This window comes from Xenopus tropicalis, chromosome 5 (genome assembly GCF_000004195.4).
Source record: "Xenopus tropicalis strain Nigerian chromosome 5, UCB_Xtro_10.0, whole genome shotgun sequence".
In the NCBI taxonomy this organism is placed as follows: domain Eukaryota; kingdom Metazoa; phylum Chordata; class Amphibia; order Anura; family Pipidae; genus Xenopus; species Xenopus tropicalis.
In genome coordinates this window covers 113,667,015-113,955,372 of record NC_030681.2, presented here as the reverse complement: position 1 = coordinate 113,955,372, position 288,358 = coordinate 113,667,015, and the positions used below count along the sequence as shown (strand labels likewise).

Here is a 288,358-nt window from a genome sequence, read left to right as displayed (position 1 = left end):
AATAATGTGTTTTAGTTTTACTTGAAACGGATTAAAATATATTTTATATTGTACTTATATTGTAGTGTCACCCACTGTGACCTACAGCACTTTCATTTGCCCATTTGTGTCTGTTAGTTACCCCTCCCATATAGATTGTAAGCTCTACGGGGCAGGGACCTCGTTCATCTTGTTTCTGACTCTTATTGCAACTGTACCTTGTATTTATTTGTATTTATTGTTGTACTTTGTATTTATCCATTATCTTTAACCCCCTGTTTGTATTAATGTATTCTACTGTACAGCGCTGCGTACATAAGTAGCGCTTTATAAATAAAGATATACATACATACATACATACAATAGAAAACAATGGGGGGATTAACTTCATCTTGAAAACATGTGAAATAGAAAACAATGAGGGGATTACATTTCCCTTGAAAGTGGGTGAAACTGAAAATGTGTCAAGGACAGGCTGTCACTGACTATTCTATTCTAAAAATTGGGTCTAATAAAGCAGAAATTAGGTGAGTTGGATGTGCTGAGAAAGAGGCAGGAGAGAAGAGGACTAGCCTATAACCAGGGATTGGGGCTGAATGTCAGGTAATTACTAATTTACCAGCAAATGCTTTAACTGGTATTTTACTGGTGAAACAAAGGCTGGGTAGGAACTCCAGATATGCATGATCAGAAAACAGGGATTAGGGGATTTAATTCAGAAACAGTAGCTGTATTGAAGTGCATTATTTTTGTGCAAAAATATTCACTATTACCGATCATCTAGTTACTGCTGTGGTTACTATAACAAGCAAGAAGCACCCTTCTATGTGTCTTCAAATCCATAATAGCTTTACAAAAATACTCTGACTAATACTTAACCAGATTAGAGCATTGTTTATGTACTGTATGTCTAAAACTCTATTTCCAACGGCTGGCAGCTTCTGTTTTGCAAAACATGATGAATTTTTCAGGAAAATTGCAGATGGAAAATCTGTGTTTGTGTTGGTATCCGATACACAAATGCTTTTATATTATTGTTTTGATGTCTAAATCTGTATCTGCTGTATCTGATTTTTTTTTTTTTTATTCTATTCCTTCATTTTCTTCCACTGTACAGCTGTTGCTATGCGACAAGGTCTACACAGACCTTTTTATTCAATCTTCTTACCTTAGTCTGTTTATCAAACCATATCATTTGTGTGTCACTTGATAATTTGGCAAAGATAACATATTCATTATACCGAACATTTTCAAAACTCTTTTTATAAAATGACTCATAATACCAGAAATATTTAAGAAATTAATTTAGCCCATGATATTATCTCCAGCAATTTAAATATAACTCTTAAACCAGCAACAAAAACAAAATATATCTAGTAATTGCAGTATTTTATTGAGGTGAAATTGTGAGCATAGCGAGAACTCTACAGGATTAGTGTATATTTTGAACCTACTTAGCGTATGGCGTATATTTTTGGGAAAGCCAAAAAAACGCTTGCCTAAAATAGCCTAATGCCACACAGGCGTATTTTCGGCTAGCTGAAAACCGCTTACCAAGAATACGCCCCTCTACTGTAAATTTAGCCTACCTTGTGCCTGCACCCGAATGAATGAAGTACGATTGGGTGCAGGCACATGTAGCCGATGTCCGCCAAAAACCGCGAGACTTCAAATTATTGGCGGATATCGGCTACATGTGCCTGCACCTGAGCGTATTTCATTCATTCGGGTGCAGGCACAGGTTGGAGTGTATGGCACTATTTTTGGCAAGCGTTTTTCGGCTTGCTGAAAATATACGCCATACGCTAAGGGGGAGATTTATTAAGACACGAATGCTCAGAGCGTATTTTCTCCAATTTTTTCATGCTTGCGCGACTTTTTTGTACGCCCACACAACTTTTTCGTATGCGTTAAAAATTCGGAAAGGTTCTGCTGCTGTTTACATTTATTCGGTAAGAAAATTTTGTGACTTTCGGATCGCCAATACAATATTATCGTGACTAATACAAAATTTTCCGTAAGCAATTTTGTGATATTTGCAATCTTCAGAAATTATTGTATCCAATCTGAATTTTTCCCATTCGGGATTTGAACTCGTGTTTTAATGAATCGGCCCCTAAGTGTGGCATTAGCCTTAAGGAATGGGTATGATTGACATCTACTTGCCCCCCCCACCTGCCACTCATAAATATATCATTGCTGAACACAGGCAGTGCTGTATGCAGAGACCTGCTGTCATTTTTTAAATTGAAGAGTACGGCACAATCATGGCAGAATTCTGTTTGAGGGAGCAACTTAAGGGAATTTATGGGAAAACATTATAATTGGTGTATACTACCCCTTTAATTTAATCTAATGCTAGAGAACCACTTATGTTAATCTAATTTGCACCTTTTATAATGGAGGCCAATATTCTTCAGCAGGGTTGGAATGTAGGCATTTCTTTTAGATATGGTAAGATTCCCCAATGTCTTTGTAGCCTCTCCAGCATTTGATACACCTGTGTAAAGGGGAAAAGAAAATTATTTATATTGTTCTTCTCTTCTATGTGATTTAAAGCATATATAAATTATTTAGGTGTTGGTGTGTCAGGTACAGGTGATATAGCAATAAAGTATGGTCGAGCTCTGTGGGGTGCTTCCATTGGTTCTTAAAGCATTATTTGACCAGTATCTTCCTCCATTAAATCACGGGGGCTGCATATATTCCACAGAATCAATAAGTACTGTTAATTGATTAAATGCTTTTGGGTCATGTGGGATTGCAGTGAATGTTTTCAGACATGGTTTTACTTCAATCTGCTACATTATATTCTGGCCACATGTATTGACTAGTTGGAGATATGTGCCCCAGCAAGAAGCAGTGCATCTCCATCAACTAATTCTTATCTTCCTTCTGATTCTAATCCTTACACTGATTTCCATATTACGACATATGTTATTAATGTTTTGTGGCTAATTCCATATAAGAGGATTTCTGAACACCCCTTGTGATGGCTAGCGCCTGCATATGCTTAAAAGATCTTGTGACTATTAATTCTAAGCAACGTTCGGAATTCTCCCAGTGGGTGCACAATTGATTATTTTCTATGTTTAACTTAAAATTCATTCTTTATTAAAATGTTATATAACCAATCAATTCTTAAATCTATTATTTAGAACTGTACTTTATAATATAGAAATGCTAAATGCTTGGACATCAAAGCATATATTTAAAAATAACCTTTATGTGTAAGCTGCAATGAAAATCAGTGGACTGCATGCAATAAAGTAGTTAAAAGTACTAACTACATATTAAATATTGTACACAAAACACAGAAAGAAATCGCCAACGCTTGGTCCAACCCGCGCTGTAGCATTGACCAGCTGCTAGAAACACACTATTGTGCCAGCGCTCGGTCTAACCCACAATCTGGAGTTGACCAGCTGCTATAAACGATAAAAAGCCATTAATTATACACAAAGAGAAAGAAAGTTTGCCAGCGCTTAGTTTGCCTTTAAAAATAATTTTTACAAAAAATGAGGTGTTAGTACCACACTTTGGCCAAAATATGTAAGCTCACGTGCCACGTCAAGGCCCCTCATTGTACGTGAGACCTACACTGTCTAATGACTTTGAGTCTGTGATGCAATTAAAATAAAGTCCCCCAGCAAACAATGTGACTGAGTATTAAAGGAACAGTAACACCACAAAATGAAAGAGCTTTAAAGTAATAAAAATATAATAAACTGTTGCCCTGCACTGGTAAAGCTGGTGTGTTTGCTACAGTAACACTACTATAATTTATATAATAAGCTGCTGTGTAGCCACGGGGGCAGCCATTCAAGCTGGAAAAAAGGAGAAAAGGCACAGGTTACATAGCAGATAACAGATAAGCTCTGTAGCATACAATAGTGTTTTATCTGTTATCTGCTATGTGCCTGTGCCTTTTCTCCTTTGAATGGCTGCCTCCATGGCTACATAGCAGCTTATTTATATAAATTATAGTAGACTTTCTGAAGTAAACACACAACTTTTACCAGTGCAGGGCAGCAGCACATTATAGTTTAGTTACTTTTACACACTTTAATTTTTTGGTGTTACTGTTCCTTTAAGACCTATTGCACCTACCTTTAGCTCAAAAAGGCTCTAGTGGAAAAGCAGGGAGCTTTTAAGCCCCAGCTCATTAGCACACACATGAAAGTGATTCATTGGCTGGCGATTTCTTTCTGTGTTTTGTGTACAAATTGTAGCCAAATTTTGCTTCTAGCTGCTATGTAGCCTTTAAACCAATGAATCACTTTCATGTGTGTGCTAATGAGCTGGGGCTTAAAAGCTCCCTGCTCATCACTATATCCAGTATGTTTTAAATACAGGCTCTGTTTGCAGCTTATATACTGTGCCTTAGTATGTAGCTAGAATTGCTGGCGATAACATCCATGACCCACACATCTGATAATTCTTAATATGTTATTTCCATTTCACATAGCACAATGTCCAAATGATCAAATCTAGTTCAGCAAGACAGAGAGTAAAACATCTACAAATGTTGCTTGTGTGGGTATCATGTGAAATAGAAATACCTCAAAATATATGGTAAAGATGGATTGTGCCCTTTTGGCAAATTCAATATCTTTTTTCAAAACTGACTTCATTCTAGATAAAATATAGGATCACAAAAGCAGAGCAAAAATGTCTGATACATTTCATGACAACTTTTCTCTTCCTCTGCGACAATAATGTTAAAGCTTATATTTTTGAACATATGTGATTTTTATACAGATAAATGGTTTTAAAATGTGTCTTACACGTACAGTGTAAGAATTCTGAAAGGCGGAGGTTTGCACTATGTATGAGGGGTAAAGAGGGTAAGTGGCTAACTGCTGTGAAACACATCATACTTTTTGCTCTGCTTTTGTGATGTAATCCAACATTTTATTCAGAATAAAGTGAGTTTTTATGAGCAGTGAATGAGCACCATCCATCTTTACATTCTCTTTTGAGGTATTTGTAGGCACATGAATTGGACAGGTCTGGTTGTCGCTGGCTCTTCTTGAGACCCTCAGGGTTTGCATGTACAGCACTAATAAGAACATGTGAAATGGAAAGAAAAAAAAGGAAGTACAAGTTCTTTTATTGCTGAAAAGCATATGGATGAAAGAAATATCCCTTCTGATGGCCAAAGTCACTCACCTTTCACCAAAAGCCTGTGAATCTCTTTAAAAAAACTAACTAGCCCAGTGTGCTTTTCATCAGAGCATGATGAATGATGATTATGATGAAAAAGTTTAGATCCACATATATTGTTAAGAGCTATAGTAAATGATATCACGTTTATCATTTATAATTCTGATGTTGATAATCATTTATTTGTATTACCCAACAGAAACAAGGCAATAGTTTAAGAAATCATATACTGTATCAATTAAAGGATAGCTAATGTTGTGACACTGTTTCCTTAATCAAAACTCTAAACACTAGAAAAATGAATGCAGGAATTCAGTACAGGTATGGGATCTCTTATCCGGAAACCCAATATCCAGGAACAGTCACACCAGTGTTGTGTAAGTCAGTATATAGCTGATGATTATAATTATCGTAATGATAATGATTATACGGGTGAAATTGTTTTAATCTGCAGTATTTTTCAGAGCTATGCAGATTCAAATATTGGTTTATATTTACGACTTATAATGTGATTTATTTTTTGTATAGAGGAAAAACTTATGAGCTAACGGTATAGGCCTATTCTGTGGGGAAAGACAATAAAGTTTATAAAATAATTTGTCTTTCCAGACAATAACAGCTTTATCACTACAAGGCATGTTCAGAATGACCCATATTACATTCATTCTCTTAAAGTATTCCCTTGCCAACAGCTACAGTACATTTTAATAACAATTCCATGCTTTTACCATCAAGATAACAAGGCTTGGCTGACCTCTGATTTGCTTCCCTTAACCATTCTTCCTCCTGTCGTGTAGACCCATGATATTACCCTTCAAACACTGCAGCTGGCAGGATTACTTGATAATTGAAACTGCTGAAACGATAAATTATTGAGAAGTGGGCTCAGATAAAAATCTTTTCTTGTAAATTGCTAGAAATTACCCATAATATGTTTATCTATTTCATACAGATCCAGACAGAGTCCTAATTTTGACTTTAATCACAAGATATGCTCAATATACAGTATATGTGGATCTACTTTTTCTTGCATTGTCTAACAGACAACAAAACTAATAGAGCATGACTTACTGAGGTTACAGATCACCACTTTGCTGTATAGTTGCAGTACAAAAACAGTATATTGAGAGCTGCCAGTTACCTTCACTGAAGTCAATAGTAAAACACTGGCGTGTTGTTTATATTATCCCAAAAAGGTCTTGTTGTATTGATTTCAGTAAAGGTCTGTGGTAAGCAATATGGCAACTCTTTATACATCTTTATAAGTGGAAGATTTAAAGTTGCACTTTATCCCATTATTCAATATGAGTGCAAGAAATGATTTTTGTTATTTCTTGAGCAGTGCACATATAACTCCCTTACATAATCTTCTGCTTACAAAACAGTGACAACAAAGGTTAAATAGAGTGGTTGTATACTGGAAAATGAATTATCTTACACTGTTTACCTTGCAACACCAATCTCCCTCTTTTGTTAAAACAATTAAAACCATAGATATTTTGTGATTAAAACCTCCTTGTTAACATGATTGATGGTTGTACTGAACAGGCCCTAAAGTCATGATAAGCAAGGAAGTTTACTTCTACTAAATACAAACCTATACCACTCTATTAGTTCTAAATGAATAAATGTAATATTTTAAATAACTAGTAAGCTAAGATATGTTCTTAGTCAATACTACCCTTCTACGTTACTCTCACACCCTGAATTTAAAGCCCTAATAGGAAAGGCAATTAAAACTTCTTCAGGGAAAATTATACCCCTGAAATTAGAGCGCCCACCGAATGGTGTGCACACAAAGCGACCATTAGGGGCCTATTAATACAGCATAACATATTCTTAAAGAAACAGCATTCACAAAAACAGAGAGAATTGTGGGATAAACTAAATACCATGACAGCCATTAACAAATGAAACCCATCCTTCTGCATAGCAAGACAGATACAAATCATTCAAGAAGAATTCAAAATGATAAATAGCATTGAAATTTCTCAAATTAACCCACTACTGTAAGGGTTATAAAACAGCAGAATATCTTGCAAGACAGGTCAAACAATGTAAAGACACTACTTCCATACCCAAAATAAAGGATCAGGGTGAGTGAATACACTAACATATACTATAAATTATTCATAAACAAATTAGCTCCTCATTTATTAAAGGCTGTTTTCCATTTATCCCCCTCCCGAATTCGTATTAAATTATATGCGCCTCTTAGTTCAAGCTTAGAGAAAATAGTGGATCCCTTTACTCTATCAAAGAGCTCGGAAATCAAGGGAAGGGGGTAACGGTTTTTGACCGTGATTTTGTTTAAACCTCTATAGTCAATACACGGCCTGAGACCCCCATCTTTCTTGTCCACAAAGAAGAAACCAGCTCCTGCTGGAGAGGTAGAGGGCCTTATAAAACCTCTCTCCAGATTTTCCTTAATATACTCTTCCATTGCCTGGGTCTCAGGAAGAGATAAGGGGTAAGTTCTACCTCTAGGAGGAGAGGAACCAAGAATTAAATCTATGGCACAATCATAAGGTCTGTGTGGGGGAAGTGTTTCGGCTGCCTTTTTAGAAAAGACGTCCACAAACGGGGAATAAGGAGAAGGTAGCCCCTGTAAAAAGGTTGCGGCCACAACTTGGACAGGCTTCATGCATAAGCTCGGACAGTCTGTTCCCCATTGAAGTATCCTGTTAGTTAGCCAATCAGAGGAGGCGGTGGGTGTCCCTGCTGCCCCACTAGACCACCAGGTATTGTTACAACTCCATAAAGGCATTAAGGCAAGGTTTCAACAGGCATGGATTTGCGGCGATTTTCCCCATTTCACATTGGCGTTTTTTTTTTTTTTGCCAAACGGGCACAAAAATTTGCTGCAGAAAAAAAATTGGCAAATGTCAAAAAAATTGTTGCATACGTAAAAAAATTACATGTGCATCAACAAAAAATTACGTACGTAAAAAAAAAAATTGGTGCACGCATCAGTCATTTTTTGGATGCTCACAACTATTTTTTTTTTGACGTGCAACGTTTTTCTTGTTTCGTAAATTTTTGCCATTTCACAAAGTTTTGCCCAGTTTTGCCCAGTTTTGCCCAGTTTTGCCCAGTTTTGGCGAAGCAAAGCAGGATAGAGTCGCTCATCACTAGTCAAGGCATCAGTGCCAGATGATTGTAAGAAAATGCTGCAATAAAAAAGTGCATGTAGTTTATTCTAAAACAGTATAGGCATGAACTGTAATTATAAGCAGGAATTTCAGTAACACCTGATATGCTTACAATGCTATGCAAAAAATACTACACCTAGGGGCACATTTACTAACCCACGAACGGGCCGAATGCGTCTGATTGCGGTTTTTTCGTAATGATCAGTATTTTGCGATTTTTCAGAAAATTGTCGCGACTTTTTCGTAGCCATTCCGAAAGTTGCGCAAAATCTGGCGATTTTTTCGTAGCATTAAAACTTGCGCGAAAAGTCGCACCTTTTTCGTAGCCATTCCGAAAGTTGCGCAAAATGTTGCGATTTTTTCGTAGCGTTAAAAAGTCGCGATTTTTTCGTAGCGTTAAAAAGTCGTGATTTTTTCGTAGCGTTAAAAAGTCGCGCCTTTTTCGCAGCTTTCGCGCCGAGTACGAAACATTTGGATTTATTCAAGCTTCAGTATGGTGACTTTTCTTGGGCCAGGTTGGAGCTGCAGGGTGCCATTGAGTCCTATGGGAGGCTTCCAAAATCATGCAAAGTCTGAAAGTTTCGGCCTCCGCTTATGAGCGCTCAATACGAAAAAGTCGTGACAAGATACGAGCGAATCGTAATGGCTACGAAAAACTCGCGTTTTTTCACGCAAGTCGTAATGGCTACGAAAAACTCGCGTTTTTTCGCGCAAATCGTATTGGTAACAAAAAAGTCGCGACAATTTCCGAAAAGTCGTAAAGGTGCCGAAAAAAATCGCAAAAAATACGAAAAAGTCGCAAAATGTTCGTTTTCAAATCGGAATTTTTCCAATTCGGATTCAAATTCGTGTCTTAGTAAATGTGCCCCCTAGACTGTGCAAATATACAAAATATGAAAGTGAAATAATTTTTTAAATAAGCATTATCCTAAGCATGTTGTTTTTTTGCTTTGAAAATACAAACTGGAATTTATGACTTTGTTTGACGGATGCCATAGTAGGAGATAAATTTATTGCAAGGATAAACAACCATTGTATCACAAATGAGGTTCTGTAATTGACTGTACTACTGGAGGTCTCAGGAGACTGAGGTAATGGCTAAACATATTATGGTAGGATAAAGTCAGTAAATTCATTTAGACAATGTAAACAAAAGTCTCACAGCAACTAGTAGATAATTGGATAGAAGTCCATTCAGCAAAGAAAAAGCTCTGTTGTGTTTAGCTGTATGTTTCTTTTTAATGACATTGGATCCTAAACATGTGTCCCAATAAATTCTGTTTATTTGCCTAATGTTGATTTTACTGAGAACTAAATTAATATTTTTAAAACTTGCACCACAAAATATACCGCTGAAGGATCTTTCTTTGCTATTCCTTATATGCATGGGATATGGGCTTATGGGCTATTTTTGTCTTTTGTCTTCATTGTCACTGTCTAGAATTTCATGTAAATACTATATACATATACTATATGCTAATTAAAATGCTGAACAATAGTACTTTCTGTCATTTCCTATCCTGCAGAACAATGGGGGATCTGATAAAACTAATTAATTGACCACTAAAAAACTCTATAATATTGAGCAGCTCAAAAGCTGCTGCTTAGAGAAGGGAGGGGTTTGTTTGTCTAAAGGTAGACCTTTAAAGAAATTTCCATGTGTATAAAGGGCTGAGAATATTTAGTGAAAAAATACTTACAATTTTTGCTTTAGAATAGATAGAGAATATAAAAATATGGATTTTTAAAATTAAATGCGTTTTAAAAACAAGTCTTATTAATCATGATAATGTATAGATGTATACTGTCCCTTAAATAAAAGATCTATACAACCTGGTACAAGAACTCCCCATTGCATAACCTAGATTAACTACAATGCTATCTCCAATTCTCAATATCTCAAGGTCCTTTCCAAGCCAATGTGAATTGCTAAAAAAGCTGGTGGGGACTGTAGTGCATAACATGCTAGGATAAACTGATTCCTGCGTGAGTTTGTGTGTGGCAGGTGTTGAACAGAACATTTTTCCAAGCTATTATAAATGTACTTCAAATGGCTATGGATATGAATCAAAAACAGACCATTTTTTCTTATGTCACTTGTTTAACATACAGTGTAGCATGTGTTAAGTACAATACCAGTATATTAGTAGAATACATAGCAAGTTATTTTTACCAAGAAGCTGAACAAAAACTGAACTCAGCATGAGTAGGTGTTGGTCGCAAGGACTTTCTCTTAAAACAACAGTAGAGCAAAAGATAGGTGTCTTGGTGAGGGATGCAAATGAACTTTATTTATGGAAGACATTTCACATTTTTGGTCCCAATTCATATTTTGGAAGACAGACTATAAAATAACCAAGTTTCATGCAGGTGTGATAATAATAATGAAGGTAATTTTCAACTGTCACCCTGTCCATAATCTCATTGTGAATTCTGTTCTCCTGTATCTATTCTTGAAGATCTGTTTCAAAGCAAGACATATTCTTTGTGTTTAAAATAGCACTGCTTACTCTTTCTCATTAAAAGTTCAAGGGATTCTGATGGAAGACTTTGACAGCATTCTGTCAGAGGCTAATAGTGTTCGTTGTGACTAGTTATTAGACATTGCTCTGGAATCTCCAACCCCATCTACTTCTGAGTGTTGAAAGAGATGGAATATTAGTTTTAGAGGGAGGCATTATAGAACATCATAATAGCATAAAATGTTCTATGGGAAAGTGATAAAAGCACAAGGGACTGTTTAAGGTCCCATTTCTACATGATATGTAATTGATTGTGTAGATAGAAGCAGTGCAATAAGAATGAACAGTATTTCACAAGGGACTGTGGCTGTGAGAGACATGTCAATAGCATCACTGATGCTACTGAGCCACCTGTTAAACTATATCACCCAGTATTCCCCAGAAGGTAAAGGATGTCAGGTGATGTTGGAAATTTTAGTTTAAAAACAACCAGATACTGCAGTCTGAGGATATTGGGTTTGCATGAATCCTCTATAAAGGCCACAGCAAAGACATCCAGTATAGTACAGGCCATGTTAGCTTTCGTGATCTTACTTAGGGTGGATCGTCTGACTGGGGTCTGCCCCAGACCGGTAAGAATGGGGCTCAGACTTATTAAAAGGAAGGGCCTTGACTGGGTGAGGAAAGTCAGGCACGTGCAAGGGATAGAGATGGTATAGGGTTAACTGCTGGATGGGCGGAGTAGGAAGTTAACAGGCAGAAGGAGGAGACAATGGGGTATTGGGAACGCAGGAAAAGGAAGTTCCTACCTTTTCTGGTTGGAGCAGAGGACAAGCAACATCCCACCCTCCCGCCCTGGATTTGTGGTAAGTTTACAGGTGGGGGCATTGTAATTGGATACGTATGCCTTATTGTCACAGCTGCAGAGGAATGCTTGCCAGGGGTGGGGGCTTATGCCCCAGTTTTAGGCACAAGTGTGCCAAGGTGGATATGGTTTCCTCAGACAAGGGTCCCAGGACGGTGGTTTTATGGTTACCTGCTCCCACTTGCCCACCTGTTGCTCCTGTGACAGGCGGCCGGCATGGCAGGTAGCCCAGTTGGTGGTGGTCTTTCGGGGGGCAAGCATTCCGGGTGGGGATATAATGTTAATATAATGTTGATACAATGTTGATTCTTATTGTAAAATCTTAACAGTAATTTGTTAATAAAGCTGTGGCCTGTTTTATCCCAACCTGGTTGTCCTTATTGCCTCCTGGGGTGGGGGTTGGCAGAGGTAGTTTGGGAACCCTTTCAGGTTAAAAGAAAAAGCTGACACAATTGACGATGCACAGTCAACATATTTCTATCACCTCCAAACTGAATTTCTTAATGTAGTTTAATAAATTATAGACATTATAGTAGCACTGAGGTAAAAGTGTGCATAGAGTAATAATGAAAATAGCTAAAGTCAAATGTTACTTTTTTCCCACTTGTATGCACATAGTTTTTATGCTAATCATTTCAGCTTAAAATTGTAAATTCTAATGTATTGATCTAGCCGAGTATCATCACCTTTCACAGAGCAGATTGCATTCGGATTCCACTGCGAGTGAATGTTGATTGGGAAAAACATGTTTGCTCTACTAATAGCAGCAAATGATTGCAGTAAGAGTCTGGCAAGAAATGCTAAACAGACTGCATCTAAATTATATTCTTAATTTAGTTTCAAAGTAGATAGATGGGAAAATGTCATTAGATAAAAATACGATTATTATTATCATTTTTTTTATAAAGCAGATCCATCAACTGCATCACTATAAAATTAGATGGTGAAATAAACAATGTAGCAAACAGAAACAAACCAAGAGAAAAGGTCAGTGAGAAGTTTCACTCTAGAGGATTAGGCGCCTGCATGGTATGACATAGGTTTGACTGGAGATGATGGAATGATGTGTAATTATTGTAAAATTATTGTAATTTCTACTTTCTGAACATGATGTGGCTTACACAAGAATCCAGTGAAGAGGCAGCTAGAGTCATAGAGCTTATTTATGAAAAAAAAACCCATGAAAAAATTGTAATAATGCCATTGGCAGTTTCCCCGCATTTTTTTACCAATTTAAAAAACATTTGTCCCACCGCCACCGGCAAAACAAAATGCAAAACATTCTAGCTTGAATTCACAAAAGTATTTTCCGCTGGCAAAAATGTGAATATTGCAGTGAAACTGTACCAGGCAAGGCAGTTTCCTCATCCCTAATCAAGACATACACAGATGGTGTGGTGGAACAATAAGTGATGGATACCTAGTTAAAAAAACTAAAATTAACCAAAAATTCTTAAATAATCAATTGTGTAAAATTTATGAAAACCATAAATGCCTGCCTTGAAATTTCAAGTTTGGAAAAGTCGAATTAGAATTTGCAAATATTACTGTTATTTTGCTGAATCATGGAAAAATCACAGACTTGAATGTAAATAAATTTGTCCCTTAGACCTACTATACTGCACACAATTCAGGCTTGTGTATTATAACAAAAACGGATCCCCTGTAAAATCTGCACATAGTATTGTCTTCAGAAGATCTATAAGAAATATAGTTCATACATTCTGAATTTTATTGCAATATATTCAAGTTTTTACACATTTTTCAAACCTAGAACAAGGCTGAATTGTCTGAAAGCCAACAAAGGGGGGAATGTAATAAAAGTCAGTAATGGAAAAATATTTGCAATGTGAAAATTTATGGCTGTGTGCAAGCAAATTTGCTTTTGTGTGAATTTAATACAGCTGTTGCCATAGATGCCATGATATAGCTTTTGCCAAGATGTGTGTGCGCCCCTGCTCTTCAACAGAGCCCATGTTGGTTTTACTTCCAGGGAATATTAATGTATTTTCAGATACTTGGATTTAGTATCTATTAGGTGTGGGATCTATTATCTGGAAACCCATCATCCAGAAGGAAAGAATTCATATTTGTTTAAAGATTTCCTTTTCTCTGTAAAAAGTACCATGTACATTATGGTAAATACATGTTGTGTCAGGTATCATTATCCAATTAATGGAAAGATCCCTCATTTTGAAATCTGTAGGTCCCAAATATTTTTGATAATAAATTCCATGCCTGGCACTAAAACTAAGGCTCAGTTTTTTAATTTTTCTGAATGGTTTTAAAACCAAACAATTTTTGGCTATGAAAGACAAAAGTCCAGCTATATGTAGAGCATGGGGTACATGGGACTCCCCTTTCCCAGGATGGGCCTTTGCCAAGTGGAAGTAATTTGATGAAGGGTATTGAGCTATTCAATGTGTCTATATTGAAATATATCACCTGTACTAGAGAACAGGCACTAGGCTCTAATATGGGTGCAGAATTGTGACCATCAAATTGTCATTGATATGAGCTCCTTGTTATTTGTTCTATGCAGGTATTTGGCAGTTGCACATTCACTTATCCATATGGTGCAAGGTGCAATGCACACCAGTAATTAACACCTGGTTTTGATCCAAAATGAACTAACTGTGAGGCAAGTACCAGTAACCCCTGGACTGTGTTTAATTTTTTGCACAATATACAATGCAATAAAAAAAAAAAACCTGTGATCTCTAATGAGTTACTGCACAATGTATCTGCAATGACCCCCTTTAAGTAATTCAAATAAAGATATTTGAATCTAGATTGTTTTTTAAATATATAATATAGATTACATATTTTAGAGTCATGGCTACAATAAAGAAGAATCAAAGGGAGCAGATTTACTCTGGAGCAGAGCCCATGTTCTCCCCGGATGGAATATATTCTTGTCAAGCTCTTCTTTTGTGGAGGTGTCTATAGAATGAGTTTGCTTTCTTGCACAGCAGGCCTCGAAAGAAAGATTTGTAAGATTTTAAAATGACACAGGAAGCCTCCACAGGGCTACCTGCAGATTTTATTCTGCAATACAAGCCAATAATACACACTTTGTGTAGCATGGCAATGTCCTGGGGCTTCTTTTTATTTCTACTCACTCCTCCCGATAGGGATATGTCAGCTAACGCAACTGAAGTGATAACTATAGGTATTTTAAGAAGACCTTAACAATAAAAAGGCTCAATTGTCATGTACAGAAACTGTACCACAATAGATAAAGGAAGATGTGCACTCATTGTAATTTCCCTGTCTGGAAATGTATTGTGCAGCAACCAGTACTTTTTTTTGGATACTGCTAGAGAAATTCAAAGGCATTTTCAAGCTTCAGTTCTCTTCTAATCCCAAAAGAAGGTAACAAGGTACTTTTTAAGCAACTGAGATTTTCATTTGTATATCTGCATTTTGCAGTTGTTTTGTTTATGCTGGAAAAAATAGAAAATATTTTAGTGACAAAATTCAGGCTAGCCTCAGCAAACAAGTATTCATTTTTCACATTTTTCTATAAGACAAAGGTTAAAAGATTACAACATTAATGCCAGTTTATATAACATAACTGTAGTTTTCATAAGGGAAACCTTAGCAGCTAAAAATAACTTTTGCTTTGAGCTTGAATATCTAACTGCAAAATGGTACAAATTGTTTCCCTAGATATTCGTTTGCTAAAGCCATAAAACACACTCCTATACACAATCATGTCTTACACGTTTCATTACTAATGGAAAAAAAAGAAACCACTTTACATATTGTAAATAAATCTGAACCCTAACCCAAATACAATGAAAAAAGGAACAAAAAGTCTTTTATTGATCCCAACAAGGAATGATATGTCATAAAGAATCAAAAATCTTAATGGAATGAATTTAATAAATTAGGTATGACAATTGTACAGGGAATACATCCCCCAACTTTATTGCATCTAAATAAACTTAATTTTCTTTAGTTGCAAATGATGTCCTCATTTGAGAATTCCCTCTCATTTTAAATGGGGCAAGTCATTTATAATTTATCATTCAAGCCTTAAACCACTAAATTCCAGTAGCCCTAAATGATATAATATAGTCCAGGAAATATCAATCTGGACTGAAATAGAATCATAATGGTCTGTCTGTTTTTTGAAGTCTCATTTTACATGTATTAGCCCAAATTTATAAATATCACATTTACCTTCTGCGTTTTAAATGAATAACTTTTGATCTACAATTAGCTTCTCTACTGTTGCATCAATTTTATCCAAAATAAACTTAACTTAAAGTGCCTGAATGTTGCCCAGTACCCTTTAGACTGCAGGGATATGAACACATGTAGCGCCCCCCACCTCCCTGGTATGGTATGGCTTATGCCGATAAAAAACAAGACCATTGTGTTGTGGGTAGACACAGCTTTATTCTCAAGTTTATACAAGGATCCTTGTATATCAAATCCATATTTATGCTGCACTTCCTGCATGCGAAGATAGAGGAAGCAGAGGGGGTGGTGCTTCTATCCAGCGCCGGAGGCAGGAACTGCTGCAGGCCCAGACCGGGGGGGGGGGGATGTCGAGGGGCATGCATGCTCAACGCTACCCTGCAGTCACATTGAGCATCTCTATGTGCTCCTGCGCCCACGGAAGACTTTTACCTATTGGCCTAATTACAGAAAATGGTTCATAGATAGAGAACAACTCAAAGGCTGTCAAAAATGTCAACCAATGCCATGAAAAGAATCTTCACAGAGAAATGTATAGGGCATAAGGAGGAGTTTAAAAAAAGCCTTTCATTTGTGCAACAATACAAAAAAGTCACAAGTTTCCCATTTTTCGTGGGAAATGGCTAGACATTCATGATTTTTGTGGAAATGAGTTTAGTTGTGGTTTAAAAAAAAAACCTCAAAACCACAAAAATGTTGATAAATTAATATGCAAAGGATTATTCCTGTCCATCTTTTTGTGGCATAGTCCAATGGTCAATTTATTATCAGTCAATCTGATGTTTATATCAAGTTAATTAAGCACAATTGTGGAAGTCTCAAATATAGATTTTACAGTAGGGTGTGTCTTATTAGCTACCATCAGTTCAAATGGTGATCCCCTATAATCAATCTATCATCCACATATCTGAAATATTGTCTGATATGTGATTAATTGAATTATTTAAGGTACAAGTCTTTCTCCAGCCCATTAACAAAAAAAATTGTGTGGAATGGCACAACAGCGGACCTTACTGAGGTACCCTGTTGCTGCCAACAGAATGCCCCATTATACATAAAACAGTTTTTATTTAGGAACATTTCCAGGCAATATAGAATTACGTAAACCAAAGTGTTTGGTAGAGCAGTATCAAGGAGGTCACTCTACTCAACTTAGTCCTTCCGCCTGTGGGATCGAAGTAAATACTGCATAAAATGATCTCCCTTTTGAAAGTTATTTAATTCACACAAAGGTTCAATAACATTCATTAATGCAGTGTACAACTTGAACTTTTTCCTTAGTGAGTTGCACTTACCACTTTCAATAAGTACTAGGTACTTGCATCAAGATACTCTCCACACTTCCCTATAGTTGTGCTTGGCTCCGCTCAGTCCTTCCTGCCTTCCATTCTGAATTGTGTGCTGCTGTGCCCACTGATGCATAAGAACCTTAGAGTTAGTGCCACCTCCTGACCAGACATTGGCTCAAGGATTCCGTTTGTATCGTGCATCTATAGGGGCAGTTCACTTGCATCTACTGTATCAGACACAGCAGGTGCAAATGAAGCCATACAACCTTCCAAAATATTCGGTTCAACTGTTCCCAATTTGCAGCAAAGTCAGATGCAATGTCTGCTTGTGGCCGCAATGATGCTTGCCATAGGCTAAGTGTTTTTGGGGGGAGGCTAAAGATGGGTCATACATAGACCCAACTAAAGCTAATCTCAAACAGATTTTCAACAACTACCTGTCACAGTTTCTCCTGTTTACCCAACTACCAATCACAGTGCCTACTGACTTCCAAAACAAGGTTTTTTTATCCCAGCCAGTCTCATGAGGGCTCTGCCTTAACTATCTAAAAATGAACAAGTCAGTAAGTCTGCCTTTATATAGTACATAGTATAGTACCAGTGGGATGAAATCTCTAGCAAATGTGCAATATAAGTGTGCAGCTTTGGCAAAGCTTACAGCCTACAAATCTTTTTATATTGGTCTTCATTTCTGCTTTTGGAAATTTCCACAAAGCCCCCAAAAACATCTGTAGTTTAGTTAGTTCATTTTACTGTCAAGTAAAACTGCACTCTGATTGGAGAATTCACAAAGACAAAGATCCAATCAGAGCACAGTTGTTCACACCAGAACCGGCTTAGCCTCCCCAAGCCTTATTGAAAATTTCCCTATGAATGTTTGCATTCTGGAAATAAATGCTGCATTGTGGTAAAAAAAAATGGGTACTGCGCTTTAAAATTGCATTTTGCTCACTGCATGTGTGGGATGTAATTGAACTCTACAACATACAAGCAATTAGACTGAATATTCAGGATAGGATAACTGAAGTTTGGGCTTTTTTGGACATCTTTTCACAACTGCATTGCCAAATCAATGCTAACTTCAAGTTTATTTTCAATTTTCATCAGGTTGGAGCATAACTGCCAATAGCTTTCACTTTATATACATAGAAATAGTTTGCTATTTTACTCTTGTGATCATACTGTAGGTCTTGGTATTACAAAATATAATGCTTTGTAGTAGTAATTTGGAATTGGATGACCATGCTGATGAGTATTATAGAACAGATTTAGGGCTTCACCTCTGCATAAAAAGAAAAACTCTAATAGGGCTTTACTTTTAATTTTATTGTCTCATTGCAGCAGCAATAAAATTATATTAAAGCATAATCTGACATCTTTAATTATATTATTTGTTCTTAATGAACTTGAGTTGATTCTTTAAAAGAAAGTTATTGATGTAAGTGCTGTAATAGCTACCTATAATATATGGCTATGGAAATACATACATCCTGCATAATATATATGTATAATGTTATGCAAAGGGAAATCTGTGTAATATAGGTAGCAATATTTCAGCATTCTAACATTTTTCACTGTACTGAAAATACTTTTAGAGACATTATTCTGAGACATCTCAATTTTTTGTAGCAATACATTATCAGAACAGCTTTCAGAGATGATATATTACTATAAGCACGGCACTATCCAAAAGTAGATTCAAGAGACTGGAATGTAGACAGTCAACATTTTCTCAGCACCAAATTTAAGCAGCAGCATTAAATCACCTTCTCTGAAGCCATTACAGTAACTGATCAACCCTGTCATTTGCTGGAAAAACACAAGCATTCAATCTTAAGATTCTCTTAATACTACATGGTTTATCATAAAACGTGTCCCATGATCCAAAGCTATAAATTCAAGCACACATATTTATAAACAAATGGGAAATTGCACATTTTTTATGATTAAATTCTTTACTCTTGATTTTTTTATGATTAAACCCTTTACTCTTGATACTGTACAAAGTGATTAATTAATTGAAGAGCAGTAAATGAAAGACTGGAAATAGAAACCATTGCATTTTAGCAGCTCATATTAAAGGAGACCTGTCACCCACACATAAAAAAACGGTATAGAAAAAGTCCTTTGCAAACTAAAAATGAAGCCCAAATTCTTATTTTATTTAAACATCCATATCTGTTATAAAGGTATGTAGGGAGGTAGTGCTGGGTCCCTGCACTTACCCCCCTCCTGCTGCTGTTCCCTGTAGGGGAGCTGGCACTGAGACTTTGTGCTGTGAGCTGCTGCCTAGCAACGAGGTGAACAGCAAGCTCAGGGCTGCCGGAAGTTGCAAAGCAGCCTGGGAGAGGAAGTCAGTGGGAGGAGAGAGAAAGTCCCAGAGCTCCAGAAGCTGCACGTGGGCTCAGAGAGAGGAGCAGCATAACAAGAAGCTGGCCTTTGGAACAGGCTGGTACTGGGAAGGCAGATCCTGTACCTGGAGAGACAGAAATCCTGTGAGGAGTCCTGACTGGAGGAACAAACACCTGCAGGGGAATCCCATCTGAGTAGCTAAAGGGGCTAGTAGTCGCACTGCATGGCTGTGAGTGCTGGACTCGCCTGAAGATTCTGTGTGAATCACCTAAAGAGATCCCTGGAGTGAGTATAGTTAAAGTGAAACTAATAAAGGAGCGCTTGAAGATTAAAGTATATAAACTTTCCTTTGGACTGAGCTAAAGGACTGTACATAGTTAGTGAGACAGCTTGCGCTGGCAAAGCTAGTTAGTAAGGCCCTTATTGCCACTTTGATAGGAGTGTTATATGTATTAGTTTCCCCTTTATTTCAGATAAAAGTTATTTCGTTTATCAAGTACTGTGTGTGCATTTTTATTGTTCCTAGTGGGGCCACCCGTAGGTGCACTCCCGGATCCCACTAGGTGGAGGCACTGCGCTAATAAGTACCAGGTACCCAGTCTCTCCCCATACCACTGCGGAGTGATTCAGGTTTGTCCCGTGCCATCAGGTAAGCGCCACACGTGGAGTGTAACACTGTCAAAAGTGCCCGAAACGGTGAGGATAGGGTTACATTTTGGAGGCACTGCTGAGATTCGGCTGGGACCTGGTTGCACAGAAAGTGAAGCAAGATGGCGTCATCTACTGAGAGTCCCCAGAGTGTTCTGGACTGGTGCAAGAGTTTGGGCCTAAACCCGAAAAAGACTGCTGTAGTGGGCCCTATGATACCAAAAACAAAAGAGGAATTTATTTACAAGATCCTAGATGCAGATGGATCTATTTATAGACCTAGAGTGGTAGCTTCGCGACGAGACCCAGATGGCATCCTCTTAAATGTGCTTGTGGATAGTCCTGGTGAGATTAACAGAGAAACATGTGCACGTGGTGTACAGGCGGAAGACCATGGTTACTGGCAAATTGTCTTACCGGATGTCCCTGAGGAGAAGGAACTTAGTAACAGTGAGGATGAAGTAAGAGGTGATCTGGAGAACCCAAATCCCTTGTGCAGTGGCACCCCACAGATACCTGCTGCTGGTCACAGCCCAGTGACTAAAAGACTGTTTGATGTGACACCTGAGACAAAGTTGAAATACACCGCATCATGTGAAAGCTTGAACTCTGCTGGGAGGAGCCGACCTCTAAGTGATGTTGTTGAGGCATCTCAGCTGGTGGAAGTCTTGGCCCAAGTCGGTGAGAATTTGAGACAGCTGGCATACAATGGAAATTATAAGAGACTAAAAATATTCTCAGGTATGGAACCTACTCCTCCAGGTGAAGAGGCCTTTGAGGCCTGGAGAGATGCTGCTTTGGTTGCTATTACCGATTGGCCTGGCTCTGGCCCTGCTTTATGTCGCAAGATCCAGGAGAGTTTGCGAGGGCCTGCATTGGACCTAATTAAGCTCCACCGAGAGGTGTGCCCACAAGATGGTCCTGAGAAGTTGATAGAAGTACTGGAAGATACATATGGACCGGTGGAAGATGAAATTGAAATGTTGTACAAATTTCAGTCCTGCCTGCAGAAAGAAAAAGAGAATCTGTCTGAGTACTTGAAGCGACTGCAGCAAATGCTAAAATTACTTGTTTGCCGAAGAATCATTGCTACAGATCGTGTTGATTCTATGAGGCTACAACAGTTATTCAGAGGGGCTTTATCTATGGACCCCACAGCTGTGATGTTGAGATCTTTCTACAGAGGAAAGAAAGAACCAACTTATCAGGAGCTGATCCGGGAGATCCGAAAGGAGGAAGTTAATGTTCTGCGACGAGAGAAGAAAAGTCGTGGTTCTGAAAGGACATCCAGTGATTCGCAGAAAGCGGAAGAGATTGCTGAGTTAAAAAAACAGGTTGCTCAGCTCAAGGCTCGTGTGTCCGAAAAGGAAGAGGGGTCAACTATGTCTAGACCCTCTTCATTTCCTAAAGCAGGTGGTGCTCGCGGTGACCCACCAAAGTGCTTCCGTTGTGGCCGGTTGGGCCATATATCCCCACACTGTCCGACGCAACGTGAAAATGCTGCAGCTACAGAAGTTATTTCATATGGCTGTGCTGTGAGGAAGCCACCCCAAAAGAGGTATCGGAAGAGACGTAATCAGGTGAGGTGTTACACCTGTGGTTGGTACGGTCATACTTCCCACACCTGTGACTGGGGACGGAATGAAGACTTCACTGATGTATATGTGACATCTTTCCCATGTGAAGTGGATATTTGTGAAGAGAAATCCTGTGGCACGAGGATGGTCTCTGAGCACTCTGGCACCCCCAATAAAAGTAAGAGACTGGGCCTGGGAATGCGTAGACCTTCAGGCAGGGGAAGTGTCAGGGCAGTTAGTGAGGAAGCTTTCCCCTGTGTATCTCCCCCAAAGGTTAGGGAGAATAAGAATGGTGAGAAAGGGCAAGCGAGGACGTTGCCCATTCAAGCAGGGGGAGAATGTAGGGAGGTAGTGCTGGGTCCCTGCACTTACCCCCCTCCTGCTGCTGTTCCCTGTAGGGGAGCTGGCACTGAGACTTTGTGCTGTGAGCTGCTGCCTAGCAACAAGGTTAACAGCAAGCTCAGGGCTGCCGGAAGTTGCAAAGCAGCCTGGGAGAGGAAGTCAGTGGGAGGAGAGAGAAAGTCCCAGAGCTCCAGAAGCTGCACGTGGGCTCAGAGAGAGGAGCAGTATAACAAGAAGCTGGCCTTTGGAACAGGCTGGTACTGGGAAGGCAGATCCTGTACCTGGAGAGACAGAGATCCTGTGAGGAGTCCTGACTGGAGGAACAAACACCTGCAGGGGAATCCCATCTGAGTACCTAAAGGGGCTAGTAGTCGCACTGCATGGCTGTGAGTGCTGGACTCGCCTGAAGATTCTGTGTGAATCGCCCAAAGAGATCCCTGGAGTGAGTATAGTTAAAGTGAAACTAATAAAGGAGCGCTTGAAGATTAAAGTATATAAACTTTCCTTTGGACTGAGCTAAAGGACTGTACATAGTTAGTGAGACAGCTTGCGCTGGCAAAGCTAGTTAGTAAGGCCCTTATTGCCACTTTGATAGGAGTGTTATATGTATTAGTTTCCCCTTTATTTCAGATAAAAGTTATTTCGTTTATCAAGTACTGTGTGTGCATTTTTATTGTTCCTAGTGGGGCCACCCGTAGGTGCACTCCCGGATCCCACTAGGTGGAGGCACTGCGCTAATAAGTACCAGGTACCCAGTCTCTCCCCATACCACTGCGGAGTGATTCAGGTTTGTCCCGTGCCATCAGGTAAGCGCCACACGTGGAGTGTAACACTGTCAAAAGTGCCCGAAACGGTGAGGATAGGGTTACAGGTATTTAAAAATCTCAGCTGCCAATCATATATTGCCTACCCTTTCTATATGCCTCAGGAATAGAGGTGGGGCAATCAATTACTTTCACCTTCCATTCATCACGTCCTAGATCTCCTTCCTAGTGCATAGGTATGAGCATGAAGTCCTCAGTCCTGGCACATATACAAGATTTTGGGATGATACAAAGCTTGCTTTAATAACAGTACTCACAAAATGGCACCTGCCTGCTTGCTGTGTTTGCAAAAAGTAAAAATGTTATTTAGGGTAAGTAAAGTTTATTTTACCGGACTAGCACAATACATGGTCCCTTAAAAATAAATATCTGAATTTTAAATTGTTTCCTTTTAGTAACTTTAAGTGAACTATACTGCCTACTTTCTTCCACTTGTCTTTTAGAATTGTTGGTCTGGTTTGTGGCCAAACTTACAAATTAACAGCAGCTCCTGATTTAACGCCATTGATGTCTACACTTTGCTACCAACACTTGGCACCCAGGCATTTTTTGTTTTAGGAGTGTTCCCTTTTCTACCATGATATATATATATAGAAATACGCCAGCACTCACGTAAAAAGAAGCTTGGTATGCCTGGGTGAAGTCTTCAGAAAGTAGCAAACAAGGAAGAATAGGAAGCCACTCACGCAGGTCTCCGGTTGATAAAGAAGCTTTTTATTGCCAACAGTGAACTAACGTTTCAGCTGAAACACCAGCCTTTCTCAAGCTGTGAAATGGTGTGCTGGTCCTGTTTATAGGTATATATATATATATATATATATATATATAGTCCTTTAAAAAGTTCTCAAAGTCTACCGGAACGTCGGTTGTACATGCAATTATAATACACAAAGTTGTTGAACTACTCTTGGTCCTGGCTGTGATATATTTTTACATATATTATATTTCCTTGTATGAGGGCAGCTACTCGGTAGCGTGATTGGAGTGAGGTGCTGTTCTGAGGAATTTATATATACACAAATGGAGGGCCATGACCCCCACCCTGTGTGTCCCCCCCACCTGTCTGACTGCTGTGACTGCTTACTTTTAAGTAAGCTTTAAATGGTCTCAGTAACTGCTCCCCTCAGGTTCACACCTCAGACTCAGACTGTAAACCCCTGTATTGTTTACACCTGTAATCCCCTGTATTGTTCACACCACTTAGTACAACTAAGGCTCAGACTGTAAGCGCCCACATTGTTCACCTGTTCACACCTCAGACAGATTTTAGGAAAAGTGCCAACATTGAGTTACCTTATGTAATGCTGCCTGTGTGTGCCATACTCTGCTTGCCCTATGCTGCCTGTGCGTGCAATACTCTGCCTGCTCTATCCTGACTGTGTGTGCCATACTCTGCCTGCACTATGCTGCCTGTGTGTGCCATACTTTGCCTTCCATATGCTGCCTGTGTGAGCCATACTCTGCCTGCCCTATTCTGCCTGTGGGAGGTGAATTTGGAAGTATTAGTCATTAGATGGTCCATAAGGTGTGTAATAATGTGCTGGGGTTGCTGTGCTATCCAAAGGGGAGGCATATGGATTTAAGGGTATGTCTTATTATGACATAAGAAACTTCTTTCACATATTAAAGTGATACTGACACCAAAAAAATTTCTTTTAAAAATACGAACCTACTGCTAAACCTACCTATAAGTCATGTTGACTGTTTTTTTCCTAAATCCTACTGAAGATCCTGAACCCGACAGTCTGGCAACCCGACTGTAGCTTCTCAATCTGTCAAAAGGACTACGTCATAAAGTGGGAGGATGCAGCTTGCCGTTTGCTTCAAAGATTTCCCCCTCCCTCCCTCACATAGCATTGCATGGCGTTGTGAACTAGATAGCAGGCAGGCTTGATCTTTCCATTGCCTGCCTACTTCTAAGGGCTGTGCCCCCCCTTTCTGCTCTTCCCACAAAGAATTAAATAGCAGGCCTAAGGGCTCTCCCTCCCCATTACACATAGACAACAGAGCTGAACTTGTCACACACAGGCCGAAAGCAGAATGGGCGTTGCAGGTTTGTGATTGGGCATATTTATTCACTTGGGAGGCATTTCAATTAAAACCCGGAAGAGGGGAGCAAACATGGCTGCTCCGTGGGTCTGTAATTCGTGCTACCATAATTATGACATGAAAAAATTTTGCAGATTTAGTTTATAAGGAATTTAAAGCTGATACAAATTAAAACACAACAGCAGGTGTAAAAAGTTTTTTTTAATTGGCTGTCAGTATCACTTTAACGATGGGCAATATCCCTGCATACAGTGCGTAACAACCATTTTGGTTTTTACTGCACTACCACCATTAATGTGGGTATAGGCTTAAAAGCTTTTGTGATAACATGGGTGTGGTTTGAAGTGGGTGCAGTTTAAAAAAGGGGGGTGGTCAAAACTGGTTCCATTATTGCCCCCCACCATGTAGGCCAGCACTGTTCTAGGTAAAAGAGATTAAAGATCTGAGTAAGTGCTGGGCTGTTAGCAGATGATAATGATTGGATGGGAAGCAAATAGGCTTAGATCAAAATGGGAAGTAACTATTTTCTCATTATTTTGTTCCTAATTTGTACTTTCACAAAGTAACTATTAGTGTGACTAACTATTTTTTGCCAAACTGTAATATGCATGATCCAAAAATAGGAAAATGCAAAGGTATTTTGTACCTATACTGTATGCAAAACCAATGCTTTGCCAATTTATGTTCTCATTATCTCCACCCTTATTTGTACAATAAGCATTTTATTACATTATTTCATTACAGTAGTTTACTGTCAATAATAGCCTTATGTAAGTCTGACAAACAGGGTTATCATTGAGAAGTTCATTGAGTGAAATGGGCCTCATAAATCATTTTATCAAATTGTCAGATTCTTAACCAGGCACATGGCATCATTTAATTCATTCAACTAGTAATTCAGAAAAGATCAATTTCTGACACATGATTGTGATTATCAGTGACAATCCCCTTGGTACTGCTATTTCCTCTTAAACACCAACTGAAATGTACTGTTTATCTTGTAGACACACTGTCACATTTTCAACAACTAAAGAATAGATGAGCTAACAAATTCATCTAATATTAAGCATTCAATTAACCTGACAGTTATTCACAAGTTCTACTAATTCTAAGATGTGAGTAAATCCTTTTATAAAAGTTTACTGGAGCAAGGATACTGTCATCATTTTTATGGTGTCATTTTGAATATAGGTATAGGACCTGCAGTATTATGCGGAATACCTGGGACCTAGATATAGGAATCTTTTTGTATTATTCATCCCCACACTTAATTCTGCTAAAAAAAAAAAACATTTAAACATCCAATCATTCCCGCAATTTAAAATTTTTTGATATTTATTAAGTGCAGGGTCGTTTTTGGCCCCTGAGCCACCTGAGCAGCTCCTCCAATGCCGCCCGCCCCTCCCTCCCCCGTGCTTACTTTACAGTGGTGGAGGGGGCCCACGGGGCCTCATTGTGCCCTCTGCACTAGCAGAGCCAAATTTCCATTAAAAAAATGGAAATTCAGCTGTTAAAGTTACCAGGAGCAGCTTTTTGCCTCATGGTAGCAGCGCCCCTGATTAAGTGACAAAAATGAGAAAAACCTGAATGTGAAACTTTGGCATTCAAAAGTTGTAGAAGTTACTGGAAGTTGTTCTGGCAAAATGTAACCATTTTTTTTAATTTGAGTTTTTTTTCAATTTGTAAGCCTTTTTTTCATTTCCAGTAAATTGTTGTTATAATTCTGGCCCTTTGTAGCAAAATCATAATATGCAAACAAAGCAAAAAAACAAACAAACAACATATGAGCTAGAATACAGGTTTTAAGAAACAAAGATAACAGCAATAGTTTGAAGTAAGTTCAAATAAAAGTGCAGTTGTTATTAGCGATGAGCGAATCTGTCCCGTTCCGCTTCGCCATAAAATTCACAAAATGGCAAGAAAATTCGTGAAACGGCGAAAAATCCATGAAACGCATTTGTTGCACTATTTTTTTGTCGCCTGCATTTTTTTGTTGCCCACTTCTATTTTTTGCAGTTGCAGTCGTGTCAAAGATGGTTGCGTCATAATGGACATGGCCGTAGCAAAAAAAGACACGTACAACAATAAAAGATGCGCAACAAAAAAATTTGCTCGACAAATGCACTTCATAGATTTTTTACCATTTCGAGAAGCGTAACAGGACAAATTCGTTCATCACTAGTCATAGCAAATAATAATTTCTACATGATAGGAATTATTGATCTTCGTGCAGTAGTGAGAAGAATGGTACCAACTTTCTAGATCTATCCAGGGTTTAATGAATATTGTGAAAATACATTTCTGGAGAAAGGTATTATCTGTTGTCCTATTAATCGTATTAAAACTTAATTTTTAATAAATCCTCCTTTCTTTACAATCCCACCAACTACTTATGTATATCATTATTGTGAAAGATCTTTACTATTGTAAGTAAAGTATCTTTTGCCAGTTTTTTGGTGGTTAATAGAGTTTCAGGGTTTTTTTTTTACTTTTTTTTTTTTTAAATTTCTGAGTATTTCATTATGATTATATATATCTTTTGGTCAGGTTTGTAAGAAATATTTTTAAAGATTATTGGTCTCAGTTTTTACTTGAAGAGAAGAAAAAGTGTATGAGTTAAAGATAATAATGGAATGTAGAATGATCTTTATTCATATTCAGTATGATATCCTTAACGGATCAAAGAATATTATTGTAATACAAATCACATCAGATCTTTTGAAAAGGTTTGTTTGACCAAGACCTTAAGTTGATTGTAATCAAAGTGTATAACAGTTCAGTATATGCTAGACTAAATAAAAATGGAATATTTCACTTTTTATTAGTATGTACTATAAAGGGAATATATGAATAGCAGTATTGAGGGAAATAGGTGAAAACTATGCATTTTGCATGTTATTGTACAAGCAAATATATCAAATTACATTATTTGACTTACACAGAATTTTAAATGATATATGTTTAAATCAAATATGTTGTTTTTGCTGTTTTTAAACTTGGTTTGATGCTTATCTTTGGTTGTTTGGACTGATGTATCAGTGTGAGAATCTGATTTTTACATTTCAGGTTTTGAAATTATCATTATTATTTTGCTGTTTCAAACAATACCTTAGCGATAAACCCATTTTTCTCATAAACCCACCCACAATTTTTCTTCATATTACTTTGTTTACAAAGACCATGTTAGCATTATACTTTATAGCCTCTGTCTATGCAAAGCATATATTCCTGGCTGATATTAGAAAACACTGAAGCATATTTGGTTGTGCTGTTATAGAGCAGACTTCCCATTCCCAAGCTGAAGATAAAATTTTTCTACTCAACTAAAGGACCTCTACTTGTACCAGAGGAGGCATTTGCTTTACACAAAAATATATTAAAATCCTTTCCCCGGAAAACACTGATATCATAAAGAAAGATTTTAACTCTTACTTTTTCATGCAAGGTATTTAAAAATTGCTTTGGAACACTAGATAACTGGTTTCACACCACAATAGAAATGTTGCTGGGAAAATTGATTAAATCGAGTTTGCTTCCTGTGTTCTGCACAATTTCCTCAGACAGAAGCATAAAAATGCCCTACCTGCATGCTGAATTAAGAAAGCACACACCAGAACTACAGTATTATACTTCTGGAACGGAGAACTGAATATAGAGGTCTGGTAGAGCCGAGAGGCTTACAATCTCACAAACATACATCGGATCTCCAAAAACAATAAGATTTGGGTAGCTAATAACTTGGCATACTGTAGTAGTGTACTGTAGAGGTGTAGAAAAATATTATGGTAGCAAAAACATTTTTTTGTAATATATAGTTAGGGGCATTATAGCCATAACACAAAAAAAAGCTGATCCTGACAAATTTTAGAGTCAAATTTCCATTTTTTCAAACCGGAAAGTGGACTTAGTGGTGCAAACAGTGCATTTGCCGAGGCAGTTGACTTTTTAGATGATGGTATTTTGTTAATATTTTATTAAATATCGTATATTAACAATTTGATTTTTAAAGGGATACTGTCATGGGAAATCCATTTTTCAAAAATGCAAACAGATTTTTTTACATTTGATTTTGAAATTTTACATGGGGCTAGCCATTTTCTTCATTTGCCAGGGTGTCACAGTCATGTGACCTGTGCTCTGATAAACTTCAGTCACACTTTACTGCTGAGCTGCAAGTTGGAGTGATATCACCCTTCCTCCCCAGCAGCCGATCAGCAGAACAGTGGGAAGGGAGCAAGATAGCAGCTCCCAGTAGGTATCAGAATAGCACTCAATAGTAAGAAATCCAAGTCCGGCTTGGGCCTCCTTCAGTTACATGGGAGTAGGAGAAACAATAGGTTACCTGAAAGCAGTTCTAATTTGTAGTGCTGGCTCCTTCTGAAAGCTCAGACTCAGGCACAATGCACTGAGATGGAGCCTACACACCAATATTACAGCGACGACAAAACAAATAGCCGCGGCGACAAAAAAACATATGCGGGCGACAAAAAAATCACGCAACAAATGTGTTTCGCAAATGTTTCACCGTTTAGCGAATTTTCTTGCTGTTTTGGTGAATTGTATGGCGAAGCAAAACGGGACAGATTCACTCATCACTATTTATTTTGCCTAATGGAATAACCTCTTAAATTCATTTCTAGGTGCATGGTAGTGTGTGATACATTTCAAAGATGTCCTCCAGAAAATCTGGATTTAAAAATGCCTACATCATTTAGACAGCTTATACTTATTTATGCATTTTTTCTGTTTATGACTTTTATTGCATTTCTCCTCAACTGTTTTATTTTGTTTTGGTCTTTCATTATTCCTTAAATATATTTTTTGGGGGGGCCACGGGGCAGTGTACATTGGTCATGCTTTTTTAAGCATTACTGAGCTTAATCACAAAAGATTGTCATTTATTTCTAGATTTATAATTATATTATAAATGAGAGACCTGCAAGACTAGAAATTTGTCACTATAGCTATATATTGCATACTCACAGTATAGAGCATATATATACAATATAGCAATCATATTTTGATTCACTTTTGATGACACCATATAGTTCATAGTTCTTATAAGATTTTTTTTTGCTGTTATAAGCTCAGTATATAAAATACATTATCCCATCCATATATGTTTTAGGCTTTAGTTATCCTGTAATTAAAGTGATGGTTCAACAAAAGTATTTTGAAAGAGATTACAGTATCCTTTATTTCCCTTGTTCTCTATGTTATGATGTTCATTCTAGATTTCATCAAGCATTTTCAGCAACTAAACAAGAAAACAACTGTGTCACAATGGTAAATTATATTAAAATATGATTAAATGTTAATCCAACCTTGTAATTAGAAATGGTTTGGAATTAATGGGTAAATTCAAATGGCAATATATTAAAAGGTTAGAAATGTCAACATGTAATGAGTTCACTTAATTACTATGATAAGGACATAGAACAAGTTAGATATTTGCAGTTATCTGTGGCATTAAAATAATATTACATTTTTAACTGTGTAATAGTGATGAGCGAATTTTTTTACCCAGCGTGGATTCGAAGCGAATTTCCACATTTTCGCCATTGACGAATTGCTTTGCAAAACTCCAGTAAAAAAATCTGCTGCGGAAAAATTCGACATGAGTAAAAAAATTTGCTTGCAATAAAAACAACTCCCGACAAACGCATTTTGCACATTTTTCACAGTTTCATGAATTTTGCTGTCACTACACAAATTTTTTGCCGAAACGGGACAGATTTGCTAATCACTACTGTGTAATACATATTGACTAAACACCCCCAAAAAACAGTGACTTCTAAGCTACTATGATAAATTTAATTTTTCATCATTAGAAATATTTTGTGAATCTATTATGTTTTGTTATTGTGGTTGTTTTCTTGCAAATCCCCTGTCTGCCACAGCCACACATAACTGTTATTGGGTCTATTATCCTGTAACCCACTATCTAGAAAGCTCAGAAATATGGGAATGTCAGTTTTAAACAAACAATTTAAATTTATTTTTAACAATTAGTTATTAAATAATAATTAATTAAATAATTATGTTTTTTTGTAGTGTATATTGTACTTGTGCTAACTCAGCTGCATATATTGGTGGCAAAAAAAACCCAATTTTTTTAGTATGATGATCCATATTATATGATTAATGCACTTGCTTGCCTAGTTTTCTGCCAATATGTTTGACTTCTGGGGTCAGTGTTGGACTGGGGGCTGCAGGGTAGTGATGGGCGAAATGTTTCGCCAGGCATGGATTCGTGGCGAATTTCCGCGTTTCGCCATTGGCGGATTGTTTCGCGAAGCCACGGAAAAATTCGCCGCACGTCCAAATATTGTCGCCGGCGTCAAAAAAGAATTGTCACGGGCGTCAAAATAATAGCCGCACGACTAAATAATAGCCGCGGGCGACGAAATAATAGCCGCGTGCGACAAAACAATAGCCACGCGACAAAATAATAGTCGCGGGCGACGATACAATAGCCGCGCGACAAAATAATAGCCGCGGCCGACGAAACAATAGCCGCGCGACGAAATAATAGCCGCGTGTGACGAAACAATAGCCGTGCGACGAAATAATAGCCGCGGGCGACAATTTTTTTTTGTCGCACGACATTTTCACCGTTTCGCGAATTTTTCGCCATTTCGCGGATCTTTTTAAAGATTAGCAAATTTTTCGGCGAAACGGAACAGATTCGCTCATCACTACTGCAGGGCCCACTGGGGCTTCTGCCTGAGGGGCTCCTGCACCCCCCAATGGTCCCTGCCACCCCCCCCCCCGCATAAATCCCCAACACCCTTCAATCCCCTCCCTCGAGTGAGCCTAAATGAAACTCACCTGTGGTGCGTCAGGGGAGGGAGAGCGGGAGCGCTCTGGGGGCTTCGGGTCTGGGGCCCACTCCGACGCTGTCTGAGGTATATGAAATTTGTAAAGAAGGTTGCATTTTTTTAGGTTGTTGTTGATCAAACTGAGAGTGTAATTCTGTAAGGAATGCTGAGCAGTAAATTCATACAATGAGTGCTTTCCCTTATGCCTTGTTATAGCTGTGACCAGTTTTCCTAACACCAGTTTCACTGGTTAAACAGGTATTGTATTTAAAAGGACCTTTAGTAATCAAAGAAACATGATTGCATTTTCCATCCTTATTTTCAGGTGTCCACTGTGTTAGAACTGTGTTAGAATAGTAGCTGAACTTGTGGCTTCTTGGTAACATTTGCCACTGCAATGTAAGTCAAAACAGTATAAAACACAAAAGCAATCATCATAGGGTTAGAATTATTGAACTCTTAAGTATAGAAAAAACGCATAAACTGTGGAATTTTTCTTATCTGCTTCAAATAAACCATGTCAAGTTAATTTGTCTTCTTTTTTCCATTAACATTTGCACTGTAAGATATATAGATATGTCCAGCTGCAATCCTTTCTAATTCTTACAACTAACTTTAAGACAATCATAATGAATGGTATATATTTCCTAAGATTTTTAGCAACACAAGTGGATGCAATGTAGTAACAGAAATCCAAAGTCCCATTATTTGCATTATTATTAGACTTTCGTGATAGTTTGAACTTACAAATAATGTCATAATCCTTAAAGAGGACCTGTCACCCAGACATTAAAAGCTGTATAATAAAAGTCCTTTTCAAATTTAACATGAAACCCAAATTCATTTTTATATTAACACATCCAAACCCATTATAAAAGGCAATTAAAAATCCCAGCTGTCAATCATATATTGCTTGCCCCGCCTCTATGCCTTAGGCATAGAGGCGGGGCAGACAATAACTTTAGCTTTCCATTCAGCACTACCTAGATCTTACTGTACATTTCACTTTTCCCCTCCCTCCTCATCATCTAATTGCGTAGCCAGTGCAAGGGCATCTGGTACCCCATTCTGGCACATACACAAGATTTTGGCATGATACAAAGCTTGCCTTAATAACAGTGCCCACAAAATGGTGCCTGCCTGCTTGCTTTGATTGTGTAAGGACGGAAGGAAACAAGATTTATATTATTTATCTAGTGTAAGTGAAGTTTATATTGCTCAACTAACAATATAGAAAATAATTTGGAGTTATTTCTTAGGGTGATTAGAGTTTATTGCCAACAATAAACTACCAATAAAATGCCAAAAGAAAAATACAGTTTTCATTTCATTTTCACACTCTAAACTACATCTCCCTCCTTCTATTAAACATTGTTAAAAATAAAAATAATTGTAAGTAATATTTAAGTAATATAATAAAAGATTATTTTCCTACTTTTAACAAATATATGCAAAATGATAAGCAACTTTTGAAATTCCAGTGCTTTCCATGGTGAGTTATCTATAAGGTGTGGTGTAACTATTATAAGGGGAGCATCTCTAGTTTCATTTGTGCCCAGGTTGGTAAATTAAAGAAAACCTTTCTGTCTTAATCACAAAACAAAAACTGTAGTACTGTGTTAGCCAGTAGCAAAAAAAAGGAAATACATTTTATTTATTATTTTTTTGTGCAGAATGTTTTGTCAATTGGCTTTTTTTCACGTCAAAATGTCACAGAAAAATTTGATGATGGCGAAACACATTTTGTCTCAAATCAATGTTTGATAAACAATTTTACTCATTACTACAGTGTACAACTTATTGCTCAACATGAAAAGCATACATGTGCCTTATCTGACAGCATACACTCAGCCCTTAAAAATATACAGACTAAAGTGATAAAAACTACAGTAGAAATGCGGAAATTCGCTCTGAATCAATGTCTGTTGAAAAAAATCGCTCATCGCTATTTCTGAGCTTTCATGACAAAATTCAATTCCTCAATTCCAGTTTTTTAAAAATATAAATATTTCTTATTTCCTTCAAACCTTTACATGTAAGCAGACACAGCCACTGATATATACTGCAAATCTTAAACACTTTTGCAGTCCCCCTGATACCAAATTTATTTTTGGTTAATTATGTTGATTGCTTAATTTAATTGTTCCTCGCTTTTGTCCAGTTCTTTTCCTCAGTAAGCTAACACATCTATAATCAACAGTTATGTGAAACTGTTCATATATTGTACAAGGGTTTCCACTAGTGATGAGCAAATTTTCTTGCCAGGCATGAATTTGCAGCGAATTTCCACATTTCGCCATTGGCGAATTGTTTTGCAAAAGTTCCTTGAAAATTTGCAGCTGAAAAAAACGTTGCACATCAAAAAAACGTTGCATGTCCAAAAAAATCACGGTTGCGTCAAAATTGATTATGGTTGCAGTAAAATGGACACGGGCTCATCACAAAAATTATGTTTTTTATTTATCTAAGATGATATGTACTTATATTTATATACATGCTGTTTTGTTTCCTTTTCATGTGCCTACTTATATTCTAATAAAACAATTTTAAGATGCAAAATAAATAAATAAAATACAATTACATTTTCTAAAGTTAGTGAGCAGTATTATTGCCGACTTTACAGAATTAACAAAGTATGTAGAAAAACCCATGTTTGAATTATTCCCAATTGGGTATGTTTCTTAAAATAGTGAAATATGCTATTACATACATTAATACAAATTAATGTATGTCCTTTTTTTTTTACATTTTATGAAATGTGGGACTCGCAAGTCACAAACCTTTTTTGGCCACTAGGGACTAGGCCTGTTCACTGCTTCCAGCCTACAGCATTCATTAAATCTGAATTGGTGGGCCACGTTTATTAAGTTAGAAGAGAACCCATAGCTTGGCTGCAGACCAATGTATTAGTTTCCCCATGTGGCACATTTTAGTAAGGACCCAAAAGAGAGCTGTAATTAACTGCTCCCTTTAGTATGTGTTACTTCTAGGGTGCCCTTTGTATGTTGCACATAAATACACAACTTACATGCATTGCATTCTAAAGGCATTTGTGGCACTACAAGAATCTCCACACCATGCACAGATTGCATGTAAATTACTAACATGGATGCTAATCAGAGTCCACTATGAATTTGTGGGTAAACAATAGTTGTACTTTGCAAGCACATTTTCATTAGTAAAGGAGTCCTACAATATTATTTTATTCTCCGTATGCTGGGCAACATACAAGCTCATGAATTGTGTATATATGGTTATGTCAATGGCTGCCTTTATGCATTACACTCATTAACCTTGCTAATTACAGTAGGGATGTAAAATTTAAATCTGTGGGTTATGTTAAAATTAAAGAAATTAAAATAACCATTTCACAGAACTATTATGTTCTTTAGGGGACTGTGGTTCTTAGTGAAGCATTGGCTAATTAAGAACACCAGGAAAGATCCTGAATAAACCATTATTACTAAAGGTTACTTTCACACTTGAGTGGTATATGTCAAAACACCTTATTTTTTTTCTACATCGTGAAGCCCAGTGCCAGTGCAAGGTAGAGAAAATTATAAGTCATTCTTATTTACTGTTCTATTTTTATGACAGTGCTTTAGAACCTACTTTATTTTGTTTGGAGAACACTTTAAACTGTTGTAATGACTCTGTACATGTTGACTACATAATAATGTAATTGCTGTATGTCAAGCCACGTGTTGCTTGAGCTGAGTCATTGATACTGTGTTTAAATACAACTAATATAACTGTACGAAAACAAATCTTTTGTATAGCAAGTAATATATGTTGCCAATCCTTTTTGAAAACAACCATCCTAAATATAGTGATTTCACAATAGATTTGAATATGTTCACTGAAAACTTAAACAGCATTTTGATAATATGTATGAGGGTGGCACACGGGTTCCATTTAATCTAAATAAATGTTGTCTATCAGTTTATACATGGATACTACAATTATTCAAGATATACCTGAGGAGTATGGGCAATTATGTTACAACCCCAGTGGCAAAGTACTTTCACCATTTTTTTGTAAACTATTTGTGTACAACTACCCAGCTACATACAGGGTACGAGACACCTGTATTTTATGTGAGTTGGAGATTGTGGCTGTGAGGTATTTTTTGCATAATTCACATAGGAGTGATCCACCTTGTGAGTTTCTAAGTGAATTACTAGCATTTGTGCTAAGCCGTTTAACCAGCAGGTGGGTGATGCCTCAATGGGGAACCCCGTCTTACCATCTTATGCCAATATTTTCATGGGTTTCTTGGAAGAAAAAAATATTTTTCCAAGTTAAATGTTTGTTGGTGGTGCTACAGTACATTGGTGATATCTTTATTGTGTGGCAGGACTCCCATTATCAACTGTTAGACTTTGTAGGGTTTCCTCAACACATTGGCCCTAAAATTGAAGTTTAATATGAAATATCATATGCAGAGAGTCTCTTTTCTGGATGTACCGGTTGGGGATTACAGGCCGTTTTTGCAAAGGGGGTATAAGCAGGATGCTTTGGATCAGACCCTTAGAACTGCCATAGATAGGACAAGATCATCTCCCAAGGTTAAAAAGAAAAGCAATATAACCCCTTTTGTACACTTGTCATTACCCTGTGTACACTGTCATTAAAAAAATCTGTACGTAATAATTGGAACACCATGGACACCTCTCTAAGTGATGTGGTTAAAGTGGCCCCTATGTGTGTCTTTGCAACAGATATTGGTTGATATGGATCCAGTTAAAAAACATGAGGAATCTTCTTGTCCCTAGGTGTTAGGGTGTTTCCATTGCCATTCCATTGCATTAGCTGTAATGTGATGATAGGTGGGCCCTATTTTTGTCATCCTCTCCCAGGGAAAAGAGTTTATATCTACGTCAGGTTTGATTGTCAGACAAATCACTGTTATAACACTATACGTTGTTATTGCCCATGCTCCCTATATTATGTGGGCAAGATCAATCTGTTTTTTTAAAGCCTCTTTCAGGGAACATACTGTAGGTCCCATATTAAATGTATTATCGAAAGATTTAAGGGTGAAATAAAGGGAGATGAACGCCCTGTGCTGAGATGCGACAATGACCAAAGTTAAAGAGAGGTGTAAATAAAACAGAACAACAGCTACTTCGGGAGTATTTTTTTTTTATATACAGGTATCGGACCCCTTATCCGAAAACCCGTTATCCAGAAAGCTCCGAATTACGGAAAGCCCGTCTCCCATAGACTCCATTTTAATCAAATAATTCAGAATTTTAAAACTGATTTCCTTTTTCTCTTTAATAATAAAACAGTACCTTGTAATTGATCCCAACTAAGATATAATTAATCCTTATTGAATGCAAAACAATCCTATTGGGTTTATGTAATATTTTATTGATTTTTTAGCAGACTTAAGGTATGGAGATCCAAATTACGGAAAGACCCCTTATCTGGAATACTCTTGGTCCCGAGCATTCTGGATAATGGGTCCTATACCTGTACATGCTTGATGCTTTAAAACCATGGGAGTTAAATTTCATTACCCTTAGGCTGCTTCTGTGATTTGTCATTGACAGCGGTTGTAAATGAGTTAAGAATTTAGCTATGCAGTATGTTGCTTGGGGTGGGGCCTTGGCTTTTTAAAAATCAGTCTGTACTGTCTTTTTTGATATAATAAAGTACCCTGGATTTTGCTTTGCTTAGGTCTGAATTCTTCTCAGATACGTTGCAATTCCCTTAAGTTATTGTTTGATAAAATTATATTTATTAATGTGGTTCCATAAAGTTATCAGAACACTTTAAATGAAAGTAAATCTTCTACAGAGCAATCCAGAGAGACCTATCTTATAGAGATGGCGATATTCACAAATGCCTCTCAAATTACGCGTGAATATAGCGTAATGACAGTAATTTTGTGAATATAAATTCGCAATTTGCGAAAACTGTTTAGTTAATATTTTTTCCACCACCAGCATTGTGGAGTAAATGGAACACAGTGTGCACATAAATATTTGGAACAAAACCATATTCCCAAAGCAAATAAAAATTCATAATTATGTTTGTGCATTAAATACACAAAGCTTGTCCAGCTTTATAAATATAAACATGTGCAGGGCTAATATTATTAGTGTGAATCATTCTGTGCTGCTCAAAGTTTATAAATAAGCCCCACAGGGAGTAGCACTCAGTGGAGCAAGGGAGCCCTAAAATTAGCCTGTCTTGAACAGGTGTTGCTTAAGAACTAAAGCCTAACTAAAGAAGTAGGCTAGAAATGTTGGACATTATATTTTGGGCTTCTGTACCAGCCCAAGGCAACCACAGCCCTTTAACAGGGAAGATCTGTGCCTCCAAAGATGCCCCAGTAGCTCTCCATCTTCATTTCCATCCTCTGTGCTGCTTTTAGTTACCTGAGCTAAGGGACCAACTTGCAATATACTGTACATATAGAACATAAATGTCAAAATACAAGGCTAATTAGTAAATAATTAAGATTCTCATTACACAGCAGCAGTGCAGTTAGCATCAACATCACCCTCTGTGACAGACAAACCTCATTTCTGCTTGATAATTTGTTACAACATCTAAGCTTAGCTTCTCAACAGCTGTTTGAAGCACACTGACCACTTCTAACAGATTGCTAAATTGAACTGGCAATAATATGTGCATTCCCAGAACTTGAAAAAAACCTTGCCTTGCCAGTAACACAGTCCTAACATATGATGAATACATCCCATATTGCTTGATTTGCTCTTTGGGAATGGTTTCCAATGAGTCAGGTAAAAACTATCTGCATCTATGATTGAAGGGGGGCTTTCATGGCCATCAGGGCAACAGTTTGGCATTTTAGTGATGTTATTTATGTAATTTATTTTTTTATTAAGCTAATAGATTTATTAAATTTTTTTTTAATGTCAATGTTTAACATATTTAAAGAAATAATTATCTAAATATAGATAAATATAGATGTGGCTTTTCCACCTTGTCTTGGTGTGTGTGTACAGAATGTTCTATTTGTTTGTGACTGTTTTATAGAGCGATTCCTTGAAAATGCATTCTTCGGTTTCCCACTCTTGTAATTTATGATCACCTGTCTGTAAGAAATCAGCAAATTTTTAACTTGTAAGAATGGTTGAGTATCTTGCAACTTAGCATTTCTCAGAGCCCAAAGGAAATTACCTGTAAGTGATTCTTCTTTCAGAATAGCATTGATTACCCAGTTACCATATTTCTGTTAAATGTCCAGACAAGTCCAGATGGCCAATGACCCCTTTTATTATGCAACTGGCAGTATTATAATAATAATGGTAGAAACAGCTTGCTGAAACATTCTTTTCTTTCAATAACGAGGCTCTTTAATGTAATAGCTCAAATAAGAATCTACAGTTGAAATTGTTCCACTGTTTGCTATAAAAAAGTAATGATTTTATCCTGTGCACGCCTTCCATTTCTCATCTGATCATTATGGTGAAAGGTTTTACAGGTAAAATAAAATGATACATTGAATGGTAACAGTAGAACAGTCAATTGGAACATATAAAAAGACATTATGTATGCTTTCTTCTTAATAGACTGAAAGGCAGTTTATTTTCTAAATCTGCTTGGAAAACATGCTGTTGCCAAACCATATGGAACTTTGTTTTCAAAAGATACATTTAGCTGATATTAAAAGAAGATATTACTTTGCTCTTGCAGCCAATTATAAAACATAGCAGATATAATAGGATCTTTCTACTATGCCTAAAGCACTGACTTTCCTGAAATCACTCTTGAACTGCATGTATTAGATTTAAAGTTATGTAAATCAATAAATACAAATTTAAGTACAGTACAATAATACACTGAAAATATAACCACTAATACATAAGTCCAAAAGTATTTATGTATTATGTATTTATGTAACACAAGGTTCTCAGTAACATTCAGTGTATGTTTCAAATTCTAAATGCAATTCTAATTAATTTATCTGAACATGATGAAGATGACTTTATATGTTGGAGAAATACTGAGAAGGACCTAAGACTTTGTTGATAAAAGGCACTAAGTTTGCCCGCAGTTACTCATAACAGCTAATAAGATGTTTGCTTTTAAACATGTGATCAGTAAATGCTACCTGCTGATTGGTTGCTATGGGTCACTGCGTCTAGGCAAACTTAGTCCCTTTTATAACATAACCCCCATAGTGTATTAAAAAACAAAACAGAAATAGGTGTGGATATATTCAATCCCAATACCTGCCAAAGTTAATAGACACCCAAGTCATCCTTTAGATCAATGTGGATAAATAGAAACCTCCAGCGCCAGAGGATATGGGATAGAAGCACACACAATAATATTATTTGAGGGCAGATTTATCAAAGTAAGATTTTAAAAAGCACAATACAAAAAAATTGTATCAAATACAATTTTTTTGTATTGTGCTTTTTAAAGTACAAAAAATTCACATCTGATCATATAATGGCCGAAAAGTATGATTTTTATGATCATAAATGGCAGGAAAACCTGACTTTGATCTTTCTGTGCATAATTTTGGAAGCCTCCCATAGGACTCAATGGCACTCTGCAGCTCCAACCTGGCCCAAGGAAAGTCTCCCATAGGACTCAATGGCACTCTGCAGCTCCAACCTGGCCCAAGGAAAGTCTCCCATAGGACTCAATGGCACTCTGCAGCTCCAACCCGGCCCAAGGAAAGTCACGATACCAAAGCTTGAATGAATCCGAAACCACAAATGTACGAAAAAGTCGCAGAAAATACACGAAAGTTGTAACCTTTAAAAAAAATACAATTTTTTTTGTATTCGGACCAGTCGTACTTTGATGAATGTGCCCCTTAGGGGGACATTTATTAAGGCACGAACGCTCTGAGCGTATTTTGTGTGACAGTTTTGTACCTTGCGTGACAATTTTGTACCTTGCAACAAAATTGGTGCGACAAAATCGTATTGTCGTGCTGAGTACGAAAGTTTCGGATTCATTAAAGCTTCAGTATCGTGACTTTCCTTGGGCCGGGTTGGAGCTGCAGAGTGCCATTGAGCCCTATGGGCGACTTTCGTTGGGCCGGGTTGGAGCTGCAGAGTGCCATTGAGCCCTATGGGAGACTTTTCTTGGGCCAGGTTGGAGCTGCAGAGTGCCATTGAGCCCTATGGGAGGCTTTCCTTGGGCCAGGTTGGAGCTGCACAGTGCCATTGAGTCCTATGGGAGGCTTCCAAAATCATGCACAGAAGGATCAAAGTCGGAAAGGTTTTCCCGCTGTTTACAAACGTTCAGTACAAAAATTTCGTATCGCTAATACAATATTATCGCGACTAATACGATTTTTTTCATAAGCATTTTCGTAATATTTGCGATCTTCAGAAATTATTGTATCCAATCTGAATTTTTCCCATTCGGGATTCAAACTCATGATTTGATGAATGTAGCCCCAAGTGTAGTAATTTTTTCAATTTAAATAAACACATACACTTTTGTGCACAGTGCTCTAGTATCTATATTCTCAGCACAAATATATACATACTAGAGCAGTGTGCACAACAGGTATATGTGTTTATTTCATTAAAAAAAATACTACACCATAAATAGTCAATAAAAGGGTTGTATACACCTAAAACCCCCTCTGTCGAAGCAGTTTGGCTCGGCAGTAAAGTAACACCTTATGCTGGATTGTGTTTCACTGCTGAAAAGTAAATATAATTTATTGTACATTATTATGAAGTAGTATTTTGCTGAAATAAGAGACAATAATAAATTATTTGCAATATATATATATATATATATATACTATTTATTAATTATTTATTTACAGAAAAAATAGTAAGCAAATTTTCTTTTAAAGCTAGAGAGAGACTAAAGCAAGCACTAAGAAATGCTTGCTTTAAGAGATGTTTAATGTTGCCTTTATTTGTAAACGCTAAATATTTCAGTGTTTCACTGCCCACAAAACTGTAAGTATGCTATCAAAAAAATGTTTTTAGGTATTATACTAAACATACTGAGAAACATGCCAGAATGGTGAAATTCAAGGCGTGTCCATTTTTGCCATGTGCCATTATATGCAAATGGATGACAAGAGATGGATTAATCCAACATGGATTATACAGGTAGAATGAACCAAATGTTGGAGGGAGAAGGAACAAAAAACATTAGGGTCTATAATGTATGTATATTTTTTACCAGAAAGGCCTGTATTTTTTTTCTTAATGGTTAACGTTCTCTCTACAGTTGCAGGACTTTACTTGCATTACTATGCTGGAATATATTTATGAAATCTCTTTGAGAAATCTTAGAGATAGATAGAATGGACAATTCATGCAAACTTCTAGTTTAAAGGCATTATAACACAATAGAAGAACTATAGGAGGTGGCAAGAAAGCCTATGGCCAATCAGGCTGAGAGAGAATGAAATATTAGGAAAAATTAAAACTACACGAGTCACCATAAATCTGATAGCTATTGTACACTGTTGAGGAATATGTTGTCTTGTTATGTTACAATCATATAAAATGAGGTATACACTGGTTTCAGAAAACTACAAATATTTGTATTCTTGTTTACAAAAAAAGTCCCTCCTTGTATCCAGCAATATGTCCCCATCAGTGTTTTCAATTTCCCAGTTATTGTTTGATTGATGATGAGGCCATAAGTACAACATATGGCAAGACAGTTATCAAATGTATGCCTTGAAGATTTATGACGGTGCTACTAAGGAATGATAAAAGTGATCTACTGTTCAACAGTTTGAAGTCACTTTTTCTGATGAACTGATGTTGCAAGTGTTGGGGAAGAACATTAATCATTCATAACAAATATTACACTATTTCTTTCTTCCTTTTTTTCTTTTGATCCCAGCCACCTTGTTTTAGTAAAACATTGTCTTTTGTGTTATTCTGCAAAATACACTGAACGTTAAACATTAATAGGGTTGGAGTAGTGTAGCCAGAGGCTGTGCAGTCAAAACATAGCATTTGCTTTACAGAAAAGCCCATGATGGAAATATATAGGAGGATAGCAAATCCCAGATCTCCATGGTTTTGTGAGAATATCTTACAAAACAAACCTTGTTAGAAGTCCCTGGCTTTCTCTGTATTGAGCTTTTAGCTTATAGAAAAGGAAATTCTTCTATATAACCACTAAGTAGCCTCAGAGTATATATTTAAACATTCAAATGGAGGATCTATTTTAAGTCCTGAGAGAACAGAAAAAAATGTACCTCGTACCTTGAACCTAACTCAGTATGCATGGTTAGATGGAAATGTGCACACAAAAGTCACTTCTGGATGTAAATGGGTGGAACGCAGCAGAAAAGGAGAGAACGGCAACTCCAAGACACTGCAGCATAGAAATATCATAGAATATCTAGCATCCCATACTAGACCACAATGGCTAAAGTGACTTTAAAGCTCTCAAATACCATGAACATGAAAGTAAAAAAACTGAATAACACTATGGGCACTGCCCCTGCTGTCTTATTATTCCTACAGAAGAAGAAACCACTTGCGTCCACTTTAGGTGCAATTGGCAGTGCTCTGCAAGTGAAGTGTAAAACATTCATATTTAGGACATTTTTTATTGGAACCTAATTCTATGTGGGCAATAAGATTTTGCAAAGTGGAAGCTTTAATGCGATATTCAGAAATTTTAGAGAAGTGTTTGGCATAGAAAGACATACTGTACAGTATTTACCCATGTTGGAATGGGACGAACCTACACGCATTGGGCAGATCAGATAACTACTGGTTAATTTGAGATCTAGATGTATTTACACAAAATAGCAGCAACAATACTAATGTAAATATCAGGGAAAACTATTGAGCTATCACAAAGTGGCCAAACCTTAAAGGGATTCTGTTATGATTTTTATGCTGTGTTATTTATTTCTAATTTACTCTGTTTACCTTGCAAATAATTCAATCTAACGTTTACAATTGTATTCTTGAACCATCAAATATATATTTTTTAGATGTAATATTGGTGTGTAAGCAGCCATTATGCCTGATTCTGAGTTTTCAGAAGCACTGCACCACAGAACTGCTTTCAGATAAGCTATTGTTTCTCCTACTTTGTGTACTTTCAATATGATCCAAGCTGCATAATGGTAAAGCAGGGTTTCTCCTTCCTAGATCTGAAGTTATTGTAGTGTATGTGAGTGTATGTATCTATATATCCTTTACTATACAAGATAATTAAGGCTAATGGCCCATAGGGCAGTTTTAACACAGAGTATTTTAGCTGGCAGAGAAATGCCTGAAGCCACCTTAAGTATTGGGAGGCAGTATAGGTAGTTATACCCACTTGCTAAAATTCCAAATAGTACTAGCAGTGCTATTAGCCACTGAAAACACTATCAGTTCAGGCAGCTGAATCTTTTAGTAGAAGTTTCAGGGAGCTGTTATCTTGTTACCTGCCTATTGTTCAGCTGATTGGCTGCTGGGGGGGGGGGGAGTAGGGGGTGATATCACACCAATTTGCAGCCTTGGAGAAGGGTGATATCATCCCAACTTGCAGCACAGCAGTAAATAGTGACTGAAGAGCACAAGTCACATGGCTTTGGGCACATGGAAAAGTAAGGCAATTGCTATCACATGTCAAATTTCAAAAGTAAACATTTAAAAAAAAAACAAAAAAAAAAACACTATTTCTTTTAAGAAACAGATTCCAGTGCAGATTTCTGCTGGAGAAGCTCTTTTAACTGATGCATTGTGTAAAACTGTTTTCCTGTGACCGTATTCATTTAACTGGAACTGTGTTCATTCCCTGCTGTACTCTCAAAACATTGCTATTTCAATTGACTATCTAAATCCATTCCCACTCCTCACTTAAATAAAAACAATTAATATATTCATATAAATACATTTTGACTTGTGACAGATTTTAGAAAGGGTATATACAGAGAATACTGTAGTTGAAAAGATTCAATTCAGTTTAAGTAGGTGATATCAGCCAAGGTGATTGAAAAATATTGCTTTGGATACAGATATGAACTCCTAAAAACCCGCCATCAGCAAAGGTTCTGTGTAAACATATATTAATGAAGAACAAAAAAACAGCATCACTTTCTACTCTAGTGAAGAGGAACTGTAATAACCCGAAATAGCCATCAACCACCCCAATGATTAACATTAATATAATGACCCTACGTTCTTTCAGTGCATCAGGAATGAATATTAAGATTGGCTCTTGCTGCTTCTACAAGCATAATAGGCTACACTTTATGATTATCAAGCAAAATTACAAATTTATTGCCATATCTATATAGTTATAAAATAAGCTGCTTTGCCCCTTTATTTATGGACTGTGTTTGTATAATGCAATAATATCCTCAACATAGACAGTATTTGAGTTTTATCTTTGTAGTAGTAATTATTTATACTGACAATTTACTAGCAAATTAACTTCCCACTCGTAACACTACACATGTGTAATAACCTGGACTGAAATAATGCACACTGCAATAGAATTTGTGACAGCTTTTTAATGTTGCCTAGTTTTGATCAATCCCTGAGAACTCCTATTGAATTACTAAAGTGAATGGTGTAATCATGTAAATATTAAACTTGTCTCTGTAATGACACACAACATAAATCTCTCAGGGAAGGCAATATGAGATCAGAAGACCAACTAATGAATGGAATCTCAGGAGCATTATTTGGTATAATCTAACAGGCAGTTACAGAGCGTAAGTGCTGACTTTTTTCATCATTTAGTTTGGTTTATAGTCATTGGCCATAAAAAGAGAGTGCAACAGACAAGAGTTCATATAAGATTTGATTTAACTGCTCATCAATTTTTTGACTGTTGTTAGATTTGCATTTTATTTGATCAAATTGGAGAAACATGACAATCAATGTTTTTATTACCAGGGTTATTCAAGGGATATAGTTATTAGTCTGTTATATGGGCAATCAGAAATCGCTGTTGCATTATTTATTCTGCATATTATATATAATATATACTATTCCAATTAATTGGGTGTGTGCAGACCAGGGCCGCATTTATATATAGGCACCTGAGGACCTGTGCCTAGGGTGGTATCTTTAGGAGGGCAGCTCTTGGGTGCCTATATGACACATTACATTTTTTTTTAAAAGAAAAATAAAAACTCTCACCAGCTGCCACCAGAGACTTGCTTTGTAAATCTGGCAGATAAGATGGGGGGAGGGGCATCATGGGTGTTACATGTAACGAAAGAAACATCACATGCACGTAACGTCATTTCCATACACTAGGACCATACTTAAGTCCAGTGCCTAGGGTGGCACCGGACAATGAAAAGCCTATATTTCTCTCCCTCCAGATTGAAGGTAACCCTGCATGTAACTTCAGAGATGGCCCCTGAAAAGTTTGGATGCATTCTTTGCCCAAATGCAGGGTATGTAGTAACATGAAATTTAAAGGTGGGGCACCCCAGATTCTCAGGCACATTGCACACAAGGGACTGATTTTGTTTTTCAACAAAAAGTTGTGGTTGAATTCCTAGTGTTTACTGTAGTGGTATTGGGCCAGATTCAGTTCCATGGAAAAACGTTATTTATGGTTTATCACATGAAAACTTGTGGATGAGATTTAATTTAAGGAGAAAAGACTTTTCTTCTAATTCAGATACAGTTTTTTTTCCCATAAACTTCAAAAGAGTTTTTATGTGATAAACAGCAAGATAAGTTTTTCTCATTGAATTGCTTCTGGCTCTGGGGGAAACCTTCAGCTGAATTAGGATGTATGTGTTACTCATCCAATTAAATCTGGCCCATTGTGTCTAAATGTCACAAACTTTCATATTCTCTTGCTTGTTGCTGCTTAGTATTCTTGCAGAAATATTACCACTTCAAACAAAACTGGAACTGGAAAAACTCAACATTTTATAAAATATTGAAATGCGCAATTTTTTCTTTTTTATGCATGACAATTTGCAGTTTTGTGATTTTTATGCCGTTGTTTTCTTGCAATTTTTCGGTGAAACTGGACAGATTCGCTCATCACTACTTATCAGTTAAGTTCTAGAGAGCTTCACAAACACTGATCCTTTTGTAACTTTGTTGGGGATTGGTATCATTTCCAGGATTTCAGACCTCTACCCTCAGATCTAGTATCTATAAGTGAATGTTCTTGTAAACAATGAGTGGGAATCATTACAGTAAAATGACCCCAACCATTTACTTATTTTTCAGAATACTGACTGGTTTACCCAAAAGGCTTCTTGAAAGTACAGGCAGAACTAAACGCTAATAGAACATGGAACACTATTACTGCTTTGCGAAGAGGCTGATGGATAACACAGAGAGAGTATACAAGTGTTCTTTAATGATCCTCATTTCCCACGTGTGTTTATAAAGTTTACATTATGTTTTTTAATAAAAGGAGTAATTGTACTTTAGAATTACTGGGTCATTTTTTTAGCTTACCATTTTTATAGAACATAATTATTAGGAGGAAACAGGTCATATCCTATTGCTAGCAATTACGAACCACCAATAGAACACATTTTACTAACAATCACTACTGAATAAGTCACTGGAACTCCCTTGTTTATCATTACAGAGGATGTGAAGAAATCATTGAGGAGATATAAATGGAATGTGGATAGCAATTTGCTGCCTTCAGTGAACTCATTTGCCTTTCAGCAGACATTACCTGGAAGCCTGCAATTTAAACACAAAGATGTTTTTGAGGCTAAAAAGAATTGAAGTTATAAAATTGTATATTTCTACTCCAGCATAACTTTTGACACTTTTAACCTAACTGAATGTTCATTTAACCTTGTTAATGCCTTACCTTACTAAATCTGATAAAAAAATTGACTCTTTCATGCACCTAGCACTGACATTAATATGCCTGTATTAAGAACCTTAAAAAAGGTCAGTCCGTGAAAATGATTGCAGGATTACTGGTAATAGACCTATACAAAATCTTCATATCTAAGAATATATGCATTTAATACCAATATAACATATTTTATGGCATGGCCCTGTACAGGCTTTCAGAAAACTTAGCATGTTCATAGCAATTTCTTTATAATTGCATTTTCAGAAGATTGAGACTATAGAAGGGTCATTTTTAGTGGAAAAAAGGCTATAAGTATTCAGCCTTCTGGGAGGCTTATACTGCTGAAAAAAATTTAGCAACGCATATCCAGAATCCAGACAAATATCGAGTGAACTTAATATTCATAGAAAGATAAATATTCATATTTTTAACTATACTGTAGAAAAAGTTTAAAAAAGTTGTTTAAAAAAAGTATAAAAGAGACAATAGGGATAATTTATTAAGTGCAAGCGTAGTTGATGATACACAACTTTTGGTACAATGCACTTTTGCATTTTGTTGGAAATGCCAATGCGCTTCGCCACTCATTGAATTGATCATGCCTATTGGTAAAAGGGAACCCTGGACAGTTGTTCACCAGGGTTCCCAATGACAACATCCTAAGACCAATTATTTTCAGTGCAATTGGTTCAGATTCACAATTAAATGCAATTGCACTCTGCACACTGTACTAGCACTCGTAAATTAAGCCAAAGAAAAAAAGAAAAGTATTGTGATTTTTAAGAATAGTGAGAACTTTTAGAGTTGTTAAGTGGGATGAACTAATAAAGAGTTCTATTTATTTGCATATTTACACAGTTTATAAATCATAAGAAGAAGTTAATATCTTTTCATGACCCCTGGCGGGCAGATCACATTTCTAAATAGCCATTGAATGAGGCATTTCATTCACTAGTTGACATGAAATGCTACTCAGACACACTTTTTGTACACTTGACTGTTTAAGAGATCTCGATTGAAGGCATATTACTGAACTGATGAAAAGTAAATGTCTGTGCAATTAAGTTCAATAGTAGTGATAAACGAATCTGTCCTGTTTCACCTGAAAAAACTGCCAAACTATGTAAAAATTCGCAAAACGCAGATGCCACATGTGACTTTTTTGATGAGATTGTGACTTTTTTTGACACCACCGCAGCCTTCTTTAACGCAACCGCAAATTTTTGTGGTGAATTGTGCACTTTCCTCCACCTTCATTTTGTACACATTTTTGGGCCAATCTCCTCTCTGTGTATCTCCACACCAGCCAACACTGGGCCTGTCCTTGGAGCTACAGGAGTGAGTGCATGATGGCGGATCCACTTTCCTCAACTATGGGGACAATCAACTATGTCTGAGCATGCCCTGTTTAAAAGGTGCTCTTAACTTTGGCGCTTATGTTATAAACAATACTTTGAAGAATCTGAGTTAAATGTATGATTGTTAAGGTTTCATGCCTTAATGCTGCATACAAATGCATTTCTGTTAGCAGCACTGCCGACAGTGGGCAAACTTGACTGCTTACTACATCATCCATACAAAAATCTGCACACACAGAATTTATTCTTTAACACAGCCAATCATTAAACTTGTTAGACCATTCTGCAGTAATTCGGCAAATATCTGTTCCTGTGTTTTTTTTCCTGTATTTTTTACAATACAGCTAAATAAATACATATACTGTCAGCTATTTTGTAGGCATAATGTTTGTAGTTGAATTTTCTTATTTTCTTTACATAAAAACCTTTTCTGAAAAGGTTTAACAAGAACAACTTTAGGCTTTTTTTTGTTACCATAGCTCCCTACGGTGCTTCATATAAATTGAGGACATTAATTATAATTTGCCAATAAGGCTACTAGCTTTAAACAGTTGTGCAGATTTCCTATTTGAAAAATCATCATATTATTGTAATGATATTCCTTGCGGGGTCAGTCTAATCAACCACTATAAATTATTCTGGTTTTTTTGCTTTTTGTTTCCAAAATCCTGCATTGTAGATGCAAAAGCTTTCTAAAGGTAGATACTGTATAGTGGCAGAAATTAGGTTAACATTAACCTCTCTCTCCTATAGATTGCTGTACCTGCTGTAATAATGTTATTTTTCTTTGCTTACCTATAACATGCATCAGATATTTAACAATGTTTTTATTAACAAGAGGAAATTCATTTTGGACAAAGATGACACCTTGTCCGTATTGTTTTTGGAACTTTTAGCTCTATAATACTAATTTTGCCTATATCCTTCTTGTAAAAAGGTCTGACCTATCAACCAAGTCTTGAAAAAAAAAAAATCACAAAAACATCCACATTGAGATGTCCAAATTATCACCCATCCAATAAAGCATGACCTATAGCCCTGTGCAAAAAAAGCTCTACATTTTCATAAGGATATGGCTTAAAGAACCATGGTGCCCTAGCAGGCTGGGCACAATCCATGGCACCAAAAGAGAGTAGGTACAAAGGAGCCTGGCAGTTGAGTGATAGTTTTGATACAGGTGAGATTACATTTGCGCAGAGATGCACATCTTCTGCTCAAATATAATTTTGATCAAAATAATTTTAACCCCCTTTATCCCATTCATGCATTTTATTTTGATTGTAAGCTATCCGGGGCTGTGACCTCCATCCTTTTGTCTCTTTGACATTTAGCTCTGGGGAATCTTTGAAGCAACTGTACTGTATTTCTTTTCGTACTTGGAATTTATTTGTATTTATTATTGTAATGCAACCCCTGTGTGTTCTGGTAATTTATTGTTCTGCTGTACATTGCTGTATACATAAGAAGCACTATATTAATAAAAATATACATATATGCATAAATGCAAGCAGTTCTAAATGAATTGGATACTTTGCAAATTGACTTTGATTCATATTAGGGATAATATATCTCATATCTAATGTCTCTTTAAACCCCAAAATATACCATTTTTAGAAAGCTGAGAATGTATCACTGAAATCTGCCAACAGCCAACTTTCTGCTTTAATATCTTATAACATTACTTGCAGGACATTCCCAGACACTCCAGTGCTAATTTGGCCTTGTATTTTATGTAAATTGTCTCAAATCACAAAATCAAAAAGAATAATCAAATGAGTCCATCCTGTCCTAAATGAAATTAGTGCTTTTGGATGTAGACATCAGTTATGTTGCCCAAAAGACTTAACTGAGTTTTAGACTAAAATATTTATTTTGTCATAACTTGCTTAAAGTAAAAACAGTTATACATGCAACAAAGCATTTCTGGTAACCCATGTTAGGGTATACAGGTATGGGATCCCTTATTCGGAAACCCTTTATCCAGAAAGTTCCGAACTACGGAAAGGCCATCTCCCATAGACTTCATTATAAGCAAATAATTCTAATTTTTAAAAATGATTTCCCTTTTCTCTGTAATAATAAAACAGTACATTATACTTGATCCCAACTAAGATATAATTAATCCTTATTGGGGGCAAAACAAGCTTATTGGTTTATTCAATATTTAAATGATTTTTAGCAGACTTAAGTCACGGAGATCCAAATTATGGAAAGATCCCTTATCCAGAAAACCCTGGGTCCTGAGCATTCTGGATAACAGGTCCCATGCCTGTAATAATGTATATGCAAAGTGAGTAACATGCTAAAAGTTAGTAGGGCTCAGTTATGATATATCCTGATAATAAATTATACTAAATTTGGTTTAGGTTAAAAACATCTACTCAATAGTTAAATGTTCCTAACTTTGTATCATGCCTCTGTGGGCTAATCTCCAATTACAGCTGGGTCATAAAGAACCTAAATTGCTTGAGCTGTCTCAAGGAAAAAAGGCTATAGGAAGGTATATTGACAAGGTTAAAAAAAATGAGATTTTGGAAAGTCATTCAGTATCTTATAAATCACCCATGCAATACATAACATACTTGTCATAGAATAAAATGCTGAACATTTAATACCATCTGTATTTTTACCTGACAATACTATTTACCTTTCTACCTTTGTCATTTAATAATTAAATATCCTGTGAAATTATGGAGTATATTTGGATTTTCTTCTAAATGATTATGGATAAAGAGTTGTTCAGCAACAAAATTCTGTGATCCTGAGCTATTCCATACTAATTAAATAAATAACAAATATCCTAGTACATGGCTGTAGTCAAACTTATCAAGAGTAGCCTAAGATGTAATTTTTGGATAACCATGGCTAGTTCATCTAGTTAATTTTTGTTTTATCAGTTATTTGGTCTTTAGATGGAACACTCTGTTATTATATGTTTGACAGGCAAGAAAAGCAAAATTTACAGTCCCTTCCCCCCAGGCAGTGCTACTTTTAGGAAAAAAGAGCGCTATTAAATTCACTGGGTGTGCCTAACATATTGACACACCAAGTAAAGTTGACTTGATTCCTAATATGTAATCTCCTCACAAAGTGTCTATTTTAAGGCTACTATTTTCACATTTTTTAAAAATAAAACTGCCTCAGCAGGAACCCCACATTTTGAATAGATGCTGTGTCAGTGACTACCCCATTAATCCCATTCCCTTTCAAATCTGCATTAGAAAAGTCATCATGGCATGTTCTGTATAATGTAACTGTCCAATCAGGACAATCATGTGAAAAGCTGTAATGATGAAACACAGACAATCCAAGCATAAGATACTTGTAATTGTGGTTTTACAGACATGCAACCTTTCTGTGATCTGAATCTAATAAAAAAACATTTAAGTATTAAATAAACCCAATATGGATTCATGCACGATAGTTAGAATCAAGTAAATGTTACTCTTATTATTACAGAAAAAAAGAAATAATGATAATTAAAAAAAAAATGAAAGTAATTATTTTCATAAAATAGACCTTATTGGAGATGGTGTTCCCAATGGGCTCTGCATAAGGGATGCACTACCTGAAATATGCATTTATGTGTTGTGGAGCTAAGAGAATCTTTTTCTTATTATTTCCACCATTTTCAAAGAAAATAATTTAACCTAAATCCTGGCTGTGCTGTGTGTATCACAGATGCAATATTTATTAACTTTTATATGCCTAATGTATTGCAAAATCCATTCTAATTTTGTGAAATCTATGCTCCAGTCAGACCAGCTTGTGCATCAGCTAGCTGAACTTTCATGGCTCTTTCAAGATTCATTTACTATTCATGGGATCTTCTCATGCATGCAAAATTACAGAGCAAAAAGATTGATGACTTTAGTGAGATTATCAGGATATCAGCCACTAAAATGTACATGACCAGTGCATTCTTTCTGAGACTAAATGCCAATTTATTTATGTCATTTATATCATTAAAAATGCTACACATAAACTTACGAATAGGTTAGCAAACTAGCATTGTTTTGCAAATTGTTTTGCAGGTTATTGAGTCAGACAAAACAAAAACTACCTGGTTCATGCAACAATTATGTTTGAATGTTTTCACCATTCAGTCTGGTATAAAGAGTAATATAGCATCACAATAACACAAGTAATTTTTTCCCAGCAGTCTGTAATTTTGAATAAAACCCCTCATATACACCATGAAAGATAAGATCAAAAGAATTAAGAAACTACTTGCATAGAAAGATTCAAAGAAGAGATGGGTAGGAGAGGTAAAATTTGGAAGAGAGAGGTTGACCATGGCACTAATAAGGCATTATTTGTCTCTTTTATATTGTTAAACTTTTGGCAGAGCTATCATGCTAACCTCTCTTAACACTCCATACTTTGGTAAACTTTTTTAATGAGTCCTAAAATCATATACAGGTACCATCTCCAGGGAATAGGTTTCAGCATTTGTTTTCACTAATCCTGCAGTTGGAGGGTTGCTTGTTTTTTATGGATTATCATATTTTTTGTTTTGGCATACACTAATAAAAAGGTAAGTAAAATCCTTTAGGTTTTGGATTGAGCAAGGTCTTGCAACATAGTAGTGGACAAAAGATGGGTTATGTAGGAATTCAGGAATGGCTGAAATTATTCAATATGTGCATACATGTATTATATAGGTTGGCCAGGGAGTTCATACACCTCTACAACTCTGGTTTTGCATATGAGCAATGAACTTATTCCAAAGTTGTGGAGAGTATACCCAACCTTTCTGGAAATGGTTGGAAAAGTTAAAAATCTCTGGCAATCAGCTGAAATTGATTTTTTTAATTATGTGTTCAGCCATCAGCATCTTTAACACTAAAAGACTTGGGGGCACATTTACTAACCCACGAACGGGCCGAATGCGTCCGATTGCGTTTTTTTCGTAATGATCGGTATTTTGTGATTTTTTCGGAAAATGATCGCAACTTTTTCGTTACCAATACGATTTTTGCGAAAAAACGCGAGTTTTTCGTAGCCATTCCGAAAGATGCGATTTTTTCGTAGCGTTAAAACTTGCGCAAAAAGTTCCGATTTTTTCGTAGTATTAAAACTTGCGCGAAACGTCGCGCCTTTTAAGTTTTAACGCTACGAAAAAAGCGCAACTTTTCGCGCAAGTTTTAACGCTACGAAAAAATCGCAACTTTCGGAATGGCTACGAAAAACTCGCGTTTTTTCGCGCAAATCGTATTGGTAACGAAAAAGTCGCGATAATTTCCGAAAAGTCGTAAAGGCGCCGAAAAAATCGCAAAAAATACGAAAAAGTCGCAAAATGTTCGTTTTCCAATCGGAATTCTTCCAATTCGGTCGGAATTCGTGTCTTAGTAAATCAGCCCCTTGGTGTAAGCTGCAGGTTGCAGAAAAGAGGCACAAAGTCCCCTTTTCCTATATTGGCTCTTGCTTCTGTAATTTTTGTTACTGTTAATGCAATTTTTTTTTATTTGCACATGACTGTAAATTGTACAATTGTTTCACCATGGAAAGGAACAGGGCTAAGAATTAAGTGAACTCTTTAGTGCCATTCACAAGCTTCTACTCGGGAACTACAGTAAATGCAAGGTGTATCTGGAGTCTGCTAAAGAATAATATTGAGTATAGTACTTTATTGAATTGCATGCTGTGCCTTGAGAATTGGACCCATTATATAAAATATATTGATTGAATTCAAGACTAATTTAATTCATGATATTGTTCTTTATTTTTGCCGTGGGAGTGCAGTGATTTTTGTTTGATGAAGCCAGGTATTTGCTTACCTCCTTCCCTTCTTGCTCTCTCTAAATCCCCTGCCAGTCTCTAGATCACTGCCCTCCCCCAGGTTACTTCCCCCACCCTGTTGTGCCCTAGGCATCAGCCTCTGTTGCCTACCCATACTTCTGGTCCTGGATGGATAGATAAAGATGATAGACAGACAGATAGATAAATAGACATAGATTAATAGATATTAAATCTCATAATAGCTTTTATAAGAAACAAGGCTATGGATGACACATATTTGACAATAATCTAAGTCAGATGTAGAACAGAGCTTAGTGTTTTATATCCTTACAAAAATCCATGTTCTAAAGATGCTCTTCAGTGTGAATAAAGAAAAGCCAAATCAATGTATTCTGAATAAAACTGGTAAATTGTTTAGTGATTATAATTATAATGGGAAAGCAGCAAAATGTAAAAAATGTACTAATTTCAGCAGCATTAATTAAATCATACAAGCTAATACATCTAAGCATAAGAAAAAAATAATGGTACAAAGATATTCCACACTATCACACTTGTTGAAGAGTATTGAGTGTTGAAGAGTATGAAAGGAACAGTATCTGTGGGTTCTGGATGAAACAGCACAGCATATTATTGTTGCTACACTCCATTTATTAATGTGGTTGAACGATAATGCCAAACCTTAAGTGTAGGTCAATACCAAGTGCTGTTTTGAAAGTGTTCCAGAAAGTCCTTAACATTAGGCCTTGGCTCTTATCTCTCAAACAAGACATAATAAAATAAACATTCCTTTGATAAAAGCTATGAAGCTATGGAAGCTATGGAAAAATGTTTTGTGTTTTCTGAATTGTCGTATTAATTTAGAGAAAAGATAAATTAGTCAAAAATTTTAATTTATTTCTTTAACTATGGTACAATGAGAAATAGCATTCCTTTTTTTCAATGACAGGTTTTCAGGTGAAAAGAGAGGGGTAGGATGTGTTGCAGCAGGTAGATAAGGGTTAATTACTCATTAAAATGAGGTTTTAGGAGCACACCCTGTACATGTAAAAAGCCTTTCCCTTTTGGTGGTGCAACTCCCTGACGTACGGCCACGTCAATAATTCCTGGAACGTATGAAAAATATAAATATTTATGGGCATCCATTTTTTTCATACGTTTCTTCAATTACCATTAAACTTGAGTGTAGAATGGCCAAAAGGAATGTGGTTTACTGGAACACTAAATGGTTGGCCTTTATCTGCTTAATACATGAGCTGCAATCAATCAACCCAAAATCATTTTAGTTCAAAATTATTATAGTTGAAGTCCACTAATAACACAATCACAGCTCATTTACATTTTCTGTAATTGGATATCATTGAAGGTCAATCTAACAATCCTAATTTCATTACAATAACAAACTTTAAATGAAACATAGAGACTTTACTGTTCTCAGTGGATTATTAGTCAATTTAATCAATGTTTTGAGGCAAGTTTTTCAAAGACACAAAGCACTATTAGCACTTTAATTAAGACAATGCTAGCTGATCCTTTCAATAATTTTCTCTGAATGCAGAATTTTTATACAGTGCAACAAACAAAATAAACATATATTTTTAGTACAGGTAAACCAAAATCCAAAAATATATATTTTTATATTTTAACTTTTGATATGGGGCTGTATATATTCTTAGTTTTCCCTGTGACTTCACTCTTTACTGCTGCATTGCAAGTTGGAGTGATGTTGGTAAAAATCAAAACAATGAGGGGATTAACTTATCCTAGAAAGACAGGCTGTCGCTGACTATTCTATTCCCTTTACTATTCTAAGCCTCCATAGGAATCAATGGTAGTCGACAGATCAAACCTGTCAAATTTTTGTTTTACAAAAAAAAGTTAACTAAACATTAATAAACCACAAATTATGGGAGTTATTTTCAAAAAACTTGAGTAATAACGAAAAAATCGAGTTCTGATGAAAACCCACTTGTAAATCTCAAAATTATCTAGAAATTAGAAAAAATCTGACTTTATCTCATAATTGCTTAGTAAATGTGCCCCTATGTGTATGCTATTTGCTTAGTTGTTATTTTACTGTAGTAAAGCTGTCTCTGAAAAGTGATGTCGTTAAACTAATCACATGTAAGTTTTGTAAATGCTTAGTAGTTTCTGGGTAGTGATGAGCGTCTCTGTCCCGTTTCGCTTCACCATAAAATTCGTGAAACGGCAAGAAAATTCGCGAAACGCATTTGTCGCTCGTGGCTATTTTTTTGTCGCCCGCATATATTTTTTGTTGCTGCGGCAATTTTTTTCGCCCCCCCACGCTTTTTTTTATGCGACCGTGCCCATTTTGATGCTTTTTTTATGTGACCGTGGCCTTTTCACGCAACCACGCCCATTTTTATGCAACCACGCCCATTTTTACACACCTGCTAATTTTTCCGCAGAGAATTTTCACTGAAGTTTCGTGAAACAATTCAACAATGGCGAAATGCGGAAATTCGCTGCGAATCCATGCCTAGTGAAAAAATTCACTCATCACTATTTCTGGGGAAAAATCTGTTGGGAAGCCATGTCTGGTTCTATGTACCACATGCATTATTAGGTAAAGGTGGGATTTCTTATCCAAAAAGTATTCTGGATAACGGATCCCATTACCTGTACTAGTAATGTTAAGAGAAAAGTTTGTGAAAGCTCAACTGCAATAATATTTGGGTTAAAAAAATTATTGTGTATAAGATACGACACGTGTGGGAATTCAAATGGTCCTCAAACTTCAAGTTTTATCCTAAATAATAATCACTAGTACTAAAGTTTCTTTATTTCTCACTTACCACATGTGTCCAGTGTTTTGGTCATGTTCGGACCTTTATTAAGGATGACAAATAGTGACTTGTGCAAATGTTTGTTATAAAGAGTAAAGGCCTGTTTAAGGGGAATGGTAGGAATCAAAAGTTTATTGTGCAGACATGGCTAAAGAGGTAAGTCTTATATAAGTAGTGATGAGTAAATATATTCATCAGGCATGAATTCCCTCCGAAATTCTGCATTTTTTCATTAGCAATTGTTTTTTCCGTGAAACGGCTACAAAAATTCAGCACAAAAACAATTTGGTAGCATTCCCTTTTAAAAAAAATTCAAAAAAGCTGCAGTCAGGTCAAAAAAAAGTTGCGCTGCATTTCGTGAATTTTGTGCTGTTCCACGAATTGTTCAGCTGTTTCACCAATTTTTCGCCAAGGCAAAATGAGACAGATTCGCTCATCACTATAAACAAGGGAACATGTAAATCTATGTAGTGTAGGCTAATGTCTGATTAGATATGCTCTATAACAAAACAAACAAATTTGTGAAATGCATTTGTTGCACATTTCTTTTGTCGCCCACGTCCTTTTTTATGCGACCACACCCTTATTTATGTAACCACACCCTTTTTTACACGATCACGCCCAATTTGAAGCGCTCACACCTTTTTTGACACGGGCGCGCCCAATTTGACGTGAGTCAAATTTTTTTTACATGCGGTGAATTTTTCTGCGGCAAATTTTTATGGAAGTTTTGTGAAATTATTTGCCAATGGCGGAATGCGGAAATTCGCAACAAATCCATGCGTGGCGAAAAAATTCACTTATCGCTAATCATGGCTACTTACACTGCTTATGTCTAATGTAATTGCAGCAAGCTGTAATGTATATGCTGACTGTTCTGCCTGCTTAGAAAGTTCCTGTTAATATGTTGCCACACTGAACCCACTTTCTACTTACACAGCCCTAGGATTTTTGTAAATGGAAGTAAACTACTCAGCATATACTGCAGATGAAGTGAATAAGTAGCATTTCCTGCAGTTTGTCAGTAAAACATTCTCTAATATAGTGCACCCAGGTCAGTCTCATATTTTCAAACAGATCAGCATTGATTGAAAAACTGAAATTGCTTTCTAAATTATTTAAAACAAGAACAGGAGATGAAACTGCTTATATAGTTTCCACAATGAGAGTAATGCATTGTGATCAATAAATGCTGCATATGCTCTTGTTAGAGTTAAGGTGAGGTTTATGACTGCATTATTAAAGAAGTCTGAATCTGCAGACTTTATCACTAATTTAGAGGATATAGCAATATTTTAAAAAAATATATCCGTTTATTTCCTAGAGGCTGCAAGATAACAATCAATAGAGGAAGGGCAGATCAGGAACAAGGACATGCATTTATTCATGTAGTACAGAAATGGATTCAAAGAAACTTTAACAACAGACGTCGATAGTAGCTTGAATGTAAATGTATTCTATAACACGTTGAAGGAGAAGGAAAGGCTAAGTCACTGGGGGATGCCAAAATGTTAGGCACCCCAAGTGACTTTAATCCCTTACCTTGTACCCCGGGCTGGTGCCCCTGTTAGAAGAAAACAGCACCAGCCCGGGGTACCTGCGAGCTTGGCCTCCTCTTCCTTCTTTGCGCGCTTGCGCATGTGCAGTAGAGTGAAAAGTCGAACTTTAACAAACAAGTTGGCTTTTTACTGTGCAGTCGCCGGCCCAGGGATTTTGATGACAGCAGGAACAAGGAAGAAGGAAGCGCTCGTTGCAGCTACCCCGGATGGTGCAGTTTTCTCCTAACAGGGGCACCAGCCCGGGGTAGAAGGTAAGTGATTAAAGTTACTTGGGGGTGCCTAACATTTTGGCACCACCAAGTGACTTAGCCTTTCCTTCTCCTTTAAAAAATGAAAAACAAAGATATAAGGCACATTTGATAGACACTCTAAAAAATGTGAGCCCTCAGGATGACGGAGGGAGGGAGTGCCCCCCCACCTGAAATTTTTTTTGTGGTATATTGGCATTATAAATGGGGTAAGCTCTATAGTTCTATATATTGTTGGGGCGTTGCCATTTGCCTGGGAGACACCAGAAAATTGCCTAAAGTGAGTGCAGCTTAGAATTTTTTTTGTTTGCTACTATTTATTAACAACCCGACTAGTGATGGGCGAAAAGTTTCGCCAGGCATGGATTCGCGGCGAATTTCCGCATTTCGCCATTGGCGGATTGTTTCGCGAAACGGATGAAAAATTTTGCCGCGGAAAAATTCGCCGCACGTCCAAAAATTGTCGCCGGCGTCAAAAAAGAATAGTCGCGGGCGACAAAATAATAGCCGCGGGCGACGAAACAATAGCGCGCGACAGAATAATAGCCGCGGGCGACGAAACAAGAGCCGCGCGACAAAACAAGAGCCGCGGGCGACGAAACAAGAGCCGCGCGACGAAACAAGAGCCGCGGGCGACGAAACAAGAGCCACGTGCGACGAAATAATAGCCGCGCGACAAAACAATAGCCGCGGGCGACGAAACAAGAGCCGCGCAACGAAACAAGAGCCGCGGGCGACGAAATAATAGCCGCGCGACAAAACAATAGCCGCGGGAGACGAAACAATAGCCGCGCGACAAAATAATAGCCGCGGGCGACAATTTTTTTTGTCGCACGACATTTTCGCCGTTTCGCAAATTTTTCGCCGTTTCGCGGATCTTTTCAAAGATTCGCGAATTTTTCGGCGAAGCGAAACGGAACAGATTCGCTCATCACTAAACCCGACCTTAACATTATCCCCCCCTGATAAAGCCACAAGTTGCGACTGACCATATCTGTACCAGAACCCCCAACTTCCTCTTCCTCTTATTTTAAGTCTAGGTCCTTTCCCTTCCTACTTTAACCCTTTAACTGCCGACGTCGTACGTTGTTTGGCAGATAAAGATACTCTCTGCAGAAGCGGCATGTGCCGCTTCAGCAGAGAGCTTTTAACCATGACAGCCCCCTGGGCAATGAGCCAGGGGGGCTGTCATGTCAGACCTGCGACGCGATCGTTGCAGGCCCCCCCCAAGCAGCAGACGTGATCGCGTTACCTCTTCCTGCTTCCTCCCCAGCGCCGGCCCACGCGAGTTCACGCGAGATGGAGGACAGGACTGCAGCACCAGGACCAGGCAAGCTTGAAGACAGGTATGGGTGATTTTTTTTGCATTTATACACACTTACACACTTACATACATTTACACACACATACAGCACACAATTTTGCAGTTTTTTTTGTTTTTTGTTCTTATCTACACCTATATACACTTATATACACTCATATACACACTTACACACTGTCACACAACTTTTACACATGTACACACATGTATACACAAACACTTTTTTTTTCTTATTTATTTATTTATTTATTTTTTACCACTTTGTTTTTAGTTTCTTTTCCTTAAAAACTGTTTATTATGACAGCGTGACTATTGGATAAGATATTCTGACCACTAATTATGCTGTTGTGTATTTTGTTGTTTCACTAATTAGCACAATTTTTGTGGTTTTATTGCATTTTTATCCCTGTATTAGTATTCCTGATCTGTTTTTAGCGTAGCTTTGCCATGTGTAACTTTGGTGTAGAAAAATAACTTTACCTATTTTGAATTCCTCAGAATGTGTACTTTCTAAAAATACATGGTTTTCTGGGGGCTCTGTGTGCAAAAGCTTAAAAATGGCAGGCGAGAAATCCTTATGCGCTATTTTCATTTTGGGGTCAGTACATACCACAGACTTTGGTATATCTATGCATATTGGGCATCAAACTGTTCAGTAGACCTTAGGTGTTTCTATTTGGGGTGATTTGCCATTGTATGCAAGAAATTGTGTGAGATAAATGTGGCAATTTGCAACATTTTTAGGCGATTTTCTAAAATGTCATAATAACCAATAACTTTAGTAAGGCTTTGCATATTGGTACTTTGGTGTAGAAAGGACTCGTTACCCATGTTGAATTTGTCAGAATGTGTACTTTCCAAAAATATTTTTTTCTGTATAGTTTGGGGGTGTTACAGCACATAATACGCTGACAGGGGGCTTTGTGTGCAAAAGTTGAGTTGGCAGGCGAGAAATCCTTATGCGCTATTTTCATTTTGGGGTCAGTACATACCACAGACTTTGGTATATCTATGCATATTGGGCATCAAACTGTTCAGTAGACCACTGGCATTCAAATTCAGGGTGTTTTATCTTGGTACCTAATGCTATTTGGGAGATAAGATGCTGCAAAAAAAATATATGGCTTTCTAGGGTGAGAATACTTTTTTGTAGCATTATCCCACATAAAGGATGTAAATGTGTTGATTTTCTGAAATTACACATCATATTGGGGTATGTTCCCATTGGGGCCCCTACATGCCACATACTTAGGTAAACCTATACATATTGGGCATCAAACTGTTCAGTGGACCCCTGGCATTCAAATTCAGGGTGTTTTATCTTGGTACCTAATGCTATGTGGGAGATAAGATGCTGCAAAGTGGAAGCTTTGAGCGGATTTTTGGAAATGTCATCAAAATTGCTAACTTTAGAAATGCTTGGCGGCTTGGTACTTTGGAGTAGAAAGATACGGGTATGCATTTTAGATTCGGGGGAATGTGTACTTTCCAAAAATATATGACTTTCTGAGGTGAGCGTACTTTTTTGTAGCATTATCCCACATATAATGATGTAAATGTATTGATTTTACAGGAGCTGAAAAGACAGAAATGATAGATCATTATGGGGTATGTTCACATTGGGGCCCCTACATGCCACATACTTGGGTAAACCTATACATATTGGGCATCAAACTGTTCAGTGGACCCCTGGAGTTCAAATTTAGGGTGTTTTATATTGGTACCTAATGCTATGTGGGAGATAAGGTGCTGGAAACTGCAAGCTTTGAAGGGATTTTTGGAAATTTCATCAAAATTGCAAACTTTAGAAATGCTTTGCGGCTTGGTACTTTGGAGTAGAAAGACACGGGTACCCATTTTAGATTCGGGGGAATGTGTACTTTCCAAAAATATATGATTTTCTGGGGTGAGCATACTTTTTACTAGCTTTATCCCACATATAATGATGTAAATGTGTTGATTTGGCAGGAGCTGAAATGACAGAAATGACAGTTCATATGGGGTATGTTCACATTGGGGCCCCTACATGCCACATACTTAGGTAAACCTATACATATTGGGCATCAAACTGTTCAGTGGACCCCTGGCATTCATATTTAGGGTGTTTTATTTGGTTACTTTATGACCTGTATGAGATAAGATACTATAGACTGGATGCTTTGAAGCGATTTTTAAAAAAATTCACAAATTTTGTGACTTGATAGTTTGGAGTAGACAGACAGTTGTGCCTACTCTGGATTCCCCAGAATCTGTTCTTTCCAGAAATGTGTAATTTTCTGGGATAAACCTTCTGTTAGTGGAAGTTCTGGCCTTGAATTCTGGTATGTGTGTTTATATTATGGAAAATGTGATTTTTAAAAAAAACCTTTTAGACATTTAGAAGCCTATATCTTGTAACAGAATTGGAATTACACCATATTTTGAAAACTTAGGTTGTCCTGAAAAAAACAATATATTGTTTTCCTGGGTAAACTAAAAGTCCCCCAGAGAAAAGGCCCCTAAAGTGAAACAGTGCAAAAGGTTCAAAAACTGTCTGGCAGTGAAAGGGTTACTTTGGTCCAAAACATCTGGCAGTGAAAGGGTTAAACCCCATAATGCTTTTTACACCATCCCCATGCCTTATGTACATATGTGTCCCTCAGTTATGCCCCTTCTTTCCACCTGTCCCATACTCCCTACATAGGCCTCTTGAACCGCATAGAAAAGGTAATTCAAGTTGTTAACCTTCAAAGAAAGTTCTTGATCTTAAAGTCTGGTATTAGCAGTCTGAAACTACTAATATCTCAAAAACAACTAAAAATAGAAAATGTATGTAAATGTGCTCTAAGTAACTTTGCATTAATTAACTTTTGGGGTTTAGATCCCCTTTAAAGCTTGCTCTACATTTATCCATGCACTGCTGACTAAATCAAAGTGGCACTTACATCTTCCTTTGTCTACTAACAAAAAAAGAAAAAAAAACAACAACAATATTCTTCTTTCATGCCTTCATTTTATTTTAATGCTTATCATTTTGTGTAATTCAGAAAACTTTCTGCAAGGTGACTTGACGGCTTAATGTAGAAGGGGAAATGACTATTCTTTATGTAAAACAGAAAGGAAACTTATCATGCTAATATATCCCGGCAAATAATCGAAATACAGTCATGCGAGCCAGTGATCATTCTTTATCCCAATGTGTTCTTAAAAGTTGGAATCTTCACTCTTTAAAATGTCATCTTTAATATTTTGAAGCAGATTAAGCTAGAAACTGATTAATTTTGTATTATAGTAGCTGAACCGGAGCATTACATGAATATTTAAAGTAACAGGTCTACAACAGATGAAGTTATACGACATCTTATGAGTCTAAATAAATTCACTGATAACATTACATTTGGTGTGAGTAATAGATTCATAATGTACATTGCATTAAAGCTGCACTTTAAAACACATTATTTGAGCTGAATTTACTAGCAATACATGTATCAAAATAAGAATTGAAATATCTATATATTAATATTTATTGTATCAATATATATTATTAAAGTGTGCCTATTTCTCAAATTTCAGCTAGCAATAACATTAGAAAACTTGCACACATGTGGCGATATAGGGACTAATGCAGTTGTATACAGTGGGTAAACCATGACTTGGCTTATAAGAACAACACAGTAATTTATTAAGAAAGTTCAATTTATACACAGAAGAATTTTATTGGAAATTGGACGCAATTGAGAATGCAGTGTCTGTTGATGCTGGGCATAAAGGAACCCTGAAGCTACTACCTGGTCAGCAGGTGACAGTGGATCCAGGGTTACCCTGCGTCAATAGGTGCAGCAGCAAGGACTTCATAAACTATTTTAATAAACTGAGACCATTGCTTTATTTTTAGTTTAAAAAGGCAGCAGAGTCTGTGGGACAATGTCAAACAAACAGATGGCCTGCAAAAGTATTCCCTGCCTGTATAAAGCCAACCAACAAACAACATTGAGGATGCAATTTTCCAGTTAGAAGAACTAGAAGCCTAAGATCTAGAGCAGTGATCACCTACCGTAGGCAACATGCAATTTGTTGTTCACTACTCTCTTTGATGTTGCTCTCAGTGGCCTTTATGTAGGTGCCAATTTTTACCCAAAGCAGAGCCTCTTTTAAGCTAGCAATCCACATGTGGCCACCAAACAGCCAATCACAGTTCATATTAGGCATCCCCCAAATAATTTTTGTTCATGCTTTTGTGGCTCACCAACACTTTTTACATCTGAGAGTGACCCACAAGTAAAAAAGCACAGGGATCCCTGTTCTAGAGGCACAGAAACATAAAGAAGTGGTGGAATACATAGGCAAATATTGGGTAATGTATTTGATACACACAGTGGTCAGTAATAGATTTGGAGGTTGGGACCATATATTCCTGAAAACGCTTTCTGTGTTAAATAGTATCATAAGTCATTCATATAATTTTCCATGTTTTATGTGCAAAAGATTATATAAGTGAGGCTAATTTAACAACACTGGGCGAATTTGTGCCTTGGCAGTAATCCATAACAACCAATCAATGATTACCTTTTTTCATCCAGCTGGAGGTTAAACAATAAAAACAACACTTTGTTTGGTTTCCAGGGATTAGTGCCCAGGTGCAAATTTGCCCATTGTAGATACATATGTAAAGGATAGCTTAATAGTGTACATCAATTAAAAAAGTGAAATCTTAGCTAAATAGAGTCATTTTGGAATGTATAGATTTGTTGCCTTATAATTTTTATTTGTTCAACCCTTACTTTTTCCTCCATTGCTGTTCAGCACTCAGAAAAGTGGATATTATTTGCAAATCATTTCATTCTAGAAAGAATATTTTTAAACTTAATCTGTATCTATTATTTTTTGTTTTTTCTCTTCTCCCGACACCGACATGCTCATTGCCACTGTAGTAATTTGTGATTTTTAAAAATGTATCAGTTTTGCTGAGCTGGGTTTCTGACTATGGGCATAGGATATTTATTATGCAGGCCCCAGTCAGCTTTGACACTTTCTGCACCCATGAATATTACTATAAACACACCTTACGCAGCTTACTTCAGGACATACTGGTCTATTGTGAATTTTCAGCATTTTACGCATACACAAATAGACTAACACAAGCACACCAAAGGAAATGTTAATCAGTGTTGATATTTAAAGTTTTTTAATAGCTACTTTCAGAAGAATAAAACTTTATATTGAATAATGTACCAAATGTAACTAAATGTAGTGTATTTTTCTGTTGATGGATGGTTATGGCCTTTTAAATCTAGAAAATATTATTTTCTCAAGGCTGTAAAGGATCTTAAGTGAACTCATTGCATTCTACTGGCTCTCTTTTATGATTTATGATACACATTTTTCGGAACTATAATTTTAAGCAACGTTTTTTATGGAGTATAGTCCTAAAGCTAGAATTTAATTTTAGAGTAATACTCCACTAACATGAATATTAAATATATATATTGATATTCTGAAGCTTAATCTGTACTAACCATATTTAAATGTTTAGATCCTCCAGTTTTCACCTATTTTATACTTTGCCCAACATGTATTTTACATAGGATAACAGGTATAACAGATTTTAAATAAAATACATTACATAGTTCATGTTTTTAAAATGTAGCAACTGTAGAAATAGATTTCACTTTATCAGAAAGGTCTATGTAAATACAGCCATAAGCATTCACAGAAATGCTGCACTGAGTCCTCTATCAAAAGAAACAGGATTTCTTGTGTCCTTTTTTTGTAAACATGTTCTTAGGGTATCTGACTTCCTTTCTCATAAAGGAATTTCTTCATTCCTGGGGCCAGAGTCTGTGCAGCTCTCTCCTCACTCCCCTCTCCTGTTCCCCCCTCCCATAAGAATGCTGAGAACTCACCCCCCCCCTTACGAATGTGTAATCTGAGCTACCAGCCACTAGAGCTGCAGCAGGAAGCTAGGAAGACCAAGCTAAAATGGCAGCTGCTATCTTAATCAAACGGAGGGAGCTTCTAGGGCTCTTTACTCAGGTATGGTAATGGTTTCTGCCATTATTAATAGCACCTTAAACAATATGAAAGCATTTAAGATTTTAATACATTTTAACCTCTTTAACCTTTTTTCGAGGTTCTGTTTGTTATAGGTATTGGATCTATTATCCAGAATACTAGGGACCTTGGGTTTTATGTATAACAAATCTTTCTGTAATTTGGGATCACCTGTACCATAAGTCTGCTAAAAATCATTTAAACAATTGGGTCATGAACAAGGTAATGGTTTAGCATTAAAGAGATTTTAAAAATTAGAATTATTTGCTTAAAATGGAAATTATTGGAAAGGATCTTCTCATAATTCAGAGCTTTCTGGACAAGAGATTTCTAGATAATGGATCCTATACCTGTATTACATGAATTATATAGTAGAGTTGAGCTTGTTTTTACTACTCACAGTAAAGAGGAAAAATCTGCCTGACATCAGAGAATAAAAATCTATTGCTATGGTTAAACTGGAGGATCAGTCATGCAGATAATACAGTGAACTTACAGAAACAAGTGGAAGGCAGTAAAATAGAAGAAACAAGTATCTAGCATATAAATTCTGGGCAGTGAGCTCAAATTCAACAGGGATGGGTAACTTTCAGCATGCTAGAAAACTAACATGTAAGTTAGTACTTGTTAATTGTAGCTAGTTAGACAATAGGTTTCATTATGCGCTATAGTAGAAAACAGTGCCAGGATAAAATCTATATAAAGCCAGCCAACATCTATCCATTTCCATACCTCCTATTGGCTAAATATGATTGCAAATACTTTACTTGTTTTCTGTTATTACGACACAACTCCCCTTCCCTTAGTCCATAAAACTGCCAAGGCACAGCTTTCCCTCTCTGAACTCCCCTTTATTTTGTAAAAATAACAACCCTTCGTGTTGCCATCATGCCGTGTTGCAGCTCTGGTTCTCAGTCCTTTGTGCAGAGAATTTCTAGCCAGAAGATAAGCTCTGCACATAAGCTGTACAAAAAAAGTCAATTCAAAGCCTTAATGAACTTTAAAAGGAGTCAGAGCTTTTTTGATATCAGCCATTCAGGAGAAACCATGGGAGCTAAGCCTAACTCTTCATCTTACCTACACAGGACTAAACCACTATGACAGCACTATGTCAAATAGAAATTTTGTACTCAATTCCAGGAATGTCTAAAGCATATGCGTCTCTAGACTGTTTTAAAATGTGATACATAGGAGCGATGCCCTGAACTGTTAGGAAAAACTCACCAGTTCTAACTAGATTTCCACAACCACCCTACAGAGGTACCTTACAAGATATTAAATCACAGTACAATGTATAAAATTAAAAAGAAATATTAAAAAATAAATTATGGATACAACTCCATAAAATGTATTTTATCAAAATACAGATGTCAGATCAGGTAGGTCCTATAGCAAGAGATTTTACTCAGTCATCTTACCAGTACTTTAAAACATGTATAATGTTTAATATATAGTATTATTATTAACATTTATTTATAAAGCGCCAACATATTCCGCAGCGCGGAGTATCTAAACCTATAGCACCTAGGGGCATTTACATACTAGACTCAGGGGTCCATTTATCAAAGTACGATTGCCTCCAAATACAAAAAAAAAAAAATGTTTCCAAATTTTTCTTACCCTGCGTATTTTTGCATGACTTTTTTCGTACTGTGTGTCAAAAAGTACGAAATTTTCGGATTCATTCAAGCTTAGGTATTGACTTTCCTTTGGCCAGGTTGGAGTTGCAGAGTGCCATTGAGTCCTATGGGAGACTTTCCTTGGGCCAGGTTGGAGCTGCAGAGTGCCATTGAGCCCTATGGGAGACTTTCCTTGGGCCAGGTTGGAGCTGCAGAGTGCCATTGAGCCCTATGGGAGGCTTTCCTTGGGCCAGGTTGGAGCTGCAGAGTGCCATTGAGCCCTATGGGAGACTTTCCTTGGGCCGGGTTGGAGCTGCAGAGTACCATTGAGTCCTATGGGAGGCTTCCAAAATCATGTACAGAAGGATCAAAGTCAGAAAGGGTTTCCCACCGTTTACGACCGTTCGGATACGAAAATTTTGTGACTTTCAGATCGTCAATATGATATTATCGTGACTAATAAGATTTTTTCGTAAGCATTTTCGTTACATTTGCTTTCATCAGAAATTATCGTATCTAATCCGAATTTAGGGACTTGAACTTGTACTTTGATGAATCAGCCCCACAATGCGCAATTGTAGTGTTGGAAAGGAAATTTTTCATGTTTTTCACCCACAGTGCAGTTTTGTTTCCCTACACTTTCTATGGCTAACATTTCTAGAATAAGGATTAAGTCATTTCCATTGGGAGGTGCTAAAATGCCATTAACATGGTGGTAGCTCCAGAAAAAAAAAGTTTTTTCTAAGATTTTACAATTATCAGCACTTGTTTTTACAAATGAATGCAGGCTGATTTTGTAAATGCTATAAAGTAGATACTCACTTTCATCTTAAACAGAGCAGAAGATAGGAAGTAGTGTTCTGGCTATTGTGTTAGACATCCACAACAGCCTTTTTAGATGACATTTTTGGATAACTAAATATGTTAGAAGTATATTTTATTTTGCACAGCCTATCTATTTACCCAGATGTATTTTTACACTGAACTGTTCCTGTTAGGTATGTTTATCCAAATTACAGAAATATCCCTTATCTGGAAACCCCCAGGTCCCAGGCATTCTGAAAAATAGATCTTATACCTATACTTTTCTTACAACTACAACTACTAGGTGTTCACTCTGTAACAAAACTAATTGAAAAATAAATAAATCCCAGCTGCTTTCAGTACAGGCTGTTGTTTGAGAACACTGGAAAACACTCCAAAAAGTTTTATTAAGAAAGATCAGTACTAAGCTTATTTTGCAGTCCATGGCTCTTTCAGTTCCGCAACAGTTTGTTTTAAAGTAGATATATTAATTAGATGGATCAAAGTTTGTCCATAGTCAATACAACATAAAAGTACAATAAGATTGTTTTTGTTCTCTGTGATGCTCTTTCATTTACTGCATGACAAGCTGCTAGATGAATCACAGCAAATTATACCAATGCATAGCATATTCAATTAAACACTTCTAAAACAAATTTACTTTTACAACAAAGATTAAAATTTGCGAGTCAAATAAAAAGATGCTTTTTTAAAATACAAAGTACTTTACTTCTACTGGCCAGTTCTGCACTCACTTTTATTTGATTCATTAGGGTAACTATCGTGAAAAGTTTTTTTTTTTATAATATTGAAAATATAAAGTCTAGACAAACATTTTGACAATTTATAGCTTTTAAACATTTTGCACCGTTAAAAAGTTATGGCTAATTATTAAAGCAGCCTCCCATCCCCCACCCTCCAGAATCTCTGGCTCCCTTGTCTGCGTCAGTGACCCAGAAATGTGTGAGTTTCAAAACAGAGTGAAAGCTGATTTGCTGTGGCATGTCATGAGACCACACCCCTCAACAACAAACATGTGCAAAGGGAAAGTAAAGGAATGGAGCTGGGCGCTTTATTTGCACATATAACAGTAAAACAGCTTATTATTTATATCTATCTATCTATCTATATATATATACAGTATATATACATATATATATATTTATATATATATAGCACTCCAGGCTCTTTTGCATTTGGGTTTTGTAATGAATAAGCAAAGAGAATGTTAACAAAATCAGGATTCGAATTGCAATAATCAAAAGACAAAGTGCCTTTCTCTGATCCATTCTTCTAATGTCCAGGCTAGTTAGTATTCTCCAAGTTATATATATAATTATTAATAAATGACAATAATTATTTTGCAAGGAACACTCCTTGTTTTTTGTGTATAGTGTTTCATGTGATGCTGTCAATAGGGGGCTTTCATAAATTGTGCTGCTTCATTTTCTGCAAACCTCAAAGTAATTTGCTTTTACATTAAAGTCAAAAAACCAAATTCACAATTTAGATTAGTTTTTAGCAAGTTAATGAGATTTTAGCATAAAAATGTTGTATTGACAGCTTGGAACCATTTGGTTTACTTTGGGACAGCTGCTTTTACCATAAATAGTTCCTGGTACCTTTTCTTATCATCTTATCTTCTGCAAGAAGAAATCTAGAATTCAAGACTGGAAGGAAGTAGAACACTTTAATACCAGCGTACTGTGATTATGTAAGCGGTAACAATTTTTTTCTGGCTTAAATAAAATGCTATTTTCTAGTACAAATATCCCTTTAAATCATGTTAACATCTGTCTATTATTGTAGGTATGACAAAATCTCAAACTTGCAAAAAGTAAGAGAAGAACACCAAGTAGCTATAATTGTCATTGTGAAATAGCAGCTTCATTTTATTTTCATCGGCTCAGAATGTATTCTTTCTGCCAAATAAATCCCCCTGACAGTAACCTTCCAGGAAAGACAACATAAAGGAGGCTTCTAATCAGACATAAACAGTTTTAGTTTTGATTCTTTGCACCTGTTGACATATATAGTTCAAAGCAATACATCAATCTACTTTTGCTGATGTATGTCTATTATATTAGATCCTGCAAATATGTAGGGGTACATAAATCATGACTTTTTTTTAATTAACTGTTATTTGTATCCAACTGTGATATCATTGTTTACACAATTTTCTTTTATGTAATATTGACATTAAAAAAGCAGACTTGCATATATGTTTATTAATTATGAAAGTGTATGATTTATAAAGTAAATCTATCTATCTATCTATCTATCTATCTATCTATCTATCGGCATAAAAAGCATGCATTATGCGTAAAAGACATGAAGCATACAAGCTCTATATTATACCTCTCCTGTGTGTTCATAGACAGTATGAGACAAGGATACCCGCTATCCCCATATTCCCAAAACTGACCTTGACACTTTACAATAGCAAATTCTAAAATTTATTTGGCACTCCAGACCCAGAGGGTCCAACCAACAACCAGCTCCATGGTTGGTCTGGGAGTGCCAGATTTTGCCAAGTAGTTTAACCCTTTCACTGCCAGCCATTTTGAACAAAGTGGAACTTCTACTGCCAGACAGTTTTTGAACATTTGGCACTGTTTCACTTTAGGGGTTTTTCCACGGGGGGAACTTTTAGTTTACCCAGGAAAACTATATATTGTTTTTTTCAGGACAACCTAAGCTTTCAAAATATAGTGGAATTTTTGTGTAATTCTAATTCTGTAACAAGATATAGGCTTCTAAATGTCTAAAAAATGAAAAAAATAAAATAAATCCATAATATAAACACATACACTAGAAATTCTAACATTTATTTGGCACGCCAGACCTCCTAGAGTGTCCAACCAACAGTGAGCTCCATGGTATACCTCCAGGTAAAGACAGGGTGCTTACTGCGGGTCAGAATCTCAAGGCCTCGATACCCTGACCTGTATGGTCTTTCAGGCCATATAAAATAAAACAGTTTCCCAAAATCTCACTCACCATATCTTCAACATATCAATGGGTTGGGGACGGGGTAAGGAAATACTACAGAAAAACTGTTTGATAGGATCACATCAGTATCACTTTAACAAGTAAGTGTTCAAATGCAGTTTGCTGTTTTAGAGTAGTCTGGTGAATAAAAGCTCGAGGAATGCATTATGCAAAAGGTACATCATTCATTATATATGTTTGCTTCTCCCTATTTTAAATTACAAGAGGCTAAATTGTTAAAGACTTGAAGTCATAAAAATTGATGTAAATGTCTAAAACTGTTCAAGTTCTCAAAGCCGGAAATGAAAGCCCACACGTGAAACCCAGCATTCAGTAATGCAACTTGCATTATTATTTAATATTTGTCTCCAATATGATGGTAACATATTAGTTTGCATTTTTAATTAGAGCATGTTTTAAGTATAAATAGACACCACATATATGCCATTCCATATCATATAATCAATAATGAATATACATCACATGCATTTGGTTAGCTCTACTGAATGTACTTTATTATAAGGATTTCCTTTGCTGAACTTTACAGGGTTTTTAATGCTTATTACTTTTTTTTATTATTAGCTTTTTCACATATAAAAATTAGGCAAGAGCAAATTATTTTGCCTAATACAGATTTGTAGCAAAAATTAAGCCATTGGCTTCAATGCATTTGGCGAGAGAAAAAACACCCTTGAACTTCAATGCATTTGGCATTAGAAAAAATGCCCACTGACTCCAATGCATTAGGCAAAATCTTACAGAAATATTACCAGTTTGCAAAGTTTTCTGCAGTTTTGTTAATTTTCCAGCGAAGCAACATAGGAAAGATTTGCTCATTACTATATGAACAAAAACAATAGTAAAACAAAAACTTTTTTACTGTTTCATTTTAATAGAGAATTTGCTATTGCCTAGCAACACAGAATTTGATTAGAGCTTTCTCTTCCAAGTAACATCTGTTTTTACTTTCTCATGCATTAACTCTATCTGGAGAAAATCAATACATCAGATAGTTAGACAACACTAATAAGATATTCATTTGAGAACAACTAAAATTGTGTATGGAATAAGGTATTATTACAAATAACATCCTAAGATTTCTGGAATGTTATGCTATTCTTCCTTCAACAATGAAAAAAAAAAAAAAAAAATATGGACGTTATTTATTTCTGTTTCCATTTATCATTTTAAGTGACAAAGAAATGTTCAGCTATTTTACGCTCTTCATGAGTTATAAAAGCCAAGTAATAAAATGAAGCTGGCAAAATAAAGGGAAAAAAAATCTGGTGGTTTACAGTGTAATGAGTGCTCTTCTGATGATGACAATATTCTACAGTAACTGTGCTTAATGCCTAATTTTTAATTCCTTGAATGAATTTATAACTCCTTGAAAATCTACTTCATTGTTCACTCAGTATACACAAACGGAAGTATCTGTACGTGCAGCAGTAATAAAATGGTGTGTAGATCAGATTAAGCTCAATTTATTATGGAATTCCTAATATATATTTTATGAGGTTTTTTTTATACAGTACATTAAGGGAAATCCTAAACTGACCCTTTGCCTTGAGCCGTCTTACTGACCCCCTTGTTACATACCTTAATAAAAACACCAGGATAAAGAGATGGGGTAAAATGGCCACAGCATTTATTCAGGCTTGCCAGCCTCATCCCAAGGCAACATTCAAAGCCAGAATTCCAATACAGTTTCTAAATGTGTTAGCTGAAATACTATGTTACCTTATTCTATTAAGAGTAACATTATATATGCAGAGATCAATGGCAAATGAGGGACTTTTCAGTAAGAATCAGGGACTGCGGGTCCCGGGATCGGGATGTATGTTTGGTAGGTATAAAACTACCTCTGCCTTAGGTACACAGAACAAATAAAAATGATACTCTATAGCATAAATGTCAAACACAAGGCCCGGGGGCCAAATCCGACCCACCTGACTGTTTTATGTGGCCCTTGGTGAGTGTGTCTGACCATCCAGCCTGATCAATTTCCATTTTGCTCACATAGTAACTAAGACTAAGGGGTATATTTATCATGCTGTGTAAAAAGTGGAGTGAAGCATTACCAGTAATGTTGCCCAAGGCATCCAATCAATAATCAGAATTTAACAGTAGCAAAGCATCTATTGGCTGCTATGAGCAACATCACCGGTAATGTCTTACTCCACTTTTTTCACATTGAGATAAATATACCTTTTAGTATCTTACTAAGTATATTAATAAAAAAAATTGGCCCACGGCTTAGCCTGTGTTTTAGATTTCAGCCCCCTTATGTGATTGAGTTTGACACCCCTGCTCTATAGGATATAGCAGGGGCAGCTGGAATGTTGTCCCAGTACATATATAGCTAGCCAGCTAGCTCTGCATGGACAAAATCATCTATACAGAGATTAATTCAGGGACTTAGTAAACCCAGTAAAATTTAAGATCGGAATCAGGCTACTGACTCAAGTAACTATATCTATGGAAATTCTGTGCAATAGGCAGGATTGACGCAAAGACACAGTTACTGTGTTCAGGCTTGGCACCTATTCCTGACTGAGCCCCCACAGTTCTCTCTGTATAATCCAACTACAGTTCTCTCTGTATACTCTAATTACAGCTCTCTGTATACTGTAATAAGTTGCAATAGCAGCAGTAGCTTAGTGCCACAGCCTGGATTTCTATATAGTACAGAGGATACTTTTTGGGCCCAGGGTAATTTTCATGCTGCCTGAGTGACTAAAATTAGTGATGAGCGAATCTGTCCCGTTTCGGGAATCGAAACAGAGAAAAATTCGCGAAATGGTGAAAATGTTGGTTGTCGCTCGCGGCTATTGTTTTTTCGCCCGCGGCTATTGTTTTGTCGCCCGGCTATTCTTTTGTCGCCCGCGGCTATTGTTTTGTCGCCCTGCTATTCTTTTGTCGCCCGCGACAATTTTTGGATGCGCAGCGAATTTTTGGACACGCTGCGAATCCATGCCTGGCGAAACATTTCGGCTATCACTAACTACAATGAGATAACTGCACTAAAACATTTAATATAAAGCAAGAGTCTAAAAAGCAGCCTGCCCAGTGCCAGATTTGTGTTTCATGCACTCAGAGGCCACACTATTCGCACGAATTGTGAATGGGGTTTAACTCTCTGCAGGGAAAATTGCTGGAGCACAACTTTGCTTGTGATCGTAAATAACCCCTATAGCCTCAGAGTATATAACACTGTACTTAATTCAAAGTCTTATCTCATAGTAGACCTTGGAGTGCATCTTTTCCTCATTTGCTCTTCTTTTCTTCACCTGACGGTAATTTATATTTTTTAATCCTTTCTTCATTGCATCTCCAGGTATCATAGAACTGAACTAGATAAAAGTATGAACAAAATATGATACGTGATTTGGAAAAACTTTCCTGTATATTATAAAATATTAATTCCTGAGGCCCACAGTTAACCTTTGGCCAGAATTTGTTCTTAAGTATTTTCAAGCAATTTGGTGCCAATTTAATGTTATTGAAAAGTCTTGTTCAATAAAGCATAAATTATACTCTGTCATGAAACTGTCACCAGAATTGATAACTGCAGTGAACTCTAAAAAATATCTGTGGTCAATTTGCTTTTTTCATCATAGAACAGTTACATAATTTCTTAATATTTCGTTTATGGTACAATATCTAAAATGCAGTAAATGCCAGTGTGCAAATTCTACTACAATTGTCTTTATGTCCCAGAATTGAATAAGGGTATAACACTGTTGTGAGCACTGACTTTATTTGAAATGGTAAATTGTAGTTTCTGCTATACAAGGTACATTAGACAGCTAATTTAGCAATGGACCTTTAATATTTCATCACATTGATTGCCATTAAAATATATCATGCATTGACTTACTTGGTGTCATTTTTAGCTCCCGGAGGATTTAGATTATAGAGGACATAACTAAAAGAAAGAAAAGAAGAACACATGAATGATTTTAATTGAATAAAACACCTATTTTATAATTTTATATCCCATGTATTTTAATTTGCTTTTGAAATTATGTATCCCTGATGAGTTTAATTGTTCTATCCAATAGCTATTGCACACTGTTCTGTGGTAAATTTTTAATACATTGCTATTTACATTTGAATCATTAACCATTTTCAGTCCAGTTTCTGTTGCGTGACCAACAGTGATTTAACAGGAACTAATACATTGAGAATACACTACATAGAAATTCAATAAATTGTCAGCAACATGGAATCTTTGATATGTGACACCCATAGGGTTAAAACTCAATTTTTGCTCCATAATGTACTTACTCCCATATGTAATATAAGGCACTGTTTGCACAGGAGCAGTAACCCATAGCAACCAATAAGATATTTGCATTTAAACAGGTGACTAATAAATACTACCTGCTGATTGGTTGCTATAGGTTACTGCTCCTGGTCAAACTTTGTGCCTGTTATTACATTACCCCACTATTCTCTGATTTATTGTAATGTAATACAAATACACTTCCTAAAAAAAGCAAGTTGAGTGTGCAGTGTACATATGTCTGTCCTAAGGTGGGGTATATCATTATAATCCATGGCAAAATTGTAGGATGTCTCCCAGAATTCTGTACATTTCCTTACTATGGGCATCTATGAAAATCTTTCTCAGGACTGAATATTTTTGACATTTTTATGTAGTAGTAAAGAACCTGAACAAAAAATGGGATGTGGTGTTGGCGTTCTGTTGTAGTTTATATTCCAATATCAAAGAAATGAGACATGAAAACTAAAGTGTAATTTTCTGTTAGATTGTGCCAAATATTATTTAGTGTAGATAAGTAAAAGAAAAGCGAAGAAGGGTGAGGGGAGTAACATTACTGATGATGCGCTCAATTCAATTAATGGTAAAATTAAGTCAATATGTGTTAGGTGAGTTACAGAAAATCTTTCATTTGTGCTCATCATTAGTGATGGGCGAATCAGTCCCATTTCCCATCAGTCCCATATGTGCAAAGATTGTGGTCAAGGGCACCTATTGATGCCAAAGTAGCAGTAGCTACAGCAGCTACTATGACCTTTGTTAATTGATGCAGCAAACATGTGCCTAAAGACTCAGGCACTACATTGGTTGCAATTGCGTCATCTGCATCTCTCCTTTCAGGTACATAATGACACTAAAATTATGGCGGAAAATACTATATTGTGGGTAAAAAACATGGCTATTGTGTCCACATGTTTCTGCAATATGCATAGAGCACAGCAAAAAAAAAAAAAAAATTCAGATTATTTTCTAACTGCCTTTTGGCAGTGATCGCAATTCCCCCCACAAATTTGTTCAGATTATTATCTGAAAATTGTGCTATCATTTGCACTGGATCAATGCATATAGAGAGCTCATTTCATTATATCTGTTAGAGACTTTGTTAAAGGAATTAGTGTCAGATACTAAGCCTGTTATAAATGAATCTTGGAATAATATTGTAACCTTCTGACCACTGTGACAAAGAATATACCCTGCTGATAAACCAGTTTTGTCAATTTTTATGTCTGACTAAAGCTCAGAAATATTAAGTAATATGTCAAAGACCACAGTGGAACTATTACAAATCAAAGCTAGGCTTCCCTGGATCAAAGACTAATTTTACAGCTGGGTGGCTATCCTAGACAGCCACTTATTTTCAGACAGAATAAAGGAGGCAAAGGGTAGCTCACCATTACATTAACTTTAAGTATGATGCAGAAAATGATATCCTGTGTCAATTTTCAGTAGCTCATTTTTAATTTTTTTTCTAGACTCCCATATTAAAAATTTGTTTTGCCTGCTATGTACCCATTGTAGCTCTGAGTCCTGCCATTGGAATAGGATGGTGCCATCATAGCATTCTCTCATGCCCACTGAACACTTGACTGGAAATGTGGCTAGTTGACAAAGATTTCGTAATTCCAGGTTTTCCAGACCACAATTTTCTTAGATGGTTGGTCTTTATCTAAAATGGTGGTTGATAAACCATTAATTCACTTGATAGTCCCTTGCTTTTCAGATGATTCCAAAACTACAATATATTACAAATAAATAAAAAGACAAAAACAATCATAACCCATCATAAACTTAGCAATATTGTTTTTGAAGTTCAAGTCCTTCATGCAAAATGTTGTACTTAGGGACTATGGTTACTATCAGTAACTTTATTAAAAAAAAAATTTCAAGAAATTGTTCTAATTAATTTACTGGCTTGCTAGTTATAAAAAAATGCCCGGTAAAGACAAAAAAAAAAAGTCAATTTTCTTGCAGAAACTAAAACATGCCCTTTTTTGTTCTTTTACTGTAGTGGTAATGGCCTGAGACATATATTGTACTCTTTGTGACCGAAAGGGACACAGAGTAATTAAGAATTTCTATGTATTTGTTATAAAAAGCTGAGACATGCTATATTTTTTATCTTGTCTTTTTATAGAATTAATAATAAAACACTTTTTCAAAAGTACAACATACAATGAATTTTTCAGAACTTTATGTAATGGAAAAAATAGCAAAAGATAGCTTATGAAACTGCTTTTACAGTAACTCAAACTTTATATATTTCTGAGTCTCTGTATTTAAGAAAAAGGTTCTGTTAAATGCATCCACAGTTCTAAATCTGGACTGTATATTTTCTTTTACATAATAGATTCGTTCACAAGGTAGTTGAAAAGTAGCACTAGGTTGTAGATCCACTTTACCCTGTTCCTGAGCTTGCTGTTCCTATTGTTATCCTGGGATTGTATCTGAAGTTGACTACAATCCCTCCCAGCTACCAGATGTTACCTGATCTTCCTGTTTCCTCTTTAGTTTCTATTATTCCTAGTCCTGACACATACTGTATATGCTCTAGTCTCATTTGTAATGAGCGAATTTCTTCGCCAGGCATAGATTTGCAGTGCATTTCCGCATTTCGCTATTGGCAAATTGTTTTGCGAAACTTCCGTGAAAATTTGTTGTCGTGCCTCAAAGTGGGCGTGGCCGCGTAAAAATAGGACGCAGTCGTGACGAATTGGACGCGGTCACATCAAAAAAGTGTAACAAATGTGTTTCAGCAACAAAGTTCGCAAAACAGGACAGATTCGCTCATCACTACTCATTTGGCAATTTACATTGCTTGAATTGGGGCAAAAAAGTAGAGAGATTCTATGGCTTATTATAACAATGGGTGTGGCTTATAACTGTGGGAGGCTATATGGGACAACAAATAATCACTATCACAATTATAAGCCATGCCCACTATTACAATAAGCCTTACCCACCAACACTTTCTAGTTTTACCCACTTTAAAGCAAAAACATTTTGTTATTTCATTCTACTGAACAGTTTGATGTCCTAGATGCACAGATTTACCAAAATATGTGGCATCTTTTTTTTTAAGAAATAAGGTAGTTGCCCTTTTCAATTTTTTTCCCTTTGGGTGGGGTCATTAAAAATTCCTTGTGGAAATAAGTAAATTAGAAAAATAGCTCTGTCAGATGGAAAAAAAATCTTGTCCAAGCTGTGTATTTTATTATCTGCAAAGGTTACTAGTGCCAGCATACTTTCCTCTTGCAATGTAACATTTCCCAAGGCAGTTTTTAGGTACAATATTGACTAACAGCTAAATAAGATTGTACATCACAAGGATCATATAAAATGCCACTGTTGGTGCACTGTACTAAGCTGAACTTTATTAAATATCTCTTTATGGTGTTGACTAAGAAAAACTGGTAATCCACTAAGGTCTGTACGAGACAATTATATAGTCTGAGAAGTGCATGTTAGTCGACTAGGTCCCTACATCCCCCCATAGTAATAGCTTAGTTGTACTTTTGTCCCTGTCTTTTTTCTTTATAATAAAGTTTTTGATTATATGGTATGTTGTGTATTTATATTTTATTTTTGTATTTATATTTTATTTGTAGGGAGACCTGATAAGGTGTATGTTTTTGACCCCATAAGATGGAGGGAGTTGAGGTTGCCTGCACACATGTGAAACTATAAATTCCATGCAGGATGCGGGCACTTTGCAGAGTGATATGATAAAATTGGAAAACTGGGCAGAAAAATGGAAAATGAGGCTCAAAGTTGACAAGTGCAAAGTTATGCACTTTGGTAGAAATAATATAAATGCAAGTTATACACTAAATGGTAGTTTGTTGGGGGATCCTTAATTAAGAAGGATCTGGGGATTGTGTCTAATTCCAGGCAGTGTCATGATGAGGGGACATGATTACTCTGTACAAATAAATTAGAGGGGATTATAGACAGATAGGATGAATAGAATATTCAATATATTGAAGACCGTAGTCACGTGCTGCTTCCTCTTGGTGTCAGCTCCCCTTTAGATGAGCCTCAGAAAGTGCATGCGTTTATTTCATTGGAAGCGCATAAGAAATAAGAACAAAAACAAAAAACAGAAATATAGTGCAGATCAATGGGATAATGAATTATCTCAACACCACACATGCTTAGTAATGTACTGATTAAAACGTGTTGACCCAACTCCGTAATGAATGAGATATAATGAGTAGCTTAACGCGTTTTGCGTGCTCTCTGCATGCTTCCTCAGGAGCAAATGCTCCTCATTTGCTCCTGAGAAAGCGTGCAGAGAGCACGCGAAATGCGTTGAGCTACTCGAGACTTTTATTCTTTGCCTTTTATCACAGCTACACTGTAAGTAGCCTGCATTGAGTAGGGTTTTATATCTATATTAAGCGTTTTTACGCTATTTTTTGCCTCCTCTTTTGCTCTACATACATTGAGGTATCTGACCCCCCTCCAATCAATCGCCCCATTGGGTTGGACCTATATGCTCTGGTTCAGGGTGTTCTGGTGAGCGTTTATTACATCTCATTCATTACGGAGTTGGGTCAACACGTTTTAACCAGTACATTACTAAGCACGTGTGGTGTTGAGATCATTCATTATCCCATTGATCTGCACTATATTTCTGTTTTTTGTTTTTGTTCTTATTTCTTATGCGCTTCCAACGAAATAAACGCATGCACTCCTTTAGATTAGACTGAGCAACGGAACTTTCATTTGAAGCAGCGTGTGTTTTTCCACAGTGAGGGCAGTGAGGTTGGGGAATGCCCTTCCTAGTGATGTTGTGATGGCAGATTATTTTAATGCCTATAAGAGTAGCTTGGATGAGTTCTTGTACAAGCATAATATCCAAGGCTATTGTGATACTAAAATCTACAGTTAGTATTGATGTTGGTATATATGATTTATGTATGTGAGTGTATAGATAGGTAAGTATAGGTTGTGTGTGCTGGGTTTACTTGGAAGGGTTGAACTTGATGGACTCTGGTCTTTTTTCAACCTTATGTAACTATGTAACTATCCTTGTATTAGCTATAAATAGACGGATAATCTGCATACTCCAAATCTATGTATATGTACATGGTTTAGTTATGAGGTTGTGATATATATTTTCTTGATCTAGTAATGCTTAATAAACCTATACCTGAAAAAGACCGTAGAAAGTGAGAACGAATAAGGTTTTGTTCTATAAGATCTCTGTAAGTGCTGACATTTCTACAGATCATTTAGCATGCCACCTTAAGTCATTGAAATATAAGCAGCTGTTGTAAACTCAGATGATTAATGAAATCCTAAATTTGAAGCTTATTCTTGATTAACATGTGTACAGTACTTCTTTAATATATAATTTAAGCAAGGCTCAGGGGATCATTTTTATTTTCATGGATACTTAGATAATCCAATGAGTTTAACTGTAATATTGTCTTTTTCTAAGAATGTTCTCTCCCCATTAATAAATGCTATGTATGTTCAAAATTCCCCAAAGGCTTGTACAGTACATACAGTATATGTACAATGTAGGATTATAAGGGCCTTTAGAGTTTATGATAATAAAAATGCATCTATAGATATTTAAATCATGTTTAAACACTAAGAATTACAGTTATAATAAAAATGCACACTTTTCAAAGGATTGTGCTTTAACATTGCTCTATTTTTTTTACTAACTTTTGATCATTGACAACAATAATAGATGTTAAGCATAGATAGATGGGTCTTTGGGAATTCAGCCAAGATTACATAATCCTGATTTAACTGAGATGCTAGCATTTAAATGGCAAATAAAGAAATAAGAAATATAAATTGGCTAAAAGTACTTCAGTGATACATTACAGCATGGCTGTGCGCATTCCATTATAGATAATCTATGTTTTATTGCTCCAAATTGCAAATATATTATAATATGATTTCAGCTAATCACTCTGATAAGCACAGAAAGCATAAGCCTGTTTTTTTTTTATTTAATCTAAAATCTGCGTGCATTCTCTAATATTATGTTACTTTACTCAGTTTTTCTAAACTAAATGCATGAATCTGAATATGAATCTAATTGGAACTGTATTCACAAAAAAAACTTTAAAAAGATACATATCACCATGTATATTGGGCCTCAGAAATACAAGATAATGGATAGTATATTGTTTTATTATTATAGAATAGCATTGTTCACTATCTACTGTACTTTTGGTAGCAACTATTGCCAGTCTTACATCACAAATGTGCAAGGAGTAGTAATTGGCATATTATTTTTGTGACCAGTTAATCCTCTCAGGGCTGGGGTAGTATCTCTGCTGACTGACGCAGTGCTAGTACTTAGCAGTTAATTGATATGTGTACTGTTTTCTTCAAAGGGTTAGTTAGTCTTTATACGCAGTGGTGGGTGATACATGAGATGGTTTAGTGCTTTCCTCACACAGATTTTTATTGAGAAACATGAATGGGCACATAAAATCCGTAATATCCACCATGTAGTTTAGGTGTGTGTGTCCATTGTGTACATACAAATAAAGTTTCATTTCCATGAATGGACTGAATTAGGATTACAAACAGTAAAAGATCAATAACATTATATCTTCATGGAGACCAGCCTTTATTTTTTCTATTAATTTAATTTGCTAAATTAATTGTTATGGAGGAATAATTTATTTTATCATGATATATTTAGTTATTCAATCACTATATCACCTATAGATTTCAGAATTTTTGATATTTTACATAGTTGTTTTTCTTCTCTTATTCTGAGGACATGAAACAATTCTAGAAAGCTGGAAACATTAGTACTAACATATACTGGATGAGCTCTCTTGGGTAAAACTATATCCAACATTTTTGTTGAAGATAAAATCATTTACTTGAGAATAACAATCTAAGGATTTGTTTGCAATATTGACAGGGAGATGCCTGACTGAGTTTAACTTTCTACAGCTTTGATCTGATCTAAAAAAAACAAGGTGCTGTAGATATGTTAATCCCTTAACACCTATAGAACCAAGTCTAAATAACTGAAAAAAACAGATCTTCTTATCAAACTTATCAAAATAGAATAAAGTAAATAGTTCATAAACTTTGGGCAAATAGCCTTGTTTTTTTAAACAAAATTTATATTTTTTTTATAAATGCCACTTTAATTGTGCCTGATTCCAGAAATATACTTTCTAAAAAATGTATTTCTGAGGGAGATTAAACGCTGAAAATGCCAAACTTTATTGGTAATTTAATAGAAATTGTATAAAAACTAACTTTAGCACAGATCTGCAAGTACACTTTTGGAGGGCATCCCCCCTCTTAATATTAAAAACAAGGTGGGACAGGTTTGCTTGTCACTACTTATTATTGTGGAATTAGTGGAAATGATCTTAATGATATGAACTGGGAGACAAGAGGCGAGGATAATCTTACAAAAAAAGGCTTTAAAGGAATTGAGGGAAAGCCTAATATTGTCATAAAACCCTCCAATAAGAAGAGAATTGTGGTCATTATGAGGGCAGTGGACTATGTGACTGATAACATTAATATATCATTTATTTACATTAATATTAAGATGCTTCCTGGCCCCAAGATAAGGAAGAGCTGTGTCAGTAAACAATGTACAGACAAGTACTACTGTACTTGCCATAGACATATTCAACAGTGTAGCATCTAAAAATGTACCAGATGAGTAGCAAATACATTGTACGTTTGCAATGAAACACTCTGATAACATGCATTCAGCACAATAATTCTGACAAATAGCAAAGTGGCAAACCAAGTGCTTCTGCCTAGGAAAACAGAAAACTCAACTGGGAAGCAGAAACATGACACCCTGCAGAATGTGCCAAGATGTTTAACTCTTCCTGCCAGGCATGAGGGGTCCTATATGTGCTTAGAATTGTTTTGCAAAGGCAAATATTTGAGATTTGTAACCAATCAAGGGCACTTTGCTTTATTTTTTTAACCTCTGACCCTTCCAGCGATATATGAAAAATGCAAATATAAAGATATTTAAAAGATGTAGAGACCATGTAGAAATCTATGGGAGTTGTCCTATGCAAATTATAACAATCTTTATGTAATTAATACTTTTAGGGTATATAAGGGTATGAAAATTCTTACAAAAACATAGAAACCTAAAGAAAAATTTGAGATTTTCCTTTTTGTTCCATATTTATATTTGTGTATTTTATATTCTGATCTTTTAATAAAAGACTAGAAGGGAGGTTCCGTTTAAATATTCTGAAGCGATTTTTTACTGTGCGAGCTGGGAAGTTGTGGAATTCCCTCCCCGAATCAGTTGTACTGGCTGATACATTATATAGCTTTAAGAAGGGGCTGGATGGATTCTTAGCAAGTGAGGGAATACAGGGGTATGGGAGATAGCTCTTAGTACAAGTGAGGGAATACAGGGTTATGGGAGATAGCTCTTAGTACAAGTGAGGGAATACAGGGTTATGGGAGATAGCTCTCAGTACTAGTGAGGGAATACAGGGGTAGGGGAGATAGCTCTCAGTACAAGTGAGGGAATACAGGGTTATGGGAGATAGCTCTCAGTACAAGTGAGGGAATACAGGGTTATGGGAGATAGCTCTCAGTACAAGTGAGGGAATACAGGGGTATGGGAGATAGCTCTCAGTACAAGTGAGGGAATACAGGGGTATGGGAGATAGCTCTCAGTACAAGTGAGGGAATACAGGGTTATGGGAGATAGCTCTCAGTACAAGTGAGGGAATACAGGGGTATGGGAGATAGCTCTCAGTACAAGTGAGGGAATACAGGGGTATGGGAGATAGCTCTCAGTACAAGTGAGGGAATACAGGGTTATGGGAGATAGCTCTCAGTACAAGTGAGGGAATACAGGGGTAGGGGAGATAGCTCTCAGTACCAGTGAGGGAATACAGGGGTATAGGAGAGAGCTCTTAGTACAAGTTGATCCAGGGACTGGTCTGATTGCCATCTTGGAGTCAGGAAGGAATTTTTTCCCCTCTGCGGCAAATTAGAGAGGCTTCAGATGGGGTTTTTTGCCTTCCTCTGGATCAACTAGAAGTTAGACAGGTTATATGTATAGGCATTATGGTTGAACGTGATGGACATACGTCTTTTTTCAACCTAACTTACTATGTTACTATGTTACTATGTAGACATGTAGGTTTTAGTGCAAATGAGTTGATAAATGTGCTTGCTTGCTTCACTAAGCTGCTTTGCACGTGGACCATTTAGATTAGTTTAAATTGCCACCACTTCTATAGACCGAGAGGCTTTACTTACTATTTTGAGCCATTCGCGGGCACAATTAGAAGCCATTTGTTCCTCAGAGTTACCTGCTAAGCATACTGTTTCCTAGCTATGTAAAACTCCTATCTGCAGATTGCCATAGCTTCTCTTTTGTACATAAAAGTCTAGGGATCTACACATTACCTTGGAGGAGGAACAAGATTGCGATACCTTGAAAATGTAATTTAAAAGCTCACATTGCTGCTGTATTCAGATGGTATTTCACACCCTTAAGGGTGAAACTTTTATATAAAAAATGCCAGTGGATATTGCTGTGTGTGGTAGAGATCTGGGAATATTGTTATACATTTGCTGGAACTGTCCATTGATCAAACCTTTTGGACATACATCTGCAAAATTGTTGGTCAGATAATGGGGTTTGCTACACCCAATGACCCTGCTTACATTTTATTGTTCCACGGGTCTAAATCAGTGACCTTATTTTTATGTGGTAATAAGCTTCACTTATATAAGGCTGCTAAGCTTTTGATTCCAGCACACAGGAGATTACCACATCCTCCTACACTAAAAGATTGGTTTCTTAAAATAGATAAGCTACAGATTAGAGGAACTCATTGAGAATACATAAGAATTATTTAAAAGCTATAATGTGGAGATGCCTATTATTTAGAGATATTGATACAAACAAACAAACAAACCTATTATGGGCTAATCCGTTGAGTCCTTCACAAGATCCCCCACTTTCCCCTTGCCATTCCTATATCTTGATTCACTTCTTCTACCAACCCCTTCTGTGTCTCCTCCTCTATTAGATCCCAGACTCCCTTACCTTTAGTTACCCCTCTGTGGCCACTCTGTTGCTTGTACTGTGAACTAAGTGACTTTTTATTTTTGTATATTGTCATTTATATTTGTTTGTACTTTGTATTTAAATGTGCTCAATAAAAACTACAAACTACATTTGGAAAAAAAGTTGCAGGCACAACTTAGATCCTGTGTAAAATGTATAATAATGGTGTGGAATTCTTCAATTAACCAGTGTAGGAACTGGCTAGACTGGGATGACTTTGATGTAGTTTACCAACTTGAATAAATTGCAATACATGGGCATACAATTCCCGGTTTGTTTAAAGTGGGGGGTAGCTTTGTACACAAAATGTCCTACGTCCTTAATATTTTGAAATTAGGTGGAGTATATATACACCATGTACATTCTTAAATTCTTTTTCATTTTGGACAAATGTTTGACAGTTTTTATAAGGTAACTTATGGCATTATTATATAACCAGGATAAAGTATTACAAACCCTGTCAATAAAATTATATGGGTTAATTTGTCAGCCTGCTCTGCTACTTCAAACATTACCAACTGTAAGGAAAACTAATGTGCTTCTATGTGTTAGCTATGGCTCAGTTTGTTATAATATGGATTCTAGGTTATGTCTTAGGGGAAGTGACCTATTCATTAATTAGCTTGCCCTCTATTACTATGTAAGACACTTTTCTAACATTGAATAGATTCTCCCAAAGTGGAAAAACCAGATGGAGGGAAGTGAAGAGATAGCAGGAGACTTTAAGCCTGAAAGGTTTTAATAGCAGGGCGCCACTTGTAGGTGCTTTTTAGGCATTTATATTCTCTCTTTACTTAAGTGATATGTCAGCAAGATGTTGGTACGCATCTCAATGGGGTGTTAATTAAATCTGAATTTTTTTTCATATACTGATGTTACTTTCTTATGTGTAAGCAGAGAGTTTTTCATGCTACTTTGTATTAGACTTACATACTGCACATACCACTGCAATAGTCAATTAGTTGCCTTTGCCTTATGTTTTCTTGAATGACCAGTAATACTACAAACAACAATTATTTATTTGACCAGGCTATTTATTTCTGTATGTATTAAAGGAACAGTAACACCAAAAAACGAAAGAGCTTTAAAGTAATAAAAATATAATGCACTGTTGCCCTGCACTGGTAAAACTGGTGTGTTTGCTACAGTAACACTACTATAATTTATATAATAAGCTGCTGTGTAGCCATGGGGGCAGCCATTCAAGCTGGAAAAAAGGAGAAAAGGCACAGGTTACATAGCAGGTAACAGATAAGTTCTGTAGAATACAATAGTGTTTTATCTGTTATCTGCTATGTGCCTGTGCCTTTTCTCCTTTGAATGTCTGCCTCCATGGCTACAGAGCAGCTTATTTATATAAATTATAGTAGAGTTTCTGAAGTAAACACACAACTTTTACCAGTGCAGGGCAGCAGCACATTATATTTTAGTTACTTTTATACACTTTCATTTTTTGGTGTTACTGTTCCTTTAACACATGTCCAGTATATCAGCTCTGCCCTGTTCAACCATTTTTTAACCTTTGTCTTAACAAAGTTCCAACTAGTTTATATGATTAATGAAGAGTGACCTACATGTAGCGATGACATTTTTTATTTTTCTTACATGTATGCTGGATGGATAAACCAAACCAATAACTATGTGCAATGGATAAGGAAGACATCTGCATTTGTAAATTGATCAGTATACAGCCCTGGCTGTATTTAAAAACCCAGTGGGTAAGGCTCAGTCACAAGAGTATTCCATGTAAATTAAAATTTTAGAAGCAATCCTGGGCTTCCTTCCCAGAATTCATTCTGTTTTGTATACAATTTAGGGTGTCTCTCCTCAACCAAAATGCTTTTCCAGTGAATCCACTTTTCTGGCTTTAGATATGCCGATTGGTAAACCCCTGCACTGCACTGATGAGCCCCAATAAGGGTCAATCCAGCATACTCAGGGCTGGATTTGAAAATAGAGTGTCTTGAGGCGGCCCCCTTTCACCTGCCACCCACCCCCTGTGCATGCACGCCACTTCACTCGCATACGGAGCAGCTGGGAGAGACACGCTAAAGTTTCTGCACGTCCGGTCCCCATTGCTCCGTATGTGCAAAATTACAATGCGGCTGGGTGGCATGCTACCGCTAAATTTCTGTCGCCATAGGCCCGGGCCTTTGTGGCCTTGCAACAAATCTGGGCCTGAGCATACTGCATAAAAAAACAGTGGGTGAGGCTCAGTCTCAAGATTATACTGTGTTAAAGGAAATTTTAAGAGTGGTCCTTGGCTTTTTTCCCAAAATTCCTTATGCTTTTCAAAAATATGAGGATGTCTCTCCACAACAAAAAAGTCCTATTCATATTGTGTGTGACCTCTGGTGGCTTCAGTTATGCTGTTGTTTCCAACAATGTATTCCCTAACAGTTATCTTTAGTGATGAGCAAATTTTTCCCCAGGCATGAATTTGAAATGAAATTCTGCTTTTAGCCATTAGTGGATTTTTTTCACAAAACAGGCGCAAAAAATTGCAGCGTAAAAAAATTGCTGCATGACAAAAAAAGTTGAGCTCATCAAAAAACATTATGTGGGTCAAAAAAAATTGTGGGGTTTTTTTTTCTTGTGCAACAACTTTTTTTGACGCACTTAATTTTTCTCATTTCGCAATTTTTTTCAGTGAAACTAAATGGGACAGATTCACTAATCCCTAGTTATCTTACATTAAAAATGCACAAAGAAGGCCATTATAAAATATTCTGTTCCTCTTTTTTGCACTCATGCAAAAAAAAATTTTATTTAAATTCACACATAAAAATATATATATAAAGTGAATATTATATGTAAATTCTATTAGGACATTTCCAGGTGTTTAAAAAACATGCATCAACCCATTACACCCATGTTGTAGCCAAGAGCTATGATTTAGGAATATGCAATGTAGGCTAAGTCGCATTTTCTTTTCTTGTAAAGCTTCACTAAAAAAGGTAATCGTCTTTAAACTTTGTTTCTTTGAAGTTCTTTAAAGGCTGTCAAGTTTGGACTCTAGAGAAAAGCTTTACTACTGGAATTAGCATTAAAATGATTAAATATTAATAAATATTAAAGAGGTATACTGCCTTGTTTAGCATGACTTCAATGAATAGGGTATTTGCTGAACATACTTTTTGCATATTGTTTTAATGATGAGAAAACTATTTTTTGTTGGGTTTTTTGTGTGTTAAACATTGCAAACATGGAGATTGCAGCTACCACATGCTTGGTCCTTTGAAGGTAGATAAATGAAATACCAGTACACAGGTTATCCCCCTGCATAATGGACTTCTGTGCACTGATGGATGGGTCTACCTTACAAGAACCAGGCATGGAGTTGCTTCAATATCACAGTTTGCCCTGTTTAGCTCAATAAATAAAACACTGAAGTATATTAAATTAATTATTCAGACTCTAAGACATAGGTCGTTACTGTACATTAGAGCTCACTTTCTATGGGCAGGGGCACAGTTGCTAGAACAGTAAGACATGCAAAGTTGCATATTGTTCTTATGACCTATAAAAGGACTTTTCTGTTTCAAACGGACAAACACACAAAAACACATTCATATCTATCTCAATATATAAAACACTTATTTTTACATTTTTGCACTATTAAGATACCTAAATTCAGCCTCGTTTTGAGTGAGTATGGTACATGGCAGTTATATTAATAGACCTGATAAGGTGAAATAGGTTAAGAACCTATTTCATTCTACAGAAATCTCAAGCCTAGAGAGGTTGTTTGTTCTGAAACACTATCCCTGACAGCAGAATATGCAAGTCAAATAAAGGCAGCTTATTAAAACAGGAGCACGTAATGATGATGTTCTATCTGAGGAGCATATTACACAGCAGCTGCTACGTTCATTGCACTGCTGAAGAGAGATCAATTACAGAAAGAGCTTTGTGGAGAATGAACTATTCTTTCTAGCTGTTTTTCTTCTTTCTCTTCATGTGTTGTTTAGTTGTGCAATATAATATCAGAATATTAACAAATATATAATGCTGTCGCCAAAAAAACCCATCAAAATATAAATAGAGAATATCTGTTACATTGAGAAAGAAGGGAAGGGAGAGGGAGATCTAAGCTACAGTGAAACAAAATACAGGCGAGCAAGACTGGAGTAATAGCAAATGATTCTCTCATCCAGAAATATGGCCATGAATAAGATTCATAATATTACTATTGGGAATAGAGAAAAACTACATTTAAAGTCAAGGTTTGAAAAGAACATTGCCAATTAATAAAAATGAAATTCGCAAGCACACATGCAATAGATCAGGTTACACCAAATGAACTGAGAATTGTATTCTGGAAAGGATCCTGAATACATTTTGGGGTAATTTATGAAACTTGCAATGACTTTATACAGTGCCACAAAGTAGGTACTGCTGTAAAAAGTATCGGTATAGAACCCTTTATAAGTCTAAAATCAAAGATGGTAATGCACCCTTGACTAACTTCTTAATTTGGCAAAATTAGCTCCAAATCTGTATGCTTATTTAGTGTAGCAGTAAGGTTAATTTGGAGCATTAACCAACTACTATGGAAAATGTCCAAAACGACAAGTGCAGAGTACTTCAAGGTCAAGGTGCAGTAGCCCATTAGCTATAAACAGATTATATTTATTGATTTACTACAGCTGGGAGGGAGTGGGGGGTTAATGTTATAAAATTCCTATAAATTCCCAGGTATAGTAATTTGTAGACATGAGAAGAATCAGAGATTTGCTGCTGTAAGAAAGGTGACCAGTATTATGAACCACATAAGGAACCAGACTTAGCTTTTTATGATGTTACCCCCTAGTGTTTTAGTGGCTAGGCACAATAATATGAGAAGGAAATCAGTTAAGCTATATTGACACATACATTTTGAGATACTAGCCATCAGCATAAATGGTAACAACTGAAGATCACAGCTCCTGTAACCAAAAGAAAGTGAATAATCCCTGTTGGAGACCAAACTAAGCTTTTGCATTTAATGTATTATGTTCTGTTTATGTAGTGCTTTACTGACAATGTTTTAGCACATTCAAGTCTGTCCCCAACCATAGGAGTTTAAGATCTAATTTCCCTACCACAAGTACATAAGCACTAGGGCTGAGATGTTAAGCATGTGGTTCCTATTTAAAGATGCATTTTGACCGCTGCCCCAATCATGTTCCCAACTCTGCTCAGTCCTATCTCTAGTTAAATAATTTTGATCTCAGGCCTTTTCAACTGCGAGAATTAACATTAATTCAAGTCCTAGATAATTATTATTATAAATTATTATTTAGCCTCCAATAAAGATGAATGATACCTTAGTTGAGGTTAAGTATCAGGTACTGTTTTATTTTTACAAAGAAAAAGAAAATTATACTTAAACTTTTAAATTATTTGACTAAAATGGAGTATATGGGAAATTACCTTCTAATAATTCTGGCTTTCTGGGTAATGGATTTCTAGATAAAGGATCCTATACCTGTACCTATGTTTTAAGCACTGGTAAAAGTGATTGGGAGAGACTGGGTACCTAGTACTACTGTAGTTAGCTCAGTGCCTCTATCTGGTTAGACCTGGGAATTTACTTATTGGAGGCCCCATTAGGATTAATAAAAACACAGTTTTGATAAACTTAATAGCACTGTCTATTATTAAAGGGGAACTAATCCAGGAAACACAAAATGGAAATAATGGCCTCATTATGGCAAGCTGTCATTAGGGGCCCAGCACTTCCTCCATACATTCTTCCTTGAATGCTTGAATGGGCAATGCCCTCACTTGTCCATAATTACCCTTCTTATTCTCCCTAACCTCTGGGGGAGAATCAAAGGGGAAATCTTTCTCACAAACTACCATGACACTTCCCCTGCCTGAAGACCCTCGCATTCCCAAGCCCAGTCTCTCACTGTTATAGTGGGTGCCCTCAGGAAAAGGGAAGCGTCTAACTGATCAATGTTGTAAAACAGCAATCCGGAAGGCAAAGATACTAAATGAGGAGCACATTGCAGCAGAGGCTAAGATTAACCTCGTAAAGTATTTAAAGCATATTAATAATTAAAGGGGTTGAGAATGTGGCTCTTTTAAATTATGGTAACAATATGGTTATAACAGATACAGAAAAGGCACATGTGCTAAATCAGTTCTTTTCTTCAGTATATGCAATAGAGGAGTCTGAGTTCCAAGAATAACCTGATAGCTGCACTGTTGGCTCAGCTCAGTCTAGTCAGTGGTTGATGCGGGACATGTTACATAATGGTTTACTCAAAATGTGAACAAAGCATCTGGAACAGATGGAATACACCTTTGGGTACTGTAAGAGCTTAGTTCAGTAATTTTAACATCCATGGTGGGCAAGTTATTTTGCATGTTAAGGGATCACATTCAAAATTTTCTATTATGAGCAGTAATCAGCATGGTTTTATGAAGGGCAGGTCATCTCAGACAAATCTGATTGTTTTTTATGATGCGGTTAGTAAGAAGCTGGACAGTGGGGATGCAGTAGATGTGATCTATTTGGATTTTGCCAAAGCATTTGTTACAGTGCCCCATGTTTTCTATAGTAAGGTCTGTTGGTCTTACTAAAGTAATTTGCACATGTATAGAAAAATGTCTACATCATTAATAATAATAAATAATAGGCATAATAATGCTTGAATTACTGGTCAGATGCCATTTTACTTTTGTGAAACCCTTTAGTGAACATTGTAACAGTGTTTAGTTGTTGATAAAAGGGAAACAGTGCAATATCTTGTAACCGAATCCACTCTGAAGTAAAATAACAGATAATTTAATTTAATAGGGATTTATATTGTATGTACTTCACTGTACTTACTACACAACATTGTTATATGTTTTGATATTTAATAAATAAAGCACGTGTCAATTAAAATAACACATAGTTTATGATATATATATATTCTACATTTCCAATTCAATATGATGTGTTGTAGCTCACAAATTATTTCCAGCCTGCTGTAAATCTTGTTTGATGGAAAAATGCCAGTTTTGATTCTAAGGAGGAACAGATTGGTTTTAGGCACTGGTGTGACATTTAATGAACTGATAATTACAGCATCATTTGACTGTCACTTGCAATAACCTGATATAGAAACATACTATACTGCCTTAACATATTGGCTATAGGTTGATATACCACAGTTTGATATGCATAAAATTAAGCAGTTTGTCTATCTTGCACTGTGTAGTGTACCTGCTGCTAGAAGCGTAGTGTACCTGCTGCTAGAAGCAAACATATAGCAGCAACCTACATTCTGAAGTTCAGCAGCTGCTTGAAATGGAATACATCCATTACTTGCATACAAAAGAGAGGATATAATTGCCAGCACTTCAGTTCAGCTTATACTCTAGTAGGCAATGGAGCAGTTTTAATGTGCACAAGTCCAGTGATGAGTTCTCCTTTTGGAAGGACCGGGGGTCAGTGAAAATATAAATATAAATCACTAAAGAACCTCACTCTTAAAATTTGCACAAACAAACAAGGGAATCTAGGTGATTAGAAAGGTCACACTTACAGTAGTTCATATTTACATTTGTGCTTGCAAATACTTCTCTGTTTTTATATACATTAACATGATATCCCGATAAATATAAAAGGGGTCATCTATGGCTGCAAGCACAGTTGTACTTCTGCTCAGTTAATGAGTGTCAGATTATTTTAAGGGCCAACACAAGACACAGGTCAGTTTAAAGTTCACATATATTAAAGACATATGTGGTAATATTTCTTGCTTTGCGCAAGCATTCTGCTATTTTCAATAATTTGGTGGGGTATACTTATCCCAACATGGCTGTTTCCTGTCATATTATTAATAGTGATGAGCGAATCTGTTCCGTTTCACGAAACGTCGACAAATCTGCAAACGCATTTGTCGTGCGTCTTTTTTTTTTGTCGCCTGTGCCCACTTTGATGTGACCACAGCTTTTTTTTTTCCACGTAGAATTTTCACTGAAGTTTCTCAAAACAATTTGCCCAAAGGCGAAATGCGGAAATCAGCTGCAAATCCATGCCTGGCGAAATAATTCACTCATCACTGATTATTATTATTAGTTTTTTTTGTAACTCAAATATTGAATAAAAAAAAATAAAAATAACAATAATAACAATGGCAACACAATCACAATACCTCAACAAGAAATCTTAAAAGGCAGTACAGTCATTGAAAGCCACTACCAGAAACAAGCAGCATTTGCAAATACCTTGTATTCCTTACATTCTGTTTTCAGAGACTTTACACTGTATGTTTGGCATTGCATGAGCATGAGCTCTTTGGCTCCTTTTAGCCCTTCTCACTTTGGCCAGGTTGGTTTATTTGCCAAATTTACAATAAATATTTAGAAAACAATAAATTCTTTAGAAGTAAGCACACCATGTAGCAAAATGTGTGGCGTGGTGAAGGAAAAAAGGAAACATGGTCATCATGAGGCAAAACAGATCATATGATCAGTTCAGTCATATAGCTCAGTTAAGGTGTGAAAAAAGAGAATAGGAGTATATAGTAGTAAAATAATAACATCATCAGGTGATGGCAGTTCTGACCTATGTCAATTATTTTGGATTTGTTATCCATGCGTGCAAATCATATCTGGACTACACTCTTTGAAATTGGGGTAAAGTTCTCCTTAGTCTAGCTGTTATCTGTTCCAACTCAATCATCTCTTGTACTTTGGAAACTACTTCGGCTATAGAAGGGAAAGGGCACATAAGACCCGAAACAATAGTAGTAGTAGTGCAATAGTAGTCTGTAATACAGTTTTTTTCACAGGAGTGCTCTCCTCAACTCTAATAGTCTACTGTATATCAGGATAGCGGTACGCCTGCCTGGGGATTGCAGCACTCTTTCTTTTTGAAATTTTGGGCTGTGCTCTAGTACTTTGCAATTTCTCAGCTATAGAAGGTGGTCAGGGGCCTTTCCAATACTGGGAGAAGAGCAGTCTAGATGCTATAATGTTGTCTAATTTTTGTTCAGAACTACTATTTTGACACAGTTTACCTGCCAAAGCATGAAGAATATGAAGTTGTATTGGTTTAAGTAGTACTACGGAGAGCAAGTCTTCAATGTATTTCTCAAATGGTGACATTTTAGGATTTTCCCACATAATATGATGCAGATCTCCCACAGTTCCTCTAACAAAGAGAAAATGATTTTGGATACATTTTACTCAGTTTCACAGAGTTGTAATAAGCTGTCATATTGTTAGACTCAATTAAATAAATAAGTCTTTCTTTGCAAAAGGGATCATCACGATGGTTAACCAGACCTGCAAGGAATTTAGTATGTTCTCCATGTCTCTGCATGGGTTTTTTCACATACTCCAGTTTCCTCCCACACTTCACAAAATCACAGGCAGGTTAATTGGCTCCTGACTAAATTGACCATAGTGTGTGAATGTGATAGGGACTTATCACTTAGAGCTTGTAAGTTCTTGTGGGGCAGGAAATGATGTATAATCTCTGTAAAGCACTGCTAAAATGTTTGGCACTATATAAATAACTGGAAAGTATAAAATAATGTTTAATAAACATTTGCCAATGCAAAGTCAGGATTTAAATGTATCACTGTCCTTGCTGTATTACCAAGAGCACTAAGATATTATAGTTAATACATGTTCACAATATTCTTATGTGAAAATGTTATTTTTTTTTTTTTTTTTAAGAAGTATACTTTAGGATGATTTTATCTATCCATTTTTCTGCTTTTACAGCAAATAGGACAGCATTTTCAGCTACTCATATCCTTTTTGTAAATTCACTAGAGATAATGCTATCACAGTTATCACAGCTCAATAATAACAGCTATAATTAGACAGCAAAGGCTCACCTTTTCTTTAGGTTTTTCCACAATTACTGGTTACAAAAAATATGTAATTTATTTTGGCTAAACATAAAATTATATAAATGATTCACTCTTAAATTTTAAATCCCAAAAGAGTCTTTTTTTTTTTAAATGTGCTTCTGTATTAACACTGAACTGCCACTATCAATAGATCAACCAGCACTAATTTTTGTTAAATAATAGCTGTAAGCTTTCCACTCTAACAGATGTTTTGTGGATTTGCTCAGTCTGTTGCAAATCAGTATTGATTCCTGGATTTTTTCCATTTAATATATGGGAAATTTCTACTCGTACATTCACTGCACCTGTTCAAATAGTGCTCCCTCCAACAGAACTAACTTTGTTAAAACTGTCTTCTTTCCTTTAGACATCTGGCTTATCTGATCCAAATCATTACTTGCATACTTGTATTATTAAATTTAGGTTTGTCAAGGAGGGAGCTTGCAGCAACTATTCTTTACGAGTCACATAAAACTTTTATCTTGCAAATGTTTTCAAAGGGCATTTAAACCAAGGGCAATATAAACAGCCATATATAAGAAACAGCATTAAAATACACCCTATATTAAGACTGCGGTATGCCGGATAACACCATTTGCATTTATAAGCTGTGTGGGTATGTATATCTTTTTTAATAAATTGCTAATGTGCAAATAGCACTGTGTAATAATTTTATGCAAATGTGCAGACAAAACATTCTGGAAAAAAATATGTACAGTGGCATACTAGTTAGGTTGCTGGATATATTGGTTAGGTTGCTGGATATACTGGTTAGGTTGCTGGATATATTGGTTAGGTTGAATGATATATTGGTTAGGTTGCTGGATATACTGGTTAGGTTGCTGGATATATTGATTAGGATGCTGGATATACTGATTAGGTTACTGGATATACTGGTTAGGTTACTGGATATACTGGTTAGGTTGCTGGATATACTGGTTAGGTTGCTGGATATACTGATTAGGTTGCTGGATATACTGGTTAGGTTGCTGGATATACTGATTAGGATGCTGGATATACTGTTTAGGTTGCTGGATATACTGGTTAGGATGCTGGATATACTGGTTAGGTTGCTGGATATACTGGTTAGGATGCTGGATATACTGTTTAGGTTGCTGGGTATACTGGTTAGGTTGCTGGATATACTAGTTAGGTTGCTGGATATACTGGTTAGGTTGTGGATTTACTGGTAAGGATAGTTACATAGTTACATAGTTACACAGGGTTGAAAAAAGACCAGTGTCCATCAAGTTCAACCCATCCAAGTAAACCCAGCACACCTAACCCACACCTACCAATCTATACACTCACATACATAAACTATAAATACAACCACTAGTACTAACTGTAGATATTAGTATCACAATAGCCTTGGATATTCTGATTGATCAAGAACTCATCCAGGCCCCTCTTAAAGGCATTAACAGAATCTGCCATTACCACATCACTAGGAAGGGCATTCCTCAACCTCACTGCCCTCACCGTGAAAAACCACCTACGCTGCTTCAAATGGAAGCTCCTTTCCTCTAATCTAAAGGGGTGACCTCTGGTGCGTTGATTGTTTTTATGGGAAAAAAGAACATCCCCCAACTGCCTATAATCCCCTCTAATGTACTTGTACAGAGTAATCATGTCCCCTCGCAAGCGCCTCTTTTCCAGAGAAAACAACCCCAACCTCGACAGTCTCACCTCATAGTTTAAATCTTCCATCCCCTTAACCAGTTTAGTTGCAGTCTCTGCACTTTCTCCAGCTCATTAATATCCCTCTTAAGGACTGGAGCCCAAAACTGCACTGCATACTCAAGGTGAGGCCTTACCAGGGACCTATAAAGGGGCAAAATTATGTTCTCATCCCTTGAGTCAATGCCCTTTTTTATACAAGACAGCACTTTATTTGCTTTAGTAGCCACAGAATGACACTGCCTGGCATTAGACAACTTGTTATCAACACAAACCCCTAGATCCTTCTCCATTAAGGATACCCCCAACACACTACCATTCAGTAGATAGTTTGCGTTTATATTATTTCTACCAAAGTGCATAACTTTGCACTTATCAACATTGAACCTCATTTTCCAGTTTGCTGCCCAGTTATCTAATTTTGTCAAATCGCTCTGCAAAGCGGCAGCATCCTGCATGGAACTTATAGTTTTGCACAATTTTGTGTCATCAGCAAAAATAGAAACAGTACTGTCTATGCCCACCTCCAGGTCATTAATAAACAAGTTAAAAAGCAAAGGACCAAGGACTGACCCCTGCGGTACTCCACTAACCACACTGGCCCAATTAGAAAATGTTCCATTTACAACCACTCTTTGTACTCTATCCTTCAGCCAGTTCTCTATCCAATTACAAATATTATGTTCTAGGCCAATATTCCTTAATTTGATCATTAACCTTCTGTGAGGTACTGTATCAAACGCTTTAGCAAAGTCCAAGTAGATGACATCAACTGCCATTCCAGCATCAAGGTTCCTGCTCACCTCCTCATAAAAGGCGACTAAATTAGTCTGGCAAGATCTGTTACGCATAAAACCATGCTGGCACAAACTAATAGGATGCTGGATACTGTATACTGGTGGATTTACTGGTTAGGTTGCTGGATATACTGGTTAGGTTGCTGGATATACTGGTTAGGTTGCTGGATATATTGGTTTTGCATTTCCCAAAAGAACTGGATAGGTAGTCCCAGAAGAAGAATAAAGGAAAAGCATAACATATGCTAGATAGGGTTTTCAGTAGGTAGTGGTAGTGTACTGTCAAGAAATCTCTTGTCACATGCAAATGCAGTACTAGTAAAAGTATTGGTAGGCAAAGTCACATTCCTGGTTGAATTCAAAATCTGTGTTAATAATACAGGTATGGCATCTATTATCCAGAAACCATCCCAAAAGTTTACAGTTTCATTTTCATAGTGTCTTCTTTAAACAAACATTTATTCATTTTGATTGATTTTCTTTTTCTCTGTAGTAATAAGGTACTTCATTTTACACAAGCTTGCATTAATAATACTGTTATCTTGAACTTTTATATCCACATTATTTCCTTTGTAAAGTATAAGATTTTCCTTAAGCAAAAAAAGTAAAGAGAAGCAATTTAAAGACCAGCACTATTGTAATTTTTAAGAAATCCCTTGGGTTTCAATTAGTGACCCTCATATAACTGTCCATGACCTAAGGCCTTTTTAGGTTTAAATAGATTTCATTTTCATTTTGTATTGATCATTCAAACTGGAAATCAAGATGATAAAGATCATATTTTATGATGTACATTTATAATGTATCTTAGAACATACCATAAAGAATTAATACTTTGTTCTCCCAGATCCTTACAAGGAAGTTCTACCAAGTTAACTTTGACATTTCTTTAATGACTTCTAAACCTTTAACAATATGGTCTATTGGGAATTCTTCTAATTGAATGAACAGGAAGCTCTTAGCTTATAAAAAAAAGGACACCACAAAACAAGTTAAGCTGGTGATTCCATCTGACTGCAGGATATTTATATGTTCTAATATATTTTCATTATTTAATTGTATACTAACAGGAAAACGTAAAAAAAAAAAAAAACCTGGCAAAGTGTAAATCAGGTCTAGTAAGCACTAACAATCATATTTGCTTTTGAGTAAAGCATCCACAAATGCTACTTGCCATTGGTTTCTATGGATTAATAGGCTTTGTTGAGTAGTTGCATCTATAAATTCATTACCCCTCAAAAATGTAAAATATGTACAGGTATGGGACCTGTTATCCAGAATGCTCGGGACCTGGGTTTTTCTGGATAAGGGGTCTTTCCATAATTTAGATCTCCACAGCTTAAGTCTACTAAAAATCATATAAATGTTAAATACACCAAATAGGATTGTTTAGCCTTTAATAATGATTAAATATATCTTGGTTAAGATCAAGTACAAGTACTGTTTTACTATTACAGGAAAAAAAAAATCATTTTTAAAAATTTAAATTATTTGCTTATAATGGAGTCTATGGGAGATGGCCTTAATGTAATTTGGAACTTTCTGGATAACGGTTTTCCAGATAAGGGGTCCTATACCTGTATATATTTTATTGTAGAATGTTTTATGAGTACTAAACCCTGCAACCTACCTTTGCTTTTATCACCTTTAGATCTGTATCTTTTATATGCTTTGGTTCTTTAATTATTTTTATTTTTTTTGCACCCTGGCTATAGATGTCTATCATAAAACCTTTGTTCTTAGTCTAATGGGGGACATTAACAAACACTATAATTCCAACTTTTTCCTTCTATTATTACACATGTTTATCCTTTCATATTCATAAACATACATATTCAAGCTTTACAAAATAGTCTGACACAATAACAGACATTATAATATTATCTTGAAGTTTGCAGTTTTCCTTACATAAAATCACTTGGTCATTGGTCTATTAGCGGATAGCTTACTATAAATATAACTCAATAACTCTGTCTATTTTTTCCCAGTCTCATAAAAGAGTCTTTATCTGATTTGGCAACCAACACAGAGGGCTGAAATTGGGCTGATTTAAGTATTGCACAAAGGATCACATATGTAGGGTTGACATCAAACCACCAAAAGTGAGAGAAGATGTTTTCTTCTGTTTTCTTTTAAAGCTATGAAGCTTTAATAAAAGAATGCAGAGAAAACAAAACATGAATATTTTTTTTCTACAAATACTTAGTAATGCGTTGTAGCACGGTGGATTTTATTTTGATTTTATAATGATTTACATTATATATCTGCTTTGACATATGAATCAAATCTTAGGTTTGAGTCAAGTAAAACCAGCAGATTTTGGGACATCTATTGTCCAGTGTTCAAGGTACAATGTCTTTGTTCTATGTATATTGCTGGGTAAACAGTAAACACAGGTATTGTTACCCAGCAAATATCCTTGGAATAAACAAACAGACAGCATATAGACAATACACTTTATGTACAACTTATTTGAGAAACAAATAAGGCTTTCTACAAAGTTAGTAAACTGTCTAGTTAATAGGTTTTGTTCATGACAAAAGTTTGTACACAAGTTAGCACTTGGTGTTGGGGGTTTTGCTAAGAACTCTAGTATAAAAGGGAGCCTCCACCATGTGTCAGTAGCATCGCCTAGGACTCCTGAACGAGTGCCGGGACATTTGGATCATCGATTGGTTATCGGGAACCTGAAGGTCTTGCACCAAAGGTTGTGGGGCTCCCCGATTGTGCTGAATTGATACAGAACTGGCTATACTTGTAACTAATCATACTAAGATAAGTAAATCTATTTGATTCTATTATTACTTGTGTGTGTGTACGTTATTGCTCACTAACAGTTTATCAGAAGGCTTAATCATTGATCCTGCATATTTATTAATATTTGTCATTAATGTCAATTAATACAAATTATTAATATTAATAAAGGTTCACCCCCTTTATTACATGCGTATTTTTTAGGCATATTCCTTTCTACAGTACAATCCCTAAGCCACAGATGACCATTTCATTTTTCAATTTTCATAAAACAACTACTTTAAAACTAAGCCATATAAAGCAAAGAAAAAAACGATTACTACTGGAAAAATTTCATATTGTAGTCTACCTAATATTTATAATTTTAGAACTGCACTTAGAATCATTTGAATCATATGTGTGTTTGAAATTTGTCTTTTCTATGTGTTTGACATTTTCTACTGGCCTGAATGTATTTGGAAGTTGAGCAAAGGCTTCAGGAACTGTTCTGACAGATTAGATTGGCTGAACATTTTCATGTAAAATGACTGATTTCATACACTGTTGGGCATATATTAAGAAATATTTTGTTCATTAAATTCTTTTTAAAATTGGTATATAATCTTTGGCTCTGGGCTGCTGTCAGCTGCAAAATTATAAAACCACAAGTTTAAAAAGATTTAACAGTTACAAGGTAGGAAAAACAATTGTCTGCAAAATGATGAATTCATTGATGAAATATTCAATGTTGGTAATTTTCCAGCCTTTATTCTGTTCTGATTTTTTAAAAATAAAATCAGTGTTATTCAATACAAAGCAAATTAACCATGACTAATTTATATAAGAAAGGCTAAAAGTTTTTTTCATATTTTTTTTTTTCATATTTTATATAATTCAAGGAACTCATTTGGTTTATAAGGAATATAGCAAAAAACATTTGTATGACATAACAATCCTGAAATATAAACTAGAGCAGTTTTGTCCTGCAGCATATTTGTTTCCCACCTCAGTATTTGTAGACAATCCTTTGTCTGTTCTAAATACGGTAACCATAACTAGAAATGCATGTTTGCATTTGTACAGTACAGATGGTAATTTAGAAAGTAAAATCTAATCTAATGCATGAAACGGTATACTTTTCCCTGCTGGAGTGGTGCTGCAATGAAACAAGGAAGTGAATAAGGAAGTCAAATATACATTCCTCTTCAGTGACTACTTTCTAAACTGCAGATTTTTCAATGTCAAACACAGTATAACTTAATTTATGGTTAGGCGTTACAAACAGCATCATTTCTGCAAGTAAAGACTAAAATGGCATGCCCTAAATACTAAAGGTAATTAAAGTAAAGGTGAACAGCTCCAAAACCAATAATCACTGCGGATATACCCCTTTTAAAGGAGAAGGAAAAGTAAAAATAAAGTAAGCTTTATCAGAAAGGTCTATATAAATACAGCCAAAAGCACTCACGGTCCTCTATCAAAAGAAACACAGGATTTCTTGTCTCCTTTTTTGGAAACATGTTCTTTGGTATCAGACTTCCTCTCTTTTAGGGCTCCTTCAGGTTTGGGGCACAAGTCTGCTCAGTTTTCTTCTCTCTCCCTCCCTTCTCATGATTTCCCCCTCCAATAAGAATACATAAGAACTCACTTCCCCCTCCCTTAGGACTGTGTGATCTGAGCTTCCAACTATAACTGCAGCAGGAAGCTACAAAGACCAAGCTAAAATGGCAGCTGCTATCAGAGGGAGCTTCTACGGCTCTTTACTCCGGTATAGTAAAGCTTTTGGCTTTGTGGCTATGTGGCGAATCTATTGCCAAATGCCAAAATTACTTTCCTTCTCCTTTAAGTTTGATAAGCGAACATCAAGCAAATTCTCATAGGATCAATATCCTTAATTGCCTCCACATAAAGAATCCATATTACAGGCAGGCAGGCAGGAAACAGGAAATGTGAAAAAAAGAGAAAATGTGAAAAAGTATTCTCTGGATAGAAGCATATAAAGGCTTCTTGAAATGAATGTCATCTTCTTGAGGTAGTATAGGAGGAGTCTACAGGTTTAAAATCACAACAATGGCAACAAAGGATAATATCTTGCTTCACTTGCAGATTGTATTGTTTGCTACAGCACAGTAATGGGTGTAAAATGTCTTGAAATGTATCCCATTCACTGGCAAAAGTAGCCAGAACCGGGTAAAGCAGAGCAAACAAGCAACTTGTTTTACTGACACTAACAACTACATTTTTTTATAATGTACTAACAGTGAAAAAATGTATAATTAAAAGGTCAAAATAAATCACCTGACCCCATGCATACTGTAAGATAAACAGACAATGTACTAAAAAACCAGCATTAGTCTTTCATCTTGGAGGAAGTAATTTGCATCAAATAATACATAAAATGTCAAGCAGTCAGTTTTACCCAATGCAAAAGAAAATTAGATTCTTTATGATATTTTGTTTTTGTCCATTAAAATGTATTCGCTGTATCTGCTAAGCAATTATTTTGAGAACTTTAACCATATGTTTCTGTTGCTTCAGATGTGCTCACTTTTTCAGTTTGGATCAAACAAAATGTGTATTTTTTAGCTTATCAACAAACTGCTATTTCTGACAGACCTTATTCACTAGAGAAATATCATAATGCTTTCTTTGAAGTGTTTGTTTACTGTGTTGTCAATTAGCTCAAAGGAATCTGCCATTCTTCTTTCCAATGCCATTTGTGATAGGATAGTTTCAGGAAAAAGCATGACACTTTCCCAGGTTTTTTATTTTTATATATCTTAAAATAGACTTTAAATTTGTTGTTTCAGCATCAACTATAAATTTGGGGAAAAAACACGTTAGATCAGGAATCGTTAAGCTGACAAAAAGACATTTCTTCTCATTATACATTTGTAAAAAATGTAATGTATAAAATGTAAAATGTAACTTTTATATAGATCTGTACATGAAATAAAAACACAGTCCATACAGTTTACAAAAAAATTGCAAGGATACAGTTTACCATCCTTTAGGTAAACACCGTCAATGATTGCATTCTTGAGAAATTGAAATGACTATTTTGCTATTTGCAATATAATTACTGTACATAGTGGACCTTTCCAGTTGGGTAAAACAAGGGGTCTGTTATTTTATGGAAGTGTGGTTATTGTTCACATTGCTGTGGTGGACATGATTGCATGTATTATATGAACATTTCTACTCACTTGTCAATACAGCTGTCAGCAAATCCTTGGCTTATTCTCCTGTGTAAATCCTTTAGTAACACTTTCACCAGACTTAATTGTGTAGCAGGGAATCTTTCTCCTTGCATAGTGTCCTGTTACTCCGCCAAGATCCTAAAGATCAAAGGATCTTTGGAGGGGTATGATGTGGATAGTTATGTACAGTGACAGTGATATAGCCAAGCAGTGGCTTGAATGAGAGACTGGAAATTGAATATGTGAGGGCATGAATAGAAAGAAAAGTGACCAATAACAGTAAAATTGTAGATTCAAAGAGCAATAGTTTTTGGCTGCCATGGTCAGTGGTCCCCATTGAATGCTGGAAAGAGGCAGACAAAATAAAGACCAACTGAGAAGTTAGCTAGAAAAAACATTCTATAACATACTAAACTTAACTTAAAGCTGAGCTACCTCTTTTAAAGTATCTGCAATTGTGTAATCCTATTGCTTATAAATAATCCATATGTGTTCTGTGCATAAGATATAACATAAAATAGGGAACTACTGCCAATGATCACCAGGAGTAGCAGAAGTAAGCCATAGGTTTAGTATGGCAGGTGTCACCTCATTGGATCTGTTTTAATATTATTACAAGGTTTTGCAGACACAGGCTTAAGATAGACCATACCAACACTGCAATAGATGCTCAGAAATCTGAATTATACTGTTTTTATATTCTCGTCACACAGACCAGGTGATATAGTGCTTAGCGTTTTTGATTTGTTGTTCTGCCCCACAAGACCCTTGGATAAAATGGAAACAATTTTTTCTATGACACAGATGGGACCTAACCCTCTGATAAGCTAAACTGAGAGGCAACACGTAGATATGACTTAACTCCTCCAACAGGACTCAACACTAAATCACATACAGTAAGTGGATACAAGCAGAGGGTCCTACCCAACATGTGTGACAAAAAGAAAAATCCTTTGCATACATTTCGTAAAAAAGAAAGAGCATAAAATCACAGAAAACCAATAATTCAGATTATCATAAAATCAGCAAAGGTGAGTGCATGTATTATCAAAAAACACCAGACTATATAAAGAAAACATACAGATCAGCTTTAAAGCACCATTACAAATTTGTACATGTTACTAAACAAGAACTGAAAAATAAAGATCGTCAAAGTCTTCCCAACCTCTCGGTGACAGTGGTACCTGAAAATATTCCTCAATGTTCCTGAAACATTTTTTATGCTCCTGTCAGTTGTGGAAGACCAATAATTTTTTGTTTTTTTTGTGGGTACAATGGTTAAAAGGACCTAAAAAAGAGTGGAAGGAAACCTGGCTTTCATAGACTTATCAATCTAACCGCCTGGTTAGGACACCATAAATTGAGACTTCTATCTAAGCCATCATGTATATGGAGTATTTATATTTCACCACCGTGTTCTGTTAACACTGGCATATTTTTCTTAGAATCTCTGAAGATGTAGGACTTGCTGTTACACTCTATGAATAGATATATAATGCTTTTATAAAGATTCAATTACATAATTCAAAGTGCCTTTACATATGCCACATCTTATGTTGTTTAGATAATACTGTAAACTGGATATCCCAAAGGCAGCTCTACAGAGGGGAGATATGACAGAAAATTAAGAAAAACGTGAATCTGTTTTACCAAATAAATAGCAAAAGAAAAATAGAAATACGTGATGATATAAAATAGTATAGGGAATATTGGACCTTCTATTGTAAAATATTAGGATATTATTTGTCACAGAGGAGTTCCATGATGCATGAAGCTGGACATAGAGTGCTATTATACAGGTCATAGAACTTCATGGTGACTTATAATATCCTAATAGTGGGTATATTATTATTTATAATGCGCAAGTTTCATTGATTTTAATGGGGAAATTCAAAGTGCTGCCATTCTCACACATTTAATACCAGTGCCCCCAAACTTTTCACAGTTGGTCACTGGGGGACTAAGGTTAAAGGTTAGAAAAAGTGGGCAGAGTTACCAACAGCCAATAAGATTTCACCAATTGAATTTCATTGGTTTATATTTAAACTGCTGCCTTTCTCACACTATTTATGCCAGGGCTCTCAAAGTTTCTGTCACTGGGTGACTACGTATTCGAGGTTAGAAAAAGGGGGGGAGCCACCAACAGCCAATCATATTTCTTTAAAGGACAATGAAAAGTTAATATAAATTAAAAGTAAGTCTAAAGGCATTCTTTTTAAGTACTTACTGCATATATAAATTCCCAGATCCCTGCTTGCTTCTCTGAGATATGGTGCTGGCAGCCTACAGCAGTGTGAAGACTCCAGTGACATCACTGAAATCTCTCTCCCCTTCCTGTAGGCTGCCAGCGGCAGCCTTCCTATTCTCTGAGCATGTGTGTAACTTGATCCTGTCTCCTGTTTTAAGCTACACATGCCCACCAGCCAATCAGAAGTGGATCTGGCAGGGGGGGGGGAGGGAATGAAACACATGTGCAGTATAAAGCAAGGAGGGAAAGGAAGGGAGAATACCTTTTTAGAGATGGCTGCCTGTTCTAGAAAATGTGAAGTAAGTGTGACTGAGTAAATATTTGATTAGATGAGCCAAAAGTGTGGCGTTTTTACTAAACAATAGGAGGACTATTGGGCAGTATGCTTTTTAAATTTTGACTTGCATTCTCCTTTAATTGAATTTCATTGGTTTATATTTAAACTGCTGCCTTTCTCACACTATTTATGCCAGGGCTCCCAAAGTTTCTGTCACTGAGTGACTACGTATTCAAGGTTAGAAAAAGCGGGAGAGCCACCAACATCCAATCACATTTCTTTAATTGATTTCAGTAGGAGAAATGTTATGTGCTGCCTTTCTCAAATGTTTAATGCCAGTGTCCCCAAACTTTTCACAGTTGGTCACTGGGTGACTAAGGTTAAAGTTTAGAAAAACTGCCAATCAGTTTTCACCCATTAAATTTCATTGGTTTATATATAAACTGATGCCATTATTTAAGTATTATTTCCAGTATTGTTCAACTTTGCAAAGTTATTCACTGGGTATTTGCAGTTAAAAGCCAATCACATTTCACCTTTTTACTTTCAGTGGTGAAATGTAAAATGCTGTCAGTCCCATAATTTTTACGCCTGAGTCCCCAAACTTATCAAAGTTGGTCACTGGGGACTGCAGTTCAAAAATAGGAAAAGTGGGATGGGCTACTAACAGCCAATCAGGTTTCATCCATTGGATTGTATTGGCTTGCATTTAAAATGCTGTCATTCTCACACTATTTATGTCAGGGTGCCCAAACTTTGCACAGTTTGTCACTGGGTGACTTCAACTCAAGGTTAGAAAAAGTGGGCACACCCACCAGCCACCAATCACAATGCACCTCTTGACTTTTATGTTTAAACTTAACTGCTGCCAGTCTTTAACTATTAATCCTAGGGTCCCTAAACTTTGCAGAGTTAATCACTGGGTAACTGGAGTTTCAGCTTAGAAAAAGGGGGCAGAACCAGCAACCACCAATCAGATGTCACTCATTGACTTTTAGTGGGGAAATTTCAATTGCTGCCATTCAGGCACTATTAGGGAAGAGAGTTTGTACCAGAATTATTGGGGTTTCTTTATATAATTTAGTACGAGCATTGTTTCTTTGTAAAGTTATTTTGTAAGTTTAGTGAAATGTATTTATTTTCACAAATGCACTCGGCAAAAACCTGGTAAATATATCATTCTTTCAGGTTGAATAATATAGTCAAAGACTTTTTTATTTAGAAGAGTATAGATCAAAACACTAAATAACATCTGCTGCTTGAGCTTTGTATTTCTTGGCATATTCATTTATTCAGCAAGCATCTTTGTTTTTCCAGTAATTATTTGCTACCGTGAAGGCACAAACACTGTCTTTGTGGAGAGAGCTGATGCATCTATGTTCCTCTATTTGTGCAAATTAATCCAAATGTGTTCTATACTGCAGAACAGATTCAATGGAGATTCCTCTTCAGATTAATGGGGATGATATCTTTTGTTTGTTGTGTGGAAGTAAATTTTCTGAAGTACATTTTCAGCATTTAAACACAACACTGAAGGATGCTGATTACTCAGTCAGTTTCTATATTTTCAAATGAAGTACAAATAACTTTTCTCACACAGGGTAATTCACAATGTTTAGGTATAATAACATGATCATTTTCCTACATGAGGCATTGCAAGTTTTAGGGAATCAATGGAGAATCTTAATATTGTAAATGATCTTGGAAAAAATCACTAATGAATGTAACTAACAGTGGTAAATTATGAAAGAGTCTAGCCTGGGTAAAATGTTATTAACATCACTTAATCATTCTCACTATAATCAATGCAGTTTGACCTAATGTATTTATCCTAAACAGGTATGAAATATAGTTATAACATAACTATTACAATAAAACACAAATTATTTTTTTCTTTAAAAAATGAACAGTGTTACAGTAGATAAAAAGTTATTTTTAAATAGATGTCATAATCTATTACTTCTTCATTAAAGTTATAAAGGTATATATATATATATATATATACATATATATATATATATATACACATATATTAAGAGAGAGAGAGACAGAGTATAGCCCACATTGAGTACAAAAGAGCACAAACAGTACTCTTCCTCAGGGGTAAACCAACAGACTGAAAAGCAGCACACACATTTAAACCTAACCAAACAAATTTGGTGCCAAATATATATATGGAAATGGCCAATTTACTAATAATATGCCTTAGTTATTTTTATTAAAGGCACAGTAACCTTTTGCAATATCAAGACCCTTTGCTAATAAATCTATCTTACGGCAAGGTCAATATTTCAATGATTTTTCAATATATACCATTACGTAGATGTCCTCTAGCTTCATAGTAGAAGAAGGCTGTCAAGCTCTCCTTCAAACCAGTCTGTTCTTGAAGCCATTCAAGTAGTTTTTAGATGAGTGATTGGCTAGTGAAAGTGATGAGGTATGGTGGTTTAAAAAGCTCTAATGCTTTTGAGTGTCACCTACCATGCTGTTTGTCGCGAGCAGAGTAGAGAGAATCTGACCTATTTCGCCTTTTCAAAAAATTCACGAAACTGCTGATATTTCTTTTGGCCTTGGTGACTTACTCACAATCATTTTCAGTAAACTTTTATGCACAGAATATATAATGTATGTCTTTTTTTATTCAATGGGAACATAGGTAAATATATACAAACTGGCATGTGAGTAAAAATGTTATGAATCAATTATTTATTAACCAACTGGGTTAGGTTGAGTACTGGTTAAATAGTAGCTTAAGTTAATTAAGTTAATTAGTCCAAGAAAGATATAACCTATTGAATTCAAACTAATCATTCCCAGTGGTCATTAGTAGGACAATTTAGATGTGAATTATATCATTGAGACGTGTCAAAATAGTCCTGCTTAATTAACAGCCTTCTCTAGCCTTGCTGAGCTAAATGAGGCAATCATGTAAAGTGACCCATACTCTACAGCTCAATAACCACAGTATATATAGGGGTGCTGTCTGCCACTGCAAGAAGCAGGGAGGGTGAGGGTCTAAATGAGAGATGGACATATCTTAGTGTAATGCCAGGAGGCTGAGAAATCCCACAATGTCTTTAAGTGTTGTGAGTGCAGAGCTTGCTCCAGAAAATTGTGTTCTTACTTGTGGTGCACAAGTGGCCTGCTGAACTCAAAATTATGACAGTAGCACCCAGAGGGAAGGATTTATTTTTATTATTTGTTTTGTATGACAAAATTGTCCGTTAAGTTTACATAATACTATAGTAGAAAAAAATCAGGGATCTTTTATGTTCGAAAATGGACAAATAAACTATAAACTCTTAAAGGCACTTTCAATTTAGTATGATGTGTTTTTTTATGTGTAAAGCTGTGTCATTGGTCCTACAAAGTGGCCATTTTAAAAAGCTATGTAAAATGATTTATCCTGGAAAAACGGTATAAAAAGTGGCTCAATTAAGTATTTATAAAGCTCTGGCTACATTTCGAACCATACATTACTTCTCTAAAATTGTCCATTATGAAAGAATTGGCTGCTGTATTTATAAATATATGTATTTTATTTAACGCCACCTGAAATCCATAAATCATGCTGTGTGTTTAGCCAACCTCAGGCATAGTCCATTCAAGTCATTCAAGTTACAGTCTAAACACAAAACAAAGCTGTATAAATACATTGGATTTTACATAATGATCTGTAGTTTTTTTTTACATAGTTTTATAAATACATTGCAAAGTCACATGATTTGTTAATTCAGCTAAAAAAAAAAAAAAGAGGGGATCCCAACAGGTTTTGAATCACCAGCATCCTATATTACTGCTTTAGGCACAATGGTTAAAAACATATTTATTAATTAGCTGACCTTGAAGTAGATCAAGTCACATTCCTAACCCCACTTTTTTATTGAAGGCTCCTGATAGGTGCTATTGGCTCATGTTGACCCCATGCCCTAAAGCTCAGTTATTTGACCCTATGGTAAGGAGATACGTTTTGCTCTGAATACAGCTCTGCCTGCATTGGATATTGCTGTATTCAAAGGGTGTTATTGGTGTGTGGTAAGGAATAAAGGTCAACCGGAACAGATTACTGCCCTGCTCTGTGCTTGCACTGGGGCAATAGGTAATGAGCCCACATACATACTGTACCCCTGGCATTTTGTTAAGACCTTAAGAAGACAGTAAAAAAAATTAAAAAACATTGCATATATATATTCAAATGATTTCTATATTCACTCGCCATCATTTGGTGGTTTTACATGTTATATTCAAGTCTCCTTTGGGCACCTTTGTTGGACAACCTTTTTACAGCTGCTGAAGCTACTGAGCTACTATCTCTTTGATACACAAAATAATAAGTGTGACCTTCTCTTTACAGCTAAGAATATTCCAAGTCAATTATTGAAAAGATGAATTCATAGAAGGATGTTTGTGTTCAATTGAAATATTGTTTCCACATTTATCTACTCATTTATTTATTTATATTCTTATTTATTTTTAACAATAGCAGAATTATTTATTTGAAAAGGTTTCACTTACATAAAAAGTAGATTTTCAAGAGAGATAATGTTGCCTTCATAAAAAAACAGTGTTCTCTGCCCCAGTCTGGAGAGATGAAACAGTAGCTGAATGGGGAGTGGGGGGAATTTTTTATAAAATGCACATTGTACCTCAAAGACTTCCCCAACCTCAATAGCCATAATAAAAAAACCTTTAACAAAAGGTGGTAGTGGATGTGTACTTTGGTATAGACAGCAGGTGGTGGAATTTTCCTGTCTGCAACTCAAGTTAAACCTCCAACAGTCCTTCTAGCTTCTGTGTCTATACATATTCTACTTTTTTTGCTATAATAATTGATTCAATTGTCAATTTGCATGGTTATTTCTGTGCACACCATGGAAAATAAAGGGCTAAGAGGGCCATTTAATTAGGTAAAAAATAATAGCAACCACAACAGAAATTGAATTCTGATACAGATGCTGCCCTGTATATGTAGTATTTATTTCCATGTACACATTGGTAATTGGACAGTGCACACATTTTTTCATTAGCTAATGTGTGCCATGAATAATATTCTTATAAAAAATGTTTCTGATATCAGATACAAGATAATATTATTAAGGTATATGTATTATAGTTAATATTTTAAGAGGAAAAAATAAATGAGAAGAGCATGCTTTTCTTGTAACACATTGTGTAATTTTTTCCTTCAAAAGCTTTAAAACCAATTTGCACCAAGACAACTGATTTGTTGGTCTGTTTGCCAATTTTTACATGTGTTGTTGGCTGCCGACTCATAGCTTGTAGGCAAGCTTTTTAAAAGAAGACAGTGGCTCAAATCCAATTACAATACGAAGACGCTGATGCTCTAAAGTCTAAATCCGAAGATTAAAGTATGCTTGGCCAAAAGACACTATCAAGTCAACAGGAAATGTTTTTAGAGTTATATGGAATTGTAAAAACACAATACTATTGCACAGGTACAGCAGAGCACATAGATTTTAATTTCTTACAAAGCTGGATTTATGTTTGCTTCCTATGAAACTACAGATAAATACCATGTATTTATGTTTTCCCAATTTATTTCTCATAGAAATATTTTCAAGTTATAATAATAATCAGACATACTGTATGTTTAAGTAACAATTGTAAAATAATGACTATTAAATAAGTTACACACTTTTAAAACAAATAATACAGATCTATCAAGTTTTGCTTTTAATTCATTCAGAATTTTAATGTCATTCTTAACATTAAGAGGAAGGCAAGAAATTCACTCTTATTTATATCAAACAAATAATTTTACTTTCCTCTGTACAACCACCCTCTGTACATGATCCTTTAGGTAGTTTCCTATCCATGTACAAATAACATTACACATTTTTAGATTGTAAGCTCTTTTGGGCAGGGCCCTCTTGTGTCGGTTATTGGTTGCTTTTTATATAATTGTGTGTGTTCACAGTATAATTCAAGAATTTTTTCGGTGAAGTGAAATGGGACAGATTCGCTCATCACTAATCACAACTACTGTGACCACACTGTCCAACCTCTTACTAAACTCATCATAAAAAGCAGATTTGTCTGCCATGACCTGCCCTTCATAAAGCCATGCTGATTACTGCTCATAATGCCATTCTCCAGAGTCCAGAACATCACTTTGAATGTGATCCCTTAACAAGCCTTTAATAACTTGCTCACCACAGATGTCAAACATACTGTCCTATAATTGCAAGGCTGAGAATGTAATCCCTTTTAAACATAGGAATTACTCAGCTTTTCTCCAATCCATAGGTTCCATACCAGATGAAAGTGAGCCTGACTTGATTGAACTGAGCTACTCTATCTAGACCCCTAACAGGTAGGTCTCTGACTCCTCTATTGTATACAATGAAGGAAAGAACTAATTAAGCACATTTGACTTTTCTGTATCCTTTATAACCAAATTATTTCCATTATTCAATGGAAATAAACACCCCGTGTTTAATTATATATAGCCAAAAAAACAATGTTTTGGGGGCGGGCCCCTTCATTAGGCCACTGTTTGGCTACTCCCAATTAAACACAGGAGTTATCCCCTTTTGATACTTTCCCATGTGCTGGAGTGTTCCTTGCATGGCTATTTAGTGGGGATCCTGTCCCCCTATACTATGTAACTCAGGTTACTTATTTTTGAGAGGCCAGGTGTCCATGTGCACTTACGTTGGCTCCAAAAGTCTTAGGGGTATATTTATTATGCTATGTAAAAAGCGGAGTAAAATATCACCGGTGATGTTGCTCATAGCAGTCAATCAAATTCTTTGCTTTGATTTTCTAACTGTTCAAATCTAATTGCTGATTGGTTGCCCTGGGCAACATCACCAGTAATGCTTCACTCCACTTCTTACACAGCATGAGAAATATACCCCTTAGCCTCTGTCACCATCTATTCCTCTTTTTGTGGTTTTTAAATGCCTTCCTCTTCTTTCCTATTTACTGACTAACTGTTCTTACATTTACTTCTTAAGGAAATATATTGAGAACAAAAAAAATTTATCATTTTAAATGAAAACCATTTCTATATTGTGGTTTTATCAAGAAACATAATGCCCCAATCTATGCTCTGAAGCAATCCCCTTAAGAATCTAAACTTTGCTTTTCTGAAATTTAGAGTTGCCCTAGTGTAAATCTGTTTATTAAATGAGATAACATTATGGTAATTTTTACCCAGGGGTTCCACTACCTGCACATTTGCTATATGTTCTGGTTCATTAGAGATCAATAGATCCAGTATAGTATGATTTCTAGTTGACTCATCAACAACCTGTGACATAAAGTTGTCATGCAGCAAGTTTATAAACTTGTTCCCATTTACTGTCCTGACAGTACTGTTGCTCTGGCCAATATCAGGGTAACTAAAATCCCCATTATGAAGACTTATACCAAACCAGAATTTTTATCTATTTGCAACATTTTTCTTTTTTTAAAGTAAAATATGTAAGTTACCGTATTTTTCGGACCATAAGACGCACTTTTTTTCCCCCAGAAGTGGTCTCTGTGCAGGGCCGGCGCTGTGCGCATGCATAATAGACACTAGCGCGCCCATACGCATGCGCGTCATTCAAACTATGGCAGCCAGAGGGACAGAGACGCTGGGGTGCGGCAGTGTGCAGCTGTGCTGTGCGGCGGGGAAAACCATCCTGAGGCCTGAGCAGGACCGCTGGCTGGGAGTTTACAGGTAGGCTGCTTTTACAGGAAATGGGGGCAATTCTTGATTGCTGCTGCTGGTACAGATGGGGGCAATATGTTAGGTGCTGCTGGTTTTAATGCACATAAAATATTTTAGGACACTATTTGTTTCAGAATCTTTTTTTCCCTTCTCTAAAAACTGGTGCGTCTTATGGTCCGCACCGTCTTATGGTCCGAAAAATACGGTAGGTTTCAGATGCAGTTCAGACCAATATTAATGTGAAGTATTTGAAATGTATCCAATAAAATAATATTGTTTAGAACATCCTTATTTATTCATCTAATTACTACTTTTTTTGTCATTTTTTTTATTTAGGGGCAGTTTTACTAAAACTCTATTTTTTTTTATTCAAATGAACTCGTTTCTACAAATGTCTGACATTTATCAAAAAGTCTGAAAGCATGTGTAGGAAAAGTTGCAGAGAAGTCACAAAATCACAACCAGTGTAAAAAAATCCAGAAGTTTTGAATCAAAGAAAGATCATCTAGGGAAGAGAAGATACATCTGCCTTTGACTTCTACATGATTTCGCTAAAAAAATCTGAATCAGAAAAAAACCTCTGACCATTAGTAAATGGCCCTATTAGCGTTCAAGTATTTTTGAAAGGGTACAAAACAGAAAAAGGGGTTGAAAAGTACAACATTACATATCAGCGGTCATTGTTTTACCAATGGTATGTATAGACTTGTCTATACCTTTTGTAGGGGAAGTGGAAAGAAAGAAAGTGGGGGAGATAGGTCACATAGTCCAATGGTCAAAAAAAAAAAAAAAAAAAGTTGAGCAGTATGGGAAAAGTCACTGTGAAAAAACACCCCTTGACTTCAATGCAATTTTTTGGATGAAACAAAATAGGACAGATTTACTTTACCATATTTTTGAATCTATTTGGGTTTAGCTTTCAAATGTAAAGTACATTCTCTGTTGTTTGCCATATGTTTTTGGGAGGTAATGTAATAATGCATTTGATTATAACACCAAACATCTCTTAGGTGTTTTAATCCTTAGTTTAGTTTATAAGTTTGTAAGTTTGTCCTCCAGCATAAGGCTAAAGCTTTATGTGTTGTGACTGTATTCTTGGAAATGGTGTTATATAAAGTTACCTTTGACATTGTTTTCAATTAATCCATAAATAAAGTTTTATTTTTATTTTCTAGATTCTATTGGAGGATATGGTTGAGATGGACTTAAATTTAGGTTTATATATGTCAGATAATATAGGATGTATGAGTACCTAGACATTTGATTGTAGATTGTAACCTAGGCATAGGCTTATATTTGAGACTTCTAATTTACTAACATTTACTTTAAAAATTGAAACTTTCCCAAATTGTAGTAGATCCATTAAATTAGTTAATAAGATGTGTGGGTTAGTTAATGCTAGTCATCAGAAACAGCTATTTGCTTTGTGTTTATGCAAAGATACAGTATAGTAAGTCCTGTGATGTTTGTATGTTGTGGGATCTAATATGTGAAAGTAGGACTTCCATTACCAATATAAATAGTAGTGCATAAAGAGGACACCCCTGTTTGGTATGACTGTAAATATGAATGTCTGATGATAGGGCCCCATTAATTCATGCTGTTGGATTTTGGTATAGCACTAAAATCTTATTTCCCCTATAGTGATGAGCCAATCTGTTGGCAAGAAATGCGAAATGGTGAAAATTTTTTTGTCGCCGCACCTATTTTTTGTTTCGCCTGTTTTTTTTACATGGCCACGCCCTTTGTTATGCAGCCACACCCAATTTGACATGTGACAAAAAAATTTACACGCAACAAATGTTTCCGTGCAAATTTTCACAGAAATTTTGCGAAACAATTCGCCAATGCCAAAATGTGGAAATTCGCTGTGAATCCATGCCTTGCGAAAAATTTGCTCATCACTATTCCCCTAGTATAAAGCCAAATAGAGTGTGTTTAAGGAAATCCCAAGACACTTAATTGAATGCTTTTTCAGCATCTATTAGCAGTCTACATGGATTATCTCCCTTATCCATTTTGCCTTTGTTTGTGCATAAATCCTAATCCTGAAGGTATTATTCTTACTTTACCTGGATGGTAAAAAACCTAGATCATGCTTGGTGAATGAGGAAAGAAATATTAAAATCCTGTTAGCTATCATTTTGGCATATAGTTTTAAGTCTATGTTTATTGAGGAAACTGCCCAGTGTTTGGCACATAAGTGGTGGTCTATTTGGTTTTGGTACTATTATGCAGGCTTCTTTTGCCTGTTGTGGGAAAGGGAATTGCAAATGTTCAGGTGTAGGTTAGAGAACCAACAAGATTTGCAGAGAGAGGTAAAAGAGAAGTAGCTTGGGCTTGTAAAGTGTACAATGATCCTGAGGGCTTCAGTGAGGAACGCTGGGTGTAAGTGAGAGAAAGAGAGAGAACATGGTGATCGTGCTGAACAAAGAGAGAGAGTCTTCCATGCCAAGATATTTGTGTAACTGAAATAATTTGCTGGTCAGTTGACTCCAGTCTTCCCCTGTAGCACCCATGAGAAGCCTGCAATAAAGTCTGTAGCGGTTCAGTCCATTTATGGTGTCATACCTACACCTCATAGTAAAGGCCTACATTGGTCCCAGGCTGGGAGTACTCCAGTCATGGAGTAACTGCCAGTGAGATATGTTTTAATGTTCTCTATACCTTGGACTGAGTTTGGGGAAGATTTTTTTTTGAGAAATTATGATAGACATCCTGGAAAAACTGTGCTATTTGTTTTGTCCCAAATGGTAGGTTTAATTCTTGTCTTTTATAGCAGGTATGTATGCTTTTTTTTTTTTTTTTTTTAATCAATCACAAATAATTTATTACAGTTGCTATTATATTCGTAGAAGTGTTGTCTAGTATATATGTGCAAGCGTATGATTTATAAGTCTTCATGTCAAGTAAAGCTTTTAGGGACAGTCTCTTACTTTCTAATCAATCTTGTGCCTGTTTAGCTAGTGTGTGTTTATGGGATTTTTCAAGCATATTTGTTTCTTGCATCAATTTTTCAATGTCTATTTCTGTTCTTTTACAATTTAGTCCACAGAACAATAAGACTGGTCCCTGAGGACACATTTGTACATTTCCTATAGAAGACTAGGATTTGTAAGTCATTATCTAAAAAGATTTGCTTGATCTGGTTTTTCATATCATTATTGAGGCATTGTCTGATAATGTTGACTTGTATGGAGTAATGGGAATAATCCTTTATCTTGGGGTGGATAATTCTCTGCGTATTGGCTAAAAGGGCTTTCACTTCTTTAAGAATACTATTTATTTGATTTACCAGAAGCAAAAGCTTGTAAAAGAAATATGAGTTGTCTTGCTATTTAAGGAAGTAAATTTAGTTGGCCTTGGTTGGTTAGGTATATATTCATGAGAGTCACTGGGGGTCATTTATCAACACTAGGCAAATTTGCCCATGGGCAGTAACCTATGGCAACCAATCAAATTGTTGCATTCATTGTTCTACATGCAGCTGGCTGAAAAAGGGAAATCACTGATTGGTTGCTATGGGTTACTGTACATGGGCAAATTTGCCCAGTGTTGATAAATGAGCCCCACTGTGTTTTTGGACAAATTGCTTTTAAATACCTACCATTTGCATCTTTAAAAGAATAAGCTGTTCACCAACTTTAAAGTGAGTCTTTTGAACCCACTTTCAGATGATGTGTACATTTTGAATGATATATACCTTATCTAATGGTGGTGGTGGGGTATAGATCTGCAAGTTGCAGCAACAAGCTGGAGAGTAGTATACTATTTTTTAAGGCTCAGCGTTTATCACTTAGCCACTTAACAATACCTTTATACACATGGGGTATTTTTATTTAGCTAATTCAACTTATAGAAAGGCCCGGATACCGGGCACAGCATAGGAGGAGGGCCCACATGACGGGGTAGATAACGTGAGCGCCGATTGGGCAGCTCTGGGCACGGGTTAGCAGGGGTTAAAAAGGGAGAGCACAAGGAAGCGCAAAGCAGTGCGCGGGAAGACAGCAGGGAGAAGGACAGGGCAGCAGCTGTGCGAATCCCCACCCACCCTCCCCTTTGGTTAATTTCTTTGACCAGGGAAAATTTGGCACGCTCTGAGTTAGGGCCAAGGCAGGTAAGTACCTAGATCAGACTCAACATAGGGAGGTTAGATGGGCTACCGATGTTAGCGTATTAGTCACAGCTTTGGCGGGTCCCTTGCCAGTCTGCCGGGCATGTTGATGTGGTTTGGACAATACTGGACTGTTGGGGCAACCCCTAAGGTAGGTACCCATGGTGATGTTGAATATGTTCAGTTAATTTTCCCAGGGCTTGGTCCCTTGTGGATTGTTTCTATTACAACGCTATGCATACTCACTGAGCTAGGGGCAAGCGGCTAGTGAGCATTGCTGGCATTTGGAAGGGCAGACTGGCAGAGGGCTTTACCAAGGGCTACCGATTGTTACCAATTGTTGTCAATTGTCGTCAATTATTATTACAAATCATTACAAGTTTGTACTATGTTTATTAATAACATTTTTTACTTGGCTATTGTAAACAATAAAGTATTTATACATGACTGTTGTACAAATAAAGCTGTGGCCATATCATACAACAAAAGGTGATGTCACACGTTGTTATTAAGAATGGTTGGTGGGAGGAGTGAACAATGGGTCATGCCCCTAGTCAAGCAAAATAGTGCTTCAGCCTAATTTGCCAGAAAGTATAGGGCCTGGGGAGGAGTCCGCAAGGTTAGTGATACTTTGTCTTTTGCCATTTTAGGAGTCATGTGGTAGCCCTAACAATCCCATCATGGTGGGTTTAACACTGTATAAAACCCTATTAATGAAATAAACATTATCCATGTGCACAAGAAATACCAAGAAAATCAATCAATAAAATTTCACTTAAAGAAAATGCAAATTCTGTTTTAGAAAGTATATTTTTGCTCTACTTGTCCTGAATATTTCCCTGCTGTATATTCAACTCTGACAATTTCCCTTAGCCCTTTATTGGCTTAAAATGTACCATCTACTCACCATCTTTATTGTGATTTCTGAATGTTTTCTTAACAGTGCACTCATATTCACTTGGTTGCCATCTTTGAGGATTAATGTGCCATAAATGATTAACCAGAAGGCATGCCATATGCCATGGCTGAAGCAAGGTCTTTATTGAACTTGTCATAGTTTTTGTAGTAAAAGACGCCGTACACTGTCTTATTGCTGCCTTTGCCTGGTTTCCAACTCACACTTAGGTAAAGCTCACTAAGGTTCTATTTGCATTATCTATTATGACATTTTCCTAGATATTGACTCAGCCTTTTTTTATACCAATTTCCATCAACTTTATCTGTTACTTGACAATCTAAGATAAAATAAAATAATCTAATCTAATGGAACTGGGTCACCAGTGGTTCTGCTAAAGAATTCTAGAATTCTGGTATTTAAAAAGCACACAGAATCTACATTTTGATCTCTTTATTAACATTTCAGAGACATGTAATGGCCCAAAATACAGTGCATGCTTTTACGGTTAATAAGGTTAATATGTTGTGTTTAATATACAATTTTTTTTAAAATAGTTCCAAAGGGTCAGCTATATTGTGATTTAGCAAAATTAATAATCAGAAGTCTTAGATTTGCCATGCAACTTCAATTTGTTCTGCCAGGTTATATCTCTTATTAACAAGATGGATTTCTAAAACCTGAAATAGAGGAAATATTGGTTAATATAGATTTAAAGTTTGTTGACTATAACAATTATATTGTGATGATTGTAGATATGTCTTTGTTTTAGTTTAAAAATGTGCCGAAAGAACAAATTAAATGATAGGTTCATAAAATAACTGTAGTCTGAAGTCTCTTAAAGAACATGAAGTAAAAACCCTAAAATGAAGTAGCATGTTAGACTTTATTTTGGTAATAAACCACATATTATAATGGAAATATAAATTTCATTTTTGAGCTCTTAACAATGAAATCTATTATATGCAATAGTACCCCTCATGTTAAAAGTGTATGCATGAAATTTAAATGACTATAGATACTGTATATACAATGGTTTCTAGTGCCATGTTAAGCTTGGAGAAAGTCCATTTATTGATTTAGGACTAAATATTGCTCTCAAACTAATTTCAGCTTTGATTAGTCACAGTGCATAATGTTTTATCTTTGAATCCTCTAATCATATTTTCAATATTGGTGGCACAAACCACCTCATAACTCTAGCCCTAATGTTAACATATCCCTGGTTTATAAATATATATAACATACATACTTTACAAATAAAAGATGCTAGCAAAGAAATACCAATAAATGAATTCATTTCAATCTAATTATTTCAGAACAAAGAAAATTCCACCTACCTCGTTTTGGAAAGTAAAACTTGAAATGGTTTCTGTGGTGCCCCCGTATGTAACTGTAACACTTCTTACTGGGTTTTTACCAGCTCCCCAAATATAAACATGTCCAAGATGAAGAGGATTTGCTGCTGTTACATAATTATTGTGCAATATTTGATTCCTTACTGTGTTCTGAGGAAAAAAAAAAAAATTATTTTCAAATACATACTCATGAATAAGTACCATTCTATTGCAAAGAAAAAAACATAAGTCAAGGTTGGCACCTAAATACCAAATGCTTAAAAGGAGAATTTGTAATGTTAGAATTTAGATCACTGGATGGAAAAATAAAAGGCAAATGCTCTGTGGATTATTTCTTCTATATAATAGTGTAGCAGCTGTGTACTTGTAAACTGTCTGACAGGTGCAGCGTCGAGACTGCACCCCTCCCCATTTGACCCAACCCGTACCTCCTAATCTTAACGAAACACAGACACTTTGGGGCCGATTCACTAAAGGTCAAAAAACGAAAGGACACTTGTCTGAGTTAAGAAGCGATGTTCTTGGTGGTATTTATCTGGCAATGAGTGATTGTAAGCGATATTTTAATGCATGCGCAATAATTTCCGCCGTGTGCGATATTTTTTGCCGCACGTGATATAAGCGCACATAGCAATTACTTTCTGAAAACTACTGTTCTGAAAATTACCATTTCTCTGAAAACACAAGCATGCATCACTCTAGGAAGATCACATACTTGAAAAAATCCGACTGCAAACTCCATCTCGTCACCACAGACAATCACCAGCTGCAATTCTGTTCAGTAACGGCTACTCCTGGGAGGCGTTAAGTTTCACAGTAATTATCGACACATTTTATGTGTTTAATGCTTCATGGGACCGATTCACTAAAGGTCGTTAATGCTTATCACATACTTTTTTGCGTTAAAAAGCATGTGATAAATAAGTACCGATTCATCAACGTAATTTTGCATAAGTTATCACTCATATCACATTCGGTAAAAAGCGCATTATCACAATGCATTATTTTTATCGCATTGCGGTAATTATCGCAAAGAAATAATACTAACGCGTGTTTCCAGGGAAATGGTAATCGAAATTCATATTTATTGTTTAATACGTTTAGTTTTGAAGCTACAGAGCAGGATCAGTGCTGCTAAAACTCTCTTCTCAACTCTGGCTCTCTGGTCTCTTTGGAAGGGATCTCTGACACCAACTTGAATTCTGCCCAAACAGGAAATTGACACTGCACATGACCTCTCTTCCACTTCTTTTGCATTTCATTGATCCGATTTACTGAATCTTGTCAGCCAATGACATCAAAGATAAGCAAATAAAGCAGGAGAGGGCAGGCATGCACATAACCAGTTTAGTGTGAACTTTTTTTTCATTTAGCTTCCTGCCAAGAACACATCTGGGAAATCCTCTACTGAGAGCAGAGTAAATCAGAGTTTTAGCAGCACTGATCCTGGTCTGTAGCTTTAAAGCTAAACAATTTAAATAATAAAGATGATTTATAAAACTGTGTTTTTTTCCGACAGGCTTTTGTCTGAAGGTGTACCTCCCCTTTAAATTGTAAATGTCATCCTTATATTGTAAATGCCTTCCTAATGTTTTCCTCATGCCCTGCAAGACTTTCTAATGTTTTGCCCTGCATAAGCAGTAAGTCTTTACGCTGAAAGAATTACTCATATAATTATCTGCTCTTGAATGTAAGTAGGAACATTTTTAAATAATGTTTCATAAATAATTATCTCTATAACATACCTTATCCGCCGTGAAGTTTGTTAGAAGATATTGACCCTTTTCTACTGAATCTAGAATAGAAAAACAGCACGATTAAAGCCTACCAGGGATGGGATGAGGCAAATTAAGAAGGCAAATAATCTTGTTTTTTTGGGGGTCTATGCTGGGATGACCAACTAGAGGCTGTTACATTTATGTATATACAAATATGTTTTCTTGTGTCCATTCTTGGTTATATTATTCTAAATAAGATTACAGAGTAAAAAAAAATACATTTATTCAATAACATTATTACAATTGTAATATTAATGCATGACTGAATCTACCTGCTGCCCATCCTGTAGGTTTGGAATCTGTGTCCCCTACATACCAACTTTCACAGTAGCTAAGTGCTTAGCACTGCTGCCTTTAAGTGCCTGGGTCTTTAGTCTGATTCTGAACTAGTGTGGTGTATTTATCAACACTGAACATAGAAACCCATAGCAACCAAACAAGATTTTGCTTTCATTGTTTACATGCAGCTGGCTGATTAGTTGCTATGGATTCTTGGTGCAAATTTTCCATTGTTGGTAAATGAGCCCCAGTTACTATCTTCTAGGGTTACATGTTCTCCCCGTGTTTGTGTTTCCAACAGTTACTCTGGTTTCCTCCCACAGTCCAAAAACATGCAGACAGATTAATGGATACTGATTAATTTGAGCCTAATGTATTTAATAAAGACCTTAGACTGTAAGCTCTTCTGGGGCAGAACATTACGAATATAATCTCTTAAAGAGCAATATAAAAAAAAGTAAAATAACAATGACTAAAAGGAATGGAACCCTTTATTGTCTGCATTTCAATCTTGCTACTGATGCAACTTCTTGCCTCAAAAATATCCAAAACAACAAAAAAAACATAAAAAGGGGCTACAATATCTTTATGTATCTATATCATATCTACATGGTGAATTAATGCAATTACAACAATCGATATAATAGCATACCCCCACTCTTCATCTGTTAAATGAAACCTCTGCATTTTAGAGGACATTAGGAACATTTGTGAATAAATGCTCAAAGGAAAGTAAGTGTAGGACTGGCCAAAGCAGGGTGACTGATATATGGATTGCTTAATTATATTACATTAATGGAGAGGAGCTCTATCTATCTCTGTCTGAATGCATTATGCAAACACATCCTTATGCTCCCCTGCTTTATAATGTAAACATGTTTAGGATGAATTAAATATTCCCTTTTACTATTAGTTATACTATAAATCACAGCCCCCCCCCACATATCACTGGGTACACTTGGATAGTGGTATAGTGTAGTGAAGTTATCATATTATACTATATATACTATATATACACAGTGGGGTTAATATATAAAGTTTGTGCAGCACAGAATTATTTACACTGTGAATATATTTGCCTAGCCCGGGTTTATATTTATAAAGCTGGACAAGATTGGTGCATTTAATGTGCAAGCATAATAGCAAATTTTTATTTGCAGTGCAATTGTCCTTAAGAGTTTTTTTCAAATATGGCATAATTGCAAATTGCATATAGTTATGCGCACACTCTGCATCCAAATTATGCCAGAACCGGTGGCTGAAAAATATTCGTTAAATAGATTAAATTACAAACTTTATATTCACAAAGTGAAAATTGGTGCTATTTTCCCACACAACAAATACGTACAATGGCCATGCTCATACAAATCTCAACCTCATTTGCAAGCCATTTGCAAATTTTTATGCAAAATGCACATTTCCCAGCAATTCCCCAAAAAGACACAGCAGTACAAAATGTAATGTTTAGGGGAAAACATGCCCAAACAACCACATGTGAATAAAATATGCGCTGTGTGAACTTTATAAATGGCCCCATTATCTAATTGTTACACAGTAATATTGTTATCTGAAAAGGCCTGAAATAGTCTTCATACTGTAGCTATTCATTTCTAAACAAAAAAAAAATGTTTAGCTGGCACTGCATACATACCAATACTCTTTCCGTCATCCCAGAATAGGTTCCCCTTTGCTTGGCCTTGGTCATCCAGAGCAACAATTACCCCCATAAACTTCTGTCGACTGAAATTATGAGAGATAAAAATCACCTATGAAATTGTCCAATTGTGCATACAAAATACACATTATGAAATCCTGTGCAACTTTATGAATTGAAGATCAACAAACATAGAAATACTCTTGAAAACATTGATAAAAGTAAGTATTTGTATGTCATTATTTTAAGTAGCTGACCTTTTAAAACAAAAAAAAACCTGTACTGAAATAAAAATATTTAAACCAGTCCTTATAATCAATCATGTTAGATAAAAACACAAGCTATTAAAATCTCAAATATAAACCATTTTTTTATGTTAACACTCGATTAAAGCAAACAAATAATGATAACATAAATGTGTTAATTAAGTTGTGCATCTCTATAATTTGTCATTGTGGGTTGTAGTCCCTCATGCAGATTTATATTATATATTCTTGTCCATATTTTGAACAAATGCGCTATTAATCAAACCAAGTTTTCTTAATTAGATATATAAAGTGGGCAAATGTCTCATTTAAAGCCAAATTCAAACTGACAAACTAAAAGGTTCAGAACAATATAGCCTTGTTAAAAAAGCCGGCGGTAATTTTTGTCATGCATCTTGCTATCAGCATATGGAAATCATTAATAACGAATAAAGCCCTTAGCTCTAAAAGCAATGTGAGGATGATGAGTTTGCCCAAAGTGACCCCATGTTTATGTTGTCATGCTATTCTGCTAACTTTTTTTTTTTTAGTTTTTTATAATAATGTAAATGAGTATATTTACTAAAAATAAATGCACCAATCTAATACAGGGAATGCTAACAGTCAAGGACCTGATTCATTAACAACTCCTGCCTTGGGGATTGTGTGTGTGTGTGTGCACAATGCAAAATTACTATTTATTCCTAAAAATAATGAGTATGGTTTACTGAAATAAAGTAAGACTAATTAAGATTTTTAATTTGGATAGAATTGATGTGACTAATTAGGTCTCTTCTAACATGCCAACATAGTTGGGCCAGAACTGTTAAAATGCCTGTCCAAATATTTATAGGCTTTATCTTAAGAGTGAATGGTCCTTGACACACAAATATTTTTGCCAGGCACAGATTTGCAGCGAATTTCTGCATTTCGCCATTGGTGAATTGGTAAGCAAAACTTCAGAGAAAATTTGAGGCCGAAAAATGAGTCGTGCGTCAAAAAAAGTTGCGGCCGTGGCAAAATGGGTGAGGTTGTTTTAAAAAAGGGCGTGGTAGCATCTAAAAAATCACGTGACAAACATGTTTTATGGATTTTTTGCCGTTTAACGAATTTTGCTGTTTCGTGAATTTTTCGGTGAAGCGAAACGGGAAAGATTCGCTCATCACTAACTTTGACTCCTGTTATACAGAAAAAAAAAAATCACATATCAAATGCGCCCAATGTTTGCTTCCTTTTGAAATACAAGGAAAATGCTCTGCCTAAAGCAGACCTGGCTGTGGCTAGCAGACCACTGCCAAATAAAAAAAAAAAAAATACAAAAATGATATGCATTGGCATCCAATAAAATAGCCCTTCCAACAGTAACATTCAAAATACTATGCATTCTTATTTTACTCATAGAATAAATATTATGGTATCTTTACCCTGTCTTTACTGGCTAAAACAATAGTGATAGTAATTTAGACAAGGTCACGTGACCATACTCAGGTTTTTGTGATGCAGACAACTAAAATCCTATTACTGAAATGTTTTAGATTGAAGTACATTTGCCTTTGTTACATGAAAAAAATTACCTATTAACTAAATTTAGTACTAACAAAGCATTGCTTATTTCCATAGATGGAAAACGTTTGTTCATAGACCTTTAATTTGATTTTCCAATTTTTACATTTACATAGCTAAAATGTATTGTTTTGCAGACAATGCATTTTAGTTGTGTTTAGGGGCAGTTGAATTGCTAGGGTTTCTTTTTTCAGTCTCATTTCTTGGGGTTATGTGGTTGGGAGTTACATGAATCACAGTAAAATAGAAATGCAAACATTAATAAATCTGCCCCTTGGAGTCATTACATCTGCATGTCTATATGTAACACTGGTCAATACAGTTTCCAATATTCTTTAAGGAGAATATATAGGGGCACATTTACTAACCCACGAACGGGTCGAAATGAGTCCGATTGCGTTTTTTTCGTAAAGATCGGTATTTTGCGATTTTTTTCGTATTTTTTTCGATTTTTTCGGCGTCTTTACGAATTTTTCGTTACCAATACGATTTTTGCGTAAAAATGCGAGTTTTTCGTAGCCATTACGAAAGTTGTGTAAAATCTTGCGATTTTTCATAGCGTTAAAACTTGCGCAAAAAGTTGCGCTTTTTTCGTAGCGTTAAAACTTACGCGAAACTTCGCACCTTTTAAGTTTTAACGCTACGAAAAAGGCACAACTTTTCGCGTAAGTTTTAACGCTACGGAAAAAGTGCAAGATTTTACGCAACTTTCGTAAAGGTTACGAAAAACTCGCGTTTTTACGCAAAAATCGTATTGGTAACAAAAAATTCGTAAAGACGCCGAAAAAATCGCAAAACATACGAAAAAGTCGCAAAATGTTCGTTTTCAAGTCGGAACTTTTCCAATTCGGGTCGGATTCGTGGGTTAGTAAATCAGCCCCATAGTCTTTCAGGAAATTGGACCAAAGCAGTTTACCAGTCTGTTAAATCCTGAATATTTCTTATAATGAACATTTGCTATAAGCGGAGCATATTTTTGCTATAACATTTATATGTATTCTATTGTAGATTAGCATTACCTGTAAAAAGTATTGTTAGCTGGTTCTTGCCATGGAATGATGTATCCTCCTCTTATGTGTAAATTAATATGTTCCAGGGGAGTATTTAAATCAACCCATGTTCCTCTTTCATTAATTTGGATGCCCTAAAATATAAAAAGGAAAAATATTATACTGAATCAGTTTTATTGCAGAGTAGACACTGAATAAATGTTGCACTAACAGATCCCAATTTTTTGTTGCGAACTGTAACAAACAGTATCTGGAGTTCCTCTGATGAATGAAACCTATAATCAACATAGATCCTGTATGAACTAGCTCTGTGCTTGAATAAAAGCTATATCCAGTATCCAGTAAGCTTTAAAATGCAGCCCAGTCATTTCCTATAGACTCCTGTTTAGTACAGGTATCGGACCCCTTATCCGGAAACCCGTTATCCAGAAAGCTCCGAATTACGGAAAGCCTGTCTTCCATAGACTCCATTTTAATCAAATAATTCAGAATTTTTAAACTGATTCCCTTTTTCTCTGTAGTAATAAAACAGTACCTTTTAATTGATACCAACTAAAGTATAAATAATCCTTATTGGGGGCAGAACAATCCTATTGGGTTTAATTAATGTTTTATTGATTTTTTAGTAGACTTAAGGTATGGAGATCCAAATTACGGAAAGACCCCTTATCCGGAATACCTTTGGTCCCGAGCATTCTGGATAATGGGTCCTATACCTGTACTTTATTTTTTTACTAACTTGCTTATTTGTAATAATAAAATGATAGCTTGAATTTGATGTTAAGTAAACTAGGATATATCCATGTTTAAGGGAAACATTTCCCATTGTTTTCTTGCCTTGTGACATGTTGCTCCACACTTTGGGGAAAAATTCCAAATATTCAATTGTGATGGAGTGAATTTAGCTTGTTAGTCTTTACATGTTAACTTTAAATGTTAATTTAGTATTTCAGTATTTAAGTAATTCATGAATTCAGTATTTCAGTAATTTGTGTAAATAGCTTTGTGTATAATCTGTATATATATATATATATATATATATATATATATATATATATATATATATATATATATATATATATATACCAGGATGTGGTATGCATGTGTTAAAACAGTGTTTTGCAACAGTTTTAGCTTTGGTTAACAAACTGAGGCCTACTTTGAAGCATGTGCCTCAGCTGTGCTGGGAGTATGTTTTTAATGGTGCTGAAACAACTGCTTATTGAAAGCTATGTTTGCCACAAGTGTATACATAAGTGTGTGCATAAAACTTTGTTTCTATACAGAACATCGCAATTGCTTGTATAAAGTAAAGTTTCATGAAGCATTTACCTAGAGCTCTCAGAGAAGCCACTTCCTAAAGGGGTGGGCAGCCTCTCTGAATGAATATTTATAGAGTAGATGCTGACCATCTGGGGGCAGCATAGAGCAGTTTGGAGGCTATAAAAGCTGCAGACTGGTTTCTTTTGCGAGTTTGTGTTAAGCCTTTGTTAGGCTGATGCCACACCAGGCGTAGGGCTGATTTTTTCGGCAAGCGGAAAAACGCTTGCCGAAAATTCAGCCCTACGCCTGCTACTTGTGCCTGCACCCGAATGAATGGGATACGCTCGGGTGAAGGCACAAGTAGCCGATATACGCATGAAAACGCGAGACTTTGCATTCTCTCGCGTTTTCATGCGTATATCGGCTACATGTGCCTTCACCCGAGCGTATCCCATTCATTCGGGTGCAGGCACAAGTAGCAGGCGTAGGGCTGAATTTTCGGCAAGCGTTTTTCCGCTTGCCGAAAAAATCAGCCCTACGCCTGGTGTGGCATCACCCTAAGAGGCAGTTCTAGAGCTCCAGGATTGTGCTTGCAGGGTTACTGGCCCCCTGCTGGTAAAACTGTATATTTCACCTTTGCAAATACTTTGTGTTTTTCCTGCTAAAAAGAAAGCACAACATTTCCACTGAAGATCTGTCTGGTTACTGAGCATGGATGTTCCCAGTGACATCCATATACCTGTATTACTTCATTTTAGTATCTTTAATAGTGGCTTTAACCTTTTCTCTACCAGCAATATATAAGTTCTGATGCTGGAAAAAAAAGCTAGGAAGTGCCTGCTCCCAAATTCCATCAAAAAGAATGTGAATCATGTGTTGCCTATCAGCTGCAGTTACTGGCAGGGAAGGTATTAAAGGGGAATTATGAACCACTTTTTGATATGGTTTGTTTGATATGGTTTGTTTGATATGTCCACGTGCTTAAAGCAATTCATGATTTGTTTGAGAAATTACATACAAATTGTCAATGTGTGTCAGCCTATTGATCAAAATGAATTAGGTGATTTGTAGGCTAATTTGCAAGTCATTTTGCAAAGCAATAGTCAGTTTATTTGTTATATATATATATATATATATATATATATATATATACAGGTATGGGACCTGTTATTCAGAATGCTTGGGACTTGGGGTTTTCTGTAATTTGGATCCCCTACCTGAAGTCTGCTAATAAAATTATTTAAACAGTAATTAAACCCAATAGGATTGTTTTGGCTCCAATAAGGATTAATTATATGTTAGTTGGGATGTTATTATTAGAGAAAAAAAGAAAAACATTTTTAAAAATGTGAATTATTTGGTGAAAATGGAGCCTATGGCAGATGGTCTTTTCTGTAATTCCGTAATTATATCCAAATATGGTATTTGGTAATGTGATTTCTGTCACATGACTTATACATACTCACTTATAAATGAAATTGATTACCTTTATTAAATACAGTAGAAATAATATTACATGCTAGATTCTTACCGTGTGATAGTTATACCAGCGGGTGTTTGGTATATATGCCTTTACTACTAACTGATTCTGAAATAAAACAGAAGTAGTTAAATAACAGTATGTGCCTGACTGACATTGATTCTGGGACACTCATCACACCACTATATAGTATGTAAATATAAGAGTTTTTGAAACTACATTTAAAAAACAAAATAATAATATGAAAATAATACAAATAATAGGAGATAAAATTCACACACACACACACACTTTTAAATGAATAATTAACTTGTGAAGGCCTTGTTTTTATTTCAAGGTTGTTTCCCTAATATTAAATGATTAGGTACTTACTATTTCAAGTGCTGGGCTGATCATAAATGCTGGTCCCCATAAGAACTGTTTATAAATGTCCCAGGTTGTTTTATCTGCAGTAAATCTTTAAAATAAAGGCAAAATGTAAGGTTCATACAAACAAACGTTGGAAAGTCAGTGCAAGTGCACAAAATGCATGTGCGCAAATACAAAGTACCATAGTTAACTATAGAGAGAATAGAGGTATGTACTAGTGCAACACAATGGCAATAATTAAAAGGTATATGTAGAGTATATTCAGGTGCCTTTAACAGAAGAAACAGTATCATTTTGGTATAAAATTGACCCTTCATAAGGTATACAAAGACAACACTTATGTTTTCTTGTGGGGTGAAACAACATACAAACTCCTTGCAGACAGTGCCCTGGCAAGCATCTAACCTAAGACCTCACAATAGAGAGAACTCTCTATTCACATTTTATATTGCTCAGTACATTTTTAGAATTGAAGGCATAATAATGAAATAAAGAAAAACTTTATCTTTCACTTGACAGATTTAGAAAATGTGAGATCAGAATGTTAAATGAATACATAAAAAGTATACTTACTCATGCAACAAAGGTCGAATAACAGTAGATCCTTCAGTATGGGCCTCAAACATTAGAGTGTACAGATATGGCAAAAGCTTGTATCTGATATTAAGCACATTTTTGGATAGAGTCTTAAAGTTTTCATCAAAGCTAACAGGATCTTGTCTCTGGTATAAAATAAATAGATAGCTTTATTATTGAAGTGAACATTTTTCCAAATAATAGAATTTCAATGAATGTGAGCATTTTAAAATTGTACATATTGTTTTGTATTCTTTACATTAACAGGTTTTTTCTTAACCCAACCCTGAATATAAGATCAAAAGAAAGTTAATATTTAATAGTTAAACATTCAGATTAGTAATGGTTCAGTTATCTCATCAAAGACAATTCAATGCTATAGGGAACAATATTGAGACTATAGAGTGCAACCTTACAAATAATATCCACCTACCATGAAACCTTTCCCATTGTGATTTCTGGCATATGGATAAAAGGCCCCGAGTTCCATCCAACGGGCACATAATTCATATGTAGTATCTTGAAAGAATCCACAAATATCTGCCCCAATCTAGAAAAACATTATATCAGAAGCAAATAAATATTGTTTATTTTTTGGCTGGGCTACTTTTCTATAGTGCATACAGAAAAAAAACCCCATAACTAAGATCACCAATACATTTTGTGTATGAGTTAAATACATTATAAGTTCTTATAACAAAGCCAACATTGGGGGTACAAGAATTAACAAATGGCAGGCAATCCAACTTCCTTCCCAGCATCATATATTGTGGTCCCATTTTTCTTATATACATATGCATATCTTGCTACTGAAAGAGTTACTTTTGGCATCACTAGGATATATTTATTAAATGATAAATGAAAGTGCATTTACAATAGAGTTCTAAATTATAGGTCATATAGAAGTATAATAACTTGTGAACTCAAAGGAAGCAGCTACATAGGGACCTTGTTCACCACTACGCAAAGGAAAAAATAGTCAACCTATTGCAAACTCAAATGTATGGTTGAATATAAAAAGATTGCTAAATGTATGGACAACCAGATCACTTTAGCTATATGCACATGTGAAAAAATACTGAAATATGTATTCACATTATAAATCACTTTACGTATGAATCTTTGATTGGTATTATGGTTTATCTTTTCTTTTTCATCTAAATGTGCCCCACCTCTTTAAAAACAGAGAGTACCAATGTGCTATAGGGCTCTATAAAAATGTATTGTATAAAACAGCTCATATGTAAAACCTTGCTTCATTTAAAAAATCTTTTTAAAAAAAAATATGCTTTCAAGTGCCATAGGTAATCTAAAATAGAAAATTGCTATTTTCAATACAATACTGTCCTGCTTCACAGTAAAATTTGTGAAATGACAAGAATATTAGTGAAATGGTGAAAAATCTGTGAAAAACCATTTGTTCTGCAACTATTTCTGGTCATGTGATCTCTGAGGGAGCACACAGACCATCACAAAATGATGGCTCAAGGAAAAGATGTAAAAGAACAATATTTGCCAACATGTATATTTCACTTTATTTGATATAAACTATCTGTTGACTAAGTATTCATTCTGGTGTTAAAGTTTTATTTATTTATTTAGAAAATAAAAAGTTTTGACCAATAATGAAAACATGGATTAGCTGAGAAAAGACATTTACGTATTTGGTGACTTTAAGATGACTATAAATAATATAATAATCTATTACAAATCCCACATTTTATTATCACTTCTACTTATCACTGAAAGGCAATGTGATTAAAAATCTTGGTGTGACAACCTAAACAACATTTTTAATTGTTTAATTTGACACACAAGCTCTAGATACTTACATATGGTATTCCAAAAAGGTTAAATTCCATCATACCTACAAGAGATGATAAATAGTGTGCTTAGCTCTATCATTTGTAACAAAAACTGACTCACATTAACATACAAAACACTTTCACCCAACTATACTCATTATAGCGCTAGCCACCATAGCTCTTTTATAGAAAATATTAAATCAAATTGTAATTTAATAAATAATGTATAGGAAATAACAGTCCTCATCCATATTTATAGATATCAACATTCTAACAATTGACCTCTGCAGAACGTAAATTCAATGCTGCTGGCTGTCATCATTTGGGTGTCAAAGAATTGACAGAAAATTGTCAATGCTGATGTATGTGTGTGTGTATATATATATATATATATATATATATATATATATATATATAATTTACGAATAGTCCGCACTCCCATATCACTCATATTTCACGTAGCCTCTCTGGGTGCTGCAAAACGGTTGTTCCATGTATACAATATTCCAAGGATTGTGCGCACTCCAATTCCAAATGTTAAACTTTATTCATGGATAATCACATATCTGTTACATCAACGTTTCGGTCCTGGTCTAGGACCTTGTTCAAGATGTTATACCCTTAATTTAAAATACATTCAATAAAACTTTATATACAAGATTAATCCCACCCACTGGTCACGTGTCAGCCAACCAGCCCCACCCCCCTCCCCAGACATAAGCCATGTCATCAACGGGGTGCGGGGAATCTCTATTCGCACAGGTATGAGGCACAATGACTACTAAACTTCCCTGCATAATACGTCCTCAAGTCACCTAAAGTCACCTAACTGGCAAAAAACAATGCAGAGAACAATATTCATTTAACCCCTTTGGTGAAAGCGTATCAAGTTTCCTGATCCAAAAGGATTCACGTTGGAGTAGCAACCTAGATCAGTGGGTGGGATTAATCTTGTATATAAAGTTTTATTGAATGTATTTTAAATTAAGGGTATAACATCGTGAACAAGGTCCTAGACCAGGACCGAAACGTTGATGTAACAGATATGTGATTATCCATGAATAAAGTTTAACATTTGGAATTGGAGTGCGCACAATCCTTGGAATATTATATATATATATAAATCCCTCATAGAACTTAAGTGGTAAATGCTCCAATTATTTATTTTTGCTTATTTGAAATTAATTTTATGGTAGCACTGTATATGATTGGAGCCCACTATAACAGATCATATGTACAGAGCGTAAGTGATGAACTGGCTATAGATGATAGCAAATGCCTTTTATGTATGTAACATTTGTATTCTGACCAATTGTGGTCAGTTAATCTTATATTTTATGTGGTGTTTGGTTCTTAAGGTGAATGCAGTAAATGCCTCCTGAAGATATAATTAGACATACTATCAGAAGTAGTTACCAACAAGGGTGACAAGGTTGTGAAATATTGTTTGTTGGAACAATGTAGGTGCATTTGCCAAATAACACTTTCAAAGTGTCCAAATACCCTCTACACTATTAATTTAGCAAAAATTTTTGTAGGAATATTCACCAAAAGGGCATATTTATTAAAAGGTATGGTAAATCTTACACCACAAAGCAGAAAAATGTGTAGTACGTAAATCAGCTCCTACAAAAAAATCTTTCATAGTTTGCATTGGCATAATGGCATTGGCATACCCTTGTTCAAAGTTACTTACCAATAACAGACTTATCAATTTGATTCCATGCAGCAGTGTTGTCCCCAAGCCAATGTCCCACCCACTGACCAGCTGAAGGATATGTAGAACGACTCACAACGATGCCTCTTTCCCCGGTAACACTTGTCAGGGCACTTTTAAAGAAGAGAGGTCAACAAAAAGCATTTATTGCAAGCTGATATTCTTTTTACACTTCAAAAAAAAACAATCCACATTTCTTTAGAACTATGAATAGTCGAAGAGTCAAATCTAAATGTGAAAAGTTGCCAGAAAAAAATGTGGCAGTAAAAACTGCCAATCTTCTAGAGGAGTCAATGGGAATTGCCTCAAGCAACTTTATTTTATCGATTTATTTCTCAGTTGATTAAAACATTCAATTTTAAGTCTCATTGAAAATTAATGGAACAATGTGATACCCACTGTGCAACACTTTTTAGCAAAAAAAAAATGTGCCGCAACTAGGAATGGTTCAGTTACCTCCAGGTGTCATGGAGGATCCCATATCTAAAAACTTGCATACGATACATTCAGTTGCTAAATTTAAAATTAATATCTTTAGAAATAAATGTAATTATATATAAATTGAATATCACCATCATGGCAGATTATCTTTAAGGAGAGATAAAAAGCTAGGTAAATAAGCTCTTCTTTCACTAAAAGGTCTAACTGTGCCTCAAACATTTACCCAAAGTGAAGGATTTTATTACAGAGAAAGTCAATCCCTTGCTCCCACATAACTTCTGAGGAACCAAGGTGATACAATCAAATCTTTTTTTTATATCTCTTTAATGTGAAATGTATAAGTAATATGGAAGCAAACTAAAACTATTGTTATTGGAGACTGAATTTTTATCATTCCTGCATTGTGGCTGATTATAAAGCATTGGTTGGCTGCCAAATATAACATATTTTGAATCAAACTAGCAAGTGACCTTGCAAGTTTCTTTCATTATGGCAATATTTAAATTAGCAAGGATTTTCAGGTCATGAATGCCTATAAAAGGGCTCTTTCTAACTTGATTACTGGAGTGCAAATTCAACATCTCTAATGTATTGTCATTAAATCTGGAATTAACTGCCAAAATTCTGACTTTAAAGCAAAAAATTTGCATATAATCAAGTTTTCTTATAATTTAAGATACTGAGTTAATAACTATAAAATAAATGCTTACACATATATAGATACAAGATATAACATATTGCTGATTCAACATTAAGCCAATAATTAGCTCCAACTGGAAATCTTTCAGATGAACATGATGAAAATATTTAAGTTTATTTAAATGTTGCAAAAATGATCTGCTCACTCACAGTACTTATAAGATTTTATATCGACATTAATTTGGGAGACTAATGTATTGATCATGGTTTATTGTTGTAATCCTTCCCTTCTTTATTTCATTGAAACTATTATTCTCTTGTGATGCACCTTACTTAGTTACAGTTTCTGTCCACATTCAAGATCAGGGCCAGAACTAGGTGTAGGCAGAAGAGGCACATACCTAGGGCACAATGCTTGGGGGGCTGCTAGGGATGTACCTCTTCTACTCCCCTATTCCATGCTCTTGTCTCCCCAAAATCCGCTTGTTACTGATTCTGTCACAGGTGTCACAATTGCCCTAGTGCATTGCACTTCCCCCTCCCCTTGCACACAGTGCACATCCGCACTGACAGTGGGGGGAAAAACAACAGGAGAGGGGCAGTGCACTGGGCTAGACCCGACAATGCTCAAGTTTAATAGGTATGTCCTAAGTTCAACACAAGACTTAGAAGCTGCTTATTCAGGATCCCATGTCAACATTATTTCTCTCTACTCATGGAGAGTACAATCATGTTAGTTACTGTAGCTCCTGACAAACTTACCTCAACAAACCACATATAAAGTTGCCAATTTTTTTTTTTCTTTTGCCAGTAGCTCACATACCAAACAGCTGAACCTGCCCTTCATTGTAACAGATTACTCTAAGGGGTGAATTTATTATTGTTTGATCGTCTAGGCTTCAGCAATTGGTTACTTAAACCACAGGTAAATTCCTGAACACACAGATGGTTTCTGTATCCAAGTGGGTTTTTGAAAAAAAAAAAAAGCTTGGTAGGTTTAAGGGCCAAGCTTTTGATTTTTTCAAAAACCCACTCGGAGGAATAAAAACAAGCAGATGGAAACTGATATAGAAATATAGAAACCACATGTGAGTTCAGGAACATACGCATGGTTTCAGAAACTGATTGCATGAGCCTGGAGGCTCCAGCAATACTAAATCAGCCCCCAAGCCTGATGGGATGTTGCCAGCTCAGTTAACTTACACAAAAGAAAGTTTACTTACTCATATGTTGGTTTTGCATGGGACCATCCATAGAGACTGTGGACGTCATAGTGTCTAACAAGAGTTCCATCTGGAAGAGTTTGTTGAGTTTCCATGCACAAAGTCTTGTGATTTAGACCCGCATTTCTTGATTCCAAATCTAAATGGAATTAATTGTTACACTTGTAGGTGGTAATGTAATAAAGGTTGCGAAAATGTATGCCGCTGTGTGAACAAATTAGCCTTTGCGCAAATTTAAACTGAAAAGGTTATGACTTTTTTCTAAGCACTGAAAAAATCTGAATCTAAAAAAAAAATACGACCATCAGTAAATGGCCCCCTTAGTTAAAAAAATTACACATAATCACATCATTTTTTTTACGCATTTGTCAAAAAATGTTTGTATGCATAAAAAAAAAAAACTACAAACGGGACAATTTTTATGGACGCACAACATTTTCACCATTTCGCAAACTTTTCGCTTTTTGCAAATCTCTTGAAAGATTTGCACATTTTCTGGCGAAGCAAAATGGGACAGATTCGCTCATCACTAGTCTTGAGTACATATGTAACAAAGATCTTACGTGGCATGTATGGAGGCTTATTCAACAGAGCATCAGTGCAACCATCAACTGAACCATGTACAAAACTGGCCGGTTCATTCATATCCTGAAACATAATTATTTATTGTTAATGCAAAAGCAATTACAAATTTATATATTCAGAAAAGGAAACATTTATTTCTGAATAGTGACAACAGCCTATTAAAACTTACTATCCATATGCCATCAAATTTCAGAACATTTTGATAAAAATCTTTGATCTCTTGAAGCCACCACTCAGATGTTTCGTTCTTGAAAAAGTCTGGAAATGCTGCATGAGCTCTGTAAATCTTAAAATAGGGTTTTGAGCATTAAAAAGTATTATACACACCCAGAATACATATATAAGTTTAGATACACAACCATTATTTTATGTTGCTTCCTACAGTTACACCCAGGAGACCAGTGTGCACAGAAATTAGAAACTTACAATATCATGTGTAAGGGGGGGGGGGGGGGCAGCTAAGATGCAGATAAAAGTAGTTGGTTGGGGGAGTTGTGTACTTTTTCCCATTCAAAGTATTTCTCTGGCATTTCAGATGTTGTCCAGGGGGTGTCAGAATTCTTCAGATAGGGAAGCCACCACACGTTCTGGCTCTTTGGTTCCCGCTTGCTGGAGGGAGGTGTTGTGTGCTAAAGGGTAGTGGTAAGCCTCGGTAGGTGAAATGAGTGCTAGAAAGTGAGATACAGGATCAGGGTAGGTGGTATAGCAGACAGTGGCGCCAAAGAGAGGCCAAGAAGTGTTAGTACCCTATGCGACTCAGGCTTAGGATTAGTAATACACCACTGTTAGCATCATGTTGTGCTGCATCACAGTAAGTGCATCAGAGTGCATCACAGTGAGTGCACACTAACACTGAGATTAAGGAAGGGTACCATCATTGCAATGAATGTGTTGGAGCATTTATAAAGTGAATGATATTTGTACTATCTGTTGTAAATCTATCAGTCAATAAAGAGCTATCATTTTGCTTTAAAGGACAAGGAAAGGCTAAGTCACTTGGGGGTGCCAAAATGTTAGCATTTTGGCACCCCCAAGTGACTTTGCCTTTCATGGCCTTTAAGGACTACTGTTGCCATGATATATGAGCAATCAATTCTTTGTGTGAATTCAATGTGGTTAACCTTTCCTCCACCAGTACAGTGAGGGACCACCTGAAAGGAAAGAGCTGCATGTAACACATGCGCTACCAGGAGTTGCAGAAAGTTGCAACTGGCAGAAGCAAGTCTGGGTAAGATCAAGTAAGGTAGGAGGTACGAGTAAGTAGACCATTCTCATTCACTGAAATGATCATTTATAATTTTTTTTTTACTAAAAATACAGAGATCAATAAAGCAAAACATAATCCCCACTAATTAACACTGTATATTTTACCATTTCTAATTTTTTTTTACATCTTTGTAAAAAAGTTAAAATGTGGTTCTACAAAACACCATTCACAGAGAGTTTTGCCCCCAGATGTTATTGCACTTACTGCAACTTGTGTATCCCAATCAAGTGACTGATCAACTATGACACCAGGCAAATCTGGCCAGACCTGACAAGAGACAAATCAAGGAAAAAGTTAGGATTACACACTATCTATCTAACACAATATTAACACAAATATGAAAAAAAAAATATAAACCAAAGATGCAAGTAATCCATGTATAATTGAAAATGTTGATTACACATTGCCCGATTGCTTTTATAATTATGGCACAGATAAAGCACACTTTATCTAGAGGCTTGGGTCAGGGCGCGGCACACCAATGCTCCCAATAAACAATATATGGACTTTCAACAGCCTAATCATTAAATAGCAATCAGGGCGGTAGAATGAAAGCACTTTCCATAAATATTATCTATAGAGCTTCTATTAATACAAATATAATTTAGAAGAGTTTAGATTAAACATTAATGTATTATTAAATAAAAATAAGTACCTTTCCCAATGCAATTCCCCTTCCATCTGCCCATTTAATGAAAACATCTTTTTCAATTCCTCTTCTGAAAGGTGGGTAATCTTTTGTTTCATTTACTGCAATAGCTGGATCCTTAAATTTTGAGAAAGGTAACTAATATTACTGGAAATATGTCAACACGCTTCTTAATTTCTCAAATAGGGATACAATATTATCAGCTCTCCTGTTAACAATCCTTTGATGGGTGACCCCTACAAAAAAAATCTTCAGGCCCCACCCCTGATGATCAACCACCCTCCCACCCGCAAGTGCACAGATACGTGCTTGGCAGACACCAAGGCTGGTCTGCTCTCCCCCTCCCGCCAGGTGTTGTTATATTATATATACTCCTATGTGACAATACCAATATAGATTTCTGTATATGTATTCTGTATATGTTTCAAGTGCAGATACACTTATTCTCTAGCTAATGCTTGGCCTGGAGATGTGTGATGCCGATCTTGCCGATTTTTACACAGCATAATAAATATGCCCCTATGTGCTAAAAGTGCTCTGGATCTTCCCATCCTGTCATTGGGAAAACCTCTGCCAAAGCTACGCCATATACCTCTGCCATATACTCACATCCACCCACTTGGTAATAGCATCTAAATGGAAAACTTCAGATAAACCTAACCTAGTGGAAATAACAAAGTGGGTAAATGCTAAAAGGACATTCAAGTTCGGAATTGCTATTCTTCAAAGTAACACACTCAAGGGGCTCTTTAGCTGTTTGGGGCCCGTGGGACCTATATGGACTGGCCAACTAATTTCTTTCTTACTTGAGAAACCAAGCCACACATAGCCTACCATGCTGTATAATAACTTTACCACCCAACTGTCTAATTCCAATGCATCCATTTGACAATTGTTTTACTACTCTTTCCTTTTTTTGCTGGACAATCAATAGCAACAAAGAAACATGACACATTGTAATACTTTTTGGATATGTTATGCTTTTATTGTTTATACTTCGATGTTTGATGGCCCATTTCATAGCTTATTTTTCTCTGTAATATTTCTGCAGTGATTGAAGTTTGAATCACTGTTGGCACCCCTGGTGGCTTGTTGCCTATGCAGTTGCCTATGTCTTTCGCATTAGAAGTTGCCTGTCAATCAGTGGTACTAAACACTCAGTTATTTTATTGTATACTAAGAACTGTCCTGCACTTGTACTGCTTTTAAATAAGTATGATTTTTTTTTTTATTTTTCATTTCCAATGGCATGGCATTATGCATTAAATGATGTAAATAATACAAGCTGCTAACCACTGCTACTGCAGTTGTAGGCATTCTGCATACTGTGTTTTCTGTGGCAAGAAACAGGCATTTTGTGATAAAATGCAGGAAAAGCAAAGAAAAATTCACCTGTTCCTACTTTATTTTAAAATGATTAATCTTAACATAATATCTGGCAATAGTAATATCTCTTTAAACTTTGTACCTACCAAAATAATGATGATTTTCATTCCATCTGATCTCATTTTGTCAACTAATGAAGGAAGCCCTGAAAAATTCTGGCTTAAAGTGAAATCCATTTGTCTTTCCATGTAGTCAATATCGGCATATTGCACATCCTGTACAAGGAAACATTTATTTGTAAATATTTAAATAATTATTGTATTTAGGATAGGACAGTTACAAATTAAATCATAAAATCAATGCAGGTTTAATTTATGCATTATGCTGCACCCTGAGTCTAAAAGTTTAAATCTACAACAAATGTGCTGTGTTATAACACAATCATTTCCCTATGTTCATTATATTCATTTTCTGTCTTGGTACATGTTAGGTTCACTGTACTTGTTAGGATCTCCTTCCCTGTATGCATTATTCCATTAACCATATACAGACACCTAATACTGTATGATTTTTATAGCTCTATAAAAGGCCAGATGTATTCACTTTTTTTATTTGCCATGTTGTAGTGCACTTAGAGGGGCACATTTTTCAAATTCATTAACCTGCAGTTGTTATAGTGCAGACATTTCTATTAAAAAAAAATATAAAAACTTTGGTAAACAGCTTAAAATGCTTTTCATAACATTTTGCATTTTTTATCCATACTGGACCTAGTTTTATATTTAAGCTTGATTGAATAAAGAATGGGAAGGATGGAAAAAAGGGATAATGTTTCTTGTATATACATCTTTCTCATCTTGTATTTCTGCTCCACCCACTCATATCTATCTCTGATATATGTATAAATTGTAACAAATTGAAAATAAAGAATATATATATATATATATGCCAACACCATCATCAAAACTAAATATAATATTATGCCAAAAAATAATGTATAATATTCTCAGGCAGTAGAATAGCATTGGAGAATTCTTTATTAAATGTTATAATGACTTAAATGCTTGAAGGGTGCTTAAAGGGTCAGAGTGGCCTCCCAGGATGTCAGTGAATCTTTTAATGGGCTCTAGCCAAAGACATTACGTTTATGTGACACCTTTTATATTTAGCACCTGCCTATAACTTTTGTAAGAATGGGCCCTCAATGTTAGGTGCTCAAGTAGGCCCTAGTAGGCTCAGTCTGAGACTCTAGGTTTATGAACCTTAGCATATTCATGTTCTAATAAATGATTGCAGAGACATTATGTGAGTTCCTGAATATACAGGCTGATGTGACTACATTTGGCTTGCTGCAGAATTGTTTCTAAAAACCCAAGCTTGTAACCCCCCAGAAGTTGTGGTTTGACACCAATAAAAAGCTTGTCACTTCAGATCTTCCAGGATTCATCATTTTGTCAAAAAATTGTTTTTAAAAACCATTTGACAGCAAGAAAAAGCAGAAAAATTTGAGCAAGTTGAGGAATTTGCCTGAACCCAGAAGGACAAAGGTTCATTAATGCTCATCAAGGAGAAGTTGATGAGCTCCATTGACTAAGATTATAGCTATTTTAAAAAGAGCATTTTATTCCAGTTGTCACAGATCCAGTTTTAAGCTTGATGATTTTATCATTGCAGGATTTAGAATCCTTAGCAGGATTTAACAGACAAGCAATTAAGAATGTAAGCCTTTGAGAACAGGGCTCAACAGTCCTATTTTTATTCTGTAAACACTGTTTGTTAAATGATTGTGCGCTACCCATTTGATATAAACCCTGCAAATTGTAAATTTCTATAGCACAAATGTAATACCTGCATGGCTATGCTTTAAAAGTCAATATACAGACACGACAATGATTTTACAATATAAATCTTAAATATACATGGTATATATCAATGCAGGTTTGTACATAGTTTTATAAATATTATGCTGCTAAGAGTGTATGTCAATCAAAATTGTCACATAAGACTTACATAGGGAATCTGAGCTGCTACCATTTCATTATAGAGATCTTCAATGTCTTTGTCATTTTGGTATCCATAACGGCATAACTGAAATCCCAGAGACCAATATGCTGGCAAAAGAGGCCGTCCAATAAGCTGAAATTAAATGAAAAAATAAATTCAACAACAAAAAAACCCCATAAAAAAACCTTAAGCTTTATGAAATGAAGGCACTGTAAGAGGTATAAATCTTACTGCTGTATACTGCTGAACAACCATCTCAGGAGTTGGACCCGTTACTACATAAAAGTCCAGAATTCCTCCTACTGTGCGATAAGTAAGTGCTGGAGTTGGCTGCAGGGTTACATCTAGAAATACAAAAAATAAAATTATACATTAATTAACTTATACTCTTAAAATTATGGATAAACCTGTAAATATAAATGACAGACAGAGAGACAGACAAATAGTTGGACAGATAGATAAAAATGATGTGCATGACAATTTTTTTTTTTGATGCACATCATTTTTTGGCGTGCGCAATAATTCTTTTTGCCACAGGCGACAATTTTTTGTTGCACGTTGATTTTTTTCTGCGGGCGAATTTTGATGCCCCTTTCGCAACAAAAATCTGTCCTTGGCGAAATGCGGAAATTTCCCACAAATCCATGCCTGCGGAATAATTTAGCCCATCACCAGCAAAAGCAATAAAAACTGAAATCAGGGAAGTATAGAGAAACTGACATAAATAGATGTGCAGAATACAGATACAGTAATTGTTAAATGCTTTTCTAAATGGTTGCTGGAAAGCATCTAGCTTTGTTTTACCCATTGCATTGCTGTTATGCAGGAAAACGCCATGAGCATTGCCATCATTTTCCAGGCCTAAGTAAAAGGGATGCACGCCATATGCGTTTATAGTATACTGAAACAAGAAATAGTCAGTAAGTAAATCGGAAACAAAAAAATTAGGTCACAATGACATTCAAAATAAATGTATTTGACAAGAAAAAAAGAAAAATGTAATCTTTACTCAAACTGATATGTATATGTATATTATTATTGCACTTTTTAGTGCAGGTACATAATAATGCATGGATTCTGAACATTGCCAACTTACCCCAGGGGGTTGATCTTTGGCAAACATTCCCCAAGTAACCCAATTCAAGTCATGACGATATGTTCTGTGTTCTGTTTCTCCAAGACCATAAATATATCCAGAGGGAAGTATTGTTGAAATTTGGATAAACTGATCTGAGAAGGTGAATCCAGGTGCTTGAGAGTTCCAACTAGAAAATGAAAATACTATATATGCTCTGTATATTTCCTTTCCTACTTTAAATCTATGTTGATGGTACAATGTTAATAACAATGTGTATATCACTTTTGCTTTGAATGTGGCTAAAACAGTGAGAAATTGTGTTTGCTTGCAAAATTTGGGGCCCAAGGAATCTTTGCTCCTCATAGGCAAGTCATTTTTTTTAATATCCTGTTAAAAGTACCAAAATATTGCTTTACATTTGTTTTGATTAATGTAGAAGTGGTTACAAATATTACTCCTGTGTATATTTCATATTGCATCCAAGGAGAATCAAAACTGTTGCAATATAATATTTTCAGTGGGATCACTGAAGATGTAGCAGCAACTACCTGGGTTAAAGAATTTAAAATCTGAGCTCTGTATCTGTAGTGTAGAACATTAAAGGATAAGCCCAAATAAGTTATTATGTTTTAGAATAGAAACAGCTCAAAATATAATTACTAATAATCACTGTCATAATGTATTTTCTAGCTTAAAAGATAATGACATAAGAAGTCACTAAGGAGTATTATGTCCTTATGAGTAGAACAATTTAAATGATGTTATATACTGTAGGACATATAGCACAAAGGTATGTCTTTACTAATATTATTTATAATAAATACTTGTTAGATCAGGACAGAGCAAGCAGAATTGTTTTGGCAAAGAGTCAGCAAACATAAGTCCTGTAGTGTTAGCATTAGGGATACACCAAATCCACTATTTTCAGATTCGATAGAATCCTTCTTAAATGATTCGGCAGAATACCGAACTGAATCTGAATCCTAATTTACATATGCAAATTAGGATACAGAAGGGTTAAAGAGTGCTGCACGCAAAGATCTCGGTGAAAAATTTTCAACTTCCGTCATGGATTCGGCGAATTCAGATCCTGCTGAAAAAGGCTGAATCTTGGCCGAATCGCAAACCAAAGCCTGGATTCAGTGTATCCCTAGTTTGCATTCATGCAGATTATTGGAATCTGAAATAAGGACATTTAGTCGAACTACATCTGGATGCTGGGAATTCTAGTTCCCCTGGAGTGAGAAACACTACTTGGGCTTTTATTACTCCTTATATTACATTAATGATATGTTCCATGTATCTTTGGCTGCCTAAGACAGCTGGGAGCTGAAGTTAAGCAAATAAGAGTGAAATATTTTATTTATTACATTATCAAGCATGTGTTTATTGACATTAATTGACCTAAGAAGCGTGTTTGGTATGAAAGAAAGAAAGAAAGAAAGAACGAACCAAGCCTGTATAAGGCTACTAGCAATGACATCTGTAGAAATCATTAATTGCATTTAAGCAACATGAATTATTACTTACATAACTGTGCCAGAGCTTCTCCTAATAATTTTAATTCCAAAGGGGTTGTTTACAATTTCAACATCATACATCCGTTGCTGCTGTGTGCTTGTTGGACTGCTTGGTGTTTTAATTGGCACAGGAACTTCATATCTCTTTGTGTTAGGATCATCAATCTATATAAAAACAATCTTCATATTAATAATCTTAACAGGATTAATATACAGGATTAGCAGAAATTCTATAGTGGTCTTTAAATGACAAAATTGTTAACCAAAAATTCTAATACTATGATTCAAAAATATTTTTTAAAAAAATGCTTTTACAAGAATTCTTAATAAAAACTAAGGCTCTACAGACCATTAACTCAAAACATCAACATTAGTGATGAGTGAATCTGTCCCGTTTCGCCTTGCCGAAAAAATTTGCGAAACAGCGAAAAATCTGCGAAATGCATTTGTTGCACAACTTTTTTGTCGACCACGTTTTTTTGTTGTGTGTTTTTTGCTGTAATCATGCCAATTTTAACGCAACAGCAACTTTTTTTTGTTGTGCGACGAATTTTCCCACTGCAATTTTTTGCAAAAGTTTTGCAAATGCAGAAATGCGGAAATTCGCTATGAATCCATGCTCGCGGAATAAATTCGCTCATCACTAATCAACATCAAATAAAATTACATGCATAAAAATCCATTGATGTATTCCATAACAGTGTACTGAAATGTCTATGAAGATTCTCATTCATCCAGGTCATGATATACAGTATCTAGTAGAATTAAGTCTAAAACAACTGGACTTTTCTGAGTTTTTCTTGAAAACGTTTCACCACTCATCCGAGTGGCTTCTTCAGTTCAAATGACTGGTAGGGAATTCCCCGGTATTTAAACTCTTGATGGTAGTAGAGTCACAGACATCCAATCACAATGGTTCCATTGAACTTGTTCAGTTAGGTGTTAGCTGAAACTGACAGGTGTAAGAATGTATGATCCAATCACAATGGTACCAAGATTCTCATTGATGAAGGTGTTAATCCTTCAAAGTACATGACTGGAAGTGTGAACTGTTGTGAAACTGCCGGGGTAAGGATGTCAACGCGCCATTGTATGTTGGTGACAAGCGGTGTCTCAGGCCCCCTCTTCTGTTCAGGGATGGTTTTTCCAGGTTGGCATAAATGGCCTCTTTCACACCTCTTTCAAACCACCTCTTTCAAACCAGTGTACTGAAATATGTACTAGAAGATTCAAGATAAACTACTTATATCAAATAACTTTAATGATGTTCTGCTTCGATTCATAATCCCAGACTGAGACAAAAAATATAAAAAAGAACAGAAAGATATCTTTAATAGAATAAAGAGCTTAATAACACAACTCAAAGACTCCAAAAAGATCCTAGCCATCATGGCCATGTGATGAAATTATAATTCTTTCCCTATTTCTTTGTTTTTCCTTGCTTTTTCCAATACCAATTCAGTTTACAGTTCCAGCCTCATAAAAGAAAAAAAAATTCTGTTTAAGTCATACCACAACCTTATAACCTTTGATAATAAAAACCTATCAGGGTAAGGTCTACAGACCAAGGAGCAAGTCTTGACATAAGTGAAGGTGTGGGCAGCCACTTGAAACATAATAACATCATAGGGCACAGTGTAGCACAACAGCCTCTTAAAGTTGATAAAATGAAATTATAAAAGAAGGATAGCAAATCATAGATTGTATGTACCTTTACAAAGGATAGTTTAACAGACAAGTTAGTGAATATATGCTGCTGAAATAAAAACTGATGGCGTTACAAAATAAAATCCTGAAATCTTTAAGGACAGATTTGTGTGTTAAGACATATAACATTGCACTGCAATATGTTACTTTTGATGCTGAGCAAATCTGTCCTGTGAAAAACGGTGAAATATTTGTGAAACGTGGCTCTCAGAACTTTTCTGCGACTGCAACTTTTCCCTTTTTACTTTTTTTATTTCACGCTGCAAATTTTTATCACTGAAAATCTTTGCGGCCAGTTTGCAAAAAAAAATTGCCAATGGCAAAATACAGAATTTTTCCGCAAATCCATGTCTGCCAAAAAAATTCACTCATCACTAGTTAAATCCAACATTGAAACCTTTGTATTGTATGTGAAATTGCGCATCTATGATTTATGCGGTATTATCATGCATACACAGTATAAGCATCTTACCTTGAACTGAAGCATATTATTTTCATGATAGATAACTGTTAATCGAAGAGTTTGTATGGGGTTAGAGATATCCTTATAACGAGGAAGCAGTACTGCATTCTGCAGATCTGCCGTTAAGCCATGTGCACTGTGTTGCACATTGGTAACAGTATATCCATAATTGCTGGGGAAGAAACAAGCTGGTACTTGAGGAATACTGGCTACCTGAACAAAATAGAAACACATTTATTTATAAATAAAGTAATTTTATATTGTATTGTGCGCTCTTAATATGAATTTTACACATTAATACTTAGTACTGAGATGTCAGGATATAACATTAAAATTTATGCAGTAAAGTCACATTTAAAGAAAGAAAAAATGGCCAACAAAATGTGTTATTTTTTTACATGCTTGAGATTTGTATCTATGTTGTAAAATGTTAACTTAAAGGAGAAAGATAGGCAAAGTCACTTGGGGGTGCCAAAATTTTAGGCACCCCCAAGTGACTTAAATCGCCTACCCTTCCTCCTTCCTGGTTCCCTGCGGCGCGCATGCGCAGTAGAGTGAAAAGCCGAACTTTAACAGAAAAGTCGGCTTTTTACTCTACTGCGCATGCGCCGACCACTGGCATTTGCCAGAAAAGGAAGCAAGAAGGAGGAAGCGCTCGCTACAGGTACACCGTGTTGGTGCTGTTTTCTCCTAACAGGGGCACCAGCCCGGGGTACGAGGTAAGCGATTAAAGTCACTTGGGGGTGCTTAACATTTTGGCACCCCCAAGGGACTTTGCCTTCCTTCTCCTTTAAGCATTGATTAATGTGTAGTTCAATAAACACAGAAAACAGTAACTTTTCTCATTTACTTCTTTTTAAAAATTAGACAAAACTAATTTCCTCTAATGTCTGACATATACTGAAAAAAGTCACAGAAAATTCATGAAATTGAGAATTGTTTTGAATTGTTGCAGTGAAACGTCTAGTTTTTCAAATTGTCTCAGAAAAACCAGCGTTAAAAATCTGAAAAATCTCCAAAGCTTCGAAGCAAAGAAGGATCTTTCAGGGAAAGGGAAGGGACATCTGCCATTGACTTCTACATTGACTCAACAAGTTTTAGTTGTCGGTTTCTGATTTTTAGCAGTTTTTTTGCACAGTAAATCTTGAAAAAGTCTTGAAAAACTTTTTTATCTGCAACCTTTAGTACTAGAAAATCCAAATAAGAAAAAGAAAATATCTGACCATTAGTAAATGGCCACCATAATGATGGATACTGATGACTATTGCTTTATAACCACTCCTATTCCTTATTTGTGTGATCTTTTACACACTCATGCACCCATCATGGCACTTGAACAAGACTTTAACACTGGTGCCCCTTGGCTTCCCACCCAAGTAGATTACTTCTTTCTAAATACTTCTATGTATCCTTAGGGGCTGATTTACTAAGACACGAATTTGAATCCGAATTGGAAAAATTCCGATTGGAAAACGAACATTTTGCGACTTTTTCGTATTTTTTGCAATTTTTTTGCTCAGTGGCACTCTGCAGCTCCAACCTGGCCCAAGAAAAGTCACCATACTAAAGCTTGAATGAATCCGAATCTTTCGTACTCGGCACGAAAGCTGCGAAAAAGTTGCGTCTTTTCGCGCAAGTCGGAACGCTACGAAAAAGTTGTGACAATTTTCAAAAAAAATCGCAAAATACCGATCATTACGAAAAAAACGCATTCGGACGCATTCGCCCAGTTTGTGCATTAGTAAATGTGCCCCTTAGTGTTATAGTCTTGCAATACACAATCATACAGTAATGCTGTCCCCTCCAATATATATTAAGAAATTATCTATTTATTCAAAATTTCCCACATTTTCTCCTGTTGTTTTTACATATAACTCAGAATCCTATGGCAGTATGGTGCCTATGGAAGGAAAGCTCCTCCCCCCCCCATGCTGCCTACAGGAAGGTGTATTCAGGAACTCCTTTAGACAACATGTAGCACCAGTTTAACCTAGATGTAGCTTAGACCTCCCTCCAAAACCATATTTACATTATTTGTTAGCAATCCTCCCTTGCAATACAAATACAGGTTTAGTCAATTTTGAAGAACGTTTTCTCTGTAAGTGGAGTTTAATTCTAAAAGAATGCCAGATATCAAAAAGCTATTTTACATACATCCCATATGCAGCCACGATTCTCACATGCTTCTTTTGTAGGATTGTCTTCAGGATAGCAATCAAATCTAGAAAGATAGGTATTCCATTCCAAATAGTACGATTCTCCCAGGATCAGCTGAAGACCTGTTATTTTAGCAATCTGTAAATAAATGGCATGTTTTAGAAAACATGTAAATCAAATTTATGAAACAATATTAACAGTACAGTGATCAACTAAGCTTAGAGAAAGAAAGTACATTTTTATGGTACAATGTATATTAACCTGTGTCTTTTCATCATAAACAACTTGGTGATTTGATGGTTGTATTGTGTTATTCGTTTTCACCACAAGGTCAATTATGTTCTTGGCAAGTCCATGTATTTGAATTTCTTCAAACTGCACATTGTCTGGATCGACGTAGTTGGCATTAGTTGTTGTCAAGTTTACAAAATTCTAGGAGAGATAAATAAGTAAGAGAGTTATGGATATTTGGGTAAAAAGACCTCTTTATTCCCTTCCTTCTCCTTTTTCATGCTCTGGAAGTTTATTCAATTGTATGTCTAATTTAATATTTAGTGGCACTCTTAATTCTGAAACGCTGTATTTGATTATTCAAGACAACATCAGTTATAATATTTTGTAGTGGTTCTGAATGCACTAATGTAATATGTTATATAGTACAGTCAAGGTAGGAAATGTAAATGTGTTTATAATCTTTGTTGTATGTGTTTATTCGTAATTCATTCTTATTAAACTTAAAGTTGTTTTTGGTCTTCATGAATTTTATAGATACTTGAATAAAGTGCTTGGGTTAGTTATGCTACTTTTTATGGTTCCACCGACTTTCCAGCCATTTCTCAAACATTCTTTATATATATTGAATAACTCGAACATTGTTAAGACTGCATTTCCTTTGTTCGAAATACTTACTGGACCAGCAGAAAATTCATACATGATGTACACCCCTCTTTCAATTGAGGCTTAAAAAAGAGAGAATACAATATTTAACTATTTATCTATTCACAGTTGTTTGATTTTACATTTGTAATGATTTCATAAGAACTGTTACTTGGCTTTTTTTTGTAAATCTTTTATCTACAATGAAATGATTGTGCAAACATAATGGCATTTGTGTGCATGTGAGGAGATTACATTATCACACAATTTATCTTGTAATAGTTCTATGTTAGTGTTTTATCAACTTCAAATTGTAAAGTTGTGCCCCTTAAGGTGGCCATACACGCACCGATATTATCGTACGAAACCTCGTTTCGTACGATAATCGGTGCGTGTATGGCATGTCGGCGAGTCGACCGATATCGCAGGAAGCTGCCGATATCGGACGACTCGCCGATCGGACAAGTTTGAAAATTTTGATCGGGCGCCATAGAAGGCGCCTGACCAAAATTCTCCCTTCAGAGCTGAATCAGCAGAAGGAGGTAGAAATCCTATTGTTTCTACCTCCTTACCTGCCGATTCAGTCCTGAATGGTGTGTGGCGGATCTTACGATGTTTCGTGCGACCGATGGTCGCACGAAACATCGTCGGATCGCCACGTGTATGGCCACCTTTAGACTGACATGCACTTAATATGTTTCCTTATCTTTAGTGCAAAAAAAGCCCTCCCTTAAGCATGCATTATGGTGACCCAACCATAAATCTCTCCAGTGTCCTGTAGATCTAATTAGAAATTGGATCACTATTACTGATGCTTTTATTTTTACTTTTCTATTCACTTCTGCAAAGCCTGATTTTACCATAGTGGATCGAACAATTGCAAACCAAATTTAATATCATTCTGAGAATTTAGCAATCTCAGCCTCAACATTTTTTCTCCTTCTGAATACAGAAGTGGCACTGAACTTTCTGGATTGATAGCAGAAATTGCTTATAGTACCATTTAAATACTGTTTGAGGAAACGTGTCAGTAAATGTTTCCAAACAATTCCAATACAAAGCAGCAGCATTTTTGTAGGTATTATTATTAAGTGCATTTACGATAGTTGTGGAAATGTTAAAGGCTAAATATCAAGAGCAATAACCAATGCATAATCCAAGAAATGAATTATGAATGCACGGGATGTATACAGATGAAATATTGATGTCAACTGGCTTTTCATATAGACAGTCACTTTTTAAAATGTAGGAGACAATGATGAAGATAATATTCTAGAGGGAATTGATCTCCATCTCTTCTCCATACTTCGACCAAGAAAGCTACTAATTCCTACTCCCTTGCGATTTGGGGAATCCATTTTCCTCTTTCCCTGAGGGGGCAAGTGAATTATAGTTTCTGGGATTCCATTAAATTCTTAAGACATATGCTTTACTCTGTGTATCTTTATGTTTTTCTTGTATGTTTCTCTTTGTTTAGCTCTTTGGGTGAAGACAAGAAACAGCGAGCACTCTGCTTGCCAGTAAAATCCAATATTATTTCAGTGGTTAAAACATGCTGACGCATTTTGAGGCAGCTTTATAGGTGTAGCCTATAACATATCTTAATTTCAAAACTTCTCGGTACTTACTAATACTTGTTCCATCATCCCAGAAAAGTTGTCCATTGGCCATTTCATTTTGATCTAAAGCCACAAGTAGTTTCATTGGATTTTTTCGGCTGCAAGTTATACAAAGGTCATATATGTAAACTTTTATAGGTGTAATAAATAAAGACTGAATATTAATTCTCTCTTTATTTAGTCAATCATACAAAAATAAAATATTTTGGTTTACTCAGTAGCACTTGTGTAAGATTACTGTGTTGTTTACTGTATGTCTTCCTATCAAACATCCATTGGAAGTACAGAGGCCAGAATTACCTGTTTCTTTATCTCAGTGATTCTGAGACTTTAGCAATATTGAGAGTTATGTATCTAAAGACAGTAATGGGCAGATTTATCAAAATGTGAGTTTAGAGCATAATAAATACAAACTCACCCACAATCTATTCATTCCTATGGGATTTTTAGAAGCATATTTATCAAATGACGAGTTCTAACTTTCACCGATTCCATCGATTTATGCACTTCTAAAAATCCCATAGGAATGAATAAAAAGTTGAATTTTCCCATGATGAGCTCTAATCTCCCAGTTTGGTAAGTTTGCCCAGGAGCAGTAAGTCAAAGCAACCAATCAACAGGTAGCATTCACTGGTCACATGTTTAAAAGCTAATGTCTTTTTGGTTGCTATGGGTTACTGCACCTGGGTAAACATAGTGCCTTTAATAACATTTGGGGGATAGCACCTACTATTTGTGATCCACTGCATCAGGTATACACTGCACTGTAGCTGATTGTGAACATTCAGGCGCTTTATGATCTATTGGTCACCAAATCAAGATATTTTATTACCACAATCTACCTTGTGAGTACCTCTTTTCTGCTTTTTTTTTTACAAAAAGTTATTTATCTTAAACAATGGATGTATTAAAATAGTCATAAATTTGCTGTTTCTTATAAGTCGATAATGCTCTTAATAAGGCACATTCCTTTGTACTTTTATTGCACAGCTTTCTACAGATTATATCACATTACACCTTAACATATTTCAGGAACATCATGCAACTCCGTTATATATATATATATATATATATTCCAAGTACTTGCTTTTTAACATAACAGATGGCAACAACTGGAAAACAATTAATTTACTCACCTAAAATGAGTATTGTTAGCTGGAGCTTGCAATGGTAATATGTAGCCACCTCGAACATGAAGGTTTATATGATCGAGTGGTGCTTGTAGCTCTGCCCACTGGCCTTTTATATTAATATTGATTCCCTGAAACACAAATAACCTTTTTGAATATATATTTCAATGCTTGCTTCTATAAGCATGTGCACTTTCCCATTGTCATGAATCAACCCCTTCTTACCCTTTCTTCAATTTCCTTTTTAGAACATATTCTATGTATTATCTGAAACACTGTCCAGTGAAAAACCCAAATGTCCCAGTGCACTTATCTTCAAATACGGTATTAAGATGTATTACTATTCAGGATCCAAACACAGAAATTTAGTTGTTTATGTGGTTGTTTGGAGTGCCCATTGTAATTTGGAGGGCATTTTATTTTGAAACAAAAAGCACGCCCAATCTACAGTATATTCAAGAGTAAGAAAAGGGGCCTACTGTACAGTCCCTGCCCATAATTGCTGTTTTATATAAGTATACCCCCTGAGCCATCTTTGTTTTACTGGTGTAAAATGAAATACATAAAGGGGTCTATTTATAACATTGTTTTTAAAAATGGTGCTCAAATAGAAACATATGGCTACATGAATTAAAACTTTAGCATAATGATAATGAAGCTGTAATTTAAGACGATTGTAGCTCTGTGCATATTTTCAGTGTAAAAGCAGCTGCTGCTTGAAAAGTGCTATTTAATGTCTTTTTTATTATTATTTTAATTATCATTATTATTATTCCTCAGAGCTGAACAACATGTATATCATTTGAATATACATATTACAGCCAAAAATATGACTGATAATTGAATTACAAAAAGCCCTGATCAATAGAGCTTACAATCTATGTGTTATTTTTTTTTTTGCTTTTTTGCACAGACTTTAGATAGCATTTACTTGAATGTTTTATAACATGTCTGATTTAATATGTAGCAATGTTTGTAAATTCTACATCCAGTTGTTTTAATGGATGATTGCAGGGTTTGTGACTGTAGGAATAAGGAATAAGTTGGCCATTTATTTTACACTGCATTTTACATTGTCAACAGCTTTATAAATAGGCCCAAACATGGTAATTGACTATGTCTAGATTACTTTCAATCTGGTCCTTTTAATAGTGCGAAAGAGTAGGATGTATTAAAAAATACATATTATGGGAGGTGGGTATTACAGGTATACTATTCTTCATTTTAACAAGCATTTATCTGAAAAAAAAATGTATTTAAATAAACTTACCGTATGATAATCATACCATATTGTATTTGGGACATACACATTCACAGATCTTGCGCCCTAAAATAAACAAAAGCATATTTGAAAACTGAAAGTATAATACATAAAAACTGATTCATTTGCAGTGTGACGATTTGTGTCATTTACTTATTGAGACACTGTGGGACTATTGTATTATTATGCATGTTTATTTGAGAAAAAAACATATAGGGGCCTATTTATCAATGTACAATTGGTTATGAATAGAAAACATTTGTATTTTTTCTAACTTTTAGAACTGAGTATTTTCTGCAAAATTTTTGTTAATTTCCATGACTTTTTCATACATTGCGACAATTTGCACAACAAAATCGTATTTGTCACAATGAGTACGAAAGTTTTGGAATTCATTCGAGCTTCAGTATCGTGACTATCTTTTGGCCAGGTTGGATTTGCAGAGTACCATTGAGTCCTTTGGAAAGCTTCCCACATCATGCATTTACAATCAATGGGATACGAACATTTCGGAAACTTTCAGATCGTAAGTACGGAATTTTCGTATTCAAACAAAAAGAATTTTTGTGACATTTTCGATCATCAGAAATGATCGGATTCCGTGATTCGTATTCGTACATTAGTGAATCGGCCCCATAGTCCAGCAATTATCCAATATTTAATATCTACTATATTTCAATGTTAACTGTACAGGTATGGGATCATTATCCAGAATGCTTGGGACCTGGGGTTTTCCGGAGAAGGGGTCTTTCTGTGATTCTTAAGGTAGGAACCTTAAGTCTATTAAAAAAATGATTTAAACAGTAATTTAACCCAACAGGATTGTTTTGGCTCCAATAAGGATTAATTATATCTTAGTTGGGATCAAGTACAAGGTACTGTTTTATTATTATATAATAATAATAATAATAATTATATATATATATATATATATATATAATTTTTAAAAATATGAATTATTTGCTAACAATTTAGTCTATGGAAGATTGAATTTACATATTTTGGAACTTTCTGGATAATGAGTTTGCGGATAAGGGGTCCGATACATGTACTTTTTATTTAAAAATGTAGCTTAATAAATCATATAATCAGTTATTGGAAATGTACTTCACAAATATAGTGGAAGGGTTAAATGAGGGCAAAACACATCCAAAAAGAGCAAATGTTTGAAAGTGTGGAGACAATAGATGCTAATTCCACTCGAGCCATAAGACCCCAAGTTCTAGATAATTAAGCAGTTCTGGAGGTATACTTAAAGGTACAAAAGTCTCATTGGAGAGTAAAACGGGTATCTTTAAATGTCCCTTGTCTGTCACCTTTCTCAAGCCTGCAGTTTTTAGTTAATATAATTAAAACACTATGCTTGGGGTAGGCAATTTCCTAAACAAAAATATTAAGGCTTGTTCTGACCCCTTAAATAACAATGTCTTTGGTCCTTCATTTGGTTGGGAGGTAACCTCTAAAAGTAGAATATTCTGCGGGACCCTACCATATGCAGATGGTAAGACCAGTCAAGGAAACATTTCTCTCCCAGTGTCATTGGTAGGGTAAAAGAGTATTTGCATTTCTAGAATGGATCCCTTAAGCTTCCTCCTTATCTGGACCCACTTCTTACAAGGAAGTGGTTAATATACCGAAGTAATTATTGACCACTGACCCATAACCCTTATCTGGGGCATGAGAACAAGGGGCCCCACAACTTCATAGGAGTATTTTAACAAAATTAGCTCAACATTTTATTTGGAAACATTTGAAAATAGAGAAAGACTTACTTCATTCATGACAGGGCTTATCATCAGTGCTGGCCCCCATAAAAACTGTTTGTACACATCCCAGGTTTGCTTATCTTCAGTGAATCTAAAAATGCAAAGAAAGCAAATATGATAGTTGACTATAAAAATAAGAAAGCTTACTTTTGACTTGCTTGAGTTTTAAGAGCACCACAAGGAATTACATTGGAGGTTTCCTGCCATTTTATGTTTAAGCAACTGAATTGATCTGCACAAATGTTTTTGCTTAATAAAAAATATTCAAGTAGCATTCAAAGATATACAAACATAAAATATGTATGTACCGTGAATGGATGCAGTTATCTACATAAGCATTACATTAGCACATAATATAAATATTGCTTCCTGAATTAGCCCCAGAGTTATTATTAATGATTTACTTTTTGTAAAAGTAAACATCCTAAGAAACAAATGGTGGTATCTAACAGTTCCACCTCATGCTATGGAGATATATTTCATTTTGTGTAATAATTTGTTATATAATATTTCTCCTTTTTTACGCCTATTTATCTAGCTCCCAAGTGGCAATAATCATTAATGGATCTGAAATATTTTCCTACAAATGTATGTGTATTGCTGTAGTGTCAATATTCTATAATGTTATTTGTAGTGCACAGCAGAGAATATTTATCAAGATTTGAATTAATTTTGAAAAAAAAAAGTTAAAAAAAAAAAAACAAATAGCCCATTTATAAGAAAAATCTTGAACATGGTAAAATTACATATTAATCTTCATTTTCAATGAGTCTGCAACATTTCTGACAGAAACTTGACAGCTTTTAGCTGCTAATATTTTTTTTATTCAACTTATACACTAGCTTCTCATAGCTTCTTATGCTTAATAAATCTTGAATCTCAAAACTCTAAAGTCTCAAATGTTGATAAATCTTAGTACTCCCTGTAAGCACTGTTGTTTGTGACTATGTCTGTGCAGAATTCTTTGACAAATGCATTGACCAGCAGTAGAATATACATGGGTTTAAGGTTTCCAAGACCACTAATTACTGCTTTACATCTTGGTTTTAAAGCTGCCATTTTTATTTTCAATAGATTTTCTATTTTAGTATACAATAGTATCTCCTGACCTAGGTAAGATTTACTGTGCATAAAATGCCACATATCCACAGCAACATATCCATTCTGTAAGGAGGAAAACCACTCCCTTATTAACTGGATTTGTTTTATATCTTAAAATGCTTTGAACATAATTAACACATATTGGCTATTATAGGTACATTGTGAATCTAGCTACTTACTCATGTAATAATGGTCGAACAACTGTGGAGCCTTTAGTGTGAGCTTCAAATAACAGAGTGTACAGGTAGGGTAACAGAGTATATCTTGTATTCAGGACCTTTCTGGAAAGGTCTTCAAATGCTGTATCAAAACTTACAGGATCTTGCCTCTAAAACATAAAGGGAATTAAAATACATAATTGCAGAAATATGTGACCATTTATGAAAAAGAGGATTGTTTACTAGTGAAATTTATATACACATAAAATAATAGTGGAAAGACCATGGGGTAATAAAACAGATGTGTTTTTTTAAAGCATGTCAGGCTAAAATATCTTTGTCATGGGCTGCATAATATGTTGTAGTTATGATGAATTATCATGTTTTAGAAACCAATTTAACTAAAATGAATATGTCTGACAATGAGGGGGCCATTTACAAATGGTCAGATGTCACCCCCCTCCCCCATTCAGATTTCTTAGGGGCACATTTACTAACCCACGAACGGGCCGAATGCGTCCGATTGCGTTTTTTTCGTAATGATCGGTAATTTTGCGATTTTTTTCGGCGTCTTTACGATTTTTGCGTAAAAACGCGAGTTTTTCGGCGTCTTTACGATTTTTGCGTAAAAACGCGAGTTTTTCGGCGTCTTTACAAAAGTTGCGCAAAGTCGCGATTTTTCCGTAGCGTTAAAACTTGCGCGAAACGTCGCGCCTTTTAAGTTTTAACGCTACGAAAAAGGCGCGACTTTGCGCGCAAGTGTTAACGCTACGAAAAAATCGCGACTTTGCGCAACTTTCGTAAAGACGCCGAAAAACTCGCGTTTTTACGCAAAAATCGTAAAGACGCCAAAAAACTCGTGTTTTTACGCAAAAATCGTAAAGACGCCGAAAAACTCGCCTTTTTACGCAAAAATCGTAAAGACGCCGAAAAAAATCGCAAAAAATACGAAAAAGTCGCAAAATGTTCGTTTCCAATCAGAATTTTTCCAATTCGGATTCGAAATCGTGTCTTAGTAAATCAGCCCCCTAGTGTTTAAAAAAAGTCTCAAATTTTTAGAGATTTACTTTGCATCAAAACAGCAAAACACCCAAATCCTACAATTTGCCAGCTGAAGGATCCTTCTTTTGCTTTGAATCTTTAGTGATTTCAGATTTTTTAGGCTGGGTTTGTTTTGTGAGCCAATTTGAAAAAGTTGCAGTTTTCATGTAACATTTAAAAATATTTTCTGCAACTTTACTGGTGCAGATTTTTTCAGTTCAAACTTTTAAGCAAATGTCAGACTTAAGTGGAAGTGAGTTATTCTAATTTAAAAAAAAATATTTAAGTTTTAGTAAATCTGCCTCTGTTAAAATCCCCCCTTTTTGGCAAACTAACTAATAGTAATATAGTAACAAATTTAGGTTAACAAAAGACATACATCCATCACGTTCAACCATAACACCTATATGTAACCTGCCTAACTACTAGTTGATCCAGAGGAAGGCAAAAAACCCCATCTGAAGCCTCTCTAATTTGCCGCAGAGGGGAAAAAATTCCTTCCTGACTCCAAGATGGCAATCGGACCCTGGATCAACTTGTACTAGGAGCTATCTCCCATACCCCTGTATTCCCTCACTTCTACTAAGAGCTATCTCCCATAACCCTGTATTCCCTCACTTGCTAAGAAGCCATCCACCCCCTTCTTAAAGCTATATAATGTATCAGCCAGCACGACTGATTCGGGGAGGGAATTCCACAACTTCACAGCTCTCACAGTAAAAAATCCTTTCCGAATATTTAAAAAAAGGATTACGGTACCAGCTAACCTGAAGGTACACATAGACAGGGAAGGGTAGAGAGATTTCTGAAGCCAGGATATAATATATATATATATATATATATATATATATATATATACAAATTCAAATAACACAAAGCATACCTTGGATCCTTTACCATTGTGATTTCTTGAAAAGGGGTAAAATGCTCCTAACTGCATCCATCGAGCACATAATTCATATGTTGAATCTTGAAAGAATCCACAAATATCTGCTCCAGTCTAGAAGGAAACAAACTATAAGAGATTGTTCTTTAAAATTACTTTTTTTTAGTAGGGTCAATGGAGGATCAATGGAGCACTTACATATGATATCCCAAAAAGACTAAAATCCATCATCCCTGCAAGAACAAAATAATAAAAAAATAAATTCTATTTATATTTATACATTTTTCTTACATTACCACTGAGCACATCTTAATTTTAATTCATCACAAAAACAAAAGAAGAATGTTGCCAGACATTTTACCCTTTTTAGGACATAGTGGTTATCAAATGTAAAAAAAAAAATATGCTGTCTAAACATAGCCATGCTGTACAACCTCTCAGCAATCATTACAGTTTAATTACAATATAAGTGCCCTTATAAGGAATGTAACACTTACTTATGGCTCCTTCTGAAAAAATGTTTTAAATGACATGTATTTATTTATTTATTTATTACCCCTAAGATCATCCAAGTACAAGGAAACTGTGGAGCCTTTGGGTTTACTCATACCCCAGCTTTATTAATAGAGAATAGAATAGATCTTCTACAGTTTCGATCTTCATATTAAGTGACAAAAGTGTTATTTGCGAAATTGTCAAAACCTTAAAATTAAGTAAATATATGTTTGACGGCATGATCTTACCTATAACTGATTTATCCATTTGATTCCATGCAGCAGTATTATCCCCTAGCCAATGTCCAACCCACTGTCCAGATGTTGGATATGTAGAACGACTGATAACAATACCTCTCTCACCAGTTACATCTCTCAGAGCACTAAAGGGAGTAAAAGGTGAAGATAAACATATAAATACATATTTATATTCATAAAGATTATTATCCTGAAATATACACACTTTAAAATAATTCAGTTTTGTTCTTATGAAGGGAACTACAATTCAAAACATTGGAACACTCCTGATTGTAATTATGGGAATACAAGGTTGGTATATATTTGCATAATACATATGCAAAATGCAGATATAATAACTGATTTAAAAACTCTTACTCATAATATGAGTAAAACATTCTACATGGAATAGCCAGACAAGCAGGTAGGTCATACCATGAGATCTAAAACATTATTTTTTATGTAAAAGGTTATGATTTAATCTTCAGTATTTTCCTGCTAATTGTACAGTATTTTAGTAGTAGTGGTACCCTTGCCTCTCAGATTAGGCAATAAGTAAACTTTATTCTTTAATTAATACTATACTAGACTATTCCTATGTCTGGTTATGCACCCATTCATTCTGATTACCAGCTCTGGGCTTTTAGCCACTCTTTCTGTCTCTTGTAGATTTTTGTATTTGAAAGGTAGTAGCTATAGAATCAGTTAAGAACGAAAGCTGACAACTGCACATAAGTAATCAAAAAGGAAAATACTTATGCAGTCAGTTATGTGTATAGAATTAATATTCATATTGTTAGAGCATTGTCTATGGACAGTAAGAGTAACCACTATTACTTGTTTACAGGGCATATCCTTCAATTAAAATAACCTGTATTTAATGTAATGAATAACAGCAAAGAATACATTTTACAGAAACTAATTTATGATTAATACATATGGTTAATGGTAGGCATCTTGAATAATAATAAAAAGATGACTTACTCAAAGGTTGGTTTTGAATGTGACCATCCATAAAGACTATGAACATCATAGTGCCTTACTGGATTTCCATTTGGCAGGTGTTGTCGACTCTCCATGCACAAAGTTTTGTGACTTAACCCACGATCTTTTGACTCCAACTCTGTTTTTTATAAACAAATTTAATGGATGAATGCTTAAATGTTACTTTTCATACTAGAGTAATGTTAACATTTCTAGATATTTTTCGTATTAATTGAAAAGTGAAACAATTCTTAGATGGAACAAACTAAATAAAAATGATATTGGTTTTGTCTGAAAATTTAGACTATAATCCATAACAAGCTACTTTCATTAGAGGTTACAGTTATATATCTTGTCTACTTATCTGTGCTGAAACCCACCAGTCCTCAATAAAATTACTGCACGTTATGGAATGGAAGAAGAAGAAATAAGGTTGTAGCTCACAAGTAACTAAATGTTACTGGTTTCCTAGGTAATTTGCTTGCTTGACAGATATTTTTAACAATTGCCTGGTGGCAATGGATTCCGTGACCAGCTAATTCCATATGAGGTTTGATTTTTCCTGTCCCTGTAACATTCCCAGAGAACTTATCAGAGATCTTTTAACACTTCCAACTTCACAATTCTCATTTATTTGTTATATTATTCTAGACTCTATACTCTTGACCATAAACTGATCTTTCTCCTTGAAAAGCATCAGGAATCAGGACTGACATGTTTGTCCAAATTCAGGAGTAGACAGTGACAGATATAATTTGAGAATGAGCATTGCCATTATCCAATAATGACTTGCTCCAAGGCAAAAGTTAAAAAGTAACAGCTACCTGCGCAACCTATGTTACACAAAGTAATAAGGATGTGACATGCCTCTAACTTTCCCTTTCTTCAGTTTCTTTGCTTCAGGGAAGGGGAAACTTTTCCCATAAAAGTCTCAAATAATATGACTCATATTGATTTATATCAGCGATTTATGTTGTATTAAATACTGTTAATTATATGGCGATTATATATCTAAACTACAAAATACTTACTTGGCATGTACGGTGGATAATTCAAAATATTATTTCTGCAGCCGTCAACAGTTCCATGGACAAAACTTGCTGGTTCATTCATATCCTAAATTTTGAACATGGTAAAATACCAATATGTTAATATTGCTAAATAAATGTCTCTGTAAGATTCATAAAATACATACTTGAATGAATGTTATAATTCTAAAATGTTTTGCCACCTTTTTTTCTACCACTGTATAATTATAGTTTTAGTCATTTGGTTTCAATTACTAGTTTTAGAGAACTAAAAAAATAGAAGAATGAGGAAGCCCATCCCACACACAATGAATATACAAGAACTTTTTGACTAGAAAAATAAAGAGTCGTATACTTAAGTGTAGAGCCCTGGAGTCAAAAATACAACTATGGTTAATATGGAAACCTATAGAACAATATTGTTTTAACATGAGATGGTGGAAATAGGATTCTGAACAGAATACTAGATTATTACATTGTGCATGCATATGTAAGCAAAAAGCACACTGAATTTATAATATAAATGAGCATATATCTTATAAATGGAAATAATGTATGCTTAAGTAAGCAAAATTAAATAAAAATCAGGGCAAATGTGAGTAGCTGGGTTGGTATCCTTGGGGAATATGGTCTTGATTAAAAAAAAGTATGAAATGTTTTGGTGATTACTTAGAGGCCCATTTACTTACTCACGAACGGGCCGAATGCGTCCGATTGCGTTTTTTTCGTAATGATTGGTATTTTGCGATTTTTTCGGGAAATTATCGCGACTTTTTCGTTACCAATACGATTTTTGCGGAAAAACGCAAGTTTTTCGTAGCCATTCCGAAAGTTGCGATTTTTTCGTAGCGTTAAAACTTGCGCAAAAAGTTGCGATTTTTTCGTTTTAATTAGAAAATGAACTTACTATCCAGAGCCCATCAAATCTTATATGATTTTCACGGTATTCTTTAATTTCTTGATGCCACCATTTAGCTGTCCGATCAAGGAAAAAGTCTGGAAATGCAGCATAAGCTCTGTAAAGCTGTAGGAATAAAACCAGGAGTTCAGTAAGTAATATTATTGCTTTGCTGCTTAGCCTTTACTATGTGTTCAAAATGTAATTTCCAATATTTTATAGCTTGTGTAACTAACAAACTTTTGTTACATAACTAAATCGCAAACAAAAATTAGCAGACAAGTAAACCTGAAAGTTTACTAACTTACCTTTACTTGGGTTTCAAAGTCCAGTGATTCATCAACAAATACATCTGGCAGGTCTGGCCATACCTACAAAATAATATAAATGTTGGAAAGACGCTTTAGGTTAGGATATGCCACTTGAAATTTGGCATGACAATGCTCATAAACTTAAATACTATGCAACATTTGATTCATTTAGCAGAAATATAGTTAGTTATGTGTCATAGTTACATTTTTTTTATACATTAAGGTAAAAATAAAGATATATTAAAAGGTATATTCAATTATCTATCCATGTATCCATTTTATTTTATTATATTTTGGCAATTTTTCTTTTACTTTAATAATGATATTTTAGTTACCCCAAGGTTGTGCAAGAAAGGAAAAATATAATGCAAATTGCCTAACAAGTGCTCAAGTCGTCAGCCTACTGTAGAACTGGTTTTAGCTTAGAAGCTAGTCAATACAAAACATATAACTGACATAAGCAGACTATACACATCCCCATTGTTGTCCATTTAAATTGATCACGGGATCACAAGTAGATTTAAAGACACACTGATTTAAAGACACACATTTGCATGCCTTTTGTATGACTTCTTGTAGCATACAACTCACCGGGTGCCCTCACAAAAAATCTTTAGGGGGTGGTGCTCACTCGAGGGTGCACACATGCATGGTGACCCCCCTCAGGCCCTAGTCAGTCGCTGCATGTTCACTTGAGGCGGGCTGCAAGCTTTATTATGATGGTGAGGTGCACTAAACTATAATGCTATATTTTGTTTATGCCACTGTCTATAATGTATATTTACTTGTGCTAGACCCTATCTAGCTGTGTGATTAAAACACATTTAATGCAGAAGTGTGTTTCACGCATAATGTTTACTGCATGTAGTTCATGTATTAATGTCTTGCAGTTGTCAGTTGTGAACAATATGTATGTTTATATCAAAATTCAAGATAAATTATTTCTGGACACCTAAGAAGCATAATGCACGGAAATGTAAATATATGCATCAAAATATATACCTTTCCCCAAACAATTCCACTTCCATCATCCCATTTAATAAATACATCATCTGCTACACCTCTGGTAAAAGCTGGATACGGTTTTGTTTCATTGCCTGCGATAGCCGGATCCTAAAAAAAAAAATAAAATAAAATAAACACATTTGTTTAAACGGATCATAAATTCTACAATTTAGAATATGGCACAGTTCAAAGTGGGTCAGAAAATTGTTTGAATTGGCACAACGATAGGGGATGTAGAACCTATAGGGGCCTGGCTGGTTGAGGTTTTAGTTACGGTTTTACACTGTGTGTGCATTTTGGGCTTGGGATGCATGCCCACTTATGTGTGACGTGGAATGCATGCTTATTGCAAGCTGCCCACATCCAACAATTTTTTTCTGGGGGGGGTTAGGCACAACCAAGACACATGCATTGACTGGTTTCTTCTTTGCTAAAGTTGTTACTTTATTACTTATTTTTCTAAAAATGTTCCTGGCAGTCAGAAAAGTTGAGAAATAGGTAAAAAATTTAAACTGCCAAAAAACCTTCATGACTCCTTAATTTAAAAAATGTTTGATGTAAAAAAAATTATAGAGGCAAACATATCAAAATTCACATTTTTCAAAATTTCAAATGTGCACATATTTATGAAAAACATGGTTTTCGAAAAATCACTTAAAACATGAAAACACAAAAAAAATTAGGGGAAATCACATTCCAACCTTCATATCTCATTCATCTGCAAATGTTCTAAGTAGACTCAAATTGAAAACTAGCTTTATTTGTGAAAATAAAACTTCCATTGCTTCAATATAAAGTTGTCATATAGTTTTCACATTTTTGAGCTTAATAAATCTACTTTAACTTTTCTGTAGAGATTATAGGGGCATAAAGATAAATAGGTGTTTTGATGATCTACAATCCATAAAGGGACATGCAAGCCAACTAAAAGATTCTCTTTATCTCTGAAAAGAAGTAGAACATAATGTCCACAATGTAATTGGCAGTGTCCTGTGTAAGGATCGTTATTACTGTGCTTTTCATGGGTTTAGGGATCCCCAGAATTGTTGCCCTAAGAACATGATAAGATATAACAGCAGAAATCATTCCTTTGTACTAAAATTTGTCTTGTATGAAGCTAGGATTTCTGTATGGTTTTCAGTGCATTTACAATGATGGATTTGATTAATATTTTCTTTCCTCAGTTGCAAATATGAAAGAATAACATATGATTGTACAGCACTGCATACCCTTGTGGCGCTTTATAAATAAAGTTATACATACATACATACATACATACATACATTTGAATTCAATTTTACTCTTACCAAAAGGATGATAAATCTCATTCCTTCTGATCTCATGTTATCAACCAAAGCAGGAAGTCCTTTAAAGCTAGCACCTAGTGTAAAGTCCATCTGTCTTTCCATGTAGTCAATATCAGCATACTGTACATCCTGAGGAATAATAGTGAAATTTACATTGAAATATTATTGATTTATTAGTACTAGTACCATTAGTAAAAGCCACTAAAAACAAGGTAATAAACAAGATAGAGGCTATGCGTATAAATAAACAGGACTAAACCACATTTGTTCATGAAAGATAAAGTTTTCATTCCTCCTCTTTAAAAAACTCAATACCAAAATGAATAAGCAATTTGCAAGTCCCTCATGCAATGGTATGGTATATGTGATTATTTAGACATTTTAGTGAATTTTAGGCATGTGTCCATCAAAGTGCTTATAATAGAAACTGGACATTTAAAGGCAAGGGTATATTAGACATTACTTTATAGACACAACTGAGTTTTTAGACTGCCAATGTAACTGTAACTGATGTTTACTCATGCTGGCTATTGTGTTGAGTACTTCCAAATAACTGTATAATGTTTCATAGGTCATCAGCTGTATTGATTTTGACTTCACATGCTTAATTAATTATCAAAGGGAAGGTAGAGCAAGTGGGGTCAACATTAACAAGTTTGTCAACATTTTTCATAAATGCATTTTTAAATAACAAATGAGAAAGGTCTTGTATATAGTTCTTAAATATATATATATATATATATATATATACACAATTAATCATGTTTAATTTACTATATATCTAGTGATGATGCATTAAAGTCAATCAGTGTTCTTTTGTGGCAACTTTTCCCATACCACTCAACTTTTTTTTTTTTGTGGGAATAGGAGTCTCTCAGCACATTTCACTTTGCAACCTGGTGAAAAATTGAGTTCATCATTATTTAAAACTCACGGAAACACAATGCCTTATCAAAATACAGGCAAATAAGTAAGAATATACTTTATGCCATTGGTCCCCAACCAGTGTCTAGTGAGCAACATGTTGTTCCCCAGCTCCTTAGATGTTGCTTCCAGTGGTCTCAAAGCAGGTGCTTATTTTTGAATTCCTGGCTTGAAGGCAAGTTTAGGTTGCATAAAAAATAGCTGTACTATGAAAAAGAACATCCTACAGCAGTGCTGTCCAACTTCTACGGTGCCGAGGGCCGGAATTTCTCTAGCATACATGGTGGAGGGCCGCTAATGGAAGCCAGTTTTGACCACTCCCCTTTTTGAAACCACACCCACTTCAAACCACACCTATTTTATCACAATGGTGGTAGCACAGCAAAATCCCAAATGCTTGGTCCTTACTGTGGGGATATCAACCATCATTCATATGTGAAAGAATTATGTCATATTAAGATATACCCTTAAATTCCATATGCCTCCTCCTCCCCTGTGGATAGCAGAGCAACCCCCAGTACATAATTACACACCTTTGGGACCATTTAATGGCTATTTCCAACTGCTAACAAACTCCCACAACAAACCCCTGCCAGGTTCACCTCCCACAAGCAGCATAGGGCAGGCAGAGTATGGCACACACAGGCAGCACTCTGCCTGTCCTATGCTGTCTGTGTGTGCCATACTCTGCCTGCCCTACCCTGACTGTGTGTGCCATACTCTGCCTGCCCTACCCTTCCTGTGTGTGCAATACCCTCCCTGCCCTATGCTGGCTGTATGTGCCATACTCTGCCTTCAGTACCTGAGGTGTGAAGAAGTGAACAATGGGAGTGATTACAGTCTGAGCCTGAGGTGTGAACACTGCAGGGGGTGAACAATGCAGGTATTAAAAGGTGTGAAAAACACAGGGGATTACATTTTTAAACAATACAGAGGGATTACAGCCTGAATCTGAGGTGAGAACCATGCAGGGGGCCAGTTAATCTCAGTATTGATACCATTTAATGCTTACTCAAAGGTAAGCCATCAAAGCAGCCAGACAGGTGGGGGGCCACACAGAGGGGGGTCGCGGGCCGCCAGTTGGACAGCACTGTCCTACAGTATAGGCTGCCAGACTACATATGGGCTACCAAATAGTCTGTATAGTAGTTTATATTGTATATGCTGTATCATCGCAATAATAAATAACATTAATTTAAAAAAAATGACTGCAATCACATTTGAAAGGTTAGCAAGAACTTTACAAATATCCAGTTAAATAATTAGATTTAACATATTCATTGTTACAAACAACAAAATGCTGTTTGGGTTCCATTTGAAAGTTTAAGGTAACTTCACCACAGGGCTGATCATGTAAGGCAAGGGACAAAGTGCAAAAAATATGTTTTTCACCAAAACATCACAATACTGCACATAGTTTTTACTATGCGTATCCCTATAAATTAAAAAAAAGATGTCAAAAACTGCAATAGCCCAGATTTACTTATTGACTTTAAAGCAACACTTGTGTAAAATGTATTTGTTTTGTGTTAAAATAATGAAATAATTTATTTTTAAATTAAAGTGTTAGGAAGTATTTATTTTAATATAAATACAGTTTACCAGTTTGGGATGGTAATTTTAATGCATTGCAAAATATTCTCTAAAACGATTCAGTCAATGACACTCTATTATGTGATATGACATATTTTTTATGCCAGTCAGAATTATTGAATTTTCTCATGCTTATAACAGTTATTTTATTTGACGAGGAAGAAACAGACAAGGTAATGGTGTATTTCAAACCAGTTGCCTGAAAGGATATTATTGTTGCATACTTTTCACTGTGAAAAAGATGGAAACTACTTCTTCTACTACCAATATGGTTTGTCACTGCTTTTGATTGGGTAACGAGCATTTTTACAAGTTCAAATAAGTTGAAATAAATATTAAATAAATAAAACATTATTTTGGTAGAAATACTAAAATGTGTTCTTTGTTTTAAAGCAGTGATCCCCAACCAGTGGCTAGGGGGCAATATGTTGCTCATCAACCCCTTGGATGTTGCTCTCACCTGACTTGGGGGCAAGTTTTGGTTGAATAAAAACAAGAATTACTTCTAAATAAAGCCTCCTGTAAGCTGATAGTGTGCATAGAGGTACCTAATAGCCAATCACAGCCCTTATTTGGCTCCTCCATGAACTTTTATGGTGCTTGTGTTGTTCTCTAAGTCTTTTTACATTTGACTGTGGCTCATGAGTAAGAAAGGTTTGGGATCCCTGGTTTAAAGAATGAATCCATATTTGGTTTACGTAGTTGGAAATTGATACTTTTTACACTGTACAAATTCCCAAATTTATGTGAGGGTGTAATTTGATTGATTGTTTACAATGGCATCTGTCATCAGAATGGTCTTAAAATGGCAAAAATAAGAATTACATTATTAACTGTGAAGAAATACTGTACACAGAATTTTATTTAAATGAGCAACACACTGGGAGCCTGATTTATGATTAGTGATAGGCAAAATAATTTGCCAGGTATAGATTTGCGGCGAATTTCCATGTTTCGCAGTTGGTGAATTTTTTTTTCCCCTAAAGTAATTATAAATCAGCCCCACATGTAAGCCATTTTCTAAATTATAAAAATAAAAAATCTAATAAATGTCAGGCAACTAGCGGAATTATATAATGGAGCTGGTTGTGGGCAATGCTCTGCTTTTTATATCTGCCAAATACCAGCTCTTTCAGCATAATCTACTTTGAGGACCTTTTCTTTAGTTCTTACATTTTCATTTTATTATTCCTAAACTGTGTCATTATTATTTCTTTCAAAACTTAAACTTACATAGGGAATTTGAGCTCTCTTCATTTCATTATACAGGTCAGAAATTTCTGCATCGTTCTGATAACCATAGCGGCAGAGCTGAAATCCAAGAGCCCAATAAGCTGGCATAACTGGACGTCCAATAAGCTGAAAAGTCAAAAAGAAAAGAAAGTCAGAGAAACACAGTCAAAAAATGGCAAAAAAAAAAGTTGTCATTTGATATCATCTTACTGCGGTGTATTGTTGCACAACTAGCTCAGGTGTTGGACCCAATACCATATAGAAGTCCAAGATTCCTCCAATGGTTTGATATGTTAGTGCTGGAGTTGGCTGGAGTGTTAAATCTAGAAAACATGGAACCAATAAGCATGTTCATTCTGTTTCTTAACTATGCCTTTTTTCATAACCATACATTACAGTTCTACCCTATTAATTTTTAATGTATTTATTTGCTTATTTAGTTTCTAACATCCAGAATGCAAACTGGCAAACTAGATAGTTTGCTATTTAGTTTTTAATATTTTACATTTTAGTAGTAATGTCTTCATAAGACCTATAGACAGTGCATGACATTAAATATAGCTGCTGCTATCAATCCACAGTGATCATATCTATACCAATGTGTTACTAGAAAAGTAATTGCCTTCCACAGTTTCTAATCCCCATGGATATAATGCAGTAATCCAGCAGCCTCTTCCAAAAACAAGATAATTTATTTTGGCACTAGGCAATATAATAAGTATTGGCTTTGTTACCCTTGTGGGGCATAATGGAGGATAACATTATTTAACTCTATTAAAAATAGTACCTATTAACATTTAAAAATCACTTTAATTAGGATTTAAATAACAGAGTAAAATTGATTCCACTGACCGATTGTTTTTGTGTACAGTTTTCATTTATTTACTTATCCCTTGTTATGCCAATGCCTTGTCAACAACACTGATCTCAACAACAGAAGGTTTTCTCCAAAGCAATTCGTTGCTTGGTTGGAGATTGTCTAAATGTTGCCTAATAAAAATGTTGGCAAAAAGAATTCTTTCATCTTTGTCAACAAATGAACTGAACAAGAAGACAGAAATGTGAAAAGAAGCTGAAACAGTGATTGCATTACAAAACTAAATGATACTGCAGGTTGAAATATTTTGTATTTCTCCTCAAGAAAATGTAATGATAACTTTAACTTTTAAGGCAATCTGAATATGTTATTGATATATACATGTATTTACATATTTATACTATTTATAATATATATGGTACATGTAGCAAAAATAGACATAGTATTTGCATGAAAGAAACCTTTTGGGTAAAAGGATTTATATTCATTGCAAAACAATTAGAACTTCAGTTTTACCCATTGCATTGCTGTTTAGCAGAAGTACACCAGTAGCGCTTCCATCATCTTCCATAGCCATGTAAAATGGATGGACACCATAAGAGTTAGTGTGTTCCTAAAATAAAAATGATATTATGCATATAGTAAATGTTATAAATGTGCACTGTATAAAGGTTTATAGTATTATGTGCCTACTTGTGGGGGTTGGTCTTTAGCAAACAGTCCAATAACTGTCCTATTTAAATTGTGCCGAAATGTGTTATGCTCAACTTCTCCAAGTCCATAAACATAAGGTGAGGGCAGTTTGGTTGAAAGACGAAGCAGCATGTCTGAGAAGTAAAATCCAGGAACTTGAGAATCCCATCTGGTAAAGAAATAGTAAATTATAATGAAAATGATTGTATTAGGTATATATGTAAATATTTTAATCTACGGTACTTAGCCATGCAAGGGTTATCATATCATTTCTAAGACCAAAAGGGGTGGTATGTTCCCAAGATAGATAAACTGTATATATATATATATATATATATATATAGCAAGACAGTGAGACGCACACACAGGGACTTAGATAGAAAACAAAAAAAAAAATTTTTATTAATGAAAAAAATCCAACGTTTCGAGCACCAACTGTGCTCTTCCTCAGGGACAAACCAAAAACATATATATATAGATATATATATAGATATATATATAGATATATATAATGTTTCAAGTGCAAAAGGGAGGGCCTACATTAGCTATGATTAGGAGAGAAGCAAATGCTTTCCTATTGTCTAAAATTGCAGAATAACCCCATAGCAACCAATCAGACTTTTGTTGCTATTGTTTTGTACTTGTGCTATATTGATGAAAACTGATTGCTAAATAATTGATTTTGGTGGTTGCACTGGTGCACCTTCATGGTTGGTTGCAATGGTTCTGACACAGTTCTTAATCAAATCTAACCATGTCCAAAAATCGGAGGCCAAGCACAGTTGAAAGGAAGGGGTGAGGGGTTTTTCCACTATACTCATTGTACATACAGAAGAATTTATCATGGTTTACACAGTCAGGTATAATTCTTTTCCTAGTTAAAAATACTTTTTTTGTTATAACAAATAGCCTTTATTAAATGTAATGAGTTGCACAGCTCATTTCTTCCTTATCCTATGTTTACAAGCAAGTGGCAGCTAAGCAACCTCCATAATTTCTATCTGACATTTTATGCAACAGACGTAAATAGTGTTCAGCACACGTGTATAATTCATCTGCTTAGACTCTGCTAAAAAGCCTATTTTTCAAAGTATATCAGCTCTAAACATTTCCATCAGCAGCTGTAATCCAAGTGTCTCAAACATCCCTAACGCAAAGGACAGATGATACAAGCAATAATCCCCCTGGACGTAAGTCTAATTTCTTTTTGTTCTGAATTTGATTAGAAGAGAGAGGCTGACATTTTACAGAGGAATCAATTGCTTTCAAAGCACAAATGAATTTCTGAGTAAGTGCCTGAAGAAATTCCCTTTGGCTCACTAATGGCCCCCTAAAATAACACACCTATCCAAAAAGTAGTAATTTAATTAATTTACTTAACAAAATCTTTTTATGGCCAAACACTGTAAAGACAGCACCTGATATTATTAGCAGAGGAAAATGTAAAAAATAATACAAGCAAGTAATAATGGAAAATATAGACAACATTAGTTATTAATTGTGTGGCAAGGGTGTCTTTGTAGCATTCATTTTTATAGATGTAGAAGCCTTTTAAACAAATTAAATTTGATACTTTGTGGTTTTCTCTTGTATCCTGTTGCAAATTAAGTTCCTAATGTGACTGTTTTTGTTTTATTGTTCTTTGTTGTTCCTCTCTAAAAATATCCTTCAGAGTATAAGGTTCTGACCTCTTTTGTTTTATTGGAAGTTTGAAAATGAATCAAATACCTTGAGAAAAATCATATGGGACTAAAGCATTTGGGTTTTCTCTCCAAAGTTTTCCCCATGGTAAATAATGTCCTTTTCTGTATTAATGGTATATAAATAAAATGTATATACTCTTCAATACTGTATAGATCATATTCTATATGTTTAAATAAAGCAGTTTGGTGTGGCATATGGCATACAAATCCCATTTTGGCTTGATATGTTACAATATTAGTTTAATACAAAAAGGTTTAACAGTTATCAATTTATAAAGATAAATATGATGGAACATGGTGGGTCATCCAAGACAAATGCCCATTGCTGTGCATGCCCTGTTTAACAGACAATTGCCGCTTAATGTGTTTATGTAATAAAATCATCTGCACTTCACTTTCTTATTTTTGTTTAACTACTTTTAACCAAGAGGTAGAACACTCATTACTAAATTGTTATAGGTATGGGGCCTTTCATCAAAAATGCTCGGGACCTGGGATTTTCCATACAAGGGATCTTTCTATAATTTGAGTCACCGTGCCTTAAATCTGCTAAAATTTATTTCAAAATAAAATAAACCCAATTGGATTGTTTTGCCACCAATATAAATGAGTGGCCATAAGGTAACTGCTTTATTATTACAGAGAAAAAGGAAATCATTCTTAAAAATTTGAATTATTTGAATAAAATGGAGTCTATGTGAGATGGTTTTCTCAGAATTCTGAGCTTTCTGGATTATCAGTTTCCAGATAATGGTTCACAAACCTGTACCTGTTCACCCATATAGTACTACCTCTATGTGTCTTTCATCTAAAAGAGATCTGCTGCTAATTTGAAGGTGTCAACAAGTAGGGGTTACCACTGTTCATTAAGAAAGAAAGGGGGGAAGTATTTTACTGCGTATCTTTTATTATATTGTCTTTTACTGCCATTTATTCTTCACTTACATTATTGCTCCACTGCTTTTTCGTCTGATCTGAAGGCCAAATGGATTGTCAGTAACAGTAACCTCATAAAGGCGTTGTGCTTCTGTACTTGTAGGACTGTTAGGTAGATTTAGCGGTACAGGGACTTCATACCTTTTATTATTGGGGTCATAGATCTAAACAGAATAAGTAAAGTTTATGTTTTTACAAATAAACTCAAGGTAACGTTAATAAATATGTAAATTAAGTACAAACCGAATTCCAAAAAAGTTGGGACACTAAACAAATTGTGAATAAAAACTGAACGCAATGATGTGGAGGTGCCAACTAGGGATGTAGCGAACCTCAAAAAAAAAGTTCGCGAACCTGTTCGCGAACTTCCGCCGAAAATTGCGAATATTCGCGAACTTTGCGAACCCCATAGACTTCAATGGGAAGGCGAACTTTAAAACCTAGAAAAGCCATTTCTGGCCAGAAAACTGATTTTAAAGTTGTTTAAAGGGTGCCACGACCTGGACAGTGGCATGCAGGAGGGGGATCAAGGGCAAAAACCTCTCTGAAAAATTGACACACGCCGTTTTTCGAAATGATCGGTAATTTTGCGACTTTTTCGTAATTTCCGGTGCTTTCGTAAAGTTATCGTAAGTTTTGCGACTTTTTCGGAGCATTCGTAACGTTATCGTAAGTTTTGCGACTTTTTCGGAGCATTCGTAACGTTATCGTAAGTTTTGCTACTTTTTCGGAGCATTCGTAACGTTATCGTAAGTTTTGCGACTTTTTCGGAGCAGTCGTACCGTTATCGTAAGTTTTGCGACTTTTTCGGAGCATTCGTAGCGTTATCGTAAGTTTTGCGACTTTTTTGGAGCATTCGTAACGTTATTGTAAGTTTTGCGACTTTTTCGGAGCATTCGTAACGTTATCGTAAGTTTTGCGACTTTTTCGGAGCATTCGTAACGTTATCAAAAGTTTTGCGACTTTTTCGGAGCATTCGTAGCGTTATCGTAAGTTTTGCGACTTTTTCGGAGCAGTCGTACCGTTATCGTAAGTTTTGCGACTTTTTCGGAGCATTCGTAGCGTTATCGTAAGTTTTGCGACTTTTTTGGAGCATTCGTAACGTTATCGTAAGTTTTGCGACTTTTTCGGAGCATTCGTAACGTTATCGTAAGTTTTGCGACTTTTTCGGAGCATTCGTAACGTTATCAAAAGTTTTGCGACTTTTTCGGAGCATTCGTAATGTTATCGTAAGTTTTGCGATTTTTTCGGTGCCGGCGAACCCAAATTGCGAACATCACGAAAAGTTCGCGAATTTGCGGACTTGCGAACACCCGATGTTCGCGCGAATTTGTTCGCCGGCGAACAGTTCGCTACATCTCTAGTGCCAACTTCTAATATTTCATTCAGAATAGAACATAAATCACGGAACAAAAGTTTAAACTGAGAAAATGTACCATTTTAAGGGAAAAATATGTTGATTCAGAATTTCATGGTGTCAACAAATCCCAAAAAAGTTGGGACAAGTAGCAATAAGAGGCTGGAAAAAGTAAATTTGAGCATAACGAAGAGCTGGAAGACCAAATAACACTAATTAGGTCAATTGGCAACATGATTGGGTATAAAAAGAGCTTCTCAGAGTGGCAGTGTCTCTCAGAAGCCAAGATGGGTAGAGGATCCCCAATTCCCACAATGTTGCGCAGAAAGATAGTGGAGCAATATCAGAAAGGTGTTACTTAGCGAAAAATTGCAAAGATTTTGCATCTATCATCATCAACTGTGCATAACATCATCCGAAGATTCAGAGAATCTGGAACAATCTCTGTGCGTAAGGGTCAAGGCCGTAAAACCATACTGGATGCCCGTGATCTCCGGGCCCTTAAATGACACTGCACCACAAACAGGAATGCTACTGTAAAGGAAATCACAGAATGGGCTCAGGAATACCTCCAGAAACCATTGTCAGTGAACACAATCCACCGTGCCATCCGCTGTTGCCAGCTGAAACTCTACAGTGCAAAGAAGAAGCCATTTCTAAGCAAGATGCACAAGCTCAGGCATTTTCACTGGGCCAGGGATCATTTAAAATGGAGTGTGGCAAAATGGAAGACTATTCTGTGGTCAGACGAGTCAAGATTCGAAGTTCTTTTTGGAAATTTGGGACGCCATGTCATCCGGACCAAAGAGGACAAGGACAACCCAAGTTGTTATCAACGCTCAGTTCAGAAGCCTGCATCTCTGATGGTATGGGGTTGCATGAGTGCGTGTGGCATGGGCAGCTTGCATGTCTGGAAAGGCAGCATCAATGCAGAAAAATATATTCAGGTTCTAGAACAACATATGCTCCCATCCAGACGTCATCTCTCATTCTGCATCAATCACAACATCATGGCTGCGTAGGAGAAGGATCTGGGTACTGAAATGGCCAGTCTGCAGTCCAGATCTTTCACCTATAGAGAACATTTGGCGCATCATAAAGAGGAAGGTGCGACAAAGAAGGCTCAAGACGATTGAACAGTTAGAGGCCTGTATTAGACAAGAATGGGAGTGCATTCCTATTCCTAAACTTGAGAAACTGGTCTCCTCAGTCCCCAGACGTCTGTTGAGTGTTGTAAGAAGAAGGGGAGATGCCACACAGTGGTGAAAATGGCCTTGTCCCAACTTTTTTGGGATTTGTTGACACTATGAAATTCTGAATCAACATATTTTTCCCTTAAAATGGTACATTTTCTCAGTTTAAACTTTTGTTCCCGTGATTTATGTTCTATTCTGAATAAAATATTAGAAGTTGGCACCTCCACATCATTGCGTTCAGTTTTTATTCACAATTTGTTTAGTGTCCCAACTTTTTTGGAATCCGGGTTGTAATATAAGACAATTTCTTAAAATATTACTGCTCTACAATTATGGAGTATGTTTCAGTGTTCCATGAGAACAAAGCCCAGAACTTTATTTTTTATTTAAATGCAGGCAAAAGAATAAAACAAAAAAATACATACTGCTTAAAAAGATTGGAAGTCGCAGGTGACTTTTTCTCCAGACAAAAGTATGTATGATAGATATTAGTGATTCATGGACATGAATATATTGTAATGAACACTTACCTTGAATTGTAGCATGTTATTTTCGTGATATATTACATCAACATTAATTGGGCTTATGGGAGGTGAAAGATCACCGAAAGGTGACACAACCATGGAACCTTTGGTAATTTCCATTTTTATACCAGTAGAGGTTGACTGCACATTGCCTACTCTGTAACCATAGTTACTAGGAAAGTAACACCATGGCTCTTTGGGTACATCCGAAGGCTGAAAAAGATCATTAATACTTTATAAATGAACTCAAGTATTTTCAAAGGAGTAATTATGTATTACGTTATTATAACATGTCAGCATTGTTTGCAATGCAGTTCAAATCTAATACAAAAATACTTGAAATTCTTCTTATAAAAATAAATGTGCATTCTACTTATAAGATTTATAGGTTTGATTCAAATATAAAGGTAAAACATCTAGAATAATGGCACTAAAGAGATATGGGATTCTAACACAAAGAATGAAACAAAAATTCATAATACAATGTGGATTATTATACAATCAATATATTATTGTTATCTTGTCCAGACTTGGAACCCAAGGGCCCATGTCAAATCTTTGTGCACTTTTGCCCTCCTATTCGTGCCTGTATGCTATCCACTCACTTAAATTGTTAGCTCCAATGGCCAAGGACCTTTGTCCTTATTGTTTTTAAAACATATTTATTTATTATATTATAATGTTTGTCCTCCCTGAGTGTAAACATGGGTGGAGATTTCTAGCTTTAACAGCAACCCATCCTGGAACTGGCCTTAGTTTTAGGATTTAGTGCTGAATGGGGTGGGCCTGCCCATACATCTGTGGAGGTGGTGGGAGGGGACATAGATGCTGAACAAGATCGATACTGTTTAAATTCCTTTTCCCTAAACCTTTATATTGGGTACCTACTAAAAACTTGTTTTTTGTTTTCCATTATATAACCATACATTTAAAAAATCAGGATTTTCAGGATTAAACAGCATTTCATTGAAAGATAAGCTAGGGGCCATGCAGGGAGACATGTTTGCTGGATGGATATGGGCAACCTATTCAGGATGAATACTGTGGGACTGTAAATACTATAAACACATGAGTGACCTTGGAAAGAACTTAAATGGTAAACTTTGCTACAAGCAGATACTATTTTAATGTTTGCTACACAAACCAAGTGAAGTGGTGATTTCCCAAAGTACTGATTGTACTATTAATAAAATGCAGATACATCCCTATTAAATTATCCATGCTAAAACTTCTAACTATATTTTTAATGAAACGAAAACTGAATGTAACCCTTTCCAAGAGCTGTTTGTTTTATTCATTATTATTGTACCCACCTCCCAGATACATCCCCTGCTTTGACATTTAGCCTCATAGGCATCGGGTTCAGGATGGCAATCGTATTTCTCAAAGTTCTTTTCAATTTGATTCCATTCGACAGTGTAACTTTCACCTAATACCAGCTGAAGACCTGTTATTACTAAAACCTGTACAAGGATGAAAACACAATTTTTTAGTCTATGGCTTGAAATATTTTTGAACACTACCATTTATGAATGAACACCAAATACTTTGCTACTCCTTGATATGTATCTACAGTTTAATTTACCTTTAGAAATGATCTTGCCGCCCTGATATGTAATGGTAATTAACTAGGGCATGTGGAGTATATGCTAGACATATATTTACATTTAAAGTTTTGTTTCCCTACATTTGCAAATATATATTATATACTGTATAAAAGTGACAGAAATGTTGTTAAATAAGTGACTGCTTCAATCACCATGTGGGTATAATGGTCACTACAAACCCAGCAAGGCCTCCCTTTGTGGAAGAAGGCAGGCAGGCAGTTTCATACACATGAATGTTTCAATAAGTAAGACATGAATATTTGAGCATAGTAGTAAAGTAGAGTATAAAGTATTACAGGTGTAAACATCAGTTTCCCAAAGCTTGTCCAATTCACTGTGACTGGTGTGATAACCTACTGTTTCCTATGAATATGCATTCATTTTTGTCTGTGTTTTCAAAATATGAGAAAATAAGCAGGGTGATTTTTAGTCAGTGACCCTAATATGTAGACTCTTACAAGATAAGTATCTCCTGTCTATGTTAGACAGTCAGAATGTGACTTGATAATTACGTCCTTTGAAACATATGCAAGAAATCTTGTACCTTCATATGTTAGAAATCTGACCCTTTCCTTAACGCAAATAAAAGGTCTGCAGTCTGAAGGCCTCAGAGGAATACTCTCAGTTTAATTATGCATATCATGTAAAGGAAAGTAAGCATGTATGCTTGACATTTAAATGCAATAAAATTAGTTCTTATTATAGATCTATACATCTTGAATATGCTGTTGCATTTGGAAAATATAAAGACATAATGATGATACCCACCTTGTTAGAATCATATCTAACTGTATGACCAGAGGGTTGGACAATGCCGCCTTTCTTCACTGTTACTTCACTGACAGATTTCTGAACTCCATATATCTTAATTTCTTCAAATTTGAGATTATCTGGGTCTGTATACTTTGCATGGGTGACCACCATGTCTAATATATTCTGAAATATACATAAAATTGATTAAATGATCATTTTCAATAACTCAGGGTAGCTACTCTACCCCACAATGTGCAGTACAAGATTAGAATTTGACAGCACAGTCTCTATGAATCACATATATTATATACTGAAGAAATTGTAAAGTATTTCTGATCCATATAAAAAACTCAGCTTGCATTACCAATTTTCCCCTTTGGTTAGTATCAGAAATTAGTAAAATCATGCAAAACACAGACAGAACATTGAACAGTGAAAGCAAACATCTAATTTTGGTTGCCATGGTTGCCATGGGTTACTTCCTAGGTACAAATTGGCCCACTCTATCTTTTGCCCTAGGGCCGATGTACTTGTAACAGGAATGTGGTGCCCTGACCAAATGGAAAGTTTTACTATGTAGATGATTGGGCATATGCACCAATCAATCAATCAATAAATGAAAATAAAATTGCCTTTGAAAGGGGCATACACAATTCTAGGAGCAGTGGTTGAGGGTTATGTGTCAGAAGGACTGGGATTACAAATTGTTTTGGTTACAGGGGCCATGGGTTTTGGATGAAGCAAGGTGGGTTGGAGGGGGGTGGGTGACAACATTTGCATTGCAGGCCTGGGATATTTAACTAGACTACTGATTTCCATAGTACCATCATGCTACACATGAACCCATTGTATACTGTATGTGTATGGGAGAAAACATACTGTTCTATACACAGTATGTTTATAATGCACAAGTCCAGATGCCAGTTACAACCAATCAATTCAATTAATTTTCCAACTTGTAGAAGACTGTTCAATACTAATTGCTAATTGGCTGCTATACCATAAAGCCTGTGATAAATGTAGAATAAATTATGAACAACAGACTTTCACAAGGCATATAGCCATATTTAGAAACAAAGTAGACAAAGTAGAAATGTATCTGTTTTCTTAATGCTTTTGGCAAATACTTACATTTGAAACAGAAAATTCATATAAAATATGGGTCCCTGATTCTATCGTCCCTGAAAGAAAATAAATCATATTCATCACCTCATGCCCCTGTTAACAATGAAATATTAACACAATGGGAAGACAAATAACTGGACAGTGGTCTTGTATAGCCCCACTGGAGAAATATTTCATTAATACATCATAAATAACACAAAGCAAATGACAAAATGTGCCATTTGCTGTTTAATCTAGCTGCACCAGATTAGAGAACATTTAAAGGAACATCATAACCTTTGTTGATTTTGTTTAACATACAGTATTTGCTGATATAAATGATAAAGCGCTGATATACATAGGGCGACAATTTATAAACTAGGTACATTATAAACTGGTGACATCTGAGGTGTATTAAAGGGAAGTACAGACATTAGTGACACACACTGCCTTCACAAAGACTAATGGGCAATTTTTTTTTTTAAACAACCTGCCAAGGGGAAGGAAAAAAAAATCGAATAAAGTCAATTGAATACAGAAATCACATGTGAGTTAGGAACTTGTGCATGGGTTTTAGTATCTAATTGTTGGATCCCAGTGGTTCGAGCATTAATAAATCTGCCCCTTAAACATACTGTACATATTCCAAAAAGCTTTCGCTGCTACCCTTAGATATGTATAACTTGAATTTACCTCTGGATTCTCCATCATCCCAGAAGAAGTCTCCCCTAGCAGCCTGGTTATCATCCAAAGCAATAATAAGGCCAAGTGGATTTTTACGGCTGAGGAGGGAAAAAAAAAATAGCTATAAAGTGTATGTATTGTGACCCCCTATTCCAGCTGGCCATATAATAATAGGATTGGGCAGTTTGCCTGATTTTAGCTTTACTGGCTGACTATCATACCCTATTAAGAACAACTTGGTAAAACAATACAGTAGCAAGTTGTAATTTTGCAAGTAGGAATAATGATTTACTGGCTCAAAAGTATATAAAGAATGGCAATATTTTGAGGCTGCCAGGGACCTTTATCAAGTTTGATAGCTTAAAGCTTGATAATGGGCCAAGGCAGGCCTAAAGTACTGCAGTTTTTTATATGCTTTTGTGCCAATAAGTCATTTTTCACACAGTGTGTTATGGTATTGTGCTTTTATTAGTATGTGTTTTGGTCCCAGTGAAAATTTGGATTTTTTTTGTCAACAGACCAAATGGAACTCTAAAGGATGTTACTGTATGCCAGGTAAAGCACTCCAGTTTTGTGCGGTACCTTAAAGATATGGCCATCCTATATAGGCATTCTTGTGTTCCCACTGAATCTTGGCTGATATGACCAAATAAAATATATATTATTATTATTCTATTTATATATATAAGTCCATAGGTATATTGGTGCATGCCGGGAATCCTTTAAAAAATAACTTTTATTAATTAAATAAAATTAGTACATGGTAGAACAGGTAGACCTGTTCTACCTGAGAGAGAGAGAGACAACGTTTGTCCCTGTTCGTACTTGAAACATTTGAGGTTTTTTTTAATAAACTTTTTTCTTTTGCACCAAGTCCCTGAGTGTGCGGTACTCTTTCTCTATATGTCTATTTTTTGACCTGCATCCAGGGTTGTTATTTTGGTGACGGGTGAGCTCCACTCTGTTCTCTCTCTCTCACTTTCACTATATATATATATATATATATATATATATATATATATATATATTGTGCATACATATTCTGCAGTCCTGTACAGAGATACATCTTTCAGATCAGTGCCTGCCACACAAACAAGAGCCAACTGGCATGTGGGCGGAGGAAATCCCAGCAGACATAGGGAGAACATAATAGGTAAAGTATCACCCTCCAGTTCACATTTACGTATGGGTCATTGGCTATAGGAGTAAATAATTCCATTTTGTGGCATACATATGGATGGCCAAATCATACAATAAATGACCATTCGCACCACATGTAGGAAAAGCATTACCCATGTGCAGTATGGCTGTCTTGCAAAATGAAAGGAAAAAAAAATAAAATAAAATAAGTGTTGTTTGTATGGATGTACACTATTAAATATTCCACTAGGGAACCTAGTGGGTTTCCCAGCAGTCCGATAATTTCCCTATTTATTTATACTTTTATTAATATCAGGAAGATTATGTATCAAAGAAGATTCTGTTAAGCAAATACTTTGATATCAATGGGGTGTTTGATCCCAGTGAAACTCAGCTGCGCTAAATTGTAACACCCATCTGGTTTGATAATCTCTACTGCAAATAAAAGCAGGGATTAACCATTTATACAATATCTTTTTTTATTCCAGTGTGGGAAAGAGATTGCTAAATCTCTAACCTTTGCTATTCTTTTACTATGCAGAAGCCACAATTACTGCTCAGTAAAAAATAACAATAAATAATAAATGTGTCCAATAATACAGGTTATTTTAAAAAAAAAATGATATACAGTAGAATTCTTACATTGTAATCAAACTGTGGCTCAATAATAAATAAATAATAATATGTATGGCAAACCCTTCTTCTAGAAAATACAATGCAGCCCAAGTAAAGTGGTAAATGTGAATGATGGCTGCCAAAGCTTCCAGCTACTAAATGAGTGTATAAAAAGATTGCCTTAATTCTTCTGTTCCCATGAACTGCAGAAAAGTTTTCCACCAGGGCTGTAATGGGATAATGAAACTATTCACCTTTCTGAAAGTCATTTAACTCTGACCAAATGTCAGACTTGAAGTGCAACTTTTGTTTTATTCGCAGTGTGTTTTGGGATTATGCAGGATCAAGTTCAATTACAGAAACCAAGCCAGAATTGAGATTCATTTCTTTTATCTCTGTAAAAACCTTTTTTACATTTAGTTCTGTAGCTCTTCATATTTACAAATGCCTGTGTGACTTAATGGAATGCATAATGTAAGATGTCCTTACACCTGCTTTTGTATAAATGCCATTGTTTAATGCAGATAATATATTGTTGACATATTGAGAATAATTCGCTAGATTTGGGTAGTTAAGACTATATTTCCTACACATTATTAACAGTTAATAATACGCTTTAAAAACTGTATGGATATGATAAGCTTTTTTTGTGCTATTGCAGCCCCCCAATGGTTATTATAGAGAAAATATTCATAAAGTGGATTTAGTAAAGCTATAGAGAGTCATACCCCCAATTAAAGGTTATATATCTGCAGATTTAACCTGCATACAAATACACACAGAAAAGCAAAAATGTATTTATTAGAACATGAAATGCCTAGTAGGGTAATTGTTCATCGGCTAAAAGACACGTGTTTGCACATGAGCAGTAACTCATAAAAGCCACTCAAACTGTTGCATTCATTTTTCTACCTACAGCCGGATGAAAAAAAACTATAACTGGCTGGTTGCTATTAGTGATGAGCGAATTTTTTTGCCAGGCATGGATTCACAGCGAATTTCCGCATTTTGCCATTGGCAAATTGTTTTGCAAAACTTCCGTGAAAATTCACCCAGAAAAATTTTTGCACGTCAAAAAAAGTTTGGGTTGCATCAAAATGGTTGCAGTGATATAAAAAAAAGACAAAAAAAAGATGCAGTGACAAATGAATTTTGCGGATTTTTCATTGTTTTGCGAATTTTACGTAAGCAAAATGGGGCAGATTCACTGCTATTGGTTACTGCCTACAGGCAAATTTGCCATCTGTTGATAAATGCACCCCAGCTGACCCTTATCCTTCATTTTAAAGAGGCTAAAATCGATCACAATGAATTACAAAACCACCAAACAAGTGTTGACCATATACTAATACTATACATTAGTTATACCACAAAAAATCAAAACAGTGCTTGTGCAAGTATACCTCATGTGGTCCAGCTGAATGACAAAATATGCAAGAACAAACAAGAAACAAAACTACAAAATGTTAAAGCAAAAAAAATCGATCCAATCCAAAAAATCGTCAAATTGAGCAAATTGACAAAAATACAAAATATATTAAATAAAGCAAATAAATCTCTAAACAAAGTATTCCATGTTGGAACACTGCCTGTTGTTGAGACACTCACTTATGATGGGTAAGTTCTGTATAAAGGGACACATAAAATCTCCCAGTGTTGCCTATAAAGACAACCCATGGCAGGTGAGGTAGGATGGTAGAAGATAAAGGTATATAAATATACTATATATGCAAAGTATAAAATAGAATATAAAAGCCTAATATGCCATCTTATAAAATCACAAGGGCCTGACATGATACTGCTGAGTAGCTAAGACCCCCACATTCACTTTGTTATTTGCAGAGCTGTAACCACAGAGCACACAGAGAGTTGTAAAAGGGGTGTCCTATACTTTTGAGATAAGGTATGACATCTTCTGTAAAAGACTGAAACTTTCAGTTGCTGTTCTGTGTTGCTGATAGCTTCCACAAGACTCTGTCTTTGATTAATAAATAAATAAATTGATATACTGCGAACCTTGTCTCAGGGTCTTGTTATGTATTCTGGTCGGTCAGAAATTACCAACACTGTGATGATTATACCCTAAGCATTAATTGAAGGGGGGAAAAGGGCATTATGGGAAATAACAGGTGACCAATGAATAAGTGCCCCACTAAGCACAAAACATGTTAGGCTTGGTTTTCATGTCCTAATAAAAAATATTTTTCTTTTCTAACTACTTTTCAATGAGTATTTGAAACATGAATGGAAGCTAATAATAAACATTGCCTTTTTCATTCTAATAGTAATTTTACACAAAGCTGGAATAGTACTTTGACTCTCATAGCCCTTACATTGTAACTAATTGACAATAAATTGAATGATGCAAAATACTGTGATATAAAATAACACTCATCTCCTATAAAGAGCTAGTTAAATACAGCCTTAAGTATATTTAGTACATTATAATATGAAAAAAACACTAATCTCCTATATAGACTTGGCTAAAATCTAGCCTAGAGTATGCTCGGCACAGACAGTCTCTCTCAGCCATTGTATAAAATGGTCACATTGGAAAAAAAGCACTTAAACAATTAGTAAGTCTTAAACTTTCATCCATATTCTTCAACAAAGCGGTAAAGCCTTTCAGACAATATCGATTCCAAGGAATAATTAATTCAGTCAGTACCTATTCTACTTTAATATTAAATCTATTGCTTTTATAGTGGGGTTGGCTATTTTTCAGCTAGCATTTGCAATAGACATCAATTGACTGTCTCTAACATTGCAAATAGGTCTCCGGCTTTGGCATCATGAAATTGATTGTGGCATAATTTTGATGAAAATGGTTACATTTTTCATTTTCTCTTGTATGCAGCTTTGCAAAATATTTTGACCCAGCCACAGTGTGACAACTGAGTAAATGATTTAAGATAAATTGTCATACCTGTAAACATGCAGACTGAGGAATCTTTTCCACAAATAATCAGGTCTCTTTTCATTTTATTAATAAGATATGAGATATAAAATGTGTTTGCGCATGTGTGTGTGCGTGGGTGTGCGTGTGTGTGCTTCTTCTATTTAATTTTTGTTTTATTTCTGTAAAAAGTCATGCCATTCAGCAGATATTCTGAATCTTAACTTGTAACTACAAAAACCCTGGTTTTAAAAATGCACTTATATAGTTACTAAACTAACAATTAAACAGGGGACCATTGCATTGATCAATTCTCTCTTTTGTTTACTAATAAAGCATGACATCTTATATATATTACATTATGGTCTGGGGGACTTTTTTAAGGGAGAACTAAACTTTAAAAAGTATTATGGCTATTAATGCTACATTTTATATACTGACTGATCGCACCTGCCTAAAGGTTCAGCATCTCTATAGTAGTAATGATAAAGTAATTCAAAGTTGTCACAGGGGGTCACCATACTGGAATCTGCTAGACTAGACAGCGCTGAAATAACTTAAGAAAGCGCTGAGGGACTGTGGAGCCAGCCATGGTTCAATTCCCTCCAGCACATGAGGAGTTAACCTGCTCAGCTACTGTGCGGGAAAGAAAGAATCCTAACTCACCCCCTCCCTTTTTGCCTGCCAGCTCTCTCCACAGCAGCGTCTCACCCCTGCAACACGGAGCGGCATCTCCTTCCCCCCCCTCCCTGTTTAAGCGCATTTAGCTAGGGAACCATAGACCTGTATTTTTGCTCAATTTACATGTTTTATGTTTTCTTTCAGGTTCTGTTTATTTAAAAAAAAATGTAAAAGATTTCTATATGTTTATATATATTCGGTCTGTCACAGCAAAGGACGGGTGATAGTCCTTGGCCATTTAATTTCGGGTGTTGTTTGGTGGTTTCCACATGCCCACTGCGTACACAGTGGCTGGCATTCGTTATAAAACAGCCAAAAAGTTTGTTGTGATGTTTGATAAAGTTTGAAATACATGGCGAGGACTATTTCTGATGTTGGACTCTTTAATAAAGCTGTGGAATAAGTCTCTGTAGTCATGTCTTACATGGTCAGTGTGCTCTAAGCAGCTGTTGAGAAGGAAAGTTAAGGGTCATAGCAAATTATCAAGCAGAAAATTAGGTTTGTTTGTCATAGATGGTGATGCTACAGGGCTGATTATTACATTCTGATGCCAATTGTATGTATGTATGTATATGTATGTATATCTTTATTTATAAAGCGCTACTTATGTACGCAGGGCTGTACAGTAGAATACATTAATACAAACAAGGGGTATTTAAGATAATAATAGATAAATAAAAAGTATAACAATAAATACAGTTGCAACAAGTTAAGAGTCAAAGACACAAGAGGATGGAGGTCCCTGCCTTGCACTGGTTCCAGAGCTGCCATGCACTAATAATCTGGATTATTTAATAATCAGCCTAATATTGTGACATTTATATTCAATATATACAGTATATTGTGCATTGGCCCCTACACTCAGTAACGAACAGCAGCACAGAGCATGTGCTGGTAATCAACATAAGATGGGGAGCGAGTGGGGACATTTTCTACAGCAAGGATCTTCATTACTAATGGGTCATGGCTGTCCTTACATTGTACAGAAGCCCAAAACATAATGTACAACATTTCTAACCTGCTTCTTTGGTTAAGCTATAGTTCTCCTTAAAACTTTTTAGTTTATGGTACCATTTTTGCAGGCTAATGTCACATGATGCATTTTTACAGCTGGCAGATAAAGCAGCAGTAGCAGTAATTCTGCCTTGTGTGTGTATATGAAGAGACATGAATGTGATCTGTTTGTTACTGCACGCATTTCCTAGATGAAATCCATTCTGTGTGCATATTGACAGTCAAACTCTCTTAATGTTACTACCCACATGGCAGTAGTGTGACATTAATCGTAAATAACTTGTTGAACCTCAGCTTGTGTTTGTCAGTATTTTTAATGGTAATTTGTACAGTACCTATAGAATGTAGTATTAGCTGGTTGCTGAGTTGGAAATATGTATCCCCCTCTGACATGAAGTCCAATTTTGTCTTCTGGGATGTACATGTCAACGTTTTGCTTTCTCCAAGAGGCTTGAGTGCCCTGAATAATGAAAAACATGCATAATACACATGGTTGTAAAAGTATGAAAACTATGACTTTTATTACTTTGTAAAACAGAGTTGTCCAATAAATTTGTACAATTTACAAATAATGCTGCTTGATACTGCATCAATATGGCAGCCTGTCTACCATCTTACCATTAACCCCATTATATATGTTTCCCTTCACTAAATCTTGTAGTAAACCCTTAGGATTTCTAGATTGCCCTCAAGAGCCTGTAATCCTAAACCTACAGTCAGCTGTTTCTTAAAGGGGTGGTTTTCCTTCAAATTAACTTTAAGTATGTTATAGAATGGCCTATTCTTAACAACTTTTCAATTGGTATTCTTTTTGTATTTTTTTTTATAGTTTTTGAATGATTTGCCTTCCTCTTCTTCAAACTGGAGTAACCCTAGAGCCTTTTTTCTTAACTTTTGCTTTCAAATATTGGTGGTCTACAACATCCAGCATTTTTAAACATATAATCAAGGGTAAAAATAATGCTAGGATTTATAATCCAGCAACATCAGGAAGCAAAGGTTAAAGAAGGTTTCTAAGGTCATTGGACTGCCAAGCTTAGGCAGTAAGAGTTTTGACTACAATAAGGCTGCAAAGTTTAAAGGACCTAGAAAATATCTGATTCTATGGCAAAATCTGGTCTTTCAAAACAAGCTATACATAGTGCAGAGTTTAATTATGGCTTCTGGAGAATAAACAATTAGAAGGTCTTTGTTATAAAGATTTGCAAAATACAAATACATTCTCTTCAGTAACATACACATTCAGAAAAGGCTAACTAGTGAAATGAAAGGTCTAAAAGACTTTACTTATGATGCCTTACCTAACTAGATTCATTTATTCATTCTAAAATAAATTTACTTACAGTTTCATAGTTGTACCACTTTGCGTCAGGGATATATACATAAGCATTAACAGAGTTCTAAATAAAGAAGGAAAAAGTGCAAAGATTACAAGTTGTATGTATTGCATGCTACCATATTTCAAGATCATTAAAACACCGACTCAGGTCCATATAATTTTCAACTTTATTAAAATCCCGAGCCCTTATATATTCAATTAATCACTTAACAACACCCTGCTTGTGTTTATGCCTTGTAAGTGCAATGTAGATGTGTACTGCTATATAAAAATATTTACTATACAGTACATTAATTCCTTCTTATTAAAAGATTTACAAAAGTAAATCACTGTATATTTTACATCTGCTTAATTTTTAGATGATAAAGACTCATAGTTTCCCCTTTTAAAGGAGAACTAAACCCTAAAAATAAATATGGCTAGAAATGCCATGTTTTATACACTGGACTTACTGCACCAACCTAAAGGTTCAGCACTTCTATAGTAATAATGATCCAGACCTTCACAGTTGTCCCAGATGCTCCGCATTTTAGATTCTGTGAGAAGAGTCATACTAAGAAGTTAAGCTTAGAGGCTGTGGCAAATTATCAAGCAGAAAATTAAGTTTGCCTGGCATATAAGTTGATACTACAGGGCTGATTATTTTTTATGGTTTCTGGTCTGCCATGTAATATGAATCTGAATAAATCACTAATTAGGTTTATATTGTAACATGTATGTTGTATATATACAGTATATTGTGAGTCGGTCCCTAAGCTCAGTAACTGACAGCAGCACAGAGCATGTGCAGTGAATCAGCAGAAAAGAAGATGGGGAGCAACTGGGGTATCTATTAGAGGCACAGATCTTCCCTGCTAAAGGGTTGTGGTTGCTTGGGCTGGTACAGGAGCCCAAAACATAATTACAGTACAGCATTTCTAGCCTACTTCTTTAGTTAAGCTTTAGTTCTTCTTTAAACTGCAGTAGAATGCTCTATGTAACCATAATGTAAATTAGCACATGTGAAGTAAATTTACCTACAAATGAACTTATCAGTCCTTTGCTGTGCTGCTGCTTATAACTGACTCTAATGGCCAGGACATGTGAATTTGCTTGCCACTGCCAGTTAGCGTCTGTAATTCATAGGCATATTATACAGAACAATAAGTACCAGTTATACCCAATATAATAGCATGGCACTAAGGTTGGGTACAAGAGCACTAAAGGGGTATTTTAGACAGAAGAGAGCACAGCACATAATTGCTAAATACTTTATGCTCTTATATATTCAAAAAGATTAAGTGACTGGGGTCGCTTGGGGGTGCATGAAAATACCAATATGCAGATAAAGCATAATATCCAGAGAAAACACCTTTTTACTGATTTATAAAGCTATTTGGTCTATGTCACTCGAAATGTATTTATCTATTTGTGCAAGTGACCAAAACATAGGATTGTCACAGTTCCAATACCTTTAAAATAGAAAGGCAGCAACCCTTAATTGTGGTGTAAAAAAATCTTTTTTCAGCAATCAAAATTTAGAGCAGTCATAGAATGTCTTGTCAAAAGAGAAGCAAATGGCAGTGATCCACTTTAGTAGTTTAGATTTTAAAAAGACAAGTTACGGTCATCATTCTCATCATGGTTTTTGCATATCATAGAATAATTTGCAATCTAATCACAGGGGCAGATTTATGATCCATTAAGGATTATGGCCTGTCATACTGATGGCATAAAACACAAGTGAGTTCCTCTATGGATTATAAATCTGCCCTTTAGTTTGTCATATATAGCTGCAAAAATATGAACATTTACTTGATCTAAGGCTATAAAGATAATGAGTGGAATTATGAAGAAGGAGGAAACAAGTATAAGTAAACTAAAAATCTACTATATTATCTACTGTATCTATTATATAGCAACTAGGGATGTAGCGAACCTCACAAAAAAAGTTCGCGAACCCGTTCGCGAACTTCTGCCAAAAAGTGCGAACTTTTGCGAACTTTGCGAACCCCATAGACTTCAATGGGAAGGCGAACTTTAAAACCTAGAAAAGCCATTTCTGGCCAGAAAACTGATTTTAAAGTTGTTTAAAGGGTGCCACGACCTGGACAGTGGCATGCAGGAGGGGGATCAAGGGCAAAAATTTATCTGAAAAATACGTTGTTGACACAGCGTTGCGTTTTGTGCTGTAAAGGGCAGAAATCACACTACATTTCTAAACTTGTGTAATAAACTGCTTTAAAACGTCCGGCGTCTACATGCCAATCAAGTCGTGTAAAGGTTACACACGCAAAGACAAAACGCCGCAGTAGTGGATACGGAATATATTATTGCTGGTGGAAAAACATCGCTCAGGTGATTTTATTGCAATGCAATGTCACTACTATGTGTAACGTATTGGGTTACAGCAGATGAGATCAGCAGGACAGCTGTCCCCAGCAGCTACATACAGAGCAGTAGCAAGTAGATTACTAGTCAGCAAAGCTACCTAAACTGTCCCTCAAACCCCTGCACAGCTCTCTCCCTATGCTAACTCATCAAACACACACAGGCAGAATGTAAAATGGCTGCTGGGCTTCGGTTTATATATGGAAGGGAGTGGTCCGGGGGTGGTCCAGGAGGGAGAGCTGCCTGATTGGCTGCCATGTATCTGCTGGCTCTGGGGTGAGAGGTCAAAATTTGGCTCCAGCTAAGGCGAACCCAAAATTGCGAACATCGCTAAAAGTTTGCGAACTTGCGAACACCCGATTTTCGTGCGAATTAGTTCTCCGGCGAACAGTTCGCTACATCTCTAATAGCAACTTCATGTGGTGAAAGGGGGCAAATAGCTTACTCTGAAATATATTTATCCAAGAATATCTAGGCATAATTCCTCTATCCAATTTGCCTTGCAGCTGCTGGATATATTTTTCATCACAGTTCATTTGTGTTGGCTTCAAAAATCCATTAGCATTTCCACAACCCTTTAATATAACAGTCTTATTTTTTTTATACAGGTATGGGACCCATTATCTGCAAAACTGTTATCTATAATAAAATAATTAATTTTTTTTAAAAAAGATTACCCTTTTCTCTGTAATAATAAAACAGTACCTTGTACTTGATCCCAACTAAGATATAATTAATCCTTATTGGAGGCAAAACAATCCTATTGAGTTTATATTATGTTTAAATTATTTTTTTTTAATAGACTTAAGGTATGGAGATCCAAATTCAGAAGGACCCCTTATATGGAAAACCTCAGGTCCCAAGCATTCTGGATAACAGGTTCCATACCTTGTATCTAAAGTTTCAAGTGCAACCTACCGGATTAAGTATAGGTGTAATGAGAAGTCCAGGACCCCACAAAAACTGGTTATCTATTCCCCAAGTTTCAGGATCAGAATAGAACCTGTCAGTAAACATGAATTAATAAATTAATAATATATATGAAGATATATTTATGTAGCCATCAGTGTGCAGTAAACTGAAACATTTTGAAAAAAAGCAGGCCACTGACAACTTGTCCTTTGCTTTGTAGATATAAAATGACAGAAATCTTGAAAGATGTTTACGATGGAAATAAATCCATACTAATACTAATACAAAAATGTATATTTTTAACAATCCACAAGCAATATATCTAATAAGGGGTTGTAAATAAAAAAAAAATAACAATTTTATCTAATAAAGGCTAAGAAAGCCAAGGCATCAGTTCCAAGAAATTATCAGCTTAACATAACCAATGCTTTTGCACAATAGAAGGCCTATAGAAGGTCATAAAGAAGTTTTTGGCCATCCTACTAGAAAGTCACTTTTGCTTAACCAAGAATAATGCTGTAATAAGAGTTATTAAAACCTTTATAGAAGTTTGAAGAAAGATAGCAAAAGAAAGTTCCAAAATTTTATATAGCAAAAATTAAAAGTGACTTGTTGTATCTATTTCTTCAGAAAGGGTAGGATGGCAAGAGATCATAGTATTTGCATGAAATATCGACTTATGCAATATTATGTCTGCTATTTATATTTTAGGTTCTACTGTGGAATGTTTCAAGTGAAGATCTTATTGCCTAAAACATGTCAAGCCATTGCAGAATGGCTTGTTCAAGTTAAAATGTATTAATAAAAACTATTTTCAAATGTAATTATTTTCTAATGGAGAACTACAAGTAAGAATCCATGTCTATTAATGTTTTTATTAAAATGCTTACTCATGAAGTAATGGCCTCACTACAGTTTCCCCTTTGGTGTGAGCCTTGTAGAATAGGGTGTAAAGATATGGCAGCAGAGTATAGCGAATGTTTAAGTAGTGTCTTGATGTTTTCACTAAAAGTGAATCAGCTCCATAAGAAGCAGGATCCTGGTGCTGCAAAATAAATTTAAGACTGTTTCATATAAATGTCTTACAAACAGAATTATTTTAATTTATATGTATCACACACATGCATCACTTTTGTTTAACTATGAAATTAAGCCATTTGTATTATGGGTCAAAATAAAAATGATTTGCAATACAATACATAACTAGAATTGTTTAATAAAGACACAAAAATGTAAAACTTATGAGATGATGCTATCGTATATCATGTAAGATAACAATGACCATACAGTATGCAAAGATTGAGTAGTGAAGATTGGATTTACCCATCTGGAAATTTTACAAAGTTACCCTCCCAAGAGAAAGATTATATGGCCATTCCCACTCCGCCCTCTTTAGAGGCTACCCTTTCCAAAATCATGGTTTAGAGAGTTAACGCCGAACTAGAGTTTTGTAAGAAATATGTTGCTCACCACCCCTTTTATGTTGCTCCCAGTGGCCTCAAAGTAGGTGCACATGTTAAAACTTCTGGCCCTTATTTGGCATCCCCCAAAGAACGTTTTTCATGCTTGTGTGGCTCACCAACACTTTTTTCAGTGTGGCTAAGGAGTAAAAAAAGTTGGGGATCCCTCTAGATAATAATTTATGGCACTTATGCTTTGCCTATTGGCCTTTGGAGACCCTCATGACACTATATGAACCTTTTAACATCTATTTGCTGTGGTTGCATGTCTGTTATGTGTATTCAACATATGCCAGAATTGTTTGGCCATTTCCCTTTGCAACCAATCACTGCACAGCAACAAGGCAGGGTTTGGAAGTTTTTTTTCATCAGCATACATTGATGGAGGAACCATCATGTGTACCATAAGCTTTTCATGGTGTGGGTCAATTAGTTGTCTTCTACACTGCCAAGAATGACCAGTAGAATTTAGTACAGCTGAATTTACTATAGTCCAGGAGCAGAAATTCCAAATCTCTCGCACCCAATCACCCCCAGCATACTAGTCATTACATTCCATTATCTTCATTTCTCTATAGGCATGCTGATGACCATGACGTACTCATGAATTAAATATGCAGTCAGAATAAACTGTCAGCCTGTGATTTGCTGAAAGCTTTTTAAACTTTCAGGAAAACATTTCTTTGTGGTTTGTGAAACTAATAGTATATAACTAACAGTATATAATAGTATAATGCAAAATGTACCTTGAAAGTCTCAGCATTGTGATTTCTTGAGAATGGATAAAAAGCACCAACTTGCATCCACCTTCTGCACAGTTCTTCTGAAGAGTCATCAAAAAATCCACATATGTCTGCACCAATCTGTGACAAGACCCAATAATATAAACACTATAACAAGTGTTGTAAAACAGCAATCCGGAAGGCAAAGATAGAAAATGAGGAGCGCATCGCGGCCGAGGCCAAGACTAACCCCAAAAAGTTTTTTAAGTATATTAATAGTAAAAAGATGCAGGTTGAGGGTGTGGCCCCATTGAGTTATAATAACAATATGGTTACAGCGGATACAGAAAAGGCAGATGTGCTTAACCAGTTCTTTTCTTCTGTGTATACAGTAGAGGAGCCAGTGGGCCAAGTCTCACCCAATAGCTTCACTGTTGCCTCAGCTCCAACTACACAGTGGTTGGCACAGGATATGGTGCTTAAAGGGTTACACACGATAAATGTAAACAAGGCACCTGGGCCAGATGGAATACACCCTCGGGTACTGAGAGAGCTAGGGGCAGAATTGCAGTGGCCCTTGTTTCTGATATTCTCAGACTCTCTTTCATCAGGTATGGTACCTAGTGATTGGAAGAAGGCGAATGTCACTCCCATATTTAAAAAGGGAATAAGATCTCAGCCTGGCAATTATAGGCCTGTAAGTTTGACATCCGTGGTGGGCAAGTTATTTGAAGGCTTGTTAAGGGATCACATTCAAAATTATGTAGTGGAGAATGGCATTATGAGCAGTAATCAGCATGGCTTTATGAAGGACAGGTCATGTCAGACCAATTTAATTGCTTTTTATGATGAGGTAAGTAAGAAGCTGGACAGTGGGGATGCAGTAGATATAATCTATTTGGATTTTGCCAAAGCATTTGATACCGTTCCCCACAAACGACTGCTTTCTAAGCTAAGGTCTATTGGTCTTAGTGAAGTCGTTTGCACATGGATAGAAAACTGGCTACAGGATCGGGTACAGAGGGTGGTTGTTAATGGCACATTCTCTACTTGGAGTAAGGTTCTCAGTGGGGTCCCTCAGGGTTCTGTACTGGGTCCACTTTTGTTTAATTTGTTCATAAATGACTTAGGGGAGGGTATTATGAGTAATGTATCAGTGTTTGCAGATGACACAAAACTCTGCAGACCAGTCAATTCTATCCAGGATGTGACATCCCTGCAGCAGGATCTTGACCAACTGGCAATCTGGGCAGCTAAGTGGCAGATGAGATTTAATGTGGATAAATGTAAGGTCATGCACCTGGGATGTAAAAATATGCAAGCCCCGTATAACCTTAATGGGACTGCACTAGGCAAATCCATAATGGAGAAGGATCTTGGAGTCCTTGTAGATAATAAACTTGGCTGTAGCAAGCAATGCCAGGCAGCAGCTGCAAGGGCAAACAAGGTTCTGAGCTGTATTAAAAGGGGTATAGATTCACGGGAGGAGGGGGTTATTCTTCCCCTTTACAGAGCACTGGTAAGGCCCCATCTAGAATATGCTGTTCAGTTTTGGTCTCCAGTGCTCAAACGGGACATTATTGAGCTAGAGAGGGTCCAGAGAAGGGCAACTAAGCTGGTAAAGGGTATGGAAAGTCTCGGTTATGAAGAAAGACTGGCCAAGTTGGGTCTGTTTACACTGGAGAAGAGGCGCTTAAGAGGTGACATGATAACTATGTATAAATATATAAGGGGATCATATAATAACCTCTCTAATGTTTTATTTACCAGTAGGTCCTTCCAACGGACACGAGGGCACCCACTCCGTTTAGAAGAAGGGAGGTTCCATTTAAATATTCGGAAAGGATTTTTTACAGTGAGAGCTGTGAAGTTGTGGAATTCCCTCCCCGAATCAGTCGTACTGGCTGATACATTATATAGCTTTAAGAAGGGGCTGGATGGATTCTTAGCAAGTGAGGGAATACACGGTTATGGGAGATAGCTCTTAGTACAAGTTGATACAGGGACTGGTCCGATTGCCATCTTGGAGTCAGGAAGGAATTTTTTCCCCTCTGAGGCAAATTAGAGAGGCTTCAGATGGGGTTTTTTGCCTTCCTCTGGATCAACTTGTAGTTAGGCAGGTTAGGTATAGGCATTATGGTTGAACTTGATGGACGTATGTCTTTTTTCAACCCAACTTACTATGTTACTATGTTACTATAGATAATTATATTTGTAAGTTTAGACAATAGAATGTCAGGTGCAACAAACATTGCTGTAGGCAGATCTTAACAGAATATATATTTTAGAATCAATTTTCATTAAAGAAAAAAAAACTCCTTAAAACAGGGAAAACATGCTGTATGTATCCATACCCATGTATACAGCAGCTATGGGAAACGTATTATCTTTGCTGTTCAGCTAATATCCTCATTAACTGAAAAGTGAACACTTAAAACTAGCTTCCTCTAGATTCCCTCTAAACATCATTAGAACTCATTCACCCAGTCATTTGGCCTATTCCAGCAGAATAAAAACATCATTCTAATGAATCTGAATCCAACCTCAAATTACTATCTCAGTGCATCTATTTAGGATGCAATCCTCACAGAACACGAAAATAAAAAAAGAATGCAGTCAATGTAAATAGTATGCTACAAGCTGCATGGATAGGCAGGATACATTACATTTCATTTAAATTCACAGATCTGAACAGGAATCCAATTTTCCATCTGATTGCTCTGATCAGACCAATGTTGCAGTACTCCTTTCTAAATCATATGTTATCTCCTGGTGTGAACTGGTCATTTGATTTCAAGCATAATTGGTGAATGATTATTTGGACCAACTAACTTTGTCCAACTCAATCTGATCACATTCTCACCGAAGCCTGATATGTGAATGAGGCTGTAGGTTTAACTAAATGTTAAAAGGATTATGCCATGTGTTATAGGTCACTATACTATATAATAACTATACTATATAATAAAATGGATTTTATTATGCTGTGTAAAACTAATTCGCCAAAAAAACGGAGTAAAAAGCTGTGTAAAATAAATGGAAAAGGTCGGCGTCTGAACGCCGGATATTACGCCGGTGGAAGAAAAAACACATAAAAAAATTACACTGATTTTACGCCGTTTTTACACGCCAAAGCCTGGCAAATTTTCTCACGGTCTTTTTCACAACATAATTAATATGCCCTTTAATGTCATACATGCTGCACACAAAGATGGCCTAAAATATGATACAGATAAACCAGATTCAGATTTTCAACTGAATAGCCGATAGTCAGTGCAATCAACCCACATGATCCCTGTATGATATACATTTACAACATAGCACATTAATTTGAAAATAACATTCTTTCAATTAGTTCAACATTTTAAAAACTAAATCAACTATATTGATCCAATCAAATTGCATCTGATTGATTAAAATGTAAAATCTTGCAGACTAATGAATCCCATTAACTCTGCGTTAATATATCATGTATAGTGATGTGGGGGTTACCCCGCAACCTGTCAGATCCATAGGTTTACCCTTAGGTCAGAGGGGTTAGTGTTGAACTTTGGGCTACCACTGAGGTTTGCGGGCCATACTGGGAACTGCACTCTTACTCTGCTCGCAAAGGTTTTCTGTCTTGGAACCTGAGATCACACAGAAGTAGCACACAGAGCAGAAAGATGCAGATGCAGTAAGGTTCTTAGAATGGATCTTAGAATGGCAACATTTTGAGGATTAGGGTCGGGTGTTGGTTAAGGTTTTGCAGGTTAGGGTTGGGTACAGGTTGAGTTTTTCCTGACCTGCACATCACTAGTCAGGTGTATTTCCGGCAACATCATATATTTACTGAGAATTTGTGAAAGTACTATTTACTTGTAATGTGATAAGCTTTTGAAGTTGTAAATACTCCTGTGTAATTATCCCAGTGTATTGGCCCCATACAAAGATTATGGGGAAAATACTGTATGATGATGAAGTTACACCATAAAGTAATGATGTATTTGGAATAATAGCATGAAGAATATGATGTAGATAATGAAATGCTAAAAATGTTAAAATAGCTTTATAATGGTAAAATGACAGCTTGGACCTGGTGAAATTACTTTTAGAGGTGCTCTTGTTAAATTTGCGTGTTTTTGCCATAGTGTTATTACACCTGGCAAAAAGACATAATTGTTCACCAATTTAGTAAATGGTGAATTTTTGTTTTTGGAAAAAATATTTTAAATTAGTGGCCCATTTAAGAACTCATGAGGTAGGTATGGTAACATTCAGGGCTATAACCAACATATTATCATAATGTTTTATGCACCATAGACCATAGCGTAAAGGAACAGTTCAGCATGTTCTGCTTATCTCAATATGTTAAACACAGGTCTTCCCTTTAAGGACAAGAGAGAATCTCTTATCAGTGTGCAGTAAACTGGAACATGTTTTAATATCTAGGAAAAGCTAATCTCTTTTGCACTATGGTCTCTGTTCCAAGACACATCAGCATGCAATTAGCAACTGATAAGCAGCAATGGACAAGAAAACTTATAAGATCATGATCTCTTTTCCCATAAATTAATGTGCAATGTGTTGGAAGAGATAAAAAAAAATTATAATTTCAAGCACAGTTTATATTCCCCCCTAAATTTTAGTCTGGAGCAGTTATTTATTTTAAAAAATATGTTTTTGTGTTTGAATAAATCCCAGTAATTGCTGAGAGGCTGCCGCAGAATAAAATGAGCATGGAATTGCTGCTGTAGAAAACTGCCCTGAGCTTCATTCAGAATAATAATGCTTCATCTGAGTAAATATGAGTGCTAATCATATGGAACCTGAAAGAACTTCAGATATGGCATGTCTCCGTGGTTCTTAATGGTGGTTGCAATAGACCAGTGAAGGCCCTAATCCGCTGTAAGAATCCCCATCTCCATAAAATAAAGCATCAGCTATGGTATTCAACAGCAGCCCTTTTAGAAAATGTTCATTATTCTATATTCATTTTTATTGCTTTGCAGCACTGCTGACATTAGAGGGCACCCTTTATAGCAGGCCAGATAATATCGAAGGTACTATGGTTGAGACAGCCATGTGAAGCAGAACTGACAGCTAGTGATGGGTGAACTTTTCCACCAGGCATGGATTAGCAATGAATTTCCGCGTGCTGCTTTCTCAAAGCAGGCGGCAAAATTCACTGCGGAAAAAATTTCCTCCCCAGGTCAAAAAACTTACACATGTAAAAAAAATTTTTGTGCGTAAAAAAATGACGCACCCAACAATTTTTTTTTGACGAGCAACATTTGCACCGCTTCGCTACATTTACACTGTTTTGCACATTTTTTGTCGTTTCGCAAATCTTTTGAATAATATTGGATGTTGCTCACAGTGATTTTAAAGCAGGTGCTTATTTTTAAATTCTTGGTTTGAAGTCAAGTTTTGGTTGCATAAAAACCAAGTGTACTGTCAAAGAGAGCCTCCTGTAGGCTGCCAGTCGACATAGGGGCTACCAAAAGCTTGTGATGCTCCCTTACTTTTTTTTTTCATATTTGATAGTGTCACGCATGTAAAAAAAGGTTAGGGACCCCTGGACCCCCTAGAGCAGTGATCCCCAACCAGTGGCTTGTGAGCAACATGTTGCTCACCGACCCCTTGGATGTTGCTCTTAGTGCCCCCAAACCAGGTAATTATTTTTGAATTCCAGACTTGGTGGCAAGATTAGGTTGAATAAAACAAGACTTACTACCAAATAAAGCCCCTGTAAGCTGAGCATAGAGGCTGCCTAATAGCCAATCTTAGCCCTTATTTGGCACCTCCATTAACATTTATGTTGCTATTGTTGCTCTCCAAGTCTTTTTACATTTGACTGTGGCTCACAAGTAAGAAAGTTTGGGGACCCCTACCCTAGAGAGTCTGTGCACAACCCACTTAGGTAAGCAGAGACTTCAAGTCCCAGAATTCATCATTATTTAATGGAACAAATTGAAGGAGGGTTTGGGTTATACTCAGTACGCTGGAGTGGTCATGGTGTCCTTTAATCAGGTATGGATTAGTGATGAGTGACATTTTTTGCCAGGCACAAAAATTTGCAGTGAAAAAAAAAAAATTGATGAGCATGGCAAAAAAACTAAAAATTGTCACTTGGGTCATTTTTTTGATGCGGGCAACATTTTTTTTACGTGCACGACAACTTTGTTTGCCGCATGTCATTTTTTGCATTTCGATAATTTTTCTCAGTTTTGAACATTGTTTTGTTTTATCCATCACGGACTATTAGCTACCTTTTTATGTTGACATAAAATATTTATGTTGAATGCATTTAGGGCAATGACACACAAATCTACTTGCAGGCAGCTACTTGTTGTGGCTACAAAATAGATAATACTGATAGGTGTCTTTACCTATGTTTTAGCAGAGACAATTCTTAGTATTGCTCATGGCAGGGTATTTTCTGGCATTTTGTAGCCACAACAAGTAGCACCATGTGTCATAGCCCTTTGAGTTGTTTTAATTGCTTGTCATGGCTACCTGTTTTGAAGAATGGGTAGCCCTTTGCCGATTCCAGATACTGGCTGTGATCAGCAGGCATTGTTCAGAAATGCTCTCTTCATCATTTCTGAGTGGTACCACATTTCCACAGCAGTGTCTGCCATAGGAAGAGTGTTTGCCGTTCATGCTGGAAAAAAAGCAGGCGCATACCGATAACAGATAAAACGCCATTGTATTTTACAGAATTTATCTGTTATTGGCTATGTAACCTGTGCCTCTTCTCCTTTTGAATGGCTGCCCTCATGGCTACACAGCAGCTTATTTATATAAACTATAGTAGTGTTTCTGAAGCAAACACACTGTTCCTTTAAAGAGAAGCATTTCTGTGTTGCTACAAGAGTATACTGATCATCACTATTGTTTCAGGGAGCACTGTATTAGTCTAACCCCCCATGTCTCATAGTCCTACCTGAAGCTCTACTGGCATGAATAATATATTGATGTCTGATGTTTTTGGTCTGGCATTATTATTGCCATGTCTTTTTCTAGTAGAAATGCAACAATAAAATATTTAACTATAGTTTTCTTCCCAGTTTTGCTTGTGAAAGACAAATCCACTTGGCAGTAAAACTAGATCATGCTGCTCTACAGATATAAACACAATTTAGTTCTAATTCCCATAGATTATCATTTGTTTTGCCATCTTATTTATGTAATATGCTTACATAAGGTATTCCAAAAAGGCTGAACTCAAACATTCCTGGTATAGCCCATTTAATATCATTCCAGTTGGCAGCATTATCTCCAAGCCAATGTCCTGAGTATTTGCCTGCTCCAGCAAAAGTCGACCGAGAAAAAATGATGCTTCTTTTTCCAGGGAAAACAGCTTTGATGGCTCTGAAAATGAAAATCCATTAGATATATGTAGGTTTTTGTAACTGTTTCCTAATTATGTTTATGCAGTAATGATGCTTCATCTTAGATACATTTAAAAAGCTACCAGGGCAGCAAGAATTCTGAGAATTCAAAAGTATACATTGTAATAAAATTACTGATCCAAGAATATATAGCTGTAAAAGCAAACTGCGTATATTTTCTGTTAGAATGAGACACCTCTGTGTCAATATCATTCCAAGTTGCTATTTCTGTTTACAATTATATTATAATAATAATAATGTTATATCATCTTATTAACTTTTTATTTACAAATGTATTTTTTAGCTTTGATAAATGGAATGTCTTGTTGACAAATAAGCACGTGTTATTTAATGGAAACCCTTTCTCATATTTGTATCATGAGATACAAAATATTATCAGTTGTTTTCTGAAATAAAAACAGTAATTGTATGGGAGAGAGTTCGTTGACACTGTTTTAGGTGCCAATACATATACAAGCAGTTTCCCTTGTGCCTAAAGGTGGCCATACACGGGCCGACTATAGCTGCCGATATCGGTCCCTTGGACCGATTCGGCAGCTAATCGGCCCGTGTATGGGGAGAGCAGATCGGCCTGGCCGACCGATATCTGGCCTGAAATTGGCCAGATCTCGATCGGCCAGGTTAGAAAATCTGGTCGGATCGGGGACCGCATCGGCTCATTGATGCGGTCCCCGATCCGACTGCCCCATTGCCGCCCACATAATCCGATCGTCTGGCCCCAGGGCCAAACGATCGGATTATTATTTTTTTTACCTAAATGGTCCCCGATATCGCCCACCCGTAGGTGGGGATATCGGGGGAAGATCTGCTCGTGTATGGCCACCTTTAGACCTTAGTGCAGGGATCCTTAAACTATGGCCCCCTCCAGATTAATTTACCCAGCCCCCACTGCATCCCCACCCCTGGAAGCGGGGGAGTTGGGGAGCTGGGAGAGGGAGGACTGAGTTGGGAGTGGGAGGATGCAGTGCGGAGCAGGGTAGCTGGGAGAGAGGACAGAGTGGGGAGCGGAAGGTTGCAGCAGGGAGAGGGAGGATGGAGCAGAAGGATGCAGAGGGGAGCGGGGGAGCTGGGAGAGGGAGGACGGATAGAGATGTAGCGAACTGTTCGCCGGCGAACTAATTCGCGCGAACATCGGTTGTTCGCGTTCGCGCAAATTCGCGGACTTTTGGCGATGTTCGCCATTTTGGGTTCGCCGCGGGTTTTTTTTGGCGTTATTTTTTGGCGTTTTTTTTTTTTTTCCTTTAGTTATTTTTTGGCGTTTTTTTGGCGTTGTTTTTTGGCGTTTTTTTTTTTGGCGTTTTTTTTTGGGCGTATTTTTCAGAGAATTTTTTGCTTGATCCCCCTCCTGCATGCCACTGTCCAGGTCGTGGCACCCTTTAAACAACTTTAAAATCAGTTTTCTGTCCAGAAATGGCTTTTCTAGGTTTTAAAGTTCGCCTTCCCATTGAAGTCTATGGGGTTAGCAAAGTTCGCGAATATTCGCGAGTTTTGCCGAAAGTCCGCGAACGGGTCCGCGAACATTTCTGGCGATGTTTGCTTCATCCCTAAGGACGGAGCTGGGAGCAGGGGAGCTGGGAGAGGGGGGATGGAGCAGAGAGCCGGGGAGCTGGGAGAGGGAGGATGCATGAGTAGGCCGTAGTTTGACCCCGCAGCAGGGAGCGGGGAGCAGGCAGCAAGAGTGGCCGTAGTTTGAGGACACGGGGGGGTGTAGTTTGAGGACTATAGTCCGGTCCCCTCAACAGTCTGAGGGACCATGAACTGGCCCCCTGTTTAAAAAGTTTAAGGACCCCTCCTTTAGTGGCATTTGATGAGATATGAGTTGCTTAATGAATAGCTAAATGGTAATGCATTAAAACTTTTTGACTGCTCAAATTGAGTATTTTGATTTTAGCATTTTTCTTAGGGGTTATGGAACGGGCAGTGTCAAAGCAATGGATGTCAAAGCACCTTTGACTGTAAGTCAATCCTTCTCTTTGCAAAGATATCAACCAATATCAATTGGTCGCTTATTTTTTCATAAGGAAAACTCGTTTGTATAAAAAACATGAATATTTAGAAAAATTCAGGTTTGAAAATATGGCTTGACTTTGCGTATGACAACTCCTATTGACTTCTATAGAAACTTGCAAGCTTTTACATAGTGAATTTTTACATTCCAGTCTTTGGGTTTTTTGCACTTAATAAATACCAGACATTCAAGTTTTTGAGCCATAACTCAAATTCGAGTTTTTTAAGTGCAAAAAAACTTAATTAAAAAATCAAACTTGACTGTTTATAAACCCCCTAATTGTTAAGACAATCTTTCTGGACATAAAGTAAGATAGTCAGTGTGGCTTGGTCTATTATTTGCTCTTCTGGATCCCTTTTTATTTGGTAATAATGCTCAGCAGATCTAACTAGACTTAATAATCTACTTTATTTGCTTGTAAAAATACAAATACTGGTCTTACTCTTCAGTAGATAAAGCCATTGAATATCCATATAAGTTGTGAACATCATAATGTAATCCCCAGGCCTGTTTTGCGTCCATGCATAAAGTCTTGGAATACATCACGTTATCCTTAATTCCTTGGAGAATATGAAAAAATATAAATGCATCGCAATTTTTTTTATAAAACTTTCTGCAACACGGGTACATTTGGATTGGTGGAATAAAGATCCGGTTGTTAAAAGACTGACTTGCAAATGTGTTAATGCTTTGACATATTTCCATGCTCATTTCACTTAAGCTATTTTAATGAACACCGCAGTTCATGGTAATCAATAAGTCAAATAGCAGACAAACTCTGCCATTAACCTTTACAACCACTGTTAAAAACATTTTGGAAACATAGTGGATTGGTAATTAGTGCCCCGTTGTAATCTGGTTTGTTAGACAGAGAGAATAAATAATAGAATGAAAGGAAAGGAAATTGCTGAACTACTGCCTCAAAAAAATAACAAGAAGAAAATTTGCTGATAGGTTTTTTAGACAAAATACACATAAACACAAAAATATAAGGCTAACAAAAAAAAAAAACTCCAAAGATGTAACAGCGAGCTATCAGAGCGCAAAATAGCTATGGAGAACAGATGTGTCTAAAGCATTAATATTCGGTTAAAACATCTCACAGGTACTGTAATTAGAATCTAATTCCCAACCTATATATACTTAAAGCGTTACAGCTCTTTAAGCATTTTATTTTGTGCATTATCTTACTTGGTGTGTATGGAGGATAGTTTAGCTTATTACTAGCACATCCTTTGTTTGAGCCTCTCACAAAGTTAGACACTTCATTCATATCCTGCATAAAGAAGATGGGGAACGGTAAACTTCAGATTAAATATGCCAGTGTAACCTTTACAGATGCTGATATTACTATCTATTGTTAACATTATTTAAAGTGCGCTTTACAATCATTTCACACAGCACTTTACAATGCAAAGGGATAGAAATACAAGACCAAATAATTAACATATACAGACAAACATTTTTCCAAAAATGATTCAGTGTTACAATTGGATACTGTTAAGAAACAGTAGAGGTTGGGCCCTGCTCACGAGAGGGAGAGTAAATGAGACATACAGTATGGTAAATATAGAGACCCAATTTACACTTTCCTGTTGTATCTGTTCCTTGCTCATACCCTCATTTTGTCACTGCCCTTTAACCATAGGCATTAGTATATTTATTTTTCTCTCACTGTTTTTTTTAGTGTATTGTCTATAACAGGCACAATGCAATGCACAATATGACCAACTTTCATATGGCTCATTTTCCCTGACAGCCTGAACTTTTGGGTAAAATTTTTGCAAAATATAATTATGGAAATGTATACTTGCAAATTCAAAGAATCTAGGTATTTGCTGAATAATTTAGTCAATGAATAGAACAAATTGAAAATACTGAGATATGGTTTGCAAGAAATGTACACTAAGGCCAGATGCTGAGGGCATGGTTAACATGAAAAATTCTAATTTGTAAGAACCACAGATATAGTTGGGGAGTGGAGACAAAAAAATACTCCTAATTTCTGAGGTATATGAATGGATAAAGTTGTGCTTTTAAATGTTCGAAGACATTATTGAAGCTGTCCTGCCCCACTGTACAAATGTTTTTTTCTTATAAAAATAGTGTATATCATTCCTATATTGCATCTTAATTTTTCACAGTCTGCATGTACTCACTGCTTATTCAGTCAAGCATAATATGTTAATAAACTAGACTACTTACAATCCAAATTCCATCATATGGCACCTGTTTGTAGAATTCAAGACATTCTTGCACCCACCATTTTGTGCAGGCCTCATTAGTATAATCAGGATATACTGTATCTCCAGGCCAAACCTAAACAGAAAATTGAATAAGAAGTCAAGATAAGATATATATATATATATACAATACCAAGTATGCCCACTACACTAAGTAAAAGGTAACTTTATCAAAAAAATGTTTACAATTATCATCCACTAACCATAACTAATCATAGCATCACTGAATTTGATTAGAAAATACTCCATTACATTATTTAAATAAAATCTTATATTAGTTACTTACTTTTCCAACAAGTGGTGTTACTCCATCTGACTCATTAACCCACACACCTAGATTAGTTCCTCGCTCATAGGCTAAATAAGGTCCATCAATAAGTGGAGTATTGGCAATAGCAGGATCCTGTAAGAGGTATTTTATACTTTAATAATATTATCAATTTCTGATTTTCCAGTGCAACTGTGCTGTTTCAAAACTAAAAACAAAACCCAAAAAGGTAACATTTGAAGGTTGAAAGTTTGAAAGTTTGAAAGTTTACAATTAAACCTACAGGCTAATAATGAATTACTTAGCATTTTCATGGTATCATTAAAACCACTGTAATCACAATGTTGATAAATGGGCCCCTTAACGTTTATTCTGCATCTTCTGCAGTTGATTTTACACTATTCTGAAATACTTTATAGGCTGGGGTTTAAACCAATGATAAAATGTAATGGTTTCAACAAGCTAAGTACTTCAGGATTCAAGTCTCCACAACCAGAGCAGCTGTGAATTATATTATTATTTTCTTGTAGCGCTATAAATAGTTACTATGTGTGGTTTTAAGCGAATTTTATAAAATAAAATTTGAATAAAAACACAATTTTTTAGTGTAGAATAATCAATAACATATCACCCTAGACGTTATTATTATTATGATTATTTTTTTAGACACTAAGGGAGGTATTTATTAACATTCGGATTTTTATGGTTTTATATTTTTTTAAATCTACAATTAAATTCATTTCCACCAATGGCAGTCATTTATAAAAAAAATCAGAATTGTAAAAGCATGAACAAAATGGGAAAACCACAACTTTTTCAATTGTTGCATGAAAACCATGTCTTCTTTGACGGACAAAAGACAGTGTCATAAAACCCCGACAACCTCTAAAACCACAAAGCAAAGAAAGATATTCCAATTGTAAAAGGGACACCTGCCATTGACTTTTTATTTTTTAATTCAGATGTCATGGTTTTGTCCCATAATAAATCATAAAAAAAATGTTTTCTTTCCGCTAAAAAATCAGGTTTTCGGCAACAAAAAATACTGAACCAAAAAAATCGAGCAATAGTAAATGCCTCCTTAAGAGAATAATAATTTACCAGTATGATGATGTATCTCTGCCCATGGGCATGCAAATCTTCGGCAAATGAGGGAAGATCCTTAAACTTGACCTTGTCGTATGTAAAATCTTTCTTTTCTTCCATATAATCAATGTCAGTAAACTGAACATCCTAAAGAAAAGAGTAATAATTTAGTGGTAACGCAAACACATTATTATGCAGTGATAAAACCAACCCTTCCCTTTCTCTTTTCTTCTGCCCTATTTTTAGGCTTTGCAACTCCCATAAGGCCAGTATTACAAAAAATGGTTATCTCCATGTTATATCCCTGCATATGGAGGGTGTAGCAATGGGTAGATATTTGAGTATGAAAGACTCTGTAGGTTAAAAAACTCTGTATAGAAAACATTGTACGTAGTAAAACTTCATAAGAAACTTGTGTAGGTTCCAAAGTGTTACTAAGTGATGTTTCTAGCCAGGTTTTTCCATTTTATGCTTTTTGTTTCCATTAATAAAATGACTAAAGTCTGGTTTAACTGTGGTGTACACACTTTTTTACACAGACACATTTTGCATCATATAACTGTTTATGACATTTAATATGTTTAGAAATATGCTTCTAAGTAGTAATGGGCGAATTTGTCCAATTTCTTTTTGCAGGAAAATTTATGAAACAGTGAAAATTTTCAAAATACATTGAAGCCAATGGGGGGTGTTTTGCAGCAACATTTTCCATTCTGCACAGCTTTTGTTTGCACCTTTGAAGTCTATGGGTATTCATGGGTAATCTGACATAGCCTTAGGTGATGTATCTTACTCCAGTAAGCAGCTAAATATTGTATGTAGTTTTCAGTCATGTTGAACTACAGGAAATGTAATATTGTTAGTTATTATAAGAATGGAAGATTTCATGATGATTCCATAAATAATGAGTACTGTGGTGCCACCTATTAACTATTTGACTTGTGTAGGTTCCACAATTTTACAAAGTAAAGTTTCTAGCTAAAGTTTTTAATTAGATTCTTTTTTTCCCATTAGTAAAATTAATAACTTGTAGTTCAACTATGGTGTACACACTTTTTTTACACAGACAAATTCTACATTGTTTAACCATTTTTGACTTTCAGTTTGCATGTTTAGACATCTGACCCTAAGTAATCTGACACAGCTAGATAATATAGGTAAGTCCAGCTAATTACTGTATGTAGTTTTCAGCCGTGTTGAACTGCTGGATGCAAGAAAATTGAATTTTGTTTGTTAACAGATAAATGGAAGACTATTGTGCCACCTATTACCTGTCTAAAATCTTATAAATGCTAACTGGAAATATATTGATGTGCTTTTACTGCTTTTTTAAAGATGTATATATGTCAACATTAGATAAACAAATCTTACATATGGTATTCCAATGGCTCTGTTTCTTTCCACCACTTGTTTTACTTCATCAAGAGATGAGTAGCCCCAGCGACTCAAATGAAAGCCAAGTGTCCAATATGCAGGCATGTAAGGTCTTCCAATAAGCTAATGAGAGAAATAAATAATGACTTTTAGGATGTATTATGTTTGAAGAAGGATTTAATAACAAGAAGTTTGCCTTCAAACAATTCTGAAATAATGCCTATTGCATACAAAACAATAGTTTCTGTAAAAAAATATAAAAAGACATATGGATCACCATTGTCTACTGCCTTTATATTATCAGCAAACTGAAGAACTGCAAGTAACGTGGAGCCCACAATTATAAATTAAAAACCAACACTATTGCACATTTGGGCACAGTTTCCAATATCTGTAGTCCTTGCCACCATTGTTAGTGGGAAGTGACCAACAGTTATGTAAAATTTAAGTTTATCTTAAGTGCATTTGTACATACAACACACTTTAGCAGAGCATGGAAAAAAGAATATACCATGTTGTGGTAAATGTTGTTATGGCAAATGAATTAGTAAACAAATTCTTATCCATCTAGAGCATGTCACATTATTTTGTTTGATCTACTACATTTTTGTACCCATGTTAGGTACCCTTTTATAAATTACAGTATGTTTGTTTCAAACATTAGGATATATTTGTGAGATCAATAATTTCTCACTACAATGTAGAGGATGTTATGGTTACCTCTAAGTATTCCATTACTACTTGCTCTGGACTGTTGCCTACAAAGACGTAGAAATCGAGGATACCTCCAATAGTTCGGTATGTAATGGCTGGTGCAGGCTGAATTGTTACTTCTGCGAAGGGCATAAAATCATAGAATGGGTGGCACTGATAATTAATATCACACAGAATCTCAAACAAATGTCAACAATTTGCACCTTAACCCAAGTGTTTAAAAAAATACAAACATTAAGATCCACATATAACTACAAGAAAACCAAAAAGCTACTCACAGCCTTTCTAACTTGACATGTTAACAAAAATATTTAATATATTTTTGTAAGTCATTTAAATTAACCTTATACTAATGAATGCAAATGCAAATTAACCCTGAATTCCCAAAATATAAAGAAACCCCCCCCCTCCCACCTCTTCCCTTCCAACATATGCAACACTTCTATTCTTCTTTATGTTTTCCAAAATTTTAGTAGGTTTGGTCTTCTTTTGCCTCTGTTTTATAGTTTGGGGAAGACAATTAAGAAATGTTGCTAAATTAAGTCTAAATAATTGTGCAGTTGGCATCAAGTCTCTTTCATCTGCCATGCCCATTGCATCATATTTTTTCTGCTTCTTGTGAAAAGAATCATTATTCCAATAATTATCCCTATGCTCAATCCCATCATAGCTGCCAAAAACATACAACAAAAATGTATTTAGAATTAATATTTAACTTTATAGGTATAGAACCTGTTATCCAGAATTCTCCGGAACTGGAGTTTTCCGATAAGGGGTCATTCTATAATTTGGATCTCCATACTTAAAAGGAAAAGTCAACCCAAAATATAATTTGTGCCTAATAAAAAAAATATATAATTCTAAGCAACTTTACAAAATACATTTATTACAAATTTGTATATATAAAAGTAGTCCTTTTCTATCCCCTGGCCTGGGGGCTCTGGCTTTTGAAACAATGTAACACAAACCAGCAGATTGACAGACCTGCCTTGCTGGAGGAGACTGGCATTTGCAACATTGTTTAAAAAGAAACAACCAGGAGTTCAGCAAATGCTGCTTTTAGTAGCGATTACATTTTACAGATATTTTTAAAGCACCAAAAATTTCCAATAGATTCACATTGGAAAGTTGCTTGAAATAATGTTTTCTTTTGGGGTTGACGTGTGCTTTAAGTCTACCAAAAAAATCTTTTAATAAATGCAAGAGGATTGTTTTTGCCTCCAATAAGGATCAATTATATCTTAGTTGTCATCTGACCATCACTGGGCTTCCATTATATCATACATATCATATAATAACAGAACTGTTTAAATCCTTTTGTGTATGGGCCTAAACTCAATGTCCACATCAACCTAATCTTACTTGGTAATTAACAACATGATTATTATATAATAGAAGACATTTTTCCCCAAGTAAGGTGGTTAACTACTTACCCATAGCATTGCTGTTCATTAAGAAAACTCCAAAAGAAGATCCATCTGTATCTTCCAAACACAAAAAAAATGTATGTGCACCATATAAGTTATTTCCATCCTGGGGAAAAAAAATAGATCAAGCTAAATCCTTTTAATACTCTTAACTATGTCAACCTTTTAACAATAAAGGCTATCAATACACAAATACATGCTATTTTTACTAAAGTACTTCACTTTCTATAAATTACTGTTGCTAATTAAAGGGGCCCGTTGATCAGCTGGCTTCTGTTACATTGTTTTAAGATAAAGAACCAAAGAACAAAATAGAGAATCTTTGATTTCAATACAAGTAACATTAAAACCAATGGGAATTTTTAACTCGTTTATATAAAAAAAAGTTTAATTGGGTGAGGTGGAGTTGATTTGTAAATGAACTAAAACAAAGTTGACATTTATAGCTAACTCGATATACATTGTAAAGTATTTATATTGAACTTTTGTAAGAAGTTGTGCCTAATGAACATTCTAAACTGTACATACCATACAGTACAGTACTTTCTGCAATATATGTGAGTAAAAACTAGAGCAATGCTGTGGCTTTAATATAGTAAACTTTAATGAATGTAGTAGGATAATGTAGCATTTTGCATTTAGATTTTTATTCTGTATTAACCATGGACAGATAAAACAGACTATGTTGGTGAACGTAGCACATTATTCATTGCAAAGGGGAAGTATGGCATTGCTTACCATATTCTACATTATAGACCTGCTGAAAGAACCCAGGTATCTTTGAAAATGTATGCTTTGGAAATATTGCTTCTTTTATATATTGGTCTATTAAAAAGGCATTATAATCTTCTATATTCTTGTTATTCTTTTACAAATGAATTATTATATGTCATGATTTGTTAACCAGTGATAAGCTCAGCATTGCTTAAAACAAAAGGAAGCAACTTTCATAACACATACATTGATTTTCCCAAGTTCTGCAATGTTTGGCAAGCTGTAATATACTACTTAATTGAGCTACATGGATTTTCTAGCAATATAGATAGCATTTGTTCTATACAACATTTAGCAAATGGAAAAATACTATTTATTCTCTAACAGAGAAGTTTAGAGTAAGCCCCACTTTTGCTTATACTATAATTTATATTAATTATTTATTGAAAGCTATTCATTTGAAGGCTAAGTAGCTTAGATACATTCCTTTGCTAGTAATTACAAACTTCAAGATTGTTATATACAAAACCGAGACACTGTAATGAGCATGTAATCATTTAGTAAGGGATTATAAAAACAAGTACTAACACCATTGGGAAACTCATCTCTTGTAAATATAGCCCATTTCTTCCAATAGGTATCATGTTTATATTGTCTGTGAACATGTTCCCCCAAGCCATAGATGTTAGAACTTGGTAATTTAATGGAGAGCTGTAAAACTTGGTCAGCATACAGAAGTGGCCCAATCGTAGAATCAAACCTGGTAAAACACAACATAAAAAGTAAATAAAGGTGTATTTATTTAAAGTGTTTACAATTTCTAGCCATAATACTACAGAATAATGGGAGCTTTGAAGCCCTTGGAGGACTTAAAACACTTTACAGGAGAAGGAAAGATAAAAATCCCTGGGGGGGGGGGGGGAGTTGCCAAATTTTAGGCCACCCATTCCCAGTGCTTACCTTTTACCCTTGGGCTGGTGCTCCTGTTAGGATAAAACTGTGCCAGCCTGAGGTAGCTGTGAGGGAGCGATCCTCACCTGTTTCTCTTCATTCTTCTGAATCCCAGGGTCGGTGCATGCACAGTATACCAAGTTTCATGTTAAAGTTCTGCATTTCACTTGACTGCACATGCAGAAGTAGTGCAAAGACAAAGGAAGAGGATCGCTCCCTTGCAGGTACCTTGGGCTTGTGTGGTTTTCTCCTAACAGGAGCACCAGCCCGGGGTAAAAGGTAAGTGATTACAATCCCTGGGGGGTGCGTAAAATTTGGAATCCCCCAGTGATTTTTATTTTTCCTTCTTTAATACTGCAGAAAGTGCTTTATAATGGGAAGTATATATATATTTTTACATCAGAAACCACAAAATTGATCTTGTTAGACACAAGGGCACTGCTTCTTTAACATGCAATTCAACTCTTAAAAAATGCATTCCATCAGACTGTCATATGGTGAAATGCCATTTATTACTCCAGAAGACACATTTACATTGCTCCAGAGGCCAATGGCAGTGACCTTGGCATTACACATGGGCTGTTTGCATCTGTCACCCATACAAACACTGCCTATGAATAGTTTTTATGCTAACATCACTTCTTGAGAGGGTTTGGAGCTCTGTTCCAACTAAGGACATGTCATTTAAGTTGAATTGTCTGGGTACTTTGGGCTAAAAATGTGTCCAGATAATTCTGGTCCTATAGTGTATACTTTCTGAAAATTTATGAGAGGTTATCAGCATGTATCAGCAAATGCCTTTCTGATATACAGCTATAATTAACTTTATTGATGCACCTATAAATAAAGCACACAGAGTTTGTTATCAAAAATACCAGCCCCCCTTTATAAATGACAGTTACCCAACATATACTGTAACTACCTAGCTTCTATTCAGTGATGTAAATAGCATTAGTAGGGTCATATAACAAGCAAAAACAGTTTCTTGCTTCCATGACATCAATAAACTAACTTACAGAATTCTGGAATTTGATTTTCTTATCACTTGGATTCCAAAAGGTTTGTCCAACAGCTTGTAGTCATAATTTAAATTTGATGCAGCTGAACCTGTAAACTCTTTTATATGTTCATGGGGAACTTCAAATCGTTTGCTTTTTGGGTCAGTAATCTGTATTGGAATAGATTTGAAACATAAGGATTTCTCATGTTAGTGAATATTCTTTCAAAATTATTATTAAAGGGGATATTCACCTTCAGACACTAGTCTGAATTTGAAGAGCTTCAAAACCAGGACAAATGAAAAAAAATCATTCTGAACTTGTTCTGTACTACATGGCTTTCCTCTTCTGCTTCATTTGCTTATTGTTGATGCCACTGGCTGGCAGGATTCAGCCAATTGGATCAATGAAATGCAAATAGGAGAGGGTAGGCATGTGCAGTAACCAGTTCAGTTTTAACTTCCTGTTTGGGCAGAATGCAATTTGGTGACAGCGAACCCTTTCAAAGAAAGAGCAGAGAGAGTTTTAGCAGTGCTGATCCTGGTCTGTAGCTTCAAAACTAAACCTTTTTAAATAATAAAGATGAATTACAAAAAAAAAATTTTCTGACAGGGACTCTTCAAATTTAGACTATTGTCTGAACATCCCCTTTAATGTTATACTTCTAAAGTGAGTTCAGCATGACATCCAAAACTGCAATAAAGTAGAGAAATATGAAGATTTCTTATTTTAGTTAATTTAGTTTATATCAACATAATACCAAAAAATGTAACACCAACCTTGAATCTAAAGCGATTATTGGATTGCATTTCTGCTGCTAGGAGTAATTGTTCAATGTTGTTTTCATAAATTGCAGGAGCGGGCAGCCTTTGGAGGTTAGCTTCAAATCCTGCATAAATATCACATAGCCATTATTTGTCTGCTTTTGAAATGTTCTGAAGCTGTTTTCCTAACAAATGTTTACTAGAAAGGTAAGGCAATATACCTGCTTGAGTATTTTTTTTTCCCTTCACTTCATATCCATGAGCATTTGTAAAATAGCACCATGGAACATTAATTACGTCATGAGGACTCCAACAGCAACCTCGTTGTATGCAAATTTCCTGTTGTGGTAGAAAAAGATATATGGCAACATCACAATCTTCATGCCATTTTATTTACACATAGTTATTGCTAATTAAAGTATCTTAAATTTCTGGATATAACAAAATTTCTGAATTCATAGCATCTATCTGTATCATACTAGAAGTAGAAAATTAATTTTTAGAAGTGCCAAGGTCCTTGTTTATGGTCATACAATTTTTAAAGGCAGCAGTGAGAATTAAATTCAGAGATGAGCAGTTTTCTCTGCAACAGATATATAGCAGTAACAACGAACATGAACACAACTGCTGCCAAAATATTGTATAAAAAAAGAGCTTTTAGACCTTGTCTAAAATGATCTGACTCTACCATTCTATCACCACACACCACATATAAAAATATCATGTGGAAAGTGTTACTATTAGATATAAATATAAATCTATAAATAACTTAAGAACTCATTCATTGTAATCTAGAGAACAAACTACAGTAAACATATCATACATACTGAAAAGTCTGTGTGTATGTTTAAATTAAATTATTTTAGTTACCCAGATATTTATATATTTTATGTCACTGGTTATTCACAACCCAACAAGAAATTATGCTATATTGGCTCTATTGATCTGTCTCATAATATTATCTCATTTGATTTCTGTTGCAAAATGCAAATGTTATTGTGCAAGTAAAGTGTTAAGAACTACCCCCTGTAGCCTAACAAAACATTTTAAAACTACTGGGGGGTGGGGGGCAAAAGGCACTTATTTGAAGGCATATGCATACTACATGTATTGTATAGCAGCAATCATGAAGAAAAAAAAGAACTGATTGCTTCACATGTAAAGTTTAATCTTAAAAAATGCTTTAAGCATATCAGTAGTAAAAAGATGTTGGTTAAATGTGTGGCTCTATTAAAAATAGAAATATCAGAGTCAGAGACAATGATGAAGCAAATGTGCATAATCAGTTCTTTTCTTCTATGTATACACTAGAGGAGTCACTGTGTTTCAGGACCTACTCTGTAGAGGCATGACAGGCATAGCTCAATCACATTACAGGACACAGGTAGTGATGAGCGAATTTTTTCGCCAGGCATGGATTCACAGCGAATTTCACCATTTCGCTAAACTTCCGTGAAAATTAAAAGCGGAAAAATTAGTTGCACAGATTTTTTTTTTGTTGCGCATCAAATTGGGCACGGTCGCGACAAAAAAAGTCGCGGGCGACAAAAAAATAGACACGGGCGACTAAAATAGACAAGGGCAACAAAAAATATGCGAGCGACAAAAAAAAATTGCACTGCAAATGCATTTCGCGAATTTTCATCCATTTCTCAAATTTTCGCGCGTTTTATGGTGAAGCGAAACGAGACAGATTCGCTCAACACTAGACACAGGATGTGAAACTTGTGTTTATACAAAATTAGTGTAAACAAGGCCCCAGTGCCTGACGGAATACACACTTGTGTACCTAGATATCTTAGTATACTTTAAGTCTGTCTTGGACAGTGTGGTTGCAGAGGAGATAAGCAAAATATTTTGCCTGGTACATTTTCATGGTGACTTTTTTTTTATATCTGCACCTTTGCGCCCCTTGCCTTCCACATTTGTTGCTTATTTGCTTTCTGGTGAGATTGTTGCTTTCACTATAGTGCATTATTGCAACTTAAGTTTACCTGAGAAGCGACATCTTCTGGAATACAGTCTATCCTGTGATCTATGAAATCTATGTTTGGACATTGGGGCTCAAATGGAGGATCCCCTGAACCTAGAATATAAAAATATAAGCTTCAATGACAATTTACTGACAAAGTACACACCAACATTTGTTTAATACTTATACAAATTTAAACATAACTTGCCGTGCATTTCACAGCAAATCAAACACAATTTCGCAAAAATCAAATAACATCTGCACCCAATTCTTTAGGCACAAGTGCGCTGAGCCTATTGACCTTGAGTGCACCAGGAACCCTGGAGTTACTGCCTGGTTAAGAGGTGGCAGTAGCTCCATGGTTTCTCTGCATCAATAGAGGCAGCAGAGTTCAATTTGGAACAGAAGGCAGAAAGGACTGAGCAGCACCACAGGTATGTGAAAGTGCAAGGAGTGCATTTTGACACTAGCACTTCTAATGAAAGGGGTTTAACCTACAACCCACTGTGGTGAAATGTGTGAAACTGCAACAGCACTTGTAAATGTGAATGAGCCCTATGATGGTTTAGAAATTAGAGCTTTTAATTTCTTAACTTAATCAGATCAATAAAAAGAAATAACAGGGAGATGATGTTTAAAACATTTTTTAAACCTACCGTGGACAAACAGAAATGTAAATTACTGTATATATAATTTTAAAACAAAATTATTAATACAATTTTCTTGACCAAATTCTACTGCCTTAATATTGTCCTTAATTTAAAAATAATTATGTTTGGTTACATATCTTACTACAAATAATTATTGTGGTGAAAATTTTACAATAAATTTGGTTTAAATATTTTTTAATGCACTTCAGTTTGAGATTGTGGAACACTCTATTATATATATATATATATATATATATATATATATATATATATATATATATTACTGTATATAAAGGTTTATATATAAAATGCATCCTTAGGCTGATGCCACACCAGGTGTATGATATATGTTTTCGGCAAGCTGAAAAACGCTTGCCGAAAATATGTGCCATACGTACCATATGCCCCTACTTGTGCCTGCACCGGAATGAATGGGATACGCTCGGGTGCAGGCACATGTAGCTGATAGCCGCATAAAACGCGAGTGAATGCAAAGTCTCTCGTTTTTATGCGTATTTCGGCTACATGTGCCTGCACCCGAGTGTATTTCATTCATTCTGGTGCAGGCACAGGTAGAAGCATATGGCGCATATTTTCAGCAAGCGTTTTTCAGCTTGGCGAAAATATACGCCATACGCCTGGTGTGGCATCAGCCTAATCTTTGTTGGTAGTGGTGACTGGAATATATTTATGCTGAAGACACTAGGACATGCATGACTCCTGCATTTATGTGCATAAGCAACAAACAGTATACAGGTATGGGACCGTTATCCAGAAAGCTCTGACTTACAGTCCCATAGACTCCATTATAATCAAATAATTTAAATTTTTAAAAATGATTTCCTTTTTCTCTGAAATAATAAAACAGTACCTTGTACTTGATCCTCAACTAAGGTATAATTAATCATTATTGGCGGAAAAACAATCTTATTGGGTTTATTTAACGTTTAAATGACTTTTTAGTACACTTGTATGCAGATCCACATTACAAAGACCCCTTATCCAGAAAACTCCAGGTCCAGAGGTTATTCTGGATAACAGGTCCTATACCTGTATATATTCATTTCATATTTATATATTTTTATAAATGTTTAAAAATCCAACAATTGTTAAAAATCCAACAATCTTCAAACTAGGTGGCACATTTACTAATCCACGAATCCGAATCCCGAATGGGAAAAAATCGGATTGGAAACGAAAGTCACGACTTTATCGTATTTTGCGCAACTTTTTCGTCACCGTCGCGATTTTTTCGTATTGAACAATTGTAAACGGCAGAAAAACCAATCCGATTTTTTCGCAACGGCGACGAAAAATTCGAGGAAAATATACGATAAAGTCGTAACGGTGACGAAAAAATCGCGGGACATACGAAAAAGTCGAGACGGCGACGAAAAAGTCGCAAAAATACCGATCATTACGAAAAAAAGGCGTTCGGACGCTTTCGGTCCGTTTGTGGATTAGTAAATCTTCCCCTAAGTGTAAAGCTGTTGAATGTAATGAATCAAGTTATGTAAAAAAAAGGGACAAAATAATTCAGGAACAAGAAAAACAATCCGATTCACTTCTCTAATATTAACTAATAAGAAAGTAAATTCCTCTTTATTAGGAGTATTTTTTATATGTACGTTTTGATAAAAGCACAGAAGAGTAAAGGGAAAAGAATTCTATGACTTTTCAATCTTTCCTAATTAGGTACTTAGGCATTAAGCGATTTAATGTAATTGGCACTGGCAGCTGTGAACAGCCAGTGAAAATGCTGTTTCATGCTTTCCCACCTGGTTCCCCAGAAATTTAATTGTTCAGGATAAATATATATATATATATCTATATAGAAAATGTTCATTTCTACTTAAAAACTAGGTGAATAGAAGATGAGTGCAGCAGGGCCTACTGGAGTCAATGTAAATATTGGAGGCTTCCTTTGCCATTATGCTATAAGTATAAACAGGTAGGGGACCTGTTATCCAGAATGCTTGGGAAATGGCGTTTCCCGGATAAGGGGTCTTTCCATTATTTGGATCTCCATACCTTAAGCCGATGAAAAATCATTTAAACATTTAAAAACCCAGTAGGCTTGTTGTGCCTCCAATAAGATTAATTATATTAATATATACAGTACAAGGTACTGTTTTATTAATAGAGAGAAAAAGGAAATTATTTTAAAAAATCTGAATTATTTGATTAAAATGAAGTCTATGGATGATGACCTTCCCATAAATGGGAGCTTTCCAGATAATCGGGTTTCTGGATAACGGATCGCATGTACCTGTACCTGTATGCAACATTTTAATATCAAAAGTAAAGAATTTAAAAGTCACGAAATTTTCATACCGAATGATTGTAAACAGTGGGAAAACCTTTCCGATTTTTTTGCGCAAGCGCAAGAAAAAGTCGCACGGGCATCGAAAAAGTTGCGCAAGCATCGAAAAATTCGGCAAAAATATGTTCGGAGCGTTCGAATGAACACTCCGAGCATTCGTGTCTTAGTAAGTCTGCCCCTTAAACTGCTGTTTTCTTTTGCCACCCCAAAAATGGGAACATTCCCATGTTTATTGCAACAAAAACACCAAATGAACCTTAAAAAAAATTCCTATTAAACGATATTAATATTATGTTTCCTTGTATGCAATATATTTGATTAAATGTCTTATATAGTCTTGCGCATGTAGTGAAAATCACAGAGATGATGGAGAGAATCAACAAAATACTTGTTGCACCTAGTTCTCTATTTGCCCCATTTTCATGAAGCTAAGTATAGATTTTTGAACTTTGAGAAAATCTATCTAAAATAGCATTTTTTTTCTCTGAACCTTGAAATTTGATTATTCAGCTTTCTGTATTGGAGAATTGCTGTTTTTGGATACTTAACCATAAAGTTGTTTTTTTTTTTTGTTTGTTTGTTTTTTTAATCTAGCATAGTCACATTAACAATATCTTTCTGTAAGAAACGTATAATTTTTTGTAAACCAGTAAACTCCTTAAATCAGGAAGCAGACAGTTCAAGGAGAACCGAAACACGTTGATGTGGGGGATGTTATGAATTACCAACAGTCATGTTTTTTCTACCTTTGTGTTAGTGCTTCCAGTTCCTTTGACTATAATACATGCAATTATTTAGCCACAGAGAGTCGGAATATTCCTTTTTGACTTACTATTTCTGACACCAGATTGTCCTGTAGCAAACAGTGCAACAAGCACAACTGCAATGATTGCCATGATAATGAATAGCACAATGAGGATAATTTCCAGAGAACTAAACTTCCGCTTTTTGCCCATCTGAAAAAGAAAAACAAGATTATCATGAAAGAGCAAACAAATGATCAGTCTAGGAGGGTATTTTCTGTTATGTTGAGATTTTTTCAATACAGGATCCAAAATCTGATCTTGATCATTTTGAAATTGAAGTCTAAGGGGCTGATTTACTTACCCACGAACGGGTCGAAATGAGTCCGATTGCGTTTTTTCCGTAATGATCGGTATTTTGCGATTTTTGCGAATTTTTTGCGATTTTTTCGGCTTCTTTACGAATTTTTCGTTACCAATACGATTTTTGCGTAAAAACGCGAGTTTTTCGTAGCCATTCCGAAAGTTGCGTAAAATCTGGCGATTTTTCGTAGCGTTAAAACTTGCGCAAAAAGTTGCGCTTTTTTCGTAGCGTTAAAACTTACGCGAAACTTTGCACCTTTTAAGTTTTAACGCTACGAAAAATGCGCAACTTTTCGCGTAAGTTTTAACGCTACGAAAAATGCGCAACTTTTTACGCAACTTTCGTAATGGCTACGAAAAACTCGCGTTTTTACACAAAAATCGTATTGGTAACGAAAAATTCGTAAAGAAGCCGAAAAAATCGCAACAAATACGAAAAAGTCGCAAAATGTTCGTTTTCAAGTCGGAACTTTTCCAATTCGGGTCGGATTCGTGGGTTAGTAAATCAGCCCCTAAGGGTAATGTCCCATGGGGAGATTAGTCGCATGTGATATATCTCTGCTACTGCAGGTGATTAATCTCCTCCACTAGCAATAAAGGGAATCACCAGTGAAAAGGGATGCGCATTGCTTTGGTTTTCCTAAGTCGCGCAAAGTTGCCAGCAGGAGGAAACTTTGTATGACTTTCGAAAGCCAAAGCGATGTATAGGCCTTTACACTGGCAATTCCCTTTTTTGCCAGTGGAAAGGCTTTTCGGGGGATTAGTCACCCGCGGTAGCAGAGATTGATTGCAGGTTATTAGTCTCACTGTGTATTTAATTGTATTTAGAAGAAAACAAATAAATGAAAAAAATATTTGTATAAAGTGAGTTACTTTACAAACTGATAATACACCTTTACGAACAATAAATAACATTTTCTATAAAGCTTTGACTTGTTATGCTCTGGTCATAGAATTCATCCCCTTGTAACCTGTCCAAGTGACCCAGCATGATTACAAAGTGGATTCTAATTTATTGCACATTATCTCAGGCTACAAATATCACAGTGTGTGTCATTGCCCTAAGGTGAACTCTAAACAACCTATCCTACCACTACCCAGCCTAATGCCCTCAGGTTGGCATCCTCAGGCCCATAACTTCATAAATTTGCCTTGGACATAAGTCAAAGATGCCTCTATCAACTATTGTGGTTTATGTAATATCAGGAGCAAAGTTTGATACACTTCTCATCACCTGTATCAAACAATCAGCTGGTAGCATTTACTGGTCACCTGTTTAAAAGCAAGCATGTGATTTGTTACTAAGGGTTACTAAGGGTTACTGGCACTGCTCCTGGGCAAACTTTGTGACTTTTATTACATATGGGGGTTAACCTTCTTATACATATTCACCCCAGAGCAATCCCCTGCCCTGATTAACATTGTCACCCCCCTGCACACTATGGCACTCCCTGCTGCATAATGTCATATATGTTTGCCCCACCACTGAAATATACTTCATTAAGAAGTAATTTTTCAGTTAATGCAATTAAATGTTTACTTATCATAAAAACATGACATCTGAAAGTGTTGTTTCTTTGGAACAGATACTCCATTGATGTCAACTAAATAATTCCAGATGCCGTGGCAACAACTTATGTTTCTGAACTGCTGCTGAAACATGTGTCAGGATCATAAAGTGGCAACATTTCTACAGGGTTTATTTGTATACACTGTACGTCATGGATCCCCAACCAGTGGCTCGTGAGCAAAATGTTGAATTTCTGGTAAGGAAGCAAGATTTGGTTGCATAAAAACCAAGTATAGTGCCAAACAGAGCCTTCTGTAGGCTGCCACATAGGGGCTATTAAGTAGCCAATTATAGCTCTTATTGCACCCCCAGGAAACTTTTTCATGCTTGTGTTGCTTCCCAACACTTTTTCCATATAAATGTGGCTCACAGGTATAAAAAGGTTGGGGATACCTGCAAAATGATTTTGTGTATTTATTAAACAACAAAAAGAACACTAACAACTACAGGTATGGGATCCCTTATATCCCCATGTACCCATTACCTATTCCTTATATACCATTATCCAGAAAGCTCTGAATTATGGAAAACTCATCTTCCATAGACTCAATTTTAATTAAATGATTTAGATTTTTAAAATTGATTTCCTTTTTCTCTGTAGTAATAAAACAGTACCTTGTAATTGATCTCAACTAAGATATAATTATTCCTTATTGGGGGGGAAACAAACCTATTGGGTTCAATTAATATTTTAGTGATTTTTTTTCATAGACTTAAGGTATGAAGATGCAAATTATGTAAAAACCCCTTATCCGGAATACCTTGGTCCCAAGCATTCTGGATAATGGGTCCTACACCTGTACATGTGGTGACAGTCTGGATTGTTGCAGAAAAGTCAGCGTACAAGCAATCAGGGGTCTTGCTGGCTTTCAGTGAGGAGATGGGAGATGCTTGTGAGTAGACAATGAGCACATTTTATATGTATGAATTTAAATAAACTGAACTACACTATATTCCATTTCTGTGTCATTATAAATACTGTGACACACACTGCAACTGTTGTGATTTGCCTGAGTACCTGTATTCTCACTGAGAATACAGTGAATATAAACGTATGAGTCTATGCCCCTCAGGGGGGCTGTTTGCTAGGAACACGGTCACTTTTATCACATTTTCAACTTTTCCCATTCACTTCATCGGTTTGGGGGACTACTGTAACTCCCGAACTTAGTATTGACTAAAATTATCTAAAACTAATTGTCAGTACTACCCCATTTGTGCACTTTTTCTCTCTAAAGACATTAAATGCCAATCTTTCAGCAATGCTGTAGGTTGTTTTCCAGAAAACATATTCCTGACTGGTAGGAATTTCCATCACCATATGTATAGGAATGTATACAAAATGGATCTTTTACATATAATAAACAAAAATGCATAAAAATATTTCAGGCTCTGTAAAAAATAATAGGTCACATTTAATTCACGAGTAAGATTACGGAATCTCGAATTGCGCAGAAGTTTGTCTTGTGAAAGTGAATCCAGCCTAATATGTAATCATAAAAAGGGCAGTATAAAATCATCCATTGGAAAAAAATCAAATATTAAATAGATTTAATACAAATTAATACATGGTTTACACCTGATTAACTAAGGTTACCTGATCACTGGAAAACCACAATATAGATATACATTGTTGGGCTGCTTCTTGAAAATGGATTACTTTTAAAGTGCAGCCACTGTAGTTGGACTTGAAGTGTTCCTTATTTTTGACATAATTATAACCTTATCATTATTCTGACTAAGCTTGTCTTTATGAGAAAATCTTACATAGTAGTAGCTCTTCTGTGTCTTTCATAACAACTACTCTTCTGCAGAGATTCTTGATTTGTCTAAAAACCTCCGACAAATGTGTATTTTTAGCATTTGTATTAATGTTCTTGCATGTAAATCTGATCTTTTTAGCATGTGATTTGCAAGGATAAATATACCAGCTGTTCCTCTGCAGCATAATCCCCAGGGAACCAGAATGCTTACAAAAGTCAGGATGCCTGCCATTGCTGACAAACAGTACCAAAGTGCAAGGTCTGCACAGCCAACTGTTCAATCTAGTGGGAAGTATGACATGATACCATTAATGTTTAACGGTAAAACAGCAACAAATTGTACTAAACCTAATCTCTAGCTTTCAGATCAATACACTAAGGCACAGAGGCTTAAATGTATTTTAACAGACAGCATAAAAGATTTTTGTTTTGGCTATTATATATTAAGTACATAGAAGGTAATGTAAATAACCCTAGTGTGGTCTAACAAATGTCCAAATCTATTGTAAAATTATGCAAATATAATGCTACTATAAAGAACACAGGTGTCACTAACACATAAGATAGATCATAAAAACGAACTTTTCAAATATAAAGCTATATATATAAATATATAGAGAGAGATTTTTTTTAACATTGTGCTGGTGTGTCATAACTCAGGATTTTAAAGTTTAAAGTTATATGTATTGATGTAATAAAAATACCATTTTTTATTATCTCCAGGAGTACTAGGGTTTGTAGAATACATGTGAGGTTTAAGTTTGGTGGTGAACAGTAGTGATGAGTGAATCTTTGAAAAGATTTGCAAAAGGGCAAAAATGTTGCACGTCAAAAAAAAAAATATATCACAGGAGTCATTCTGTTTATATATTCTTTGACGTACGGCAAATTTTTCAGCAGCGAATTTGGTCGCCAATGGCAAAACACAGAAATTTGTCGTAGATCCATGCCTGGCGAATTATTTCGCCAATCACTAGTGAACAGCACTCACTGAAATTAGTAGCATGGGGTTCATATAGGATCCCTTATCTGGAAACTCATTATCCAGAAAGTTCCGAATTACGGAAAGGCCATTTCCCATAGACTCCATTATAAGCAAATAATTCTAATTTTTAAAAATGATTTCCTTTTTCTCTGTAATAATAAAACAGTACCTTGTACTTGATCCCAACTAAGATATAATGAGTCCTTATTGGAGGGAAAACAATCCTATTGTGTTTAAACAATGTTTAAATGATTTTTTAGTAGACTTAAGGTATGGAGATCCAAATTACGGAAATATCCCTTATCCGGAAAACCCCAGGTCCCGAGCATTCTTGATAACAAGTCCCATACCTGTACTGTATATATATTATTATTAACATTTAACAAGCGCCAACATATTCTGTAGCGCTGGTATATATATGTATATATATATATATATATATATATATATATATATACACAAGAAAAAGTATAGCACTCACAGGACTTTTGTCAAAATTCAAAGAAAATGTATTTAGTATCACATTGCCTGACCTTTCTCAAGGCGAAATATATATATATATATATATATTCACATACAGTTATTAGAATCTATTATCCGGAATGCTTGGAAGCTGTGGTTTTCCGGATCAGGGATCTTTCCATAATTTGGATCACCATGGGCCCGATTCACTAAAGTCCGAAATAAGGAGTGCTATTTATAGCATGCGTTAAAAATCTTATCACTTCTTATTTTTCGCTCGATTCACTAAAAGGACACTTGTCATAATTAAGAAGCGATGTTCTTGGCGTTATTTATCTTGCGACAACATATTTTCAAGCAACGTGCTGCGTAATATGTTGTGCGCTGCGTAATATATTGCTTGAAAATATGTTGTCGCAAGATAAATAACGCCAAGAACATCGCTTCTTAATTATGACAAGTGTCCTTTTAGTGAATCGAGCGAAAAATAAGAAGTGATAAGATTTTTAACGCATGCTATAAATAGCACTCCTTATTTCGGACTTTAGTGAATCGGGCCCCATGTGTCTCGATCCACAGGGCATCCTGACAACAGTCCCCTGTGGTTTGAAATGTGTAGCTGTGTTTTGAGATGTAGATGCAATACATTTAATTATTTTCTAATAGTCTGTGAGTGCTTCCATATTTCTGAGGGATTTAGAAATGTTAAACAAAAAAAAAAAAACATTTCTGACATTCAGGCATTATTCAGCCAAATTTAGCCAAATTATTTAAATTTAATTAATGTATTAGTAGAATTTAAGCTGATTTCCTTGTTTAACACGTTACCTTGAAGCTGCCTTTCTCCCCCTCTCTTCTTGTTGCTCTAACCAATAAAGAGGACTTTAAACACAAGGAGAGGTATTTTTATATTCACAGGGCATTTATGTGTTTATTGCAGTATGCACTTAGTGATTATAGTTAGTGATTATATCAGTAAAACGTTTATTTAAAACTTATTAACAGTCTATATCTGCTAAGCATAATAAATAATAAATTGTCACTATGTCGGTCAGTTCAGTTGTAATTTTTACATATGAAATGTTTCTTTTTGCTAAATCCTTTTAAACAAAAAAAGATCACATATTCATTTGTTGTGTCTTCTGTTGAGTCCATTAAAAGTGATTTTGAATTCAGAGCCACTGTTATGACCTTGTGCGGAATTTGAAAACACCTTTGCTGAAATGTGTGATATCCAAATTTAATAGTAATTGGGACCTGACATATGTAAATCACAGTAACACCTGATTTGATTAACATGGCCCCATGTATTCTTGGCTTGGGGCTATGGAAACAGACCGCTCAACCAGAACAGTCACACTGTAAAAATACTGCTCTTTTCTGATGGTGTAGAGTAGTGAGCCTCAACCAGTAGTTTATGTTGATGTTGCTCCCAGTGGCCTCAAAATAGGTGGCTATTTTTAAATTTCTGGTTTGGAGGTTTTGGAATTCAGGGACACAGTTTTACTCCAAGCAGAGCCTCCTGCAGGCCAGCAGGCCACATGGGGCTACCAAATAACCAATCAGAGCCATTACTTGGCTTCCCTAAGGCATTTTTTCATGTTTGTGTGGCTCACCAACACTTTTTACATCAGTGTGCAGCTTATAAGTAAAAAAGTTTGATAATCCCTGGTCTAGAACTTCCCTGCATCCCCTGTATGTTTCTGTCTATGGAAGATATAAAGAGAGAAGATATATAAACCTGCACCATTTTCCTTGCAAATGGGCATCACAAAATAATTTTTAAGTAATAGAGAAAGAATTATTTGAGGTGTATTTAAGAAATGTATGGACCGAAAAGTGCCAAATGCATTACTTACCTAGTTCAGGCTACAGGCTGTAAGTGAAATGCAGAAAATCACATCATAGGCATGTCACAGCACATATTTTAGCAACCCATCTTCTTTTAATACACATCTCTTGCTTTTTACAACTGACCCCTTCTTACTGCTGTGACTGGTGTGAGAGTTTGACCAAAAGTATGTGCCCAATTTAAAGAAACATCTAGCCCTTACCTACTGTATTAAGAAGCCCATCTAGAAGAATTAGATCTTGATCCTTTCTTCTCCCAACAAGGAAGGCACTAAATAAAAGAAATAATAGGCTGGTTATTTTTTATTAGGTTATGGGCACAAATGGGTGGACTTGGGTCATTAGTTTCGCCATTGGTGGATTTTTTCACGAAACAGGCACAGAAAAAAAATTGCTGCACATCAAAATGAAAGTTCTACGTATGCAAAAAAGTTGTGGTCACATGAAGTTGGCCGCGGCTGTGTAAAAATGGGTGTGGCCATGTCAAAATAGGTGCCATCATGTCAAATTGGGCGTGGCTGCACCAAAAAAAGTCACGGGCAGCAAAAAAAGTCACGTTTCACAAATTTTTCTGAAGTTTTTCAAATTTTTCCTCGAACCAAAATGGGACAGATTCGCTCATCGCTATCCAAGAATAAAGACCTTATCCCTACTTTATTTACATTATGCTGACCAGTTAAAACTTAACAAACATAACATTGTATATGGAATTTTTAACAGTAAGGCTGATGCCCCACTATCGTGGGTGACTAACAGCTCTGAAATGCCTTTCCATCAGCAACCATATGATTCACCAGTGGAAAGGCCTTTGCATCTCTTCGGTTTTCCAAAGTTACCTGCAGGAGGAAACTTTACACGACTTCAGAAAACTGAAGCAATGAGAAGTCCTTTCGACTTTTGTTGTTGGTGGAAAGGCATTTCAGAGCGGTTAGCAATAACAGATATCTATTGTGTGTGACTAACAGGATCTGTGGGACATCAGCCTAAAGGGTGGTATATAAATAGATAGATAGATAGATAGATAGATAGATTCACTTCTAAATACCTATAACAATGCAAGTATTAGATTTATATATTAAAAGATTGTAGTTTGCTGGTATATCAAAACTTTACCATGTTCTATAAAGATTCACTTTTGATTCCGAATACCAATGGAAATTAAATTAGGAAAATTCTTAATGGAGAAGGACTTAGGGGTACTTAGTAGTAAACGTAGCGGCTGCAAGAGCAAAAAAGGCTTTGAGCTATTTTAAAAGTTGTATAGAGGGTACCTTTTCCCATTTCCCTCTTCCCCATCTGGAATATTCCGTTTTGGTAATAAGGATATTAGTAAATAGAAAAAGACTAAATACAAGCAACTAAGTTGGTAAATTATATTGAAGATCTCAGTTGCGAGGAAAGACTTGCCAAGGATGGATTGTTTACTATGGAAAAGAGGCACTTAAGGGGAGATACGATAACTATGTATAAATATGGAAGGGAACAATACGATAAAAGCTCTGATGCTTTATTCAACAGTAGATCCTTCAAAGAACAAAAGGGCATCCATTGAGATCAGACATAACAAGGTTTCATGTTAAGATACTAAAAACTGTTTTTACAGTCAGAGCTGTGATGTTTTCAAATTGCCTTTGTGAAGCAGTTGTACTAGCAGATAGATTATATTTCTACATATAGATTTCAACAAAAGTTTGCTCATAAACCTCATTTACTATGTAGATGGGCTTACACACAATGTTACTGGTTTCTCTTTTGGCACTCCTACACTTCTATGTAAGGTAGAAAGTGTAACAAGTGGTATATACCCATGTACCTAATTTTTATTAATGGAATTCATGGAACCCCATTACACTGAAATTTCCATTATTACATGAAAATGGCTATGCAATAGCTGCATAACAGTACATCTATGGTTTCCTACCCTTGTATTCTCTTGAGCTTTTAAAAAACGTAATATATTTTTAAGTCTGCCAACCTGTTTGCTAGTTTCAGTGCCTCTGCTTCTTTCACAATCATGTCACATGCGTGTTAACCTTGATTACTGTGTGTTCACCCTTCAACATGTCAAACATGTCAAAATTTATTGTTATAAGGAGTTTCCACAAAAACTGCTTTTTAAAATGAGTGTGATTCATTGATAAGTCTCAGAATTTTAATTTTACAATTATGAGGTATTTGTTTTTTTTTCATAATTTAGCTAGCAGTGACAAAAGCCCCCCATGTAAAGTTACTGATAACAAATGGACAGTTAGGGGCACATTTACTAATCCATGAATCCGAATCCCGAATGGGAAAAAATCTGATTGGAAAACAAAAATTTTGCGACTTTTTCGTCGCAGTTGCGGTTTTTCTGTATTTTGCGGTAATTTTTCGTCGCCGTCACGACTTTATCGTATTTTGCGCAACTTTTTCGGCGCCATCGCTACGGCGATGAAAAAGTTGCGGAAAATATACGATAAAGTCGTAACGGTGCCGAAAAAATCGCGGGACATACGAAAAAGTCGCGACGGCAACGAAAAAGTCGCAAAAATACCGATCATTACGAAAAAACGTGTTCTGACTCTTTCGGTCCGTTCGTGCATTAGTAAATCTGCCCCTTAGAGTGAACTACCTGAAAATCAGCCTGATGATACACACATCACATTTTTTCACAGTATTTCTAACTTTTGTATGTGTAGATCATTGGCTGAGAGAAAGTGACTAACACCATACTGTACTTTCTTATGGCTTCCTTCCAAACCAGATATAGTAATGCTCAATTTTTTTGGTTTGAGTTTTTTTTACGCCAAAATCCAATTTTGTCACAGGAAAAAAAAACACTATTTTGTTGCAATTTATTATGCAACAAAACATTGACAAAGCAAAATAGAACAATATACGAGCTAAAACATGTCAAGATAATGTAGAAGTCAGTGGCAGATGTCCCTTTTACAACTGGAAGATCTTTCTGCTGAGTGTTTTAGTTGTGCAAAAATCTCTAGTTAAAAGTTAAATTTTATTAACCATTACTCTTGTGAATTAATATTAATTTTTTAGAGAGCCATTTGTTGTTGTATTCCTATACCCTAATAGAGTAAAATATAGATATTCTGTATATGAGGTACCCGTATCTCCCCTTTTCATCTGTTCAAAAACCCAGCTTTGTCACTAGATGCAGTAAGTGCAAGTTTGAGGTTTTTGAAGAGTTTTGTTTCACAAAAACACGTTACTGCATAGAAAGGGCCACCCTTCTAGCCATAGAATTACTACTGTTTATTTGTTTTTCTTGCAAGGCTCTGAGAAATAGGGATGTAGCGAACATCGCCAAAAATGTTCGCGAACCCGTTCGCGGACTTTCGCCAAAACTCACAAATATTTGCGAACTTTGCGAACCCCATAGACTTCAATGGGAAGGCGAACTTTAAAACCTAGAAAAGCCATTTCTGGCCAGAAAACTGATTTTAAAGTTGTTTAAAGGGTGCCACGACCTGGACAGTGGCATGCAGGAGGGGGATCAAGGGCAAAAATTTCTCTGAAAAATACTTTGTAAAAAAAACGCCAAAAAAAAACCGCAAAAAAAAACAAAACCGCAAGCTATTCCTATGTATACACAAAGGCGAAAAACTGAAGCGAAAAAACGCAGCGGAAAAAACCGAGGCAAAAAAACGCGGCGCAAAAAAAACCGCGGCGAACCCAAAAATGCGAATTAGTTCGCTGGCGAACAGTTCGCTACATCTCTACTGAGAAAGAACATTTTTCTGGCAAAGTCAAAGAAATAAAGAGAGCTATTGACTGCCATACCAGTACTGAGGTTATCTTGTCTCATTTTCTTTTTATGTAATTTTGGTTAACTCGTTATCTCATCATATTATGTTATGTAATCATATGCTGCGCTAACTTCCCATTTAAATAACTGTTGCTGTCTGTTTTTCAAGGACATTGCTGATATGCATACTTAGACCAGGAAAACTACTGTGCAAACAGCATAATCCACTTTTGCTGCTTAGCAAATAAAACAAAAGGACACAGTGAAACCTGTGCTTTCCCATTGTCAAGCACCCATATCAAAAAGTTTGTATAGGTCTATAGGCTTTCTACATACTAAATACCAATAGTCAATATTTTAGACTTCAGGGATAAAATTATATAAAGGTAGATAATAAACCAAAATACTATATGTATGACTACCTTTCAGACAAAAACCACTACCTTGTAGGTTGAGCAATAAACTGTACAAAAATAAATAGCACTAAATGACATAAATCCACTTCATCAGTTAATGCCTTCTCTCCAGATACTCCCACAGGCTTTAATGCAGGATGTGTTATCATAAGAATAGTCTCCCAGGATTTCAGCTACCATCTTGTTAAACAGGTGGTTATTGTAATTGCAGTATGTCTTTAGATCCTATCAATAATGTGTAAGTAATTGAAGTTCTGCTTTTTTTTAATAATACAAAGTGGTCTCCTTTCATTCTGTTTGATGTTATTAGTAACCATGCCAGAAGGCAAATATTTACCAAGTAAAAAACAGGTTGCCCTTATAATTTTGTATTCCCCTATGGCTGACACTAAGGGGCTGATTTACTAACCCACGAATTCGAACTCGAATTGGAAAAATTCCGATTGGAAAACGAACATTTTGCGACTTTTTCGTATTTTTTGCGATTTTTTCGGCGCCTTTACGACTTTTCGGAAATTATCGCGACTTTTTCGTTACCAATACGATTTGCGCGAAAAAACGCGAGTTTTTCATAGCCATTCCGAAAGTTGCGATTTTTTCGTAGCGTTAAAACTTGCGCAAAAAGTTGCGCTTTTTTCGTAGCGTTAAAACTTAAAAGGCGCGACGTTTTGCGCAAGTTTTAACACTACAAAAAAATCGCAACTTTTTGCGCAAGTTTTAACGCTACGAAAAAATCGCAACTTTCGGAATGGCTACGAAAAACTCGCGTTTTTCCGCAAAAATCATATTGCTAACGAAAAAGTCGCGATAATTTTCCGAAAAAATCGCAAAATACCGATCATTACGAAAAAAACGCAATCGGACGCATTTGGCCCGTTTGTGAGTAAGTAAATGGGCCCCTAAGGGTCTGATTTACTAATCCACGAATCCAAATCCGAATGAGAAAAATTCGGATTGGAAAACAAACATTTTGCGACTTTTTCGTATTTTTTGCGTTTTTTTCGTCGCCGTTACGACTTTCCCGTAAATTGTCGTGACTTTTTCGTAACCATTACGACTTGCGTGAATTGTCGCGACTTTTTCATTGCCATTATGACTTTCGTGAATTGTCACGACTTTTTCATTGCCATTATGACTTTCGTGAATTGTCGCTACTTTTTCATAGCCATTACGACTTTCGCGAATTGTCGCAACTTTCGTATTGAGAGCTCGAAAAAGTCGCGACAATTCACGAAAAAGTCGCAAAGTACCGATCATTACGAAAAAAACGCATTCGGACGTTTGTGGATTAGTAAATGTGCCCCTTAGACTGTAAGCTCTATGGGGCAGGGACCCCTTTCCTACTGTGTCTCATACCACATGGCACTTACTCCCTTTGTATTTATATATATATTTATTGTATTTATTTATTATAACACTTGTCCTCCCTGTGTGTAATTTTGTATTTTGTAAGATTGTACAGCGCTGCGTACCCTTGTGGCACTTTATAAATAAAGTTATACATACACATACATACATACAATTAAATGCAGCATTGTAATACTCTCGTTTTTGTAATTTATATTTTATTAAAATTTTCAAACAAGGTGCATCATATATCATTTTCAACCTATTTCTGTATAGGAACCAAGTGTTAAATCCATTGATTCTTTAGCATAGAGCTATCTAAGCTATTCTAATGCTACAGAATAACCTGCAATTAAACAGTTTGTAACAATAACTTGGATGCCATCAAGCTGAATAGTGTGAATGGTACATGCTGATTATGTCAGTGAGATTCTATGAGCTCTGAATATTTGAGTTTGTCAAAAAGTCATGGTAGCTAAGCCGTGTAACTCTCACAGGGACTATTTACTGAGGTATCAGTTTGTCTTGTTTTGAATGATAGCAATGCCCAACTAGTGATGAGCGCATCTGTTCCATTACAATTCCCTGAAAATAAATGAAACTTTGAAAAAAAAATGATGAGCGCAACTTTTTTTTTTCTGAATGGTGAAATGCAGAAGTGCGCCGTGAATCCATGCCTGCCGAAAAAATTTGCTTATCACTATGCCCAACTCAAATACACTATTTACTCAATTTTTTTTCTACTATTTCAGCTATAGTTGGAGGCTTTGAACTCTTTTGTTTGCTCGATATGGCTAAGTGTGTGGCTATTAAAATCTGACTGAGTAAAGCCTGAGCACTTCTCCGTAGGTTTGGTATTGGTTTGGTAATACTTTCTTTATTCCATTACAGTTCTGAAGACCATCTCAAAAATATATAAGGGTTTTAAAGTAAGAGACACATCAACATAACATATTTTTTTACTAAAGTACATACTAACAATCCTTGAAAACAATAAAACCATAATATTTGCTGTTCACCTGAAAATAAATCAATTGAAGTGCAAGCATTCATTAGAAACAATGAAAATCTTTAACGATTTCACATCTTTAAAGACAAGGCAGAAATCTACCTTACCTCTCCTGTAATCTGCCATATATATATATATATATATATATATATAAAGCAAGAAAAAAGAGCTGCACTCACCAGGACTTGGCAAAAATATAATAAGTTTATTTAAGCAAAGAGATCCAATGTTTCGAGCACTAACTGTGCTCTTCCCTGAGGAAGAGCACAGTTAGTGCTCGAAACGTTGGATCTCTTTGCTTAAATAAACTTATTATATTTTTGCCAAGTCCTGGTGAGTGCAGCTCTTTTTTCTTGCTTTATATTTTTTAGCCAGCAGCCTGGGCATTTGAATTTCAATAGGGCGTGCTCCGTTTGTTCTTGCTATATATATATATATATATATATATGTATACATATATGTTATGTAATGCATTCAGGGGAATAGTTCTGGTGCACCAATAAAGTGCAATAGATATTTGCATTATGCATAAATGTATGTATGTATATTTTGTATGTATATAGCACTACCTATGCGTGCAGTTACATTAAAGATGAAATGCTAAAGGTTAAAGAGGCTAGAGGAAGGCGATCCCTGCCCCATAGAGCTTACAATCTAAGCAGTGTAGGCAAATAATATTAGATACACTGATGATATTTCTTGGCAGAAATTATTTACATAGTAACAGCTGTCAGTTGAAAAATAAGGAAAGATAGCTTATCTGCATATATTTCTTTTGATGATGCATAGTTGTATTTACAGGGCAGACATAGGATGAAAGCAAAATATGAATACAAAGTTCATTGAATTCAACCTTTGCAACACCACATGATGATATTCTGTTGCAAAATGGCTTTTATACCAGATAGTAATAGGTACAGTTAGGTGATAACATTGGTGTGGGGGTATCGTATTTTAGGAAAATCCCTGCCAGTGTCAGTCTTTACCAGCACTCTTTAGTTGTTTATTGTGCATTCCAAGATATGTTGTCTCATAACACCATTATGCGGCTTGCCATCCCTGAGGAAGGGAACCTAATATGACCAAACACTGGAAGTCACAATAAACACCAATTTCTCTGGAAAGACTTGAGAGAGTGCTTTATTTCTTAATAATCTTTGTGGGGGGAGCTGTTCTACAGAATGCAATTTTTTTTGCACATTTACCGTTACTGTGCAAGTTAACTTTTCTTTTTTGTATTCATAAATTGATCCTGTGGTATGGACCAAAAAGGTTAACAATTTGAATTAATTAAATGGGGTCAGTGTAAGCATTATCCATCCCTGGTGACAAACAACACACAAAGGGGTCAATTTATCAACATTGTGATTTTAGTTGTTTTAGCGTTTTATAAAACCACAAAAAAAATAATTTTCACTAAAACCACAAATGTCTAATCATTTATTAAAAGATCTAAATTAAAGAAGCATGAATGAATTAAAATGTGGAATGAAAATTAAAAGAACACAAAAACATTGAATTTTTGGTTTTCAGAATAATTTGTGCACTTTCAACTGCAAAACCCCTGAAAAACCAGGAATCAAATAAAGATTGTTACACTTTGCCTATAACAGCTCCCATTGGCTTCTACATGACCCCTACAGCTTTTAGATGGCGTAGATCTGTATCTTTTTTTCATGTTTTTTTGTTTAATAATTCACAAATTCTTCAAGTTTTTGTGTAATTAGTATAATCCACAATTTTTAGTGCTAAAAACCATTATTCACGAAAACTGAAAAAATAAGAATTTTAGTAATAGGGCTCCAAAAATTAAAAATAATTTTCAACTCTGCATAAAATGTAAGTTAACAGTGTTTGTTCTCCCACCCCCAGGTAAAACAATCCATCCTTTGATAAATCTGCGTTGTTGTCCGGTCTTCAATGATTTTTTTCCAACTCCCCAGTTAAGTGGAGAATTTATTCAACATGATCATTTATAAGTGCATAGAAGATCATATAGTATTAAATATACATTTCCCCCCAAAATGTTTTCCAGAGTTCATTTTCATAGATTATGGCAGATTAACAACGAGATAAAGAGAGTAAAATGCTTTATCAAGATATGGTACTGTTACATATCTATCTGTAATTGTCATAGAATTTTCGTTTACATAAGGTAAGGTTCATAAAGTTATGCAATTTTACCTCTTCTATATTGCTCTTATATAATACTGAACTATTAAGATAGTTCAGTGATCCTAAGAAGTAAGTTTTTAGTTTTTTCTTAATTTTTTTTTTACGTTATTTTAATACAACATAATTTAGAATACCTTGCAGCAACAAATATGGGGGAGAAAAACAAGGGAGAGTAGTGGGGGGGGGTCCTTGGTATGCACTTTAGATTTTTATTTTGCCCTCTAGTAAAATTTTGAGAGGAGGCATCTGTCTGAGCAATGTCCATTTTTCCCATCTTTTATAGAAAAAAAAAGAGGTGGATTCAGTAGTTATGTTGGGTTGAAAAACCCAACATACTGTTCTTTGACTTCAGCTTATTCTTCTGCTTTTTCTTCATCTTATTCTAAACACTACTCCTCCTACAGTTTTAAGGGTACAACACCCAACTCCAATCCACACTTCTTCACCCTCGTCCCCTGTCTTTTTGTGGCGCCGCTCCGAACACCCCAATTTTCCCATTGACTTTAACAGAGAAGATTCTTACAGCATTGAAGCCACACCCCCCAAACTTGAATAACATAATCAAGTCCACCCTGAATATGGTGCCCAACGTATGAGTAGTTTATATGGGAATATAAAAAAATTGAGTAAGGTTTGTTTTTTGGGGTTTTTTAATTAGCGGAGTAAAATGGGTCTTCTGTATAGAATGATATCCTCTTTTGTAGGGGTTGTCGAGGCCCTTAGAACATTAATTGGCATATTTACAGAAGTATTGTTTGCTTAAATGGGCAACAGGGGAACCCAACAAGGATAATATATAGCAACAGTCAAAAATATATGATAAACTGTCATAATACTGACTGTATTGCTAATAACCTATGCAGCACCATTTGTACATTTTTTATTTGTTGCACTGTATATGTGGGTCCAGACATGGCCACTATATTGTTAAATGTATGGCCGCCCTTTATCTTGTTTTTTAAATGCAGAAACATGCGATGTAGATTAATTGAAAAGTGCTGTACTGAATGCTGGGTGTCCTTGTACTGTAGAATGGACAGAGCATACGTAAAGAGCCTCTATCTACAGGAACTTAATTAATCATAGCAATTAATCATATTAAGTATTTGTGATATTCAGGACATTTGGAGATACATTAAGCACACCACACATGCCGCTATCACTGGACTATGAGATCGACTCTGTCACAACTTTTTATTGTGTTGAGACTACTGTGGAGTAAGGGTCACAGTCTCAAAAGCATAGCACAAACTAAAATAAATAAAAAAATAATTATAATAAAAGAAGTTAAATATCCAAAATTACATCTTACATTTTAGGTAGATAAAATAGGATCAGTATGTCCATACATGCGCTTAACACTGATATGCCCACAACGACAAGATTAGCATAAAAACCTTATTTACAAGATGTAGAAACTTTATTTTTTTTCTATGCACCCACAAAAAGGGCATTGAAATATTCCTCTATCTGAAAGTCTTAAAATGCAAGATACCATAGGGGTCGCTTAAAATATCATCTGCAAGTTCAGTGTGCAAAATGCAATTTCCAATCTAGAGCAAGTCTTTAGAGCAAGTTTTTCACTTTAATGCAGTGGGTATTATGCACCCATAACCAGTGGGTAATTGTGCACCCATAATATGGAATTGTGGTTGTGAAAAGGAGATTTGTCTGATGTGTTATTCAATTTTTTTCTTGTAGAAGGCTCCTTTACTCTCCATCAAAACATTAAACCCGCCTGTTGCGTTTTGTCCACCCTGGACCTAATCATAGGCTATACAGGGTGAGGTACATTCTCCCTTTTTAAAACACATTCACAGGAAATGACATCATACTTTATTAACATGTTTAAAAGCTACCACATTTTTAACCCTTAATGCTTCTAAAGAGAGTGTTATACTACTACATAACTAACACAAAATAGACACATTTTCAAAGAAAGTTTTCACATTGGCATTTGACATCAAAAGGACATCTGGGCTCAGTTCCTAAGGCACAAGTTTGCTGCCTTTATTGGCAGAGACCACTATGGAAACACTGGAGGTGGGTGCCCCCTGTGCCAATAGGTGCACAATTCATAGTTTTTTAGGATAAACAGGCACTCAGTGAGGCCTTAAAAGAAATCTATAAAGATAAAGGAAATTTATACTTTCATTCCTTGAGCTAATGCCTTTTTTCTGCAAGATGAAACTTAATTTGCTTTAGTAGCCACTGCCTAAAGTTACACAGCTTATTAGCCATAACAATCCCCAAATCCCTCTTAAAGGACCGTAACACCAAAATATTTTAGCAATTTATCAACCCCTCAAGTGCTATAATATTTGTAAAAGCTTACTCCCCCTTGGATTTGTAAAAGCTTCAGCTAGAATTATACTTACAAAATCCACTGTAGCAGCAAGGTGACTGGGTGATAAACAGCTTGCATTCCTCTGCACTTGAAGTTAACGTTCTTGAGGACCTTCAGCACTTAAGCTTTTTATCTGTAGTTTGAATTTATTCTCAAAAAATGTCACAACATTACCTCCAAAATGTAATCATCAATTTAATCTAGAGACAGCAATTAAAAGCATAGGTGCCCAAGGTCCTTCACTACAAAGCTGACTTCCAGTTGAGAAATGCAGGCTGCCTGATTCCCTATTGCCCTGTTGCTGTGGAGCATTTTAGAAGTATAATTCTTGCTAAAGCTTTCAAAAGATCCAAGAGACAGTACATTTTGCTTTTTATAGCAGTTTTGGGGTGATTTAAGTATTAAAATTGTTTGGTGTTACTGGTCCTTTAATTAAGGAGGACCCCCAACACACTACCATTTAGTGAACAGTTAGCATTTATGTTGTTTCTACAAGCATAGCCTTGCTATTATAAAGCATTGAATTGTTGCCAAGCCACTCTATTGCATGCCAATCTAAGTAAGTTAGAGGCAAAATGATACTAGTACAGGATCATAGTCCTACTTGAAAACAGAACTTGACTGAACTTCAAGTAACGATGGAATAGGGACATCACACTGATAAACAAATCTCTCTTTAGCATAAAGTGTCTCAATAACAATGGTAATGGGACAATCTCACTGGCATTCCAATGCAAACAGGAGTAAAGTGTAAACTCTGGGTGTATTCTTAGCGTTCCATAACCTGTATAATATTATAGTATATAGTACATTATTTACTATATATATATATATATATATATATATATATATATATATATATATATATATATATATATATATATATATATATATATATATATATAAAGAGAGAGAGAGAGAGAAAAATAATCTGACATGGACCAGCAACTGTGCTCTTTCTCCAGGATATCACCAGACTGACCAACACAAACTGATAAATACCCTCCCGCAAGTGTGAATGAAGTCAAAGAACCTTGGTTGTCATAGCAACCACTGTAAACAAACCAGTGTAAGACAGAAAAAAAACTATATACATACATAGAAACAGTTGCAAACAGAGTATGTGCCTAAAGACATGTGCTGTTTATAAACAATGTATCCAGTGTCTAGGATCAAAGTCCTGGTAACTCCCACATTTTCTTTAGACTTAAACCAACGTGACAGTCAAGCACATCAGGGTTTAGTTTAGAGCATTAATAAAGCCACATTTGTGCATGCATCTCTGGGATACCTACAAACAGTGGTGCCTGAACAAATTTGGCTTCTTTAATGCTCTAAAACCTGATGTGTGTGGCTGTCTCACCTCCTGAAAGGGCCAGAGACACTGAGCTGGAAACCTCTCCTCCTGACAGGGACAGAGACTGAAGAGTGCAGAAGCACACACATTTGTAGCTTATCAACAGACTTAGTGGGAGAGGCCACATTCTCATTGAAAACAAGTCACTGCAGTCTGTTTTACCAGGAAACCTCAGTATAAATATACAACACACTAGGTACTTCTAAAATGAATACTTTTGTTCACACAAAACAACATTAGATAACCTTGCGTATATTCTATAATTATAATTTCTAACATTTACAAGAACAAAAGTGTAATTCAAATGCATATAATTCATTTTAAAATAAGGAATGAGCATTGTATTAGTCTATTATTGACCTTTAGAGTCATTTGTGTGGTAATCTCTCCTTATCTTCCTGACCTATGCATTCGTCTTGTTACATTGGTTCAAAAACCAGATAATCTAAAAAATGCTAATATTAGTTTTGGATGCAGCTCCGTTGCTGGAGTCTTTCGAATCCATGTTCTGTTATCTGTTTGACAACAGAGATATGCTGAGACATAATGTTCATCATGGTGTATGGAAAGTGTAGTCCAATGATCCTACATGTCTGTTTAGCTATTCTGCTAATATTAGTTGAAAGAAATCTTGCTTACTTCTTTTTTTTCAGTGACAATATCTGGCATCAAAGCTGATAATGTTACTGTGCATGTTTTCAGGCAGAATCGAATGTGTGTTGCATTCACCCAGAATGTTCCAATTAAAAGACCGGTGACTATTTCCCATATCCTTAGTCTGGGACATTTTTCCAAGAAAAATGAATGGGGCACATCATGATCTATTTTCCCTTCCATTTGGCATCTACATTGGCAGAGAATACAGTCACATAGGTGTGACTTCAGAGATAAGTACTCCAGAGCTATCACATAGTAAAACAAACATTCTAGTGGGACACCTGATCCAATGTAATGATTGTTGTTTAAAGGAACTGAACTGGAACTATTACCTACTATCTAACTGGAGTATATTAACTAGTGTCAAACAGACATAGTAACTCATTGACCATTGATGTTTCTGTCAGAGGGAGTAATCAGTCTAGTGTGCATGCCACTTTTCCATTTAAAAATGACATAGAATATATGATAAGCAATCGGACTGGTGACAAGCAAGGTATTTGAAGCAGAAGCTAAACGTTAATGGAGATTATTTTACAAAGGTAGCAAATGTTTTATCCACAGACTTTGGTTTTCAGTAGTTGTTCAGGTGTTCATGCTAAATACAGCATTCTAATAAAACTAAGCATCCACATGGCTTTTTTGTATGGTGCTTCTTCTGGTGCTCACCAAATACAGACACACAGGTCATAAGGTTTTGTACTTGATACAAATTATGACATAATTTATCCTTATTGGTGGAAAAACAATCCTCTCAGGTTTATTTAATGTTTAAATAATTTTTAATTAGGGGGCACATTTATCAAATAATTTTTGCCAATTAAAAGCACAATTGGAAAAAATTCAGACTAACCACGATAATTTCTGATATGCATTAATTGCACTAAATTCATGTCGTACGAAAATATTGTGGTGCGATCTGAAACTTACAAAATTTTCATATCCAAACAATCGTAAATGGTGTGAAAACCTTTCTGACATTGAACCTTCAATGCATGATTTTTGAAGCCTTCCATAGGACTCAATGGCACTCTGCAGCTCCAACCCGGCCCAAGGAAAGTCTCCCATAGGGCTCAATGGCACTCTGCAGCTCCAACCCGGCCCAAGGAAAGTCTCCCATAGGGCTCAATGGCACTCTGCAGCTCCAACCTGGCCCAAGGAAAGTCTCCCATAGGGCTCAATGGCACTCTGCAGCTCCAACCTGGCCCAAGGAAAGTCTCCCATAGGGCTCAATGGCACTCTGCAGCTCCAACCTGGCCCAAGGAAAGTCTCCCATAGGACTCAATGGCACTCTGCAGCTCCAACCTGGCCCAAGGAAAGTCTCCCATAGGACTCAATGGCACTCTGCAGCTCCAACCCGGCCCAAGGAAAGTCTCCCATAGGGCTCAATGGCACTCTGCAGCTCCAACCTGGCCCAAGGAAAGTCTCCCATAGGACTCAATGGCACTCTGCAGCTCCAACCCGGCCCAAGGAAAGTCTCCCATAGGGCTCAATGGCACTCTGCAGCTCCAACCTGGCCCAAGGAAAGTCTCCCATAGGACTCAATGGCACTCTGCAGCTCCAACCCGGCCCAAGGAAAGTCTCCCATAGGGCTCAATGGCACTCTGCAGCTCCAACCCGGCCCAAGGAAAGTCTCCCATAGGACTCAATGGCACTCTGCAGCTCCAACCTGGCCCAAGGAAAGTCACGATACTGAAGCTTGAATGAATTCCAAAACTTTTGTAGTTGTTGTGACAAATACGATTTTGTCGCATGAATTGACACAAAGCACGAAAAAGTTGTGTCATTTAATGAAAATATTGTGGAAATTACGCACAGTTAGCAAAAAATACTAATTTTTTGGACTCATTCGGACTTTAATGAATGGGCCCCTTAAGGTATAAAGGGCCAAATCCCTTATCCAGAAAACCCCAGGTTCCAAACCTGTACTGTATAGTGCTATATAGAAATACTGTATTCTTCCCAGGCAGATATAACAACACCATGTCCATAGGGGTTAGGATATTATTAAGAATGGCAGTGCACATAAGTGCCAGCAGGTGCCCAGTCCTTTTATCCAAATTAAGCAATCTTATGTCTTGAGTAGACAATATTAATCTTATTAATCTTATTGGCCTGCTGGAGAAAATATTCCTGCTTTACCTGCAATTTAGAGAGACAAGTTGCTTTATTCTTTGGGGAGGGCTGTTCAGTATAATTTATATCTGCCTCAGCAAGACTCCCCTCAATCCATCCCTCTTCCCTGCATGTTTTTTTGCCATCTATCCTTTTATGATTTAACTAGGCTCTAAGGTACACTTTCACAGTATTCCACTTACATTGTATAGAGACAGTGGGCCATTTATTAACGCTGGGCACATTTGCCCATGGGCAGTAACCTATGGCAACCAATCAAATTGTTGCATTAACTGGTCTAAATGCAGCTGACTGAAAAAAAACGATCACTGATTGGTTGCTATGGGTTACTGCCCATGGGCAAATTTGCCCAGTGTTGATAAATGAGCCCCAGTCTTTCATTAAGTAGCCAATATTTATCTGTTGCTTGTGATAGGCCATTACTGACTTCTGGGAAAATTAACCAGTATGACTGGATTCACTATGGCTTATTAGAAGGGGTGTTTAATGTTAATGTGATAGAAAGGGATGAATGATCAGATATACAACGGGGTATTATATGGACATGCTGACAAACAGAGGAGAGTGCAAGGTCTATATGTTACATAACCATGGGACAGATTTACTTACCTCTGATTTTTTGCTTTTTTGCCCCAAATGAAAATTTGCCTGGTGAAACAGTGTGAAAATTCTCTAGCACTGAGGTTTTTCGCTAGAACACAACTAAAGTGTCCCATGCAAATTATCATTATTACCCACCTACACCCAACTAAATTTAAGACTCCTTTAGCATAACCTGAATAGCATGCAAGATACAAGGCTGTGAGAACAAACTTGTCACAAAGCCTGGTGATATTATAGAAGTAGATATGTTATATTGTACACATAGGGGCACATTTACTAACCCACGAACGGGCCGAATGCGTCCGATTGCGTTTTTTTCGTAATGATCGGTAATTTTGCGACTTTTTCGTATCTTTTGCGATTTTTTCGGCGTCTTTACGATTTTTGCGTAAAAACGCAAGTTTTTCGGCGTCTTTACGATTTTTGCGTAAAAACGCGAGTTTTTCGGCGTCTTTACGAAAGTTGCGCAAAGTCGCAATTTTTTCGTAGCGTTAAAACTTGCGCGAAACGTCGCGCCTTTTAAGTGTTAACGCTACGAAAACATCACGACTTTGCGCAACTTTCGTAAAGACGCCGAAAAACTCGCGTTTTTACGCAAAAATCGTAAAGACGCCGAAAAAATCGCAAAAAAATACGAAAAAGTCGCCAAATTTAGACATCATTTTTAATGCATATATATGCAAGTTGCTTTTATCTTGTGCTTTGATGTTTTTGTTTTCATTTTTTTAGGGCCTTTCTTTAAAAAGGGAGTCACTGGCTGCTCAATTGGATAACTAATAAGGGCAATAACATAGCCATAGAAATGGTTACCGAGTCACTTGCACTCACACTAGTTGAGATTATTCTTGTTTATTTATTTAATGAAAAGGTTGCTTGTGATTGCAGCAATTTTAGCATTTCCCCCCCAGTTGTGTGAAGTGTAATCGCAGACATGTTGTGTTAAATTAGAAAGATGTGTTAAATTAAATGCAATTTATTCATTGGGGGCAAGTTAAGGCTAAAGTTTTGTACTGCGATACATTGCACCTATTGATGCAGCTGTGGGAACCCTGGAATTTCTGCCACATTCAGGACGACAGCTCCAAGATCCTTGACTGTGCAGTGTTAAGAAGGCAGACTTCCAACCCCTTAACTCCCATGAAATGTTCCTTCCCCTTTTGTTACTATAACTCCTTTTGAAGGCATTAAAGCTTCTGCTTTGGGATGTAAAGGTTACAGCTTTATTAACAGATAAAGATAAGTTATACACATACAAGAATAGGATCTGTTATAGGAATATGAACAATATTTTCTTCATTCTCTTTATAAGGACTGTTCTGCAAATTTTTATGCTTCCTCCTCTCTTCCTTTCCTCACTTCTTCCTCTCTTCCTCTACCGATAAAAGAACATTTTTCAATATTTTAAGCAGGCTGACTATGTGTCAGGATATGTCTGCATACAAATTCACATTTGGCAACATGGCATTCATTTTCAGAATGTTTTCATTTTGAGCAATAACACAATTGATCACTTTTGGTGATGAGCAAATTCTTTTGCCAGGCAGGGATTCGCAGTGAATTTCCACATTTCGCCATTAGCAAAAATTTTGCTGTGAAAATTTGTGGTCGTTTAAAAATAGGCGCAGTTGTGTAAAAAAGGTTATGTTTGCATAAAAAAAAGTTGTGCAGGTCAAAAAAGATGCGCGGCACATGCGTTTCAAAATTATTTAGCTTTTTCCCATAGTTTAGGGAAACAGGACAGATTCGCTCATAACTAATCATTTTGTATAATTTTGAGCAATTACACAATTGAGGGGAATACCATGCCATGCAGTATTATTCTTCATGAAACATTCATTTTAATCAAGCATTTTTACAATTTAGTCTGTTAAATTTACATTTTTTATATTGCTCCACAAGTCTTTTTGTTTGTAATGCCTGTTTTTTTTTTCTGATTCTGTGCAGGTCAATTACACACAAGCTACGTTTCCGATTTACAGTAGCACCCTATGTGGAAAAACAAGTTATCCAGTGTTTATGCGTGAGTTTGTTCTTTTACTGCCAATTGCCTGAACTATAATTTTCACTCAGCATAGTGCTGCATCCCTTTGAGAGTATAACTTGTTTATAGTAACTTGATTTAGAAAATAAACATAATTGTTAATATTTCTAATAAAAAGGGACAAGCCACTTTATTAGAAGTTTTTATTGCTTAGTACAACGGGCTATGTCTACTGCCCTGGCATTTCAAAAGCATTTTGTGAGCAGAATTATTAAAAATCCCACTTCATAAGTGCCTTTTACCAATAACTTTTAGTTTACTTTCTAAGTAATGTTTAATAACGCTGCTTGCTGAAAAAAGACAAAAGTGCAGAACTGTATATTAATAATATGTTCAAAATCCTTAGGTCATAAGACTGTAATCTAGTTTATATTGCTATTTATCTGGATTTATTATATTACTTATATTGAAAAACTAGGACTTTGACCCCTTCAATCTTCAGATAAATGGATAAACATAGTTAGAATTTTTTATTTCTCATTAACTAGTGAGGTTACTCAGGTAATAATAATAATAAAATAATCATCCAAGACAGTCATGGATTTTTCTCTTGTAATTTACACTCCATCATGTGTAAGTCCTTATGTTTCTCAGTATATGAAGACAATTTGGCAGGGTTGTTTTTCAGAAAAAATGGAAAAGGACAAGCATGTTTAAAAATTCTTCATTTTTACTATACATATTTATTTTGCTGAGACAAAACTGCTCAGCAAACAATGATAGTAATCTAAACAATTACATTGTAAATTACATAGGGAAGTATATTAATTGACATGCAAAGGCATTGCTTTGGGACTCCATTGTAATTACAGGACTTTGGTACCAGTTTCATTGCTCTGTGCCAAGATCAGATATAGGGGTAGGTAGATGCCTTTGGTGCAAAGGTTTGGGGGTACTACATACTTCTTGTTCCTGACTGCCTACCCCTAGTTTCAGCTCTTCTGTTACTCTTGCAGCCAGGAGCTTAGTTATCAGGCACGTTGAAAAAGGGGGGGTTCTCGGAGTTGACAGTCAGATGTTGCAGAGCGACTGAGTGAGAGTGTGCAGAGGGGTGTTTGGGGGTGGGCAATTGCCTTGGGCACCCAAAGTGTTTGGCCCACCACTGTGTTCAGTTTTTTTGATGGTTAATAAATAACATAAATTTGTTACTAACAGGCCCTTGTTGTCTAGAGGGCTATCATCCGGCCAAGATTGGGAGTGGAAACAGTTAAGAGAGCTGAGTTAGAGGATTCCTATTAAGATTACTGGTATGGGACCTGTTATCCAAAATGTTCAGGGCTTTCCGTGATCTTAAAGGGTGTTACTATTAGCTCTGTGTGTCTTCACTCTAAGTCAACTAAAAAATAATGTAAACATTAAATAAACCTTAAATAATGAATTGCTTTCAATGAGGATTAATTCTATTTTATTTGAGATCAAGTACAAGGTACTGTTAATTATTACAGAATTTGTTTTAAAATTTGAATTATTCCCTTATAATGGAACCTATGGGAGATGGTTTCCTATAATTCTGGATAATGGGCCCTAAACCTGTACTAGTAGCGCTAAGCTGAAAATGCCTCCAGGAGCTTAACAGTTAAATACACCTGCAATTCACAACACAGCCTTGAATCTGGATCTCAACAGGTCATGGCATTACCTCCCTTAAAGATACCCTTACTTGATAAAAAATATTTAACTGCAAGTCCAAAGGTTACTGCAGGTATAATAAAACCTTTCTGGTTCTCTTGGTCCACTGCTGCTGGAATGCAAGAAGGAGCAGGAAAAGGCAATCCAAACTGAAACTCCACAGGTTAGGTCAATAATCAGAGGCAAGATCTGATGGGCAACCTGAGGATTATATAGGCTTATGATAAAAAGATTACTGGCGCCTAGCCTTACTGAGCTTGGAAGCAGAAACAGTTGAGAAAGATAAGGTGGTGGATGTATATTTGGATTGCTGCTATGGCTGATCTTGTTTGTTTAACAGGTAAATGTAACAGCAATTCATTACACAGTCCAAGCTTTCAATCTTGACTATCTGGTTGTAGTTAAAATTAATCACAGGATGGTCTCAAAACTCAAATCAATTTCTTGAGGAGATATAACTGAACAACATACCTGAAAAATTGATGCTTTGCTTAATTATACCATTCTGTAGATATCTGTCTTTAAGTTCAGGTATGGGACCTGTTACCCAGAATGCTCAGGACCTGGGGTTTTCTGGATAAGGGGTCTTTCCATAATTTGAGTCTCCATACCTTGTCTACTGAAACATCATTTAAATATTAAACCCAATAGAACTGGTTTGCCTCCAATAAGAATTAATTATGTCTTAGCTCGGATCAAGTACAAAATAATATATTATTATTACAGAGAAAAAGGAAATCATCAAAAATGTGCATTATTTGATTGAAGTGGAGTCTATGGGAGATTGCCTTTCCGTAATTTGGAACTTTGTGGATAATGGGTTTCCATATAATGGATCCCATACCTGTACTGACAGATTATAATACAAATAAACTGTGTGCTTTATTTAGGGTTAAGGAATTAACCCATTTATATAAGAATTGTCCCCTCCAGTAGACTCTTTTGCCAGACCCTTCTGCCATTAATAAAATGCAGTAGCACAACAGGGTCTCTGATCATTTTATGTCTTTTCTCCAGTTTTCTGGGGAAAGGAGCAGGTGGACATCTGAGTTCAACAGGGCAGGATCTGATCAGTGATTGGCAAAAAGATGTCAAGTGGCCAAAGATGCAACACCAATTACAGCCTTTTTTGGTCACCCCAAGAAACTTTTTTCCCCACTTGTGTTGCTCCCCAACTTTTTTTTATATTTAAATATTGCTCATGGGTAAAAAATTTTGAGACCCATGATATATCTCTATCAGTAATCACATTGTTATAAATTAAAGGTGATTAATGGATGAGACATATTGTTTTCCACAGTAATATCTATGAATATCTGGATGTTGTGACTGAGACTCTACTCTGTTTGATGAACCCATGCATTGAAAAGGTTACATGACCCACCCTTTGCTGGTACCTTAAGAACATACAAGGTAGTACTGGGGATCAACTGTGGTAGGTTATGGAAAGAAGGGAGAGCAAAATGACCCTTTTCCACTGTGCAAACCTGCACGTATTAGAGCAGGGATCCCCAACCTTTTATACCGTGGGCCACATTCAAATGGAAAAAGTGTTGGGGAGCAATATAAGCATGGAAAAAGTCCCTGGGGGGGCAAATAAGAGCTATATTTGGCTATTTGGTAGCCCCTATGTGGACTGGCAGTCTATAGAAGGCTCTGTTTGGCTTTACACTGGGTTTTATGCAATCAACACTTGCCTCTAAGCCAGAAATTAAAAAATGAGAACCTACTTTGAGGCCACTGGGAGCTTTAAAGGGGTTGATGAGCTCACAAACCACTGGTTGGGAATCACTGTATTAGAGTGTGGTACATCTGAATGACTACCTTTGGTTGTCATGGGATAAAAGTAGTACTCAGGTTTCCTAGGCATCAGTTTCACTCATCATTTTTTATTAGAATCAACTCAAAATCACTCCCTTTTGATATGGCTTTTATAGTTAGAATTATTGTCTTGCAACAACAGGGTATCTTAGTTCAATTTGACCTGAACAGTGTCTGAAAAAACAGTGAGAGAGTACATTCTCTGTACAGTATGTTTAACTAGGTTTTCTCCCACCTTTCAAAATATATAAGCAGCTTAATTTGCTCCTAATGCTAGTTTAATTGTGATATTGGCAGGTCTGGATTTGTGGGCAGGCCAAAAAGATCTGGGCCTAGGGCAGCAAAGATCTGGGGGCAGCATGCTGCCTGCTGGCCACATCTGAACTTGGAGCTAGGTGGGAGATTTCAACAGTTGAATCTCTTGCCCACCCAGTCCCCAGTTGCAGCAGTTGATAAAACTGCAGTAGCAGCAGTAGGTTGGTGTGTGTGTGAGCAGCAGGGCGGAGGTTTTGAGTGTCCTAGGGGTGCCCAATATTTAAATCCGACCCTGGCTATAGAAAAGTGATAGGGACCTATGGGCATATATACATCTGTCAAGATACAAGAACTTTTCCAAGAGTGCAGACTTTGCAGACAGGAGTCAGGACATGCACGTGTCTACACGGATTAAAAAAAACCTTTTGGCATCAGAGATGATAGCCCTTCCTCCCACACTCCAAACACCTGCCATGAATGCAGCCTCATTTTAACTAACTAGTAGTATAGCAGTACTTCAGCAATAGCCAACACATATTTCAAAGCTGTTGAAATAGAAAAAAGTTTTTCATTGCTTTTTTCCCGTTTGTTTCCCTCCTTCTTTTTTGGTCCTAGAAAGGAGGGAGTTACAAAGCATTGATTATATTAATTTGGTCATTATTAATTTCCACAAAGATGGCAGACTAGTTATTTTATCTTAAACCTAATGACACACAACTCTTTGATGAAGGCAAAAGCAATAATTAAATTCAACGCTGTACTTAAATGTAAAAGTACAACCTATTAATTATTTCAATGTTAAGGCCAGAAAACTATGTTTAGACAAAAGGATCATGTTTTTTTCCAGCTCTAAATTTACATTCGGGAGGAAAATCTGTGCACATTGGTTCAAAGAAATGCCTACCAAACATTAGAATAATTATGGATGATAACCTTTTGTTAATGGAAAATCACTAGCACAAAAAGTGCAACACATACACTGGACTCTGCTTTACTCACCCAGGCCTAAACGGTTTCTAGAAACACAAATGCAAGTTTAAATATGGAAAGAGAAATCTATTACTAAATCTATTTTTAAGTACTATAAGGACAACTTTATGTTACCTGACATTAGAATGCCATAAACATTCATTTTCTAATTATATTTCTTGTTTTTTTGTAGCCACAAAGTTTATTAGCATTAAGATTTTCATGGTTTAAGAGTTTTTTTAAAACCACCTAAACTCATTTCCATGAATGTCAGTCATTTATCAAAAGATCTGAACTGATAAAGCTTAAAAGGAAAAAAACACAAAAAAGGTGAAACCTGTGACTTTTTTGTATTCTTGCACAAAAAACATGACTTTTTCATATTGTTGCACAAAAGCCAGGGTAAAAAAAAACCTGAATACCGCTAAAACCATGAAGCAAATAAATATCTTGCAGTTGTAAAAGTGACATCTGCCATTGACTTCTACATGAACTCAACAGGTTTGCTACATTGTATTTGTTTTTGATTTCAGAATTGCTCACGGGTTTGTCATACTGTATATAAAATCATAAAACAAACTGTGTTTATTTTCTGCGACAAAATTGTATTTTGGCGTAAAAAACCTGAAGGGAAAAAAGCGAGCCTTAGTAAATGCCCCCTAAATGTTAATTTAACCTTATTTTGACTTCATTATGGACATACTTTGCAATTATTCCATGATAATTAAAAAATCCCATATGCTTATTAATATAATAATTATATATATGCATGTAAATAGATTGTTTCATTGGAAAGCACATTTTCTTTTTTAATCGTAATGATTTGAACTTTGCTGCAGCATTTAGCAGTGTAGCAGTGTATATTTGATGATACAAACATCACGAGGAAATCACATGCTGAGCAAAATTCTCCCTTTTCCTGTTATGATTTCTGAAATCTGTATAATCCAAGAAAAAAAGTTTGCAGCAGCAGCTGGTATTTGCAGTTGAATATAACACCCCTATGTATTTAATGTATAATTAGATTGCAAATAGGCAAACTAAGTTATCTTTTTTAAAATGGCAAAATAGATATACTCACATTTCAGTTAAGGCTGTTTCCTTCTTTCACTAAAACCAACACATGGGAAATATCCTTCAAGAAGAAATGATTTATATCACCTCTTAATCAAAAGGAAGTGATGTAAACCTCCTTGTTCTGATTCAGCTTTCGGGAACTTAATCAGCAACTTAGCCTCATTTTTACACAATAGCTTGTTTATTTTGCTTATTATATATAATATTATGTGCAAATAAATATGGATTTTTAAAATAAGGGAAACATTACTGCAGAGTTATAAATGCATAATATACATGAATAGAATAGAGTCTACATGCTGATTACAAGCTCATGTACAAATACAGCACAAGGGGCAAAGTACAACATTTTGACACAAATAGCCATTTTTTTTAATTATTATTGTGCTCATAGTGTAATGATTTTACCAAGAATTCCAGGTTTATTGCAAGTTCATTCACATTCAAATTCAAGTACAACAGGTCCGAATTCAAAAAATACACAATTTATTTTTAAAGGTTATTTTTAAAGGGTATTTTCTGTGACTTTTTCGTACACTAGCGCGACTTTTTCTTACTTTGTGACAAAAAGCGCGACAAAATCATATTGCACAGAAGGATCAAGGTCAGAAAGGTTTTCCTGCATTTTACAATCATTTAGATACGAAAAAATCGTACTTTTCGGCCATTATATGATAAGATACGATTTTTTCGTATTTGAAAATACGAATTTTTCGTACTTTAAAAAGCACAATACAAAAAAATCGTATTTTAAATGATTTTTTTTGTATCGTGCTTTTTAAAGGTACGAAAATCGCACTTTGATAAATCTGCGCCTAAGGATTTTTTTCACAATTCCTATTTTCGCTCTAAACTTAATTTTTTTTTGTGTAAAAAAAAAAAAACAACATTTCTCAAATATTATGTGTCAAAACCACAACAAAATATAAAATGATGCCATCTAAAAGCGGTTGAGATCATTTAAAAGTAAATAGGAGTTGTTCTAGGCAAATTGTAACAATTTTTATTTAATTCATGGTTTAAGAGGTTTTGGTTATTTTGTTTGTCCACGAATATTCTTACAAAAACATAAAAACCTAAAATACTTAAAGGTGTTCTTTTCGTTTTTGTTCTACATTTTAATTTGTGGTTTTAGTGGAAATGAGTTTATTTATGGTTTCTGAAACCAGCTGTGTAAGAATTGCAAAAGGGCTCATTACCTACAGGATATTTTTAAGACTTGAACTATTAGTAGGCTTCATGAATCAGTGCTTGGCAATGGCAAAAGAAAGCAACGCACACAAGAGACAGTTAGGGGAATAGTATGGGGGGCTTTTCGCCTCCTGTGCAAAACTCTAAAAAGAACTTTGTATTGGCTTCCTCATTAACTTACACCATGGGTTCTACCTTGTTTAAGGTTTTGTAAAATAATGACCAAAATGCTTCAAAAGAAACTGAAGCTTTAACAACTCTTCTATTTCTTCTATTTGTGGCATATTTCTCACTTAATTGATCTTCATTTTATCAATATTAAAGCAAGGGTGCTATGTGGATACAGGTAAATAATATATAACATTAAACAGACTATAATTCAGATCAATATACTATATACACATAGAGCAAACTTTGCCTAGACATTGGTCTTAGATGGTTCACAATATCCTAACATGTCCATTCATTTCAATATACCATCATCAGACCTTATTTCAATTAAATAAATACTGTATCATAATGGTGTGCTGTTTGATGTTAAAAAACTCAATAGCTACAAAAATGCACGGGGCAGGGCTGAATTAAATATCTGCCCTACACTGAACTTACAATATTATGATATAGAAAGAATTCAGTTGTTTTGAATAGTAATCAGTGAATCTGTCCCATTTTTCTTTGCTAAATGATTCACAAAACAGCAAAAAATGTGCAAAATACATTGAAGTCAATAACAAATATATTACTTATGACAATTTTTTCTCATGTAAGACAATTTTTCCTTATGTGTGCGACCTTTTACTCATTCCAAATGCCTTACAGTCGATGGCTGTTTTTTATCTCTCACTTCTACTGCGTGACAATTTTTTATCACTCCAAATACATTGGAGTGAATACAAGTCAATGGGCATTTTTTCTAGGCAAACTTTTTGCCAACGGAGAAATGTGTAATATTGCTGTGAATTTATGCCTGCTGAAAAAATGTGCTCATCACTAGTTTTGAATGGAATCTATAGACAAATGGCCTTCTTGTAAGCTTTCTGGACAACAGGTTTCCAGGTAAGATATAATAACAAGTGTACTAATAACAAGTGTAAAAAAAGACAAGGAGATGAAAACACAAGTATTAAAAGCTTCAAATCTTCAGAGGCTTTGCAGCCTGCACCAAGTATATGAATTAAATGCAGGCCCAAACTGTCTGTGGACTGTGGCAAATGCCAGAGGGGCTGCTGTAAGATGCCATAGACAGTCACTATTTATTGGGACTTTAGGGAGGATTTGGGCATCTGTGTTGATGTAGGGTCTATTTTGGATTGTAGTCCAGACCAGATTAAGCATACCAATTTAAGACTGAGAAATATGTACATATTGGATGTTGTCTAAAAAGCATGCACAAAGTATGCACATTCCAAGTTTCTTAGGCAATCACAATCACTTGCTGAGATACCAAGCAGTGTAATAGTTCTTTATGAGAAAATGTATCAAGGGAATTGGAGGAATGTAATAAAAGCCACTAACAGAAAATTTATGTGCAATGCAAAACATTTTTCCTTTGCATTTATTTAATATGTTTGGACACCCGTGGCCTTCAACCACCCATGGAAAAAAAGATTGTGCATAAAATAATTTGTTTAATGAATTGCAAAGCAAAATATTTAACAGCTTAGAGAATCTCAGTAATATACACAATATAATATTCCAGATAATATCTAACTGATGATAACTATTAGATTTAGAGAATTTCAGTAATACACATGATATAATATAAAATACACAATTAATATTCCAAATAATAATTAACTGATGATGAATATTAGATTCAGAGAATTTCAGTAATACACATGATACAATATAATATACACAATTAATATTCCACATAATAACTAACTGATGAATAATATTACATTGTAAAAATGTTTGCTTTTGTTTTTAATATTTCCTAAATGATTCTCTGAAATGATTTGATTCACTGTTCTTTTATACACATGATTAGACTGGTGGGTGCAGGGCCCTCCGGGGCTGACATTTTAGGGGCCTGCACCCCCCCAAGGGACTCCTGCTGTGACCCCACACCCCTGGGGACCCCCACCACCCACCCAACTCCCTCCCCTGAGCAGGAGAGGGCACAGTCCGACCATGACATAACCTTTAAGTGACTCGACAATGCTAAATACTCTCTATCACCAGTCAGGCCACCAAACGTGAAGCAATACCAAAAAGACTAAAAAGAAAAAAGCTTAAACAGAGTAAACCTTTAAAGTGATACTGACACGAAAAAACAACTTTTTAAAATATCAATCTACATAAAAAGTTTCCTATAGGTCGTGTTGATCATTTTTTACTGATAGGGCTGCTTTTGTAAGTAATTGTTACTTGAAATCCCAAAACCTGACTGTTTTTCCAGCCTGACTGTCCCTTCTCAGCCTGTCAGTTAGAGCTTCTAATGCTAACGGCCTCCTGCTAGATAAATATGGCAGCTCCCTCATAGAGAAACATGGGTGATCAGATAGGGAATGTAAAAGCTTGGACAAATACTTTTATGGCCAAATTATAAATAGCATGCAGAGACAATGTTATGACAGATGTAAAAATGGTTTCATTTCTGGTGTCAGTATCTCTTTAAGTGGGGAACTGTTAAGCAAAACCCCACCTATTACAATGGTAATTCTCTGATCTTTTTCTCTCTCTTTGTCACTCCCTCTCTCTGTCTCTTTCTCTGATCCTTGGAAGAACTTTCAGGAAGCTGTAGGATGATTGCATTACCAAACACAAGTCAGGCTTACTGGAAGAAATGCAATCCGAAAATCACACATATCAGTTTAATATTGACACACATCCTTCCTTAATTTGTCGCTAATTTAAATAACTCTGTAACAAATATATTTTATAACATCTGGCATTTGTTTCACAATACAGTTTACCCAAGCTTAGAAAAAATGTATTTAACCAAGGTGACTTTTAATCATGTACAGTAAATAAACTATTTGACTTAAAGATTTGTTCATTCTGCAGTGTGAAACAAGAGTGCATTTTTTTTTTTTTGTTCTACTCCCTGCAGCTTTTCAAGCTTCATGTAACTAGTCTGCCATATATTTGTTTCTCTGAAGCTGGTGGCAGGCAACAGTTATTGTCCCCCTAATGTGGTCAGTGGACAGGACATAAGGACAGATTCTATGGTTGTCACTAGTTATGTGCGGGCCGGCCCAGTACCCGTGGGACCCATGGGTTTACCCCCTGGTCAGGTGGGTTCGGGCCGACCTCGGGACATCACTTTTGGGTCACAGGCAGGTTCAGGTTGAGCTCTTCTGCTCGCCCTCCCTGCCCACGACCTAACACTGCCAGCTTTGTCTTCCAGCTTGTGAATTATAGATGTGCGGGTCTTTAAATATAGGGGTGTCGGGTGGGGGTCGAGGTTTTCTTGCACGTCACTAGTTGTCAACCAGACAGTATTTGACTGGCAGAGTCAGAAAAGCCTTAGTTATAGCAAAGGCCAGATCACCCCTTTTAAGTCATGCCTGCCTATGCCCCACCCATTTCCCTGCTCAGCACAACTATTTCCTCTCACTGCCTGCCTATTTCCCAACCTCATTATGTCATTACCTCACCCCCAAGTGATGTCACCACCCACCTCCTGCCCATGAGGCCAGTATTATTTAACAAAAAAAAACCCTAGCTACACCACACCCTTTAAAGAATATTTTGAACCATCACGCTTTAATTAGGCAAGCAATGTAGCTGGAGAACACTGATATATCAACTTAGGTTACCTCTAGCTGCACTGTATATGCAGTAGACAAGACAGTTGCAGCTTCTTTACGGGTATTGGTATGTAGGGGTCCATAGGGTTAACTTTTCCCATGGCTTAGAACTCCCTTATGGGTTAGACATTCCCTGGCTATGGCCAGCAAACTAATATAGAGTTGCAAGGGGGAGTGTATGCTGGCAGCACTATAATTTGCCAGGAAGTGTCAGTATCATCTTGGAATTTATAAAGGAGAGACCCCCTGTTCTCTCTTTTTTTGGCTTCCATCTAACAGGGTAGATGTTTTTGGATGTCAGAGACTGAGGCCTCAGTGAGGAAAGGCCCCCAGGGTAGGCGGCCCTTGGTGAGGGAACAGGCGCTGTGAATGAGACATTAGATATTGTTAGGTGTAGCTCCTGTAAAAGTACACTCAAGGAGTGTAAGGCAGTTTGGGTTGAGCTAGAAAGTGCAGTCCTGAGCTCCACTGTAGTATTTACTAAGTATTTATGAGCTCAATTCCTTCTATTTAAAAAGGCTCTCAGTGCATGATTTGCATTGTAAAAGGCTCTTTGGCTCTATCCATAATGTTTTCTCTGCTTCCTAAACCTTCTTAACACATAGGTACCAAGTACTGGACTATGATGGGGTTAAATGGCATAAAATTAAATTTGCCAGCACAATATCTTCCAGGAAACTATTTTAGCTGTTTAAAAAGTGCTGTATTTGTACTCTAATTACTATTGCAGGTGTTTAATTTCTTGTGTGTGTCCAACTATTAACATTACTGCTTATTATAATCACTAGCATTGTCTATTTTTATCCATACTGTAGGTACATTAATACTTTGCCGGTAATGAATAGTATGTATGAATTGTCACGCTAATTGCTTTTCAGGACTTTGCAAATATGTGATTAAAATATAATTACTGTTAATGTTTAGGCCTTCGAAAATGCAGAGTGTTTAAAATACAGTCTAGTTAAACATTAACCAAGGAGTGAAAGATTCATTGTGCCCATGTGATCCTTAGATAATTTTACTACAGTTTTAAGTGCTGGTTACATAAAATGATGTTATCTTTAAATAGAATGATGTTATCTTTATAGACTCTTAATATGTTTTTTCATATTATTTGTATATCATCTTGCTCAGCTGAGTAGTAAGTGGAACAGAAATAATTTAGCTTTAGTGCTTTTTTTCAGAATAACACATATAAATTGTGCCTTTGTGCATAAGTAATACCGAGTCAGGATATTTTTTTGTTATTTCTTGATATGCTTTAGCAAATGTGTTTTATAGTCATTATCCGAGGACAGTGCGGCTTTAGCTTCATGCCTTTCATCTTGAAAAGTGTATAATATATAGCTGGAATAACTGTTTATAAAAGGACTAACAGGTTTTACTAAGAGGGCACGAACACTTTCACATGTTTTTACCATTCCAAGGAAGTGTTTAAAAATGTTAATTCAGTTTGAATATTTGCTGTTTTCTTTTGCTTAAACTAAACAATTAGCCCACACAAAATAGTACAAATGTTGGAGGTTCTCTATAAACCCTTTGCATGCTGACTGATTATCATACCCTTGTTGTACCACATTAAATAACCTGTGATCCAAGACAAGTAAAGGGTGACTAAGGGTAGCTACTGCTAATAGAGCTATGGCTTCACTCTTTCCTCTCTGGAAGAGTCTGGTTCAGTGTGATTTCAAGATATATCATCTGGATGGCTCCCAGAGCCAATAATTATCATTATTGTCCTTATTCATTAAATGCAGAAATTCCTCACTGATTGGTTAAGGATGAAATGTAATTTGTCCATTGGCTAGAGAAATAGATCAGGATAGCAACTTGTGCCAAGCCAGTCTGTTTGCGATGTCGTAAGGTAGCCATACATGGACAGATTTTAGCTGCCGATTCAGCTTCCTTAGTCCAATTATGTATTTTATCAGCCTGTGTATGTGGCCTACCTGACCAATATCTGGCCAAAAATCAGGCAGATATCAATAGTACAAAGTTTAAAAATTTTGTCCGTGCAATGGCTGCATTGGCTCGTTGATGCAGCACTTGCTTATGGCCTGTATCCCAGTTGTTGAGATCCGATAGTTTGGCCCTAGTGCTAAACATTTGAATTAAGCCAACTCAAGGTGGGCATATCGGGGAAGGATCCACTTGCTTGGCAAGGTCTTTAAATATAATGGCCAGCTTTAGTCTCAAGTTAAAGGCGACCTGACCACAATGAGATGGTTGGGAGGGAGGGGAAAAGTGAGGAGTGACATCTAAGAAGTGCTGAAGGGAAATGCCTCTATGCCTTAGGCATTGAGGCGGGCAGGCAATATATGATTAACAGATGGGATTTTTAAATGCCTTTACAATGGATATAGATGTGTTAATAAAAAAGGAACTTGTTTTTTATGTTATGTTTTTTATTATACAGCTTTTTATGTCTGATATGTGATATGTCCCCTTAAATGCTCTGTATGGGTATTTTAACTAGAGATAATTGAATCACTCATGATTCTTTTCCTTGAAAATAAAAAGGCTTTATTAAAATGTGGGTCACAAACCTTTTTAATGCTATTTTGAAAAAGCTTGCTTTGATGTTTTGCAACTGAACATTTTGAAATCACCACCCCATTGTTTGTCTTCAAGTTGAACCCTACCAATTACATGTGCACAACTGTTGTTAGACTCAACAGAGATACAGTAAAATACATGTTGGCGGTGTACATTACCAACCTGCAGGATTCTTTTAATAATGATTCTTGTTGTGAAATATATACTTAGAGGTGTGTAGGATATATGATTTAAATAGAGCATCTATCTGTCATCTATCAACATGTTTCTCTTCCAATATCCTTAGCATCTATAGTATGTTCTCTTTAACCCAGCATTTGACACTACCCCTTCAGGCCAAATGATAAAATCACTAGTGATGAGCGAATTTTTTCTCCAGGCATGGATTCGCAGTGAATTTCCACGTGTTGCCATTGCTGAATTGTTTCGCGAAACTTTCATGAAAATTCGCTGCGGAATAATTAGTCGTGTGGAACTATTTTTGTCGCGCGTCAAATTGGGTGCAGTTGCGTCAAAAAAAGGGTGCTGGCGACAAGAAAAATAGCCACGGGCGCATTTGGCGAATTTTTCGCCGTCTCACAAATTTTATGACAAAGCGAAACGGGACAGATTCGCTCAGCACTAAAAATCATTTTGATCGAATACAGTTTATAAGCATAAGGACTGCATCACCATGCTGATGCGCTCCTCATCCTGATGGGATTTTTAAACCTACCAAATATACACAGGCCGATAAACTGCCAACTCAGCAGACCATCAGCGGCTTTTATCAGCCCATGTTTTTTGCGTATTTTGTGATTTTCTGTGATATTTTCGTTAATTTACACAACCTTTTCGTATTTAGCGACAATTTGTGCAACAAAATTGTATTTGTTGCAACGAGTACAAAAGTTTCAGATTCATTTAAGTTTCGTTATTGTGACTTTCCTTGGGCCAGGTTGGAGCTGCAGAGTACCATTGAGCCCTATGGGAGACTTTCCTTGGGCCAGGTTGGAGCTGCAGAGTGCCATTGAGCCCTATGGGAGACTTTCCTTGGGCCAGGTTGGAGCTGCAGAGTGCCATTGAGCCCTATGGGAGACTTTCCTTGGGCCAGGTTGGAGCTGCAGAGTGCCATTGAGCCCTATGGGAGACTTTCCTTGGGCCGGGTTGGAGCTGCAGAGTGCCATTGAGCCCTATGGGAGACTTTCCTTGGGCCAGGTTGGAGCTGCAGAGTGCCATTGAGCCCTATGGGAGACTTTCCTTGGGCCAGGTTGGAGCTGCAGAGTGCCATTGAGCCCTATGGGAGACTTTCCTTGGGCCGGGTTGGAGCTGCAGAGTGCCATTGAGCCCTATGGGAGACTTTCCTTGGGCCAGGTTGGAGCTGCAGAGTGCCTTGAGCCCAATGGGAGGCTTCCAAAATCATGCACAGAAGGATCAAAGTCATAATAACGAAGGATCAAAGAAAGTTTTTCACGCCGTTTACGATCGTTCAGATACAAAAATTTCGGATCGTACCAAGATATTTTCATACGACCACGATGCAAATTTTCACACAATTAACGCAAATCAGAAATTACAAATATATACAATATCTGAATATATATATATATATATATATATATATATATATATATGAATGTATTACCTTATGGGCCTGATCATTAACATACTGAAATACACAGACGGATCATACTTAATATATTTAATTAATATGGTAGCTTTTATAACAAAGCAGTGGAAAGCTAGTTCAGTATTACTGACTATTCATGCATATTAGTGATGAGCTAATCTGTCCGGTTTCGTTTTGCCAAAAAACTGCTGAAAAATTCATGTAATGGCAAAAAATTTGCAAAATATGGCAACCGTGACTTTTTTGGCATGCCGGCAACTTTTTTTTGATGCAACTGCAACTTGTTTTTATGAAACCATCACTTTTCCTCACTCAGCAAATTTCCATTGCGGCAAATTTTTGCAGCACTTTTGTGAAAAAATTTGCCAATGCAAAATACGTAATTTCGCAACAAATCTAAAAATCTTGCTCATCACTAATCTTTATGCAATGGTCAATGTGATCACAGTACTACAATTAAGAGCCTGCCGTGGATTTTTTAAATTTGCTAAAATGAGTCTGAGGCCTTGTACGGGTAAAATTATATTATGTGATAAATAGTAGGTTTGTATTTATCTGTTGTGAGCATTTTACTGGTCTCTCAAGCATTTTGCTTCAACATATGGGCCATAGCACCATATGCCTTGTTACCTTGACAAAAGTGATTAATGGAAGGAAATGTGGGAATTAATTCAAGATGAATATTAAAACATGACATGAATTACCACAGAGAGAAGTCAATATATGCACGTCGTTTAGATGGTAGCAGTGTAGTGCAGGTCATACGTGCAAATCGCTAGGGCTACATTATAGGATAACTCATTTACATTTTTTTATCAGCATAATATTCCTCTTTTGCTATAGACTCCACTTAATTTCTGAAGATGCTGTCAATTTACTTTATATGAAGTGCAATAGTTTATATCATGAATGAATTTCTAATTTGTGTAATTAGAAATTATGACAAGAAAAAAAAAGATTCTGTAAAAATCCTTTACTTATACTATCAATTAAAAGGGCACCCCATAACTTTTTTGGATGGGTGTTCCCATGATAAAAACAACTGATGATCAATTATGGCTGTATTGATAGATATACAACTTACCCAACTGTTGAACTTGCTGCTACATGTCCATGGGGTGCCCCTCCATTCTAATGACAACCATTACTCACTTGAATGAATACAACTGTATTAGTACACATATTTCAGCTCCCTGCTAAGGTTTAGCCATTTACTAAAATCCATAGTATCGTCCCAATCACATAACCCCATCTAGTTAATGTTGTCTACCAGGGGTGGGCCAAGGCGACCAAGCACCCTGGGCAGCCCGGCCAGCCACCTCACCCTTGCCCAAAGACAAGCAGTGGGGGAATGGGAGCATGGACTAGGGGTAGGCAGGAGAGGTATCTTTCTGGCACACTTAGGCAGGTGTCTCTTCTGCCTACCCCTAGTTATGGCCCTGTTGTTTACAACTTATTCCAACCTTTGTATACCAACCGTTGTATAAAAAACATCAATAGAGTTTAACCTTCTCATCCTTCCTTTCCCCATGAAGAGATATTTTGGTTAAATTCTGAATAGAGGAAACAACAAAACATTTGTGCCCATTACTCCTGCCCATTACTCCTAACATTGTTTTCCAGTCCATTGCACTGATTCTTGATGTACAGTATTTGGTTCTCTTGTGGCTCAAATTCAACCTTGGAATCTGACAGATTGCTCTGCTAGCTCTGGCAAATTGTTTGCAGTTGTGTCTAGGGTATATCTGCCAGCTGCTGACTTTGGTCAAGGTGAGCAACTCAAGATTATATAAAAGATCACATTAAGGATGATGCAAGACACAACTATTATATAGGATGGCATCTTAAAGCAATAATAACAATATATTTTCCAACAGATGTTTAGCTATACTAAATTCTGTAGATTTCCTATATGTGGAGATGTCAGGAGTTAGGGTATCTGATCGTGCTGTTGCTTGGGGTAAAGGGAGGTGGGACCTGAAGACTGCAAAATGGTTTAAGGGATGTTTGTTTCAACTGCTGCATGGGGAGAAAAGACCACACTGTAGGTTCTGAAAAGCAGTATCAGACCTGAGAGTAACAGTTAAACCCAGGATTACCACCAGGGTGTACTGTAGTCAGAGGTCCTGTGGCAGAGAGGCAGGGGCGCTTCTGCCATTAGGCGAGTTGAGAAACTCGCCTCAGGCTGCAGAAGCGCCCCAGTTACCAGGGGCGGCAAAAAGCTGCTCCTGGTAACTTTAAGAGCCGAATTTCCCTTTTTTTAAACCGGAAATTTGGCTCTTCTAGTGCAGAGAGCGCAATTGCGCTCTCTGCACTAGCAATCTCACCGCCCCCGGACCCGCTCCTGCACTCAGAAAGTAAGCGCTTGGGAGCGGGGGGCGGCATCCAGGAGCAGTAGTGCAGTAGGCAGCATTTTGTAATTGTAAGCAGCAATGAACTATGGGTAGGCAGACAGAAGAGCCACGTGCCTTGCTCCTCCAAGGGTTGCACCCTCTACACATGCCTTTTCTGCCTAACCCTATTCTGCCCTGGACCCCATTTAGTTTTTTTTTTAACTAAATCAAACAAAAGGGTAACACAGAGCCTTTTTTTCACAAATTAAACCAAGGACCCGACCAAGCAATTGTGCCAATACTGGGCCACTCAATAATATTATCCAAAAGCATTTTGTAGAGCAGATATGTAAGAACAGCTAGGTATATAAGGAACATGGCTTTGCATACACAGGGCATTTTTATTTTATTGGGGCCCAAATGGCTGTTGGGGCAGTAATTGAATCCCTCTTGGGAGGGCCCTGCTAGTATGGAGCCCCATGATTACTGATGCTGGCCCAGGTTTAGACCTGCCCATTCTATCTGCTACTGCTAATAAAGCTCTTACAAAACACTAACCTGTTCTTTTTGTGTTGGAGACTTGGATAATACATATTTAGGACTTTCCCTTAAAAAAAGCAGCAAACAGGGGGCGTGGCCTGGATGCCTATGTAGTGGGACGCACAGATAGAGAGCTCCGTACTCTCAGGCTCAAAAAAAGCGGCATAAAGAGGTGGAAACCTAGAAGTTGTCAGTCTATAACTCAGTGACTGCGTACAAAAGTGAGCAGATGGGGAAAGCAAGGAAAAAAGGAAGCCCTGCAAAACTAACAAGTTTTTTCCAGCAGCAGAGAGTAGGTCACGGCAAAGCAAAGATGGCGCTCCAGAGAAACTTCCCCACAGGCTAAGAGCAAAAATGGCAGACCTAGAGGACAGATCATGCCGTAATAACCTGCGGCTAAGGGGTATCCAGGAAGAGGTGCTCCCAGATCCACTATGCGCATACTTTCAAGCACTCATGGAAACAAGTCTGCCTAACTAAATCAGAACAAGATTTAATTCTGGACAGAATTCACAGGATCCCTAAACCTAAAGGTATCTTGGCATCATTACCAAGAAATGGTATAGTAAGAATACATTTCTTCCACATAAAAGAGGCTCTCATGCAGTTCTCTAAAGTTAACCCTCAACTACCGGATCCCTATAAAGGCATCTTAATATTCTCTGACGTATCTGCAGCAACGATTGCTAAAAGGAGAGAATTTGCCGGAATTACAAAAAAGCAGCAAAGTTATAACATAAGGTCTGCATCCACACCAACTAAAATATTATTACAAATGACTTTGCCAGCTCAGACCTGGCTTCAAGCAATTTCTGCCTATAGGAAAATGAAAAACGTCTGTTTCTAAGAGAAGATGTCATCAGATCTACTGTATAATCCGATTGAAATGATGGAATTCAATGATATTTTAATAAACTGACAACATCTCCATTACCACTTCACTTCCCTCTTTCTTCACAGAAAATTTTTAAAGCATTATAAATTGGTGATAAAACATCAACACAAACCACATTAGAAACCTGAATCCTTGTCATGTCAGTTTGTAACCTAACAATCACAGAGTGCAAATGTGAAAAGTCTTACTGACTGTACAAGATTTATATTTATTCTAAAAATGATGAAGACTCAATTATAGATCATAATGTGAATACAATAGGCTGTATTATTTAAGTCATTCTTTACATACTTTAAATACTTTTCCCAGTATATGTGTGTTCATAGATGAATGTGTCACTTCCAAAAAATGTACCAAGCGTTTTTGATAAAAAAAAAAGGTGAGATAAAAAACTCACTGAAATTATGAAGTCAGCAATAGATGGATTTGTTTTGCCACAATTTACAGTTCTTTTAAAGGTCTTACTTGGCAATGTGGCTCTACATGGTTCACATGTTCTGTTATTTCTACAGGATCCTTTGATTGGATGCCACAGTGACCCCACCAGAGCTGGACCAAGAGGAAAGCATGCCCAAGGTAAGCTGATGATTGGATGCAGCCCTCTCCCTGCATGCTTACACACACACACGCGCCGGGGCAGGGTATTGGCAGTGTTCTGTCCTCACCACGTGTTACCCTGAGGTAGTATGTAGCTTGACATACAGCTAAACCTTCCCACACTCCAATAAAGAGACAAAGGGTAAATCTGTAGAACTTTACTGGGTGATTGTGGAAATAAATGTGGTAAAACTGTAATACAAAGGAGATAAAGCACAATGAGTATATGGGGAATACACTAACACAAAACAACTGCAACATACAAACATTTCTGGATCTGATTATATGCCACAGTGTCTCTGAGGAGCTGGCAGCTTTTTAATGGTGGCTCAGTCCAGGGTTTATGACCATAATCCTTACCAGCGATGCTACCATGGGGAGAAGATGGAGAGTGTGTGCTTCTTGTACAGCATGATCTATAAAATGGAGTCTGTACTCCCACAAGGCATTGCAAACGTCACATGGCAGGAAGTATGGTGGTTCCATAGGTTATAGGTCACACAGGAAATTAATACTTGCATTTGCAGCAAACAGTCAGCAGAGGGAGTTCACTGCTAATGAGTACAATAAACAGCAAAAATGATGGAAGCTGTGCTGGAGACATGACACTCCCCGTCTGGTATCTATAGATGCCACCATTTCATTCCTGAGGAGATAACAACAAGGTTAGTTCAGATACTGGTCTGAAGAAGAATTTGGTTTCTCCCTGTTTGGAGATTTTAACTTCAACTTTGCGGACTCTTCCGTCCTCACTGGGAAATGTTTTGGCAACAAGACCTAAAGGCCATTCATTTCTTTGTGACTGGCAGTCTTTCACAAGAACAACGTCACCAGGCTTAAGGTTTGGTTTGGCGGTTTGCCATTTGTTCCGTGGCTGCAAAGTAGAGATGTATTGCTTTCTCCATCTGTCCCAAAAGGTATTTGCAAGACACTGTACTTGTCTCCACTGACGCTTGTACAAGTCTTTATTAGTAAATTCCCCAGAAGGAGCACTCAGTGTTACAGTCTTTTGAGTAAGTAGAGTGGCAGGTGTAAGCAAGAAAGGATCTTCTGGGTCGTTTGAGACAGAAGTAAGGGGTCTAGCATTTATAATAGCCGAGACTTCAGCCATGAAGGTGGTTAAAGACTCATGGGTAAGCCTTGCAGTTCCTACTTGTAAGAAGATGGTGTTGAGGATCCTCCGGGCTATGCCAATCATCCTTTCCCAGGCACCTCCCATGTGAGAAGAGTGAGGTGGGTTGAAAGTCCAGGAGCAGTCCTGATTAGCTAGGTATCTCTCCACGTCTTTGACATTAACGTTCGATGAGATTTGCAGTTCTTTGGCTGCCCCAACAAAGTTAGTACCCCTGTCAGAGCGAATATGTTTCACAGGGCCTCGTATTGCAATGAAACGTCTGAGGGCATTTATGAAACTTGAAGTGTCCATTGATTCAATGACCTCAATGTGGACTGCTCTGATGGTCATACAAGTGAATATGACTGCCCAGCGTTGCTATTTGCATGGTTTCCTCTAGTGTGTCGTGTGGAAACGGACCAGGGACCAAATACATCTAGACCAACACTGGTGAAAGGTGGGTCTTGGCTAAGTCTGTCAGTGGGAAGATTGGCCATCTTTTGTGTTTGTAACCTCCCACGGAGTTTACAGCAAGTGATGCACTTGAAAATTGCACTATTCACACATCTTTTTGCTCCAACTATCCACAAGCCAGCTGTCCTTAAGGCTCCTTCTGTAAATAGTCGGCCCTGATGTTTGACTTCAGCATGATAGTGACATACAAGCAAAGTTGCAATGTGATGGTTACCTGGAATGATCAGAGGATGTTTCTCTCCAAACTCTATTTCTGCGCTTTTGAGGCGTCCTCCTACTCTTAATAGGCCATTCTGATCAAGAAATGGGTCAAGTTTTCTCAAAGCACTGTCTTTAGGAACAGGTTTGCCTCCTGTAATGCAGTTGATCTCTTTAGAATAAATCTCGTGTTGTACAGTGTGAAGAATGACATTCTTTGCTTGCTGGAGTTCTTCTACTGTGTAGACATTTTTACAGCGATGCCATCCTTTGCAGGTACTTACATCTTTAGATGAGGTATGTTTGAAGGAGCGAGCTATGTGGGTCAGACAGGTGATAGCTTGGACAAGTGATTTCCAACTTGAAAACCTATTAACTCTTTTACTGCCAAGCACGTATGGCATACGTGCTGGCAGTAAAAGGGCTTAAACGCCAACGACGTGTCTCATACGTCGTTGGCGTTTAAGCACTGCCCTCTGCAGCGGCGGCATGTGCCGCCGCTGCAGAGGGCTTCTAACAATGACAGCCCCCCTGGGCAATGTGCCAGGGAGGCTGTCATCAGGGTCCTGCGAGCCGATCGCTCGCAGGACCCTCCAGGAAGCAGCAGACGCGATCGCATCGCATCTGCTGCTTCCTGCTTCCTCCCTCTCCCCCAGCGCCGGCCCAAATGAGGAAGGAGGCGATCGGGTCTTCAGGAACAGGTAAGGACTTTTTTTTTATTGCATTTACACACTTTTACACACTTATACACACATTTACATACATTTATACACACTTACATACATTTACACACACTTACAGCACACATTTTAGCATTTTTTTATTTTTTTATTTTTATTTTTATTTTTTTCATTTTTCACACTTTTATACACTTATTTACACTCATATACACACTTACACACTATCACACAACTTTTACACATGTACACACATGTATACACAAACACTTTGATTTTTTTTTGTTTTGCTTTTTTTTTTTTTTTTTTTCATTTTACCACTTTGTTTTTATTTTCTTTTACCTAAAAACTGTTTATTTTGACAGCGTAACTATTGGATCAGATATTCTGGCCACTAATTACACTGTCATGTAACTTATTTTGTTGTTTCACTGATTTGCACAATTTTTGTGGTTTTATCACATTTTATCCCTATATAAGTGTTCCTGATCTGTTTTTAGCGTAGCTTTGCCAGGTGTAACTTTGGTGTACAAAAATAACTTTACCTATTTTGAATTCATCAGAATGTGTACTTTCCAAAAATATATGGTTTTGTGGGGGTCACTGTATAGTTAGGGGGGGGGTTACTGCACATAATACACTGACAGGGGGCTCTGTGTGCAAAAGCTGAGCTGGCAGGCGAGAAATCCTTATGCGCTATTTTCATTTTGGGTTCAGTACATACCGCAGACTTTGGTATATCTATGCATATTGGGCATCAATCTGTTCAGTAGACCTCTGGTGTTCCTATTTGGGGTGACTTGCCTTTGTACGCAAGAAATTGTGTGAGATAAATGCGGCAAATTGCAACATTTTTAGGCGATTTTCTGAAATCTCATAAAAACCGATAACTTTAGGAAAGCTTTGCGGCTTGGTACTTTGGTGTAGAAAGGACTCTTTACCCTTGTTGGATTTGTCAGAATGTGTACTTTCCAAAAATATATGGTTTTGCGGGGGTCTCTGTATAGTTAGGGGAAGTTTTGGCACATAATACACTGACAGGGGGCTCTGTGTGCAAAAGCTGAGCTGGCAGGCGAGAAATCCTTATGCGCTATTTTCATTTAGGGTTCAGTACATACTGCAGACTTTGGTATATCTATGCATATTGGGCATCAAACTGTTCAGTAGGCCTCTGGTGTTCCTATTTGGGGTGACTTGCCTTTGTACGCAAGAAATTGTGTGAGATAAATGCGACAAATTGCAACATTTTTAGGCAATTTTCTGAAATGTCATAAAAACCAATAACTTTAGGAAAGCTCTGCAGATTGGTACTTTGGTGTAGAAAGGACTCTTTACCCTTGTTGGATTTGTCAGAATGTGTACTTTCCAAAAATATATGGTTTTGTGGGGGATCTGTATAGTTAGGGGAAGTTTTGGCACATAATACACTGACAGGGGGCTCTGTGTGCAAAAGCTGAGCTGGCAGGCGAGAAATCCTTATGCGCTATTTTCATTTAGGGTTCAGTACATACCGCAGACTTTGGTATATCTATGCATATTGGGCATCAAACTGTTCAGTAGGCCTCTGGTGTTCCTATTGGGGGTGATTTGCCTTTGTACGCAAGAAATTGTGTGAGATAAATGTGACAAATTGCAACATTTTTAGGCAATTTTCTGAAATGTCATAAAAACCAATAACTTTAGGAAAGCTCTGCAGATTGGTACTTTGGTGTAGAAAGGACTCTTTACCCTTGTTGGATTTGTCAGAATGTGTACTTTCCAAAAATATATGGTTTTGTGGGGGATCTGTATAGTTAGGGGAAGTTTTGGCACATAATACACTGACAGGGGGCTCTGTGTGCAAAAGCTGAGCTGGCAGGCGAGAAATCCTTATGCGCTATTTTCATTTAGGGTTCAGTACATACCGCAGACTTTGGTATATCTATGCATATTGGGCATCAAACTGTTCAGTAGGCCTCTGGTGTTCCTATTTGGGGTGACTTGCCTTTGTACGCAAGAAATTGTGTGAGATAAATGCGGCAAATTGCAACATTTTTAGGCGATTTTCTGAAATGTCATAAAAACCGATAACTTTAGGAAAGCTTTGCGGCTTGGTACTTTGGTGTAGAAAGGACTCTTTACCTTTGTTGGATTTGTCAGAATGTGTACTTTCCAAAAATATATGGTTTTGTGGGGGTCTCTGTATAGTTAGGGGAAGTTTTGGCACATAATACACTGACAGGGGGCTCTGTGTGCAAAAGCTGAGCTGGCAGGCGAGAAATCCTTATGCGCTATTTTCATTTAGGGTTCAGTACATACTGCAGACTTTGGTATATCTATGCATATTGGGCATCAAACTGTTCAGTAGGCCTCTGGTGTTCCTATTTGGGGTGACTTGCCTTTGTACGCAAGAAATTGTGTGAGATAAATGCGACAAATTGCAACATTTTTAGGCGATTTTCTGAAATGTCATAAAAACCAATAACTTTAGGAAAGCTCTGCAGATTGGTACTTTGGTGTAGAAAGGACTCTTTACCCTTGTTGGATTTGTCAGAATGTGTACTTTCCAAACATATATGGTTTTGTGGGGGATCTGTATAGTTAGGGGAAGTTTTGGCACATAATACACTGACAGGGGGCTCTGTGTGCAAAAGCTGAGCTGGCAGGCGAGAAATCCTTATGCGCTATTTTCATTTAGGGTTCAGTACATACCGCAGACTTTGGTATATCTATGCATATTGGGCATCAAACTGTTCAGTAGGCCTCTGGTGTTCCTATTTGGGGTGACTTGCCTTTGTACGCAAGAAATTGTGTGAGATAAATGCGGCAAATTGCAACATTTTTAGGCGATTTTCTGAAATGTCATAAAAACCGATAACTTTAGGAAAGCTTTGCGGCTTGGTACTTTGGTGTAGAAAGGACTCTTTACCTTTGTTGGATTTGTCAGAATGTGTACTTTCCAAAAATATATGGTTTTGTGGGGGTCTCTGTATAGTTAGGGGAAGTTTTGGCACATAATACACTGACAGGGGGCTCTGTGTGCAAAAGCTGAGCTGGCAGGCGAGAAATCCTTATGCGCTATTTTCATTTAGGGTTCAGTACATACTGCAGACTTTGGTATATCTATGCATATTGGGCATCAAACTGTTCAGTAGGCCTCTGGTGTTCCTATTTGGGGTGACTTGCCTTTGTACGCAAGAAATTGTGTGAGATAAATGCGACAAATTGCAACATTTTTAGGCGATTTTCTGAAATGTCATAAAAACCAATAACTTTAGGAAAGCTCTGCAGATTGGTACTTTGGTGTAGAAAGGACTCTTTACCCTTGTTGGATTTGTCAGAATGTGTACTTTCCAAACATATATGGTTTTGTGGGGGATCTGTATAGTTAGGGGAAGTTTTGGCACATAATACACTGACAGGGGGCTCTGTGTGCAAAAGCTGAGCTGGCAGGCGAGAAATCCTTATGCGCTATTTTCATTTAGGGTTCAGTACATACCGCAGACTTTGGTATATCTATGCATATTGGGCATCAAACTGTTCAGTAGGCCTCTGGTGTTCCTATTTGGGGTGACTTGCCTTTGTACGCAAGAAATTGTGTGAGATAAATGCGACAAATTGCAACATTTTTAGGCGATTTTCTGAAATGTCATAAAAACCAATAACTTTAGGAAAGCTCTGCAGATTGGTACTTTGGTGTAGAAAGGACTCTTTACCCTTGTTGGATTTGTCAGAATGTGTACTTTCCAAAAATATATGGTTTTGTGGGGGTCACTGTATGGTTAGGGGAAGTTTTGGCACATAATACACTGACAGGGGGCTCTGTGTGCAAAAGCTGAGCTGGCAGGCGAGAAATCCTTATGCGCTATTTTCATTTTGGGTTCAGTACTTTGGTATATCTATGCATATTGGGCATCAAACTGTTCAGTAGACCTCTGGTGTTCCTTTTTGGGGTGATTTGTCTTTATCTGATCTTTATCAAGAAATTGTGAGAGATAAATGCGGCAAATTGCAACATTTTTATGCGATTTTCGAAAATGTCATATAAATCTGCAAACTTAGGAAAGCTTTACAGCTTGGTACTTTGTAGCAATAAGAAATATTTACCCATTATAGATTCGGGGGGATGTGTATTTTCCAAAAATATATGGCTTTCTGGGGTGAATGTACTTTTTTTGTAGCATTATCCCACATAAAGGATGTAAATGTGTTGATTTTGCAGAAGCTGAAATGATAGATCATATGGGGGTATGTTCCCATTGGGGCCCCTACATGCCACATACTTAGGTAAACCTATACATATTGGGCATCAAACTGTTCAGTGGACCCCTGGCGTTCAAATTTAGGGTGTTTTATCTTGGTACCTAATGCTATGTGGGAGATAAGATGCTGCAAAGTGGAAGCTTTGAGGGGATTTTTGGAAATGTCATCAAAATTGCTAACTTTAGAAAAGCTGTGCGGCTTGGTACTTTGGAGTAGAAAGACATGGGTACCCATTTTAGATTCGGGGGAATGTGTACTTTCCAAAAATATATGACTTTCTGGGGTGAGCGTACTTTTTTGTAGCTTTATCCCACATATAATGATGTAAATGTGTTGATTTTGCATGAGCTGAAATGACAGAAATGACAGTATATATGGGGGTATGTTCACATTGGGGCCCCTACATGCCACATACTTAGGTAAACCTATACATATTGGGCATCAAACTGTTCAGTGGACCCCTGGCGTTCAAATTCACGGTGTTTTATCTTGGTACCTAATGCTATGTGGGAGATAAGATGCTTCAAAATGGAAGCTTTGAGGGGATTTTTGGAAATGTCATCAAAATTGCTAACTTTAGAAAAGCTGTGCGGCTTGGTACTTTGGAGTAGAAAGACATGGGTACCCATTTTAGATTCGGGGGAATGTGTACTTTCCAAAAATATATGGCTTTCTGGGGTGAGCGTACTTTTTTGTAGCTTTATCTCACATATAATGATGTAAATGTGTTGATTTTGCAGGAGCTGAAATGACAGAAATGACAGTATATATGGGGGTATGTTCACATTCGGGCCCCTACATGCCACATACTTAGGTAAACCTATACATATTGGGCATCAAACTGTTCAGTGGACCCCTGGCGTTCAAATTCAGGGTGTTTTATCTTGGTACCTAATGCTATGTGGGAGATAAGATGCTTCAAAGTGGAAGCTTTGAGGGGATTTTTGGAAATGTCATCAAAATTGCTAACTTTAGAAAAGCTGTGCGGCTTGGTACTTTGGAGTAGAAAGACATGGGTACCCATTTTAGATTCGGGGGGAATGTGTACTTTCCAAAAATATATGGCTTTCTGGGGTGAGCGTACTTTTTTGTAGCTTTATCTCACATATAATGATGTAAATGTGTTGATTTTGCAGGAGCTGAAATGACAGAAATGACAGTATATATGGGGGTATGTTCACATTCGGGCCCCTACATGCCACATACTTGGGTAAACCTATACATATTGGGCATCAAACTGTTCAGTGGACCCCTGGTGTTCAAATTCAGGGTGTTTTATCTTGGTACCTAATGCTATGTGGGAGATAAGATGCTTCAAAGTGGAAGCTTTGAGGGGATTTTTGGAAATGTCATCAAAATTGCTAACTTTAGAAAAGCTGTGCGGCTTGGTACTTTGGAGTAGAAAGACATGGGTACCCATTTTAGATTCGGGGGAATGTGTACTTTCCAAAAATATATGACTTTCTGGGGTGAGCGTACTTTTTTGTAGCTTTATCCCACATATAATAATGTAAATGTGTTGATTTTGCAGGAGCTGAAATGACAGAAATGACAGTTCATATGGGGGTATGTTCACATTGGGGCCCCTACATGCCACATACTTAGGTAAACCTATACATATTGGGCATCAAACTGTTCAGTGGACCCCTGGCGTTCAAATTCAGGGTGTTTTATCTTGGTACCTAATGCTATGTGGGAGATAAGATGCTTCAAAGTGGAAGCTTTGAGGGGATTTTTGGAAATGTCATCAAAATTGCTAACTTTAGAAAAGCTGTGCGGCTTGGTACTTTGGAGTAGAAAGACATAGGTACCCATTTTAGATTCGGGGGAATGTGTACTTTCCAAAAATATATGACTTTCTGGGGTGAGCGTACTTTTTTGTAGCTTTATCCCACATATAATAATGTAAATGTGTTGATTTTGCAGGAGCTGAAATGACAGAAATGACAGTTCATATGGGGGTATGTTCACATTGGGGCCCCTACATGCCACATACTTAGGTAAACCTATACATATTGGGCATCAAACTGTTCAGTGGACCCCTGGTGTTCAAATTCAGGGTGTTTTATCTTGGTACCTAATGCTATGTGGGAGATAAGATGCTTCAAAATGGAAGCTTTGAGGGGATTTTTGGAAATGTCATCAAAATTGCTAACTTTAGAAAAGCTGTGCGGCTTGGTACTTTGGAGTAGAAAGACATAGGTACCCATTTTAGATTCGGGGGAATGTGTACTTTCCAAAAATATATGACTTTCTGGGGTGAGCATACTTTTTACTAGCTTTATCCCACATATAATGATGTAAATGTGTTGATTTTGCAGAAGCTGAAATGACAGAAATGACAGTATATATGGGGGTATGTTCACATTCGGGCCCCTACATGCCACATACTTGGGTAAACCTATACATATTGGGCATCAAACTGTTCAGTGGACCCCTGGTGTTCAAATTCAGGGTGTTTTATCTTGGTACCTAATGCTATGTGGGAGATAAGATGCTTCAAAATGGAAGCTTTGAGGGGATTTTTGGAAATGTCATCAAAATTGCTAACTTTAGAAAAGCTGTGCGGCTTGGTACTTTGGAGTAGAAAGACATGGGTACCCATTTTAGATTCGGGGGAATGTGTACTTTCCAAAAATATATGACTTTCTGGGGTGAGCGTACTTTTTTGTAGCTTTATCCCACATATAATAATGTAAATGTGTTGATTTTGCAGGAGCTGAAATGACAGAAATGACAGTTCATATGGGGGTATGTTCACATTGGGGCCCCTACATGCCACATACTTAGGTAAACCTATACATATTGGGCATCAAACTGTTCAGTGGACCCCTGGCGTTCAAATTCAGGGTGTTTTATCTTGGTACCTAATGCTTTGTGGGAGATAAGATGCTTCAAAGTGGAAGCTTTGAGGGGATTTTTGGAAATGTCATCAAAATTGCTAACTTTAGAAAAGCTGTGCGGCTTGGTACTTTGGAGTAGAAAGACATGGGTACCCATTTTAGATTCGGGGGAATGTGTACTTTCCAAAAATATATGACTTTCTGGGGTGAGCGTACTTTTTACTAGCTTCATCCCACATATAATGATGTAAATGTGTTGATTTTGCAGAAGCTGAAATGACAGAAATGACAGTTCATATGGGGTATGTTCACATTGGGGCCCCTACATGCCACATACTTAGGTAAACCTATACATATTGGGCATCAAACTGTTCAGTGGACCCCAGGCATTCATATTTAGGGTGTTTTATTTGGTTACTTTATGACCTGTAGGAGATAAGATACTATAGACTAGAAGCTTTGAAGCGATTTTTAAAAAAAATCACAAATTTTGATAAAAACCAATAACTTTAGGAAAGCATTGCGACTTGATAGTTTGGAGTAGACAGACAGTTGTGCCTATTCTGTATTCCCCAGAATCTGTTCCTTCCAAAAATGTACAATTTTCTGGGATAAACCTTCTGTTAGTGGAATTTTGGCCTTGAAATCCAAAGTATGCAGTTTTTTTGGAGCAGTGCTTTGGGAATTTGGTAATGTACTGCTGGGAGTTTTTGACCTATACAAGTGAGAAATCTCCATAAAACTATATATATTTGGTATTGGCACGTTCAGGAGACATGGGACTTTCCAAATCAGTTGTATATTCGTGCATAAAATAATTTTTGTTTCTAGTATGTGTGATTATATTATGGAAAATTTGATTTTTTTTGCATTTTTAGACATTTAGAAGCCTATATCTTGTTACAGAATTGGAATTACACAAAAATTCTACCATATTTTGAAAGCTTAGGTTGTTCTGAAAAAAACGATATATTGTTTTCCTTGGTAAACTAAAAGTCCCCCCGAGGAAAGGCCCCTAAAGTGAAACAGTGCAAAATGTTCAAAAACTGTCTGGCAATACAAGTTCCGCTTTGACCAAAATGGCTGGCAGTAAAAGGGTTAAACCTGCTGGATTTAAGTTGGTTGTTAGTGATTATTGTGTGACATGTAGACACTTGGGGGCGGATTTCAGCATCTGAATTTGCATCCACTAGCTCAAATGTTTTGTTCTCAGAATCAGTTTGTTCGGTTCTACACAAGAATGCAGGTCCTGTGAGCCAAGATGTGCTTTTAAGTTGACTTGCAGCGACAGCTCTGGTTGCATGGTCTGCAGGGATGTAGTCTGTAGGTACATAGTGCCACTGTTCTGGACAGGTGGATCTCCTAATCCTGAGTACCCTGTTGGTGACATAAACATAAAACCTTCTGGTTTCATTGTAGATATAGCCCAGTACTACCTTGCTGTCTGTGTAGAACACAGTCTCTTTGAGCTCTATGCCGATCTCAGCTGTGATAAGTTCGGCTAGCTCCACAGCTAGAACAGCAGCACAGAGTTCCAATCTGGGAATGGTATGCTCTGGAATTGGTGCAAGTTTTGCTTTGCCCATAACAAACCCAATGTGACATTGTCCATAGACATCCACGGTTCTAATGTAGGCGACAGCAGCTATGGCTTTAACAGAAGCATCACAGAAAACATACAGTTTTTGACTTTGTATTTCTGTAGAAGGTATTGAAGCATATGGGCGTGTTACCTGAAGGCTGGAAAGAGTTGTCAAAGAACTTCTCCACTCTGCCCACATATTCTTTTTATCGGGTGCCAGTGGAGCATCCCAGTCAGATGTTTCCATTGTTAAGTCTCTTAAAAGTGCTTTACCTTGTATAGTGACAGGAGCAGCAAATCCTAATGGATCATATAGGCTATTTATTGTGGACAGGACACCTCTGCGAGTGAAGGGTTTTTCCTCCTCATTTACTTGGAAGGCAAAGGTATCAGACTGTAAGTCCCACAGAAGTCCAAGGCTCCGTTGAACAGGTAAAGAGTCAGCTCCTAAGTCTAAGTCCCTTAGGTCATTTGAATTGTCCTGAGAAGGGAAGGCTTGCATTACTTCTTTGCTGTTGGAAGCTATTTTGTGAAGCCTAAGGTTTGAGCAAGCAAGAGCTTCCTGTGCCCTTTTGAGAAGACAGATTGCAGCTTTACTTGAGGGTAAGGATTTTAAGCAGTCATCTACATAAAAGTCCTTTTCAACTAATTGCTTGACATCTGACCCATACTCCACCTCACTTTCCTGAGCAGAGCGTCTGAGCCCGTAGATTGCAACTGCAGGGGAAGGGCTGTTGCCGAAGATGTGTACCCTCATCCAATACTCTGTGATGTCTTTGGAAGGATCATTGTCTCTGTACCAGAAGAATCTCAGGAAATGTCTGTCTTTCTCTCTTACAAGAAAACAGTGGAACATTTGTTGAATGTCAGCAATAAATGCAATAGAGTCTTTGCGAAAACGAAGGAGTACTCCCAGAAGTTTATTATTGAGGTCAGGGCCTGTTAGGAGGACATCATTTAGGGAGACACCTTTGAACTTAGAACTGGAATCAAAAACCACTCTAATCTGCCCTGGTTTCTTTGGATGGTATACTCCGAATATTGGTAGGTACCAGCATTCCTCAGTGTCAGTGAGGGTGGGAGCTACCTCTGCATGACTGTTCTCAAATATTTTCTCCATGAAGGTAAAGAAGTGGCTTTTCATCTCTGGTTTCTTTTGAAAGCTGCGCTTGAGAGAATTGAAGCGTTTTAGGGCCTCCTCTCTGTTGTTAGGTAGGCGTTGCCTCCGAGGTCTAAAGGGTAGAGGTGCTACCCAACTGTTGGCATCATTTTTGACTAGCCCCTGCTCCATTATTTCTAAGAAGAGTTTATCCTCAATAGACATTGCTATCTGATTATCCTCATTTGATCTATGAAATACTGTGCACCCTAGATGATCTTGATCACTGTCATAAGCATTTTTGTCATCAAAAGGGTTTAAGAGAGAGTGAGCCAGGTTTGTGTTGAAAGGCCTTTCTTTTATGAGGAAGCTATTGTGACATGGTTGGAAGATGGAGGGACGTCCATTTTCTAGTGTGTTTGTGAGCAAGCTGTTTACATAAGCTGGTTTGTGCACACATCCAAGACAGACGTCTCCTATTATGACCCATCCTAGGTCTAACTTCTGTGCGTAAGGAGCATTGTTTGGACCATTAATCTGGTCCCTTGCTTTATGGACCTGTAAGATATCCCTCCCAAGGAGAAGCAGTATCTGGGCCTTGGGGTCAAGCTTAGGGATTAGGTGCATTATAGGTTTTAAGTGCACGTGGTGCTGTGCTACATCTGGTGTAGGGATTTCGGATCTATTGTCAGGAATTCTGTTGCACTCAATTATGGTTGGTAAAGATAATTGTACCTGTCCATCTATGGACTCTACCTGGTAACCGGATGTCCTTCTCCCTGTTGTCTCGGTGATTCCTGCACAAGTTTTTAGGGAGTAAGGAGTGCTTGGGCCTTTGATATTGAATGTGTCAAAGAAGGCTGGGCAGGCTAGAGATCTGTTGCTCTGGTCATCCAGGATTGCATAAAGTTTAACTGCTCTGTCTTTATGGCCTGTTGGATAGACTCTGACAAGGCAGATTTTAGAGCAGGATTTGCCACCCGTTGCTCCTTTACAAACTTCTGTGCATTGTGAACTGACCTCTGGTGTGGCTGTAGCAGTGTTACCTTCCTCCCCGCCATGCTTGCTGGCACCATTGTTGTGAGGTAAAACCCACGGGGCTGGCCCAGGGTGTAGAGCTGTGTTGTGATGTGTGCTGTCACATTCTGTGCATTTTACACTGACCTTACAGTCCTTAGCGAGGTGAGCTGTTGATGAGCAGCACTTGTAACAGATGTTGTTCTCCTTTAGGAAGGTTTTGCGGTCCTCTATGGACTTCTCCCTGAAGGCTCTGCATTTCAAGAGAGGATGAGGCTTTTGATGCAGGGGGCACTGCTTACCAGGGTCTCTGCTCTTTGTCTCTTCACGCGTAGAACCAGCGGATCTGTGGGAAGAATCTGAAAAGGAAGCATTAGTTTTGTGAACTGTTACTGCTGCTTTGCGAGCATTAAGCGCTAAGGGAGTTGTATGTGGCAGACTAAGATCAAAACTGGGGTCATTTCTCATCTTGGCTTGTTGGTATACAAAGTCTACAAGCACAGTGAATGGAGGAAAAGGAACGTTGTGCATTTCTTTGTACTTTGACCCGTGTGTCATCCAGCGCTCCTGCAAGTTGTAAGGTAACTTTTGCACAATGGGGTTGACACCTCTGGCTGTATCAAGGAATGCAAGTCCCGGTAAGTCCCCTTCAGCTTTAGCAACCTGAAGTTCCATTAACAAGTCACTTAGTTCCCTAAGTTTTTGGTAACCTTTATTAGATATTTTAGGGAAATCATCAATTCTTTTGAAGAGTGCATTCTCTACTACCTCTGCTGAGCCATAACACTCATTAAGTCTGTGCCAAATCATTTTGAGGCCAGTCTGTGGGTGGTTTATGTTGATCACCCTGATCCTTTTGGCATGCTCTGCAGACTCAGTGCCTAAGTATTTGATAAGGAGGTCTATCTCCTCACTGTATGATAGGTCTAAGTCTCTGATAGTGTTTTGAAAGGAAGATCGCCAGGCCCTGAAGCCTTCTGGGCGGTCATTATACTTTACAAGTCCTTTGGTGATTAGCTCACGCCGGGCAAAGAACTTGGCAAAGTCCATTGTGGCCTGGTTGGCACCAGGGTAGGTAGGTGGACCAGTGTAATAATGAAGGGGTGTAGTGTAATCATACCTGTCTGGAGGCTCTCCTTTAGGCTGATTTGTGACATACCGCTTTAACATAGCAGAGGAGGCAGCTGGAGGGTTACCCATAGATTTAGGCGCTTGGTTGGCGTAGGTTCCGTAGGCAGGATCACTTTGCTCCGCGTTGTCTGTTTGGTGAATCTGCGACTTGCCGCTGACTTGTTGAGTCGCGTAGCGGTCTTGGTCTGGTTCTTGTGCTGAAAGACAATCCATACCTTGTTTGGAGTGCCGGTGGACATACTCAGACGTGCGCTGTAGCGGATCTTGGGCTTCGGTCTCCAGATCTGGCATCCTGCTGTGTCTTTCACTGTCAGGGTATATGATTGCCTCTAGAGCTTCCGCTTCAGCTATGGCTGCTGCAGCTTCCTTCTCTATATTGAGCTTCTCTAGGAATGCTTCTAGGCGGCTACTTTCTATTTTCCGCCCTGCTTCCTGTCGTTCGGCCTCTACCTTCCTCTCTACTTCCAGGCGTGCCCATTCCACTTTTGCCTTCATCTCTTTTTCTGCAAAGGAGGCGCGGGCCTTGGCTGCTTCTGCTTTTGCGCGGGCAATGGCGGCAGCATTAATAACAGATGAGCGCTGGGAGGAACCAGAAACCTGGGACCTGGTTGTAAGTGAAGGTGTCCGTTTCTGGGACATTATGCTGTTGCGGGGTATTTGCCCTTGCAGGGACAGCTGTATAGTTGAATGCAGGTAGCTGCAAAATAGCAGGTCTCAGTGTATTCACTATGTCTTATGCAGTTTAGTGGGGGTGCACTGCACTTGTGTAGCTGCTTTCTTGCTGCACTTGTTTTATAGCCTGCAGTGAAGCCTCTGAACTGCTCTACCCACTGGATAGCCGCTGTTTTACTGTTCTGTCCTCACCACGTGTTACCCTGAGGTAGTATGTAGCTTGACATACAGCTAAACCTTCCCACACTCCAATAAAGAGACAAAGGGTAAATCTGTAGAACTTTACTGGGTGATTGTGGAAATAAATGTGGTAAAACTGTAATACAAAGGAGATAAAGCACAATGAGTATATTGGGAATACACTAACACAAAACAACTGCAACATACAAACATTTCTGGATCTGATTATATGCCACAGTGTTTCTGAGGAGCTGGCAGCTTTTTAATAGTGGCTCAGTCCAGGGTTTATGACCATAATCCTTACCAGCGATGCTACCATGGGGAGAAGATGGAGAGTGTGTGCTTCTTGTACAGCATGATCTATAAAATGGAGTCTGTACTCCCACAAGGCATTGCAAACGTCACATGGCAGGAAGTATGGTGGTTCCATAGGTTATAGGTCACACAGGAAATTAATACTTGCATTTGCAGCAAACAGTCAGCAGAGGGAGTTCACTGCTAATGAGTACAATAAACAGCAAAAATGATGGAAGCTGTGCTGGAGACATGACAGGCAGAGTAATTAGAAGCATAGACACCCCACTAAAATTGTAAGCAGCAATTAACTATGGGTAGGCAGACAGAAGAGGCACGTGCCTTGCTCCTCCAAGGGTTGCACCCTCCACACATGCCTTTTCTGCCTAACCCTATTCTGCCCTGGATCCCATTTAATTTTTTTTAAAAAATAAATCAAATGAAAGGGTAACACAGAGCCTTTTTTTTCACAAATTAAACCGAGGACCCAACCAAGCAATTGTGCCAATACTGGGCCATTCAATAATATTATCAAAAGAAAAGAAATGAAAATTGTACCATGCTTACTATGATTTTTTTTTTCTTTGACAACTTTTCCATGAAATACTTACTGGGGATAACCCTGCCCCAATTCTCCCAACAGAAGGACCCAACTTAAATCTTTAAAAGCCAAACCCTTCCTCCAATTGGGTGTCAAGTGACAAGCTTCTAAAAAATAATGAAACAGGTATGGGAATCTGATTACATGGGTCCAGGAAAGGAAAATCATGGTAAGTGTGATAAGATATTTCTTTTTAAACCTGTCCAATTCCATGTCATACGTACTGTGACATAGCAAGCTAACATCCCTAAATGGGGATGAAAAATGAAATCTGGATCACAGATTGTAACTCCATTCCAGGGGAATCCCAAGAAAAATTAACCCTCCGCAGGTGAACACAAAAAGAAATTCTTGGTGCAAACCTGTGAGTGTGAATATCCACAGTAAGGAAAAGAAATAGAAAGAGGCCAAGCTCACACCAATGCAGCCTGGCACCCTCACCTGGAGGGAGTTAACAACATAAAACAGCATAAAGAGCATAATAAAACAGATAAAAACAGATAAACAGATAACAGATAAGAAAATAGATACACTTCTTACTACTGCAACTCGCACAAGTAGTGGGGCACCTGCAAGAGAAGGCTTCGCATGGGAAAGAAACATACAGTTTGGGGTGGGGTTTGGATTTTTAGGGCAGTGACACACAGGGAGAATAGTCGCGGCGCAACAAATCTCTGTTGTCGCAGGCGACTAATCTCCCCGCAATGCCATTCCACCGGCTAGAATGTAAATCACCGGTGGGATGGCATACGCGTCGCTGTGATCTCCCGCAGTCCTCCAAAGTTGTCTTCAGAGGAAACTTTGGGCGACTGTGGGAGATCGCAGCAACGCGTAGTGGCGGAAAAAATATTTGCTAAACTGATTTAGCAAGTTGTGAACTTATAAAAATCGACTTTATATTCATGCATAATAAACGTGCACAGAAATCGCAATCTCATCTGCAAATTTTTGTGCGCAATTCACATTTCACTGTGCACTGTGCAAAATGTAAGTGTTTAGGGGAAAACACGTGCAAACAACCATTTATGAAAAAATGATGCGCTGTGCAAATTTTACAAATTACCCCCCTATACATTTAATTGTCCTGATTTTGTGCAAAAACATGGGACATATCTAATTTTATAATCTCTGAACATATTAAGATCAAGTTTTCCCTGTTATGTGCCAGGGGGGCAATCACATAATTCCCAACCCTGCTACTCACAGTAATGTCTCTTGTACCGGCAAACATGGAAAAGACTATATATGATGATGAAGGGCTAGAACTAGGGGTAGGCAGAAAAGTAACCTGCCTAGGGCAAACCAATGAGGGGACACCAGGCAGGTACCTACCCCATGTCCACCCTCTCTTGTCCTGGCCACTGCTTACCATTGCGCGACACCCCCAGCAATGTCACTGGTTGTAGAGGCAAGATGGCTGGCCAGTAGTCTAGGGAGCCCAGCCGGCTTGGCCACCTCGATGCTCATAGAGCTAATGTGAATCATCAGTAATGTTCCTGTAATCTAAGATCTATTGTCAGTATATTCTTCAAATATATTTAAATATTTTGGTTTCAATATTTTTTTCCAGTCAGCTGAATTGTTATATAATCTTAAATAGGAAGAAAACAAACATTTTCCTGCCAGCTGTTGGTTGTGTCCTTAAAGAACATTTATAAATAGGATTAGTATTTTACTAAAACAAGCTTTATGTGGTATAACTGGATTTTCTGTGTTTAATCCTTAAAAATATTTGCTGATTAAATCATATATCAGAAAAAGTCCTTGAACTACATTATTGGAAATATGTAGATTATGTTCCACTGGTCACTTGTTATTGATTGTAAATGCATAGTAAATTGCATATTTTTTTCTTTTAACATATATCTAATGTAATTCTGCTTAATTTCTTATAAACATATATATATATTTACCATTTTTACCCCCTCCCCAAAAAAGAAATATATATATATTCTATTTTCATAAAATTACAGGTAAAATCATTGCATTGTTTTCCCCTTCTTTTTTCAGGCCCTCTGCAAGATTTTAGATTTTTGATCTTTGTAACATAATTATTCCAAGCAAATGTAAGCATATTTTCATGCAGGTATTTTGTAGCTCCATGGGAGGTGGAAAAGCACTCTTGATATTGTCCAATCCCATTTGCTATTAAAGAAAATCACCTGCACGCGGTTCATGCTATCAAGTGACAGGCACTTGTTGCTTGGAAACGCTCAGTGTTTCAGTTTACCTCAATAGTCAATAGTTTTTATAAAGCAACATTATGGGTTGTTATACAATGAAACTGCAGGCTCTGAAAGAGTCAAATCCATTCCTTCCTGTGCCTGTGCAGTTCTATGTGGCATTACTCCCCGCTCTAATTTCATGGCCAAAACACCTGATTCTTCTGCACACTGACCGATTAACAATAAAACACAATGGGGGCATTTACTAACTGATTTTATTCTTTTTCATGATTATGGTATTTTTCGTGCTAAAGGTTGAATTTTTCATAAAAAAAAGTGTGATTTTTAAAAACTGAAAATGTGGAAAGAAACAATGCACCATATAAAGCTATTGAGGCCAGCTGTACTGTGTTGAACTTGAAGATCTTCTTTTTCTTTGCGGTATTAGAACTTTTCAAATGCTTCAGGTGCACCTTCATTCAACATGAAAAAATAAAGTTTTCACTTTTTTCCCCACTTTTTCGTTTTTTTTTTTTTTAAAGGCTATTTTAATAAATCAGTTGGCATTAAAATAAAAACTTCAAATACTCTAAAACCACAAAAATGAAAATGTAATGTTGATATATGGGCCGTATTGCATTCTGTTGTAAATCTTATGAGAAAGCTCTGTTCTGTAAAACAATTGGATGAGCAAAGCAGTTGCAGAGGCACAGAAAGGAATGCCTTATTTGCTGCAGGTAGTATGGTACATCTTGTCCCATAATTTTTTTAATTTAGCAGGCATATATGCCTAAGCAAAGTAGAAAATATAATTATAAATAGTAATAAAATTAGACAATAAAACATTATTTTGAAAGTTCCAACATTTTATTTAATTTATAAGGAATGTTAAGTCAATCTCATCTAGGGTTGCCATCTGTCTGGTTTTGACTTGTATAGCCCGGTTTTCAGTAACATTGACGCTGTGATCGGCATCATAACCCCACCCTATGATGTCATGACCCCGTCCCCTGCCCGCCCTGCAATGTCATGGCCCCACCTCTTCCCTGCCCCCATGACATCCCCCGCCTTCTTTCTGGCTAAGAAAGCTGGCAGAGGTGGCAACCCTAATTAAATCACAACCTATTCCATTTACAGTTTAATTGCCTACCATAGACACACAAGTCAATGTTATCAGTTATCCTACTGTACCGGAATGATTCTGGATCATGGGAGGTACCAGAGCACCAAGAGGAAGCCCATACAACCAGAGATGACCATACAAACACTTTGCAGTTACTTCCTGGTAACCTCTTTGCCACTCTCTCATGTATGGAGAGTAACATATATGCAGTATAATTGTACTGTAGTTGTGTTAGTGTATTAATTAGGTATTTCATTCTCCCCCTTAAACATTTTATATACCACATGTTATAAATATTTATTTAAATTATTTTTCCATAAAAATGTGCATTAAATGCAATTAATATTTTAGAATTTAAAATATTTAGCAAAATCATCTTCATGTAGATACACAGTAATGCACCATGTCCTTGAATGGTAATATTACCATGGTTTATATGTCAAAATGAAAATGTCAAATACTGGCAGTTTTTAGAACTAATTTAGAAGAAAACTGCTTATATTGCTCATTAAGTTGCACTGGAAGATTTAAAAGTAGAACTTGAAGATCAATGAAAGCTTTCAAACTGAGAACTAGAAGCGTTAATTGCAACTGAAAAAAATCCCCTGCAGAAAACAAATCATTTGAGCCACTGCTGCAATATTATATAGTCACATTCAAGAAATATATTCATTAGTCAAATTTTTCTAGCCTTGTCCAAGAATTATTGATAATAAAGGTCAACATTCACTGTGTTTTATGGCAGGCCCCAGGTTTCTCTTTATTTATTGAGATTCGCTTTTCAAATATTGTTGAGAAAATTGTTGAGAAACTTTTACCAAAGTCTTTGAGATAAATAACTAAAATGAAATTTATATATATATATATATAGTTGTTTAATAAAAACTTAATAGAGATATACGTCCAAAAATCTAAAAAGATATATTTAGCAGAACATTTCCACATCCTTTCCCATTGTGTCATATTGTGGCACACTGCTTCAAAAATTTTAACCAGCGGCACAGTAAACAGGTTTAACCTTTACATGAGAACCAGTATTTTATAATAGTCAAAAAAGAATATGGAGAAAGTTAGGCCCTTCCTTAAAGCCTTGAGAACTGAAATGTTTCTGTGGTACACTTTTACCATACCATTTACCATATCATTCTCCTTGTGCCACTCCTTGCTCTGCCTGATTCAAAAAACTCTACTTTTGGACATTTCTTACAGCTGCTCTTTTCCCATATCCTTGTATCATAGATCCAGAGAGAAGATGTTAGAATTGAGTAATGGATAATAGGTTTCTGATTATTTTTGTCACCAATGGGAAAAGACAAGCGTCAAGTCAGGTGCAGGCTATATCCCCCAGATCCTTCATACACTCTGACACTTACCCCTACATAGTCAGTCACTGCACAAGTCAAAAACACAGCCTTTCCTGCAAATACTTCTCATTTCCCATAGAGAAAGAATATTTGGCAGCATTTTTCAAAGCATTAGAAAACGTGTGCCTAAGTGGGGAGGATCTTCTCTGTTACCTGCTAAGGTAATAGTTGTGATTTCCCTCCAGAGCTGTGTGCTCACTAGGTTCCAGGCTATGCCTGTGGATAATACAATTATATATATTTTTTTATTTTTAGCATGCCATAAAGTATGTGCAAATACAGTGAACAATTTTGTGCCTAATATAAATATCCATAGTCTGATAAAACTAATGAAATAATTTCTTTAATGCATCTAAACCCTCAAAGCACTCTTGATGTAAATGCCCTTACAGTGAAGGCAAAGGAAAGCATCTTTCTGCCTGAGACAGACTGGCCTGATTGACTTCCAACTCTGTACTGATATACCCTTGTCCATGTTAATGACAGAATATCTGCTTTAAATGCAGAAGCTTGGCTCTAGATAACTATACTTTTTTACTGGCCATAACATGTGAGCACAGTTAGTGCCCCCTACTAAATATTTGAAATACAGCTGCCTATTAAATCATGGTGCCTATAACTTGAGCAACAGGCAGTACAGGCAACCTGTGCTCTGAGGGAAGAGCAAGATGAGTCTTGAATTCTCTGGGAGAAGCAAACCTCAGCCTCTGCAATAATGCAATAATGCAGTTGTTAAAGCAGAGTGAACTGCATATGTGACCATTTCCATGAATCCAGTTTTGTGTCCTGGTTTGTTGCACAGTTCAGTATCAAGAAAATTATACAAACCCATTGAAGCATAAAATTGCGCAGGCATTGGATCTATTATCCAGAATTCTTGGGGCTTAGGTTGTCTGGAAATAACATGCCCTTAAGGCTGCAGAAAAACTTTTTGATTGTTTAAATAATAAAAAACACATATCCAAGGCCTCATGTATATCTGAATGTGCAAATCAAGTTTGTACAATTTCCCCTGCAGCCAGTTGTGCCTAATGCCACTTACGTTAAAGGTACTTGCACTTCTATATATTTGTGCGTGATGCCACTCTTTTTTTTCTGCCCTCTGTTCCAAATTGAGCACTTCTGCACCTATTGATGCAGTAGGACCCAGAAGCTACCGCCACCTCTGGACCAGGTGGTATCTCCAGGGTTCCCTCAGTGCCCTGTGTCAATCGCTACAGTTCAGTTGCGTTGTAAGAATAAGGTGGACATGTCACTCACTGAACACCGGAAATGATACCCATCATAATTTGAAAATATTTGGAGAAACTGCGCCTGATTTCGGTGAATTTGATGCAATTGTGGTAGGCACAGTGCAATTGTGTCAAGAGCATTGCCCCATCTGGGAAGAACACTGCATTCTAGGAAGAAAATATGTCAATTGCTCTTGAAATTGCAGTATGCTCACTGCACTTGTGGACATACATGTGCCAGTTTTTCTTCTTTAAGGTCTAGTCAATACGTAGTAAGTTTTTTCCAAATATTATAGTGTATGTATCAAGTATTGCTTGCAAAATAATAAAAGGTTGCAGGGGGGATATTTGCAGTGAATTCTAATATAATGACGTGCATTTATTATTACACACTTATTTTAATGAGTCATGTAGCACATGAGACATCACTAAGCACCACTTACAACTGATTACCAGGTGAAGGGGCATCTCCCTAGGGGCCACTGTGCCATGTTAATTACTGTTTAATTTATTTCTTTAATTATTTTTTAATCTTTTCTTTAATTTCAAAAATGTTTTTATTCATTAACTTTTTCATGGATCAGGAACATAACTGCCTCTTGAAAACTCTTGTAGATTTTATTATGTTCTGCAAAGTGTATTCATAGGGGTGGAAGGACCTATCTGCAGGGGCTGCAGGTGCGCAGGGGTACAGGAACTTCATGGGCACAAAGGATTCAATCTTTCCCTTCAAAAGTAACTGTAATATAAAGTGGCCAACAACAGGGACACATCGGTGATATGGGTATATAGGGGTCCTCAGACTAAAGATCCAGTGGTGATCTGAGGTGTAAAGGTTGGGGTTGATGTAAATTCTAGGGTTCCTAAATCTGACCCTAGTGTGTGTAAATGTAATAGAAAGTTAGATTTTAAACTCCACTGGGGCAGGGCCTGATAGGAATGATGTATAATCTTGCAGAATATGTCAGCATCAGTATATAATAATTTGGGGGTACCACTGTGCTGGGAGGCCTGCCCCCAAAGAGGCAGGAGGAATTTGCTCTGGGACCACATTTCCCTTGTTACCCCACTGTGTATTCAGTATTGGATTTGCCTGTTAGTATAATCCTATTTCTCTCCAGATTACTATGAGCTCATCATTATTGGGGGCCAAACTGTGTTGCTATTGCAAAAAGCTTACATTCTAAGTTATGATGCCTCATTCACAGTTGTCATATATATACAGTACACATATACATTGCTGGTAACTAGCATTTTAAATCCCAGTACAAATAAAGCTTATAACAAGCATTATTAGCACTGGAAATATGGACTCGTAAAAAATACATTTGTGATTTGATTCTGAGCAATCCTGAATGATTTAAGGAAATGTATCATCCCCCCAAAAATCTGATTCCAATAGTTCAGCTGTCTTCATGAAAATAATGAATTTAATAACTATTAACAGTGAAAACGATATAATTTCTTGTAGATTTCTATGGAAATCAAGACGCCAAACCAGTTGTTATTAAGGACAATTTGTAATAGTAATAACAAAGGCTCTCAATCAAACTGACTCTTAAAAAAAAAAAATCATCAAAATCCAAATGTCTGCTAATCCTACAGATACATTTGTGCCTAGTTATAAGGTCATGATCTATGCATAGCTCAAATATTTTATTTGAACAGTCATCAACGAGGGGATTAGCACTATAGTAGGTAATCATAGGGGTCATTTACGACTGAACGTCATTAACGACACGCACAGTTGTGCTTCATCACTCTTCCCCACAGTGAGTTGCACGTTAAATCTCATTCATTAAAGATACTTGCTTTAATATGGACTCTTTGTACTTCCGTATAGTTGCGCTCACCACTGCTCACACTCAGTCCTTCCTGCCTTTCATTCTACGGGGGAACCCTACAGCTACCACCCCCTCCTGACCAGGCAATAGCTCCAGGTTTACGTTACAAAGCGTCAATAGGGGCAGCGCACTTGTGATACTGAAATACCAGGTACAGACGTCATCAGCATGATAAACATTAGAAATTATGCCAGGTGGACTTTTGCACAATGCCGGGCACAGTTTAAATGCATCAGGCTCAATGTTGCCTTGTGACTGCAATAATGCTAGGATTCTGGGAAAAAAATGTTGTATTGTGGAGAAAAAACAGAACATTGCTCACTGCACTTGAAGAGTTAAATGACCCCTCACGTATATTCATGGTCAGTGACTCATGGAAGGGGCAAAATACTCTGCTGCTGTAAATTAGGAGTATTTCATACATTCAACTAGTTCCGGTCTGAAAAAAGTACAGCATGATTTATATAATATACATGGGGTTTCTTCATTATTATATTGATGATTAGACATTCAGCA

General features: G+C 36.3%; 1 protein-coding gene and 1 long non-coding RNA gene across 3 annotated transcripts; one reads left to right on the top strand and one right to left on the bottom strand.

Annotated features, from left to right (window-relative positions):
- The first annotated feature begins 113,208 nt into the window (after positions 1–113,208).
- Positions 113,209–119,908, top strand: LOC116410886. Its single transcript, XR_004222710.1, has 3 exons — positions 113,209–113,417; positions 117,813–117,878; positions 119,822–119,908. It is a non-coding gene; the product is annotated as an uncharacterized LOC116410886 (long non-coding RNA).
- Positions 119,909–120,209: 301 nt separating this feature from the next.
- On the bottom strand, positions 120,210–227,201 carry mgam (maltase-glucoamylase). 2 transcript variants are annotated; one of them, XM_031902367.1, is made up of 71 exons: positions 227,134–227,201; positions 220,026–220,149; positions 216,243–216,334; positions 214,470–214,587; positions 214,264–214,373; positions 213,503–213,654; positions 212,124–212,295; positions 210,828–210,927; positions 209,401–209,513; positions 208,678–208,803; positions 207,322–207,453; positions 206,239–206,355; positions 205,915–206,028; positions 204,901–204,985; positions 204,152–204,269; positions 201,489–201,660; positions 194,329–194,445; positions 193,013–193,167; positions 192,129–192,213; positions 188,845–188,901; positions 187,837–187,961; positions 181,165–181,253; positions 180,499–180,548; positions 179,383–179,550; positions 178,321–178,470; positions 177,014–177,220; positions 173,940–174,094; positions 171,292–171,460; positions 171,115–171,211; positions 169,992–170,104; positions 169,782–169,907; positions 166,032–166,160; positions 164,722–164,832; positions 163,717–163,779; positions 163,418–163,534; positions 162,514–162,598; positions 161,483–161,621; positions 160,511–160,644; positions 159,966–160,000; positions 159,765–159,881; positions 157,862–158,010; positions 156,588–156,672; positions 154,825–154,881; positions 153,561–153,685; positions 152,434–152,522; positions 150,839–150,888; positions 150,191–150,361; positions 149,927–150,067; positions 147,782–147,985; positions 145,613–145,767; positions 144,101–144,269; positions 143,809–143,905; positions 143,236–143,348; positions 143,011–143,136; positions 141,147–141,275; positions 139,681–139,791; positions 139,230–139,292; positions 137,928–138,044; positions 137,737–137,821; positions 137,174–137,312; positions 134,850–134,983; positions 133,181–133,215; positions 131,782–131,898; positions 131,346–131,494; positions 130,776–130,860; positions 130,455–130,511; positions 127,670–127,794; positions 124,840–124,928; positions 122,877–122,926; positions 121,114–121,281; positions 120,210–120,453 (listed from the first exon to the last, which is right to left on the bottom strand). In XM_031902367.1, the coding sequence occupies exons 2-71, from the start codon at positions 220,147–220,149 to the stop codon at positions 120,382–120,384; spliced, it is 8,094 nt and encodes a 2,697-aa protein (XP_031758227.1). In that variant the 5' UTR covers positions 227,134–227,201; the 3' UTR covers positions 120,210–120,381. The 2 variants fall into 2 exon arrangements, with proteins under 2 accessions (XP_031758227.1, XP_012818887.1); XM_012963433.3 differs by lacking the exon at positions 227,134–227,201 and adding an exon at positions 225,908–225,956.
- Between the last annotated feature and the right edge of the window lie 61,157 nt (positions 227,202–288,358).

Bases quoted from the DNA above. Each gene is read 5' to 3' on its own strand.
- mgam (XM_031902367.1), bottom strand. From the start codon at position 220,149: ATGGGCAAAAAGCGGAAGTTTAGTTCTCTGGAAATTATCCTCATTGTG. The intron at 206,356-207,321 runs GTAAATTATTAT...TACCTCTTACAG, and splicing joins AGAGATACATCATCATACTG to GATCCTGCTATTGCCAATAC. The intron at 121,282-122,876 runs GTATGTTATAGA...TTTTTTCCTCAG, and splicing joins CAAACTTCACGGCGGATAAG to AACACAGTAAGGAATCAAAT.